Raw genomic sequence first — 243,793 nt, forward strand, 5'->3', positions numbered from 1 at the left:
GGGACTGTAACACCTTCTCCCTTAAAATAACAGCAACAGGGTTTAAAAGTGAATCTACATTAAAACCAATGTGCGTATGGTAAACAAACAACTTAAATAACTTGCAGTCGCAGATGTTACATAAATGATCCTGGACGAGCTTAGTTAATGTTTTGTCCCCAGGGGGGAAAGGGGGGTGGAAACATGAAACGATAGAGATATAATCAGGCTTGTAAAGCGAATCTCTTTACATCTGCTTGGTTTTTGTTACCAATGAACAATCAAAAATAGAACTAACTACAATAACTTTACAACTAGATCTGCACAGCCACATTATCTATTAAATGCATGTTTATGACTTCCACGCACACCAAGGGCAACGGTACTGCCATTAGGGCAAGCACACACACACACACACACAATACAGCCAATACGGCCCAGGGCCCATAGCAACTACTATTTCAGGCAATCAATGTTGAGCCCTCTTCTGTGGAGTAACAAATGTTTAACACCTCTGGTGCACAAATTGCTGCACAGCTTGAGCTCTTGTATGTCCACTTTATTCTGGATGGCATATTTTGAAATGTAAACGGGCTTGTTTCGGCCCCAGACCTCTCCGTTGGTGATCACAGAGCATGACTGAGGGCCTGGCTCATTAAGCTGCAACACAGAAGCAATTAAAACCAATTAAAAAGCTGTTAGGAAGCTCCGAGGATCCCTGCTGAGACGGGCCCCGCAACATGACACAGGGGAAGAATACAAGAGGTCCCCACTCTGGACACAATGAGGTCATCAGGGATACATGGGGGACAGTGTTTGAGAGCGGCTCCATCATGTTAAACAAAATAAAACTTTAAAAAACTTCTTTTCATTTGCCTGGTGCTCACCTTATCATTTCACTTCATTGTTGTACTTTCAGTTTAAAAGGCTGAAAAGCCTCCATTGTTCTTTTGATGTGCAGCCCCTCACTCTCTGCACCATGTGCCTCTGTTGTGGCTAACACACCAAGTTCTGCTGAAGCCCAAAATAAGCCTGGGGCTTTAATAACGGCGCAATTTCCAAAGCTGTGTAATAATGCCCGTGGCTGATGACGGGCTGAGTGCTCGGACATCTGGATGCTCTTCAGATAGTCTCCCTAACATGGTCGTTGAAAAAAAGAAATAGGTCCATGTTTCAAAAGACAACAGAAGGGGCTTTTGTCTCCTGTTTGACAGACTTCCAGCCAACATGTGGACCGGGCAGCCATTTTACTCCTAAAGGTATGTCCCTCTGAATTCAGGACTCTTTCTACTCCTGGACAGCATAATGCGAGCCAGATTGTTGGTGCTTTGGGGAAAATATAAATCTCATGATTACCAACAATTGACCAATTCATTTGAGACGTTCTTTTGACGTGGCGAATGTGCAGCTGCATTCAAATAAGTGGATACAGTGTGCCTGTGGGTTTCTAAGTGTGTACAGGGGTCGATCGCCGCTGCAATAATAAATCAATTATTTAGATTAGGTTGGGCCTCATGCTTTGAAGAATGGATTGGCTTTCAACATAAGCACTGATTGAGCCACTGAGAGGGTGTTTAGATTAGAATAAGCCTGTACATTACACAGATGGGGCTCAGACTATGTATGCATGTATGCATGTATAACAGCATATCCTTATACTTCTTTGGAGATACTTACTGTACAGCATCAGTGTGTGTCAGTGGTGAAATTACAGGCAGCAAAGGTTGTGTGATGAACAGTCTACGGCTCAACAGGCTCAACTGAGATCACCAGTCTTTGGAGTTGGATGTTTTTTAGCCCAGATAGCTTCAAGAGGGGCTGGCATAAAAAATCAATTTGGAAAGGCAAAAGAAAGCAATAGAGGAACTTTATTGGCTTGAGATGAAGTGCTTGTGTACAAAGGAATTCCAGAGATGCCAGCAGAGAGGGAGACTGCCCACGGCCAGGTAGCGTTCTAAAACATCCTCTTCCCTTATCACGGGGCTGTTTCACAGCTGGCATGCAGCTGCTCCTTATGCACCGCTCCGTCTTAAAGGTCCGGTGCTGTACACACACAGTCTAATGTGAGATGTATGTGTTGGTGAACACTGCGAGATAACAACAAAGATAAATGTGAAACATCTTTCTGCCTTTTATCTTAAATGTGTGTTATCACATGCTGCTGACTACAGACGGCTTTTACAGTCAACCACACTGACAGCAGTGAACGTATGAAAAAAGCTTCAATACAGTCGTCTCACTTTCACTTCTAGGATTTCTTTTTGTGTTTAAGTGAGGCAGTGTCAGGGCCTGTGCATGAAAACAATGTGTTTTTATTCTGCTTGCATGACTGATAATAATTAAATTCAGCACCATTGCTTCATCCTCATGCATGATCCCGAAATATTCTGATTACTGCAGGTTTGTTTTGGCAGACTGCAAGAAATATGGATTAACCATGCGTGACATCACACCACTTTTCTCAAGAGCAGTTTTGAAGCTTAGTGCTGTTGTTAGCTTGTTAACTCCTGGTAAAAAAAAATGGGCAGAGCGTGTGTGGAGCTCAGGTGGGCGGTAGGTGGTGTAAGCAGGCAGCTTAATCTAGTTTGAGTGAGTCACATAAAAAATTAAGCAGACTGCAGAGAAACCCCGGCTGTTCAAATGTATCTGAACTAGTCCTTGTACTATTCTGCTGGTTAATTGTTCTGCTGAGTTTGCCTCCCTGTATCATCACTTTCTAAATGTATTACTGTGTGTTCCAGACCAACACCTTTGTTTTGCTAAGCAGTTCATTGTCTTTGACAAAATGGCTGCAGATGACTTAAACATCAAGTGGAGTTACAGGGGCTAAGGACAGGAGGCATAAACATATATTTCCTTTGTGATGAATATGTTGCTATAAATAGCCCGCCAGTGGGACACTTATTTATTTCCATTTCAAAAACAAAATGCAGCATGATTGTGTTTGTTAGAAATGCAGTGCTGAGGTTATAAGGAATAAACAGAGCTGGGAGTAAGACATGCAATGGCACACATGCATTGTGGCTCGTGTAGGCTTTGAGTTTACATATTTGCAGCCCGGGTGCCTGGAAGAACTATACAGTCATTAGAAAAAAAATTCCATTGGCCTCACAAATATTTCCTACCATTGGAATTCTTCTAACATCAGAACCGAAGGCCGGTTGTTCCACTGCCTGTTAGCGTGCGATTCCTTGATCCCTCTGTAACATGAATCCCGTGTAGCAAGCCGGACCACATGGGGAGTGCGATGTTGTGAGGTGAGGTATTTTTCGACTGGGAGACGAATATGTAATGCATTCCAGACACTCTGGCCGCACACGGATTTCTCCCCTGCTACCTATAGGCATCAATCCTCTCCTCTTTCCCTACAACAATAAACCCACTGCTGCTAAGGAAGAACTCATTTCACATCCCAAAAACACAACTACCTCATCTGTCACTTCCTGGGGCCTGTGGAGAGGAATCCCACTTCAGTCTCCAAACACTAAACACTCTCTGACTCGTAAACATCAACCCTTGACCAAAAAATTTAGAACCTTGCACCCATGTCCACACATTTTACACCCATAATGTTTTTGCTATTAACCTTCAGCTCACCCACGCAGCTGAACCAGGACAATAAATCTCTCACCCATCCACCGAAAAGTTTGCAGTGATTCAGTGAGAAGTGTGACTTCCTGGATAATCATTTCATATAAAGATGCATCTGGTGATTCTCCTACAGGGAGGTCCAAGCTGGTTTAACTAAGTTGCATAACTAGGATGATACTCAGGTTTCTCTATTCAATGAGGCCCAGATGGAAAATGATGTGTGAGTATTTAAAACAAACCCCAGGGGGACCTGATCCTCCACCCTCCTAAGCTCACCTCTCCATCTTTTCCCCATCTCGTGCACCAACCAGGTCTGAGCCTAAGACGAAAAAGAAGGCCTCTTTTTTCACCTTGCCAATGCAGTGTGGTTTAGTGCTGAGCGCCAGTGTTGAAAAAGGATTGTGAGTGTTATTATCAACATGCACGCTCTTTCCTCCCACAGTGGAGCGAAATGTTCACTGATGTTCATTTGCAGCTTCCTGCTCGTGTCATTTCTGTCTCCCTCGTTCTCTTTATTAAATCCGTTCCTCTCAATGTTATTATGTTGAGGCTGACTCACCGGACAGAGCCAGAAGGGAGTGGGGGTGGGAGAAGGCATGGTCATTTGATATATTTCTTATTTTAGTAAAAGCAGATCTATCTGCTCATGCTTCTTCAGACTGCTGCCAAAGAACAGCAGATTGACGGCTCTCCCTGTGTGAGACGTCGCTCACACTCGGCCTTCATTTGACAGGAATGGGTCTGCGTGTGTGATGTCTGTGTGTGTCTCAGCTTCCCCATGATGTTCTAATGTTCTTCCCTCTTTCATCCCTCCGTTTTCTTGTTTTAATTCCTCTCTTCCGAGGCATCTGATCCTGTGGACACAGACATGTGAGGGTTCATGGTGCATACCTCTGGAGAGGCTGGAGAGCTTTGAACTGAGCTGCGTGAAGTCGAGTCAACACAACCAAAACTCAGCTCTGCTGGCAGGAGTTTACCTGGGTTACTTATGTATGTAAACCTTCCTGCTGTAGGTGTTTGTGGTTTCATAGCTTCTAATAAAGCTGTGTTAAACTGTTAGCCTTTAACATAGCTATGCTGCTATAGGCCTACGCTGTTAGGGGACACAAACATGAAGCACTGACAGTTCCCTGAGCCCCTCACCTCTTCTAGCCTCTCCTCTTGTCCCATCAGGCTGTCTTCCTTGTTGTTTTGTCTCCCTCTCTCTCTATCTCTTCAGGTTTCTCTGCCTCCAGACCTGCATGCTAACCTGCAGTCCAGCCCCTGACTAAAAGTGCTTATTGCCTGTACCAGCCTCTGTTGTTCATCTTTGTTTAGCTTGCACAATTAACTTGTAAGTACTGTATGATGTTTGCTGTATATTCATTCCTCTCCTCTCTGTCTTTCATCGTCTTTATCCTTTCTACCTCTTCCTCTCGTCCTTTACCCAGAGGAGCTGTAGCATAATATAATCTACTGTTGACTTTAAATAGATCACATTAGCTGACCAAGTAATAACAGGAAGCATACATTTCATATTAATTTTTTTTCCAAGTACTTTAATGTATAGTTTGTGTAAAGAGACACGATAGCAAGCTAGTCAATTTACCAAACAGGTTTGCTCTAAACCCTGGGACTCCTGAAACCTACCAAACAGACCCCCCCCCCATCATCCCCAACCTGCCTCAACATGGACTTTTTGGCTGGATTGGTCCCATGATTAGATGGCGATGGGCAATACGATTTTGTTAGCACAAATATAACTATGTGTTGAGTTTCGTTTAAAGCAAAGCTCTCTGCTGCCGTTTCTTCATGTTGAATTTATGCTTTCATTTGGGACTGCTTGCATATATGAAAATCTACATATATGTATTTAAAATGTAAAAAAGTACACACCAACAACTAAAATGGGATTTTATAGTCTAACTTCGTGGTGCTACAGAGTTTTGCAGTATGCAGTCACATAAAAGGAATAGTATAACAAACTTTGCTCATGAAGTCCTACAAATTTGTTTGTTTTTTTTTTGCAGAGGGTGGCCTAGAAACATTAACGCCACAGTAGACCAGGTCATGCTTCCTGGCACATTACACACTCAGCTACCTTTGTCCTCTTTTACTCTGTGAGAACTGCAGAACAAACTCTCTTTTATTGACCTACTTTCGAGGTGGTGCAGATGATATATGGAGCAGGCCTTTTTGGAGAGCAGGACTAAGCATGTGGTGGGGGTTGTAGGGGGCTGCGGTGTTGCATACCTCTGTGAATGTACAAGGAGCAGCCTTTCACCTCTCAGTTTTCTGTGCTGCCTTTGTCTCTGCAGAAGAGGACATAAATCACCTCAGGTCCTACCCAGGAATCAACCGTCAGAAAACAACCTTCTAAATGAAGAAGGAAAGAGGAGAGGGGAAGTGAGCACAGCCACAAGTTTCATTCTCAAAGTGAGAGCCAGTTCACAATCCTCACCTCAACCCCCGCATGCATGTGGACGCAACTCATGTTCAACCTACAAAATGTTCAGCTCGTACGTCTGGCAGGCAGCGCTGAGAGGGAACGAAGATGAGACAAAGATAAAGCACTAAGAAGGGAAGAATAAAATGATCCACAACCTTTTCTCAGGCTCAACTCTAATCAGCTCTGCAGGAGGAAAATACAGACAGAAGTCTGTAAATGTCGAGCTGTTCAAAGACGAGCCTCAGGCATCACATGGAGCCGCAGACACAAAGAGTTTCCTCTTCTGGTAGTCACCTCTAACCTTTCTGAACAGTTAATGTTAGAGCGAAAAACATACACCTCCCTTAGAGGTACAGGAGTTTCTCCAACTATCCCAACACGTCCTCATAAAAAACAATCAGACATTTGGTTCTTTTATTCTATGGCTAGGATGCTAATATTTAATCATTAACAATAAAACCTATGTTGTAACTTACACAAGATTATAGCTTGTATTCTGCTTCTGTAGGTTGTATATAGGGGTCATATAATAATAGTTGTGTAATGTAACAGCTTGTGAGATTTAGGGTATGTAATCACTGAACTTCAACCACAGCCGTCACTCTCAGAACAGCAGATTAAAGGTCATGATGGTTCTCCGTTATCCATTGCACACGCTGTAACCTACAGCAACATGCCCTGACAGGTGTAGGTCCTGTACATTGGGAGGTATTACATGCTGTCTCTGCCATTACATAAGAGCTTTCAGGCAGCGGTAAAGCATTCTTACATGCTGATTCACAAGTGTAAAAACATTATAAAACATGGAAATGAGTAGTCTGCTGAGTGCAGCTTGGACAGGGGAGCAAACAGGAGCTCATAAATCAATTTAAGACTTGAGCAGGGTCGGGACAGGTGTGAGCAGCTTCCCAGGTGCAGCTCCACAGGCCATGCAGTGCCAGTAATCAGCGCTCAGCGCTGGTAATGACAGGGTGCTGCTGTCACGTACACGTAGATGCACACTGACACAGAGGTTCAAGCAGCTATAATGCAGAGGGACATTTGCACGCACACGGTCAAACTTAACAGGCATTTTACTTCCTTAACAGCCCTCACACATAACCCATTGGTCTGTCTGTGCTGTCCACAACTCAGATATTTTCACACCTTTGCTCGGATCTTTCAGGTGCCATCTCACAGGTCAGCACATAAACTTAAACCAGCAGCTGTGCAGTTATGAGGCTCCTGACCCATCCTCCAGCAAACCTGCTGACCTCCAGCCTATAATGTCAGGTCAAAGGTCAACCTGTACTTCAAAACAGAGAAAAGAATGCAAAGGCTTTTTTGATGACGTGGATAACTATTATAAGAATGTGGAAACATGTTGACAGAAGGCCTGAAAATACAAAGTTAGACAACTACGTTCAGCATAATTCCTAATTACTATTTTTACTATCACTATTTCAGTTCTACATTCATGTATCTGCACAATGTGAAACATACATGGTAATAAATGTGTTTCTCATTCTGAAAAACACTCAACACATTGAACATTTGGCACAGTTTAGCCCAGGAATGTCAGCTTTAGTAGAAGCTAGTTAGCATAGAATTTTCAGTTTTCAGTATACTTGTTATTCATATTCACTTGTCATCTGACAGCTAATAAGTCATCGGATGGTCACACACACTAAGCAGAACATTTTTATATTTTAGAAAATATAAGTGTTTTAATTTTTTTTGCATTTTGTCTAAAAGAAGATTGTTGCAGGGATTTGTGAATCCAAAATAGCAACACTGACAGATGAGGTTAACATTTTCCACCTGCACACTCTTATCTTGATCTGCTGTTAATCTGATGGTGGGGGGGGCGCTACAGGTATGTGAAGACGTGCAGCTGCTGTCTGTCCTCTCTTTCCCTCATGTGTGCCGGGACACCGTGTCCTCAGCTCAGAAGAAGAATGCAAACGCTGCATTCAGAAACCACCCCGTACTTAGCACCAAATACCTCTCCAAGAGTGGTACACTTTTTCTTCCCCCAAATTTTCCCCCTCAGTGATGTCAGATGTGTAGTGGAGCAAACACTGGACGGATATTGAACCAGGATGTCATTATGTGATACCAGCGGCACCACATGCTATTTTAAACTCTGTCCTTTCCCATTTAGACCACAGTCAAAGCCAGGGAATTTCATGTGTGTTACATATCCATGTGACCCTGAAGTCTAGTCAGTTTCGGGGGCCAACTGTCTAGCAGCTTGTCTCAGACACATCTCATATATGCCTGCTGATTACAGGCCCCGTCAGAGCTCATTCAGCGGTGCTGCAGCGAGAAGCTTTTGTCCCCGAGGTGCTGCAAGCTTCTGGGGGCTCTTGATGTGAGGGTGCGACCACAGTACCTGTCCCCTGTCCTCTGTGACCCTGCTGACTGTAAACACACACCGGGCCTAATCTTCTGGTCCAGCAAACAGGGACCCCTGACATCGGAGCTGTGCTGAGGCCATAATGAGCTGACCACAGTGGACAAACACGCAAGTGTGACTCAAAGATATCCGAGCCACTAAAACGTCACCATCATCCATGTGTTTCCATTTCTACACAGCATGAGCATCTTTGCCGACACCAGAAACCTACTTGGGTTATGTAATCTACCACCAATCACCACTCAATAATAACAAATGATGCAGGCTGTGATGGACCGCAGGCATGTTAACAACACAAGGATCAAAACAAAAAACCTGATTAAATCTTGACATCCAAAAGTCTAAAACAAATGATGCACATGCATTCAAAACACAACTACAAAGTCTTTTGCACACATCCACATGCAAATTGCATTTCACAAACGAAATGCTCTTATTATTAGTTTTGTTTTAGTTTGTCTTTAGGGATTGTGTAATCTGTGTGGCATCTTTGATCTTACATAACCTCCTTACAATCTCCAGCCCCCATCTCCGCTGCAGAGCTCAGCACAGAAAAAAACCTTTTGTCTCCAAACAAAGCCAAAACACCCCATCTGTCAGCAACACTCATTTGTTTTGAATTCCAGTTTTATCTTTTTACATCTACACCAAGCCAGACCGGGGCAAACTTAATGACCTACAGTGCAGAGAAGAGTTGTCCGTTGCCAGGCAATTGTGTTTGTGACTGTACTAGCCTCTGCTCAGGGGAAGCTATGGGTGGCAGGAGGAGGAGGAGGAGGAGGAGAGAGGTGAGAGGATGTGGGGAGGACAGGAGTGGTTTTGGCACAAGCCTCTGTGGGTGAGCGCCGGCCCTCGTTGGCTGGCTGATGGAGAACATCGTGCTGGAGGATTTTTATAGAGTGAGAGTGAAAGAGGGAGAGAGTGATCATTACGGCTCCTGGAATAGCATAATTAGAGAGAGAGGGAGTCTGTGCTGTCTCACTGTCTGTGTGTGTGTGTGTGTGTGTTGTTTTCTTCCTTCCTCTGGGAGATGAAACACACACAGGTACATTCATGGCCTACTTTCATCGCTCTTCAGTTCAAGTGAGTGACAAGAACTGTAAATAAATAAAGGCTGATAAACCTTCACCAGTAGGTTCTGAATCTGTGTGTGAGGCTCCGGCCTGAGCTAATGTGGGCCAACAGTGGAACATAAGCAGAGCTGAGGTGGGCAGGCAGTTGTGTAAGCAGGCCACTCACAACCTGAGCCAGCACTCACCTGTCACTCCTTTATAACTCATGACTGTAAGGCTAATTATACATAATTGTAAGGCTTAATGATCACACCAGCTAATCATTCATTCATTCTCATTATATAAATTAAGTTAAGTTAAGTTATTGTTTGTAAGCTGTAAACATGTTCATTTGTTTCATTTTAAGTTAGCTTAACTTAGCGTCTATGGGTGTTGCCAATTGAGAAACTGCTACTTCAGTTCTCATGCCTGGAGGATGCTGCTTGGGTAACAGGTAGTATCATTGTGATTATTATGAGTATTCCAACATGTCATCGACATCGATCAATAATACATCCACCAGCTAGACTCATTGTTATTTTTTATCATCGGATCATTGATATAGTCACAAAAGTCCAAGTAAGGAGGCAGATTGAGGTGGTGAGGGTACACCAGGAGTCAGAGCATTGAGTCCTGACACTGCTAGCTTCTGGTAAAGGTTAGGGGTTAACATGGTATTAGGGGTTTGGTAAAGATCATTTTAAAACACATACATTTATAACAATAAACATATTTCCCAAGAAAAAAAAGTCCCGACCCATGTGAACATAGACATCTTTCATATAAGGCATCGACTGCAGCCGGAGAAATCTGAAAGGATAAGTACAAGAGATGCACTGTTTGAGACGCAGTGATTTAGAACAGAAAAGTTGTTGGTGAGGCCTTTTATCCCAGATATTTTTAACATGTGTTCAAAATCTATTAAAATAAACAGTGTAAATGTAGGAAACATTTTGAACAGGAATCAGCCGTTAACATAAACACCAGCCTGTGGTAGCCTAATCATCACATCTCCACCGGCGAATGTGGATGTGATAGCAGTTAAACACACATCAAGGCCGCGTTCAGGAAATAGGAAGTGAACACTTACCATCCTGCAGCTGTGAATGGCAAAATGATTTTTCTCCTCGGAACAAAAACATAAAAGTTTCCAAATTTAGAGCTCCACCTTTTTCCGTTAACAAAGAGCAGATTAAACGCTTACAACTGCACACTCCAATAAGCGTGTGCAAACACACACTTTTACACACTGCCAGCTAACTGCAGACATGCATGTGTATGCTCACACACGCCACCATTCCCCGACATCAGCTTGACTTGATTAACAACTGCTTGTGTGTAACTGCTACGCTGATGAAAGACAAGGAGCTGTTTCTGTCACTGCAGCGCGGACATTACAAGCACGACAGTTTACACAACAATGGAGCACTAAAGTCGGCCTTTATTAGAGGGATTAGCAGCCTAATCTAAAACACTGTTCGAGTCTCTCATCCCCAACCCTAAACAGCCTCTCTAGGGGGGCCCTTCCCTCCTACACCAACCATAACATCTCAGACTTCAAACGCTCCATCTGTATCCCCAACCTCTGGGTGCTATCCCCTCTCTCATCGACCCCTATCTCAGAGTGAGGGGTTGCAGAGGGTGAAGGACCCCCCTGTGATGGTGCAGCTGTGCAATGATTTATTGCTGGGTTAATTGCTGGGTGAGAGGGAATTGTACCCGCAGGCTGCAGGCTGTGCTCTGATTGCTGCTCCACCTGCTATCAGATTGTAGCATACAGTTCATTAGCTTCTTAATGGGGCTCATGTCTCACTCTCAGCCCCGCTCTGGACAACCGAGGGCCACGGAGGGAAAGGTTAGTGTCCAGGGAATACACAGCATGCTGCTCTATTGCAGTAATTAAGGGTCATTTGTTCCGAAGACTTCCTGTGCTGACCAGCTGCATGGTGTCTGTCCACCATTAATCTCTACAGGCCTCTGATGTCTGTGACCCCAGAGAGTTTGTCAGTCTGTTAATATCCTGTTTTATATCCGTTTTGAAGAAAAACAAAGTTATATGTTGCATGTTTAGAGTGTTTATATTTGAAGTCGACTTTTCTTTTTTGAGTAAAATGAACAACGCATGATGAAAAAGGGAACAAGTTCTTTAAAATGTGGCTTGATCCTGACAATGGTAAAGCACAACACTGTCCGTGCATCCAAAATGTCAGTTTGCGGGATCATAAAAGGCCTGAAGAGAAGCAGATTTCTGCAGCACATTGAACGGGTCCACTATTTCCAACCACAGAGTCAAAGAACAATCAAAACAGTGGAAACACCCAGAGTCTCATGCTCCCAAGAAAGCCAAATCAGCAAGCTCCACCATTAAGGTGATGGCCTGTGTTTTCTGAGGGGACTACCTGGAAAAGTGTCAGTGTAACAGACGCCTTCTATGCTGATCTCCCGATCGTGGGAAGCTGACAAGGCCGCCAGGACAATGTTCCAGACAACTCTATTGTTTTGGTTTGGCTGCAGAATTTTCAGCTCATATTTCAAAAGCCGGGCACATACAACTATTATCTTGGCTGGCTATATGACTGGATGGAATTTAGTGTATAAATTCTGACCTTAAAACAGAAAGTAGGACAGAATGTGAGAGCAGTGTGGAGCAGGGATGGACGGTGGGGGGGCAGAATGAGGCATGGTATAATCAGTCCTTGGGGCAGAGTCTAATGGACTGAAATCTTCTGTTTCCTGATATTAACTGCAATCAGCAATCAACATGCACTGCAGCCCACTGCCTTACAAAAACAGATTTCAGCAGAGAACCTGTGAAACGGTTCATATTTTAAACACTACCAGTCTGGAGGTTACTTTAAACTTGAATGTCAGAACAAATTGATTTTAAAGAAATAATTCTGCTCATTAACTTATTATGGAAACAGAGAAAGAAATTAATGTCATCTTTAATTTCTGTTTTTAAACAAACCCTGGACTGGGGTGTGGAATCGGAGAGTGGGTGATGTGATGGATGGGTGGAGGGTGCACATGATGGAAAATTAACTGACTGAATTGGCTTTGGCATGGCATTCCTAACGCCACCTTGGAATCTATACCCTTTATTATTATTATTATTATTAGTATTTCCAATAATGTGGGCACTGGCAGAAGCACAGAGGAACAGGTATCCCTGAGAAACTGCGTGAGCTGTGAAGTAATCACTCTGCTATGTCCTTGTTAACCTAGAGTCTAGTTGACACTCACTGGGCTTTCACCCAAGCTAAAAATATGTCTCCTTTTCTTTCATCTCTTCCTCCCTTTCATTCTGCATGTGAGAGCTTTACTGGGTGCTGCTGGTCCGTGGCCGAACTGAGGCCAACAGCCCCCCTCCGGTAAAAGTAGGGGGACGCCAAAACATCCACTGATTTACAGCTTGGAGCACACGCTATGCCTTTGCTCCTATGGGCTATAAAAGGCAAATGAGTGCGAGATGTCCAGATCCCACTTGCTATATTAACCTACATTCTTTCCAACAGACCAGGCTGGCTGCATGAACCAACTATAACCACATGCTGCCACATGCTGAAAACAGGCAAACCTTCCAGGCCCCGACAGGGAGCTCACGTGAAGGGTAGATGTAGGGATGGCTCTGATAAAATCAGCTGCTGACCTTCTCTTGCATACTACAGAGCAGTCAATAACAAGCCTTATCTCCTGCAAGACGCCGGCTCCACAGCCTGCTCTGGCCTTAAACTCTATTTGCTCTATTAAACAATGATACAGCATCCAGAAAAACATGGAATGGCAATAGCAACTGCCCTGTATTGAGTGGAGAGAAGCACACAAAAACAAGGCTCAGAGGTACAAATAAGAACCCCAAAAACCTTGTGCTGTGAGGCGATAGTGCTGAACACTGCGGAGACATGGCGCCCAACTAAAAGATCAATAATATATCAGCTAATCAGTGCTTGTAGCTGCAAATTCTTAGTGGCAGCCCAAACACTAAAGATCAAGATTGCAACTCAGGAACACCTAAGGATGTGAAAGTCAAAGAGAGATGTTTGAGATGTGACTTCTTTATAGCCCAAATAAAAACTCAGGAAGTTACCACAATTCATCCTGAACAGGGTGTGAACGTCTGCATCAGATTTCATGGCAATACATCTCACAGTCGTTGAGACACTTCGGTCTGAATCTATGTATGTTTTGCCCTTATGGACCATTCATTGAGTTACAATGCAAACATGGCTACCAAAAAAAATCCATATGGGGAAAAAATGTTTCTATGGAGGTCTAATAATGCTTTGATGTGCCGGATGTTTCTATCAATGTGAGCACGCCCCTGTTGAAGATGCCTCCAGGACCCACAACTGCCCTCGCCCCACCCGTCCCTCTCAGGATTAGCTCTGCTATGATTTAGCGCTGTTTCTCACTGGCCTCTGGAATGCGACGGATGACGGATCTATTTTCCTACATTGTTTCACCTGCTCTAAATGAAACCACATGCTGCACAGGACCGCCTCTCCTTTGTCTGTAATTGGAAGCACATGCACAGCGAAGTCAAAAGCAAAGCGGGGCCGACACAACCGACAACCCTCTCCCCTCCCTCCAACCCCTCTCCCTTCAGGTCCGAGGTGCCACATTTTGTTCCAGGCCACAGTGAGAGGCTGAAGTGCAGAGCCAGAGAGCTTCCACTGAACTAACTGACCTGGCATTTTATGTCAAATTTAGTTCAATGGGATGACTGTATCATGTGTCCTGCAAGTCTTTCAAGCCCTTGGTCTTAAATGTGAGTGACAGTTAAGAGTTTTCGGAGGAAGGAGGCCTTGACATTGGGTCTGAGAACACAAGCGAGTACTGTAGTGTTCATTTGCCACGGTCTGTGATGTCTAGACGGGACAGGCCACGGATACGGGGCAGGAAGATCACCAAATCTTACATCACCGCTTTGTATCAGAGGCAGATTGCATAAGGGAGGAACATACCATATTTATTAACCTCATCAGTCACGTTGAATTAACATGTCAGTCAGTGATGCAAAGGAGGAATTCTGTTATATCCAGAGGGACAAAAACAATAGTCTAAATTTACCATAATGCAAGAATGTTGGCAGGAATATATACAGTACATGTACAGTTGGTCCAGATGCAAGACATTTCATCCATAGCAGTAGCTGCAACCATTCCATTTTGGGAAAGTTGTTTTTTCTTCATTGACCTTTACTAAGCCTTGTTTTAATACTTCATTTTAACACCACTCTCCTACCGTTAATAGCAGCCTGTGATTAATTTGTCATCTTTGCTAACATCAATCAAGTACATCAAAACTAAACAGAGCAGGTCAGCATTATAACATTCAGTCTGTGTTCAGTCTCATAATGACCAACACAAGTTACATATCCCCAGAAGAGTCAGGGTGTAGAGTGGGAATTCAAAGAACATCAAATTCATCAATATGACAGTTTACTGAATGGCATCAATGCAGAAGAAAATGCATGCAAATAACTAAAAGACCAGCAACATCTTCATCTTCGTCAAATTCAGAGGCACCTCTAGAGAATGCTGGGACTAGGCAAAAATTCAGAAAGGCTCCTTCCAACCTGACTGTCCATCGCCATTATACACAAACCAAAATGTTCCTGTTTTTCCTTTTGTAAGGTCTCCTACTGTCCCTCGGGGTCACCCTGGCTTGTGGCTTCAAGCAGTGTCTCTGTTAAAATTAGTTAAAGCAGAATCACATGATGCTTGATTAAGTTATTTCCTGGCTGTGTGCTACTATCCCCACAGCTTCTGTTTACATTTCCAAACTTACGTATTTGATTGTGTTGCTTGTAGTGCACGTGTTGTCAGATTAACAATGCTGTTTTCTTACATTTATGGTCAGTCTACATGCATTTGCATTGTTGTTGCATAATGTTACGCCACAAGCACCTTGGACATAAGTGCAGCTTACACAAACGAGGCACAACAACCTCCAGCATATACACAAAGAGAGTTACTTTTGATTTTCAGGTGATAGACAACTTGAATTTAGAACAAAATAATCTGTAATATCCTCTATTCTGGAACATGACATAGGAAGTAGGGCATGCAGACCTAAAATACCAGTTAATGGAGTGAGGGAAAGGTATTTTTTGAAATTATTTTTAGCTGCAAGCAATGGCGGTTAACGTTCTCAGTACAAAGCTAAAAGGCCATATAACTCATTACCAGAAATACTGGGCACACAAAACACTCATTTTCAGGTTTCAGCCTCATTATTGTGAAAACCATAAAGCAGTGTGCTTGATTGAGGCTGACACTGGCTGTAAACTCATCAGTGCACGCTCACAGGGGCCTCTAAATGCCCTGATTGCCATGGAAAAAACTGGCAAGGCCTTCTTTCCACCAAAACAGTGATTAGCACCCTGTTACAGTTATTGGCTAGATTAACAACTCTGGCGCCAAAGATTAGTGCAACCCCCACCCTCTGGCCTCGCAAGTCAAACGGAGAAGGCTGTCGGAAAAGCTGCTGGTCGGGCTTTAACCACTTTATCAGTGCGCAGACCTTAAAGCAGCTGCAGAGGCCATGAAGGCATGTGAGAAGGACGGGGAGCTCATCTTTCATGGATAACACAGGAGGACACATATCAACCAGTGTTGCTGCTTTACATGGTTGAAGTTTGGGCTGTGCTGCAGTGACACCTGCTGGTAATAAGTGGACTTACAGCTACAGACTTATTTACACATTTATTTATTCATGGAGAAATACATGTGGTAATAAAATAATGAGACATGCACTTTAAACTGGAGGATATCAACTTGTAATATGAATAGCTGATACTTCAGTGTAATGATGATCTAGATTAGTTAATGTCATGTTTTTATTATATTCTGAGTTTTCTATATTCTGATCTCTCCTGTGCTCATTGACTTCATCAGCCCCTGCTGCTCATCTTTGTTTTGATTACTATCAAATTACTATTACTACTTATGGACTGACGATATATATAGATATCATTATAATATATCCATGTTTCATTTTGCTGCATGTTTGCTCCTCTCTCTCTCCTTCATCCTTTCTGTCCTGTCTCCCTCGTCTTCTCCTCTCTCTCCTTCATCCTCTCTGTCCTGTCTCCCTCTTCTTCTCCTCCTCTACCCGGCCGACTGGCAGCAGGAAGGTTCTTCCTTAAGAGACGGGTCCTGCTCAAGGTTCCTTCCTCTTAAAGGGAGTTTTTCCTTGCCACAGTGCTCTTAAGGGGGTTTAGGCTCTGGGTCTCACGCTCTGGGTTTCTGCAAAGCACTTTGAGACAATTTCTGATTGTAAAATGTGCTCTATAAATAAAACTGAATTGAATCGAGTTAATTTTATGTGAGATATTAACATGTTATGATCTCACATAAGATAGATTCAAAATCTGTGCATGGCTGGACCCACTCAATGGCCATAAGAACAAAAAAATGTGCTATTTATGATCCTCCACTGTCCCCACACATAATGCAAGGTGAAAATTGAAGAACTGTGCCAGCTAGTGAATTTAAATAAAATATTTCAGACTTATTTATATCTGTTTCAGAACTATTAGAGTAGATCAAAGGAGAGCTGGGGAGGAGCAGCTGCTTTGTAGTGCTGGGCCAGATGCACAGATAATATCATTAAGGACATGTTTTCAATCACGTACCTCTCACAGTGCACACACAGTAAGATCTCTATCTGTGGCAGTAAACCGCCGCTGAGAGAAGGCCTGTGTTGTGGAAACCAGACACAGTGAAGTCAGCTCACACTGACCTGCTGCTGAAACATCATGTAACATCTGCTGTGGTACAACAGGAAGGTTTTCATTGAACCCTTTCATGCACAAGTAAAAACAAATCAATTCACCATAACAGGTTAACAGTACCTCACTGGGAGCACTGACTGTTTTTAACCTATCTATACCAATATATCAGCATTAATCATCCTGTTGAGCTGTGCACTAAATAATAAACAGACCAAAACAACTAGCTAACTTAACATAACATAACATGTAAATAAACTACATCATCAGCAGAGCTGCTCAGTCTGCTTAATCACACACTTTATCTCAGTTAAATCTTGCCTTACCTGTGTCTGTGGACGCTCCGTGTAGTCCGACACCCACGGGTGGGAGTAGCTCCGCCTGCTAACGCACCAGCTAGCTAACACAGCTAGCCAGGTGGTCCTGGTCCCATCTCCTCCTCCTCCTCCTCCTCCTCGGATCACCCAAGCGCTGTTGCTGCTGTGGATCATCTCGTGGGTCTTCCCCCCTTATTATCCTCTTCTCACTGCTTCTCACTGCTGAACCGGACCATGTCTCCTCCGCTCACCGCGGCCTCCATCACAGCCGCCGCCCGGGCCGCAAGACAGGTGCAACAGACAGGTGGGCGGGCTCCGCCTCTTTCTCAGGCCTCTGTTAACCACATCTCCACCTTACACTGACCTTCACGGCTGACGAAACTCTCACCCTGACCTTCATCACCTCCCATATCGACTCTTGACTATTAGAAGATTGAAATAAAAAAAACATGGAAATTGGCTCAAATATAAACATAGACTCAAGAATAGATTTTGCTGGTCAAAGGTTAAAGGTCACTCTGACCTCACAGCTGTCCTACTCTTGTAAACTCAGTATCTTAGCAGTGCCATCAGAGGCATGAGCATCGTAATGGTAGGTATGATCAGACTTCACACAGACAGAAAGAAAGCTGCATGTCTGTGAGATCTTTGCTCCTCGTCATTGGGATGGAACAGCCCTTTAAACACACCACCTCTCATGGAGACTATAATCCAGTGTTCATGAAGATGTACATTGACTGGATGTGATGAAACATGTCGTATGTAGAGTAGACCTGCTCCTCTGTGGCTTGTTAATGGAGTTCTGTTTCATCCTCCTCTGACAGAAGAAGCTTATATTTTCCCGTGTCCTCGTACCTTCAGGACATGGGCTCAGTGAGGATAGCTGCTCTCGTTCACGCTGTCCCAACACAGTCAATTACAGAGATGGTGCAGTGATTGATCATGTTTCAGGCAAACTGCACAGAGGCCCTTCGGTTCAATAATGACAAATGTTCCTCTGTGCAGTGCTCAGGCAGTCCGTCTGTAACAACTTCTAAGAACATATTTAATGCAGCAAGTCTCAGGCCGACTGATCATATTTCAGCAAAGAACCCACAATCAAAAAGCACAGCTGTGCATGGATAATATAAAAGTCTTTAATCATAAATAATTCAATCAGATATTCATGGATGTTTATACATATATTATAATCTTGATGTCAGCATCTCTGATAAAGGAGTGTTTGAGAAGGAGTGACAGCATTTAAAGTCTGTATGTGGGACAGAAACAGCTATAACCCAACTCTGCTGCCATCAAATTATTCAGTGCTCAACAGACACTTCTCAGGTCCTCTCCAGTGTTTAAGCGTTCGACATTATTGTGCCTAGAAGGTAACAGAAGGTAACCAGAAGGTAACAACAAAAGGAAAAGTCTTCATTTGATAGATTCACACTTATTTCTGAACAAAAACTGTATTATTTTTATTATTTTTAAATTTCTGGTTTAATTAATGAGCTTTAAAGGTGCCGTTTTTTTGTTGTTTTTACCCTTTGGGTAGAGCCAGACTAGCTGTTTTCACCTGTCGACCCTAAAACATTGTTTGTCCTGTGGTCTGCGGTGCCATGCCTCCATACAGTGGCTTTGGTGTGAGTTGCAGAGTTTTGTCTCTGTCTGCCCTCTCTGTAATGTAATGGTACTAAGCAGCACTTAGCTTGTGGCGCTTAATCCACAGACCTTGTTGTGAGCAATTATTTTTTCTGCCTTTCTCTCAAACATGAACATTATGACTCAAGAACAGAGTATGCAATTACTGTTTGCATCCTGTCATGCTATTACAAGCACAGGCGATGCTCCTCTCTGTGCAGGTAAAGGGTTTGGTAGAAAATAGTTCCTGGGTAAAACAAATAACACGTCCTGACCAACAAAACATCTCTCAGGCGACAAAGAAATACGAATACTTGAGTTCGACATGAACAGTTCAGTCCATCCTTGATGTAGTGATTAAAAACAGAGCATGTGGGTGTATTTCTCTGGCTGCACCTTTACGCGTATATACTTTTTGCAATGGTGGCCGAAAATGGCGACAAAGGGCATGATTCTTTTATTAACAGAGGGTGAAACCAAAACAGCTCGTGGCATCAGAGGGACTCGAACCTCTGATGCTTGAGCGTACCCCCACAATTACTAACCTACTTTCTCCTAACACAGACTTTTTGTGGCTGTATCGGCACCATGTTCGGATGATGTAGGGCAATAGGCTCAAGTGTTCTGTTAGAATAAACATAATTTTGTCAACATTTTCTACAGTTAGCTTAGCTTAGCTTTAAGCTAAGCTAAGCTAACTGCTTTAAGCTAAGCTAAGCTAACTGCCAGCAGCCAGTTACATTAGCTTAGCATGCCCATCTCACCCTCTTACAAGATGGCAGATAAACAATTTGCGGTGTATGTGTTATGTCTGTTTCCTTATACATTCAAACTGCCTGCTGTGCTGCAGCAGCCACAGCAGCACTTTAATGTAGAGGACGTCAGGCAGTTTTATTCCTCCACATTCTGCCCTCTTGTTCCTGTTAAACTAACTGAATAGGGCAAAGGCAATGACATTCATCATATACAGGAGGAACAACCAGAAAGGGCAACGTGAGGCTGATAAAAGAGGGAGAGACAGGCGGCACAACACGCTGTAAAAGCCAAAGGCCTCTGATGCAAAAAGGCTGAAGCAGCAGCAGGGAGGAAACCTCAAAGAACAGGGACGGCTAAAACGCCTCAGATGGGGAAGAATCAATGCTGTTATTACTACGCTGTAAACTTCACTGTACATAAAGCACCTCTGTAGTATATATTCTACCTCTACCACAGGTGAGCACTGTAAACGCTGCAACAATGAGAGCTGACTAATGGCTTGCAATTCAAAGACACTACATGAACTCCCTCAGCATCAGTGAGACTGATAGCAGGCGACACAGCTTGGCAGCTAGTGGGCGTCATTGCAAAGTGCACCCGCAAGAAAAACAGACAAACAGTAAACAGTAAGCCTGGGTTCACGTATGGGGGATAAAAAGTCCTTGTTTGTTATGAGCCTGATCAGTCAAGGCAGTAAAACACACACACAGGCGCATAAAGAGTTTTGTGCAGCACAGACAGAACATCTCTTGAATCTCAAGTGTTTAAAGTTGGCCTATTTCTGCTCCTCCTCGTGGGCCCTGGTGAGTGGAGGATGTCGTACATTCATTAGCGGAGAGAACTGTGGAGAGCCTGGCTGACAAATGACCTTGGCCCCCAATGCCTGCCAAGCTGTAAAGTGTTTTCTTTTCCGGGGATATTGTGGTGTTCGGTTAGATTTTTTTTTTTTGCAGATTTTTTTTGGCTGATGATATTATGTAGTTTTCATTATGACAATAAACACCATGAACAGACGAAAACCAACAGTTTCACAGGGTGTTCACTCATCACCACACTGAATATGGCCGCCGCTGCCGCTGCTGTAAATATTCACTAAACACTAAACTAAGAATAGCGGGCCAGCTTCCACGCCTACTGCAGTTACAAAAATATCCAGCCCAGCCACATCCCCAACATGGATGAGGTCCCCCTCACTTTCAACATCCCTGTGAACCAAACTGTGGAGAGAACGGGGACCAGCATGGTATCAATACGGACCATGGGGCATGAGAAGGGGCAGCGCTCACTGTTGTTCTCTGTTGCCATGGTAATGGACAAAAACTTCTGCCTACGGTCATTTTTAAGAGGAAGACGCTGCCTAAAGAAAAGTTTCCAGCCGGAGTCAGGGCGAGGGGAAAATGAGGGTGGCTCAGGGAGATTTATGTAAAGACACCGGATGGTTTTTTTCACGCATCACCCTCGCTGCTGATCTGCGACTGTGGTTTGATAACATCTACAGTTCCCAGCTGTAGGAATGAGTATGGCTTTATTCTTTATGTCATAAGGAAAGATGCACCATGTCACAGGCAGTGTATGGGAACTGTATATTTCATTCTAAGAGCACAAAAAATATTTCTCAATAAAAGCTCTAGAATTTTGAAACGTGTTTCTCTTTTGTCTGCCCTGTTAGCATTAGCTTGTCCTGTCCTCACTGGGACATAAACATGAATGCAGTGCATGTGACATGAAGCCAAAAAATGGCGGAGAAGCTTGTTTCAGATGGGAGACGTTTGCCCAGTAAAATGTGCCAACTCTCTTCTATGAGACTAAGCTATATATGGACCTTAAATTGCCTCTTGCCTCACAATCAATAATATTATCATAATAATAATCGATACCATGGTATTAAGTATTTTTGGTCAATTTAAAATAAATCTGTTGGTTTTAGTCTTTTCATGAGGCAATAAGAAAAATACACAATAACATCAGACTTATTTTTTTAAGGAATACATAGAGATAAACAACATTCATGGCTACATTTGATACATAATGTATAAAATATGCTATAATAAAGTCATCATTTTGTAATGTTAATACACTGAAAAACTACAGTACTTCACCTACGAGACGTTTTTCTTCTGCAGATGTGTCCTTTGTTCACATTTTTTTGCAAATATAATTCTTAGACATTTTTTGCTGTTGTACATTAGACCTCAGTTACATTGTAAGATTTTTTTTTTTGCCTCTGGAGATCTTCAGAAAGATTGAATGAGCCACGTGAACGACCCAGAAGCACGATAATCAGAAAAACAACACTGCTGCAGAGAGAGCGAGAAACAGTGTGTGTGTGAGAGAGAGAGAGAGAGAGACAGAGAGAGAGAGACAGAGAGCGAGAAAGAGAGAGCGAGAGAGAGAGCTCCTCTAAGAATTATGACTCATATGCTGACATTACATAATCAGTCTGGGCCACGAGTGTAGTGACAGCACCAGGTATGACCTGGAAGGTGCGCCCAGGACATTTAGTAACATCAGTTAAAACACACATGGCTGAACTCATCGTGATTATTAGCATTTAAAGCCATTGTTTCCGTCAGTGTTAGACTTTTCTGTTGCAGCAGCAGGTCCCTGATTGCAATCAATGCTATTTTCCACAACACTGAGATGTTCTGCCATGCATTCACAGGAATGTGTCTGCAGCTTTCTGTGGAACTGATTCCCCTCTGTCTCTCTGACGCTCCGTCTCCGCCACACAATCACTCATTGATGGCATTTTAGAGAAATAAGCAGTGATTATTATTGCAGAGGGCAGTCGGGAGTGTGTGTGTGACTTTCAGTTAGTTAGAAAGTTGGCTGGATCCTCTGTCTCCTCCTGAGGAAGAGAATGTTTCAGTGATGTGACCGAGAAGCCAAAATGGCCGTCACAATGCCCGCTGACACCGCCCACAGACGCCAGTCCCAGGACTGGTGCCCGTCTACTTTCTTTTTCTTTTTTTCGTGAAAGGTGATGATAGGTGCCATATGCAGACCTCCAGTGCACATCCCTGCGTCACTGTGCCACCAGTGGCTGCATGAGGTACCGTCCTCTGAAAAAAAAAAGCGGTCCACATCTCCACGAGTGTCAGAGCCGGGGACTTTATTCAGTGTGTGGTGAGGCTTACATGCTCTCTGCTTGTAATGTGAGTGTCTCAAGGTGTATGAAGAAGCAGGATACTGTCAAAATGAAAACAAAAAAGAGTCACTGGCGTTCAATTTGCACCAGCTTCTTTTCATTTTAAGAGATGCTCGAAGCTGAAGGAGAAGCAGCTTCTTTTTCACAGGTGCTGTGTTCCCTTCAGTGGTTGCTAGTCTGCAGAAGAAGAAGAAGAAAGTGACTCAGTGTACAGATATTTATAGGGACAATTATTTGGCAATTTTTTTTTGTGCTTTTCGACTGTTTCCATCTCTCTGTCAAGACTGCGTTGAAAAACACCCACACACTCTATCCAGCAGTTTGAACTGCAAGACTTGAGTGGAAATAAGAGCCACGATGCTTCTGGTGCCAGAGGACAGATGAAAGAATCAATTCATTATTATGCTTAACCTCAATGAGCACAAGGACGAGCAGGAAGACAGAGACCTCAGGACTGCAACACATAAGCGGCATATAGCAAAAAACTGTGGGTTAATTAGTTTCTATACAGTTCACTTTGACCCGTCACTCATAAATGAAGAGTTTGGACGTACAGAAAACACAGATTACGACTCCTGTGGATAAACATATAACACAATTCAAAGCGGCCTTGTTAAACATAATTGCTGTGATCTATTTTTGTCTTCACAAGCACCCTGATGGTGACAGCAGAGGGAGGGTTTCTCATTAAAATTCACTCAAAATAAAAGGTCAAATAAAACCAAAAACGCTGTGGGCGACGCATGGATCTGCTGGGTGGGCGGAGGTTCAGTCACCAGGGGTTGTTTTCTCTGTCTGTATGTTCTAAGATGCTTCACACTCTTGAGTTTGTGAGTATTATACATGTACCTTTATGTGTAGACTTGGACTGAGTAGAAGCCACAGCAGTCAGGTCGGCAGGTAGACCTACGTAAACACCACCGTAGTTCCTGTGAGGAGAGAAGTTTTCTTTCTTTTTATAATAACAATATCATTATTTTTACATGTTTTGCATTTTAAACAGAGATAAAAGGGTCATTTTCACATAATTAACACACTTCATAATTGATAATTAGGCTGCTTCAGCACCAGCTATTGGCATAACAGCATAATTCAAAATAATGAAGGCAGCAGCTGTGTGATTTATTTACATGCATTTCTTCACTTGTTGCAGTTGTTGTAACATAACAACATCACCAGGGTGCCAGTAAGCTAAACACATCTCATCCATCATTAGTTCTATCGTTTACACCTCAGCTTTTCCGACACATGTCAAGATGTGGATGTCACAGTCGATGCTACAAAGCAAAGTATTGTTGTGTAGTTTCTAAAAGCAGCAGAGAAAGAAAGAAAACAACAGACAGTACCTTCTTTTCTCATCTTCTGCTGAGGGATCTTCTGTCCTGATTGAGAGAAGAAGCACAGGTCAGGTCAGCTCTTATACGAGCATTTAAAGTCACTGACTAATGAGAAGCTGCAGGCTGTGATCTGTGCAGGTGCTCCTGCATTTTAGGAACACTGGTATAGCCCTACTGGGAGCACTGACTGCTTTTCCTAAGGGAACAGCTGAGGCAGACCGCACAGCTTCGGTTCAAGCACCCAACCAGACGCTTGTTTTTGCTCGGTTGTTGTAAGAGCTGACATGGAGCCACCACCTTAAACACGACGTTAACTTTCCAGCAGTGCAAGCAAAACAGTGACATACGTTATGAGGGCGTATTAATCCTGTAGTTTCCACCTGCTGGTGTTTGTGTGTCTGTGCGTGTTTGTTGTGTTTTTTTGCTGTGTAGTACAGTCCTAGGAAACTTTGATTAGCTTCACTGAGTCAGTGTTCTACTGTCAGCTCTCATGGGTCTTATGCTGGCTGCTCAGATGGTTATCAAGCCGAAAACACACACACACACATACACACACGCTTTGATAAATGCTAACTGTACATGGCAAAGCACAGGCCACCTCTGAATGACACTGAGAAAGAGAAGAGAAAACATTAAAGTCTGAACTGACAGATTTTCAAAAGAAGTCAAAAGAAACTAATTTTAACAAATGCAGAACCACTGGGGACATGAATTCATGGTAAAAAAAATCTTTTCATGTCTATGTGACACTGGCTGTGGTGTATTTATATATATAACAGTGGTGGGTTTATTGCATTTGGAGATCATGACAGTGTCCTTCTGCTATTTCATGGTGTGTAATGTGCAACTTTTCATTTACTGTCCATGTCCATATGAATGATGAATACTAATGTTACAAAGACAAAAAAATCTAGATCACTGTGCTTTTTACAAGCTTTACAGTCAGATGATTTTAGTCTTAAATGTTATATTTACACTTAAAACAACCACGCAGAGCCACAAACACTCAGCATACAGCCTGGGCCGGTGCAGTAACATATACTTTGCAGATGGTGAACTCAATAAAAAAAAGAAAAAGCTTTAAATAATTAGAAAGTGACTGATGTACTTACACCTCTTTGGAGGCTTCTGCCGGCCCTGAGAACAGAGACAAACGTTCATTTAATCTCATTATGAAATGTTTCCAACAATTAACCTTAGTCCAATAAACCAATCCTCTCACAGCCGAACCAACCGTACTTCAAATGTTTTAAAGAACATTCATCATCAATCAGTTTAAATAAGCTGTAGGTCTGTCTCTCTCCTGCCGTCAGAGATTACTCACACACTCACATAGAAGCTAGGAGCTTGCATCAATACCAACATTTCCAGGAGAAGAGTTATTTTGATCATCATTAAGTGTTTACATCAGCACTATCAGGCTAGATTTGATGTTTTCAGTCATACCAGCTTGGTGTGAGGGGTAACACAGAAAGAGCCAGTGTTCTGAAATGACTCAGGGCACACAGTGTAAAAGGCCTCACTTCCAAAGACACCCATTGTGCTCATCCCAGTGCTGCTGCACTCTTTTATGGACCGACAACAGCTCATTCTTGGCCAAACTGCAGGCAGAGTCACCGCGCTTGCTTTGAATCCTAATGAGATCATAATATATTCAGCTGGAGGATAATCTAACTTCCTTTCTGAATGTACAGTATCACAGTGACAACAGCGAAGGAACAAAAGCCTCAGTTCTGCTCTTCAATCCGTGTCTTCATGCTATATACCTCGCTGCGGCAGCGCAGCATGAAGAGCAGACTATACGGACTGTTACAGCCGGTGATGACACATTACACACTCATTTTCATCTTTTAGACAGAATGGCCTTTTACAGTCCATGCTGGAGTCTGCTGACATGACACAGGGGCCTATTCAGCCCTTGACAAAAGCTCATTCAGATCCAAGGGTGCACATCTGGGTGCATAAGACCAGGACGAGCAATGTGATATAGAGTGTGCTGAGGTGGTGGCCTGAGTTTGGTAAGAATGCTTTCTAACAACTCAACAAACAGTTGGACTTCCCCTCAGTGACCTGTAAATACGGTTAAAATTATGTTATGGAAGCAAATTGCTTCAAATAAATGCTAACTACCCAACCAGACTCAATAAAAAGATGTCAGCCTGCTCACTGTGCTTACTGTGGCTGCAAAGAATCTTGGGATATGTAGTTGTCGACTAATCCATTGCTGTGAATATAGTTAGGATCACTTTTCATTTTTTACAGACCTCATGCATTTAAATGTCACTATGATGGTTGACCCCCTAACACCCCCCCCCCACCCCCACCAAAAAAAGCTTCTCTTTGATAAAACTACAAAAGTCTGCACACAGCAGGGAATCTAGCACATGCAGCAAGAGGCTATAGCTGGCAGGTTGTTTATTTCATAGCATATGTGTTGAAATGATTATAACACATGCATGCTATAAATGATTTTGTCTCCACAGGTGGTTGGTGATGATAATAGGTGAGGGAGCGATCCTGCTAAAAAGGGAGCAGTGTGAACAGCAGCTCCTTAGCTAGGTGACAATCTCCAACACCTGGGGTGTGTTATAAATAGCTCATGAAATGCATATAGTTTGTTGATACAGACTGAACATAGGAAGTTATATTAAGATGATCTGAAAGCACTTTATTTTACAGAAGATAACAGAGCATGAAAAGTGTCCTCTGGCTCTGGCCTGGTGTCAGCTGCTATGAACAAATGAGTGTGGCCACTGGTCCTTATTTGTCAGGAGTGACAGGATGTCACATGTCCTTGACACTGTGCTGAACGCTGACCTCTAAGAAGAAGCAGGAAAAATGGACAGAAATAAACACAGCTGAACGTCCTTCACAGACAAACAAGCTGCACTTGTAGCAAACTCGAACACCTACAGAGACGCTGCTCGCTGACCAAAAGTGGATCACATTTATAGCAACAACACAGAAGCAACAACTGATGGGTTGTGTTTTTCCACTTGCTGTCTGCAGCTCTGTTAACATGTCTGGCAAGCACTGATTAGGTACCTGCACACACACACAGGCACAAAAACACACACTGAACTGCCTCCATGGGCAGTGGTGCTGAGGTAATCCTGCAGATACTTCAAACTAATTATTACCTCAATTTGACTGTGGTGCCAGGAGAGGAGTATAATTTAAAAACATGAAATGTATCAGCCTCAATCAACTGAGAGAGGTGTGTTTCTTCTGAGCAGGTTACAAAATAATCCAAATATCTGAGGAAGCAGAATCCTGAATTTTCTCCATTCAAACGTGTGCTCCCAGCTTTATGAATGAAGCTCGGCCATTGATTATTTTCAGAGCTGTCCTGCTTATACAACCAGCACCAGTCAAGTGGGAGACTAAGATGGGTGAATGTCAATACAAACTGCTTGACTTGGAAACCAACACTACTGGACAATACTGGACCAATGACACACAACGAAGACGTTAACTGTCGTTATCACATCGAAGCGGCACCTTCCCAGGCGACTCACATGTGGGAGACCCTTCATGGTCAACCCACCACCCATGGTTTTAGGAGAAGATCACACACACACACACCCTAACACTACGATGTACTGCTGCCCATTCATTTATGAATGGAAACAAACACACACACACGGACGTACACCTGACTGCGAGGGTAACCCTGACACACTTCATTTACATTCAAAACACCATCTCTCCTTGATGCAGATGCAGTGACAACTCTCACACACATTCGCCCCCAATATCACACACACACACACACACACACACAGATTCCTGAAGCACTCACCCCCTCCTGAGGTGCTGGTGGCTGAGGAATTGCCACAACCCATTTTGCATCGACGCAGCCACCGTCCAAGCAGAGCGGAGACGCTTATTGAGTGGAAGGATGTGGAGGAAAGGGGGGAGACCCAAAACACATCAGCGAGGGGGGGGGGGGAGTGAGGGGGGGGGACGAGAGCAGAGCGGAGAAGGGAAGGGAAGGGAAGGTCAAACAAGTGTCTCAGTGGGATCTCCTGTGGTTGTGTCCCCCTCTCCCCTGTCTCTGGTCTTGCATCTATCCTCTCTGTGATGCATTAGCAGAGCTCAGAGTGAAGTGACAGCATGGAGAGAGAGGCTTTTATACACACACACACACACACTGAGGGAGAGAGTGAGAGAGAAAGTGGGGAGAGAGAGAGAGAGAGAGAGAGAGATGCTTTGCCCTCACATGATTTGCTCTTTTTCTCCACCCTGACATGGTTGCCCGGGAAACCAGGGGAAAGAAGGCGGAGGGTGGAGTGAGACTCGACCAATGGAGAGCTTCCTTTTTATATAAAGGTGTTAAAAAAATAAAAGGAATGCATTTCAGAGCATCAACACAACAGGCAGAGCAGAGCGTGCATGATGTTCTGTAAAATTCCCAAATTGCTTTTGTGTGCTAAAGTACACACACACATGTTCACACTGTACTTCTTGACAGCCAGTGGGGAGGAGGCGCCTTCAACAGTCCTATACATGAAACCACAAGGGTCACACATGGGTCACTTTATAGTCCTCAGCTATCCTCAGTGCATCTCTTCCCAGTTTCAGTCACTGTGTGCTCCAACACGAAGGTTACATTATCACTCTCCTTCAGGGAAACCAGCTCACACATCCAGTGAGGGCTGTTATCTAATGTCTGCCAGACAGTCAACAATTTCAAAACTCTTATTACAGTGTACGGTGTCAGTGACTGACATTAAAATGAGACTCTTGTTTGTGCTAGACGGGCTAATTATGGTTCCCACAGGTTCCTGTGTAGGATCTTTTTATGTGACAGTAGACTCCTGAAAGGATGATTACTTATTGTATGTATCATGTTAGCAGTGGTGGAGGAAGCTTGGTACTTAAGTAAAAGTACAAATACCCAGCAAAATATATACTCAAGTAAAAGTAGAAGTGCTACATCAACAATCCTACTTAAGTAAAAGTCTTACTAAGTATATGAAATGTACTTAAAGTATTGAAAGTAAAACTAGAACTGTAGTTCTGTACTGTAGAAATGTAGTGGAGTAAGGGTGTTTACTTAGGTAAAGTATAATTACATAAAAAATCCCAAATGCATATTAGTGAAATTAGATAGAGTTTGATGTGCCTCTCATCTGTCAGCTAGCAGCTAGTTAGCTTAGCTCAGTGTTTCCTGGAAATTGAAACCACAGGCTGAACGGTTAAATGTGTTTCTACAGAAGGACTCACACCTCACACCTGATATTGGAGAAAATAGTGTAGGAACGTCTTGCAGAAGGTGTTTTGTGAATGGATGTAATCCAAACAAACATCCTGCCTGTCCTAGTAGTTATAATGCTTCATGAAATTTGAACTAACAATGCATTTTTGTGAAGGGTTAATGAAGCACTTAGATAAAGGAAAGGAGCCCTAGTCTTCTGAGAAGGAGTTTGGATCATGCTGTAACCACCTTTCACATCTTCTCAGGCTGACTGGCTCCAGATTCACCTTCACCCATTGTCCTAAACGGCACATGTTATACCTGAACGATGAGTTATTGTGAGCATGCAGATGTTTTCTGCTGTAGTTAAAGTACAGCCCTGTAAATCACATGCTGTGCTTTTAGTCCTGAAGGTTCAAACTGTCAGTGAACAGTAATTGGCTTGTAAGAAAGGCTAATTTAATGTACTGTCTCAGTCACAAGACTTTGGTTTCTACTGTCAGCCCTTGATCAGCTGGATCACTGCCTGATTTAATCCCGGTTGGTTATACTGACATGTCTTTTTATAGACCAGACTTAGCTGAACCAGCAAATATAATTAATTATCAAAGTTAGAGCTGAAAGGCCTCGTCTGATTTAGAGCCCTTGACTTCACCAATTAAAAAACACAGGTCCGCTGGGGAGGGAAGAATGTGCTGCTGCTCAGGCTGCCTGGGAACCTGATGAGGAGCCACTGCTTGTCACAGCTTGCCTTCATTATCAGGACACACTACACATGACCATGTCCACATGTCAATCAGACAGAATTATTCAGATTTGAAAGGTCTTACAGTGAAATATTGAGTCATTTTCCATTCTGATCTCTTGATTCTGATGCTGTTTTTGGCAGAAAACAATGGTGCACGGTAGTAGACAGTGTTATGAAAGCCACACAGTGAAGCAGACAAAGGAGCATCAGTGAATACAGCCTGACAGCAAGTAATCATAAACACACACGAATTACAGCTGAATTAAAGGGGTGATGCTGTATAGATAAGCCTGAGTCGTGTTTCTCTGTTAGATATTTGTTTTTGTCACAGTAGACAAAGATGTTTTTCAGCTATGTAATCAAAGGTTTTATGGGATAATGGTTGTAAATTAAATCAGACTATCCATCGCATGGTATATGATAGAGATTCATGAAAACTCCTGTACCTATACATGTGCTCTGTGTTCGTTCTCAAGGAACTAATGTACTTATTCATAATGTATACAATGTATATATATATGTATATAATGTAATATAATGTATCCTTTCCTTAAAGGGATGACTGCTGTGACTGTGCCCCTGTGACCTTTCATCAACTATGTATGGCTCTGTTATGACTTACTTGTGACTGTCACATAATAAAGACGTATTAGAAGCGAGCGGCTCAGAGAAGACCTTGAACACTCCTTCAGAGACGTCTGTGTAAGGGACAGGGAATAAAAGCACTCAAATGATTAACACTCGTTTTTTTCCCCCTTACATTATGTTCTAAGGCGTGTAGCAAGATGTGCCTATGATAATATATATTAAAGATGGTGTTAATGTTCTTTAATGTAATTGGATCTGTTTAATTTGTTGTTATATATGTTTATTTTTAAAATTCATTTTAGGTTCATTATTTGCTTTATTCTTTTGTGAAACATATAATTTATGGAATATCTTAAAGTTGAAATGATATTGCTTTGTCCTGTGTGGGACGTTAGGTGCCACATTTATTCAAAAAGTGGAAATTGTTTTATTTTTATTTAATCTGCTATTCCTAAAGTCATCACTTGGGGTCATTGTTGTTACTAAAATGGTTCCCTTTGCAGACTTGTCTTATCTCTTCTTCGGTGGTGTCAACAGTTAGCGGCGAAGATTTGTTGCTTAAAAAAACAATGTTTTCAGAACTAAAAGCAATAAAACATAATTATGGATAATTTAAGGTCAGAGTTTGAGTGTAGCTGTTTAACTTGTCCCTCCTACTGACGGATGTGAGGATGAGGTCAGGCCGGGCCCCCCTCCAACTCCAACGTGTTCCCTTCTCCCCGCGCACAGACTTGTGGGAAACCGAGTCCGCGCTCTCAATAATTCAAGCCCCCATTCCCTTCTCCTCCAGCACTAACAAGATGCCGGCCGTACATCACAAACTGCTCCTGGAGGACGCTCTACAGGACAGTCCTCAGGTAGGCCTGCGTGTGCTTTGCTCACGTTTGAATCCACAATTGTCACATTAAAGGCGTTATCAGCGCTGCAGGTTAGCTTAGCTTAGCTAGCCCAGACCGTGGTGTCCTGTTCCCCGGCGCAGGCTGTTTCCACTGATCGATGACAGCTCTCAGTTGACACATTGTTATGGGAATGTCAACAACGATTGTTCCCGCCTCGCGTAAACACAGTTGTGTCTCATACAGTTTGCGTAATTCTCTGACTTTGTGCGTCTTTTGTTGTCTTTTACAAAGCTAACGCGCGTCACAGGCTTTCCTCTCATGTCAGAGGCGTTTTACCCGCAGTCAGTCACATAAAGCTCAACCAGAACATCCCTCCAGCGTCAGGTTCGTTTTCCAATGTTGTGTAAAGTCAGATTTTGTTTTTTTTTGGGTTAAACCCCGCTTTACATCCCAACTGGGCCTGATACACAGGATGTGGGAGGGGTTTCCATTATCGGACTGTCTTGGAATTAGTCAATATCCTGCAGGATTGTACCATCCCATATGCTCCGTGTTTACAGGGTTATAATGGAGACAGGTTTCAGACCTCATGCATTAATATCAGGGATACTTGTTAAATACAGGCCTGTTTCCTGCAGTCTGTTACATCACTCCTCCAGACCGAGCTGCCCTGATGATGGTTCTGAAGTGCAGCTCATGCTGGAGGCTCATGTGTCTCTTTCACCTCTTTGTCCTGCAACATGCAGATTCCAACAGGAAACAGGCCTGGCTTCTTTAAAATGTCAGCACAGATGAGGCTTTTTTTGGTGTGAATTAACTCTTATGTGGAGGAGGTCAACCTAGTTTACAGCACACAGACGTACCCATGTGGGTGTGTTGCTCTCTGTATCGGCCCTGCTGCACCTGTTTGTGGAAGGGGAAAAAACAAACATCCGTCTGACTCTGGACAGGATTTTCTCAGTTTGCATATCCACCCCGCAGTAAAATCCTTGTGCCTGTAGTCACACTTAAAGGTTTCACATCAGGACGCCTCTGCAGGCCCGTGCCCTTATTTCAACTCCAGAACTGTCTCCATTCACGAGTTCAAGATTCCCACCCAGCCTGGGTTTTAATTTTGTGTCATCTGTTGTCGTGTGTGTAAATGTTTCTGCCCCACAGACTCGCTCTTTGCTCAGTGTGTTTGAGGAGGATGCGGGGATGCTGACAGACTACACCAACAAGCTGCTACAATCAATGCAGCGGGTGTTTGGAGCTCAGGTGCTAAACAAAACACGCACACACACACGCACACACATACACTTACACTCTGCTCTGTGACCCTGAAAACAGAGTATGATGAGTTTGTGTTTCTAAACTTTAGTTGAGCTGAGGTTGATTCTGCACATTTCCATAATTGAATACAGTCGTATATTGTTCTGATTTTCACAGTGATTACGTGTCAATTTTTAATGAGTTTGAATTAACAAACTAGAATTTCATACACTCCACCTCACGCTGGTTGCTTGGCTCCTGAATTGTCTCTGTAAGTGTGCAGGTGGAGGTGATGATGTATCAGGTTAGCTACATGTTTTCACTGCTCTGCTGCAAATATAGACAATTTGCATTTTTGTGGTTTTTAGTGTGAATTTTCATTTCAGCCTCAGTTCACTTCATTTTATTTCTTTTATAATGTGCAAGATGTGTGAGAATGACACATGAATCCCTGATAACGCGCCCTGTCTGTCCTTCCACAGAGTGAGATGGGACTGGCCACTGAGCAGCTCTCACAGCAACTTCTGGAGTATGAGAAGAAAGTAAGTGTTTGACTTAATCCTGCATCACAGATAATGTGGGTGGATAATGTTCTGCAGTGAAACAGAGCTGCACACCCAGCAGTCTTATCATCTGAACTTTGGTCCACCTGTGAGTTTGCATGTGTCTAGTATGCATCAACTTTGCATGCAAAATCTCTGCGTCAGAAAGAAAGCATGAGAAGGTGCCTGTGTGTTGTTGTCACGGCCCTTTTTAACGTATTAAAGATGTAAATAACATACATTGCTGACTACACTGCACTTTTTAAGCTCTCTTAAAATAAGGGTTCAAACTCAGCGTCTTAGACCTGGCGTTATTAGCATCTTTGGCTTTGTTCCCTGTTTGTGATGAGCCAGAAATCCTGGGTGAACAGGGTGTTGTTTTGAACTTCCTAACCCCCAGTACAGGCCAGCTCTATGCCACATTATGCAGGTTCATGGCTCAAACTACCTTCTGTTTCTGTCTAGAATTTTGCCCTTGGAAAAGGTGATGAGGAGGTAATCACCACTCTGCAGAACTTCGCCAAAACCGTGGGGGAGGTGAGGCTTCCCGTTTCGTTGTTGTTTCTGTGTGTACTTGTGTATGTGCGGCAGCAGAGAGGGATGATAAACTGCTGCTGAGTGTGTAGTTGCTTCTTTATCACGTTACAAAGGGATATTGCACCTGCGCTCCCCATGCATGCTGGAGAAAATAACCTCAAATGAAAAGACCTGAGGACCATCATCCCGCTAAGACCAGAACTGATTTTCAATGAGGGGATTGGTGAGGTGAATGTGATGCGTATCACACCGGATGGATGAAGCAGCAGCAGCAGCAGCGGGTGGATGGCTAGATGAAGGAAGGGTGTGCATGCTCACGTATACAAAGATAAAACAGATGGGCCTGTCAGTGTGGGCCATGGGGGTCCACGAGCCTGCCCAGTCAGCACTCAGAACACACACACACACGCTCAGAGGACACAGGACGATTGTTTGTTCGACCTTTTACCTCTTAGAACTTATTCCATAGTGAGAACTGGGCTCTGCTGCTCCACCTAATCTTGTGAACTTTAGCACTTGCTAAATCATTCAGATTAAGCCGGACGTCAGCTTGTTAGATGCTGGCGTGCAGCTCGTCGATAAGCAGAGGGAATAATAGCAGGATTTGCTCATTTGTGCGATACGCTGCCCTGTTTCCAATATCAAGAGCACACACTAAGTTTTATTACTCACTACAGGAACTGCCTTCCACAGTGTGGGTTTATTATCGCCTGCAGTTATGCCCCCATTCCAGTGAAAATGTTATTTTCCAGCTTACTGGCAGGAAATGTTACTGTAAATATTAAAATCTACTCAAGTCCCTCAAGATGTTTGGCACGAGTTCATCTTCTGTTTTAGTCCGTGTGCAGCTCCTGATATGTGTGATCTGTTCTGTGTGGTCCAGCTGAACTCGCTCCACTCTGAGCTGGCTAACCAGATGGCTGACAGCATGGTCTTCCCCTTGATCCAGTTCCGAGAGAAAGACCTCACAGGTAGTGTCACACAGGCACATGTACACACATCTATAATCCTAAGAAGGGGGAAATGGTGTCAAAGGTGTCAAGATCTGTTGCAGATATTGTGACAAAAATATTCTATGTGCTAAAATTTTCAGAGATAAGCACATTGAAGGAAATACACGGCATTGCCACCGACGGTAAGCACAGACTTTTGACAAGTTTCAGACTAATTACAGGCAACATCTGATACTCGTGTCCTTTCTCTCCCAGAACACGAGGCAGCTATGGTCAAGTACAGCAGATTGCCCAAAAAGAAGGAGAACGAGAAGGTGAAGTACTGTAACTGCAAAGTGCTTCCTCAGCTGCACGGGTGGAGCGTTTCCCTCATTGATCACAGGCTGTAAACGGCCTTACAGTGCAGTGATACTCCTGATAATGCAGTAGGAGTGTTTTATGAGCCTTTAAAATACAAATGGATCCGATTAAATAACTATGAGCTGCCAGGCTTCCAGGTGGTAACGCAACTTTACCCACACTGCAATATGATGTCTGCTTCGCTGATTTGAATGTGTGTGAGCACCGGACTTGTGTTTGCATGTGTGTTAGTCTATGCACATTTAACCCTCTCCTGTCATGACAGGTGAAAGCAGACATGGTGAAGGAGGTGGCCTACACCAGAAGAAAGCTGCACCAGTCCTCGCTGCAGTATTACTGCGCCCTCAACGCCCTGCAGTATCGCAAGAGAGTCGCCATGCTCGAACCCATGCTAGGCTACACTCAGGCTCAGGTACCTAGCTGACCGCTGACCTTTAAACAGAGACAAAGATCTCATCATCACATCAGTATGCAAAGTCAGAATTTCAGAATGAGACTCATTTGAACTGATTCTAGGTTACAAAGAACTGTTGTTAGTGTGCGAAGAATAAGAATAGAAAATACCCAAAGTAATTCAGAAGTATCTCAAGTGCAGCAATTAATCAGCCAAAAGAAAATAAACCAGATGTTTTTTTATATAAAATCATCATAGACAGTAGTTAACTAAGGACAAAGACTCTGTTAAGTCCCCCAACAGGTTTCTGAGGCTCTGAGGCTCTGAGTGACAACATGTCGTGCCCAGAATTCTGGGAAACTTTAGCCAAAACTGTTTGTGAACCGGGCTGTAAACATGTGTGTTACTACTGTAAAATGGGAGATTATAATCTATACTATAATCTGTCTGATCCACAGATCAGCTTCTTTAAGAAAGGCTTAGAGCTGGTGTCCAAGAAGATGGACATGTTTCTTTCCTCTGTCTCAAACATGACACAAAGGTAAAGAATCTCTCATTAATTCATTTTGTTCTTATTTTAAACTGCTTGACGAGTGTCTAAAAATAGATCATTGTTAACGTAAGTCTTGATGAGTTTTTCCTTCATTCCTTCTAGTATTCAGGCCCAGCTGGACTCTGAGGCAGAGGCCATGCGTATGGTCCAGAAGGAGCTTCTGTCTGTGGAGGACACCGTCTACATGCCCGATAAGGACACCGAGCCTGTCAATCGCACACTTATCCAGAAGGCGGGCTACCTCAACATTAGGAAGTAAGATTAATTGCACTCATTACGGCACCATCTGAAATACAAGGACACTTCCTGTTCATGTAGGCAGAAAATTTGCAACTTAACAGAAGCGCTGGAACAAGCTCGTTTACATCATGGAGCATTTCTGGTTTTGTGGTTGACTCTAAATAACCAGATACATTGAGAATGATTTTTTTTGCCTCTCTTGCTAAAGTTGCTCAAAGTAGGCATGAACACAGTAAACAAAGGTCTGTCACAGCAGACGAGCTGGGTCAGGTAGCATGTTGACAGTGTGCGCTGTCAGCTTATTGCAGAGTAGATGTATGAGACGGGAAACTTCCTTAATGGCTTCAGGGGATGAAACTGCAGCGTTGCTCGCGTTGTGATTTAGTGAAATGTCAGAGCTGCCAAACTCTGTCTCTCCCTCATATACATCCAAAGTCTCTGACAAATGTCTGTGACACCAGAGAAAAGGTTTCCACAGAATGCCATTCTGTTTAATGACACACACTGCCAGCAGCCTCAAACACTTGTCAAATGGATCTGAGGCCAGTGAACATTTGCTATTTCAAATGGTTTCCTCCGTATTAAAGAGCCTGAGTCACCCAGGGCAGCGCCAGGCATGCGCCTCCATTTTTATCAGGGTCAAACTATTGGGGAAAAATTTGTGACCAGAACACACGAGAAGGAGGCGGCTCACAGATGAGCCATTCACAGATGAGTCATACGCATATGGCTTAGTTTTTAAATGAGGTGACTCAGTTAAAATGCATTGTGGGGCCTTCAATGTAAAGCAACAAGCTAAGCAAAACAGCCTTAAAGCTAAGCCACAAACCAAGAAGAGGCTGTGGACAAATCAGAATGTAAGTGTTGAAAGAAAGTTATGGAAAAAACAGAGTCAGCGAAACAAGGGAAGAATCATATGAACATGATTGGACTGTTTTTTGTCTTTGCTGTTTTCCCCTCTGTCATCTATCATCTGCATTTTAACCTACACTCACTGAAGTGGCCCATTTAGAATAACGGGGCATACAGAGGTATAATACTTTAATGTAACACATCTCAATGTGTTTATGGCACTTTCTCTCCTCCAGTAAAACGGGCCTAGTGACTACAGCCTGGGACCGACTTTACTTCTTCACCCAGGGGGGGAACCTCATGTGCCAGCCGCGCGGGGCGGTGGCAGGGGGCATGGTGCTGGACCTGGACAACAGCTCCGTCATGGCTGTGGAGTGTGAGGACAGACGCTACTGCTTTCAGATAACCTCTCCTTCAGGAAAGACGTGCGTACACTTCATGTCAGAGCACTGCACAGAATATGTGCTGAATATTATGTAGTTACTTTCTTCATGTCTTCAGGTCGATGATTCTTCAAGCTGAGAGTAAGAAGGAGTACGAAGAAGTAAGTGATTCTACAAGATGTTCAATCCGGCTCCGACTATGTGCTTAAACCAACGTAGGAGCCGCCATGACTCATCTGTGCAGTGTTCATACTTGGCGTTGTGCTTGGACACGTCTGACTGGCCTGTCACAGCTGCCATCAGTCAAGTAGTTCTGGGCTACTCGAGCTGAAGGACATCCTAATGTGGATATCTGTCTCTGTTTCTCAGTGGATTTGCACCGTGAACAACATCTCCAGACAGATCTACCTGACGGACAACCCAGAGGTAGAAGCTTCATAACTGCTCACCCACACTGACACACACTGAGAGACACACACTGTGTGCCATGTCACTACGATTCCATTCAGTCTTGACTGCTTGCTAACAATAGCTATCTTTTTCAGTTAATCACAACACTTAATCTGCACCTGTACATAATTATCACTTGGCAGTTTCCCACAGAGTAGCTAGTATTTGAAATTGTAGGTACTAATAATCAGTTTGTGTGCAGACCCCCTGTCACATGCTTTAAAGCAACACCGTGGAGTTCCTCAGCCTCCAGTATTTCTAAAATCACTCCGATGGTACTTCAACTCACCATAGATAGAATGACACCTCCGCCTTTGCTCGAGAGCGTCTGTATCACCTGCACTGGCACTGGGAAACTTTGGGGTTTGGGGAAGAACTCGTAGCTAAAAAGGACTACACAATGGTCGTCTTTACGGCATACGTCACATCCTCAAATGAGTGAGGAGTGCATACTTTAAATCCACCTGGTCATTTATTTTGAACTTGTGTTACCCATACTGAACACACAGTCAGGGAGCAAAGCAATGAACCTGTGATGTACATGAGAACACGACAGATCCGCGCACATCCTGTTCGGTGTTTGTTAGGAGTCCACTGAGAGCGCGAACACAATCATTCACTCGAACAATCTACAGAAAGAAAAGATGATGTCTGAGAAGACAAAGGGGCACGATAAAGCAACATTAAAGCTGATTGCTAGCTGGAGGCTAACTAACAAGAGTTCTTATGACAATAGCGTTCATCAGACTGTAGGGGGACCCCGCGAGCAATTGTCTGTCAGCGCCAGGTGAATCTGTTTTTGTGGTGAACAGGAGTTTCAAATCTGTGACAGCTTCTCTGTGACAACAGAAAACAGAATAGAACAGTACAGGGGAGGAGGTGTAGTGACAAAGACGGTAAGCTACAGCAGCTAGGAGAATCTCAAGCACCAACATTACATAAAAAACTATTTGGTTTGTACCGTCTTCTTGTAAATGTACATGCACAAACGTATTATTTTACGAGCAATTCATCTTGTTTTCTCATGACGTCAACAGACCCTGGTCATGGTACACAGAACAAGCACATGTTGATGTTTTATTTGGAATTGATGAAGAGTTTTTGAATGACTCACCGGCTGACACAGAGATGCTGCAATGTTCTAGGCTGTGGCCATCCGACTGAACCAATCGGCCATCCAGGCGGTCACCCCCATCACCAGCTTTGAGAAGAGACAGGAAGGCTCGCCCAACCCTGACAGGTCAGGCTTCTACTTCAGAACACACGTCATCTCCTGAGGTGTAGTTAAAGGTCGGGTAGGAGATTTAATTCTGATGCAGTTTTTGTTAAATTAGTGTAACTTCTCTTTACAGTCCGATAGCAACCGATTAGTTCGGCAGTAAAACGAAAGAATATGAATCATCTGAAGCTATAAAACATAAAAACATCAGCCAATCCTCCGGGTGGACCCTGTAGGAGTATTGGCTGGTTGTCACTCTTTTCCTGCTCTGTGCACGAGAGAGGTACGTGCATGATGGCCGAAGTCGTCTTCAGGTGATGTGCGTCCATGTGGTTGGAGGCGTGGCTTCAGGGTGAGCTCCGAGAGAAAGGGGCGTGTGTTTACTTTGAAATCTGGCTGACTCTCACTGAGTTTTAAAATCTCCTACCCTACCTTTAAATGCTTTTATAGTGGTGAGTCTGACAGTTTAGAAATGTGCTTGTGTTAAAGTTTTAGGTTTCTATGTCAGTGTGAATTGGAAATGGAAACCCTGTGATCAAGAGGGGAAGAGGAACCAAACAATTACTGAGGCTGATGATCATTAAAGTTAAAAACAGCTAGGAGTTACAGACAAAAAGTGAACGATGGCAGAAAACTACAATATAACAATTAATAAATATCTATGTAACATCCCAGGTAGGAGTAAGAGAGAGTTTTCCACCATGGCCCTGTACTTCATCTTATTATTCACCAGTAACACATGGATTTCTGGAGGTGGCAGGTCTCTGTGCAGTAGTTGTAGTCTGTGGTGTAGAGAGTTAAGAGGAGGGAGAGAGGACGGTCCCTGCGGAGCCCCGGTGTTGCTGATCAATCTTTCTGACATACAGCTCTGTAGGCGTACAGACTGTGGTCGCCATGAAAAATTTCAGTGACACTCATCACTGGTGAAATCTGTCTTTGAAACTTTTGTTCTTTATACTTGAGCTGGAAAAAAAGGCGGAAACATTTCATGGCCAGTATGTTGATTAAAAATGTGAATTGTTTGGAGTTTCCTTTACTCGGCTCATCTTCATTCTGCATGTCGTCCCCGCAGAGCAAAGCCAGGAGGTATTCATGCCACCGGTTCCCAGAAATCAGGGGCTGCTCCAGAACCGGAGGACCTGATTGCCCCTGGGACGCCCATTCAGTTTGACATCATGCTGCCAGCATCCGAGTTCCTGGATCAGAACAGAGTCGGGGGGAGGTGAGGTGGAGGGCAGGAAGTTTGTGTATGTGCATGTCTGTAAGAGAAACAAGGATGAGGGACTGGGGAACGATGACGCTCATTTCCTAAACATTGGCCTCACTGTGGTTATTATATAATTTCCAGGAAGCTGGGTGCTTCTTTATTGCTCAGTGCAGGGGGTTTAATTGTTGTGTGCTCCCATTCTGACAGACGCACAAATCCATTTGGAGAAACAGATGATGACTGTTCAACAGAGAGTGATGGTAATTACCTGTTCCAAATGCTCTTTAATGATCCCTTCCTGTCTCAGGCACTTCAGACCTCAGTTTAACCTTGTGTTGTTCTACCTTGTGTTTCTCCTCCTTGTGTTATATGACGTGTTTGCCTGTATGCGCCGTTTCTGCAGACTCCCTCCTGCAGCAGGTATTCGCTGTGCGCTTCCTGGGCTCCATGGCGGTTCGCTGTGGCAACAACCAGGAGGTGATATACGAGGCCATGAGGCAGGTGCTCGCTGCACGAGCCATCCACAATATCTTCAGGACCACAGAGTCGCACCTCATGGTCACCAGCAGTAGCCTCAGGTAATTCTATAATATTCAGTAATTGTAATTGAGTAATAATTGAGTAATTTCCCATAGACTCCCATGTTAAAATGGCCGATTTCACAGCAGAAAAGAACATGTTTACAGCCTGGTACAAAAAATCGCTGTGGTCTCAGATGATAGGTTCTCTTCTAGTGTCAATTGTACGGGGGGTGAATTTTTTTACAACTCACTCGTTTCAATTGTATTCGGACTTAAAATTACGCCTGTGGCAATGGTATATATACGTATGTGTATAAATATATATATATGTATATATATATATATATATACATATACATATATATACACGTATGTGTATAAATATATATATATACACGTATGTGTATAAATATATATATATACACGTATGTGTATAAATATATATGTATATATATATATATATATATATATATATATATATATATATATATGTATATATACGTATATATATATATATATACGTATATATACGTATATATATATATATATACGTATATATACGTATATATATACGTATATATATATACGTATATATATACGTATATATATATATACGTATATATATATGTATATATATACGTATATATATATATATACGTACATATATATATATTTATACACATACGTATATATACCATTGCCACAGGCGTAATTTTAAGTCCGAATACAATTGAAACGAGTGAGTTGTAAAAAAATTCACCCCCCGTACAATTGACACTAGAAGAGAACCTATATATATATATACGTATATATATATATATATATACACGTATATATATACGTATATATATATACGTATATATATATATATATACGTATATATATACGTATATACGTATATATATACACGTATGTGTATATATATATATATATATACGTATATATATATATATATATATATATATATATATTTATACACATACGTATATATATATTTATACACATACGTATTTATACGTTTGTCTGTCCCCACAGGTATTTACAAACTTAGTAATAGATTCAGAATAGAGGAGAGAATTTTATTAGCACTTTAACATAGCCATAATAGGATTAGGTCAGTTTGCAATATGCAAGAGTGAAGACCTTTTTCCTTATTTGAAATGCACATTAATGCTTGTTAGCTGTTTGCATTTAAATATAGCGTATAGATAAATATGCTTGTTGAGCTAGTGGCAGGTAGTTAAACTGGGCTTTTTACAGTGCTAAAGAGCTTCAGACACAAAAGTGCAAAAACAAGTGGTTTGTTTTTGTTTTTTTAGCTTTCCTTATTTACAGTTAATCATGGAAACCCATCTGCGGTTTCAGGGCAAGGAATAATAGTTACATAACTGACCCTGTTTACAGTCCAGCACTAACAACTCGAGATGGAAGAATGAAGTTGAGCAATAACATCTGAGACTGGACAGCTTCAGAGAAGTTAAAATCCATGCCTCCGCTAACGTTAAAGAAGACTAGGTTTGACATGTCTGCGTCTGCCTCTCCAGAGTGTTTACAGCCAAAGCCTGTTCCAACACAGAACAGGAAACAGAAAGTTCTCAGTACTAAATGTTGGTAACACCCTGGTCACAGGAGACAAAGACATCAAACCATGAATGTAGCAAAAACCTGTGTGCGCTCAAATTTGTAAAACCTTGTGATTGGCCAGGTCACACAGGAAGTCACATTGTGCTGTTATTTTCAACCTTGTTCTAAAATTTTCAGACAAGAGCTCACTGACAGACAAATCCAAAGAATTTCTGCTAAAGTTTCCACTCTCGCTACTCAACAGGTTGATTGACCCACAGACCCAAGTTACAAGAATAAGTGTAAGTATCACAACAGATTGAATTTGTAGTTCTGTTATTAGTCACATTTGTTTTTAATTCCTCCTCTTTATTCATTCATTCTCAGTTCCAGCTTAGAGAGGTGTGTCAGTTTGCAGCACACCAAGAGAACGGGAGGCTGATGGGATTCGTAGTCGAAGGCAGAGACTGGTGTGACGGAGAGGAGGAGGGAGAGCCCACGTACAGCGCCTTTGTCTTTGAGAGCAACACAGAAGGAGAGAAGGTTGATTCACCATTATTATTTAGACGTTTAGACTGACGTTTTGTTTTGAGGGGAAACTGTGTGAGCTGATGTGTTTTTGTCTTTATTCACAGATCTGTTACACTATCAACCTGGCAAAGGAGATCATAGAAGCCAAGAAGGTAACTGCATTCAAAGTCAAAAGCTGTTTCTAGACGTTTGTGTATTTTTCCCTTATATGGCAGAAGAGTTCACTGTTTTTATGTCTTTACAATTTTACACAAAAAAAACAACAAAAAACTAGGAATTCACTCACTAGAGGGCGTACTTTACCTCCCATAACAGCATGTGTGGAAGAGAATTTCTGATTTGGACAGATTAAAATATGCCAGAATTTTATTTTAAACATAGAATTGCTGATAGATTCTTTATCGTAATTCAGTTTTTTTGTTTTCTAAAAAGGACCCAGAGGCTCTAGCTGAGCTGATGAAGAACATGCCTCTGACCAATGATGGCAAGTTCCTACTTCTGGACACTGAGGCAGGTGACACGACCAATGGAGCAGGACAAGAGGAGCTGGAGTCTGAAGCCTAGTTCCACTTTGGACCAAAACTAACAGGAGCCGGGCCACACAAAGGAAGTTTTCCCTGGATGAAGGCCGCATCACAACCCGTAGCCTAACTCTGGTAGAGAGTGTAGGTGACATCCACCTACACTGTGTCATTAGATCTACATCTCTTTGAAGGCGATGGCTCGTGTGGGCCAGTTTAACACATCTCATTGGGCTCTGCGTCAGACGTGTTTTTGGTGGTCACTGTATAGCATGGGCCTTGAGATTTGGAGTTTTGTCTGTAGGTCGTACGCACATCAAAAGACTCTGCGTGGGTACTGGTTGTGTTTCATTGTCTTCTAATATCTCCTGCCATGTAACAGAAGGAGGCGAATCATAGGCTTCAGTTTAGGGTTACGTTTATTTTAGGTTTACATAGTTTGAAGTATTTGTGTTTGGAACGTTTTAATCCTTTGCTTTTCTTGTTAACTTGTACTTAAGGCTCTTATGCAACTTATTTTACTGTTTATTTCTTGAGTCCAAAAAAATATTGCACTTCTGATGTTTATCTCTTGGTACTAATTAAGAACTCTGGACGGTGTCAGCTCAGTCGCTCAGCAGAGCAGTGGCTGTCACTTCGTGTGTTTTTTTCCTACCTGTGTCTTAATGAGTGGACACTGTTGGCGTGAGTGATGAGGCAAAACCTTGTCGTTCTTTCCACACTCTTGCCACCAGATTACACGTGGGTACCCTGATTAGGTTAAACCACTCAACTGTGTTAATGTCATCCTTGACATTACATTGCTTCTGCTTCCTGTACACAACAAGTCTTACAGACAGTCTGTCCACAGGATCAGCTCTCTGTGCTCCTTCTCTCAAAAGTCTGTGTAAATATGATCTGTCCGAGTGTCTATATGGTGTTTAATCAGAGTCAATATGCTAAGTCTGCTGCGGTGCATGATTAAATAATGGTGTTCTCTCTTGTTCCCTCTGCAGAAGATTAAAGACTCTACTCTGAGCACTGAGCTGTAATACTAAAGCAAAAAAAAAAAAATCAAGTGAAAATGTCAAAGTAACGCATGCAGGAAGACCACAGTGGGGTATCACATGCTCACGGAAAAGCAATTTCCTCTTTGCTCATATATATGAATGCTAATCAGAGCAGAACTATTAAGTCATCTGTGAAACTTTTCCTCTCCTTCCAACTCCAGTGCAATTGTTCTGTTGGAGCCTCAGCACTAATCCTGACGGACAGCGGAGGTTCACGCTCCGTGTCAGGGAGACATGTTTCATACAGACCAGGTCAAAGGACAGTGAACATGGTGTTGACTGGTGCGCCTGCTTTTCTTGTAATCAGTATCTCAACAAGGACAAAGTGCAGCTCTTTGATTAAGGTCTGCCTGCTGTACAGTAGTAATAATGTTGTGGGATTGATCGTGACACCACATGGTAATTCAAAGGGAAACGCACTCATTTCTTACAAAGGACTGATGGTAGAGGGTTCTCACTTGTGTATACCGCTTTATAATCTTCACTCAGTCAACTGGCTCTAAGATTCAAGGGGGCTCACTTTATTAAATGAACAAGCTATAGCTCTTGTGTCTGCTGAACAAGTGTTTAGCAGATGTCCACTGACAATTTGATTTAACTAGGAAGTCAGAGACTCTGAGATTGGAAGGTTCCATCTTACATCATCAACATGGCTGACAGCAGAAAGGATTGCTGTAAGAGAGCGTCACACATATCATCAACTGCCATGAATCACAACATTTAAAATTAAGGCTTGTCTGTGGGAATACAGAATTAGAAAGAATACATAAGCATTAGCGACACCATCATAATGTTCTCTGTTCACTGGCCTATCTAAAAACACACAAACAGTAACTGCCTGACCCCCTGCCTGAAAGCAAATAAGTGCGTTTCCCTAAGTGTCTCTTTCTGTTGCCTGATGTAATGGAGGGTTTTATGATGCTTTTAGGAAACTGCCCACCCTGTACCCTCCCTCCCTCCCCACCTAATGATGGAGCCTAACCATTAATAAAACTACCATACTGCATACAAATGCGCTCAGTACATCAGCCTAGAAAAACTCCTCTCCAGATCGATGAGTTCCACGAGCTGGTGCCTGTTCTCTGTCTGTCTGATGGCTCTGTTAAGAAGATCTGCTCCAGCTTTTATTATCCAGTCAAGAAACTAAGTCCTTACTGTATGTGGCTGGCTGCTGCCCACGACACTTCCTACAGCTGTGCTGCACAGTCTTGATATATTTTTGCTTTGTAAGTAAGTAATGCACTGTCAGGAAAAATGTGGATACTCATGGTGTAAAAAAATACATTTCCATAATACAGCTAGGACTGCATTTTCTCCTCGTCTGTTTCATAAATGGCTGAAGTTGCCAGAATTTACTACCCATAAGGCTTTGCACTTAATTTGTCCCAGTTTTCTAAAATCTATGTTAACATGAAACCTTTAATAAACATAAGTCATGTTTTTCTTACTGAAGCAGATGCTGTGTTTTGTTTACATTAAAAAATAAGCTTGAAAATTAACAGCAGTGATTTTTATTCAACAAAGTATTTACAATAATTTTTATTCTTATAAAATCTAGAGTTGTGGGCAAATCCAAGCAATAGACATTAGCTTACTTTCCATCACAGACTGGCCACATACAAGACAAGCAGACCCTAAGTATTCAAGCAGAGACAAGTGATGCAAGCCTGGACTGTTTTTCAGTGTGGGGGTATTTAGTCCAGAACAGTGCTGTACATGCATCTGCGGGGCAGGAACAATCATCTTAATATTGACATATCAGACACTTAGCTCATGAAACACTCACACAGCAGCTCAGGAGTCTTTGTAGTAGTTGTTGAAGTTGATGCGAAGCAGGAAGTCCTCTAAATGGGGCTGATAGCCTCTGTTCACCAGCTTGGTCACCACTGAGGAGATCAACACACATTTGTTAACGTAGTGTCAATAAAAGGGACTGCACAACCAAAGCATATTCTAATGCTGATCAACTTTACTAATGTAAGTTTAAACCCTGCAGTAACAAACTTACTACTGACAACATCCTATTGAATGGCATGCTGGTGTCACATGAAGTCCACAGAAGCATTTGTTTATTTGTTTATTTCTCAAACAAATCTTTCTGTCCCATTTCTCCATCTGTAATATTTGTTTTCTGTCATCATCTCTCTTGGATACTTTATCACACACCCCGTGCTTTATAAGTCTTCAAATGAGACGCAGCTGAATCACTGATATCAAGTCATTAAAAAAAGTACATTTTCATTCAGGCAGGTATGAAGCAGTGTCCCGTGGCCTTACCTTTGAAGAGGAAGTGAGAGTAATACTTGAAAGTGTTGTATGACTGTTGCATGGCAATGAAGCTTGGGTGTACCGCCTCCCCCTGCTGGCTGTCCCAGGGCTGTGCGACCAGCTGGGCCCTGAACTTAAGTATCAGGCTAAAGATGCTGTGGATGACGTTCATGACTGGAGCCGCTTTCTCTGTCAGCAAACCCCTGGGGAGCCAGAAGAGGAGGGAGGAAGAGTGCCGAGTGTTTTTTTAACAAACATGAGAAGAAACTTTTAAAAGACTTTTCAGACAGGCTGAATCTCTCCCTCTCTCTCTCTCTCACACACACACACACACACACACACACAAAGTGCTTGATACTGACAACCTCTCCTAATGAGATTAAATCATTCATCGGGTTCAAAAGTTAGCCTAAGATCCAGCCGGAATTTTAATTAACTTGTTAGGTGGAGCCTGAATTAATTTTAGATGAAATTATGGGAGCAAAGTGTGCCACTTCCACTCGCTGTCTGTGTGCAGAGCCTGAAGATGTTGATTTTTTCCACAGAATTCCTGTCATAGAACCCTGAAAATATTATGGTTTCATTTTTTTTAACTTATATAAAGGTTGACAACACTTGACAGAACACCTTTGAACACACATGAATCCAGGACACTTCTCTAATATGTCCTGAGTAACACAGTGACAATTCGAGTTACGTCTAATCTGTGCCTTATACTTTGGTGATTACTGGTACTGGTGTGATCCCTCAAAATACAGTTACTGACATAATGTTAAATCCTGTAGATGTGTTATAAAGACATTTGATCTTGTCATGTTTCATACTCATATATACATCATATAGCACACAGACAACAGGAAGCCTTACACTATTGACTTCTACCAGACAGTTGTATTTCACGCACTCACCTGAAGATGGCTCTGTTGAGATAGTCTGCATGCATGCGATGAATGGCGTCCAGGTCGTTGGCAGTAGCCAGCTTGGCTGTGAACTCGCTCCAGGACACTTGCAGAATCTGATTGGCGATGTATCCCTGGATGACCTTGACAAAATGCTGCATCTCATGTCTGTACAGCTGCAGCTGCCGGAACTGCACCGAGCGGCCTGCGCCTTTCACCAGGGCTGAGGGGGACACAGACATGGGAACAAGTCACACTTTGTGCTGCAAGGACTGGAAAAATGAGCATGCGCTGGCTGTAGACTCTCACATACATCAAGCTGCTTAACGGACAAAAAAAGCAAATGGAGTTCACTATACAGCCTGCAAACATCTCATTCTGAAGCTCGTCTCTGTGTTTTCATGTTCAGTTGCATCGAGTCATCGTCTTATTTTACCCAGTATCATGAATAATATTTCCCATGTTGATATTCATTTATGTGGTCTGTACACAGGCCGATCGATACCATCTAGGCCAGTGAAGCACACTTGTTTCACCACAATCCCACTGGTCTGAGAGGTGCTTTGTATAAATAAAACATAAAAACATTCTAGATCCCCCTCTATGAATATTTTACAAATAGTTGAAGCACAACCGGAACCTCTTTCAGAGGTGAGCTGGAGTCCAAGCTGGGGCTGTGAATCAGCAGCTCTGGTCTTCTTACCCGTTCTCTTGAGGTGGAACCAGACATCGCGGAGGCTCCACACCATGTGTTTGAGCTGCAGCAGGAATGAAAACAGACGGTTGTACTTGTTCATGCAGCTGTCGGTGATGATGATATTCAATGGCCAGTCCACCTGGGAGATGGGGGAAAAAAAAACAGAGACACACCAGTGTTAGAAGGAAGGAGTGTGTGAAGCTGTGAGAGCGAGTGTCAAGGAAAAGCAAAGGAAACCAGGGGACAACAGGTAAAGGGATAGTGATGGATAATGCAAAGAGAGGAGAAAGGCGTGAGGAGAGAGACGTTGATAAAGGAGATGATAGGATTGTGAAGGGAAGATAGAGTGGTGAGAGATGGGGGGCAGACGTGGAAGAGGAATGGGGGAAAAAGAAATATGGGGTTGAGAATGAAAGAAAATTAGGTAAGGCACGTGATAGAAGATCGAGAGCGAAAGGGGGTCAGGAAAAGAACAAGATGGAGGTTCAAAAGGAACAAGAGAAGAAAGGACAAAGAGAACAAGAGCTGAGGACAACATGTGCAGCATTAGTCACTGTGCGTGTCACCCAAAAGACACAACTCCAATCAATCTGAGGTTGAACCTTTTAAGTGCGTGATAAGCTCATTTTCCACAGCCAGAGCAGTTTGTCAAAACATGACAGGTTGTCAGATTCAAGCTGCCACTCATGCTGAGACAAGCACACCCAGCAAGGGTACTCACACTGCAACTCCCTCCACCAAAACACGCCGGCTCACCTTGTAGCGTAGCTCCAGACAGTTGAGAGAATCCGGAGCGTGCGGGTGGAAGGTTTCAGGGAGGAAGCGGAGGGCGAAGGTGAAGTTACCAGCCAAGGGGGTGTCGCCGTGTAAGCTGTACAACAGGGCCTTACTGAGAATGGAGTTCAGGACCAGGGGGGTCAGGAGCTCGCCGGGGGTCTGGCCGCTGCCCAGCTGGGTGAAGGACAGGGATCAAAAGGTCAAACGCTGTCATTTGTCACATGAATGTGCTGTTAGTGCTTCACCCCTGAACCGGTGGCAGGTTTGGAGCATTTTTCACACACTGCTACATTTTGAGTCGACATGAGCTCATTTTTTTTGACATGTCTAAAACAGGCATGGCTTGAAGCAGAGAACTTACACGGCATAACATTTCTCAAAATACAAAAAAGGAAAAAACAAACATTTTTTAATTTTCAACTAACAGAAAAAAAAAATCAACACGGATGTTCCTAATCTTGGAAAGTTTCACGCTTTTCATTTCAGCACCCTTACAGACAATTGAGATATGGAAACTAGTGTAGCTGACTTTACAGTGTCTGTCTATGATAAACAGCATAATTATAGTCATTCAAAAAAAAAAACCCACGGGCAGGGTTTGAAGTTCCGAGGGTTAAAGTGGGCAGCTTTCATATCAGAGGAAAAAAACACAACAGGTTCCTAAATGATCAGATCAGCTTCCATTTCAGCTGAAGGTGTGCTGATCAGTGGAATTAGTGGTTGGCTAGATAAACAAAACCTTCTGTCTCATGCGTCTCAGGAGACAGATGTACATGAATATTCCTGCACGACATAACCGAGGTGTGAGAAAAGGCTGTGCTTGTTGTTTCATGGCAGGAAGCTGGGGTTCGACGTTCACAGTATAGCAATCTGGCACTAACACATCTTTTACTGCAGAACAAGCACACAGAGACAAAAGGACACAAAACGCTCACAAGGTTAAGCACTAATGCAGTTTTTATGTGTAGTTTGTGTCCACACGAGTACTGCAGCTCAGAGCAGTACTCTACGTTTTGCTCTCCACCAAATCCTGAAGGAAATATCTGGCTCTTTAACTGCTAAATGCTCCATTAGGCTCATCAGCTACATGCCAACTATGTCTGTGAGCAGTTTGGTGCCGTGCAGCTAGAGTACTGTGATATTTAAATGCTTGGTTTTTAACTGAAGTTGTAGGCAAGAGCTAAACGGAAACTGGAGATGACTGGAGATCACATAATAAGCATTAGAAAAGCATGTAAGGACTCTGGTTTGACAGCTTTCACAATGTTCAGTTCTGCTTGTTCAGAGCCCATATGTGGCTGTAACCGCAGTACTCATAGGATCTTGGATATAAAATTACATCTGCAGAAGAAAATATGAACTCATGCAGAAGGAGATGATGCAAGAGAGAACTGCCCTGCTCCAACTGAGGCGTAGCCATGATTAAATTATGGCCAACTCCAGTTTCTAATGCACATTAGTACAACTTAGTCATCACTGACTTTGCAAAGTTAACCGCATCTGCTCTCAGGTCTGTTTCATAGGCTGACAGGGGAATACCTTTTTACTGACTGGGGGCTAATTTTCCACTAGAATAAAAGTCCAGAGCTTCTGAAAAAATAAGAGCTCACTGACAGCTAGAAGGTGAAAGAACTCAAAAAGCTACAGTGCATTGTGTATAACAGGGTTAAGGTTATGATTCGTAAAAAAACAAAGTTGAATAACTTTGATTATTTATTTCACAGAAAAAAAATAAGTGGAATAACATATCATGGTTTCTATGTAGCATCTGTGAGGAGCACAGTATTTACTCTTACTAGGGATTTACAGGACCTAGTTAGAGCTAAAGGTATTTTTTGGCAAATTAATTTTTTAAAATGAGGCATTCAAGCTTAGACTGGGTTATTTTGTTCCATAAGCTGGGATGAGAAAGTTAAATGCATGCAGTATTAATCATGTAAAAGGCCATCGTCCAAGATGTCCTCTCCTGTCTTCCCCATAGAATGCAAAGCGCTGAGGAAAATTAGAATCTACCCAAGCAACATTAAAAAAAAGAGTGTCACCTTTTCAAAGAGCAGATCGCTGAGGGACTGCGCAAATTCACCATCCTCCATCAGCAGGAAGTGGCGCAGTGCCTCGAAGTGTCTTTCCACTCCTAACTCCACAAAGAAGTAGTCCACCACTGCCTTGTTCACCAAAGACACACTAGGGATGGAAGGTGGAGGAGAGAATGGCCGAGAGAAAAATGGGAACTGAAAATGATGCTGCCTACTGAATTTCACACAGACATCAGCTGTGGAGAACACGGCGGGAATAAACCAGTGTGTTTTTTTACTTTTAGGGCAATGTACTTGCTCCCATTGCTCTACAACATCCCTGGTATTCACTTCATTAAACAGTGGGAGTTTGGGAAGGTTCTCAGTTACAGTTAGCAGGTAACAGATAAAAACACATTCCATTAAATGATGTGAAAAGCTAAGAGCTACAAATTCCATAACTAAATACATGCCCGCACACAGAACTTTCACATCTTTTTCTGCAGTGCACAGTGTGCAAGCAACTGGTTTAAAAGAAACCAGTGACAACTCACACCCTTCACCCATTCTCATACAGTGCTAAGCTCGAAAATAAGACATGTAAACATCAGAAATGAATAACTACTCTTGTGATTGCCATCTATTCTTTTCTAACACAAAACACAGCCTGTCCTTGTAAAACTCTGTCAGACTCACTGTGTGATGAGCGGAGCAGTGACAGAGTGTTTTATCAGAACTGGCAAGGAAACCATCTCGCTGAGTTGGACAGCTGTGGAGTCTGTGGCTCTGCGGAGTGTGGGCTCCAAAGGAAGACCCCAGGGGCCCCGAGTTACCTGCTTCAGCAGCTGACACTCGGGGGACGAAGCTGTGAGAGAGAGGCAGAGAGAGACAGAGAGAGAGACAGAGACAGAGAGAGAGAGAGAGGAGAGAGAGAGAGAGACAGAGAGAGAGAGAGACAGAGAGAGAGAGAGAGAGAGAGGAGAGAGAGACAGAGAGAGAGAGAGAGAGGAGAGAAGGAGAGAGAGGAGGGAGGAGGGAGAGAGAGAGGGAGAGAGAGAGAGAGAGAGGAGAGAGGAGAAGAGAGAGGAGAGAGAGAGAGAGGGAGAGAGAGAGGGGGAGAGAGGAGAGAGAGAGAGAGACGAGAAGAGGAGAGAGGAGGGAGAGAGGGAGGGAGAGGGGAGAGAGAGAGGAGAGGGAGGGAGAGAGAGAGACAGAGAGAGAGAGAGAGGAGGAGAGGGAGGGAGAGAGAGAGAGAGACAGAGAGAGGGAGAGACAGAGACAGACAGAGAGAGAGAGAGAGGGGTAGAGAGAGAGAGAGAGAGAGAGACAGAAAGAAAGAGAGAGAGAGAGAGAGAGAGAGACAGACAGAGAGAGAGAGACACAGAGACAGAGAGAGAGAGACAGAGAGAGACAGAGAGAGACAGAGAGAGAGGGAGAGAGAGACAGAGACAGAGACAGAGACAGAGACAGAGACAGAGAGACATGCTGCTGCTGAGAAAATATCACTGTCACAACTGGAGTGCTGTTTTATAAAGTGCAAAAATGAAACAATCTGTCTGCTGGTCAGACAAAACATCTAAATATTTGATACTGTAAAAGATATTTTTTTCTGTTTTGTACAATTAAATAGTTGAATCAACAGAAACAGAACAATAATGCTTCAGAATAAATAGCCCTCTCTTCAGGGTGGTTTCATTAAATAGCACTGTACTGCAAGTTGTTCCACTTATTTTACTCCATGAATAATTATAGCTCCCGAGTTTGATCAGTGGTGCAGAAGATGTATTCGACTGAGTAGTTTCTGATTGATTTTATGGACACCCTGGAAACAGGCATGAATAATATGAGCATGACTGAACTACCAATGCATAACAAAAAAAAACAGTATATCAGCCAAGACGCATCAAAGACCAGACGTCTATGAAATATGGCTGCTTTTCTGTCCAAGCCCGTCCCTTCACATGCTGATAGGGTAAATATTTAACACCCCCTGGAAACACAACACTAATGAAAACGTACAAATGTTCCTAATGTAAATGGAGCAAGCCTCACAAATCTCGGCGGTAGTAGTTTCATTTTTCTGCGAGCTAACATTTTAGCATATTTCAGTCATTTAACACATTTTGATGAAAAGTCAGTACCTATGACCTATGACATCAGTTTAAATATGAAGCTCCACCAAGTCTTGTACATTGTGTGTTTGTGGTATCAATGTCTGATTTTATTGTGATAATAAAGGACAATATGTGCCAGTTCCTGCCGTGTAAAAACAGGCATTGTGTTTAGACTCATGTAACCATTAACTATTCATTCATTTTCAACCTACCCATCAGGTTGTAGCAGTCCTCGTAGTGTTCCACCTGGTACTGGGCAGACAAAGCCAAGAGGTATTCCTGCTCTGACCTTTCTCTAGGGGATGGCCCCAAACCAGCTGTCCAGGACCCCATGGCTTCCACCAGCTGCTCACCGGGGCTCCCCGGCTTAGAGTCTGAGGAGAGATGTAGAGCGAATACTATTAAGGAAAAAACATAATGTGGAGTGACATACTAAATTAAACTGAGAGGAAAACAAGTTATCTTTCTAAGTCTCAAATTTCAAGTGTTTAAAACTCCATAAATGCAAATAAGCGTCAGGTGGCAGAAATTCCAATGGTACAATAACACAGTGATTACACGAAGCTTAGTGTGAGAATATTACAGTGAAGACGGGTTGTACGACATCAGAGACTTACAAAACCCCACTGTGGAGCCCTGACAACAGTCTGGATACAAAATTGAAATAAAGAATATAACGATTTAATTTTTAGGACTTAACTCATGCACATTGAATACTTAAATCTCCTGCTTTGCACTTTTTATGTCATGTTTGAATATAAAGAAGCTGTGGAATAGTAATTAAGAATAAAACTTTAATTATTAACATGATCTACTGACCTGCATGCTTACAGGGTTTTCTGTTAGGTCTTACTTAAATTCAAAGTGTAACTTTGGATTACATTTATATGCTAATAATAAAATCGGCATGCTTATTATATGCTAATAAAAATGGGCAGAATGTGTTGTGTGATTTACTACCTTTGCTGTCCTTATTGTCTGTTTTCTGCTGATTTCCACTTTCTTTGCCCTTCACCACACACCCGACTCCGAGTGAAGAATCTGATGAGTGACCATATGTGCTGCCTGGCAGTGCAGAGAGCTGCGGTTCTGTCCCCAGCACCACACAGCCTCCCCCCAGGGTCGAATCAGACGAGTGGCCGTAGATGCTCCCCGGCAACGGTGATGGAAGTGGATCTAATTTTGAGACGACGCATCCAATACCTAAATTTGAGTCCGAGGAATGACCATGCTCACTCCCAGGTAGAGGAGAGCGCTTGGGCTCATCTCCGGTGACTACACATCCAACACCTAATGTTGACTCTGAGGAGTGGCCGTAGGAGCTGCCAGGCAGAGGGGACAGGCCTGGTTCTGCTCCAGATACCACACAGCCTGGCTGGAGGGTGCTGTCTGAGGTGTGTCCATGCTTACTCCAGCGAGGTTTTGCTTCAGCAACGTTGGATACAAACTCCCCGACTTTTATATTAGCATCAGAGGAGTGGCCATGGATGCTTGGAGTAGGGAGTGGTGCAGCAACGTCTGAAACATTTTCCCCAACTTTAATGTGAGCATCTGAACTGTGACCATGAACACTGGCTGCTGGCAAGGGCACAATAACATCTGAAACGAGCTCCCCAACTTTGATGTGGGCATCTGAGACATGGCCGTGGACGTTTGGAGTAGGAAGAGGAGAGACAAAATCTGACACATTCTCCCCCACTTTAATGTGAGCATCAGAAGAATGACCGTGGACACTGGAGGAAGGTAAAGGAGCATCGACTTCTGAGACATGTTTTCCAATCTTGATGTGTGAGTCTGAAACGTGACCGTGGACGTTTGGAGAAGGAAGTGGAGCAGTTACCTCAGATACAAACGCTCCGACCTTTATGTGAGCATCAGAGGAATGTCCGTGGATGCCTGGTGAGGGCTGAGGGGCAGCGATATTACAGAGCAGCTCTCCATCTTTTAGATGAGCTCTGGAGACAGGACCGTCAAGGGCTTGCAAAGAAATATTTTCCACAGTGTCTGAACTGTGGTCCGGAGTGTTCGCCACAAGACTTGTCTCTACGATGTGACCACACTGATCCTTGTGCTCTTGCGGCGCTGTGGTAGAAGGAGCATTATCAACCACACCATCTTTCGTAGCATCATCGGATTTACTTTCCAAGATCCCCGTTCCAGCTACACAGGCAACATCCTGGTTCTTTGGGTCTGTCACCAAAACACTTTCATCTATAGGCTGTACTGAGGCTTGCAAGGGCTGTGTGTAAACACTGATATTTTGAGGCTCCTCTGGGGTGTACTGGCCAAGAGGAAAGCTGGATTTAGAGGCTTGGCCATAGGGGCTGGCTCTGGGGACGCTCTCCAGGACTTGAGACATATTCTCTCCTATGGGGATGTGAGAGAAAGAGGGGTGGACTGCAGGTCCCCAATGGGCCCTGGGCTGGACTGAGGGCTGGCCGGCGATACCCTCAAGCAGACTAAAGGGGGCACTGAAGTCATAGTCTACTAGCTGTGCTGTAGGACAGGTTTCTAGTAGGCCAGAGCCAATCTCGCGTAGAGCCATATCCACCTGCTGACTGTCAGGCTCCGGTGACTTAGGAAGAAAGTCATTAATGTCAACGTCCTCAGAGATAAGGGCAGGAGGGGGTGATAAAGCCTCAGACTCTTTCGCCTCTGCTGTCAGCAGCTCCTCAGTGGGAACATCCTGTAAGAAAACGATGCAATTTAAAACAGCATTAACTATAAAAAAAATTGTTGAATGATTAAGAACCAGTGTGGTGTTATACCCCAGCTGGTTGTGGTGCAGTCTGTTGTGCTGAGGGAACAGGTGGCAATAGTTCCGCAGGAGGCCTTTCCTGGCCTAAGGGATATTTCTCCAGGATTGTCTAGAGTCACACAAGCTTTACTTAAAACAAACCAAAAGTAAAACACTTCAATCTTTTCATTCTTTATGTGTTTATTTACCACAAACCTGCATTTTCTGCCTGTCATCCATGAAGAACTGAGCGCGGGCCTCGTCGAGCCTCATTCGCTGCACTCTCCACATGGCGCGGCGCTCTCTGCGAGCTGCCTCGTCTGACAGACGGCTGTACTGAGCGATCAGCTCCTTCCTTTAATTTGAGAGTGGGAACACAGCGTATGATAATCTAGCCGAGAGTCTCATGGCAGGCGTATCAATAAATGCATAAACATCAAGCTTACACACAGCAGCAGCCGATGTTTTCCATGGATAAACCTGATATTTTACATCAGACTAGGAATAGTGAATACTGAATAATTCATACATAAATCTGAGTGCAAACATCGAGCAATCAGTGGTCCTTCTTCATGTGGATGTGTGCAGGAGAGTCAGACATGCATTTATCCACACAATTATTAACTAGTACCACCTATAAAATAAGATCTAACATGGAGTTTGCTCATCCTACATCAATCAGATCTTGAAATTTGCAACAATTACAGTGAAGGAGGAGAAGCAAAGCCTCTGAACTGGCAGGATGAAAAGCTGCAGATGGCAGGTGTTTTCTTCAGCTTTAGTAAACTCTGCTCTCCAACATGTCATCTAGCTAAATAACAGCTCGCTGTTCACATTACAGGCTCTGATCGCTCCGCTCATGCTGCGGCGTCCCACAGTTATCCCAGCTGCATGGAAATTCGGCCACACAGACAGAAATCATGTCTGCATTTTCTATATCAATTAAAATCATAACGGAGATCAATCACTAATTTAAAAAAAAAAAAAAAAAAAAAAAAAACATCTTGTAGTAGGAGCCGTCAGACCTGGCTCTCTGCTCCAGCTGTTCCTCCAGGGCTTGTAGTCTCTTTTCTCTGTCCCTCAGCTCTCTGGCAAAGCTGAAGTCATCCTCCTCCTGCTTCTTCTTGGCTGCACTTCGCCACTAGTCAAAAAAAACAAAAAACATATGTATGATTTTAGCTCAACAAATGGATCTGAAATGTGCGACATTTTATTTACATTATTCTATTTATCTTCATGTCTTACAAAACACATGCTCGTGTCACCTTCTCACTTATTTGTATTGTGAATTTATTCAGGTACACATTTACATCTGTTACTTTTATGCACACTTAACATTAATTTAATCCTGTGTAATTTTTTAACTACCTCTTGCTCCTGTTCCAGGTGTTGTTTCAGCTCCTCAAACCGTTCCCTCTTTTTGGCCTCCTCAGCCAGACGCTGCGACACCTGGCGCCCTACAGGAGGGGTGAGGGAGATAACAGCAGGCTGTTTACCCCTCCACACATACAAAAGTACATAACATCTCCGTCTCTCTCACTCACACTCACACAAAACAACATCACCATCTGCCCAACATAAACATATTCAGAGATGTCCATGCCAAGACATGCACAGAGCATCAGACCAGGCATTTCCCCACCCAACCACAACCCCTCTTCAGCTTTGCTACCCAGATTCTGAGGTAATAAATGATGTGAGGAGTTTGTTAAACTGTGCGAGTGATGATTAGATTTCACAGCCCGTAGTGCTGGAGACCATTCAAAACATTCCTCACTGCAATTGCCCTAGTGCATCCCTCCTGCAGTCCTGAGGGGAGTGAATGAATTTGGAATAAGCTCTCGTAGTCTGGAGTCAACAAGCAAGTGTACGTTATACACAGAGCGGAGCCATTTGTTAAAGGTATACTCAGCGGGATGAGGGGTGTGCAGGTGCATTAAGTACTCTATAACATTAAACGCACAGTGTGTGTGTGTGTGTATGTATAACACTAACCGCGGATGCTCTCCAGAGTTTTGGCTGCCGACTCTCTGACCTGATTGATCAGCTCCTGGCGAGCTTGCTCTGTTCGCAGGGCCTAACAATAGACAGACAAGAAATCATCATTAACACAGATATATGCTGCTGGCATGTGGCTCACCTCTCCTCCCCCACCTCTGCCAGCTACACACACACACACACACATGATACAGGTCATAGAAACTCAGGTGATACACCACACCGAACAAAAGTCCCAGACTTGAGCAAAATCAATTTCATTCTCAAAGCTTCAGGGACGGTGCAACAATCATTGATCTCTCTTTCTCTGTCTTTGGAGACAATACCTTTCCTGTCTTAGTTCCAGTTTTGTTTGACTTCCAGACTCAAACGCAATGACGCATCCGAGTCAGACACATCAACTTACAGCTATAAAGGCAGGTATATAAAAGTAGAAATACAAATAATGCAACTGTAAGAAGGGAATTTGTGACAATCCACAGTGGAGGCTCAAATTCTTATCTGCTTGTTTTTACTTGGATGTTGCAAAGAGATGTTGGCTGCTGAGCTACATTGGCCATGGAGGACAACTAGCGATGCTCTGAATAAAACAAAATGAATCCTGCTTGAATATAGACATGTATTCAAAGAAGACTTATAATTGACCTTTTAGGTATAAAATGGCATCAGCTTTCTAGACAATGTGTGGAATTATGTCACAATTAGATTAGCACATGAAGTGTTTACCAGCGGCTGTAAAAATGAAGTTTTGTGAGTTCACAGTGATCTTAGACCACTAGAATCATCTATAAGCTAAATCTGAAGTAACTATCCTTGAGTTACCACATTCACAAGAACACAGAACAAACAGAAAACCTCATAATATGAAGCGTTGGCACAGAGATGCAAAAATACATTAAATGAAATGGAAGAAATCGAAGAAATGGAAGAAATGAAAGAATAGGCCTGATGTGTGTCTTTACTTGCTGCTCCCTGCTGACGGCGCTGTGCTTAGCTATCCTCTCCATGCGGCCGCGATACACTGCACAGTCCCTCTCAATCTCCTCCACCTCCTGAATGGAGAACGTGACAGCAATGCGGGGCACCGGCAGTTCCGACCAGCAGATGTAGTGCTATGTACATACATCAAAAAGAACGTTAGTACTAAAGTAAAGTATAAAACAAGGCTCCTGGTTCCAGGTGCTGGAATGGGACGACTCATTTGGTGGATTTTTGTTTTCTAACCATTTATGACGAAAGATGTGCAAACAGCTGTTTGAAAGTTAGAGTCATTTTACAAAACAATCCAGCAATGAATCTTAGCTGGGATGGATGACAGACTTATTAATAAAGATAAATAGATAAATATGACTGACCCATGTAAAGATGGGGTTACATCCGCTCTGGATTCAAGGTATCGAATAATTAAGTTAAATTTCCTGAATCAGCTTTGTATAACTCCATAAACCTACATGCCTCTGCTTTAACACACTTATTAGTCCCCACAGGAGAAATTCATTGTACATGCACCAAAATATATAATAATGACAAAATGCATGAATAAATATATATATGAGAAACTGTGTCTGAAAAATAAAAGATTAGATACCTGAGCATGAAACTTTTAATTGAAAAACATTCATCTAAATCACAGTCTTCCTCCTTTTTAATCACATAACTATATTTTAGTGTTACTGTATAAAAAAGGGGAAATTATACATGAATGAATCCTAGTGCTAAAACTACAATATTGCACTGCATTAAATGATTCATTTCAATCAGTCAATATAAAATCATATTTAATAATTTAATTTAATAATTTCCCGTGTGTTTATCCTGCACGCGATTGCAGTAGAAAACAACTGTAGTTACAGAATGCCAATTAGTCAGGAGCACTGACCCTGTGGTTCAGGTCAAGCAGGTCAGCTTAGAAAACACATGTTGAATCAGCAGGCAGGTCACAGTGAAGTGAACATACACTTGGGTTACATTAAAATGTAATCTGAACATTTTAAAACCATAGTGGTTTGAGCCAGAGGCAAAGGACAATCACAGCAACAACAAAACTGAAAATAGTAGCTATATCTTCTTAATGTGCCTTCTAGCCACTGCTGCAACACAAATATTTTATTCATCAAGGTTTTATTTTGACATAACAGATTTCTGTGCTGGATATCATGATGATAACCCACTGTGGTACACAAACACAGTGCCTGCACAATAAAAACACCATCACGTTTAAGACATTTTGGTAACCCAACACAACAAACGGTCAGATCACATTTACAGCTACAACTGAAAGAACCTTTTTGTCACCTACACCAAAGAGAAGAACATGTATACATGTATCTCAGCTGATTGTGGCGATGAGATTTAAAAAAAACCTGCAGACCTCTATTGTTTTTCTTCTGCCCGAGTACCACAACAGAATGTATCACAGTACTGATGATGACAGTGTATTGATAATGTTTTGCAGGAGACCGGGCTCTAGTATGTTGCAGTATTGATTGTTTGTCATGCTTGTTGCAGGTAGCATGGATTTTCAAGTGAACAGAATTCTTGTTGTGGCAGGTGGATGGTCGTGAAGTGCAAGTGGATTTTGTGGATGTCTGAGTTAATCTGTGCATTTCTTAGCTAATACAGGAAAGTAAACTGCTGTTAAGAGAAATAAATGTAGATCCACTATTGATAAAGAATCTTAATGGTCAACGTATTCAGTGCAAACAAACAACATTACTGAATGAATTGAGAATACATTAGGTTAAAGCTACAGCTATTCAGCTGCATGAAACCTAATGTTTTTGCATAAATTGTGGTAAAATGTATTAAAAGCTAAATCAAACCTGTGGGCAGCAGATCTTGAGGAGGTTGATGGTCTTTCCACAGACGTACACATCATTGGCCATGTATCTCAAGAAGACTGGCACACAATCCTCCACATCCTTCGAGATCAGAGTGTAGCCTTGAACCCAGAAGTGTTTGTCTGGAGAAAAATACAAAGACTACCGTCACATGCCATCCTATCATTTTAAGTAGCTTTAGGGTCCATTATGTTTATGCTAACAGTACATCACTCAGGACCGAAACACTAAAAGTAACAGTGGTGGGGTAATTCGCAGGCCTATAGGGTATAAACTTTTCCTTATTAGTATGACTTACGGGGCATGGAAAAACTCTGACCGCTTGAATTAACACTTGGAAATTGTTAGCGCTTAGCTCAGTGATCCTAAGCAAAAAGCATAAGAGAACATGAATGCACTGAGCTTCCAGAGCTCTTTACAAAAAGCCTGCGGCTTGCCAAGAAAGCTGAGCTGCTGATTGCTTCCTTGGCTGGCGGAGTTCGAGGAGAACAATGACATTTGTGTGTCCTCCAAAAAGCAGGAGCGAGAAGTGCAGGAGTTCGCTGCAGGAACTGATGAGGTGTAGCCGATGAGCAAATGAACCTGTTATCCAGACAAAGCCAAGGTGACGCTACGACCTTGAATGGGGTGTTGCATGACATACAATATTTGGACTGGCGATAATGATTAATATTACACTGTATTTATAGAGTGCTGTCAAAATGAATGTTTCATTGTGCCTAGTAGTGTGGAGAAATAGGATTTCATTTCAATTCTCCAATACAGAGCTTCAACTAAATTGTGATTAATGTGCTGATTATTTACCTAATTAATCATTCTGTCAATTATGATGAAATATTTTCCTGAGAAGAATGGAATTTTTATTTATAGATACAGAACAAATCAGCAAATACTGATTTTTGAAAGTAGTTTCATCAAATATTTGGCATCTTAATCTCAAAATAGTTGCTCGATAATCCTTGATTATCATAAATGATCAATTACCACATCATCAAAAAAGGATATACTAAAATATGAAAGGTGAACAGATCAGATATTTGATGTTTCTATATTCTAAAATATTGTCAATATTATATATTATTATATATATTATATATATTATTTATTTTTTTTATAGATTTTATACAATAGCACGTAAGACATGTTTATTTACACCTCATTTTACACCTTTTAGAATATCCATTTTGTTAAACTCAATGCACTCAATGACAAGTATCATTATAGCAGATACCAGATTGCCTAAATCAGGTTATCAAAACCTATTAATATTTACTGTCTGCACAATGAAAGCGTTATAGATAAAAAGTAGGACATAGAACTGAAACGCAATGTGAGCAATAAACATACTGACTGCCATAAGTCAGTCAGTCAGACTCCTGTAGAGTACAGATGGATCTAATCTACGCTGAGCCTCGTCTCCTCCTGTCTCACCTCGACTCTTCTGCTCTCCTCATGGAATCAAGCCGCTAATTGAACTAAATAAAATGAATTCAGCTAGTCCAGATTTGTCAAGGGTAATTACAAGAAAAAAAATGCAATAAAACAAAATAATTTAAGAAAATGTTTTGTTTGAAGCAGCACGCTGGCATCTACTGAAAAAGAATAAAGGTTTGTCCCTGTGGCTCAGTGAGCTGAGATGGCTCTAGTCCCCACAGCTGGGGTAGCTGATTCTGTTTCCCACTGATTATCATCCAATAACTTCATGACATCCTTTACAGACACAAGGACAAATCCAACTAGGCAATAAAGGCTGTAATGAAATCTATTTTTTCCTGCCAGACAATCTGTCTGGCAGGCTTCTCAGTGTCTAAGCGTGTGTTTTCTCACCTCTGAAGCTGAGGTATTCCTCATTGACCTGGATCATGAATTCTCCGTAAACATCTCGAAACACGCCGCTGTACACCCAGTCAGACACGAACCTAAGTAAAGCACAAAGAACACAGTCATGCTGACACTCTCTCTCCTCTTCATGAGTGATAGAAAGTGATGTCCTTGGTTTACATTAGTTGGTTATTAGGCATGAAGCGTGCAGTGACTGACCGTGTGTAAGGTTCACAGCTGCTCTTCAACAGTGACAGCAGGACGGGATAGTTCTCGTTGCTGCAGTTATTCTGCGCTTCATTGTACAGGTAGGACAGCAGTTTAACACCCTGAGGAGAGCCACATGGCATTGAGCTGACACCTCATCTGATAGGCTAAACACAGCTGAGATAGATGACATACTGCAGTTTGCAGATAAAAGACCACTCACCACAGGGAAGGTGGCCTGGCCTGCACCCAGAGGCCCGTCCACACAGCACAGCTCTGACAGGTACCTTAGATTAAAAGAAAGCAGAGCTTTTTTTGATCTGATGATATTTGCATCAAGGTCCTCTCTGTCATGACAGGACTGTTCTGTCGCCCGGGTGAGGCTGATGTTCAAATGTGTGAAATTAATACAAGACATCGGCTCAAAAGAGCGGCTTTGACCTCACCTGAGCTGACGGCCCACTTTGCGGAAAAGGAAGCCGATTGTCAACAAGCTGAGAGTGGGTGGAGTGCTGAGAACACAAGCCCTGTAGTAATGCAGATACTTCCTCAGGCCACCGGTGAAAGCCTGGGAGACAAATATATGCTCTTACAGGTTATCTGCTGCCATTTTCTCCCTCTACATCAGTATTGTTAGATAGTGCCACAATATTTCAAAATAAAATACTGATAACACATTTAATATGACACATGACGCATTGCAAATAATGCAGTGCTTCTTGTTTTTTCCCATTTTTGCTGTTTGTAGGTGGCTGTAACGCATCCTAATGCTAATTACCACCCACCATGAAACAGAAGGAGAACAAGAAGGCCTCAGTAGCTAGCGATCAGCACAATCTGTAGACACATGTAGCCTCTGAGTCATGTCAGAATAGATCACAGACACTCTACCAGCAACTCACCTATGTGCAAGATTTTGGATTCCTTACAAAAACACAGGTTGCTAACAGTTACCCTGTCATCACCACCACCCTGTGCACCCACCTTCACCTCCATCATCCTGCAGATTTTACTATAGCACTGAGAGGGGCACTACTATCTACTTAGAGATGTAAAGGCTAAATTTATATTGTGTTGACAAACTTTATAATGTTCTGATTACCGATAGAGGAATCATGACAGACTGATTATTTTTTGCAAGTAGAATTCTGTGAATCCTCATTCTGTGAAACATGGTTTATTAAAAGACTGTTTGTGTTTGCCCATCTCAAGTGGTTTAGAAGAGTATTTGGAATTGATGAACAACACTGCCATAATAAAAAAGAAGAATTGAGAGCCTAATGTGCAGAGACTCTGCGGCATTAATGCCTTTACAAACATACCTGGAAGACCAGGCCCCTCTTGTCAGCACTCTGCAGAGAGAAGCGGCTAAGCCTCAAATAGTAGGTACCATACTGGGCCAACTCCGCCAACATACGTGACACACTCTCTGAAGAGGCTCCTGACACACACACACCGGGTCTGACGTCAAACTGAACGCTCTGGAGGGAAGAAAAGACACATATTTACATAAGGTGGGTAAAACACTGAATAACTGTACAGTCTAATAAAAATCCAATAAAATAGCCCTGCAGCAAAGACGGCCCTATAACATATTGAATTTTTTCGAGGCTGTTATAGTCATCTCCACAGTGATTTCTGAAGGGATGGCTGGCGGCGTTATTATATTTGACTGGATTACATAATCAGGTGTGAATTATTTGTTCTTTCCTGTGGAAAACTGAAAGTAGCATTTCTAGACAGTCATCTTGGGACAACAACAAAAAAAAAACCTTTTGCAATCTAGCACCAGCAGTGCAGAAGTTGTACCATCAGTAAGTAACTTGATACAGGACTACAGTATTAAATTGTGCTACAATGTTTTAGTTTGTTCTGGATGTTGTGCATACCTTCTGTTCCAGACTGCATGTTAATGATAAAAGTCTGCTAGCGAGACAGATAAAGCACCAAGGGAGTAAACAAGAGAAAAGAGGGCTGCAATTGATGTCACGAAAACAGCTTTAATCTTTTAAAAAAATAAAAAGTTAATGGGAAACCATAAACCAACAGAAGCACTCTCCTGTGGTTTGTTTTTAACATCAGAAATATTTTAATGATCATTTAATCAGGCAGTTGACTTGATGTGGTCCTGTTTTCATCTTTTGTTTTTTTTGGAGTAATAAGCTTTTATAAGTCAACTGGGTTAGTTTATATCACACATGCACAAATAGTCCATTGATTCTCTGTCTTGTCTGTTTTTTTCCTAATTGCATGCTGTCACTGTGCTTTTATCCACTTTTATCACTGCAGTCTGACAAACCACTAAAACAGCAAATCAGTAGCATTTTACAGCATTATGGGGACTAATAAAGGAAGATATGAAAATTGCACCTGGTTGAGAGGGAATGTACTGGATGCCACTCCGATCAAGACATTGAGTAGGTCAGATACAAGTTGCTTCTCAGAGTCCAGGGGCAGGGGGATGTCAGGAGAGGGTGTATTCGTGTTCACCACCCTAATTTCTCCCTCCCATAGCCGATACAGCTGGTCAAAGGCCTCCCTGCCTCCCTCTGATAGATAGAAAGACTCCCTCTTGCCTGGTGGGCTGGTGGGAGAATCAAAGAGTTATTCAATCAGGTGTCCCAGAGGGGGGAGCCAAACTAAAAACTGTTTTAAATAGAGAGAAATAGATGTTATGTATGGACAGGTCCCTTACCAGCCAACAGACTCCCAGCAGCGGCGTCTTCCAGGCTCAAATGTGCGGAGGGCATCCCACATATCAACATCTGGAACGGGGCTGGGCTCTGACTGAGAGTCTGGGGTCAGGTTGGAGGACGACTGGAAGCCCTCATCCTCAGACTGATCTAAATAGTGAGGGACCTGCACAGACCACCAGCAAGACAAGACAAACAACCTGACTAATCTTGTCATGTAACAAAACAATTGAAACTGCACAATATGCATTAGTTTAGATGCTAGAATAGATTATAGTGTCTCACCCTGATAGCCAACCCAGTTACATCAATGTTACTGGGAACAGGAGGCAGGTCCAATCTTATGTCAAGGTCTGAGGTGCGAGTGTGCTGCAGTGCTCCAAACAGCGTCAGCCTGGTCTCCTTCTCAAACCTTTCCTCTGGTTCCATTTTAGTCCTCAAAGCTAGCAGTCCTGTGCCTGGTGGGGCATCCATCAACCTCTGAGATCCATACAGGCTCTCTAAAGACATCCATTCCTCCCCACATATTAGACCCCATGCTCGGGCCTCTAGCCTCTGCAACTCCTCGCTCTGGTAGCTCCAAGTTTGGGGACTCCGTACCACAGATCTCTCTCGTCTCATGTAGTCCCTGCTGAAGGAGGTAGGAGGTGGAGGTGCTGAACCAGCCAGATAAACCAGTAGCTCAAGAACTGCATCTACTTCCTTCAGACCAGAGGACGATCCCTCCGACAGCCTCTCTAGCTGCTCCTCTAACCTCTCTGCCTCCTCTCGGCACCCAGCCACCCGTAGGTCAAAGCATATCATCAGTACTTTGTTCCTGGGTGGTGTATTATCTGTAACACCAGGTCCTGAAGCAGATGCTTTGGTGCCATCTTGAAACAATTTTGACAGCAGGGCACCGTAGGCACGCTTTTTCAGAGTTCTGCGGAAACTCTCCCTTGAAACTCCTCCCAGGGCTCTGCGCTTCCATGACACCCCAGACAGGCTGCAGTCACACAGGGCGCTGAGCAGCTCAGTGATGCTGCTGCTGCTGCAGCTGGGCACCATGGGGTTGGTAGAGCTGGAGTACATGTTGGCCTTTTTGGTTCAGCCTGAATGAGACAGAAAATAGCATTAAATGTTTACATTTACAGTTAATAAGTAATTAGTGAACACACTAGACTGTCATCAATAATGACAAGCGTGTGTATTACTATTACTGCGTATTATTATCTAAAGAAAGGTAAGTCACACACATAACGGTAAACAGCTAAGCGGTTAGCTACATTAGCAAACATTTGGCATGCCAGAATGCGTATTTATGTAGCTAACCAATTTTTGTTCTGGGCTACAACAACGCTCCTCGGTATAATCTATCCATCTAACATATTGTTCGTTAATTTACCTGAAAGTTTCAGCCTTGTGTCCAGTGAAAGCGACTCCTTCCCATGCATGCTAACGTTTGTTATTAGCAATTAGCACTGGAATCACTTAGTCCCCAGTTTAGTTCATGCGGCAAATGCGTGTAACCCAATACGCGGATCATCTACGGAGCTTATAAGTGTGTTGATCATGCCGTTGTTTTGAGGTTCACATACGTTGGTAGCAGTTAATATACAGTGATGTTGTAACTTGCTAGCCAAAGCTAGCAAGCTAGTCGCTTCATTCATCTTCCATGATACGCCGCGGTTCTACACAAACTATATGAATCCGCCCCTTTTAATGTGATAGGACGAGAAAAGGTCCGGGCTCGAGTGGATTGGCTGATGGTGTAGCTAAAGACACGTCCATTGGTCAGCGGTGTAGGTCAATCACCGAACAGGAGAACTGTCATTTGCTACCGCGCTGTGAGGCATTGAAGTGTCATGACAATGCTGTAAATGCCAGTTTCATGATATTTGTTATCGTTGTTAAGACCGTGTGTGATGCTTCTTTTCAGAAAAATACAAATAAAATATACGATAAATGTACAAATCACTGTTTCTCAGTTAGGAATGTGAGTTACATTGAGTTGCTCTACAACTTCTGCCAATACATTTTGCCTTGCTATAGTGGAAGCTAAAGGCAATGTAAGCTGCAGTATCATTGTTCCATATTACAGAATTATACCCATACAATGGTTGATATTTACCTGTGTATTGAATATAAATCTGTTGATTATATTCCTGTTCTCACCTCTGCCACCACTGACAAGCACTCAATGCTGCCTCCAACAATGCACTTTGTGTAATTATGCACAGTGACTCATTAAATTATAGGCTCCCAGTGTGATGCAGTGCAAGTGATGGAAAATAGAATTCTTGGTGCAACACATCACAACATATTCCAAGAATCAGCATTTAACTCTCATTTAGTCATATGGAAATGTCAGATTGTTGTTTGTTTAAGGAAGAACAGAAGCACACTGACAGAACAACAGGGACGTCTTATTTATCCTGCGGTACTTAAAGCTAACATAATATGAATAATAAGTTGTTTTCTTCATAGAACTGTAAACATGTTTGTACTAATGGAAGCTCTGATTGGGTTACTACTCATAAACAATTACGTAACGTTTTAGTAAAAATGACTATAAATAACTAAACCTCAAGTAACTAAGAGAAGATTACTAGTGATTATACACTGATACAGGCTCCTGAATCACATTATACACACAGATGTTTTCTACTATTAATATATGAGGCTTTGCTTTTGTGATTTTACACCCTGTATTACAACATTTCCTTTTTCATTACCACGTCTATCATACTCAGCCATTACAATCATTTACAGATATGAGAGAAGTTTAAATTCCAATAAGCAGATCTTAGCGGGATATTTTATTTTACTTGCAGGGAATATGAGTTTTAGAGAAGCTTGAAATCAGTTGCTGCTTGTACTGCGTTAAATTATTCATCAGAACAACTGTTTAAAATGACACCACGCCATCATTGTTTTTATTTCCTACCAAGTTCTTCCCCTTCTCTTCCCACCGCCTCCCCTTAAGGCAGAGGAAATCAAAGCCAAATCTCATTAGGTGGTTTGAAACATGGAGGTGAAATGCAACCTGGTGGTAAACACACAAGCGTCTCCTGCCTGCTGTTTGGGGGTAAAGCATTCCAGGCGAGGAGAAGAGAAGCCAGCAAACATGCAGATTTTAACCCAATTTCTTGTAAGGAACCCAGCACAGATAATTATTCTTTGTGTGTGCAGTATCATTGATTTCTAGTGAAGGGCACAGCTATTTAGAAGTCATATCACAGGCGCAGTCCCAGGCAAATAATGTTGACTCCAAACCTGCTGTAAGTGGAACGTCTTAATAGAAATGTATAGTACTGTACTGCTTCTGATTCTCAATGGACAGTGTTGAGGATGCACTGCTTGCGATAATTAAGTGTAATCAGTCTTTCTTTGGCAGCAGCCCTTGAAGTGATTCTAACTGTTGCTGCATCAGTGATCTGCTCGGTTAGAAGATGGCCTGCGCGGGCCCCTGGTCCGTCTTTGATATCTCCACCCGTGTGTCAGGGTTTGGGTAAGCAGTCAGATGAGGCAATTTTGCCTTTCATCTTTCTTTTTTCCAATTTCATTCTTAGCTGTCAGTACTTAATTAATGTTTTTCGCCACAATTTTTCAACCTTCACTGCAGATGACAGAGATGCGGCGCAGCTGTTTATATTATCAAGTCGTTCCATGAAGCCAGACCTTGGCTTCTAGTTGGTATTCTGAGCCTTGTGACAGGAACCTGATGTGGCATTTGGAGAAAAAAAAAGAAGCATCAGTCATCACCGGGCATGGCGTATATGAAGACTGATGTTATCCACAAAGTTGTTTAGAATGATAATATGCAAGAATATTTGAGATAAAGAGTAAAATGGTAGAAGGACTGAGCCCTCCTCTTTACAGAGCCATTGTCTGTGTCTTTAATTTCCACACATCCAGCCGCTGCTCTTGCCTGTGTTTTATCAGCTGTTCAGTGAAGGTCGGCCACTTAATGAGGTGCATAAATACCAAAAACCTTACAGAAAATATACACTTCACTTTCAACAAGAACTTGGCTGTACCTGTGGCAAGGGTTAGTCTATCACCCAAGGTGATTGTTACTCATGCATTATTCGTGAGGTGTGGGTGTTTTCACTGAAACAAATCAATATTCTAAAAGTGAAAGAAAACACAGCAGATATGAAGGGCGTATATGTCTCTGAGTTTATTCACGGAGTGTATGATGAAACCTGTGGGTAACTGCTCCGTCCACACACAAACTTTTTGTTCAAATTAAGTTCATCCAGTACAACCAGATCATGTACAAGATCATCTTGAGCTGCCTTGGATGGGGGGTGGGGAGGAAATCGTTGGCTCCCATTAAATGGTCCTGCACTGAAAATGGAGCGTCCCAGTTTCTTTTATCATTACAGCACATTCACAAGGTTCAAAATGGAATAAAAGTCTCGACAACTGCACAAACAGTTTTTTTTTTCTCTTTTGTCTTTTTTTTGTTGTTTTGTTTTGTCCCAGGACTCAATGCATAGGATTATACAGTTAGAATACAGTATTTCAACGTGTTTTACAAAGATTTATATGGTATAGGAAACAAGAAATAAAAATAATAACTGCACAGCAGTAAGAAAGATCATTTGTCGAGTATAGATAGTCATTTATCGTACACACTGTGGAATAGCTTAAAAACACAGGGCAAAAAAAACCAAAAACACCATTGGAACAATTTTTTGCGCTATTCAGTCTATATAAGGGCACCCTTTTGACTTCTGACTAATTTAGGGATGCCGGACATTTCTTAAGGGAAAATCCAAATCACATTGGCCACTGTTGTACATTTATTATTCATTTTGGCTTTTTTTTTGCCTTAGCCACCAAAGTCCTACTAAGCACACACCACAGACACCCAAAGGAAATGCAAACATCAAAACTGCAACCGTTAAATAAATCATACTGAAATGTCTTCAGCCTATTGGCACGCAAATGGCTGCAGCAGGGCATCTAGCATTTTAGACAGCACACATTAAGATCACAAGTCCAAATACATTGCTGTGTCTATAGCACTATTCATCATCATAATCACCTAGGTTACCAATAGAATAATTTAGAAACAATATACTATATGTATCATCCTATTCAATAAGGCACATTTTTGGTTAAAGAAAGGCTCTGAAAGAAGCTTCTTGCATCAACTCTGTCAGTGAGAAAGGAGTCAGCAGTAAACAACAGCGGAGACAAGGATGGAGTCTGCAGTCGGCATGCAATTAAGATCAAAAGCCTCCCCTGCTGATTCCATTATACAGAGTGCCACTCTGCACTGCGCTGAGTGGGCAGTGCCAAGTGCTGTTGGTCGGGTTGCCAGGGTGCCATGCTGAGACAGCAGGCAGGCAGGCAGGCTCGAGGTCTGGGCAAAACCTCTATCTGGCCAAGGCAGGAATCGTTAACATTCTGGGGTCTCTGGAGCTCGTTATGCTCCGTCAACTACACACATCTGCGATCAGATACAGGCAGTACAATTAAATCATCTGTCAACAGCAAGACCTACAATTCTGGGATGGCGTTTAATGGCCCAAGAAATATCAAACCCTCGCTCCTACCCTGTCGACACCTCGGCTCTGACACTGACATATCAATATTCCAATTAATATAACAATTATGTACATGATTGAACCCAACCTCCCCCTCAACGTCGTACAAAGGCTAAAACCACTATTATTTGTTCAGAACATACCACTGAAGTACCAAATGCATCTCTGGCAGATTATTAACATCAGCAATGAGCTATTTCATAGCTGTAGAGGCAGAACGCTTGATCATTTTTTGGAACATTACAAGGGTAATACTAAAATAAATGGCACTAAAAAAATCATAAACACAAACAATGCATCATGAATCAGCTTGGATTCTTATCTAACATATTGCTGAATTGCTACCGTATGCAAATATACTTATTAAGCTAATGCAACTGTCCACTGTGGCTCATGGTATACTGACATTATTGCAGGGCTAATATGAGTGACATGGCTCCATGGCAGAATATAGTTGCTTCTTGCTGACACTTAAAAACAAAACAACAAAAAAAAACAAAAAAATAACAGAAATGTTTTAAAAATGTCTGAAATGTCTTCCTGTGCTTTAATAGAAGTGGAATGTTTCATGGCACTGTACAATAAAGGGAGACAGACTGTGCTATTATCAATTTCCACAAGCACAAATGGCAATCCAGCTTGTCAAAAGCAAAGAATGTAACTCAAAACGTTTCTGAAACTACCAGTGACCTGTCATTCATATGAGCCTGTACATTGTTAGATTAACCAGTGTCCTTGTGAGGACCCTTTGGTCTCTGTCATAAAGCTCAAGGAGAGCGCAGGCTCCAGTGTGTTACTGGGGTACAGGTGGGGGTGAGGGGGTTAAACTGACGGGAAGCAGGCGTCCCCCTCGCCTTCACGCCTGACAGTAGGCATCCTGTGTGTGCACACGCATTCCCACATTTACAACCCACACAGACACACACACATACACACACAACTTTAGCAACACATGCTCATGTTCACATGTACTTCACACAGACGTCTACGCACACACAGGCTAATAAAAACACTATCCGCACCACAAGGTGATCCATTTAAAAAGATATTTTTTTTCTTATAAAGCTTTCCGCATAAAGACTGCACAATAAAAAAAATATATAATACAACTCTTAAAACCTTTTCTACACAGAGAGAAATTGAACATCTGATTATCTTCAATGCCAGTGCTCCACGGAGGGGCTTAATTCTCAGAGAGACACAGTTCTCCCGCACTGCATTGTGGGAGCACTATTCAGTGAAGCATGGAGTGAGCGCGCAGACCTTTAAGGTTTGGCAAGTGAGCTTTAAGGCGTACCTACGACAGTGTAACCCATCATTGTCTTCCTGTCTATCTGCTTTTCATTAGTCCCTGTTACTCCACAGATCTGCAAATTGCCCCAGGGCCATGTTGTAAAAACGTACACGCCCACATGAGTACCTTTTTATTTTTCCTTATTTCCATTTTTCATTCTCTAAAAAGGAGAAATAAGCCCCTGTAGACACTGGCGATATCCCTCCATCCCCCTCCCTCCCTCCCTCCCTCCCTCCACTCGGTGGGTTAGAGATCAGTCACTTTGTTTTCCAGGGCGGCTGCTATCTGCTGGAGCCGCAGGGTCAGCTGTTTACTCTGGGCAGCTGGGTCCTCGTCTAGGGATGCGATGATCTGAAAGTAGGACGTCAGGTGAGGGGGGGAGTAATGTTGAAAAGTAAAAAAAAAAACAAGGAGAAGGGGGGTGGACAGAGAATAAGAATAAGGGACAAAGAGGAAGAAGACGGATGCAGAATGGGAGGAGAAGATGGTGTTATTTGACATCAAGTCACGTCATATAATCTGTATTGTTTGTGAGCCCCACTTAGGGGAGACTGACAGCCCCATTTGTTTATCCAACTTGTTCATTAGGTTTTGTTTATCCCCTTTTCGTGACCTCAAGTGGCAATGCACAATGGACGCTTAAAATCAATTCCCAGAGCAATTTTCCAATTCACATCCCACAGAAATGCTTTCAATTAAAATTTCATACACACTCTTCTGGCATATCAAGAGTGAAGAGAGGGGAAAAAAGGGAAAAGCAATAATACAGTGGGCAGTAGTGCATTCAGTGGAATAGCCTTGATAGGACAGAGAAGGACCTCTTACCCCATCATAGTATTTGCTGGCGTACTGGTAAAGCTGATGGAGAGCCACTTGTGTGTTCAGTTTGTCCGTGTGAGACTGGAGAACATGAACAACAAATTAAAGGTTAAAGACAAAGTGTAACTAAACTATAACACTGCACACAGATGAGCGACCCACAGAAACAATAGAAAGACCTGGGCAGAAAACCATCTAACATTTGTGAAGGACTGGAGACTAAATTATTAGAGAAACCTTAACTACTACACATTACACAGAATACATGTATGTACTTAACAGCAGTGTAGTAGATAGTGAATGCCTAAAGAAGGAAAATGACGTGCAGGTTTGACAAAGTGCTTCCAAGTTTCCAGATCTGAACAGAACAGTGCAAATTAAGCCTGGCAGAGGAAAACATGTAAACGTCTCTGCAGCTTCAAAACTTCAGACTTGCTGCAACCATGGTTACCAAATTTATTTTGGTAATTAATTAATTTAATGGCAGGGTAAACAACAAAAAATGACAAAGAAAATGAGAGCTTTGCTGCTTACCCGTGACACCTCTGCCAAATGGGTGTTCATGTCCTGGTCACTGACGGGTATCATCTGCCTGATGCCCTTATAGTAACTACACACACACAGACACACACACACACACACACACACACACAGAGGAGACAAGTGGTAGTAATTGCTCCATTATTAACTGTTACTGGAAATGTTTCACAATCTGAAAGTATCTCAAACTCAAATTACAAAAAAAAAGAAAGCGTGGACAGGTACTCACTCATCCACCATCTTCTTATAGGTGGAGATCTCCTTTGCATAGAGTAGTTTGTTACTTGGAGAGTCCTACAGACAGGAAATGACAGCGCAACAGTGAAAACAATGACACTTAAGACTGACTGACCTATGACATCCCACTCCTCACTCCATGCTACTCCTCATGCAATCCACTTTGTTCTTATCTTGTTCATCTTTTCTCCCAGCTTCCCTCATTCCACCCTTCTTTATCCCTCTGCCTTCTCCTCCCGTTCACTTCCACTCACCCGGCTGAGTTTGTGCTCGCTCTTGGTGCAGGCATCCATGAAGGTCTGGGCGATGACGGACAGCGATGCATCCACCACTTCGGATACGTGGACATCAAAAATGAAGTGGGGATTCTTGAGGATGTTCACCCAGAACCTCAGAGGCAGGCTGCACAGGAAGAGGGGGCAAAAAAATAAAAAACAATCAATCCATCAATCAAAATGGTTGTTGTTGCCACAAAATGGAGGAAAATCTCATCAAGCACATTACATGTAAGAATTCATTTAAGTGTGGCAGGCATTTCATGTGTGAGAGCACTGGCCCGAGGTGCTGTACAAGATAATAACAGGGCTGCAGAAAGCCTTTCCTGCAGGTGTCACTTTATTCAGAACAATACCCTTGAGTGTCAGTTTATATTACTGTTTCATATCATGCTGACCTCTGTGAGAATTATTACCATTCAAAAAAAATGAAATAGAAAAAAAATAACAACAGGGATCTGTGTAAAGAGTCAGGCAACGATGCTTGTCTCCTCTCCTGAAGAGTGATTAGAAATGCTAACTTAAACTGCGAAACCTTGACCTTTGAAGTGCCTGAGCAGCCTAACAACCTAAAGCACAGACTACATAATGTAATGCTCGAGTGCTCTTGCTAATTTCCCTTCAGAACAGGAAAACACAAGCTCCATACGCCTCTTTCCAACCTCATATCAGCTCCTAAATTCAAAAGAACGCCGAAAAAATAGTTATTTTCAAAAAAAACGCTGCTCCCTGATCGGAGCGAATGTCCCGCCATCTGAGACAGGAAACACACGCAGTGTAAAATTCATACTGGTTCGGTAATATCTCTGGAGAACGCTGCAGTGAGAATACAATAGAAGCACAAAAATAGCAATGTTGCTATAATCACAGAATTAAATTAGCTTGGGACATAATTACCATGTTTGTTTGTTGTTATGCCTCATACACACATTCATATTTAATACATGGCCCTCAGTTGATTTGATAAACAGAACGGGTGGATGCAGAACGTGGTGTGGAGTGTAGTAAGTAATTAAATCGCTCATCTCCTGTCCTTGTGTGGGTGCTCTCTTGCCAGCCTTGCGTCAATCACTGGCATCTACATGCAACACGTCGTCTTGTATGCTTGAGCCTTAGTCGACGTGACACTAATTTATGCACTTAAATGTCACATGGGAGCAGGGGGATTGCAAATGCAAACTAAGTGAGCTGAAATGGTCCATTTATATTCAGTTCTGCCTGGGATAAGTAAGTTTTATTTCTTGGTGAGTTCTGCTGTTATCTCAGCAGGCAGTATTTGTGGTGCTGGTCAACGTTTGTGTGTGTCAGTCGAGGAAAGTACAGGTGAGTACATTAAGTACCTTCCATTATATATATATATATATATATATATAGTGAAAGACTGAACTGGTCAGATCATTTAATTTATAAACAGACAGGGTCTACATCATCCTGAAAGCATTTATATATATATATACATATATAAATGCTTAATTTCCTCTTAATTGTTCTTAATTTCCTCTTATGATTATAAGTATTATGTCTGATGCTGATAAAATGTATGATGTGGTTGTTGTAGCGGGACTACAGATGGATTTTAGCTTGTGAGCGACAATCTGGTACAAGCACCTCTGTTCTTTTGAGCTTAATGTTATTGTAAATAATACAATAAATAAACTCAATATTCCCTTTTATTACTGAGATACTGACTAAACAAATCAAAAAAGGTTCCACCAAATGATGATCTAAATTGAAATTCATGTGATACTCCCTTCACATACATGTAGCAGCAGCAGTGTCTGTTATTCACAAACAGCATGAAAAACTAGCAGCTATATCACAACAATACCACTAATGTAATGATATGCACGCACTTTCCGCTATTGGGGACTAATAAAGATATTCTTAATCTTAATCTTAATCTTAATCTTAATCTGAATCTGAATCTGAATGTAACTCTCAGTGTGTGCAGTCGGATGTATTTGTACCTATTAGTCTTCCAGATGTGGATGGTCTCTTCGTCCACATTGTTGTGTTTCAGCGCTTGCTCGTCCAGGAAGTCAAAGAAATATTTGACAGCTGGTGGGACCACTGCCCCAGAGCACAGCACGCTGCGGAAGAAGTCATCCACAAACTGCTGCAGTGTTCCCTGAAAGAGGCCACAAATTATGTGAGACAGGGCAGAGACGGAGAGCACAGCCAGTAATGTGGAGCACACATGGCTGTTTACACGCAACAGCAGAGCAGCTATTCACTCATTCCTGTTTTTGTCTCCTCCACCTGTTAAAAAACCCCAAAACATTTACACAGCATGTTGGATAGCTGTGTAACAAACATCTGATTACAAAAAAAAGCTTTTTATTTGGTACCTTGACAGAAAGGAGCCGTGTCAGATAGATCTCTGTAATGGCTTTGGTCATCGACTTGTCCTTTATGCTTCCTCGTTTCGATTTGATCTCATCCAGCTCGTCCGCTGGCCGCACCAGGTGAAACACTTTGTCATCTTCCAACAGAGCGTTTCCTGGTGAGGGGGAAACAAACAGCATTTGAAACTTTCTTCTAATAATTCCACCTGTTATTTATTCATGCACACACTCATACTAAGAAGATGGAAAATAGGAGGGCTGATTGTGAACGCAGAGAGAATATCTGAGAATAAATGCTAAACAATCAGCTCTTCTGAAAAGATAAAAGCGCATAAGTCAGTGTGTTATACATAAAACAACATGTATTAGCATGTTAAATGAGTGTGGGGATATTCAGGAAAGCCACAGAGAAACAATGGGAAGGGAAGCCTTATATTTGTGCAAGCATGTGTTTGTGTGTAGAGAGTGTGTGTGTTTGTGTGTAGAGAGTGTGTGTGTGTGTGTGTGTGTGTGTGTGTGTGTGTGTGTTAAAAAGTCACATACGCTCTTCGTGGTTTTCCTGGTTCTGGTCATAGTTCTGTTGCGTGTGCAGCACTCTGGACAAAACCAGCGTGGCGTTATCCCGCACCTGGAATGCACATAGGTCTTTTGTTAGACAGACAACACACACACACACACACACACACACACACACACACACACACTAACACACAGGCCAGAGCACACCTCCTCCACACACCTTTGAATTTAATAGATGCTGCGGCTGCAGTCAGCAGTCTCTTTTAGTGCCCCAGAACTAATTCCTAATCAATGCGACTGAGTGGACATGAACAGTGGGTCTTCATTGGGGTTTTTACAGGCCATTTTCTTTGGCGTCAACCCATTATTGACCCCACAAATACTGTGATTAGCACTACTGTGACACAGCCAGCGAATCTATGGCTGCAAGGCCGTCGCCTGAGAACAACTGTAAGTCATCGGCAGGTTAGATGAAAGGAAGCCTTTGAAAGTAGGGGGGGTTTAAGTGGCCTGAAAAACAGGACAAGCAGCGGACATTTGTGAGCGACCTTTATTTTTCAGAGGATCAATACAGTGCCATGAAGATTTAGTGGGGTTCTGTTGCCACCGACAGGAGCAAAGCCACATCAGGCATCTGGTAGCGCCTGATGAGAAATTAAAAAATGTTTTGGTCACATGTTGAACACTATATTACCAAAAGTATTCGCTCACCCATCCAAATGATCAGAAGCAGGGGTCCTAATCACTTGGCCTGAGCACAGGTGCATAAAAATCAAGCACTTAGACATGCAGACTGTTTCTACAAACATTTGTGAAAGAATGGGCCGTTCTTAGGAGCTCAGTGAATTCCAGCGTGGAACTGTCATAGGATGCCACCTGTGCAACAAATCCAGTCGTGAAATTTCCTTGCGCCTAAATATTCCACAGTCAACTGTCAGCTCTATCATAATGAAATGGAAGCGTTTGGGAACAACTCAGCCACGAAGTGGTAGGCCACAAAAACTGCTGGAGAGGGGTCGGCGGATGCTGAAGCGCAGAGTGCAAAGAGCTTGCCGACTTTCTTCTTGATACAGAGCTCCAAACCTCATGTGACCTTCAGATTAGCCCAAGTACAGCACGCAGAGAGCTTCATGGAATGGGTTTCCATGGCCGAGCAGCTGCATCCAAGCCACACATCACCAAGTGCAATGCAAAGCGTCGGATGCAGTGGTGTAAAGCACGGCGCCACTGGACTCTGGAGCAGTGGAGACGCGTTCTCTGGAGTGATGCATCACGCTTTTCCATCTGGCAATCTGATGGACGAGTCTGGGTTTGGAGGTTGCTAAGGGAACGATACATTTCGGACTGCATTGTGCTGACTATGAAAATTGGTGGAGGAGGAATTATTGGACAATTCCATGCTCCCAACCTTGTGGGAACAGTTTGGAGAGGGTCCCTTCCTCTTCCAACATGACTGTGCACCAGTGCACAAATTGAGGTCCATAAAGACATGGATGACAGATGACATCATATTGAACCCTATGGGTGAGGAATGGGATGGTACTTAAGTTCATATGTGACTCGAGGCAGGTGAGCGAATACTTTTGGTAATATTGTGTATTTTGAATGGGTTAAAATCAACTTTTCCTTCATATCTGCTTTTCATTTCACTCCACACTGGCTCAGTCCTGTATCTTATGAAACAGTGGAGAAGCAGTTCTAAAAATAACGTTTGATTGACAGGCAGCACCTTTAAGTACCACATTTTTTCCATACTTTTAGCTTTGACATAGTTTGCTAGTTATTCCAACGCTGTCCAACGAGCGGGCAGCACGGAGAGTGGGTGAAAACTCCACGCTCTTTGACGTACTTCAACTAGAGAGGCTTTTAAAAGGCTTCGTAGCACCACTTAACCATCTTCTAATATTGAACTTGACGATGTCATACACTACAAATATGGTGTTTCACATGCTTTACGTCTCAAAAGAGAGTTTGAAATACAAGAGACCTTTAATAATACTGTTAAACAGCCACTCTCTTTAGTGTGCTTGTTTTGTGTCCGCCCCCTTTGTATAAGAGATGATGGAGAAATTTGTGGCCTAAGGTTGGAGGCATCGGCTTTAGAAGGTCTATTACTATCTATGGTTTAATCTGGTATCCTCTTCACCTCCCGAAAGTGGTCCACACCAGCAATTATGTCACTGCCACAATCAAAATGGCGACTACTATGGTCCGTCTTCATCTTGAGGGGGAGTTTGTGAGCTGTCAGCATCAAATAAGGAGAATAAAGTGTCTGTAGGACATCCTGCGATCCAGGATAGCAGATATCACCATGTATCCGTCCCCCTCATGTACCAGGGGACTTTTAAAATGCACCATATAACTCGTTTTCTACTCATAATTGACACAAAAATAGATAATTATAGGGAAAATAGTTCTTAAGACGCACAGATTTATTGTTAGGTTGCATGTTAATCGATAACTGTGGAAAGATGCTAACAGTACACTGAGGTCATTTTAAAGATGTGTTGTTGTTGTTGTTAGTGTAGAAATTAAATATTTGTCAGTTTTTATGAAAAAAGACAATAAAAACTCATATGGTGTGTGTTCAAATATTCAAGTCTGAAAATCTGTAGGCTACATACTGACTGAGGTGGTGTGAAAATATTCTACCCTATTCACATCCACACGCCCACTCACATCTATTTACCTCCCTCCTCCGGTCCTTTGCTATTTTCAGTCTTCTGTTTTTGAGTGTTCCATCCTGACAGTACATTTTTGTCAGTACTCACGTTGTAATGTGCCAGAGTGTTGATGCGTTTCCATCTGCCTTCTTTCTGAGACGTCAAGTCCAGATCTGACAGAATCTGCCCCGTTGAGCCGGGCCGCCACTCTGTGGTGAAGGAAACAAAAAAAAAGACAGAGTCGGTCTAAGTTCGGACGAAGTGTCCAGCAGAAGCAGCTGAAGCAGCTGAAGGAGCTGAAGCAGCTCTCTCCTCTGATTTAATGACACATTTGAGTTGATTGTGAGTAGTCCTGCCAGGATTTTCCTGAATAGTTTAAACTTTATTCTAAACTGCGACTTGCACCCCAACATTTTCTGCATCGCTGCGACTTCACGAGCTCAACAGCATCTGTGACATACTGTACGATTCATTACCGCTATCATTGAAATACATCCTTCAGACCCACTGTGAAAAAAAGACGGATCTGTGCTGATCTAAAATGTATGAAGGGATGTGATCTACAGCATACATGGGAATTAAAAACGGCTTTGATGTTGGAAAACGTCTACGGCGCTTTCGCTTTTCAAGTCAGTCCCAAAGGTTTCCGTCTCCTGCAGTGAGCGAAACTTTCTTTACATTGCTGACAATGAATTTCTTTTCACCCACAATGAAGCTTTTTTATTATTCCACAAACACAGACAGAAAATAGAAGATTTTGAATAAGGTGAAATGAAATAAATAGTTTATGGCTTTCTTTAATAAATGCAGGTCTGATTTAATTATAAATTAATTCCACTCTGGACTGAAATCCCACTGCTCCCTGTAACCCTTCCATAATTCATCATTATTAGATGTTTCTGCTTCTCCGTCTCAGGGTGGACCTCCTTCACTCACCCAGAGTCACGCTCTCCACCTTGGGCCGCATGGAGTACGGCAGGTTCCTGTAAACTTGCTCTATGATCTTCTCTTTCACCTGGGAGATGGTGTCACAGTTCAGCACCTTGACGGGCGTCACGTCGGGGCCCTCGCCTTGAACCAACACTTGCAAGGTCTGGTAAACACACACAAACACAAAAATGCACGTTCAGACAGAACGCTAACGCTAACAACATGTGCAAAACTGAACTTGCATTTACAACTATGCAGACATGGCCAGAGCACCCAGCCACCCACCCACCCACTCACACAAAGCACTATTGGGATGTTGTTGTCATGGCAACTGGGCTTCTGTAACCACACATACACACACTGTGGTGACACCTGACAGGGACTCTTGTCACCTTGGCCTGCTAATGACCACGGCTCAGGGGGAGCTAACTCTGACCACATCACCCTTCCACCCTCAGCTGGATCAGTGAGAAATAACTGACCGCTCATCAGAATCAAACACCGGGCAGTCAATGTGATCACAACAGCAGCCTCATCAGCCCATCCACATGTAAGGAGAAGAGCCCACTGTGAATGAGAGCCAACAGGAAACACAGCGTCTGTCTGTGAAATCTAGCTTTTTTTTAATTCAATCACAAGAGGTGATCTATCACAGCAGGAGACATGTAATTTAGGCTAATTTGATAACTGTCCCCGACAATGCCATTACCCATGGGTCTTTTTATTTGTGCTGACTTTAACAGAAAACAGCTGTGTTCACATTAGCTTCCATTATTGAAACACGATACCCCAAAAAAAAAAGAGAGGCCTGCTGGCTTCAGCAGAAGTAGGTGGTGAGGTCGAGGAGGGGCGGCGGAGGGCTTGTACTCTATTCTTGTACCGACTTGTCGTACTTTCACCTCAGCCACACATTTCACTTGCTATATTGGAATGTGCTGCCTGTGTCGTTTTCGAGCTGAGAACATTGACACTGAAAATGGATGTCGCACAAAAGCGGACAGTCGCCTCAGGGTTTTTTTTTGTGTGTGTGTGGGGGGGGTTACCATGGCAACTGCTCAGTGTGTATCTGTGCATGTGTGTGTTGCTCGCCAGGCATAAGACACCAGTGTGTGGTGTTTTTATTGACGCCAAGTTTTTAAATTTGTATGTCTGAGTGTTTGTATGTGTTCTAAGCGTGTCAGTGTGTCAGTGTGTGTGTGTGTGTGTGTGTGTGTGTGTCCCTGTCTATCTCACCAGGATGTCGTACTCAACGTCGTCACCCAACAGGCCTGTGTCGTTGAGGGTGTACTTGGCTTTCTTCACTGTGGCGTCCACGGGTCCTTTCTCGATCTGGTGCTTGATGGCTCGGAACAGTTTGTACAAGGGCTCGCCTGCAGAGTCCTGGTCCACACACACACAAACACACACACACACATGAAGGAACAGAAAAGCCATTTAGGAGTTGCCTCAGCTGTTGTCAAGAAGCTAATTGTTGTGATTAACAGCGCAGAAGACAAATAAATTCACATTGTCAATACAAGCACTGATGAAACAAATGGAGAAATCCATAAATAAACACCAAAGCAGGTCATTACACATAATTCTCTGTATTGGGAATGAAGTGCATTCACTGCTGAAAAAAACAATAAATTATCTATGTAGAGACTGTTAAATGAAAAACAAGAATAAAAACGTCCATTACAGCGACTTAGAGCTCCGTCGTCATGTTTCATCCAGCACAAAGTGAATCAATTATTGCACAACACAATGAGATAATACAAAATATATGTATCATATTTAAGAAGCTGAAGTATCAAATGTTTCACATCGATTGAAAAATGGCCAGGTTAACTATTAAAATGCTGTTTTTTCAAGAGAGACAAACGTTACCTTCAAGAACTGGTAGAGGCAGATAGACATCCAGTTACACAGCATCCGCTCCACCACCGTCTCTGACCTGAAAAACACATTTAATGAGCAACATATGAATAAATGTGTGCATGTCACATCTAAGAGCAGGTCCTGTATATCTGCATACTAAGAAACAGTCAATATTTGCCATCACTTGTTCTGTTTACATGCAGGGGATTTTCTGGTTTCCCCCATTATTCTGAAAGGACAGTATTCCAACTAAGCTGCTTGCATTTCATTAATGTAATCATTATATGCAACCGTGCATGCTCTTTCTGGTAAAAGTTGGCACTGAGACATTCATACATATCCAAAAAACCCTGACGATATCCATGTTTGAAAGAAGGCTGGCTCCATTCTCCCAGCTGCAATGAGGGCTTTTCACTATATTCATGTAAAGCTGACTGTAGAAAGCTGTGGTGAAAAAAAAATCAGACGTATTAGCTGACTGTGCTGTATTATATGTCCAAAAAATGCTCCTATAATGTAATACTGAAATATCCTACATGTCCAAAAGACGTCTTAAGCAGGCCTTCAGAACAAGGAGTGCTGGTTTTGTTGCCAAACACTGTGTCTCGTATGTGTTTATGAGTCTGTGTCTTGTATAATTATACAAGATGCACACTGAATATGACCTTGGAAAAAGTAGAGATATGATACTTGTTGCTTCCAGTATGTCCGCCTGAGAATTCTGAACATTCTCAAGACAGCACTTGACAAACTATCAACAAGGGAAATGTCAGCACAGCTTGTCAGTGTCAAGATATTTCAATCCAAAACTCACGTCAGTGGTCAGTTGACAGAAAGCCCGTCATGATGTCAGATATCCACTGGTGCTGTCCCATTGTTGGCTCATAGCATGCCTAATTAGATGTCTTGTATATAAGGGAGGCCCGTGTTGGCACAATGGCCTAATCAGCATAATGAGCTCCTCCATTGGGGGATAATTAAGATGTGTGCATGAATAACAGACAGTCACAGTGTGCCTGGGCGGCACAGCAGATACTTCAGATCACATAAAGCACCACCCCCCTCCCTCCAAACCCCTCTCTCACACCAGTGATGAGCGACTGTACTGTCACACCAGCCTGGTCCTGCTGAGGAAGGGGGAGCAGCAGTCAGTGGGTGATTCGACCTCGACATGATCATTACAGGGGAAAAGAAACAAGACCACTAAAATTCAATTTTCCTTCCTTTAGGCTTCTTACTTCAATCAATTGAATGTTCAACTCTACAAAGAACTGAGGACATATATTCCAAGCAAGGTTTGGATGCCTGCAAAGTGTATTTTGTGACGTCACCATGACCTCTGGCCACAGAGATTTAATCAGAAACATGTTTTTATTCTTCTTTAAATTTACAGGAAAAGCCTTAAAGCAGAAATGGATTAGAAGAAGAAGAGGAGGACAAAGAAGAACAGTAAAGTGAAGAATAATCCAGCAGACAGCGCCTGGACTCCAAAGAGGAAAAAAAAAAACAGAAGGTGGAACAGAAGGAGGAGGCCTGGAATAGATGGAGCGGCAGTTTGGCTCTTGATAGTGGACAACAGTAGTCAGTGCGAAAAGATTCAACAGAAAACATGGCAACAGAATGAAACAGTCCGCTGCATCTTGAACTGAATCCCAGTCCGTCTCAACTGCCCGATAATATCAGTGCCAGAGTTTTGATACGGGACGAGTCTGATTATAGAGCTGCAGGAGGAGGACGTCTCACAAAGTATCTTCAGCCTCAACAAAGAAGAAACGCCTGCGTTTTCTCTGGGTAACAAGTTGTAATCAAGACTACAGGACAACACAGGACAACAGATGGACACGTTGGCTACTCTATTCTACACCTTTGCCACAAAAAGCATGGACACAGACTCAATTTGTGGCGTAAAATGCAAGTGTGTCTGTCACCATAGCCTCCATGTTGGTTGAAATCCCATAAACCTTTATTCTATTAGCATAAATCATAAATGTTGGGATTCTTGTTAAATGCCACATTAAGTGTGGGTGTAGGTGTGCCAGATATTAAATATAATATCCTGGGTGTAGATTTTAAGGCGTTTAGACTTTGTGACAGGTCCGGTAGCAGCGTGGAGCGGGTCGTCACTCACCTGCGCAGCATGAGTTTGGGGTTCTTGCTGTTGACATATTCTTCCATTAGCTCCAGCAGCAGCGTTCTCATAATGTCGGTGTAGTACTCCAGCTTCCCATGCAGAGCCACTGTCAGCAGGGAGGCAAAGTACACCTTGGCTCTGGCGTTGAAGTCATGACTGCGCTCCAGGGTGCGGATAAACTGCAGACACACACACACAGACACACACAGACACACACAGAAAGCAGTGACGAGCTAAATTAATCATCAGGATGAAGCAAATCCAACATAACATGCCTTTAAATTACCAAAAGACTAATGCTACTGGAAATTATAATTATCAAGGTAAATTTAGTTCTCTGTAAAATATTGTGGCTTAGAAATGATACCAATTAGTGGAAGAAGAATCACCCAGCATATGGAGGTAACACCTCAGAGGCTGCTTCTCTGCCAGCAATATTGGATTAATCAGAATCTTCACACGTCTCCCTCTGCTGTGTCTTCTGTTTCTCACTTCTAATACTGTACTGTACTCCACAAACTGTAGAGCAGAGACCTTTTTTACACAGAGTGGGGACCTATATTTAAAATATAGAATATTTATTGTGTTTGTGTCCACAAAAACAAAAAAAAAACAGCACAAATAGAGAATTACACTAATGAATAATTACCCAAGTAGCTGGGGAAATGTTGGTTTGATGTTTTATTACCCTTTAACAGGTGAAAAACAGCACTAACAGCATATTTCCCCTGCTGCCTGTTATCAGCCTGTCCTGTAGAACTACAGCACAAACACACAAAGAGCCACACTGCTGCTTTCAAACGTGTTTTCTGAGCAGCCTTCAATCAAGAAAAAGTCACTTTATTTGTTTGTTTGCAAACAAGATTGAATTTTTTCTCTCCCTCAACCATCAACCTGCATTATCAGTGTGTGACAACATGATGCAGCCCCACTAATACTGTGAATCCAGGCCATAAGCAGCCTAATCAATGAGTTACCCCCATGTGCAGCTCTCTTGCTTTGGAGGCATTTGCATGGATCCTGGCTGTATGAAAATCTGTATGACAGGAACTCATCATTTGCTTCAGCTCCTGTTAATGTTTTGCCAAAACTCAAATATTCATTATTTGTGAAGCTTGCTCATCTGCAACATTTCCAATCACACTATTAATAGGGACCATTCAGCAGTTGATGGATATTGGTAAACACATGTCGCCGCCGTTCCTATCCAATTTTACACCTTTGCACTGTGTTGCAAATTTGTTTAGTGGAGTTTAGAATTTGTAACAATACATCAAAATAAAGCATTAGTCTTATGAATTGTCTGAGCTGTTGCTGTGTGGTTTCACCTATGTATTCACACATGTTCATAATAAGCTAAGGTTTGGCTTCTGCTGCATGGGTGGTGCTGATACAAACAAGTATCTGGTCATAAAGTTAAGCAGAAAATTTTTGATCTGAGGATGGTGCTTGAGGAAAAGTCAACAGATCCCAACAGAGTGAAGAAATGTCTGCCCCAAATTTTACAGCCATCCATCTGACGGATGCTGATATTTCACTCAGATGCACAAATGTCTCCCTGCTGCTGGTGTTTGATGAAAAGTCACACATCATCCAAGAATGGTACATGTCTTCATGAGATTTAATAGCAATCAATGAATCGATGGTCGCCAAGAAAAGTTCATCTGGACTCTCCCTAGAGACTTAATGTCAGCGGGTGGCTTAAAAGGAAAACTGTGTGTTAGATTCAAATTTAATGAAATGTGTGTGTGCAGTAATTACATTAATGAGGAAGGTCTTGGAGTTCAGGAGGTTGGAGAACTGGTTGAGCGCCTGAGTCACTGTGGCTCTTCTGGCCTCGGGGATGTCGAGCTTCCCTGTGATCATCACATCATTGGCACCGTCCTTAGAGGGTAGGAAGAAGACCCGGTCTGTGTAGGTCTTGTAGTCCAAAAAGGGGATTCGCCCCTCACTCAGCTCATTGGTGTGGTCCTCCATTTCGATCATCAGGTCTGCAAGACAGAAACAAGCCAGTACTACCTCACGTCGTTTAATAAGCGGCTCTCTGCCGTGTGAGCACCTGCTCGTCTGTCTCAATGATGCTGGGAGAGCCACGGTCTCACAGATCTAACTGTGACAGATTGTTTTCTATTGCTGTTACTGCAAAACCGCTCTTCCTAACGACGATAACATGACGTTAAACAGAAGAATTTATTTAATTTACTGCAGCACAATAAATCAAAGAAAAAAGTGTAACCGGAGCTATGAGGCACTTCATTACTTTACAGCTTCAGAGGAACACGGGGGCCTTGAGGGACATTACAGTCGAGCTTCTTTTTTTTTTTTTCACAGCTCCTCGGCTGGTACCTGTGAATTCTTTCTTGCAGCGATCTCGTACGCTCTCCTCCAGATTCTCGAGCTGATGTTTCACCTTCTCATACTCCCGCTCTGCCTGTTGACTCTTTCTCCTATAGAGAAAGCACAGCACAGGTGTCGCGTAAACAAACACGTGAGGGGAGCATCATTTGAGCAACAGCTTGAGTCTAACAGTCTTTTCTCAGTTTTACAAAAATATCCTAGTATTGCTGCAAGTGCGCTGTTCCTGATGTAGGTGTTTGTGAAAATGGAGACACATTTAGCCGAACAGAGAGGGAGTTTTTTTTTAAACTCACACACACTGTAAAAAAAAAGCGATTTAAAATAAGAAGGTAATTATATACAATATACATGTACTACCAATGTTTCTAATGTATATATTTTTAGAAATACTCGTACATCACAACTCTCAAAACAGTTAGATTAAACCGTTGTCTCACCTGTAGCAGTAGACGGAGATGGTGATGATGAGCAGCATGGGCACGATGACAGCAGGGATGATGATGTAGAGGGACAAATCATTCTTGCTCTCGTACTGCACCGAGCCGACCACCCACTCTCCTTTCCCAAATTTGATCTGTGGATAAACACGGAGAGTCAAATTTATTATCGGCACAAACACATTTCAGCAAACCAGAGGCAGATTTAGTGTAGGTCTGTGGGAGAGATCGGACAGAGCTACAGAGGAAAATAAGACAAAATAAATGCCTACATGAACAAATGCAGAAATGTACCACTTTATAATGAAGCTTGTTCTATGTATGTGCCTTTACTATTACAAGTCTGCTAGTTTCACTTCCCTTTGCAGCACACAGGCACAGAAAAGAAACAATAGCTCACTTAGAAGAATTACCCAGAGGAGGGGTTACGGTATTTATCACAATTGTGCCTCAGCTATAATTAAATGTAATTATAAGGGCCTGCAGCTACATGGGAATTGTTCAAGCAGTGAAAAAAGGGCAGTGATGTATGTAAAGGAAGGCATGCCTGGAAAGCTACCTGCAGTCAGGATTCATGGTGCATACATGATCTCATCTGATTGTCTGTGGATAGCTGTGAGCTCATTCACTACACTTAAATACACATCTAAGCTTGTTCTTGGATATTTGTGCACCAGTAGCTTCAATGCAATGATACAAATGCAATATAAAATACTATAGTTGTTTATATGTCTGCTCTGACCATCAGGTCCAGCAGCTCGGGCCGGGTTTCTCTGCGCTGCCGTCTGGAGCGGGCTCTTGGTGCTGTTGGAGGTGGGTCCAGAAACAGCTTGTCATCCTGGAGCGTGTTGACCGCGCACGGAACGTCGCCCACAAACGCCAGAGCCTCTTTGGCCGTCATCGCCTTGGAGAATCCACGACCCTGCAGAGGGGAAAGGAGAACGCAGCGCGTAAAGTGTCATGATTGAATGACATGGGAGGGGGGGGGGCTAATTACCATCAATTACCATGTGTCAAATGAGAAGCAGTGAAAACATTATTTTAAGCATTTCCATTAGTGATGGGTGGGGAATGTGTAACAGCTCCACTGCTCCAAAAATGAGCTAAAAGTAATTAAAAAGATTAAGATTATGGTTTTTGTGAGCACATGTCGAAGTGATTTCTTATTTAACACACTTCAGGCTCTGCTCCAGTCAGACCAGCCTTCCTGGCATCGCAACACACACACTCTGAGATCACACGTCTGCACCAACAGACAGGCTTTCAATTATTCTAATGGACGCTGGAATATAAGGAAGGTGATGCAAACTAGAGTCGGAGTAATTGAAAAGTCCTCAGAGCTTTTCTCCACTAAGTGTGTTTACCACCAGAACTTGAGGAGGGAACTCTGTGGAACCTCAACACTGGCATAAAGCAGCAAATCTGCAGAAACTTTTTCATTTACATATTCTTTCAAACAAAAAGCTTTTTCGTTTTTTACTTATGTTTTATATAGATCCTGGCTTTGTCAAACAAAATAACAATAATAACATTAAGAAGACGAATGTGAAGCATGAAGAGCCGTGTGACAAAGTAACTACAGAGTGAATAAATGCAGACGTATTCAGAATGTCTTTAAATTGATTCATATTTGTGATTTATGTCTTTATTTTAACAACAAGTGTGGGCGACTAGTTAAAGATGGTTTCACCTCTAGTATTTTCTGAAAGATGTAGTTTAAAAGTTGTAAAAAATCATAATAAAAAAGATTTTTTTGTTCGGGGCAGTTTACTAATGTGCCTACTGTGGCATCCACAACCATCACACCTCGGTGCTAAAATGACAAATGTGCTGCTATTTGCATAATATTATATGAAAAAAGAGCGAAGACTTCTGCAGTAACTGCGATTCAGCATCTTTCCCGTTCCATCCTCCGGTCTGATGATAACACCATTTGTCTTTATTCCTTTTAGGCCAAAGGAGGCCGACTTCTTGGTGATGTCACACTCCAAGCTGCGGCATCAAAAGGACCCCGAGCGGTTTGTACTCACGGTGACGATGATGATGCTGGTCTCCGTGATGACGTTCTTGGTCAGCTCGTTGAAGCTGGGGTCGGGGAAGTAGTCGAAAGGCTTCAGTTCCTTCTCGAAGTTGTCCAGCTTCATGTAGGTTCTGAAGGGCTGGTTTAGAGAGCTGTTGACTGTCGGGGACCGGAACATGATGAAGGTGTCGTTCTTTTCAGTGGAGATCTGAGGAGCATTAAAGGGACAGACCGTGTTAGACATACATGGTATAAAGGACATGTTTAACACATGAGTCATGTCTTTTGACAGAGGCCGTGGATTTTTGTTATGCAGCGGGGGGAAGCCTGGTTTGGTAAAAAATGATGTCTCTCTTCAATCATTCTATTAAAATCCCAATCTGCCATCGTGGAATAGCAGCCTCTGATGAATCACAACTCACGCTGAGCCACTCCTCCCCTGGCTTTCTTTGCTCGGTTCTGATTAACTGGACTGATGCTGATATTTCTGTCACTCTCTGATTGTTTCGACCTGACAATAAGTGTGTGACAGCCAAACCCCGCAGTCCTACACGCAACTCAGCTTTTAACAAGGCACAAAACACTGAGTATTATCCAAAAATCCAAGCACATCCAGGCTGCTTTGGATAAGTTCATGTGACCTTTTAACCTTCCAGTAGCTGCGGGCATTGACTGCGCGCACACCGTTTTATGTTGGAATGGAGTGGACTTGCTTTCTGGCATCGGCCTCGTTACAAACACACAAACTAATTTGCAGTATAAAAATGGCACTGTGCGGCTTCACAGAGGGGTCGTGTGCAGGAATATTTCTTGGCTGAGGTTGTTTTTTTTCTTGGAGTCCCTGCTGGGTGCCTGGCAAATGGTCAAAGCCAAGAAATGGGCCAGCCCATAATCCCCTGTGTGTGTGTGTACAGAAAGAACATTACATGTGATTTTCAGTTTTCATGCTAAGTTAGCCAGCGATCAACCTGCCGTAGAAGACAGAAACAAATCAATCTTTGTATCTAACTCTTAACGTTTTTTATCACCGATGTGATACAGTGTATTCAAAGAGGTTAGTGCTCCCAGTGCATTTTTCCTGTTAGGTCCAAACACGGTGAGACAGACAGAGTCTGGATAGTGCTAATTGGACCACAGTACTTTTACTGGACTGAAAACCGTCGAATAAATATTAACCGAAGCATCACAAGCTGCGCCGATGTGATGCAAACATCACACTGTGTTTGATTCATGATGAGTAGCCCACTTTTAATGCAGTATCCTTGTGAAAAAAGGTTTAATAGTGAGCCTTATGGGGTCAACGGAGTGTCATTATTCAGTTAGTTCCATCTCAGGCTGCATCCAATTTAATTATGAAGTATAAATCTCTGTTTAGCAAATTAGCAATCTACTTTCAATCTATGAACAGCTGGTGCACCCGACTCCAGAAGTCCGTTTAAAGTTATGACAAGAGCAAAAAAACGCACTTTTTTGAGCCACTCGCCTGACCTACAAATCAACATGTTTTTAATACACACCAGGAGCCATAATGAGTCCACATATTTGGGTCTAGTTCAGTAGAAGGACTTAAACCAAGAGAGGCTTATGAAGCTGACCAGCCAAGGCCTTTGAGATAACACTTTACATCCACTGCTAGTTTGTGGCAGCCAGAAGTACTTTCAAATCTCTCCTGTCCCTGGGCAGAAGGGCCCAGGGACTTGGCCAGTTAAGAGTGGAGTGGAGTGGAGTGGCACAGTCACACACATAATCTTCTGCAAATTCTTCTGCAAATTTAATGCCAGTATTAAATAAATGAAATGAATAAAATTGTCATTCCTTAATACTGCCCAGCACAAGTGCAACAACTCTGCTTAAAGTTGTTTGGCAGAGTCGGTCCCAACTGATAAGCTGGATGAGAAATATTGTTACATGCCAGCGAGAGTGAGACAATAGTGCTGCTATCTGCAGGTTTAAAGGATTTATGGGATTGGTGGGAAAACAAGTATTACTGGTTGGTAGAATCTATGTGATCAGTGGATGCAACCAGGCGTGGAGATATGTGTGCATGTTTGCTAGTAGGTGTGGTTTCTCAAACAGTTGCAAGGCTTCACAAAGTGAAGCAGCACTGTAGTCGTGGGCTCATAAGATTTGGGGAAAATCGATGGCTGCCACCGCTAAAGGGGGGCAGATGGACAAAAAGGAAGACCGAGGAGACCAAAGAAACAATGTCCTGTCATGGCTGCGTCAGCATTTGATAGAGAGTTAAAAAAAATAAATGAATACGAACCTCAGTAGAAGACACGTTTCCTGCCTTGACCACCATGGCAGCAGTCTGGACTATGTCAAAACCGGAGCCAGTTACCACAATGTTCCTGCCTCCACTGCAAACACACACACACACACACATTAGTAGACATACACAGGGACACAAACACGTTTCTGTAATCTTCTTCACATGTTTTCTATAGTTCTATATTAGTGAATTGGATTATTTCAGCCAATCAGGAGTGAGATGAGGCTCCACACACACATACGCATAAACATGCTCTGCACCTCTTGAGAGACAAATCGTACTTTTAACTTGACAAAAACAGGTTGTTGACATTAATAATCCTCAAGGTTTCAGACAAGAAAGCATGTCTCATTCTCTGCTTTGTAAATTCCTCTCTGTCCAATTTTCTACATACATAATATTCTTTTTGTCCTTGTCTGCAATGTCACATTGGCAGCTTTATCTTTTTTTCTGCTCCTATCCTTGAGACACTAAAGCACAGGGAAAGGTATTCAAAAGGGAAAAGTCAGCCTGTGTCTTATTCTCTTATTTTTGTCCATTACGATAGTCATCAGAATGACATTTTCTACTCCGCCAGCGTTTCAGAGATTTGAAGAAACATGGACTCTGGCAGGAACAATGTCAGTCAGGCCAAAGAGAGCAAGGCTTTCTGAAGATGACTAAATGTCTACAGTCACACTGTTGGCTCTGTCAGGCTCTAGGAGTATGTCATGACAGAACATGCCAATGTTTACTGGCTAATTTTGATAGTATTTACAGCATGAGTGTCAGCCGTTCAGCCGTACATTATAAACCGGAAATAACAGGTGATGCCAGGTCAAACATGGGCGTGCCAGCTTTCACAACAACCCACCCAAAAGTAGTCAAGTGAATTGCAGGATGTGTGTCTACATAGTGTTTCATCTGGCGACCAATTAGCTTTGATACTGAACTCAATATAAAAATAGAAGAATAACACACGTTTCTTAAAGGCAGGGGAGGAGATTCTGAAAACTCAGTGAGAGTCAGCCAGATTTCGAAAGTAAACACACGCCCCTTTCTCTCTGAGCTCACCCCGAAGCCACGCCTCCAATCACATGGACATGAAGACGAGCTGCGGTCTGTGACTTCAGCCATCATGCACGTACCTCTCTGGTGCACAGAGCAGGAAGAGAGTGACAACCAGCCAATACTCCTACAGGGTCCACCCGGAGGATTGGCTGATGTATTTATGTTTTATAGCTTCAGATGATTCATATTCTTCGTTTTAATGAGAAACTGCCGAACTAATCGGTTGCTGTCGGATTGTAAAGAGAAGTTACACTAATTTAACAAAAAGTGCATCAGAAGGAAACCTCCTACCCGACCTTTAACATTCACTCATTGCTTTTTACTTGTTTAAAATGAAGGCGGCTTTAATTCTTTTAAATATTTAACCCCTTGATGCACATGTTGAGTTGACGTGTAACTGACCAGACAAAGCTTCCTTTGGGATAGTGGTCCAACAGAACGGGGTTTTCCAGGAACTGGAAGGCACTTGCAATGGTTTTCATGGTGTTCTTTCCGTACTTCAGTGTGACGTCGAGCAGGTCAGAGGGCAACTTTTCTACTTGGTACTTTCCTGTCCTGCAGGTGATTTCTTCTCCAAACTTCTCCCTGCCAAGACAAGGACAAAGCTCAGCATTTGCTAGCCGAAGGAGTGGGTTGGGGGTGGGGGGGTTCGCACAAGGTCACCGTGCAGCGGAAGGCAACATGGCAGCGGGCTGACAGCTTGTTAAATCCTGGCTTAGCTGCTTCTCTTGCTCGTTATTTTTCTGTTACCTCGGCCTAAAATGTCACAGTGAGCTGGTTTTGACAGAACACTTGCGGTCACAACAGTAAAGACAAATTGTAAGAGAAAAATCCTTCCTGCTTGTGACATCAACGCTAAGGTCAATTCCATTTCTGCTTCAGAAATGTGAAAAAAAAATCAATTTATGGGTTTCAAAGGGTGCATACTGTAGAATTTGCATAGAATACAATGGCTGAATAACAAGTAGGTCTATCAGCTGAATTGAAACAGAATTAGTCTTTGGCGTGAATGACAACTTTTAAGAATAGAAATCCCTTACACAGCGCAGTCCACCCCTCCGATGGAAACCTGGACATCCTCCTTACTGCCGGTGTGCAGGAATCGCCCAGAAATAGTGATGAGGGTTCCCCCGTCTTTAATACCTCTCGCAGGCTTCACTGTTTCAGGGATTGGGTCCTAGTGAAAAGGGAGGGAGTCATCAAACACAACACATCAGCACACACACACACACACAGTGAGATACAGTCATACACATTTCCTCCCACCCTCTTTGATGCACACCCACCCACTCTAGAAGAAACATTCAGACAGACAAACTCCTACAAGCGCCACATCTGCCTCAATTTGCTGAGCAAACAGTTAGGCGGAGCACTCCCCTGTGGGGAAGCTTTAGCAGAGCCAGAGATATGAAAAGCCAGTTAAATAGCTACGCTGTAGCCTGTTAAAGCATTAGAGAGAGAAAAGGGGAAGCACTGCACAGCATCCGGTTATAGAGGAATGCATATATACACATTCTGGCTTATCGTACTCTGCATTACCATTGTAATACACATTGATGTGTTTAATTTACCAATACATTAGGAGGCAGTATTTGGACGGTCCACTTATAAATCACATGCCCTTGTTGTGTTCTGATAAGAGTTTCTCTGCAGTCAGGAAATGGAAAATATAACAACCAAATCCACTGAAAGCTTTTAGATGCGTTTATTTTCTGGGTCAAAAGTTCTACACATCCATATCGGAAATGCAGCTGAGGACAGATTGTGTGTGTGTGTGTGTTTACCCTGTAGGTGAAGTACAGGGAGGAGGTTCCGCTCTTCCCTCCATTCACCACCACCTCTACTTGTCCCCAGGTTTGCTTGTGAGGGTCAAAAGGGCCGATCTCACACACCACGCTGTAGAGAACAACAAAAAGAAAAAAATATTAAAGAACTGCAATAAGATCTTTTCTTCTGTAAAATATTCTGAGATTCATAATGTCCTTGAATGCAACACTGTTTTTTTTACTTTCACCACCAAGATTCTATCATGATGATTAAACTGGCGACCTTAATACAAGAGGCGAACCTTCAGATGATTATTGCTGGAAATGACAAAAGGATCCCTCAACCTGAGCAGTGAAGGTGTTTACATTTATAAAGAATATACAGGTCAGACATGAATGAACAGGTTCAGCTGATGAGTAAAGTTATTGAATGTGCATTTATGAATGTAGCCTGCTTTCTAATGTCAGACTGGCTTCATCTGTCCCTCTGGAATTTTTATATCCAATTTCAGTGTCTGCAGAAATTATGTGATAATCCAAAATGCATTGCTGATAAGAGAGGCCAGGTTAACATGACAAGCCTCCTCCGTGCTAACAGCTGGGCCACGACAACCCTGGAAAACCTAAAGCAAGAGCCTGAAGTACAACCATGCACCACAACTTACAACAAGTGGAGCACAGGAGGCGAGCTAAGACCAAAAAACAGATGATTTAAGAGTGAAACACTTCCATCTGGTCTCATAAATCCAGATTTATGTCTCATCATGCAGATGGTGGGGCAGGAATCTGTCATAAACGTGGCTCCATCCTGCCAAGTGTCAACGGTTCTGGCCAGCGGCTGTGGGGCAAAGATGTAGCTGTTTTCCCTGTTTTTATAGACCATTTGTATCAAGTGAGCACTTTTAAAACACAGCTGTGACTGAAGTGCATTTGCAAGATTTAAAGTTCTTTTTTTCAAGTATGTCGCCCCCTTAAAGCACCTTTGGGATGAGTGCCTGCAGCATGAACAGACCAACAACAATCTGCTGGAAGTGCATGAGATCAAATGATGGTACACTCACAGAGTACTGACTGCAAACCTCAAAGAATTCAGGCTGAAGGCAAAAAGACACTCCTGTCCATCACCAGATATGTAAGTGGTTGAGTGACATTCAATTGTGTATCGCAGAAAAGTGTCTGTATTACTACGCTATTTGGTGTGACAGGAAAAAAAAGGGTGATTTGGAATGCGGCCCGACTGGGACAGACGAACATGCGTCTGTTGGGTAAACCTTAAACCTATCTGCACTTCTCTGTACAATAATCTTATCAAATATATCTGATCATATATAAGATATATAGCTGGAGATGAAAAGGTGCTTGGACATGGTGAAAACAAGATCTCAGATGTGTGTTTTTATCGTGCTGCAGCCACTTAAATTCAAAAGGAAATAAAATAAATGTAGATTTTATTCCAATTAAATATTGATTACCTTTCAAACGGGCAATACAAAACCTTTTCTTCTCATTTTAAAGACTTAAAACACTTAAAGAAGAATCAATTTCTTTTTCAAACTACACAGACACATGAGATCTGCATTTTGTACCTTTGTTGTTTTGACATCATTTAAATACCTTTTGTTCCACCGCCATTCCCTTTTTAAAAGAGTGATTCAGCCTCTGAATACTCCTGAGTCAGATCAATACAGTGGTATAATAACCTAATTAATATATATAGCCAGGTTACCTTGAGCAGAGGAGGAAGCACTCCTAGTACAGAATAGAAACTTATAAATTATACAAAAAAAAAAAGCCCCAGCACAGTGCGAGCGTGTGCACGCTCCTGCTAATACTGTGCATTTGCATGTGTTTGAATATTACCTTCTGGAGACGGAGTACTTTTCCTCCTGATGTCTACAGGGCTCCCCGACCACTGTGATGCTTCTAATGTCTTCCTTCTGGATGCCGAGGTTGGAGCCGCGGATGGTGATGGAGATGCCTCCCTGCAGGGGGCCGTAATGAGGGATGATCTGGATGGGGAGATACAGCGTGCAGGGGTTGGAGTGGGTGTTTATAGGAAGGAGGGATTTGAGAAGGATTGGAACAGATTAGTTGTGCAATAAGAACATACAAGAGATTTATGCAGTCTGTTTAACCAACTATTCAGTGGACTTATGTGTTAAATATCCCAAGTGTTTAATATTCAAAGCCATGCCAGAGAATTCCATCAATACAGAGTTCAGTCACAATGGTGCATGTATTGGACCTTGAGTCAAACACACAAAAAGTAACAACAGTGTGTGGACATGCAGGATGTTCTTTGAGGCTAAATGCTAAACCTGAACATCCCCACAAAATGCTAACATGTTGACATTCAGCAGGCGTAATGTTTACACTGCACTGTGCACCATAGTATTCCAACATATGTTCATTTGCCAACCGGACTGAGGAGAAGGTCAAAAGTTGTGTTCATCAAGTGTGGAAAAAAAATGAAAAATGAGGTCAAAGGTCCAGATTCATGCATCAAAAGCCATAAATGCCAACCTCATAATGGCACTGAAGTGATCGCTAGAGGATCACTAATCATTACTGAGCTCTTGTGAACGCTGCAATAAGCAGGACAGGAACATAAGAGGAGGAATAAATTATACATTTATAGTGTTAGTGATGAAAACCTACACCTATACTCATGGGAGTGGAATTACATGTCTTTAAATCACAAAAAGCAGCATGGAGGCCGGGGACTATGTTACAGCAGTTACCTTATTATGTCTTTCACTTCAGCCAGCGCTGAATGAACATTGCATGAGTGCTGCTTGAATGGAGATAGATGAAATTTGTGGCTGAGTTGGTAAAGAGTCCCTGAAGTCAGAGGTGTGTCGAAAAATGGCTAAAATTAGCATGTCCACTTGCACGTCATGTTTCCATCACTGCCCTTTGAGCTGGAGCAGATAAACAGCACGCCCAGTCCGTGCTGACTGTATTCTTTCCCATCGCAAACAAAAGTCAGATGTTATTGGGTCTTTGTGTGATCTTGTGTGTGAGTGCGGATTTAGATTCCTCCTCTGGAGAGCGTGGATGTCTGTAGATAGTTGTTGAGATGTAACGAGTTGGACTCTGGCCACTGGTGTACATAAACATTCAGCCACAACACACAGAAATTAATCTGTGGTATCTTCAGTTGCCAGTGTCTCAGCCAGGCAGCGGCATGTTTGATGATAACCCTTTCTGAGTGACATAAACACGGTGACTGATGGATTGTTGCCAATGACAAAGAGGCACCAACAATTAGGTTTAGCAAAGAGAGAATTGATCCAATCTAGATGTGCCAAAGAACAGCGACTAAACACTCTCAAGGAGAAACAGACTCTCCTCTCCTGTCAACAATAAGAGGCGAAAGAAAACCTGTGGCCAATAAACTGCTTTAATCAATACTCCAATCTAAGTCGAAGTCTTGTTGCTGTGTCATGACACCATTCCGACTACTCACATCGGTGATCTCGGGGTTGGGGCACTCGACGCCGTGGGGATCCTCGGACCCTTGCTGGTGAGCGCTGCACAGCTTGTCGTACACACACGCCTTCTGCTTGCTGCACCACACACACCTGTACTTTGGGTCTGCGTTCTTACACAAGCTGCAGTCCTCCCTCCCCACGGAGCAGTTATACAGTGTGACTGAGGGGGAAATGTGCATCCTATTAATTTTCTCATACTGAAATATTACACACACATTTTAAAATTACATGTTTGTCCTCATTAGGACCTCTCTCAGCGTCGGATTTTAAACACCAGACAGGCTTCACAATCACTTGTGATGATTTCCTCTTAGATCCTTCCTTTGCTGTCAAAACATGTTAGATTATGCAGTCATTACCAATTAATTTCCCTGATTATTTGGAGATTAAAGGTAGCTTCCTGAAATCCAGTGGAGGTCCCCACACTGGGATTTGCAGTGTACAAGCAGGGCATTATAAATAAGACCCCCATATTAAAATGTGAGAACGCACCATTCAGCGTGCTGTCCATCTTCTTGCCAGACTCCTTGTCCTTTATGTAGAAAAGCACATTGGTCTCCGGGGACTTATCGTAGGAAAACTAAGAAATTGGAAGAAAATGAATTATTAATACAGAATCCAGTGATTAATGGCACTTAAGCTCTTCTCTGCAAACAGTGTGGGCCGGCGTTACTCCATGCCAAAAGAAAAAAAAAGAGAAAATAAAAAAATACACTCAGGCTGGCAGATTTTCAGCTGAAGAAATCAATGTTGGAAAAGAACATAGCTGGAGGCTAGGCACTGTTTGAGCTTCCCAATCACAGAATTCACAATGTGGAGATGGAGCTAAAATAACTCCAGTGAGGAGAGTCTGTCCATTAGAGGGAGCTAGAGAACATCAAAGGGAAGCAGCTGAGCTAAAGGGTGAGTTCATTTATAAATGTGGAACATAAAGGCAGCTATACAAAGACAGAAAAGCTGCACACAGCCCACTTTGCAATGGAAAATGTGGCTTTAAGTGGACCCTCTATAGCATATGCTCAGCGTTGTTTTAAATTGCACTTGGAATACCAGGATCAGCAAATCAGCCACAGTTCAAAATGTATGTCGAGTGGACAGTAAAGTGCCCACGCAGGAACACATTCAAATCCATGCAGCGAGCTAACAGCAGCTACACTTACATTAAATCCGCTGAAGGTATAAAACGGCCCCTCCTCAACTTTGACCTCTTCTTCCATGTTTCTCATCAGCTCAGTGCCGATGGTGAAAGCACGACCCTGCAGAGGCAGACCCGCCCCAAACCCAAAAAAAACCCAGTTAATTTACAGACTTACAACATGCTGTTCTCTGGTGCTCCTTGTTTGTTCTTACAAAACATAAGAAAACATGCAAGACATCTTCAAGGTCCTCTGTTCCCATCCATCTATTTATTTTCCCTCAAGCTTCAGTATTTCAGCAAAACTCGCAGAGCTTATTTTAGACCAGAAAAGTGCTATATACAGAAAGTCATCTGTGCGAGGCAGCAGTTTACACTTGACAAAATGGTTCAGAATGGAATAAGAATTGATTTTCCATATAAGAACATTACATGCAGCTGTTTGTAATAAGTTACAGCTAATAGCTAATGATGAATGGATGTCATTACTGCCTGTGGTTGCATCCTCTTGCTGCACCTCAGTGTCAGTGTGTGGACGGTTGCTCTTTGAGACTGTGATCAAGCTGCTCACACTACAACAGATTTTGGGCCAAAGTTTTCTAGAAATTCTTTGAATTCTGTACCTGAAAGAGGCCCAAATTGATCCCCTCAAAGCTGATCCGAGTCTTGTAGCCCACGGGGATCAGCACAGGATCCGGATTCTCAAACTGAGGACACTTTCCCACCTGCAAAGAAATCAGTTCCACTTGTAGGCATTTACATTTTAAATATGCCAACCACTTAGCGGACACCCTCATCTGTGGCGACAGATAAGTGTATCGCCGAAACATCTGCTGACTCGTAAATTGATATCTTCCACCCGACAACATTTGTCATGCAAGATGGTGGCAGCTGATAGTGGGATTTGTGTTTTTATTAATTTTCTGGTGGAATTTGGATCGCTCAGGCTCGGCATCACGTGTGGTGATTAGATGTCTCTTTTAAAACTTTTAGCTGCACTCCAGGCAGGATTTATCTTGAGCTTAGAGTCTCTGACTTGTCACTGATTAGGACCCACCTGACGGTGCTTGATGATGTTAGGACCGTCCACGCTGTCGTCCATATCACTGCAGGTGTGATCAGCTGTATTCCACTGGCATCCCCACAGACTGGCTACACAGGACATGCACCTGAAACCGTGTAAAACAAAACATGAAGAAATGCTTTCACATACATTATTAGGCTGGAGCACACACACACACCCACACACAGAATCTAAAACATGCAAACTCATCAGAGAGCGTCCGGCACAAAAATCTATGCTGCTGACAATGAAATGGATCTCTGCAACTTCACATAAGCAAAGCTCGTTCATCACATGCTCCTCTGTGTGAAAGGAATGGAGGAAAAAAAAAACCAGGGGGGAAAAATCTGGCAAGATCGACTTTCATTTTTTGATTAATGAAAAGGAAACGGAGGCAATTTCCTCCGCTTGGTAATAAAAGAAGCGGAGAAAATGCAAGAGGAGCATTCAAAACTACCATGCATCACAATTTACAAACAGAGCCTTGATCTCTCATCTGTTCATGCACGGTGATACGTTTACATCAAGGTTGTCAGCTGATGCTGTGTTCAGTGTCACTGTGTGTTTTAAAGGAGTGACAGAGCAGAACTGAGAGATTAACAGCCTGACTCACGGTGTGTTTTCTGATTTCCTCACTGTCGCAGCACAGTTGTAGAAGTTGAACTCCCGTGCAGCCAGCTCCACGGTCTCATTGACAAAAACCCTGACAGCCACGGCCACGAAGTCTAAAAGGAACAGCACAGCGAGGGTTAATATATGTTGCATAGAGCATTTGAGTTAGTATACGACAAAATGACACCGGGGAGACAAAGAAACACAGGAAGGATGACATATGTTGACAGTATAGTCAAGTGCACGTTAAATTCAGAGCAGCCTGTGCCTCCATGACTTTGTTAAGCTGAGATGGTGAGCTACTGGAAAAACTTGAGTGACTCAGTAAATATATGGCAGTTTTCATACATATAAAAGCTTTCTTGACACATCTGGCTGCATATTTCATTTTCTGTCTGCTCAAATCATATGATGTGCCGTCAGGGGCTGGAATTCCCCCGGATAAGACTTCATCCTATCAGGAGATGTGCTTCAGCCATATATTCTAAATGGTGATCAGCATCAAGGACCAAGGATCTTCAGATGGACCTTTGGTAACCCAGACTATCCAAAGATTTACTGTGCAACAGTGAGGGATACAGTGGACCCAGGGGCAGCTCTGAAGGTTAAGATGTCTGCGAAGGGTGCACTCTTTGTAGACCTTATAGACCAGATCCTTGAAAGAGTGCAGTCCCCGAATGGAGGCACGGTGGTATACTAAGCCATACGTTACACCGTTAACCATGGAGTCATGGGCGGAGTCTTGAAATGGATCTTTAGAGGTGCTTGTAGGAGGGGTATTGCCATGAAGATGATGACAGCGTGGAGGGGTGGGTATACATGTTTAAAACATGCCTAATTGTTCAAATCGGTCACTTCTAATGCTCTAATTTATTTTGGGGCAAAGCTGCCCCACAATGGCTACAGAACCAAAATAACAAGATCCCAACACTGGATTTTTAATCTACAATACATGTCTGCTAAATGGGTTAGAAACATAAGGATGGTTTTGCTCCATAGTGGAATTTTCTGGTGCAAATTCCTTATCAAATTGGCAATTAATCAAATTATCAAAACAAATGACTTACAGTTAACCTCAGGCTTTTTGGGCCGCTGCCCACTTTGTCCAGTTAGTCACGGAGTGTTAGTTTTAATTGAGAACCTCAGATTTGGCTTTAAAAGAGGATGGAAAAAAGTGCAGGTTAATTAGAAAGGCCATACCTTGGTCGTCACGTGTGTGTGGTATAAGAGAAGGCTGGGGCAGATCACATGAGACCTGCCCAGAGTCTGGGATGGTGCCTTCACTCTTAAACGACCTGATCTTGCAGTGCAGACGGTCAGAGGGTCCAATTGAAGGAAGGGAGGGGATGTTGATCTTCACCTGAACACACGAAAACACAGGAAGAAAGCTTTAAAACTGAAAAAAGAGGCCTATTACTAATAATATAAAAAATGATGTAATTGCTCTGCTGGTGTACAATCAAATCAGTGTAAGTGAAGTTACAGAATCTCTCCTGTTGAAAGGCAGGAGATTGATTGAGAATGAGAACGGAGGAGACATGCTGTTGTTGGAAATTCAAGTGTGAGTCAGACAGGGAGGGACGGAGAGGTAGTCAGAAAAAAACAACTTGAGAGGGAAAGTGCATGAGAGAGGCTCTCCATCTTCACACTGTGAACACAATCAGCCAGGTAGGTTATAATAAGACACTTTGGAGATTTCTGGATGGATCAATACAGAACAGGAAGACCCAAGCGGCCAAGGTCTCCCATTCACAATGTAAACAGTTTACAGGCTATGCATGATTGTGCATACAAGTGGAAAACTGTGTCCTGCAGAGCCAGAGGAGACCAAAGGAGAACAAAAGGAGGGCAGAATGTGTGAGAAGAAAAGCAGCATTGTACCTTGTCAGTCTTTTTGCAGGAAAGGTTCGGTGGATAGAAGGATACAATCTTGACACACTGCTGCCTGGGGCTCCATAGCCAGCCATTTTTCTCCTCTGCCCGTCGGCACTCAGACCTCCTGGTACACCTTCAGACGAAGGATGAACAACTCCCATCAGCCTCTGCTCCACATCCCTCCATTAAAAAAACGCTTTCACAAAGCCTCCAAAAAAAAACAGGCTTATGGACTGTAACAGATTTTCAATGTGCTCTTGTGAACAACAACACAGTGGATTCAAGCAATTCCACTCCGGGCAGATTTTCAAAATAAAGCTGTGTATAGAGATGAAAAGCATGAAAACACATAGATTGTAAATGTATATGTGTATGTAACATTGTCTTGGACAAAAAGGACATGTTTAGTCATTTGAAAACGTACTCTGAAGTAAACAGAATGTTATTGCGCGCTCACTTTCACAGCTACAGCAACCTGCTATAGAAATGGAGCATAAACTGTAACAGCTCAACACTCACTGTTTTACTATTAATGTTAATTAGGGGAATAAAACAACTAGTCTGTAATAGAATTAGGAAAAAATAACAAATGAGCATATAATGTATGTCCTATTTCAGTGAAAAATACTTTGTATTAAACATCTAATAACACGTTTATGCTAATACCCAGGTCGTCTTTTCTTCTTGTGCATCAGGTGCTTTATTTGTCATGTGACCAATGTTCAATCTATAGTCTGAAAATCTCAATAATTTTCAGTATAGTCTCTGATAAAATGTCTAATCCATTCCTGAACTATGTTTCCCACCACAAACACTACATACACACAGCGTATAAAGACTAGTATCAGACATTACCGGAGGCATGCAGCTTTTCTCCTGTTACAGATTGCATCCCTCTAAAACACATGATACATGCACACCTCTCTACCCTGCAGACCCTGATAAATATAGGCTGATGAGAGTAAATTGCACCGTCTGCCCTCGCTGCATGAGGCTGACAAACAGCTTTAATTCCTTACGGCTGCACGGACAACAGGAGATGGAATATAAACACCAAGAGGTACTGAAAGTGTCTGCAATGAAGCCCTGAACAAACACCCTGCTGTGTTTTACAGATGGAATTGCATGTGTGGGTGTTTGTGTTAGTCTGTTGCCGTGTGCATGCATTTGTAAGTGAATGCTTTAGTGTGTGTGTGTGTGTGTGTGAGAGAGAGAGAGAGAGAGAGAGAGAGACTCACCTGCCCTCCAGGACACACCAGCCACAGTAAGGGTCCTTCAGCTCCACGCATGATTGGCAGTCCTTCTTTTGGAGGCACGTCTGCACCGGCACCTTGGTGATCTGCAGCATTACAACATGAAATTTGATCAAACGGTGCACCTTAGGGGGAGACGCTGCACAAAACGGGAAGCGTTTAAAATGCAGCTGGAAACGTTTCTTGGGTTTTTGTGGCAGGTGTGCAAAGTGAAACAAGTCATGTCACAGCGCACACACAGTCTCCCCTGTCTGCTCCTCGTGTTCAATTACTAAAACAATTTACTCAATGCAAAAACTACATGTTTACTGCGCTCAGGGGTGGAGGAGAAGCAGGAACAATTAACTTTTTACATGTATCTGAGTACTTCCCATTAGAATCACTTTAAGGCGTCAGTATGCTTCCATCAAAATGCTCATCAGTCTGTCCAACATCATCTAAAAACCTCTTAAGGCGCCAGTCTGCCTTTTCAGAAGTGCTTATCAGATGAATTAGCTTTGGACGCTCCCCCTCAAACAGCATTCATATTTTGACATTCCCAACAGACACATGCTCAGTCTGTGTGAGAAAGAAGCCAGGGATCTCTCTTGATCATAATTATTATTTTTGATACAAGTTTCTTGTGTAAAAGATTTGAAATACTTCTACCTACTCTTTAATCCTTCATCTTTCCAACATCAGTTTGATCAGTGATTCAAAGAGAATGAAGTGAAATCAAACTACAGTTTGCTCTTATTATTGGGCCACACATGCTACCAAGGTCTTAGAAAAGTAATTAATATTAGATTAATGATAAAAAACATAAGGCACGTCATGTATTTGGCATCATAGCTACCATTCTTTGTGTGGAATATGTTGAATATCATTTATAATGAATACTATCATATTTCACTGTATGTAACTCATGGAGAATCAACTGTGAGTGCTGCCATACTGCAGTTGACCCAGTGTACTCCCTCAACCCCTCGGTGCACACACATACTGTGCATGATATATATGTTTGATATGAGCGCTCACGTACACACCTTCTTCTCTGTGGTAATGTAGAGGTTGCTGTGGCTGAGGTCAAAGAAAAGGTTCTTGTTGACCTTCTCTCCTAATGTGTTTCCAGAAATCTTGCTGTACATGTACGGCTCAGCGCTCAGGTGTACCTGGAGAAACAAAAAAGAAACCATAAGGTTACACAAATGTGAGGATTTTATATTAATGTCCACAACAGGAAAGAAAAAAACGGAGCAGATCAGCACCTTGAAGACCTGTCCCCGGTTGTCTCCCAAGAAGGCGATGGTGTGATCATTCTCCACGGCAACAGCCACAGCGGTCAGAAGGCCCAGTTTGCTCAACACTGGCTCTGCCTTTAAGGCAAATCTCGGCTTGCTTGCCAGAGGGGAAGGCAGAAAATCTGCACCACACTTGAAGTTTTCCAACGTGTCCTTCTGTAAAGGGAAAAGACAGCATGGAGGGACGGTTACATTCATGTCCCCTTTCATCCATTGACACACAAGAGCAGGCTTCTTGTAATTTACCCCATAACGGTGCAGCATATGGCAGGGGTCAGCAATAAGGCTGACGGTCTCATTAATATTCATTCAAATTTCACATATAATTTGTCTCCTTTACAACATTATTCGCTCTACTAATGACTGAACCATGAACAAAAAGGTGGCTCATCCAGCACCAGGGGGTTGTTTGGTGTGCGATGAAATGTTTACGTTCCTCCCTCCCCACGGGAGCTGTGGCGCTATTTAAAATGCAAATATCCACTCCTTTGTTTTTCCATCATTTTTCCCGGCAGCTATTTTACAGGTGGTTTCAATATATTTAATTGATCACCAATTACTGTTAAAACCGTTTGTTTAAGGATTGCAGGTGTATTTTCCCCTATTAGCAAGTCTGTGAGATACAACAGCTTGTGCACGAACCCATTTAGCAAAATATGACTCATATGTAAATATATGTTCTGCATTGATTTATGAGCATTTGATTGAAGCATGATGAAGAGTGGTCGGCTTAATTTGTGTTTGATGGAGCCATAAATGGAAGCCCTTGAAAAAAAACAAAAAAAACACGTCAGGCATGTTTGCAATTAGAGTGACACTGATTTTTGTTCTATTAAAAAAGCAATTTGATTTTTATGATTCACTTCATTCAGCTAAATTTTCAGTGTATAATATATTGCAGGAACAGGCTGCTGCGATGGATGCAGCTCAAATCAACGCGGAGGATTATGTTGTATCCGCCGAAAAAAAAAGTCCAGATTCGGATTTTGCTGTAGGACGCTGTCATCACGGGGCCAAAACATGGCGCCTGCTTGAGCCCACAAGCTGCTGTACAGCTTATTTTTTTACAACAGACAATGAAGGAAAGAGCATGTTATGAGTCACAACAATCTGCAAGTTACAAGTAAACAGTGAAAGTAAGCCGTGACTCAGTTATATTATATATATATATATTCACTTTACTCACATTTACTTTACTACGACAGCATATTAGGGCCATATACTACTGACCTGGAAGAGGAGGGGGGGGGGCTAAGATTCTGAGATTAAAGTAGCAAATTTGTGAGAAAAAACTCGCAAATTTGCAGGAAAACCTCAGATATTATCTGACATTTGGCTATAAAGTAAATCTGGTTAGACGTTGCTTGCTGTCACGGTTGCCGTGAAAAAAACCCATCAAGTTGTACTTGTGACAATGCTGTGAGGAAGATAACACCGTTGATGACCTTTCCTGCTTCAACCTTCTGACCGTACTCAGAGAACACAGAGGACGAGCTACGTTGCTCGTGGTTAACCCTACCCTTTCCTTGCAGGGTGGCAGCTTTATTCTCTTATTCTTTACGCTGTACATACACTTCTTGTTAATAAATCACCCCTCTCTCAAGCTAACGGCTCATCTTCTCTCCCTACACAAACACGCTGTCCTGTATCCTGCACACTCACACACCGACACAGGTACACGCACGCACACGTCCTCACTGCCGTCCTATTAAGATATGTTATATGTTTTTTCTTACCATGGCCCTAATACGCCGTCGTACTTTACAGATTATTTTAATTAAAAATTAACAAATGGAAAAAAGAAGCACTTACTGAAATCTTTGATGTGCAGAATTCTTCGTTTTTAGAGGAGTACGGAATGTCCACAGCAGGAAATCCAGAAATCTTCCCAGAGTCACTGTAGCATGCGCTGATGATGTCCACCAGCCGCTCATTGATGGAGTTGAGTGGGTACATGCACAGAGCAGAGTCGGTCTCGTCTTCATCTGGACTAGCCACCATGAAAAGGACTTTGTTCCAGGAGACGACCTTCCCGTACGCACCCGTTTCAGTCATGGCCCGTGCCAGCTCTTTTCCTGGAGACGCCACAAATGCAGCCTGCACTTTGTTGTATCGGTTATCTGGACCACAGTTTAACTGGAGCTCTGTGTGGGAATAGTAATGGTGGTCGTCTTCGCAAAGACGAGACACAAAGGTCAGGTTTTTGTTATCCGTACCGTCCAGAGTCCGAGAGAAGAGGAAATAGACAAACCCATCCTCTTTGAAGGCATGCCGGAAGTCATGCAAGTACTTGGGAACAAACGGCGTTGTCTGTACTGTGGAGGCCTCAATGATGCTCTCGAACACGACCCATTCCCGGTAGTCCTGAAGGATTCGTGTGCTGATCAGTTTTGTACTGTCCAGGCTTCCGTAGCCCTTCCCTACAAGAAACACATTGAAGCTGTGTTTTTCTTTTGTGTAGGTGGACATGACGCCCACCACGTTCACGTTGTCCTCTATGCTCGCTACATAAGTCCTCTCTCCTTTACTGTCACTGTAATACAGCTGCTGCTCCACGTTGGACAGGTTGAGGAGGGAGCAGATGCCTCGGTAGCGACTTCCGCACACTATAAGCGAACTGTTGGACGGGTGGACCAGCAGAAGCTTGTTGTGGTTGGCCATGGGCTTTGTTTCCTGGCAAGCTGAAGCAGGAGGCGTACAGCCGCGGGCATCTTCTTTAGGGCCCGTTTCAGCACGGGCTTCCAGTCTGAGGGAGGATCCTAGCTGGAAGATGGTGTTGACTGCTCCCAAGTATACGCGACCGGTCTGGGGGTCCTGGACCACATTGTTAATGGGGGTCTCGGAGGTGAACTCAAGGATGGGGTTGTCCTCCTGGGCTTGTGAGATTGCATGGCAGAAGAGAAAGAGGAGGAGGGAGACCCAGTTTGCCATCTCTGGAAAGGAACAAAAAAGAAAAGGCATTTAATTATTAATGAGGTTAAATACACACAAAATGTCAGCAACACAAGTCTGCATCTAACACAACTACACACGGAAATCAGTGTTCTCAATCAAAAACAAGGATAAAAACACGTCACTCGCTGATTTAATGACAGATATGAGTTGTCTTTTTCTTCTCATCCAAAAAAATCATACTTCCCAAAATGAACTACACTTACACTGCTCTAAAAGAGTTGTCTAGTGTTTTTTTGTGAACATTTTTCCATTCTGTGTGGAGAGGAACAGGTCTTGAGGCAGGTCAAGTAATACACAAACAATTTGCATGCAAATAAACAAGACAAACAGGAGCGTCGACAGGAGTGATTTGGGTGAAGTGACCCTTTAATGCTCAGGACATATGAAGCATATCAAGACATAGACTTACAGATTTGACTTATTGGGGTAAAAGTGATTAAAAACTGCTTCGAGCTAACAGTGTGTAGTGTAGGTGTTCCAGTTCCAGCCTGCTCCAGTTCTATAAAGGGCGTGTTATATTGGATTTAATTGACTTAATATCAGAAACGATCAGTGGTGAAAACAAAAATAAAACTGCTCTGTGTAGGGGGTAAAGAGAGATTAAGGCCAAGAGCTAGATCTCAAATATAACGTAATAAAAACCTATTTTAAACGCCTGGACCACTTCCAGCTTCATTTGCACTTTGCTGCTTTTTTTCCCCCTTCTCCCCCACGACAAGCGCAACAACACCTCCAAGTGCAATGTGTTCGGGACGTGCACTGTTTTGACTCAGGAAACATGATCACACGATATCCTTGTAAAATACAGGCAGCATCATGTAGCAGCTCTAACAGCAGGTGCCTGTGGAGTCCTCGCTCACTGCTGTTTGCCCAGGCTGTGGTAAATACGGAACTGCAGGTGGCTTTGAAGCAGCAAATGTGGATCTATGTGTGTATGTGTGCTTCCAAGCGCGCACACACACTTCCTCCTCAATTCACCTTGCCAGTCAAGTCTATGAGCACATTTGTCAAAGTGAAAAGCGCCACTGATGAAACTTCCAGGAAGTCTCCTGCCGGAGCGCTGGTCTATTATGTGACTCTGCCTTTTGAACACTGGACTAAGTGGGGAGGCCACTGATTAGACATTTGCCCAAGGGGGGAGAACCCTGTTAATTTCATTGGAAACAGTAATTTGCATTTAAGTGGCCACCACTCAGTTTGATGATTTTAGTTTTCTTTCCCATTTACAGCCTCATTCCTGCTTCACCCCCCAAGCCCCCTCTATACCCCTTTTCACTGCATAAATGTATCATGCCCTTTTCAATTCACGGCCTTAAATATTTCCATTAAAATTTACATGGTGCAATAAAATCTCTGTCTGTGCTCTATCAGGACAGAAATGTATGCAGTTGGTTTTTACAGCTTTAATTAAGAAGGAGGGGCAGTCAGCGTTGAGTCAAGATTTAACCAAGAAGAGCAGATGGAGAAAAAAAAACACTGTAGTATACATGAACAACACAACAGCCTGGAAAAATAAAAGGGAATAATTTTAGTTTTTACAGTAACAAAAGTTCTATTACAAAAGACATTTCCACTGGCAATTACAAGCCTGTGTCAGCTTTCAGAGTCGCCACAATAACTCTCATGTTTGTGTTTTTTCAAGGAAGCATCCGAAAAACTGCACGGGCTGCAAATACAGTTCTGCAGCCCTGAAGTGTTGACAACATAAGCAAAACAGAACCGACCAGCTCCGACAAATCGAGATGGTAAATTGCAAAATGTTCTCAGAAAAACATGGAAAAAACGGCCGATAATAGACTTAAATGAACGACTGCGTGAGGCGGTGTCACAGCAGCAAGGTTTACTCAATAAAAGGTCTTCTGTCAGGTGGATATTGAGGGCAGCATTTTGTAGGTTTTTAGTTTTAAAAGCAACATTCTGACATTTGTTGATCATTCAAAGACCAATTCATGTGAGCGTTACAGCGCATTAATTTATTCTGTTCAAAGTTCAAAGATCGCAAAGCATCACTTCAGTTTCCAGTTTCTGGGTTAAAACAGACGCTTAAACAGACAATTACACATGTTACAGGGCAATCGTTGCCCACCTGGAACAAGCTGAGGTGGGTGGAGAAGGGTGGATGGATATCCAATGGGGTGGACTTTCACTCAGGAGTCTGAGGTTTGAGTCTGCTTCACTCGTTTAACAAGTTGATTAAGGTTAGGCATTAAAAGCAGGGTAAGGGGTTAAAGATCTCAAACGGTAAACCGCTCCTGTGTGGTCGCCATTTTCGGCTGCCATTGGGATGAGTCCAAGAACCCCGAAGAACACGTATGAGATGCGACCAGAGTAACATGTTTTGTTTTAAAGGTAGGGGAGGAGATTCTGAAAGCTCACTGAGAGTCAGCCAGATTTCAAAGTAAACACACGCCCCTTTCTCTCAGAGCTCACCCTGAAGCCACGCCTCCAATCACATGGATGCCATCACCTGAAGACGAGCTGCGGTCTGTGACTTCGGCCATCATGCACGTACCTCTCTGGTGCACAGAGCAGGAAGAGAGTGACAACCAGCAATACTCCTACAGGGTCCACCCGGAGGATTGGCTGATGTTTTTATGTTTTATAGCTTCAGATGATTCATATTCTTCGTTTTAAAGAGAAACTGCCGAACTAATCGGTTGCTATCGGACTGTAAAGAGAAGTTACACTAATTTAACAAAACGTGCATCAGAAGGAAACCTCCTACCCGACCTTTAAAGGGCTGACCTCATGTTATGTTTTCCTGGTGAGGACAGACTGACCCAAGCCGTGATCCAAGTAGTTTAAATGTCTGAACCAATCAAATTAACACTGAGTGAAAAGTTGAGGGTCCTATGCAGTGCTAAACTTTCTGTGAAAGTTTGGAGTTTGATTGAAGCCACCATTACCTCATACATAGGTCATTCTGTGAGCCATTGGCCTATCAGCACCCTGTTCTGTAATGTATGTGTGGGGACGTGTTGTCAAATGTCTGAAATTAAACAGCAGCTGTTTGGCTAACACCGAGATTTTTTTTCCAGTTTTTGTACACAACAGCTGTCTAAATATTGTGTGTGACTGCCTCTGTGTGTTATCCACTAAAAACTTTAATATTCATATTCCCATTTCTTCATTTGGACATGACCCAGGCCGCACAGGACGACTCCACAAAAGATGGATTATGTCAATAGTCTTTCAATAAAACACGCTGTGACAAAGCAACGTCTCTTTCTTTTAAGAGTGCGGGTACGACGACAATCATCTCGGGGAGCTCATTTAGGTTTCAGAAAAACTCCAGAGCCACTTACAACCACCACTTCAAAGAGTGTTTTTCCTGTTCATGCAAATCCTATGGCCAGCCCCCCGATCAGTAAAAAAAAAAGTGCTGCACAAATTTCCCTCAGATGTTGCATTGTGGGTCAGTGCAAACGAATTTCTTAGCATATTTCAAAGGAGCCTGTTCTCTCCTAGGATGTCTCCTTCTGTCGCTCTATCAGTTTTTATCCTTTTTTTCATGGGCTTAATCCAGAACGCTGGAATTAAAGAAGCTTCAAAGAGCTGAAGAGAGACAGACGCCTGGTGGGGGTGACACAGGTGGAATGAGGCCCATTTCTCTCCAGACCAGCCCACCTCTTCTTTTCTCAACATGTCTCTGTGAGAGAGAACATGGCAAGTGGGCACACCATCCAATGCGTGGCTATTCTGAATAAATAAAAAGCTGCTAAATTTAGAGGCTGCGTGCTGCATCAGCCTGCAGCTAATGAAGCCTCGAATGGCCTGGAATAAATAATAATGAAACACATCATCTGCTAATGAAGCTGGCACATCTGAAAAATGTGATCCTGTGAAAGACAATTGTTGAATTCACACAGCCTGGTGCTGTCTTAGAGTTGGACTGGCATGCGAGTACTTTCCATGTTTCACTTTCTAGGTCTCTTTTTCTAGAGTACACTAAATGTTTAAAACTGAACCGACTATCTGAAGTCAGTATCTAGCAGCGCTGCTTCCACTGGTGACCAGAACACAGCGGCTGTAATGTCCTTATCATACTGCAGCATGGTCACCTCTGTGTCTTTGACAAACTACACAGTGAGTCTATCTAGAAGGGATCAAACATGGGAAAACGTTTGTTTAACCCTTTGCTAGCTCAATGCACAGACTTCATCAAAAGAAGATGATGCTTTTTGATGCCTCCAAAACTCTCCATCCACACCAATGTCAGCAATAGACTATAAGCCACTCTCCTGATGGCATTGATCAGCATGTTTCAAGTGTTGCCATGGAAACACTGTACACAGGCCTACCTAAACCCAATGTTGTCTGATAGAACACGAAGGTTGTAATGTTCAATTTTAGAAATTGACTTTTTGAATAATATTTTTGAATATTGTCATATTTGAGGACTATATTGAATCATAGAGAGAGATTCAGTTTTATTCATTCAGTTATTCAACCTTCTTTAGAGAAAATAATAGAAACCCCTGCAGTTTAACTCAACACTGTAAAAAGTAACCTTCACGTCTGTCTATATTCATGTATTATATTAGTATAATTATTGTTGTCCAGTGCACATGTAGGGCACTTTCGCTGTACTGTAACATTTGACACGTCTCACAAGCCGCTCTTGTTGCTCTTGTCAGCCTTCTCAGCCTTCTCCATATCAAATTCTCTGGGCGATTAATATTGACCTTAAACAAACTGCTTTGCCCAGGAGGCACAACCTGATGCTCACATGCCTGCCTTTCTCTTTCACACAGCCTATGTGTCATTACAGTACATTAACTGAAAAGACTCAGATATTCTGATGTGAACGCAACAATGTGTAAATAGCCGGACGGATACAGATGAGGCAGATGTGCCTGTTCAGAATACCAGAAAAGCATCTCAGATGGCATCCCACTCAGAATTTGATTCGATAGCACACTGTTTGTCTACCAGCAGACTATAGCCATGCTGTACAAGTGTTGTCAGTGTTACACAGGTAACGAATCACAGCCTAGAATCTGATGCAGGACTCATCACTATGGCAACCAAGAAGCTCAGTACAGATGAGAGAGGATTAACCCAAACCACGATTTATATCCTAAACCTAAAGGAGACAGGAAGCATTGGTACAAAACAAGTCCAGTCTTCTTGTTGGCTTTTAATATATTACCAATGGTGCCTGACCACGTGTCGACCTGCTGGGAGTGGACAGATGACTGCATTGTACCTGCATGCATACACACAGTACTGGCACTCATTCCCTTTCTACTTAAGAGTTCACTTAAGTGAAACAGCTGAAGTATCAGCTCAGATAACATAACTTGCTTCAGTAAATGATTTGTAACTTTCACACTGGGTTTATTATTTTAAATGGAGAGAAAATAAACAAAGAGAAAAGCTGTTAAGGCAGGACCAGCACAGACTTGTATGTAGGTCGTACAGGTGTGTTTTTCTGTTGGCAGGCTTATCTTCACACTCATGCATGAACACACCTTTGGTTGACAAATATAGCGCCGTCTCCCTCACCCTCCTGCTGCACGTTGCCTCTCCTGTCCAGGACATGCCTGGACAGGAGAGGCAGCTCTCAGCAGAGGAAAATGAAAGATAATTGAAAAATGGCAGGTGTGCACACAAACACACAGGCTTAGTGATATGTGCACTTGCACCAATACGTGCACAGGCTCAGCTTGAAGTGCTGACGAGGTAATCCTGCTCCGACCACACAGAGACACTCTTCTCTTCAAACTGCCTTGCTGTGTTTCTTTGACACAGGGGCAAGTAAAGCCCAGCATGGCAGTCCCCCACGCCTCTCCGACAATCCTCTCGCCGGGAGAAAGTGTGTGTGCGTGTGTCTGGGCGAGGAGGCGAAAGATCAGAAAGGAGGAATGAAGCGGATGTGAAAATATGTCCGTTGTGATGAGATCACACACCCAAGCAGCTCCACAACTGCTGACCTGGTAAGTTGTAAAGCTGCATGGGTGCTCCTCTCACTCATTAAAACAGATGCAGAAAAAAAACTGATATAAAAAAAAACAGACGCCATACCCTGAAAACATAATAGGATATCACCCCATACCGTGATCATTCATATTCAGCACTTTCTTTACTGGAGAGCTGGCTTTGACAGATGCCAGCGCTGACATTGATGTGGGGGGTGGGGGGGGGGTGTTTCATACTGAAACTGCTTCAGTGTTACACACTGATAAAAGTAAACTGCTATTAAATTACTCGCCTGTCCCCAGAGGCTTCAGCCGTGGGCAGGCAGGCAGGCAGGGAGGGAGGAGAAGAGGTGAGTGAGGGGTTAATACTCTAAAGAAAATCCACCCATGTCTCTCACAGCATGTCGGCTGCTGAAAAGGCCTGATAAAGTGTGTACAAGGCAACATGACAACCTGGGTTCAGAGCCGCAACAAGGAGCTGGAAATGAGGGGGCGGACCTCGTCCTTTATTTTTTCCGCCTCCATCAAAGGGAAGATGTGCAGGACAAGAAGCATTGTTACAGATGAAACACGAAGCGTGTGAAGAACTCTTTTTTTTAACTCTACATTCCTTCCTTTTTTTTTGACATGCAAACGCTCTTGTCCCATCGTCGCAGTTAAATTGTTTCACAAGTTGCGATGGGAGGCTGGTGTGACGATGGCAATCCAATTTCCATATGAACAATTACCCTGCCGTCAGGGATGGCAGTTCATTTATTTCAATTTGACTGACTGGGAGATCCACGCTCGCCATAGCCGCCAGCCCAGGCATTGTATTCAGGGCACCAGGCACACACACAGGGGGACTGATGGGCCCGGTCCGTTTCAGTGGGATCCAGCTGCTCTGGCCTAAATATGTAAACACCTTTAAAGTTGGCCCGTGACCCAAGGAGTGTGTGTGTGTCAGACTTTCTCCTTTCATCATGAGCGTGTGTGTGTGTCCCACTTCTCTGCCTGCTTACATGTCTATTGTGTCTGTTCTCTTGTGTGTTTGTGTGTTGTGATCTATGACCATGAGTCAGGTGGTGAATTGTGACTCACACACACACACACACACACAGCCATCCTTTTAGGCACAGCACTTTTTCCTCATTAGAACTGATAGACTGTTTGTGTGTCTGTTTACCGCTCCGTCACCATTTTCAAGGCTCCTGCTATCTCCCCTCTGCCAGCTGGACACTTGAGCAGCGAGAGCTCAAAAAAAAAATCCACAGGCTTGCACAGACACAAACTACTTGAGCCGAGCACACATTTAAATGTGTACAATGACACACACACACACACTCACTCAGACTATTCTGCCTTACACCTCTCTCTGCAGCCGACCTCAGTGTCTGTTGTAATCTCTCAATATCTGTTTGTCTCTCAAACAAACACACAAATGCAACCTCTCTCTTGTCTGGGCGGCAGCAGCAGCAGCAGCTTGGGCTAATCTCCCAATGCTAACTGGCCCCCCTCCCCTTCCTCCCCCAGCTGGATGTTGCAGCTCTCCAGCGGGACAGAGTGGCTGTTTGCTGTGTGGACACAGCTGGCGGATGTGGGAAAACCTGATTAAACGGCCTGGTCTGGCAGAGAAGAGCTACTTTCAGGAGCCAATGCCTCCTTCGATCGGCACCGCCGCCACATCCAGACGGTTACCAATACACACAAACAGTTGTAAGGGCATGCATGCATACACAAAATCATCTACCTAATACCTGTGGGAGCCAGTTCTGTACCTGCGTTTTAAAGCTGCCCACCTCTATGGCTTCAATATTTTCATTATTAATCAATTGTTCATTGATTCTCTGTCAATCCACCGATCAAATAAGCAGATCGTTTTCAATACTACACATAACCCTCATTTCTTTCCAACACATTGCGTGATCGCTGCAGGGATTTCCTATTTTTTCCTCCTGTCCCTGTCGGAGTCCAGACTCTCTCTCTCTCTCTCTCTTTTTTTAAAGAACAGGTAATAACTCAGTGTCTTGCTCAAGGGCATTTGGGCAGGTTGGAAGCTCAGTCTAATGCAACACAGAAACTTAAACCCCTGCTTCCTGTAGTTCGAAGGCAGCACCTTTAACCCCAAGGCGATCCTCCTTTCTCCTGCCTCACAAGCACCCAGCACTTATATACAGCGCGCACTCACGTTCCAACACACATGCAGTGACAATTAAGAAGTCAGGCAGGCAGACTGACTGCTGGGAAGGAATCCATTACACACCTTATTGGTTATAATGATTTCACTTCACCAGCATAAACGCCAATGAGCCATGAAGGTATCTTGTAATGTGGTTTAGTCTCAGTGGCGAGCTTTCCTTTGGTTTCAAGGGGAATACTGATCATATAGTGACTGATTGCTCGCCTGGACTCTTAAAGGAATTTACATGAAGCTGCTACACAGGAATATATGACCTATTGTGTGTGTTTTAGTTGCCTTAGAGGAACATGACATATAATCCTGGCTGCTTTCTAACAGAAAGTAAGACGAGAAGAGAGACTCACTGTCTGTGCAGGGCTGCAAATCCTAACATGTTTAAACTAGCTTAGCATAAACACAGACAGAGACGGCTAACCTGGTCCTGTCACAACTACTAGCACCTCCAAAGATCAATAATAAACATCTGGTTTGTTTAGTCTGTACATAAACAGAAGTGTAAGAATTGCCTCTACATGGGACACGTTATGCATCTATTGTAACACATGCTATAAGGGTTCCTAGAGTTTATTTTGGAGCATTTTTAGTGCATGTAATAATGATATAAATACTGTTTTTAAGTGGGCTTGGGTGTGTCGGAGCAGCTGACGTCACAGAGAGAGAGAGAAAAGACAGAGCACAGCTTTTCCCTCATACTGCGAAATGTAATTTACCAGTCAAATGTTCAGCACTGGCTAACTTACTTAGGAACAATTTAAAAACACTTCAGGTGATGATCGGCCCTTTTAAATCCAGCTGCTGCTGTTACCACTCACAGCCAATTCTTGACTGTGCATGCCTGTAAAAAGGCTGTAGAGACCTGTTATGTTTTATAGTATATTACTAGGGTGCTAGAAATATATACAGAAACCAGCTTCTAAACCAAAAAACCCCATGTTAATGTCTGAGTGCTGGTACATGTTGTCATTCCAAAGATGATTCCTTTAGAGACATATATGGTATTGCATGAGTACAGCACAAACTGTAGTAGGAATGCAGGATGAAAGACGGAAAGGAGGAAGGACAGGAACAGAGGGAGGGCAATCGCACACGTTACTGACTGACTGAGTCTCAATAGCGGCTTTGTGCAAACTGGCAGGTGCCTGTCACTTGTCAAGATGAGTCAGAGTGTGGATAGTGACTGAGCATTGTGATGCTGGGGGATACGGGCATCGTCTGAGCCCCTGCTTGGATTCCAGTTTTCGCTAATGACTAACAGCTATCAGGTAATGGCCTAAAGATTAGGCAGCTCTCATCGGCATATGGGGAAAAGGTCACGTTTGGAGCTTAAAAGGTAATGGCTAAATTAGCTGCAAAAAATACCTCATAAAATTAAATAGCTTTCAGCGAGAAGGAGTACTTTCCGCTGGTCGTGCAGAAGGAAATAGACTGGGCTACTTTTTAATTAGTTGGACGACGAGAACTAATCACAGGAAGAGCGGACTGATAAAAATGTGTGTATGCCTCGACACAAAACCTCAACTCATAACACAAGAGCACCTTCTAACTCCGGCCTTCTCTCACGTATATTGATGAAAAGTCACATTTGGTTACACTACTTCTCTTTAGTGTAACACACTTCTATCAAACGTTCTTGATGCTATTGAAACCACTCCACAACACTCATCCCTCAATTCTCCGACCCTTGCAATCTCCATCCATCATCTATCAGTGTTTCTGCAGCCAGAGGGGCGAGAGCTGCTAAGCAGGGCCTGACTAATGGCTAAACAAACACCATTATCAGGCCTCGGTGGCCGAACGCTGAGCTACAGGAGCCCCTAGAGCAGCTGAGGCTCTTTAATACTTAATCCCCCACTGCCCTGCTCCCTGCTACCAGCGGCTGCTTTAAGCGATGGGCGGCACCGAAGGTCCACTAATGAGGGAATAAGCAGAGAAACATGAGGGAAGAGAAGGTTTGAATAGAGCAGCATTACGCATACATGCGCACAATCACTTACCGCAAAAGATGAGACTGTATTAAGAGGGGGTAGAGACAAGCGTGGCCCACTCATCTCGGCCAATTCCCCTCTCTAAAAAAGGCTCAGGGAGAAGTTAATGAGCCTGTTACAGCCGCACAGTTCCCCTGATAAGGCGGCTGATTACACCACATGTTCGGGGCAAGAGGATTGTGTGTGTGTTTACGAGCACATTTTTGTGCGTATGTCACCTGACCCAAAGCGGTCATCTGCTAATCATACGTTCACAAGTCAGGAACGAACATTTTCTGATAAACACACACTTTCACACGCAAATTACCACTCTCAAGGCGCAATCTATCCCACTCACGCACACTCCTTCGCCTACATGCACAGTCACACCCCTGACCACATTTTTCACACACTCTCTCTCTCTCTCTCTCTCAATCAAGTGTGACTGAGTGAGCAAGCCACTCAATGAGAGTGGGTGATTAGACCCTCGGAGAGAAGACCTGACCTTTCCCTCCACATCAAGTCCTCCATGCGCATGTGTGTTTTTATGAGTCAGTGGCTGTGAGCTCTCGGGCCCGCGCCACTTCACATCAAATGTCACTGACTTAAATGAGATGGCCAGACAGGATGATGGAGGAGAGGAGAAGAGAGGAGGAAGGAGATAGAGATGGATATGTGGGATTAGAAAAGCAGAGGAAATGTGAGGAAGAGAGTGACTTTTTTTTACAGTAGGCTGCAAGAGATGCATGAAAACACAGAAAGGAAGCTGTCACCGATCAATCCGCTGCCGTGCTTCTCTCCTCTCTTTGCATGAGAAACAGCAGAGCTGAGATATTTTTAAATTCCTGGTTGGTTGTGGGAATTTAGCAAAGGCCCTTGTGGGTACACAAACTTCCCTCTTCGACCACAGAGATGGTTGAGTCTGCACTTCCGCGTTCTCAGATCTGAAAGGCAGACTGTCTGAGTCAGGCCTATGGGGGGCGTCATAATTCCATGGGGAGGGGGGCAAGTGAGGTTTTGTTTTGTGGGTTCGTCGTGCTGCTAATTGCTGAGAGCTGGGTCAGTGAGCCAGACGATGTTTTGCATTATATTCACAGAGCTCTTAGCGACATTTATCAACAACTCCTATAGGCGCGGTTAATATTATGGTATGTTGCTGAGGTGATGTGGCTAATGCCATCATAACCTACCCCTTACTTGATAAACAGTTGTGACTGGCCGGGCACTGGCAAGCCTGGGAGAAGGGCCAGATGTCCTCTGCCAAAGCAAATGAAACATAAGGCTCTCAGATTCATCAAGCTAAAATTAACACGACTGTGTTCACAATGTCTTTGCTTCTAAATGAAGTCTACAAACGGCCCTCATCATTCGACTGCTCATTCTGTCACATACAGCAACGTCACATCTTATAGAAATTATATTCAAAATTATAAAAACAGGAGCTGTGACAAACAGGAAGTACTGGAATTAATAGCAGGTTAAGCTGCGTGATGGTGGTGGGACGACAAGTTCCCATCTGTCTTGTCCTGCCCTTTCCCTCTTCTTTCTTTTCCCGTCACCGCGCCAGATCTCAGAGGAGATTGTGAACCAGCACTCACTGTTGACGGGCCGGAGGACGTGTGGTGCGTCGCCCGGGTTAATTAAGTTTGAAATCGTAGAGATGATCAGTGGTGCTGCCACTCAGGCAGGCATCCACCGCTGCGTCCCTGCTACCAGAGTGCTCCGTCTGTCTGACAGGTAGAGGTGTGTGTGTGTGTGTTTGCAGACGAGCGGAAGAGAAGGTGTTATTTTGTGCAGGAATCTGAAACGGAAGATAAACAATTAAGGGATGTGCCACCTGTGAGTTTGCTTGTGCTGAAGCAATTAGTGAAGTGATCAATTAGCAAATTTAGGTTTCTTCTTCTGTTCCTTGTTAAAGTTTCCCCTGGTGTCAAAGGATAGATGGTGTGTGGGCTACAAAAATAGTAAAACAGGATGTATTATCAGCAAAGAATCCGTTTTCCTCCTCCACCAGTGATGAGGGGGAAGAGTGATAAGACGCATATCTACACGTGCACTTTTCACCTGACGAATGGCTATGATCACATCTTATTTTTGATTACCCGTTTGATGAATTGCTCGGTCTTTGTGTGATCACCATTTCTAATCAAATGCAGATGCACAAAGGTCAGGGGGAATTAGTCCCCCACTGTCTAAATATAAGCTGCTTTAATCAGGTTACAGATGGCCTGATAAGTAGCAGGGTGGCATTATGGGCCGGTCGTGTGGCGTAGCTGAGGCGTGTCAGCGATAGCATCTGCAGCTCATCTCCGAAGGTGCCACAGTGTCTTTCATGTCAGGTGAGTGTGTTGACGTACTGTCACACGCAGACTTCAGATGTGGGGGAGGTCAAACATCAAAGTGTGGGCTTCTGCCGGCTAACAAAGGCACATATAACGCTCAACACACTCATAAAAAAAAAACAACAAAAAAAACGCTCAGACACGACCCATGACGGGCGGCAGGCGTGGGGTTTGTGTGAGATAGCGCTGATGTCTGCCAGAGAAGCCTACATTGCAGTCTCTTTATCTCCTGAGCCTTCTGCTGATAATTACAGCCGCCCCTCCATTCGGACTTGGTCGCACCAAAGCTGCCAGTCTGTGCAGCGTGAGCCAGAGGAATTATCACCCAGGCCATCGCAAGACGGAGCACGCCAAGGTCAGGCCCTGTGTTCAATTTCACTTTTGATTCCAGTCCACCTTTCTTTCTCCTCTACCACTTATCCACTCCTCCCTCCCAGCCCTCCCACGCTGTCGCCACTGAATTTCACTTCAGGGCTAACCTCTATTTCCAGGACAACCACCGCCTTGACACTCACTCATTTCCAATCCGGCAGAGTGGCCGGCTGAATGGAAATTGACGATTCAATTTTTGGAATAAAACTCCAGAGTCCTTTTGGAATTGACTCTCCCTTCATGCCCTCCACGCTCCTCGTGGTTGGGTGCCCATTCTGTCACCCTTCCTGCACCTCCTGCAACTCGCTATCTCCGTCCTGGTCTGCTGAGTACAGCCAATTTCACCGCCTGTATGGAGATGTGGGCGAGATGGCTACCGCAAAGCGCCGTTTAAAACAAAACACCCTGCAGCTCCCGAGCGCTCCTCTCAGACACCTTTTCTTCATGCCTGCTCTCTCTCATCACTAAACTGCCGTCAAACAAGCAAACACTTAAAACCAAAGGGTTTATTCTCAGCATTGCTCCCAGCTGGATGTTGGGTGGCAATTTAAAAATGATCTATGTAAATGTAATTTCGCTGTGTGTCATCCAACACAGCCAATTAATGAGTGAGCTTCTCCAACCCAACTATAAATTAACAAGGCTAGATATAACAGCTAGATTAATGTGTTTTTCTGGCACTTGCCTAATTGCTAGAAGACTCCGGTGGGGCTAGCGTGAGCTGCCTAATTTCTACATGTGATAGAGTGGGTTAAGACAGAGAGGGGATAAACGCCTGCATCAACTCTATTTATCATTCCTCTGAACTTTGTTGCCTGTCTTATTGGTTTTTACTGAGGGAAATGCACACGGAATGAGATAGGGAAACATATAGTCCTCAGGGAACCCGTATTTACTTGAGCAGAAATTAGTAGTATCGCTTGTTTGATCAAGTTCAGTCTGAAGGACAGCATTAGCTTCAGTCAGACAGTAATATTAATGGAAAACAAATCCATAAGTGGTCAGAGGGGTATATGTGCATCGATGGCATATCTGGTAATGAGAAATGAGAGCTCAAAGGCAGAGGAAAAAAAAAGAGGTGAGGGAGACAGAGAGGATGAACAAATGTCTGCCTCAGCCAGGGTGAGAGTGAGAAAGACAGAAAACAAGCTCCGGGATCCAAAACAGCACATCACCAACAAGGAGGCCTTTTGTTTTGCCCCTCTCAACCGATTGTTCTCTTCGCCGAGGGTGAGAACACTAATCCGCTGTGGAGAGGGGAGTTGGGGAGGATTTACTCTAAGTATCCTTATTAGTGGGAATTCACTGATATTGGGGGGCTGGGGGGGGTGAGTAGTGGGAGAGGGGAAAAGGTGGAGGGCAGAGTGATCCAGACGGAAGTGAGCAGCGGCGGCGGCAGCAGGGGCGTTTTCTGAATACACTGTAGGTGCCATATGAATCTTTAATACAGGGCTTAATGGTGAGGGAGGGAAGAAGGGAGGAGTGGAGAATATAAAGAAGAAGAGTGAGTGAGAAGGAGAGAAATCTCAAAGGACGTAACTGAGCCCCACATATCACAACACTCCTGATAAGTGCCAGCCGCCCGAGATCAAAACTAATTCTCCACACTTCCAACGCACCGACAGAGCCAGCGACAAAGGGACGGACTCGCCTTTGTCGTCAGCAACAAACAGAGAGTGGCCTGATATGCAGATAAAAACAGATAAAGGATCTTTCCAGGTGATAAAATTGGTAATTGCTTTTGTTAAACACACACCCTGCTGGAAGCTTGGCCATGGTACATTGTTTTAATTACACGCACAAGAGCCTAATTAGTTGTATCTGTTGTACCAGAGGCTAACGTGCACCCAATTAGACCCGAATCAAAAGGATAGTACAGTCAGATGAGGGAAACGTGCACTTCTTTGTTCTCACGCAGCATTAGTCAAGAAAGAGAGGAAAGTAAAGACAGCGCTGAACTTTCCAAGCTGCTGATGTGCCGATCATCCCTGCTATCTTTACGCTAATTAAATACATTTTCTTGTGTGAGTGCTTGAGCAGGTGGCTGCATGACTTGTCAGTGTTTCCGTCTCTCTTTTGTCTTGCTGGCTGATAATAATTTCTAAAGTGGAAGAATTATTTGTGTGATGATAAAAGGCCAAACAACACAGCTCACAATTGTGGCATTCATGCAACAGTTTGTGGATTAACACTGGCAAAGCACGGTCTGCAGAGTCAGATCTGCCAGCTGGCTCTCACAAACAACAACAAAAGAAGAGGCTGTCTGAAGAAGCTGTAGTGAAAGCACAAATTTCGCTTTTCCTGTAAAGAAGAAGGGCTGATACTCATTGATATTTCAACGCAGGAGTCTTGCGGGTGCTACTGTTCCTCTATGGTAACTAATTGTTAAGCAGACCCTCGGGGGAGATAAAGAAACATCTGACTGAGGGCGGCGTAGAGTTGGAATTATTCATCTACAAATGGTTTCCCTAATGACATGATGAACAACACACATGGGTGAAAAACAGAATTAGCAGCTTCACCACTTTTGAAATACAACCACATCAAAGTCTTTTCCTCGGCCCCAAAAGAACCGCTCATTCCCTCTACAGTGGGGCAACAGGTCCCTGGAACTTCCACATCTACAATAAAAAAACTTTCACATTCAGCACGGCGAGCTTTTTTTCCTCCTCCTCCCATGTGCGAATTTACCGCATTTCAGAGAGCACATAATGGTCTCCTGGGGCGGCGGCAGCGGTCGGAGTCGTAGGGGGACAGGATTTCAGAGAATGATTGGTTCCCTGCATGTTCCCCTGTTAGCTGTTAACAACTGTATAGGTCTACTGTACACTACAATCACTCCCATCACTCAATGGAAGGCAACAAGAGTGCATCACTGAATTAGCTGCAGCAGAGTCTTGTGATTTTTTTCCCAGCTACGATTACAGCGTGAAAGCTAGTTAGCAATTTTTCCTTTGTTTCCACAGACATTTATCAGGCACACACAGACAACCTGTTGGAAACCTCATACCCTGAAAGAAAGAAAAAAGGTGATGGGATGTGGTGTTATCAAGAGGTACAAATAAATAAGTAGCTGTGTGGATGCACATACCAGAGTGCAAAAACGGGGGCGATGCTAATAATAAGTGGCATCATGGTAGAGCTGGTCCATTTCCTTGATTGGTTCTATTCTACCTCAGCAGGAGCCATGCTGGGCTTGTGGCTTGGCAATCCACATCCTGAATAGCCCCTGACAAGCCACATCTGAGTGGTGGGTGTGAAGGAAAGGCGGGGGGATCAGGTCTCGGAGGTTGTGGTGGTGATGGTGTGGAGGGGTGTATAACTACTGATCGTTACCATGGCAACGGTAGGACCGCGATGAGGAGGTTAGATCGCGTGGCTTGTAGCTCGATAGCTGCGTGAGGCCACATGTGGGAGATATTCCCAAGGTTTATAATCACTGTCAGCTCAAGTGGTCTGTGCGCACACATGTGTACGTACATCTAAAGGAGAGAGAGAGAGAGAGAGTGTGTGTGTGTGTGTGTGTGTGTGTGTGTGTGTGTGTGTGTGTGCCTAAGTGTGTTCCAATCTTCCTGGGAAACTCATCTGTCCTAAGCTTCCAACTGGCAGCAAAATCCTAAAATCCTACCTACCAGCTTTCTCATGAGTGACAATCTTCTCTCACTGGTCCCTTGCGGGTTCTTACTCTTAAAAGAAAAGGAGAAAAAACACACATTTTAAGGAAGCAGATTGTCTGATGAAAACGAGAAATGGTCTACAGTGTGAGAATAAAAACAGCTGCGGCATGATAATCCAGCATCCCCCATGTTTTCTTGTTTCCCATCATAACTAATATGTACACCAACAGCCGCTGTCAGAGTTATGCAACAGTGCATTCAGGATCGAATCAATGCCAGCTCGCTTTAAAAAAAAAAAAAAAAATCTCATCATCATTTCGCCGTGGTGTGCCCACTGAGTCGCTCCACTCATCAACTTACACACTGAATTTTCATTAGGAGGCACTTAATAGAGACAGGCACGTTTAGAGTTTCTCTCTGGGTGGGTGGGTCGCGTCGATTAGGCCGAGTTAATCTCTATCACAATAAATAACATTGATTACAAAGGCTGAGGGAAGGGGGTTAAAATTAAAGTGCAAAGGAGGACGGGGGTGACAGGTGGCAAGACTGGTGGAAGTGAATAATGGGAATTTGGCTGGGAGTGATAATTTGTGTGTGTGTGTGTGCAGAGTAACCACAGCCATGCCTTTAGGAGTATCAGATTCTCAGTGAGTGTCAGACCGCTGACGTCCTCTCTGACGGGACACATTCACTACAGAAAGGCTTTAACATCCAGGCAGAAAACAGGCGGGCGCTGGATCATGTTTCCCTGACCGAGGTGAACATTTATAAAACAAATCAAACCAAACCCGTAATGACAGCGCCACCGCTGAAAATAATCTGCGTGCTGCACACTTTGGGTGAGGAAGCGTTTTTCTCAGCAGACACAGTTCACCCAAGGGTCACAGTAGCAGAGAGACAAATGTTTTCAGCTCAATCCAATCCTGAGCTGCTACAATAACTACTTGACAGCAGGGAAAGTACCGGAATTACACATCGGCTCTGCCCAAATGAGACGTTTGGTTTAACTTCTGTCTATGAAAAGAGGACAAAATAACCTATGCAAATAGGCCTCTCCTATTAACTTTCTTTCCTCCCCCACTCAACAGAAATGACTTTCTCCGTTTGTATCATTCAGATTTTAAACTGACTGTTGTTCCGTACAAGACCACAGTCTTCTCAAGGGCAACGGCCTTGCAAAGCTTAATAGATCTTTCTGATGTTTGCTACCTTGGTATGCTGTCTGGATCTGTTTACAATGCAGCATGCCCAACATCACAAATCAGGGATTGTGTGTGTGTGTGTGTGTTGTCAGGGATTACCGGTCTGGTCTTTGGGTTTTTCATTAAATTGCTGTATCGGAAAACAACAACAACAACAACAACAACAAGGAAGACAAAAAATCCCATCAGCCATTTGGTGAAAAAGACCATTTCACACAGATCACACATTTATGAGTATGAAGTTATAGCATCCATAATGCTGTGCTTCCTCATGAATAAATAAATGATGTGACTGACTGCGGTGACAAAGACACATGAGCTTTTGTGTTTTCTAGATGAGAGTCACATTGACACCGTGTGAGGAAAGCATAAATCAAGAAAGAGCTTATGACTACAGGGTGGACACATCACATGCGGTATATTTTTGAAGCTGTAATACATTTAAAATCTAAGCTCTTTATCCTATATAGGACCGCAGTGTGATTTTGTTTGACATGGCAGCGAGTGGAATCCTCTTACTTTCGTCTTTATGAGGTCAGCAGTGGAAATGGACAGAGTTCAGACAGATGGGGCCTGAGGGAGAGAGGCAGGGAAAAGAGATATAAAAAATGGGGAGGAGCATCAAAGCGAGCATGGGATCAAGACAGAAATGGATGGTGAGTCAGAAATATGTACAAAATTAAGAGGGTGAGAGATGAGAGAAAATTAGACACAACTGGGAATGATGGGAGATTAAGGAAACCCTCACACACACAAACACACACACAAACCACAGACGGTAAATAACTTTGTATGGTAGGCCTACTCATGTTGGGCCACAGTCTGCCTAAACTCCAAATACAGGCAAAGAGGTGGAGAGAGTGTGGAGCTAAGGTCATAGAAGCAGGAAGCTGATGCTGCGAGTTAGCACCCACCTGTCAGTCAAGGTGGTCACACCCAGAGGTTGCCACGCACACACGCACGCATGCACGCACTCACTTTTATCACTATTTTGTCAGAATTAGTATGAACCATATGCCAACACAGAGTCTTTCACAAAAACCCCCCAAACGTTTTGATGAATGTAAATCCATAGGCTCGATAAGTTAGAATTTAACCTGGTTAATGTTGTAAAGAGACTGTACAGGACATGAGACATGTATGATGGGTGTGGAAACAGCGATTACACATGTGATGCCTATAGTGGAACATGTGATGCCTATAGCTTGGACCATGCATTACATCAGTAGATTAGATCTCTGTAACTGTGACCCCTATGCAAGTCAAGACATCATAAATTGATTTTTCTCATGCTGCCTTTAGGACAACCCTAACCCCAATCTGCCCCTTTAATAGTCCAGATGTATAATCTTCTTCTTGTGGAGAGGCATGTGATCCCCTCAGAACTCTTTCTATTCATCAATTGTTTTACTGTTGTTTAAGCTTAATGCACAACCACTGCTTGTCATAGATATACCGTGAGGAGCTGCCGCCCGCCCCGTGATGACGATGTGCAGAAACATGTCTATTTAATGCCTCATTGATTTTCAGACACATATAGAGACGACTACACTGAACCACTGCCTTCAAGCCCTTTCTCTTGTATACTGACATTCTCTCAGGACAGAGTTCTGTATTTATGTGGAACACATGGAGATGGGTGGGTGGAAGATTTGTTGGTGTCCTGGTCTTAATGTTGACTTTCTCCTAATAAGAGACAGATTTTCTATCAGCCACAGAGGAACAGAGTCCCACTTAGTTGCCCCTGCTTACGTACATGTCCTCCGCTCAGTACTGATGGACCACACTCAGTCCCCTTCTCTCCATCTGGCCTGTTAACTCTGCTGCCCTCTCTGAACATTGATGTGGCCACTTTTTTTCCTGCAGGCCACGGGGTCCTCTGTAAAAATGACTAGTCACCAAGTGGTGTCTGAAGTGAAGCTTTGATAAAAAGTGCCTTTTTTCCACTTCGTTGCTCAGATCTGCAGGAACCAGTCTGCTCCAGAAACTGCCCTGCCCCTCAATTCCCCGCTCCCCCCTGTATCTCTCTTTTAGAAATGAAGCAGGCAGGCAGAAGGGCTCCCGCAAGTCTCCATCCTCGGGGCAAGAGCATGGCCCTGACAACTATCTCCTCTCTGCGACAAGCAATCCCTCTCCACAGGGCTGCCCAAAGAAAAGTGTTGATGCTAACAAAATGCGTGACAGCCACTCACTTATGTTAACAGCCAGTGCGCGCAGAGGAGCAGCATCCCCTCCGCTTGAGTTTGGTTTTATTTTCAATCACCCCGTCTCACATCTGAACTCTGCAGCCCCATGGGGGGAGGAGGACAGCTGACAGGGAGCCAGACAGCTCCTCTCCGCCAGAGGTTTGAACTCTTTGTCCTGTGGGGAGGGGACGGGTGTGTGCGGCCAGGATGGGGGAGATTACTTAGCAAAAAAACAGGGGGAAACTGAGGGGACTGAAGAGAAGAGGCCCTATCAATATCCTGTCATGGCTGCCTGGGAGAGCTACTGCTGTAGAAATGCCGAGATAACACAAAAACAGACAAGTTTACTTCCTTGATTTTTAATTCACACTGAAAAACAACTGAGGAAAAGTTTACTTTACTACCACTTAGATCTGAGAGTGGAAAGCAGCGGAGTAATCGATGTGGGTGGACCTTTGTGGATAGAATAATCAGGGAAAGGAGCAGTAAACGCATGCTGTGGTTTTTTGGGAGCTCCACAGGGCTTACTACAGGACATCCTTGTGTTATTCTAAGAGCAAATAGTCCTTAGAGAAACAAACCTCACAAACAAATCTGAGAAAAGAAATTGGAAGGTTTCAGGCAAGACTGAAGTGGAATTAATCGCCTCCATTTTTGTGTACACCGCTCGAGGCAGAGTAAATTGTTCAAAGTCTACAGGGTTTTACAGATGAGCGGATACTCAGTCGCCCTGATTTCTCTTTCTAATTAATCACTCTGGACACGCTGTGCTTTAAGAAGCCTCGCATGTTTATTCCAGTGTAGTTTATTTAATATGGTGCAGCTGACCTGTTGGAGCAGAGTGTAGAGGAAATGCTCTTATTGAGAAAATAAATTGTCCTGCAAGCCGACAAGTCCACTCCGGCACTTTAATGCATGTTAAGAAGCTACGACTGGTAAATTAAAATCTGTATCACTCATTACTTCTGAGCTGAAGGACCAACTATTGGGCCAACATCATTAAAATGCATGAAGAGTTGTTCTACATCAGCTCAGGACAGTTTTGGAGAAAGAGAAATTTATAAAACGTAACTCTAAGAACTCGGAAAGCCAAACATTAGTTATAGAAGAAACGTTGCAGGTGTCCACGCTTCATTCACATCCACTCACAATCCCGCCGGCGCCACAATTTAGAATAAAAACAATCAAACATTTGTCAGAGATCCTCTTCTTTTCCTTCCTTTCTTCATTTCTGCAATCCCTCTAACGAATCGTCATCTGGAGCGCTTCCACACAGACTCAGTAAAGCTGCGAGTGTGTGTCTCATATCGCATCTAAGATAGCATATCTCAATGAGTGGGCTTCAGGGCCCTCCCTCATCCACAACAGATACTACTGTTGTTGGTTTTATCCTTTTCTTGCTGGCAGTGACAGAGCGGGACATTCCAAGTCTGTGTCAAGCAAGTGCTTTTTTTTTGAGCTTTTCTTTTTTTGGAGATTGTTAATTGCAACATAGAGCCTTCTGTTTCGGCAGGCCCACAGAGACCGAGCCCTCTAACTAAAACATTACACAGTAAATAAATAAATATATTTAAAAAAGCATATGTCAAGTTGTTTTGATTAGCTGAAGCAGATGGCCGGCCAGCTAGCAACATAACACACTTAAAAAATGGTCATTTTTTAAAAAAAATTTCTTGGTCTATAGTTTATCGTTTTGCTTTGTTTATGGACTTTGTTATGTAGACTTCATAATTAATCCCTTTCTCAAGCGGTGGAAGTAGCACTGAGGTTAGTACTAACACAACACCATGTAAAGACACCACATCAAACATAATCTGCAGAATAATTCTAATAGTGTGGCCGACATGGAGCTCGGTTATATCTAGTCAAGAAGTTTCAGACATCCTGAAAGAAAGGTCATGAGCTGACATGTTTCATTAATGAGGAATAAGAGTGCATCCATTTATATTCAATTTTTGACTTTTGACTTTTTCTTCTTTTTTTTTGGAATATATCTTTGGGTCTTGAAATGTTATTAAAATGAAACCATCTGAGAGCAGCAGAGGGGAGATGCTTCTTCGGTGGAACAGCTCTGACCTCATGCATGCCGCTTTCTTGGGGGACAGAAAGATGGCGCTGAAAACACACCCACACATCTACGACAGGTAACACAGTTTTATATATATTCACCTACCAGCAGAGCTGCAGTGAAATATATGGTGAAGAATTTGAAGGAATTTCAAAATATGAGTGTAATTTTAGATGGCCTTTGACCTCTTGGTCATAAAGTGTCATCGCTTCATCATTAACTTAAGCAAAAAGACACTGGAGAGAATATTAGTCCCAGTTAGGGGTGGGGCGATACAGGTGGCTCACGAATCGATTCTGTGGCGATGTGTAGCCCACGATATTGACGATTGGAACACTCACATTCAATATATTGGAACACATTTGATCAATGATATATGACGATATATGTGACTGAAAAAGAAAAAATACCCACACAACCCCCCCGCAAACAGAATGGTAGATATTGGGTAGTGACACTAACGGGTTTTATTAATGTTGTAATAAAATATCGATATTGGCCGTGTATTGATTATTTATTTATACAACAGAGAGAACAACGATATACTGCAATATCGATTTTTTTCCCACCCCTAGTCACAGTTAGTGCATACATTTTGGAGCCAAGTCAAACAGAAGTCATGTTCATATTAATGAGAGACATGAACACGGCCTGGAGCCCCTGTAGTGTGGCTGTAAATCCTCTAACCCGATGCACAGCTTCTACTGAACACAGTATTTTGGCTCTGTAGTAAAAGAAATCTTTGATTCTGGACATCAACATGATTAAAATGCGATTATAACATACGGCATGCCTTGCATAAAGGTTAGCTGTGATATTGAGGAGACATCATTACAGTGAGAGAACAGACACAGAAAGTCCTGAAGTCAGTTGTACCTGCACGTTTCACCTCACACACATGATCAGGACCATGTTTTTTTTTTCTTTTCTGATTTAACATTCCATCCAATTATACTTTGCAGGGAAAGCTCCTAGCGCACAAAAGATATTCCCAGTCCAATTTCTCTTGACCCTATCTTACCCGCCACTTTCTTAGAACGCAATCAGACAAGGCCGGGGCAAAGTGCATATTTGAATGAATCTACAGTGCAGCAGTGATAGAAAAAAAAGAGAGAAAAGAAACAGTGGGAAGGAAACGTAAGATCAAGTCTGAGCTATTTGGCTCCCTTTGATCAGGAGGAATGGTGGATTAGAAAGGATTCTCCAAAAGTTTCCACTTAATCCGCATAACATTGTATAAACCCAGCAGTAAACGTTGCAGCAAACTCCCAAGGTCAGACAGGACTACTCCACACTCACCACAACAGACAGCGGCATTTCTACCTCGGACCAAATTACTCTGCAGTATTAGGTCACTGAACACTGGTCAGTACAGCTTTCATGTCACACAAACAGAAAAAAAAAAGAACCATTTATCCTCAGCATCGGACTCATTTCTTTCCCTGTGATGGATGCCGCTGCGCTGAACCCGGCAGGTCAACGTTTCTGCTGTGTTAGGTGTGTGTTTCTGAGCGAGAATCAGACAAAGAGTGACAAGAGAAACATTTCTCCAGGGCTGGTAACTATTGTGAGCTGTGATGCTTTCTGCCTACAACAGCCCCGCAGCCTCTTTTGAACTTTAAGTGTCACAACGCGAAAAACAATTTGAGATTGTGTTGGGAACGTGTTTGTGTGCATGTCTGTCCTCTGAGGGAGAGTATTATGTCTCTGGGGGGTGGACTGATGAGACAGGCACGCAGACCCAGTTTTTGAGTCGTCAATCACCTTCGCGTACAGTAAATGATTTTTCAACAAGCTCCGGGGTGATGGATAATCAGAAGGAGAGGCTGGTCTGAGTTCTCCCTTCGTAGTTTTTCAATGGACCTGCGGAAGGGAAGCGAAGGTCCCTTCATCGCAGCGCTCTTGTTGTGCTGCGCACGTTTTTCCATTTGGGTGCTAACGTTAAATGTAGCGCCCCGGGCCAAAGCGATGATGGATTCCCCCTCCTGGCAGCTTCCCTTGTTTCAAAGGAACACACTCAGGATGAGAGACGGAGGGGAGGGGTAAGACGTCTGGGGACAGAAACCCCATGTCGAATGAGAAGCTGCCAAATGGAGCCTCTGCAGCTCTTCATCAGGGCCGGTGGTCCTGGAGGGTTGGCTGCTCCAGGCAAATGCTGGAAAAAAACTGCAAGCCAGGCAGCACATCTGTGCAGCTGGGTTCCCTCTCTAGCACGAAAGCCCCTCAGCAAGTAGAAATGTTTGAGTCAGAGACAAAGAAAGAAACTCAGAGGAGGGAGCTGGTTAGAATCAGACAGGAACAGAGGAAAGTCAGGGGTACTATGGCTTCTGACTCCAGATTCTTACACCCCCCCACCCCCTGCCCCCGAAGCGTCAACCACACTGAAGTGAAACCAAAAGTTGCCAAAAGAATGCAAGAAGCAACTCTCCCTCTGCAATCACTCTCCAGCTGCACAGCGCACACGGTTTGTCTCCATCTATTTTCATTCAGGCATAATTAAAACCCACTGTTTATGTTTTTGTTCATCAATTAAGATGATTCACCGTCTGGTGGGAAGACTTTTTGCACTTGATTGTATTGTTGTCGCAGCAACGCTGTCGGTGCATCAGAGGGATTCATTCTGAACCGATGCAGCCAGATTGTGCTGACTGACATTTACTTTAAACATATGATGTCATTTGGCTCCACTTTGCAGCCAATGTTCATCATCTGACACTTTTCTTCTGTTGTCATAAAAAACCTTTTCACAAACATTTAGCACAATGTAGCCGGGCTGCTTTCCTGAACAATGTATTAAACATAAAAGCTAAATTGAAAGAAGGTTTCCCACACACGCTTTTGTTGTTGCCAGAATTCTCAAGCAGGAATTACAGGCAGACAAAGAATTTTTAGAAAGAAATCATGTTTACTTTTTTGTTTTCTTTCAGTCAGACTGGGAAAAGTCACATGGAGCCAAAGTTAGCAAAGGCCTAAATGTCACACACATTCTTATGGCAGCTGCAGTAAACTGTCATGTCTGGTGAAACTTTCCATACGCTTGGTTCTGCACTTGTTACACACACACACAGCCTGCATGTTGTCTGTGTGATGAGTGAATTAAGTGAAGAGCTAGACTGTGCCAGAAACTGTGCTGACCTCATTTGTACGACCAGTTTTTTAATACATTCGTCTCACACTTGCACCACTTCCTGTCTGTCTCCCTTGTTTGCATTGATTCTCACCTCTCTGTCCCTCACATATTTATGATGCACTGATTTATTGGTAATTACTTAGCGATGGTGTTTTTTTGTCGTTCTACCACGAGCGAATTTCAGCAAAGAAACAACACAATGCAGAGGATGATTACAGTTTTTTTTCATGGCGAAAACAACCTCGACTATTACACATATATATGCACGCCTGGTCTTGTATAATGTGAAGTGTGACCTTAAGTTTTATCACGGCAATCATGACCCTGTCCGGGATTTCCATTAAAGAATATCTGTCTCATTAGATTATGGAATGCAATCTGTGTGGGGCGAGATAAAGTGGTAGCAGGTCACACACTCAATATCTCATCATTACATAACAACAGTGAGTGCAACCGCTGCTCTGCATGCACACACAAACACACAAACACACATACTCTCTCTCCTTCTCCAGATTACAGCCAAAGTGTCGGGCTTCTCATCAATTTACAACATGCACACAAAATACAAGTACGCCGCCGCCGCTGATAGGAATTAGGATTTGGAGAGAGTTGCTGAAAATCAGAGGGTTATAAATCCGGGAGGAGGGTGAGATCGTCGGGTGGACAACAGTTTTCACACCGGCTTCCATTTCTACTTTTTCCATCTCATTACAGTGCACTTTGAATACTAATGGACACAGCGATGCAGCACTAATGATTTACAGCTATGGAAAGTGCATGCACTGAGATACATGCTGGGCAAACAGGCCTTAGAAGCTCTATTCTGGGACATTCCTGCATACGCCGTAACTACAGTTTCATTTGAAAACATTATTTATGAGAACAATTTTCCCCAACACTGTCTAGAAGAAGAAGAAAAAACACAGTAAAGGCACTTAACATCTCTCTCTCTCCCTCTTGAGGAAGAAAATGTCATGCAAATGGATGATTCCTCATGTGTCCAAATCCTTCCCAAATGCTGCCCCGCAAATCACTTAATGCGGCGGGGAAATGGGCATTTTTGCCTCGACTTACAGCGCCTCAGAGATGGAGTATGAGATTGTCACTGTGTAATTCCACTTCTTGTTCTGTGCCAACAACCCTGCCAACCCCATGACTGCACCCCCCCACCTCCATCCACTCCTCAGCTTGTCTCCCATTTGTGGTAAAATTATTTTTAGGTTTTGAAATCCATGAGAATGAGAAACAGAAAGAGAGAGGCAGAGAGGCAGAGAGAGAGAGGGAGGAATGCTCCTTGCAATGCCAGTGGATTACTGGCAGCTTGCTAAATCCTTTTAGAAAGGATGGGGTAGAAACATATCACTCTGTGTTACATGAAGAATAAGAGCTGCAGCACACTGTATGGAAGGGGTCCGCTGTATTGCCCTCATCGCCACACTTCTTCTCATCTCTTCCCTCTGAGTGCAGGGCCACTCCCCGGGAATTAACCCTGCAGTCATTAGGCTGGTGAGGGTCACTGGATCTGTGGCATGTGTGGAAACACCAGTAGTTCTCTGGCTTCATTGCTCCGCCTCAGGCGTCCTCTGCCTGCCTACATGCACACACACACACTTCCCTACACATCCCAAACTGAGCAGTGTCATGTACATAGAGAATACCCACACACCCAGGCTTGTTGCCCAGTCACTAGTCAGCCTGCTTAATAAGGGCGGCAAATAGTCCCTGCAGCACAAAAGGCACAATAACAGGAGCCATGATATTCTCTGGGTAGCTGGAGCTGGAGTTAAACTGTGTCTGTGTCCAAGCAGAGGTTCAGAAGGCTAAATGCACAGGTTCCATTTGAATTAGAGCTGGATTCATGAGGTGAAAGGGCTCATTTTCAACTGGAGCCGATGGGGGAGACACACCAGCCAGGCTATCTCCTAAACCAGCACCACAGTGACGTGCCACAGGTAAGAAGGCAGGTCTAAATAAAGAGCACGATGAGGGTAGGCAGGGCAGACAATAGCTTCAGGCAGCCGCCGTAAACGCTGGCATCATGTTTTAATCGCCACTGCTCTCAGTTACCCCTGGTTGAAAGGAAGGAGTGGACTTTCTGTCATGCTCAATCTGCAGTGTGCTCCCCTTCACACACCTCCCACCTTTAACTTGAAAATCAAACAGATGGAAGAATAACCCATTTTAGCATCCCCGATGAAAGGCCTTTCAATATACCGCCTGCCCATAGCAATTTTCCATCCTCCTACTTCCACTAAGGTGGCGAGATGAGCAAACAGACATTCAGACACACACTCACCCCCCAGGGCATCATTATCCCAGACACAAGAGTTGCAGCCAAAAGTAATGGAGCTCTGGGTCTACCTGGCTCATGGCAGACCCTACTTTCTTATATTGAAATGGAAGGAATGAACAGTGTTTATAAAAATGTTGCCAGGGGCTTTACTGTGGGATTATGAGAATTGGCCAGCAGTAGGGAGGGGTGAACGGGAGCAGTCCTGCTGTTGGTGGGTTTTTTTTTTTTTACCCCAGTCTTGGCTGGTTCTGTACTGTACTGCACTGGGCTGGGTTAAACTGGGTTGGGTCAGGCTTTTGCTGCCAGTTCCCAGAACACAAGGGTCCTTTTTTCTGCTGCCAATCACAACCAGATGTGCCCAGACTTGTTTCAAGAATTCTGATCCCTCGCTCAGTTTTGCTTTCAGCTTTGAGTGAGCCATAGGAGTAAGCAGCAGACACACACACACACACACACACACACTGTAATCACAGGGGCCCAAAAGGAAGCCCAGAGCAGGAAAGGGCTTCAATAGCATGCTTTTCAACACTGGGCGCTTGTCTCATTTACCTATTCCCCAACCACATGCAGTTTGAGGAGATACAACCTGACATGACACGGGAGATTTACAAGGCCTATTTTCACACAGTAATCAATTATAGAACATATTAGCAGGTATCCTGTCAGCCTTAGAAAGTATAAATACAATGTAAGGCGCTCTGCTAGTGAGGCGTTAGTGTGCCTGTGGGCGTATTTTAATATTTGAGTGCCACTGGAATGGTTTTTCCTTCAAACACAGTGTGAACACAAATTTATGCCCTCCAGCTACATAAAGCATTGATGCTAATGATACCAGCAGAGGAGTACAGACATCAGTTCAGTTCAACTGCTGCTGCTACGGCTGCCGCTGTTTGTGTGTAAATGAATCCGGAGCTTCCAGGGGGGTCATGTGCTGTATATATAAGCAGTAGGCGCTGATGTGCAATTAACTATTCATTACAGAAATATGATTAGGGAATTATTCATCCATACAGGTTATGTGAATAAGTATTACACAGCACCTTAACCTATTTTCTCTATTCTCATGTGCTCCAGAGGATCTGGAATCCCTTTCTCTGTGTATATCTTCTCTGCCATGGATCCACCTCCAGCAACATTATCAGCAAGTACCATCTGTTCCCTGCAGCAAGTGTAAAATTGAGCTGCTTGAAAGTCGTCCGATATCGATCGCAGCCACATTAATTTCATAATGTCACATACAGTGTGTCACCATTCACAATCACATCATGGAATCTGTGCACCCAGGGTCATGCCACTGCTCATGTCTGGTGATGAGTGTGACCGGCTTCATGTCAGGACATGATGCATGAAAGTTTCAAGTCAGAATTGTTGAAAAAATATTTTGGATTTACTTTAAAAACTTTGTTGTTGTTGTTGACAGATTAGCCAAGATTCAACCAACATGGTTCCTGTGGCTGCTGGTGATAGGTTTAAAGGCTTTGACCAGAATATGGATTACCACAGATCAGTTTACTATGAAGGGATGTGAGAAATGTATGAAGACAGACCATTGACAGTAAAAACTATGGACAGAGCTTCCGTGACGTCACCTGTTTGTTTCTGAAGAGCCGTTTTGAGGCTCGGTGGGAGGCTCCAGACCGCTCTGACCATCGCCATGTTGGCAGCGTCACATCCGCCAAAACTCCAAATATGGACAAAGAGGGGGAGCACCAGCGGAGTTTAGGGGGGCGGGCGAATTTTAAGTCTGAATATAATTAAAATGAGTGATTCACCCACCGTACAATTGACACTAGAAGAGAACCTATCATCTGAGACCAGAGTGGTTTTTTGTACCAGGCTGTAAACATGTTCATTTCTGCTGTGAAGTCGGACATTTTAACATGGGAGTCTATGGGAAATGACTCGCTTTTGGAGCCAGCCCCCAGTGGTTGCGGCGTGAACTACACGTTTTGACACTTGCGCATGGGCTTCAAGTTTGAGCCCCAAAGGCTGCCACTTGAGACAGACACACAATGGATCATCAACAGTGCAAGTTTCACATTTCTGACAGTGCCATCAAGTGGCAGCAGGCAGCTATAACAGGAAATCAGGAAACGCTCCATGCTAGCGCTCTACAGGTGGAAAAGATTTGCCGAATTTTGGCTGTCACTGGTCATGCAGAAACATTTCTGACTTAGCTCTCATCACTTGGAGATGATGTACTACATGTTTTTACCCTAAAAGAGGTAGGTACAAGTGGTATTTACTGGGACAGTGTTCAGCCACCCCGCCTCCTCAGGCACAGCCTGTGGAAGTAGCTCGAGCTATTCACACCTTGCAGATAAATGACTTGAAGTTTAATTTCCAACCATAATTAACCTGGCCCTATGCAAAGGTGTGATATCATTTTTATCTTTTAATGGCTGTGATGAGTAACAGGTTTAGGTCGTATTATTAAAACATATGGAGCCACCGTTTGTGATGACACAGAGCAGGGAGTTAATGTTAAGTGCACAGTAAAAATATAAAAGCACGAACTGAACAATTTTACCATTCACCTCACAATAGCACGGTCGTTTCCCTAATGGCTCGTTGAACAGAGCAGCCTACAGCTTCAAAACAAAGGCAGGTATTAAAAGTACGATTTTTTTTTTAATTTGTTCTTGCTTTAGCACTTAAATTAATAAATCGCAATTTTTGTGGCCCCAGTGGCCCATTAAGATTACCTTTGACTAGACAGATTTATTTTGCACACATCACTCAGTAGCAACCAAAAGTGAGATACGAAAATAAAGGTGCCATATAATGCAGAGAAGGAAAAGTCCACAAGCTTCTGATGAATTATTTAACTGAGCTGGAAATTAAAATTTGTTTCCAACAAAATTAAACAAAGACATTGTCTTTACCTCAAGTGCCTATAAAAGGAGAAGAGATGGCGGCATAAGATAAAAGCTAAGAAAAATGTGGATATAATGTTTTTCTTTTGGACCATGAAAATCCATAATTCATTAATAAAATATAGACAAGCACGTACACTGACCAAGTGCCTTTATTGTACTGCTAAAAAAAAGTCACACAAACAGATCAAACGGAGCAAAGTCATTTACTCGAGTCTTTCTCGTCCCTGAAGATCTCACCCACGACGAACTGCAGTTGCACTCGAGGTGCCACCGTGCAAACAAGGCACAGGGCAATCAGATGTGTCGATGACGTGCAACTGGCTTTCACACATTTGTTAGGCCTACATGTATGTAAACTTGTAAGCATGGCAGGAAATCTATAAATAGAGTCCATCTCAACAGAAGCTATGCAGCTCCTTATCATTTACTGTTGTCAAGATTTTGTAGGTGAACTGAGCAGGGCAACAGCCCGTAACACACAGCTGCGTTTCTGCCGGCCTGCTCTTAATTCAAGCGGTCAAGTAAAAGTCAAAACTCAATGGAGGCAATCTAAGTTCAAACAAACCAAACCTCTGTCAGCACATGGACATTATAGGTTCAATAACAACAAAGTGAGAGTCCTGCTGTAAGTAGCCAACATGCATAGACCAGTTTATAGAGCACATTAAGAACTAATCCGTGTGGGGTTACACAGGGAAACAAAGAGGAGGTGGGAGGCCGTGAGCTGAGAGTAGTGCGTGCCCTGCAGGCTCCTCTTTAGTAGCTGCTCCATTGTGGTTGACTGTATAGATCGATAGATCAAGTCAATAGATCATTAAGCAATCCCTATGCTCCTGAAATAACACAGGGATCAGAGTGGAGATAAGAGGTTGGATCAATGCCGAATGGACGAGGGGGCAGGACCAGGGGTGGGTGGGGGGGTGTGGAGCCTGTCGGGGGAGAGGACGGGTTGGGTGTGTCGTGTGCCTAAATATACGATGTTTATAAAATTAGGAAAAATATATCTTAGCCATGCAGACGTGTGTTTTTTTTTTTTAAATCACTACCTTGGCAGACCTCATTGTTTGTGTTAAAAGGTGTCATCAGCTCATAAGGACAGCTGTATTGTTACTCTGAGGCTGGTAATTAAATGTTTCCTCTTTTTTTTTCCCAGTCAGCATTTATGCCCAAGGCAAAACACGAGGACTGAAGAAAATGACGTGACCGTCGCCACCCGGCTTAGTTTTACTTTTAACTATTTACTTTAATTATTGAGCCGCAATTAAATTATTAACAGAAAGAAGAAACAGCTGCGGCCTACTTAAACGACTCCTGCTGAATGCCAATGAGACCGACCGTGTGTTTACAGTAAGTGACACATTTACAGTAGCTCCCCACATATGAGAGCAGCTGTAATCTGCGAGTCACTGTGTGTAAATATAGAGCATACATGTGTGTGTGGGGAATGAGAACATAATTGTTGTAATGTAATGAAGGTAAACAACATGGATGACACTATATTAAACTAACGTCTGCCCTTCAGTGATTGGAGAGGACATGCTGCCTTAAAGCTCTTCACACGGATGATTGTGCCTGATAGACCAATCCAAGCTGCAAAAAAACTACTAAAAAACTAATGACGTCTAAGTCAGCAGCCTGAGGTATAGAACGAAATGACTGATGCGACTCCTGCTACATTCATGTGCAGTCCAACTATTTGAGTGATTATGCAGAAAGTAAAAAAAAGTCAATAACCTTTCTGGTATTGCTCTTTCGGGTAATTTATATTGTAAGTCAGCAATATTTCAAAAAGGCATAACTCCACAGCGGTGAAGGCTGCCAACCACAAATGAAACTTATCGAACAGCGGCTCTGATCTGGGCACCGCTTTTCTCAAGATAAAAAAAAAAAATGCGACAATGGCATGTTGTCCAAACCACAAACTACTCCACATGCCCCTTCAACTGCTACTACCACAACCTTGTCAATCTCCTTTGTGTAAAGCGCTATAAAATCTACCTCTTTTTTTGTACAAAGCTATTCAAAGTGTTTTGTGGACTACCCAGAGTAACACAGACACAGTTGCAAGAAAAAAATAAACACCTGAATGTAATTTCTCACTGCTGTGAGCACAGCAAACAGAAAATTCTCTTCACTTTCACTGCACTTTGGTGGCAGCAGAAATCTCAAAAAGGTGGTTATATCAAAAATACAAAACTGAATCTGCTTGGCCAGAAAATACAAAGTGCAAGTGCTAGAATATTATTTTCTAATGTGGTTGAATGGACTCCTTAAAGGATTATAGAGCATGGGGGTTGACAGAATTGGGTGAGAGTCTGCCAGTGTTTGACCTGTGTGTGTGTGTGCACAGGAGAAGCACCTGTATACAAAACAGAAGGATTTGGTATAGTGTAAAATAGACTTGAGGTTTTTCAGACAGGCACAGCAGGATAGAAATCACATAATCCTTTCCTACTAAATCTAGCATTGAGTTTATTGCCTTTTTAAAATTCACTAATACAGATTATTCTGTCTGTTTAACTCATTAGCATCAGCAGCTATCTTCCAAAGCCATTTAACGACATACATTATTCCAGACGCCTGTAGGCAAGTGTACAGCTGTTTTTAAAAAGATGCCTGCTATCAGATATGGATGTAATCATGTGCAGCACAACATTGTGTTGACTAATGTCATTGTAAAGCACTTACTGGTATAGCAGCATTAGCATGCCTCCCCTAATGCCTTTCTATATGGAAATGATCAGTGTAAGCCTATTCTTATGACAGGAATCCATTCATAATCTGAGAGGTTCATTTTAAAGGTCAACACTTGGTGTTTATCAAATTCTCTCATAAAAAGAGCTAAATACATTGATTCTGGATCATAGCAGCTTCACGTATCTTTACAAGTGATCTTGTAATATCTGAAGTCTGCTGTGTATGAAGAGGGAGAGGTTCTCATTATCATCTGTAAGCATGACTTATATTAAAAAAAACACAGAGCAGGGGGTAAAGCCTGGGGACGGGTGTTTCCTGCCCCCTGCTCGGTGCCGCCGTGGGCTCTTCCTGTCTGGGTGTTGGGGCCCAGACCTTGCCCGCTGGGAACCTGAGTAACTCTGTGCAGAGGAGGGGGAGGGAGGGAGGAGAAGGAGTGGCGGAAAGCCATACACAGACGCTCCGCCCTAAAGAGGAACAGCATGCCAGCCCCGGTGGACATCTGTTTTCACAGGTGTGCTCACCCAATGTGATTAAGATTGGCGCTACGCACCCACCGAGCGATGCTGCTCCGCTATGCCAGCACCGCTCGGTGGGTGCTGGGGCATGAGCGTGAGACGCAAGGAACAGTTGTGTTGTTTTGGGGGGGCAGATGGGAATGATGATGAGAGTTTGAGTGTTAGAGGAAGAAGTGAGTGGAGGGGAAAATGGGAGGTATATGGAGGAGGCGACGGAAGTTCATGAGGCTTGTTTGCAGCAAACAACTGTTTGGAGAAACATCATTTAAGAAGACCGGGATTATTCTGAGCACACACAGATTATCCTCTGATGTTTGATACTTGCAGTGAGAGGAAGAGATGACATGAAAAGCTTGGAGTAAGCCACACATGCTGGAGTATTTTTTAAACACCAGAACAATGAAAAATGGGCAAAATGTCTCTGAGAGAAAGCAGGAAACCCATTCACCCCTAGAGACGTCTATAGGATATAGGTGGGCAGTGGTTTTGGCAGAACCATTACAGCTGGTACCCAATCCTACAACGCACCTGCTTCCATGGCAACCAGAAGAGGGATTGCTTTCCCTTACACCAGCAGGCCACTTCATGCTTTAATGTAAACCGACAACTTGCCGGAATTAATTTGTGTGTTGTCAAAAAAAAAAGTCCCCCCAAACAGATTTAATTCAGAAAAATAGAAAAGAAGCAATTTTCCTTATTTATGTTGGACCCCCCTACCCCCCCACCCCCCCCCCACATCCACCCCCGCACACCATAATTCTCCGGTGGTTTTTGAGAACTTTCAGCCATTTCAAGTGATCTCACTCCTGAAGTAGTACGAGGCAGCGACAAGAAAATCTTTAACGAACGAGAAAGCAATTCCATTTCACAGCAGCGAGGAACCGAGGAGGAGGAGGGGCGGGAGAGTCAGTCACAAGCTTCTGAAGAGAAATGGAAGCCCCGGATAAAAGCTGCTCACCCCACGATATCGCTCAAAAAAAAAAAAAAAAAAAAACAGCAGACAGACTTAACACCAAATCATCCTGCTGTACGACTCAAAAGCTTACCTAACACTCACATCTGACAGGAAGAGCTACTGTATGTACCCTATTAGCATTTGTGAATATCACTTTGCTTGTGCTCTAAACTCCTTACACGTTTATCTGTAACCAACAGAGCAATAGCACCTTCTGCAGTTGCAATGGTCTGATATAAATAAAAACTAAAGGCATACTCGGGTATGACAGCCTTTGAGCTTTGTTTACATCCCAACTTAGTGATTTGCAGCCGTATAAAACCTGTTGCCAATGCATTCTTGAGGGAAACATCAGCATAAGAATAAGACTGATACATATGCACATACACCAGGCAGTACACAGAGTTAATGTTGCTCGCTGTGATATCAAGCTGCTGGAAACAAACATATTCCATTAGTCAGTCTGGGATATACGACAAGCCCCGATCACACAGCCAATGCCTGGTCCTGATTCTATTATCCATCCAATCGTGTGTCCCACACACACACAAACACACACCCCTCCCATCACTGAAGCAACGGTAGGCATTGCTCCCACAGCTCTGCCCGGCTCCAATCTGCTCACACTTCCCATCGCCTCATGGCGAGTGTGTCCAAGTGAGGGGTTTGACTTCTCTCAAAAGCTACATGTGAGAAATGTATATATTTGTAAGTGCTAATACTAAGCAGCACAGAATGTTGGGCCAGCACCAGACAGATGGTTCTGAGAGAGGCAAAAGATCAGAGAGATGCTCCCTCCCACCCTCTCTGTCCTCGTTCCTCTATTTCTCTGAGAGGAGGCACTATCACAGCCCTGCACGGCACAGAGGAGCTTCAGTGTACAAAAGCGGCCTTAATTCCCCCGATGGTGGAATCAGCTCAGTCTAACAAGGGTATCAAAGTACTTCATCAATGAGAGGATATTTAAAACTCCAATTCGCAAAAGTCTTCCAAACTGTGGGTGCAAGACTGTTGGGAGGTTTCTTTGGGGGGGTGTAGAAGGACAAACAGAGGAACATATCGAAGAAACGGGCAAATAAACAACCCTGAAGAAGAAAGACAAATAGTCTCAGTCTCAGATTCGAAGAGGGGTTACTAATGACATGGAAATTCTCCGATGTATCTGGTGTAAAGGCACAATTAGCCTTGCCCAGTCTGTCCTTCATAGAGCACAGCCAGGGCAGATTAATTGATATAATCAAAGGCCAAGTGAGCTCAATTTATTGAGCCAGAAATCCCATGAGCTAATGTTATAAAGTGAGAACAAAAGGCCCCGCTGACTTGCTGCACATGCACTGTCTGTGTGTATATGTAGGAGGAATTGTTTCATTTTCACAAGAGGAGGGATTTGGTGTCTTTATTGGGCATACATCTGTTTTACACTTAGCACACTATGACACTTCATAGGAGGCCGGGGTCAAATAAAGTGCACAGCTTCACAGCTCTGACACACCAGGGGAGGTAGGACTACACAGACACTCAGAGGTAGAAGAACCTATACAGATGCAGACAGACTATGTGAGCTACGTCAGCCACGCTTTGCAAAGTCTACAGAGAGCGTGTAATAGGAAATGATAGTCTGCTATACCCCGCTCCCTCTGTCTCCTATTCAAAATTTTCAAACAGAATTTTCTACACGATCAGGCGAAGGACTCGATCTGGGATTAAGGATTCATGGTAGGACTGCTTCCATGCCTGGAATGACGCCGGGCAGAGCAGGAGAAGCTGCAGATCGAGCAGGATTTGTATTGTTCGGACTGGATGTAAAGCTCTCTTTGTGTGCGTCTGCTCTTCTGACCTTTATCGGGCCCCGCTGAAGAAGGCAAACGCCACCAGGCCAACAGGGAAATGGAGAGTCTGTTTTGCTCTTAACACACTGCTCACAGATTGCAGAGCTAGCATGGTGCGGTGGACACAGACTGTCTGCCGACCTGGGCGCTCTCTGCCCTGCCCGACCTTGCCGCAATTGTGCCAATGTGCCAATGAGCCCTCCATAACACCCTGTCCTCAACTTTAAAAGAAAATCTCCCTGAGACGAAGATGGGGGGAGGGGGGGAAAGAATAGGGGCTGGAGACACCAGAGTTCATTAACAGATAAACAGGGGAAGATGGGAAAAGCAAGTGAGAGATGGGAATAAACGAGTAAATGACAACGGACGGAAGATATGGGGGAGAGTTTGGCAGCCGTCCATGAAAAGACAGCTGGCAGCGACATCCTTCACAAACCTGGCGATGCAAGCGGCATGATGGAAGCAACCTCCAGAGACATGGAGTGAGGGAGAGAGGAAAGGAGGAGAGAGATGAGGGGGTCTGCAGAAGAGGGGGGGGGGTTGTGGCAGTAGATAACGTAGCTTTCGTCTCCAGACTCCCGTGCTAATTAACACAGTTCCACATACAAGGCCCCCTGCCTGCCTCGCAGGCTGGCCCCGGTCTTGAGCGCCGACACAGAGGGGACAGAGAGTGAGGGGATATGTTAGCATGTGAGAGGACAGACTGAGGGAGTATGAGGGATGAAAAGGGATGAAAGGTACAGCAAGGTGTGGTGGCCTTGTCTGAAGGTGAGCCGGCTCCCCCGCCAGCCTGCAGCCTGGTTCCTCCGGTGGAAAGAAGAGAAAGAGGGAGGGGGGGGGATGAAGATGAATGAGTTGGAGCATGGGGATGCTGATCACCAGCCGAGTCACTCACCGGCCATCTCACTCTGCCGCTCACCACATCCAGAGGGAGCAAGGGCAAGAGAGAGAGAGAGAGAGAAACAGAGAGAGAGAGAAACGAGGAGGCCAATGAGCCGGCACCGGTCCAGTCACAACACCACAGACACAAATCCTGGTTCTGTACCATTAGCTCCAGACTGTCATAAATCAGACAAAGCCAGCCAGCAGGATGAGGGAGAAGGCCAAACAGAGAAGTCAAAAAGCCACAGCCACACAGCACTGATCAGACAGCAAGGGGGAACAAACAGCAACCTTTGGACTGAGGAAGCATTTATAACACACCAAGACGGGCTCAGCACACACAATAAAAGAGCTGGACTCAGTTCGGTTGGATATTGACTGAAGCCCTGTTTACAGAAATGTTTATACAATGAAAGTCACAGAATGCCTGGCCAGATTATTATAGTTGAGTTATTGATTTACATGTCTCAACCAGGAAGGTATTTTTATGTCTTTTATTAGACGGCTGAGGGAAAAGAGGATTACATGCTCTCCCCAGCTGGACCCAAACCAGACACGTTGCAGTTCATGGTCGGTGCCGTAAACCTTTTGGCGATCCTGATTCATTCATCCTCCTATAGCTGTTTGTGTTTGAACAAAACAACACACTAGGAAGTATTTATGTGGAACAGAAATTCTACTATCAGCTTTAATACTTAAGCAGCCAGTAAAAAGTTTCTGTAAACAGATCGAAGCTCGGAGCCTTTTGTTTCTCATAAAAGCCTGCGTTAGTATACACACAGTCCAGATTGTTGTGATGTTAGTAGACTGGATATGTAGTCATTAGAATTTTGTCACTGCAAATTGTGCTGCTCATTTAAAACATGTGGGTTAGTGTTTCCATTTGGTAATGCCATTACTGGAGCAAAAGCTTCATTAGCATTTCTGCATGTAATAACCTCCACAAGGGATTTCCTAACCCAGATTGCAACCACACCCAACACAGGCATGCTGCCTTGGCATGTGGGCCCTGCTAGCTAGATAAACAACACATCTGCCGTCCTACTCTGAAACTTGTACATCTATATTGCATGAACCACTGGAGAAAATGTGGTTGTTTTTATGTGGTAGCAGGGTATCGTGAAGCATGTGAGGCAAATTCCACGTACGGTTGTGTGTAGGAAGAGGTGCTCCAGATTGGCACAATCTGGCATCAGAGCAGCTCTTGGTCTTGCAGCAAGTTCTGGCGAGCATGTGCCAATCCTACCTCACACAGCAGCACAACCACAGGGGGCTGAACACTTCTACACTTGAATCCAATTAATTTCATCTCCGCACGCCACACATTTCGACACGCTAGAAGCGTAAAGGAGAGGAAGTCAGGGTTTGAGGGGGGCGGAGGTGTGCAGTGAGGCAAGCAGGAATAACTGAGAAAGAGGAAGTGGAAGGATGGGCCAAGGTTGGGGAATCTTCGAATTCCCCATATCTTGCATTGACTTTCTGCACAGGGAGAAGAAAATGCAATTACACGTGCCCTCTCAGCCTTTTCAGGCAAGTGTGGTGTGCAGAAGTGAGGGGGTAGTAGTGAGGTTTGTGCCCTGTGGCGACCAGCACTCCCATTCTCTATGCTAATAGACGCTTGTTCTGCATTCTAACAGGCATTTGGTGGCACAGCACTGAGTGGGGAGCAGCGGAGGGTGAGCACAGAGAGAGTGTGGGTTCTGGAAGGGAGGGGCGGGTCTGTCGCCTCGTGTCTCCGGAGATAGTAGAAATAATGAAAAACTCTGCTGGGACTTCAAAGCAAACGGCCGGTCATTTCCTGTGGTGATGGCCGATATGGGCCTACATGTTCAGGCAACAGGCTCGCACACACTTAGTCACACATTCTTGCTTAGCAAAGCCCCAGCCAAAGGAACACCACTTCCTTTGATGGTATAGTGGAGCCGAGAAGAAGGAGAAACTAGTCTTTGGACGTGGAATAAATTTGAAAAGCCTTTGTGTTGCTGGTGGAACCATCTAAGTGCTTTAGCCACAGCCTTGGGGGTCAAACACTTATGCAATGTGGGTGTAATGTCAGAAATCAGCTGGCGATGGTAAACGTTTTACAACACTCGCAGTGTTTTCACATTTGAAAATGGAAAGAGCAAACAGGGCGAGCAGACAGCCTGTAAATACATCCTCAATTTTTGTTATTCCACTTGCCAAGTAATAGACCTGTTCCTGGCAGACATGTGGACACATTTTAACTAGAAAAGCACAGATGTACAGCTACATCCTCCCATTTAGGTGTTTTTGTTCCGCAAATCTGATTTTGTGCTTGCTGGCTTGGTTTAGTGCGGCTTACCGTCGTCTCCAACTGTATTGTTGAACAGCTTGTGATTTATGCTGCACTGAAAGCTGAGGTGTGTCCTTCCAGCAGACCTGTTTATACACTTGTTCTCAAGTTAGGTTTTTTTAATCATCCATATGGGGTTTCAGTTAACATGGCCCCACTTCACAGACAAAAAAAAAAAACTATTAATCTGGCTTTTGTCAGCAATGGCTCAGGGTACATTCATCAGTTACCCCAGGGTCAAATGAGTCTTACTAGTCAGGGTTATTACTGGCTTCAGCTCTGATCTGCAGTGATGTAAGACCTGGGTAGACATGCTAATTTCTCTGCCCTTTTCCGGCACGGATGTGACAGGACAAAGGAAAAAAAACAAAAAAACAGAAAGGCAGGTTCGTGTACTAGCAACAGGAAAGGAGTGAATGGCTCTTTCTTAACGTGTTTACCTACTTAAAAACACACATCTACACACATGCACATGCTAATTTTAATGTAAAATTGGTATAAGGCTCTCACAAGTCAAGGATGCATAAAAAGGATTAGGCCGTGCAAATATAATCAAATGTCTGAAAAACAGATGGAACTGTGTTATTGCAGACTCAATACAGACATGTCCAAACATGTACATGTTACAGTAACAGGGTCAGCACGTCGTGCAAACACAAACAAGGCGGCTGCAGCCATTTCATGCTTATCTCTCTTATCTCTTATCACATCATCTTGTTTTGTTACGACAGGAATAGCATCATGCAGACATTTTATGAGAGCAAGTCGATGCATCCAGACACACACTCATGCCTGTTTAATGTTGAAAGTTGTTGGGAAAAAAAGGAGTGCACATTATGAGACTGAGTGAGAAACACACATCTGGTTCCATTCAGGATGCCTGGAATTCTTCGCCTGCTTGGTTCACATTACTTCCCGAGCCCCCATGCTGGCTGTGCTGGGGAACTGATAAACTATGCCACTCAACAGAATGCCTCGCCTATTCAACACGCAGTTTGAAGAGAGATAGAGGTGAAGCTGAGTTTACAGGAGGCCTCTGAGTGTAGCTGAGCCTCGAGCAAGACACTCCTGAGAAGCTAGCTATGCTAATTTAAAGCTTCTCTCCTGTTGCAGACCCTCCCTTAACAGCATGTCGAGCTTGAGAGGGTCCTAAGGGAAGGGCACGTTAAAGGTTCTGCCAGAAGGAACACTGACTTAATATGATCCTAACCCCTCCAACTGATACCCACTGGAGAAAGCCCCACCGGTAATGGGTCAGCTCTTCAGAGAACCAGACAAGAAAGACGGAGATACAAGGTCAGAAGGCTCGGAACCTTGAGGGCATGAAGTGATTAAAGCAGCACTGCAGTATAAGCAGGCCTGAGCCACACGAGAGGAGGCCGGACAACAGCCATGTTTCCTCCCCACTTAAAGCAAACCGTGTTTATTGTTGACAGAGCCCAAGAAAGAACAAGATGATTCCAAAATAAAACATCCACACGCCGAGGGATCAGTTCATTCCAAGCCCCAATCTCCCTATAATTCCCGAACGTCACCTTTTCTTTACATTTCAGAACGCACCCCTTCCAATTCCCTCACCCCATTCTCTTATCTCCCAGGTTTGACAGAGTGATGTCTTCAGCCAAAATCACCTTGTCTACTGCGGTTCCCCAGGAGATGGAGTGCCAGTGATGTAGACGATTCAATCAGAGAGAAGTGAAAGAGCAGATCACAGACAATGCGCCGCGGCCCCATTACCCCCAGTCCTCGGTTACCGCTAGCAATGCTTAGCTTGGGCCCCCACCTAATGGGCCATAATATCATTTTACGCCATGTTCCAGCTCTTTATACTAGCTCTAAACATAACTCTGTCGCCAAGGCACAATAAAAACAGATATATTTCTTTATTACTCCTCACGAAGCATATCAGCAGATCTGAGCACCCCTACAAAGGAAACTAATATCTACAGGAACCCGCTCTCTTCCTTGCCTCATTTGGAGCAGATGCACAGTTGTTATTGCATTGAGCTGCACTCTGCTGGCCTCACCTCCCCATGCCATTCGCTCAGAGTGTAACGGATGTTTTATTATAATAAAATGAATACAATATCTTCACCATAAATAGCCTACTTAAAAAGCCATTTTCTCTGCCTTGCAATATGTTTGAATGTCCATCACGCCTCAAGCTATGAGGTGCCACATGTTTAATTCAGAGCCAATGCAATTTGCATGTTGTGTGTTACAGTATAGGTGAAAGCTGCAACTCATCCAGCCTTTGCTCATGCTCTCTGCTCTCCTCCACTCATCCAATAATCACACTCCACACCTTCTTGCATAAAGTCATGCAAGTCTCCGGCTGGCTCATTACTTTTCATGAGAGCAGGGAAAGGAATCGTCACCTGGGTACTCCTGATTTTAAGGCCACTCGCTTCCTTCATTCCGTGAGGTTATTGCTATGCTATGCTACGTTTGTGAGTCTTAAGCCAGATGAACAAAATTTCACTTCGAAGAGAGAAAATTATTATCCGCAACCCGGAATCACCCACTTCACAGGGCACACCGTGCCTCTACCCCTATGTATCATTAGGTCTGACCATCCCATTCACTCGAGGAGGATCCAACAAGAAATGAACGAACACTTGGGTATGAACATGCGTGTGTGTGTGTGTGGCAAGATGGAGAAGGAGGGGAGTTGGGGAATCCAATCTCTCACACAGAGGAGCAGAGACAGGCGGGCAGATACGCTCCAAGCCCAGAATAACCCCGGCGGTATCCATGAATGAAATGACAGGATTACAGGGGTATTAGAAAACCTGCTGAGATGGTTGATAATGCTGTTTATGGTTAGGCGCCACGCTGCTCGCAGGGAAAAAGTCAAACTGTTTGACTAATGAAAATATGGACAAGCTCTTCACATAGTCACTGAGCAGAAAATTCAAGGACAGGGGTCTCACTTTCCTTTTACAGCAACAGTGTGATGTTGGCCACTTGACAGACGTTAACACATATATTTAAAAGATTTACTTATTTGTCATTATTGTGGCTGAACCTCTTAAAATGGGGACAATAAACATAAGCCCCACTATCCTGGTTAAGAATGGGATTATTGTTGTGTCAACAACCCCCATAGATAATAGTAATTACTGGCCTAGCTGCAGCACCATCAGACTGTGGCAACTTTGCTAGCTGACAGCTTGGTCCTAATTACCAAGAACCACCAATTACGGGCTCCATTTCATTATTTATATTGCACAGCACTCCCAAATAAAAGAGACTTCAGTGACTCTGAGCAGTTGCATCTCTGGCAGCTGCAGAGGAGCATCCAGAGGACCTGCTGAATCACTCTCTCATCATGTTTTTTTCCCCGACAGTATACCAGTCAGAGTAGCAACACAACATTGTTAGTGTAAAGAAAGTAAAATGAGTCCAACAGGGGGGCTGCCGTTACTTCCTCTTTGTCAGTCACAAGCAGTAATTTAGCTGCAGAGGAAGTGCATTATCATGGCTTCTTTTCCTGACGTGTTCCTGTTTGTTTATCAGTCAGGGCTGCAGACAGGATCAATCAAAAATATCAACTTTTAACTCCTAGAACTGTTTGCATGTCGTATCTACAATCACATGCCATTAATTCCACTGCAAGATCTCCATAAGAATAATTGACTCGTCTGCTGCCATGTAGGAAAAGCTACTAAAAATAAAAAAAATGAAATTCTTTATCTAGTGAGTGTATTCAACCATCTGCACACACACACACACACTTTCACAGATGTTTCCCATCACCCTCTGCTGCCAAGCGGCGTCCAGTGATGGCTGAGAGGAGGGGAGCGGGGGCTCAGGGCGGGGGTGTGAAATTCTGCTATTCCTGCTCCAGTGAATTCTGCAGAAACTTGGCAGATCATTGTGGAGATTTGTATGTCTGTGGATTTGACATGAAACTGTTCGAGAGGCTCGTCTGGAATCTGTCTCTCATCGTGCCTCCCCTTGAAGTGGGCCTGGCTCTTCATCTTATGTTCCCATAAAGCCTGACGGCCACATTTCTCAGCCCCCATGGGTGCAGATGGGGCGACTCACTCATCAGACAGGACATGCACAATCATCTGAAAGATAACCAGTAAAACCCTTTGTTGCTGCAAAAGACGCACGTCTCAGAGCAAAAGGCCCTCAATCCACAAAATAGGCAAAGCAACCAAAACAGAATCTGCATCATCTATCCACATTTCTGCATTCATACACCTGGTTGATTGACAAAGGCTCCTTTTCGATTGATGCTTCAGTGCCAATTCAACGATTCACAAAATGAGCTCAAACAGAAGCTCATGCTCAGCAAGCTGTAAAGCATGTAACGCTATTAGCTTCCAGAAAGCCAATAAAATACGAAAAAGTATGTACAAAAGGAATCTGCCGTGGTGATCCAAAGCGCTTAGCATTTAGATGACAGCTGCACAGGGCAGGCCTTGTTTGCAGGGGCTGGAGTGGAGCAGTATATGTGGCCCGGAGGCCGGATCTGTTCCAACTGTGTCCTGGCAAGAAAACGTTCAGCCCAGTCAGCCTCGACAGCTTGGATATTCACAGGGGGCGATGGAAAACTGGAGGCCTGCAGTACCATGTTGGACTTGGGGAGGGGAGATTGAAGGAGGAAGGACAGGAGTGATAAGTCAGGAACAGGGTGTATTATATTATTTTGGTACCACGAGGACGTGCCATGCGCCGTGTTCAATAAACAACACCAAACTTAGGCAGGTGATAGAGGTCTCGTGTTGACGCCGGCCTGTTGTTGTGATTAAGTTTATCATCTGGCAGGTATGCCTGGAGGGAGAAGCAGCATGCTTAACCAGTTTTACACATTCAGAAGGTGTTAGTGCATGCCGGCATTGCAATAGCTTGCACTGGTGATGATGAATATTTGAAGCCGGGGATTGAATTATATATTTATCACCACAGAGAACCCAAAACAAGATGGATTCTCTCACTGGTGTGTGAAAAAAAAGAACAGCCAAGACCATGAGGTGTATTAACACGTGCATTGACCTTACAACCGCAGTAGGCTTAGATTACATGACACATTATCATCTGATAAAGCATTGTGACAATTTCAGAGTTTCGACAGATCACAGGAATTAAAGTTAGGATCATCGCTTTGATTTAGTGTGACAAATGAATTATTCACTCTCATCTCCAGGGATGCTGCATAGTTAAATTCTGAGTCACAGAATATCACAGAAAGGACTTTTGATGTTGGACAGTTTTCTCCTCACTTGATTAACCTGAACCAACTTCAGAAATGCCACAGTTTGCATATTGCCATCAGCTACATTCTAAACAAACGTGGAGTCGTTTTTAAAAACAAGTTTCCTCTTTGAATTTTTTTTGCATCAAAGGTATTACTGTCCATTAAATGACACTGTTTACCTATTTTCATGACTTCAAAGAAACACATTTGAATGAGTTACATAAAGGAATATCTCACCCAAGACTGATTAAAAGCATCTAAAAGTATTGTAATTCAGTTGGTGTTACAGAGGGGAAAGGAACAGTATGGACGCCTCAGTCACCACAGCAAAAGAAGGACACAACAAAACAAGAGATTTGTTTGTTCTAGTGCATCCTAAATCATTCAGACCCAAGTATCTTTCTGCTCTGGGGATGTTGTGTTGAGGCAAAGCCTCATGGGAGAAATGACTGACACCTCCTAATCCTCGTGGATACCAAAAAGCATGTCAGTACCATGACATTTACACCCTCCCCTGGGACGTGAGACAAAATGTTTGATCAACAAAGCTCCAAAAATAAGATGTGAATGTTTAATGCGTTGTATTTTTAGGTCACAAGTGTAGCTTAAGTACTCTCTCCTACTAACTTCTATTAATTCTGCACAGCCTGAACAACCACTTGGGGTAGCCTAAATTTCAAATAAGCCATATTTTGTTTATCTCTACTGCCGGCGGGCAGGCTGCAGGGCATGCAGTACAGCAGGAAATGTGACGGAAAGTGGAGCACAAGAGTTATGGCCTGAGAAAAAAAAAGCTGATGATGGAGAAGATGGGCGTGAAAAGGAGTCATCTGTCAAGCTTAACACTCCACAGATGGACAATGGCACCACCACAGTGGCACCCCTAAGACATCCGTACATCCTGAGGCTTGGCATTTCAAAGTACACCACAGAAACACATATATTATTTGTAACTACAGGCCAGATGTGGCACACCTTTTCAGTCATCTCATCGACTGAGTGAGCCATTGAGAGTTTTTTTTTTTTTTTTTTTTTTTTTCCCGCTGCTTAATTAATAGCGAACAGAAGAAGTTTTTACAACTGTCTATATAAACTATTATAGCTGCAGTTAATTGCTGGAGATCTTCATTTAATGAGCAGATAATCAAAGCAGATTTAATCACCCCAATAAACAAGCATAGCGAGCTACTGGTGTGTAAATAAGGTTTTGACAGAATATAACTTATCCCAACTTGTAGGCCAAGGCTTGACTTATAATTGGACCATTGTTTCCTGACAAATAAACACACATAGTTGGCCATTTACTAGCCAGCAATGTTCCACTTCTATGAACACAATAGCAATAAAGTGTTTTTGGTGGTGTACTGTGGGACTTGGGGGGTTTTCGTTGCCTTGGTATCTCCCAGGTGAGATGGTCAAACTATCTGCTGGGTAGCAGAGCTGCCTCGATACTCTGTACACCCTATCTTCTCAGTCCTGATTCCCAAGAGCTCACTGCTGTTCCTTTACCTCTGGCATTGTAATGACAGCCAAACAATAGGAGTCAGGAGTGCCCTAACGAATAGAAAGAGGAGTCTTGACTAATTAGAGACACCTTGATGCCGTCGCCTGCAACCCCTCCTGTTAACTCAGAACAGTGTGATGCAGCTTGGCCAGAGCTGGGGCTGCTAGGCCTGTCGTGAAAAAAAAATAGGGGCTGGAAGTTGTTTTTTTTCTGGCCGCTAGCCAATGGGGGACCATGGTAATTGCCTAAATCCCACTGTGGCAAGTGAGGACAAAGAGTGTGAGGGCGGTGCAAGCCAAGAAAAGTGTGAAAATGCCGGGACGAAGTGTGGGAATGAAAGTCTAGAAATAAAAAAATACACAGACAGAGAAAGAGGAGACAGATAAAAGCTCAGTAATATGAGGGCACACAAGATAAATGTTTGTAAGAGTATTACAAAAACGCTGTAAGACATGCAGGACTGGTGATCCAGAAAATAGCCAGACTCAAGGACTGTGAGAAAAAAAAAGCACAAAACAGCGAAAACTGGACAAAGTATTGGGAGTGTAAGTGAAAATAAAATGACCTCGGGTGCTACTCACTAGGGAAAGGCCGACAGGGGTGCAGGGAGCGCCTTGGCTGTTGGAGTGGAACAGAGTAGGGTGTAGCAGCGTCTGCACACTGGGCGCTCGCTGGACACTTCAATCACAGGCAGCCGGAGCCCCAGGCGAACTTGGCCAATTAGCCGCACACTGCCGCTGACCCCGAGCTTCATTAAGGGCCTGGGCTCTGGATAAGGGAAGAGAGGAGAGGAGGAGAGGATTAGGGGGTGAGAGAGTAAACTGTCAGTACTGGCCAGGTTTGAGACACACATGCATTTGCACGGTCACACACACTGGAGGTGAGACTCAAGGTTACAGATAAACACAATCAGCTGTAAGAGCACACTATACCGCGCATGTAGACACTGCCCGAGTCAGACTCCCTCCTCCCAGTGGGGTTTTACGCCCGTGGCAAAGGTGGCGGGAGGCCTTATAGGCCAGAGGCCGAGGCTCTCATCCCCTGCTCCACACACCGGTGCAATGACAGCAACAGGTGTGGTGGCCAGCAGACATGCAATTACCAGGCTGAGAATGTGTTCTTTGTGACAGAGACAACAGCAGATCAGAAGGAAGATCAGAGCTGGAGGGGGAGAGAAGAGGAGCGGAGTGGGAGGAGAAGTGAGAGACGAGGAGGAAGAAAGGACTACCCAAAGTCCCTGGAGAAGAGAAAAGGCAGAGAGATTTCCAGTCGGCTCTTTTCATCACAAATCCCTCGCTGGCAGAGCACAGAGCGGAAAAAAGACAGATCTAAAACCAACACGTACAGTAGCTACGACATACCTGTTGTTCCGCAGCAGAAATTCAAATTTGCACACATGGTGGTCTGGAGAGACCTCGGGTACATGTGTGCACACCACCGAGACAAAGACGCAGACATCCCCTTTCTATTCAGAACAGGCGGGGCTGAGTGAGGTGCTTTGGGACAGGTTGTGCTCAATGAGCCCTGACAGCGAGACTGTTTGGTGTATGCGTGTGTGTTTGTCTTCTGCATTACAAGTGTGTACGACCACTTGGGACCTTTGCTTGCATCAGGCTTGCGATGGAAACCTCAGCGGTGCTCCAGAGTGGGGGTAGAAGCGCTCTTATTTTCTCTGCTCTCCCTCTCCGATTACGGACCTTCGATCAGGCTAAAGTAATGTTTGTGAGCTCTGCCGCCAGTGTAGCAATAACTGCTGTCAGAAAGCTTGCATGCTCGGGTGGAGAGGAGATACTGGCCCTTTATTTAAAACAAGCCAAGGATGAAAGATCAATGGCCCAATTCAGGCCATGAATTGGAGGGAAAAGTTCACAAACATAGTGGAGATTATGAGAGGGAGATATATGTGTGGAAGGGGGAGGAAAGAGGGGGGGAGGCAGAGCGAAAGGGGCATCTAGCTCATCTGGGTGCTAGTGGCTTATTGATCGGTGGAGACACGCAGCTCCCAGCCCATTCATCACAGGCCACTCTCAGGCCCTTAGATAACTCCTATGATAGCGCTCTGCTGCTGAGCAGCTGCAACTGGCCACATCCATTATCCTTCAAAGTAAGCCCCCTAGCCCGGGAACAGGCATGGAGGGGCTGCTGGGTGACAGACTGGAGGGAGGGCTTGAATCGAAATGGAAAAGACCAGGCCTGTGGTTAAAAGCCCGTGGGTGAGGCTAGTCTATACAAAGGCAGGAGCTAAGGTTGAAAGGCTGGGGCTTTTTTTTATGAAAAATGGTTCTCTGACAGACACAACAGAGATGAGAAACTGTCTGTTTGCAGCAGTAGGAGGGAAAAAAAGTCACAGCACTATTGTTTCCATTTCTTGGCAAAACAGTATTAGCAAAGCTGTTTTATGGCAGATAGCACATAAACCATCCAAGCGACAGGCAGCTCTGAAAACTGCTGAGTGGCTCTGTATGTACATGTGTGTGTGTGTGTGTCTCTGTGTGCATGACGAGAGAATTCCCAGCTTGGGCAGGTGGGAATCAGCCATAATGAGCCATGCAGGGAGAGAAGAGACTGAGTGAGGGCAAAAAAAAGAGGAGAAGAGGGCAAAGAGTGAGGGAGAAAGACAGACTGAGAGTGATGGAGACGGGCTCAGAGCCAGAGCCAAGGCCCCAAAAGAGCAATTACAGGAGCTCCAGAGAAGGTGTGGGCCCAGCCCCCAGGCATAGATTCAAACAGCACAAAGCCCTGCCAGACATGTACGCACAAGGACTCACAAACATGCATTCACACATACGCTCCCCTTGCCTAGAAAACTTCAGACGAGCAGAGCGACACAAATAGGAGATGAAACTAAAAGTCAAAATGCGTAAGTAAGCAAGTATGAGGTGGGAGTATATTTAAACTAGGAGTCATCTTAACCCTAAACCCTCACACCATACTCCCACGTGTTTTCAAAGCAACATTTTGTTCTGGTCGAAACCTGTTTCCTTAACAGCAAGGCCTGAAACAAAAGCCCGAACTCCACAGCTGAGGTCAGTGTGGGCAAAACTTTCAAGTCGATTGCGCTTTGTGTGGTGAGTGTTAAACAACACTGAAAAGTCTGGACAGCCTCGCACCATGGTGCCTGTCACAAGTACGAGACCGAAATGGTTTCTGAAGGCACATTTCGCCCCCCCAACCCAAATCCACCTCCACTTCTTAAAGGAGAACGACAAGCTGGGAGGACCAAGCATGAATGATAGGAGAAAAAGAAAGAGAGAGATGTGCAAACAGATAAGGAGGAGGGGAAATTAAATTAAGAGAAAAGTTCTCGCGCAACGGTATGCACCATTGATTTCCTATTCTCTTGGAAACATTTAATGAGCTTAAATAGGAGCCTCGTTTGACACTGCCACAGTGACTCTGAGGAGCCTCCCAGTGAGAGGAAATCGTTCAGCGGCTGTGACGGCTAACAGGAGGGGGGGGGGGGTGGGAGTGAATGTTTTAATGCCAAAGCAAGAGACGTGAGCAAGACAGATGTTGGATAATGCTCGGGAAATGGTCCATGGGTAGCTTTACTCGACTAGTTCTCAATGAGGAGGAAAAAAAAGGAATGAAGGATGAAGGAGATTACTGGAGGAGAGGCAGATGTTGGAAGAAGCTAAAGGTGGTTTACATTCAACTGAGCTGCCTAGTTATGTAGGTGTTTACTCACAACAGGCTCTCATTATATCCCAACAATGTCCAAACTGATTGACAGTTACTGCTCTACTGCGGCGTTTCACCTCATTACTTCCTGGATGACCTTCCTACGAGGCATTCAACAGATGCAATTGCTCAGCGGCCATCTTGTTTTTTTCCTCCCCTCTTTGCTCCCTTTTCTCCTGCTATCGGCAGGAGAACCATTGTCACTTCAGAGAGCAAAGTCCAGAGGCGCTTCGCTGCTCTCTGCCGCCGATGAGGGCCCCACTGGGAACCATCAGTAGCCGCTTTATGAAGCTGTCTGGCAGAGTGAATGCACTCAGTGTCCCGCCACCTTTTGCAGGCAATCGTGATAATAAGTGTGGAGTCAGGCATGGCTGTACACTAGCACAGCAGGGGGCTTTCTCTCACTGACTGCTGGCTGTGGTTGTGTGTGTGTGTTTGGGGTGGTGTGTGTGTGTTAGTGTGTATAACAATCCTCCAAACCAAACAGAATTTATTAAAAAAGGAAAATAGAAACATTAGTGTGCCACTCAGCTGCAACATTACTGACAGAATAAGTGGCTGAAATTCTCATTACAATGACACCTGTGAATGGGTGGGATGTAATAGAGGTTGGTTCTTGAAGGTTATGTGTTGGAAGCAGAAAAAAACAAACACTGAAGACTGGGTCAGAGTGTCATCGCTCCAAAACAAACACGTGCTTATGGCGTGTTACCTGCCTGCAGTGGTTAGGATCTGCTAAAGGAGGCGCAAAGGATGGGCAAGTGGTGAACCAACAGCCAGGGCTCATTGTGGCATATGTGGAGCCTTTGTGGTCTAAAGCTGGCTGTGAATGAAAAGTGTCAGAACTCCCACACTGATGTGTAGCTACAGACTGCTCAGAGTGTCCATGCTAACCACCGTTTACCACTGAAAGAGCCCTGAAGTGAACACAAACCACTTTTACTACGCGTAGACACAGGATGCACCACGAGAAGACACTGTACACCACAACAGCCGCATCTGGTCTGGATCACATCGTAAATAAAGAAGTTAGTCAGTGACGTGCCAAATCTGAAAATATATTAAACGTTTTTCCTTGTCTCTCAGAAGCCTAGTTGGCACATAAAATTCCTTCAGTTATACAAGTTAACCAACTTGTTTGCCGGCTAGCATCCAATCAAACGGAAAAGCCTCATCACCACATTTAAACAGCTATTACTTGACTGATTGCAAAATAATAATGAAGCGTTTTTTATAAAGCTCCAGAGTTCATGTCTGCAAAAATAAAAAAATAAAAAAAATTATGTTTTACATGAATTCCGAGAACAGAAGTGTTCTGCTCCAAACAAAACAGACTCATACAGGAAATAAGTCTGAGCAGACATGTGCTTATATGTATGTCAACATGCTGCTGGTGTGTGTGTGTAATTGCTCCTGTTAAGTGGTGAAACCTAAATACTTCAGGTGTCTGTGTATGCTTTCAACTCAAACATGTTCCTGCTTTATAGCAGCTTGACATTCCACTACCGTCTGTTTCTTATATCAGGAGGTCAGACAGACGTTCTTCAGTTCACGACCTCATTTTTTTTTTTTTCCCCATCCGGACTTTGGCTCAACTGTGGGCACAGCAGCTGGCTTGTACCACCTCTGAGTATCTATCCAGACAGATGCAAAGTAAGCAGCGCAGCGCAGCACAGGCAGTGTGGCTGTTTTGCACGACTGGCAGCAGTGCTGAGGCCACGATTCGCTGGGCTTTCATGTGTGACTTGCAGCTAAAGTTGTGCTGAGGGAGATTTTTTTATGAAAATGAATCTTGGGCTGAAACATGTGATCCTCTGGTGATTAATTATGGTAAAAAGAAAAACAGCCTACAAGAGTGTGCCCCTGTTTCCGTCTGTAGAATTCCAACAGATATGCAGAGGAGTGCACTCCTACACATACATACCAAGTATGCCGGCAGTGACTAACAGCAGGACAAGGACAACAACTTGAGGCGCATTCTAGTTCCTTAAGCTGCCATTTCCATAGCTCTTGCCCATCATGGTGCCAAGCAGGACACCATTTCTCACCAGAAACTGCCTTTGCGCTCCGTAGGAATCCATAGGTCATCATCCATAGGACACTGTGGACCATTCTCTAAATCATTTACACTGGCCTATATATAGCCTGTGGAGAAAAGGTCATTATTGAAACAGAAAGCTATATTTCATAATTGCACTACCACGCTTCTATCCCCTCAGTGAAATTGGCTCTCTAGAATATATTCTCTCTCACTCCTTTCCATCTCTCTTTATCTCTCTCTTGTCTGTTAGAGAGGGCGATTTTGACAGGCTGACTGTCTCTCCTGATGCAATAACCACCCTCCATTTGTATCCGAGGAGGGTGCATTAACTAGACAGCGTAATCAGACCACACAGGAAAGGCAGCAAGCTTCACCAACCGACTGCTTTTTACCACTCTAAGCTATAACAGCTCGCCATTAGGCCACAATTAGCACAGCTCACTCAGGGAAAAAATAACCCCTCAAAGGACCTTTGGCGGCAGTACAGATGCAAGAAACAAGACTTTCGTCCAAGTCCATTGTTGCAATGAACAACCAAGAGATAGAGGTCATTTGATTTGATTGTACTTGGTGGTGAAGGAAAGGGTTTTTCTTTTTTTTTAAATTGTGACAGGGCAATTCCAGAAACCAAGCTGATACTACTGACACATTATGGTTGAAGATTTTCCGAGTAAGGACTCGGATGGAAAAGGCTTATCGGCAGACACTTCAGACAGTGCATAATTCAACTAAAAAGGCAGCAGGCAAAAGCGGAAAAAACATTTGATAGAGCTGCCTTATCGTAAGCGCATTCGCTTTCCAAAACAGGGAGGTGAGTTTTGTTGAAGTAACCATGTGGTGACGGTGCACGCCAGGTGGACGTGTTCAGAGGTTGCAGTCGTACAAACCTACAAAACCCAAGTTCTGTGCGCAAAAAAACACATTCCCTCCCCTGGGCTTTGGAACAATAAAGAGAAATGTGTGTCCCTGTGGTCATTTGCGGCATGCTGGCTGTGGGCAGACAGAGATAAGAGTTTGGATCGGTGGAGGCTGACACGCTGTGATTATCTCCCGCTGCTGGAATTGACCGTCCATCAATCCAGACGACCAAGAGGACCGGGGCCGGCCGACTCAATTGTTGCCCGAGACGAGATTTTTATGATTCAATGACCTTAGAAAAAAAAATGAAAAAAAAATGTGTCAAGTGTTTCAAATGTGTTGTCAGCCAATTCAGATTCACAAATACTCATCAAGTGCTGCAGAGGCACAACCACTAGCACATATGTTCCCAAACTAACACACAGAGATTACCACCTGACTTTCCAGGGCTCCCTCTCAAGCCCCAGTCTGTCTTCCTGGCTCTACTAACGCCTTTTCCTCCTCACCTCATGTTGCTTGTTCTGGACCTGAACTCAAGTCCATACACCAGAGCAAACCACAGGAGAGCTGGAGGGAGGGATGGAGTGAGAAAAGAGAGAGGTAGAGAGAGGGAGAGTGTGTCAAGAAGCACATTCTTTCTACTGAGAGCCATCTGGAAGTGGAAAGGTAGATAAACAATGACGTGAGCCGCATCCCATCCCCTTCCTAAACCCCGAACAGACACACATGCACACTCGCCACAATGCATGAGCGGCATTGCCACCGATCCTGTGCTGCGTGCCAAGCATTGTCAGGGATTGGGTCTTATCAATCGTTGGCCAGATACTGAGCAGAAGCGTGAGGCAAACAAAGGGAAGGGGAGAGAACAAAAATGGAGGAGAGCTGCAAGCGACAATGAGAAACACAAATGAGAAGATGGCTGGGAGCCACCCGTCCACACGGCCTGGACCGGCTCTATTTAATCTGGTCAAGTCTGCCCCAAAATCAAAGCAATCTCCCCCAGTGAGCTGACAGAGGACGGAATCAGACAGCCAATCCCACCCAAAAAGGAAGATGCTGTGGAATTGAATGGGGCGATATGGGGCTATGCAGCATTGTGCAAGGAATGCAGACTATTACTGCTGGGGAACGCTTTATTTAAAAAAAAATTCCATTTGCATTCACTCAACTTGCAAGAGGAGCTCGGGGGCAACGTTAGCTGCTGCTCCTGCTGCTTTTGAATTCCTCACCATATTTTTTAGGCCCCTTCTGGCATGCAGTATATTACTATAGTAGTAGAAATCTTTATTATCCCTTATGGGGAACTTGTCCTTGTGAGTCAAAGATAATAACAAAAACAATATATACACAAAATACTAAAGCACAAAAGCAAAGCACTGATGAAGAGCAACAGCTGGGAAAAACAGCCGGAGGGACAATCCCTGTGGGCTCTGCACCTCTTGGGACCAACATGTCCTGAAAGAGTGCTCAGCTAGACCCGTGTAAGAGTAGAGTGAGACACACAAAGACCACAGTGGGGATGACGTGAAGAAAGAAGGCCGGAATGAAGAGACTTTGACAGGTATCCCTCGGGCAGCGAGAGGAGCTGCACCTGTGTGCACCTCGGCTCTGCTCAGTTAAGTTTCTGTCTCTTCAGACTCCCCGCCCACTCAAACACACACAGCAGAGTCTTCGGCTCTGTTGGCACTGGAGGAACACAACAGGAGGGAGGGATCAGGTGGCTGGGGCAAGTCGACGGAAAGAAAAGAACTGGGAGGGGAGCTGACAAATGAGTCTCGTCAGGTAACATTCACAGATGTGAAGGGATGGAGGGGAAGAAGAGGCAGAAGACAGGTTAGAGAAGGGGAGGCTTTCTGTCAGCTCATATTGGTTCATCAGCGGAAATCTCCAGGCCTGATTAGAAACCACTGCAGTCAGGAGAGGGAAAGGCAGAGAGTCGGCCTGTTTGCTCCAGAGGACCGTTTACTGATTCTGATTGAGGAGACAACGGCACATAGCCTCTCTCTCTCTCTGTCTGCATCTCTCTCTCTAGCAGGGACACTTCTTACGAAGATGGCTCAGATCAAAAAGAGCAGAGGGGGCCAAGACAGAACCCTGTATGGACTCAAGTGGTTTAAAATTTAGGTCACATGACGTATTAATATAATGACTGACAAAAAAAAAGACAACCCGATCGAGAGGAAAGGAGAAATAAATATGTACAGAGACGATCTGTGTCGACAGACCTGAGCATGCAGGTGGCTGCAACCAGCTTAAGAGAAAAAAAAGATCACTTTAAAGTTAGTTGGCCAAATGAATGCACAAACCTTCAGCTGTATTCAGACCTTGATAAATGCCCACTGTCTCAGCTCTTATTAAACACCAGAGAGACCGGTTGGTCCCTTTGCCAGCCAAAACTAATTAAAGCCAGGCAGATGTGTCTGGACAGCGGTGTGCCACACACACTCACAATGTTACACAGTTTGCTCTCTAGTATGCTTACATGCATGCCTGCGCACACACACACACACACACTAAATGGACTGTTAACCATGTCCACGGTGTAATCAGTGCCCGCTGATGAGCCGTCGTTGCGCTAACTGCACCAGGTGAACAAAAACAAGCAGCATCTCTGCTTCAGTTTCCAACTTTTGAGTATTTGACTTGGGAAACTTTCTGTCTGCCAGCGGCCAGTGAGAGAAAAACGCCTTTCCCCCTGGTGCCTTATTATCCTCACCAACACCAGGCAACGCGTTTCTTTTCAGTATTCCCTACCTTCACTGCTGCAGGTGATGATGAGAGTTAGAGCTAACAGCAACCAATTAATCTTTCATGGCGCACGTGTTCTTGCTTTTGTTAGGTCTGCTTCATGAGCTGTATGAGACTGCAGCTGTACAATAGAGGGTTGGTGACGCTTTCATCCTCCTCCTCTTCCTCCTCTCCACTTTTCATTCTCATACTTTGTGAGCAAACAGCTGGGCTTTTTTTTGGGAAAAGCTATCATTACAGCAGCCTACAGGCATGAGAGCATGCACTCCAAATTGCTGATGGAAGCCTGGCTTGCGGAGTCAGAAGTAAAGATGAGATTGCACTGTGGATGTGTATTGGGATCGGGTAGGGGGGCATGTTGTGGAGGGGCAGGGGCTATTAGATGATAAACACACAGAGCCACACATCTATGCACACACATACACGTACAGGAGAGGACAACATGAAGCAATGCAAGCACCTGTGTTTCATCTTCATTTAGGCTGTCGGTCCCATCCCCTTGTAATCAAGCCTATCTCAGGTCACATACGCACGCCAGCAGCTCTCACACAAGACACACATACACACTGTAGTGACTAATCACCCATCTGGAGCAGCCATTCCCAGGTCTGGATGACAAAGCTCCCATGCCCACAAATATAGGCTAATGCCCTCCTCAACAAAAGGCTTAGGCTGCATTACAAACAAACAGACAGGACTGGGGAGGAGGGGGTGGTGGCTTATGACCTGGCTCAGACGAGCATGGACAGGGGAGGAAGCAAGTGACATCACAGATAAGGGTGATGTACTTAGGCTAGGTACTACTGTCTACATGGATCTGACAAGTCCGTACGTGCATTTGATTTCAATAGCAGCTCCCGGAGTCAAGGGCAGAATGAGGGCAGAGCCAAAACAGCAGGAGGAGCCGTTTCAATGTGACTAAGCTAGTTTGTGAAGTGAAATATCCGGTGTGGCTTACCCACAGGGCTTTGTTGTAACCCTCTCGTCGCTAAATATTAGCGTGTTTGCAGTGGCAGGTGCTAGCCCCATGCCCTTATGGAGTAGTCCATGGGTTAGGGCTTATCCTCCAAATGCCTTAACCACTGTGGAAAGCTGTTTCCCCAAGCAGAGGCAGGAGACTGGTATGTATGATCCAGGTAAGTCTCCTTGTTGTGAGACAGGCCTGATGCAACCAAAGCCAGGTTCAGAATGTGGGATAAGGTTGGATCAGAGCCAGGAGCCATTAGCAAGCAGTGTGTCCGACACAACGGGCAGAACACGACATTTTCAAAGGCGTGGAAGGACTTGAACAGAGCTGCGGTGAGAAGTGCTAGGCAGCTGTTTCATTCAGGCCTTCTGATAACAACCCCCTGTCCAGATTGGCTACTGCAAACAGGGCACGAATACAAATCACTTTTTCGATAGTCTACACTGAGCTAAGCAAAAACTAGTGAACTGGCATTCTCTCATTCATTTCTTAGCTGATCAAGCCTCTTGTGGTTCAATGTGTGCTGCTGGAAAGAATTTTAATGTAGTAGCACGCATTTAGATTAATGTGCATCCTCACAAAAGAGCATATGACAGTGTGGTTAATAAGCAGAAAACACTTCAGCTATCAGGAGGAGCCAGCAGTGTGAACAGACAAAGATCTAGCTAATGGCCCTAGCCATATCATTTACCGTACAGCTCCTAGCCAGTTGCAGGATCACACACTGGCTCCAAAGGCAGAGAAGAAGGGACACTTTCATTACTCAGGAGATAACATCCTCAGAACACTTTCTACAGGATGAGATTTTGCTTTCAACCCCCACTGTGAATAAGCACACAATTAGTGCATCAATTATGAGTGTGGGAAATTAAAACGCAGGTTATTTAATTCTCTTTTTCCACTTAGTGCTTGGATATAAAGCCCAAACAACACGACCAGTGTAAGTAACAGATGGAGGCATCGGCACTTAACCTCAACAGCACAGGCCTTTCATTCTGTTATGCAAAAAAATTCTTGGCAACGTGACTCTCATTCCCGTTATAAATCAGTAGAACAAACAAGTGATCTATAAATGATGGCGAGAAACCATCTGGCCTTGAGTGTTGCTTGATCTTAACAATCAGTCACAGACTCAAGTAGAGGCGTGCTCTGCTGGCGCACCTATCACACGCTGACCAATGCAATCACCAAAAACAACAAGGCTTTGCATCTGTGGCTGTGCCTCAGTCCCATTAAAAACCCATCTCACCCACTACAGCCACGGTACACTTACTGCGCACAAAACCCATTGCTATAATTGGTTCCACTGCACCCTTTACCCAGTCTGGACGGGCCAACCGGCAAATGCAAAGTACTCTGGAGTAACTGGGAGAGAACCATAGCCAAGTCATGTCTCAGTAACAATCAAGCATGACAGTAGGTCCAAACAGAGACAAGAAGTATAAACATAAAGGCTGATTAAATCAAACAAGAGAGAAATAAGCGATAAAATTCAAAGAAATGAAGGGAATCCAAACGTTGTTTGTTACCTGCAACAGATTGCTCAGGTTGATGATTGTCTGAGTGCAGGCTGCTGGCAGGCCTCTAGATAAGAACCCACACACACACTATCACGCCACGCAAACAGAAAGCGAGGTGTGGTTATAAAGCCGGTTTGTTGTTTCACAGCAGCCGCAGTGAGGGCCGCAACCATGTCATTACACCAGCCAGACAAGGAGAGGAACCCCAGAGCACGGTATTCTCACAGGACGGCGAGAGTGTTTGTGTGAAGATGTTTGACAATGAGAGAACGATAAACAGAATACGAGAGGGAGAAGAAGTTGCCTGTGAATGTGCATGCAAGTGTAACCAAATGAAGAATGTGTTTGTGGAGGTGTTTTATGTTGCATCGCAGCTCAGCTCTGGTTTGAGTGAGTATCATGGAGATGTTTGTCATACCAGAGCACGGTGCATGTCTGGACTGGAATGAGACTGAAGGAAAATGTTAGCAGCCCCCCCAGGGCTCTGTGAGAAAACAAACTGTCTCCCTCTCAAACAGAAACAGTATAGAAAACTCAATAAAATGTCAACAGAATATCAAAAAAAAAAGAAAATCCATCTATGCGATATTGCTAAAGATATCCATGTATTGTATGATATCTGAGCTCATGTTAGCATGCTATCACCCAATAATAAAGTATCAACCTAGCTAAATTCTGACCTCTTGTCAATCATGTTGATCAAATGAACAAATGAAATAGTAAATCATGACTGAGGCTCTTGATAATCAACCATTGGAGACCAGGATTAAAGGGTCAGCCGACTGGCTGTGGTGTGTTTGGCACAATGGTCTCTCTGGCCCCGGCCAGTCAACAACATCAGGCAACATCAGCAGGAAGCTGGTGATGTCTGGTGGTACAGATGTCCACGTTCTGGACAGAGACAACACATGACGTTCTGGACAGAGACATGGAGAACTGGGGGTGCCTAAGACCACTCATTCGTATAAAAAACCTGCGGAGCAGAGGGCAGTAAAAAGTAACCAATTATCACCAGCGAGACACAATGGAAACTCACAATCACTCATAATTGTCTCTTCGTGTGACATGACTGCAGATACGGGAACACTATAATTGATATTCTGAACTGACTTTTGTTAATTAAAGCACTGATTACTCTGCTAAACAGACCCCAACAACCAGCAGCGCAGCACTGCCCTTTAGAAAAGGCACTTGCACAGCGTTAAACCAAATTCCTTTGAGGCCTTCATTTTTGGCAGAGCACTGTTGTCCGGGGATCAGGACGTCCATTGATATGTAAACAAACAGAAAAATGGGAGCGCATGCAGTTTTCATATGAGATAATCCCCAAACCAAGCATTTTTTATTTGTTTTCTCCAATAAATGTCAAGGTTTATTAATTGATAGAGCATGAGAGCCTGGGAGGGGAGAGGCAGTGGGAGCTGTACCACAGTGTGTGGACCGTTGTGATTTCATCCTTCTCTGCTCTCAGAGGGAAACTGATGCCAAACCGTACACCTAATATATATATAACCATGGAAACTGATCTAAATCCTTATGTAGGAGAAGTTTAGGGTTGAGGGGTTTATGGATTAGAAAGGGTGGACACTGAACAAAAGGGGCTTACTGAGAGCTGGTTCTGGGCATATAGGGGAGGCGGCTGAGGACAGCACACTTTAATGGAAGTGACAGTCAGCAGATACGCACCAGTCCCCTCTATCCACTGTCGCTCCCGCCACCTCCTCTGGCGGCCCAGAAAAGAAAAGGAAAATAAAATAAATAAATAAAAAGCCCACTCTTTCCCTCATCTACTGATTACATACAATACACAGTACCACACTGAGAGAGAGAGAGAAAGGGGAGGTGAGAGGGTGGAGCAGAGGTGGGAGGGGGAGTGAAAAGACAGGGAGTGCTGCCGGGGCTTACTTTAGATAGCATGGTTATCAGCAAGAGAAGGAGAGCGAGAAACAAAGAGGAAGTTTACTGGCGTTGTTTTATCTGGAAGGGCATTAAACTGAGAGGCACACAGGGGACGAGGCAGTGAGGGTAGAGAGAAGGACTGTTCAGAGGAAACGGAGAAACTGTCCAAAGTCAGGCAACCTTCAGACACGTCCCGTCTCTATAACTCACAGTTACACACACGGAATCTTTGCCCTTGGCTCAATGTCATCACTGGTTCATGGTCAGTGGCTTTGATAGGAGTCCGGGCCCTGGAACGACTTACTAACGACCCAGAAAGCTGCTCGTCGGGCTATTGGTGCAGCTTGATATGCAGCGAAAGAGGCTGTCACTGGGATGGAAACTGAATGTGGCCTTTGATAAAACACTCAAAGAGGGATAAAAACAGAACTGGAAGTAGGCAGCCCATTAGGCCGCAACAGAAAGTAGGGGAGATAGAGAGGGCTTGGCGACGAGAGCTGGGGGTGAATTTGTGCCACGTACGTGATGTCCTTGACCTCGTCAAATGAGGCTGAGGCCTGCAGTGAGAGAGAGCCTTGGGCACGGCCCGCCAGGTGTGGGCTGGAGAGGGATGAGAAGCATGTCGATGAGGGTACCCCCACCCCCCTATCGCCGCCAAACACACGCATTCAGGCAGTCCGCCGGATACAACTAATCAGAGAACTTAGCCGCTGACCTCTCCACGGGCTCTATACCTTTTAATGAGATCCATGCCTTTGATTCGTCTAGCCGCCTGGAGGGAGAGACGGATCATGCATAAGCTCAGGCACACACATCTACTTTGCCAACTGTAGACGGACACTTTCACATTCACACACAGCTGTGGACACAAAGAGACACGGGCGATGTACACAGCTGAAATAATGACTGCTCTGTAATCCTCAATGGCCAAGGGCTCTCATGCGTGCACACACATGCACAGGATAGGAAGTGGATACACAACGAGGAACTAGTACAACCTCTGCCTGAGAACTAACCCAAGCCAGCAAATCGGCACACACAAGGACGCACGGAACCACACCGACATAAGCTGAGCACAGCTCAAGGACACAACACCCACCTTGTTAGGAGAAGGCCAGGAGAGGTGCAGGTGTGATTGGATCCAGACATGCTTGCTCACAGATAGAATTGAATTATTGATCAGCCAACAGATTGTGTTATAAGGAATTCATAGATTCATGCCTGGGCTTCCCAGCTCCCCGAGGCTGAAAGACGGACTGCATGTGAACTCACTGAACATGGATACGTTTGTGTATTTTTTGTGTGCCCACACGTGTGCCGGGGAAAGTCTTGGGGAAGCAGGCTGCCCTGGTCTAAGTCTGAATTATTTTCTGTGGGCAGAGTGGGCAGCGTGAGCTCGCACTTAGACAAGACAGAACAAGCAGTGAATCGATCAAGCTGGCTGGGGTGATGCATACAGAAGGAAGGCCTCACCCTCGCTGCGCTGAGAGGGCTTTAACTGCTCACACACTGAGTGGCTTTTTCATTGGCACTCAGGCAACAGCACAATCCTCAATCCTTAATACCACCAATGGAAAGAGAGGAAATGGGATTTTTATTTGTCTGAGCTCCACGGGTGGTCTGTTGCTGCTAATAATGCACTGAAATAGAGGGCCTACTTCAGCTTGTGTTCTCTTATTAACATCAACACCAGCCAACAGGAGGTGCATGCCATTAGACAAAGGTAGGACTGTATTCGGTCAGTAGCCTGTAGCACCAAAAAACGTTTCAACACTTCCTCACTGGTGAGGCACAGCATGAGGAAGCGGGCAGTGTGGTGGAAGGATTCTGTGCGCCTGATGCTTTATTTCCGAGGTTTAAACTAGTTCTTCAAAATGTGTCTGAACTTTACACAGTGAGGACATGTCCCCACTACTTCTCCAAAAAACAGACAGATTTATGGTCACATGCTGTGGAGCTACAACACAAATCACACTATGACCAGGTCATAACCAACAAAGAACAATACAGACACAAATGAAATACTAAGTCGCTTTAATCCAGTCCAATCAGAAGATAGATTTTCTTTATCACTTTTTTACATTATATTTACTCATCCTTCTGGTTTTTAGTGATTAGAACTTGTTTATATCTTATATGGGGAACAGATGTGTGATTTTAGCACGCTGCTCAGGGGGGGATAATGTGTTGTTTTCACGTCAGGAGGGTGGAGAGACACATAAAAAGCCCAATGGGAATGAGATGTGACTTTGTTTTTTCCATTACCCAAAGAGGAGACCAACTTTGTATACACAACAAGCACACAGGAATGCGTGACGGCATCCCGACAGCACATAAACACAGAGCTATAATGAGACAGAACAGAACCTGGTCAAAAAATAAAAATAAATAAAAAAAGGAAAGAGATGTAAGCAAATGTGTTTCGCTGATCCCAACAGGGACGACTACAGAGAGATCTAATGGAGGTCTGGAGTGGTGAATAAATAGCTGCTCTGGTCTAGTCACGCCACCGCTTGGCACCGGTCCACAAGACAACAAGTGACAGTGTGACAAAGTGACCCCACTTTGCTTCGATGTGTTATTGCACTTCCCCTCCATATCCAATTGAAACAGGATACGAGTATAGAACGGGGGAAAATGTCTCCTGGTGAGACTTGTGTGATTTGGGGATCCAATTTGGCAGTATGTTTTCTGTAAACAGTGTAACTGCAGCTTGTTTTTAAGAGATCGCTCTGGAGAGCAGTATTAGGCAGTTCACTGTTCAGGGAGGGAAGAGACGAGGTCTTTGGTAATAAGGTTCTGTAACCCCAGCAGCAGATCTACTCCAGCTAATGACTGTAATTAAAGAGCGCAGCTCCAAAGAGGGACATGACGTGGGATCTGCACAGACGGGACGTAGAACAGACGCAGTTACAGCACCACAGGGCTGAGTTTAAAAACTTTCAGGCTTGAACAAATCGGAGGCTGAGTGGTAGGCTCGCATGTGTTATGAGGGCTTGTAAATATTTAGGCATTCTTACAGGGGCATGTGGCGGCGACTCTGATGTCATTTCTCCTAGGTCTATCATTTGCTCCAGCTCCAGGCTAAAAAAACGCAGCGTGGACCGGCTGTAAACACAGATCTGTCAAAAAGGGGAATACTGGGAAACGGTGTTGTCACAGGACAGAAATAAACCGCAGCAAGAAGAAGAAGAAGTTCTCTGCATGACCATCACATGGCTGACCAAATGTACAACGGAGGAGATGAACGCAGATTCCATGTCGACATGATTTGCAGACGGCAGCATAAATTCTCACAACTTCTCCCTTTTTTTGTGTCTAAAAGAGTTGAGAGAGGGAAACAAAACTTGGTAGCTCTGAGGCTGCCCAGATGAGTCAGTGAGGAATAATGCATGTCATCACGGCTACGTGAATAGAAGAGTGAGGCTGGGGGGCAAGCGCAGACACCCAAGACATAGAGCTATGATGACACCTCCACAGATCTGCATTTCAGAAGACAGCTCCAAGCCCCGGGCAGATTTGAAGCACCAGGATTAATATCCACGTAGGCTACAGACACACACCGAGTAAGAAAGGACTCAAATAAAGTTATGGAGCTACAAGAGAAAAGATAAAGAGTCTCTGCTGATAGAGACAGGAAAGGAAAGTATGTTCAGTCATGTGCTTATCAAAACAAAGGCTGTGGGCACCTCCACACTCTTCCCAGCACACGGGTCACGGATGGCTGATGAAGCACAACTAATAAAAAAATTCCAGTTTGTCATCAGTCCTACAGCTCTGTTTTTTTTGTCCACCACGTTACCTCAGTGCAACAAGGTCACAACACAAGATAAAGGCCTGACTCACGCTGAACGGAACGCAACAAACGTGACGGAGCTCACCTACAGTTTGGCAATTCATGCGAGTTATTGCATGATTTGTTTTTGTGCTTATATTCTCATCTTTTCCCTGCTGAATCATGCTGCTGCTGCACCAGGCAGCAAAATCCGATTAGCAACCACACATTTTTAGCAATCGGCGGTCACTTGGAAAATGTCAGTCTCTGAGGTTACGACTGTATCTTTGGCAGTATTATTACTGCTGCTGGAACTGCTGCCCCAGTAAAATGGTCTGTCAGTTTACAGATGAGAAGCAACAGAGCCAGTGGCATTTAACTAGATTCTCAGTAACTTTAACAATTGCTGTATGAACAGATTTTAATAGGTCCCTCTTGGATCAGTTCTGAAAGGCCAGGATACCCACCTCATTTAACAGACACAAGGACGCGATACTGACAAAAAGGATTTCATTTTCATAACAGCATTTCATTATCAAATGTTAGAAAAGCAGATAACCTTTTTCTATACATAGCCTGCACTGATAATAAAGCTTGTGTATTTCAATCTGAACATTGTATTTGATGTATAGACACGCACTCTATCACCTATCCATGCACTGCTGTGAATGAGCTGCATGTGATCTCCACCTCACATTTTCATTGGTAGACATAAGGACCAACACAGCGAGAGTTCTAGGAGGCCTCCCAGCTCCACACTAACAAGCCACACACACAAAAAAAACTTGCCACACTTCACATTTTGACTGAAAGGGATAGACACCCAACCACCAGAAGTGCTGCCACCCCCATGTCCACTTCCAGCTGCCAGCAGGTTTCAACAGATGCCAGAGATAATAAGGACAGCATATGGGTTTCACAATATAATGCTGCTATTTCTATTTTAGAGCTTGTGTTTATAGACCAGTGGGCAATAGGGACCTTCCAAACCTAACCAGATATTTAGAAAATAAAATCTGATATTTAGGGCCCTATGATTTCGGCGTTCACGGAATTGCGGACGGAATTACGGAATTGGCCGATTAAAACAGAATTTACATTTTAACACAGAATTTCGCGGAATTTGACATAATTTGACTGTAGCACTGTTTTCGTGTGTAAGAGGAACGTATGTCCGGGAAAAACTGGAGGGAAGCTAATCATGGAGGCACAAGACTGAGCCCCTCCCCTTTTATAGGGCCCTAGATATTCAAACAGAACAAAAGAAGTAATCTGGAAAGGAAGGAACTTTGTCACAGCAGCACCAATCTCCTGTGGCCAAAAACACCTTATATGACACAGTGTGGCTCTTGTGGGCAAATACAGCGATGAGTGCAGCTGCCCAACCATCAGACTGAAACTTACAAGGAATCAGACAGAGACTGAAAATGCTTAGGTAAGCAAAGCAAGTCACTCTCAGAAGGGACTGTTTCCTGGGTGCTGTTAAACAGTGAAATTATATTAAATTGTGTTAATTCTATATTTACTTAAGACTTAAAATTAATATTGCAAGCTTTTAAAAAAAAACGATCAACCACTACAAAGTGTGTGATTACTTTTTTTGATTGGCAGGCCTTAAAACGAGTCGTTCACGCCGACCGTCCATTTTAAATAAGACTCCATGCGTCTCTCTGCCAGTGAGTTACTCTCCAGATCGATGAGGATCATTCATCTCTGCAGCACAGTTACGCTCGCACAGGCCGTCCCTCGACAGTGTGTCTTTCCACATTATCTTTGCTCTCTCAGGTTGGAGTGACCTTCATCTCCAGCTGCTGCCAGTGCACTGACCCTTCATGCATCTGTCACCCGCCATTCCTGGCTGAGGCTCACATTCAGTACTTCATAATTAATTGCCCGGTGTACGCATGCAAAAAATAAATAAATAAATAAAAAGAAGAAGAAGAGGGCCAATGCTCCACAGCCACTACCACATTAACATAAACCAGCTGGATGTCATATTAGCTGTTAAGCAGAGGTGATAATTAAAAATGATCTTAGCGGGAGTAAATTGGTCAGTTTGAGGATTAACTGTGAAGTGACTCACATGGATAAAAATGAATTAAACCCTCTGGTGCCTTCACGAGGAATAAATGGCACTGAACACACAACGGCTCTCAGTCAAGAACAAGAAAGTGCAGTGAAAATGCATTACAGGTAGAATGAGAGGCTCTACACAGTGCTATTATTCTGTGGTTACTGTAAGCCTAAGTCCATTTCAAACCCAAAGCACTCTCTGAGAAAGATATATCAGCAAGCTGCCAAATCCTGCACAGGCAACTTCAATTTGCACAGAAATGAAGAGTCGACTCATCTTCGATATGTTAAAGTCTGAGAGATCTGAGTCGTCTTTTCATCATAAAATAAGGGAGGTGCACTAAACATCGCCTGCCACATTACACTGATTGAAGCAGGCATGACCGACTTCCCTCTGAAGTGTTTAAATGGATAGTATTTTGATAGCAATACGTGCCAGACTCAATTACCAAAGCAGAAAATAAATTAACTTCCTGCTCTCTTCTCTCCTGCCAATACAAACCACGAGATGAAAGTCTCCGGCTAAGATTCCCCCGGATAGGAATCAAGGTGACCCCTCACTCTCATCATTGCTGATAAGTTTTCAGATGCCTTCCTCTGTGCTGTCAGGCGGTGCGTGAACTTAGGTAGGCAGGTTGACGTGCCTCTAGTAAGCATCAAAGGCTCCTATGATATTATATGTTTTAAACAGTCAGTCCGTGTGCCACGGGGAAGCAGGCGAGGGGAGCGTGACTGAGGCGGATGTCTGCGTTCGGCATCCATCACTGGTTTTCAGCCCTCACATTGGCACCTTCAGTGCTGCAGACAGCTAATGCTACTGTTGTTCCCAAATGACCTTTGAACAGCAGAGATCATGATTTCCTCTGGGCTAACTTTTTTATTATTAGTATAGTGGCCGCCGCCGACTACTGAAAACCTCATATCACAGCGCCCTCCCCTCTCTTTCATCAAAGATGTCTCACTTCCTGTGCTGAACATCCTGCCCACCGAGCAATTAAGGCCGCTCCCTCCCCACGTGGATCATTTAGCCCTTTCAGGAGTGTGAGCGTGTTCACAGTATTCATCATGTCATCTCCTACTCATGCTCTACAACTGGAAGGAAGGGTCACAATGCTTAAAAGGTGAAGGTGAGGGCAGAGGAGCAGCAGTGAGTGAGTCTGCAGCGGTGTGGACTTTGGGGTGGAAGGCAGTGTGGGTTGAGGAAGTATGAAGGTTGTTTCAGAGGTAAAACCCTGCTGAGTTGTACATGACTATAATGTCTGAGGCTGAAGTGCTTTAGTTGGGAGCCTGCAGACAGACCAGGTTAAAGCAGAGAAGCAGTAGGAGGTGCTCAGCTGGTGGTGCCGAGTGTAAAGTGGAATCTCCTACCACTGAGCCTGCTGCTGGGGGAGCACAGACGAGAATTAGCATGATCACACATCTGTAGGTCTGATAGATGATTCTTTCTGATTTCAAGGGCATGTGAGAAAGGGGGAAGTGGCAAGGGTTTCACGTGTAAAGTGCAAACAACACAACACCACGTGGGACTGAGAAAGGAATGCTGCCGAGGGCATGGTTTAGGACAAGGCCACGGAGTCCAAGGGCAAGGGTGGCATCTGTAAAAACCCAGCGGAGATAAGATCAGAAATCCACCTCAGCGTGACATCCCGTCATCACAGGATAATCCTCAGACATGAAAAGACGAGCCCATTTCCAATCTAAAGGAAATCTCTATTCCCCAGATTCTTCAGCTGCCTAATGCCAAGCTGACACACCCTCCAAGCATCTGCCCACACTCCACCAAAGCCTGTGTGTACCTTAGATAAGCAAGAGGAACAAGGGAACACATATGGATCCTTCACATGCGTACACACCTGTTTTTATGAGCAGTTAGTTTACAAAGTCCACTCTGGAAATGTACAAAACATATCCCGCCTTTTAAAAGTGAAAACGTCTAACAGGCAAAGAAAGCAGGAATAAAGGGAGATTCGCTCTTAATTTAAAAATGATCCACCTGCACTGACCCAGTGACACACAGACTCTTCGTGTATCTTTTGGTTTAGTGCTGTGTTTTTGTCTGTATGCCGCAGACAGGAGGCATGGGATTGCCTGTTGCCTGTGAGGATTATGGTTTTATTTTCAAAATGAAAATGACAGAAGTCAGTAATCCAGCACAAAGGAAACAAAAGAGACTGCGGATGAGTTTAAATTCATGTGACCTCAAAAAAATATTGCCAGACTCTCTGAAATGTGACGCGTACTGCCAGAGTTTTAAGAGAGAAAACACACTCAGAGACAAACAAACGAAAAAAAGGACAGGATGAACTTCAGCTCACTGAAAAAACTATGTAGGAGCTTAACATCTGAACATCTGAGTGCTGGCAGTCATTCACTGCCTCCACTTGTCAGCTGGTCAGAGGCTATTTTACTGGGTCCAAAAATCTCATCACAAAGTTTCATTTTCAGTGCTTTCCAGTCTATTACCCAGGAGGGGGGGTTGTTTCCTTGTGTTACAGGCAATGAGCTTGCTCTCACATCTTTTGGATCATTCTTCTGAGTCCTCACTAACATGATCTGAATGAGACATGATGCCTCACATTCACTCGTCCTGGGAAAGAATAAAAAAGTGCATCTATGATGATGAAGAACTGTGCTGCGCTCGTCTTCTTCACCCTTGCAGGGAGCGGGTAGAAAGCATTTATCACCACTCTCCTCCGCACAGATAAGGTGTCTCTATTTATTCAGAGTAGACGAGATAAACACTGAATGAAGCATTGTGGGGCAGAGAGCGGGAAGAAAGAGAGGTGCTGGGCAGAGGGGAAGGACGAGGGGAGCAGCTTGGTTTTCAAATGCTTGTGTGTGTCCATGTGAGCAGATGGCATCTATCCGGAGACTGGAGGCTGACCCCCTTGCTCTAACCCCTTTTCCAGCCAACACCAGTACCACCAGCAGCCTCTTTTCCTGCCTTCACGTAACCCCCACCTTCCCACACTAATCCACTCCTTACCACCAGACTGTATAATGTTATTTAATGGGAATAATCCCCCCGGAGATTGGAGCATCTTTACATACAGTAGGTCTGTTTACAAAAAATAAGATAAAAGGCTGATTTAGAAAAGGCAACAAGGCAGTACAGTGGTCTGCTGGGGGCTGCGCCAGGGACCGGGAGACACAGACTGACAGCATTGCACAGGAGCTTCAACGGGGGACATGAATAGAGCTTCTGTCTCCTTGTTCTCCACATGAGAGACAAGACAGGGAGAGAGAGGGGGGAGAGAGAGAGGGAGAGAGAGGGGGAGGAAAAAATACAAACAAACAGGATGCTCACTTCTGCCCTCTCAGATGCTGATGTACAGCCCACTGTCCAGAGGTGAGGGACACAGTTCACATGCACATGTCTCTCTGAGGCTGCCTGTGTAAAAAGGGGGACAGACGAGACAGACGCTTCCTTGTGAAGTGAGCGCGCAGATGCTGTTAGCCTGTTATGAAATGTTGCTTTTAAGAAAAGAGAATGAAGGAAAGAAAGAAAGAAAGAAAGAAAGAAGGAAAGAAAGAAGGAAGGAAGGAAAGAAAGGAAGCAGCGAGCATGTCTTCAGGCTTTTTTTCTTGCTACAAACAATCAGCTGTTGAGTCTGAGAACAGCAGGACAAGTTTGCACGCAGGCAGTCATGAGGGACCTGAAGGCTTCTCACCATTCACAACAAACAGCCCAGCACCGTGAAGGACGAGAAGTGTCTCAGCGTCTGATCATCCGTCCTGTTTCGTCTGCGGCGTATTTTTATTTTACGGCCGCCGCGGCGGGCACGCTTTACGCACCCGTGCCGTCTCAGCAGGGCGTGTAATGGGCTATCCAAACTTGGTATTCTTATTCACCGCGCTCTGAAATGGATCCTAAACAGTCCCAGACCCCCAGCCCCTGCTCCAGCTTCTGCTCCCCCCACGGAACTCACCTTGGAAGGAAAAAGCAGCGAAGAGAGTCGAACAGTCCGAACAGAAGAACCCCCTGATGAGATGGTTTAAAAAAGAAAAGCGTCCGTGAGCAAGTTCACATGTTACTCTCCTCACGCGTCCTGTGAGGAGGAGGAGGCTCAGGAAAAGGCACTATTCCGTCACAAAGCCGGGATACTGACCGAAGCCCCGTTAACAGGCGACACGGACAACTCCTCAACAAAAGAGTCTCTGCTTGGATTATCAGGACTTTCTCCACGCCCAGGTGCCGAGTCACATGGTCCTCTCCAGGTGTGTGTGTGTGTGTGTGTGTGTGTCTCCAGGAGCAGCGGCTCAGTTGGCAGCAACACACCTGTGGGATGCGCTCACACGTTCGCCTCGACTGTCATGTCGTTTGAAAACCGGGAGGTTGTACCGAGGGAGGAGGGGAGGGATGGATGGGAGGAGAGAGAGAGAGGAGGGGAGAGAGGGAGAGAGAGGGGAGGGGGGAGAGAGAGAGAGAGGGAGAGAGGAGGGGAGGAGGAGGGGGAGAGAGAGAGAGGAGGGGAGAGAGGGAGAGAGAGAGAGAGAGGAGGGGAGAGAGAGGGAGGGAGGGGAGGGGGAGAGAGAGAGACACAGAGAGGAGGGGAGAGAGAGGGAGGGAGGGGAGGGGAGAGAGAGAGAGAGAGACGCGCGCACTGAAGAGGATCGAACGCGACCGGGAACAGAGAGAGGAAGTAACCCCCCCACACACACACACACATTCCCAGCCGCTGTGTGTGACACGCGGGAAGTTGTGAGTCTTGTGAGGAGGAAGGACCAGTTGTGTGTCGTCTGTTCGCCGACGCACCAGAATATTTCTGCGGGCGGAGGGGAGCGATGCGCGGTGTGGTCCGGATCCGTCAGTCGGTGTGGGGGGGGCGGTTCCAGCTTTAATATAATATTCAGAAAAGCTTGAATATCAAATTAATGCTTTTAGCTTAACACAGTTTATAAATATATATATACTCAGTTACATAATTCTGTCAAGTCACCGCTTACATTTCCTCTCCCAGAAAAATCCCCATATGGATTTATAGGAGCACATTTACCAGGTGTGTGGGGTCGAGGGGTTAATAGTTTTATTTTATTTTTATTTAAAGGGCACCCAGTTGGCCAAAGTAATTTTCTGTTTTATCTACAAATATATTGATTTTACTGAATGTTGTTCAGACCTTTGGCACCAAAACAACACAATAAGGACTTTTCTCTGCTCTCAGACTTGTGCGAACAGTTTGTGCAGAGTTAAAGCGCCTGTGCTGGTTCAATACCAGGAAGCTGATGCAACAATATGGAATGCAGCCATTGTTGGTGTTATTAGCTCAACATGTGCTTTCCCTAATCATGTCACAGTGATCCATGTGCGGAAATGCCCCGTAGAGCCAAGTCACCGTACCCGGGGCGGATGGAATTCTGGGTACACAGCATCATGTGTAAATGTGAACAACAGCTCTGAGCAGGTGCTCACAAAAAATCCACTCCACAGTCAGAAGTATGAAGTGTCTATCCAGAAACGTGTCATTCAGTTCACTCAGGACGTCCCTGTGGACAGCTTCTGTTGACGTGGAGGTCTGTCAGTTTTCCAGAGAGAGAAGATGCACGGCTTGTTGTTATTTGTTGATCCTCATCCAACAAGTTTCCACCGGGGTGTCAGCAGAAGTCTCACCGTCAGCGACTACTTTAAACCAAGCTGACAGTAATTGTAAATTAGCTGTCACTACAGACCCAACGCGCAGCACATCTCTTATATTTTAAGTGCCTGAATGTAATGATGTTAATTGCACTCTCCCTGTTAAACAAACAAGAAAATAAAAACGTCTGGTATTCCATACAAATGAGCTCAGATTAATGCAGAGAGAGAGTGAATCCGGGGACACTGCCTGTTTTCAAAAACCACTCCTCATTTATTTATATTTCTTCCAGCCTCATTTGACTATGTCCTTACAAGGGCTGCATTAGTAGTCATTATAACACAAATTATTGGTGTGCCCGCTGTACCTTGGCTGCTGAATCGTTAATCACAAGAAGTATAATTTTGTAGCTCTCCAATCTAGCGAACTTTCAGAAAGTGCAACAATCACTCATTACCCCGTGAATATGTAAGGACCTTTAAATCAGCCATATGTGTTGCTCCTTTTATCCAGGGCTTCACACATGCTTGACACGCTCGTGATGCGAGGGGGTTAAGGGCGGCATTGATTTTAGATATGTGCCATATGTGTTTAAGTGCTACTCAAGCTTGATTGGATCAATCACTGCCCAAGAGCTTATGTGAATAGCTTATTTTTTTGCCTCGGGGCCCTAATATCGCATAACACTGCAATTTGGCACGCTAAGTTTTGTGACGCCGTGTCATGCCGTGTTGCGTGGCTGGGTGTCAGTTTCTTAAGTGATTTATAGGCATGCAAATGAGGCTGTCTGTTGAACGAGGGAGCTGTGCTTGCCTTTGCCCAGTGGGCCCTGGAGGAGCAAAAGCTGGAGACTGCGTGGGTGTGAGTCAGTCCCTAACTGCTGACACAGGCACAGAGCTGGCAGAGATTCACTGAGCAAGATGGGGAGATGGCCTTCACAGGTCCTCACATTGACTGATGAGATCAAGAAGAAAGTAGGCCAAGCCAGACAAGTGTCAGGCAAACAGACACCCGGAGACAGAGCGAGGGAGACAAACACACTCCAATCACACATAGAGCTGGGAGAGTGGAAAGTGGCGGGGCAGAGCAGGGTTGTTTTGGGTCTGAGTTCAATATGTCTAAATCTGTTTGTCTAAAGAGTAATGAGGCTGCTGAGTCTGAGAACATGCTAGCCCAGGGGATCTCAGTCGTATAAGGAAAAGGCCAAGTCAAGGCTCTCCACATTCACTAAACTGGAATAGAAGTTCACTTTGTTACAGCAGATAGCCTGAATGTGATGACATTTTGATCAATGCGCCTATACCTTCCCGCCGCTCGCCTTTATGTTGCTTGAATAGTGATGATCTGTTATCATGCTGGTGTCAAACAGAACCATTCGTCATACAGTGTCCCTCAGCGGGGTCCAGACAGTAAAATGTTTGACTATCAACGTATTATACAACCTAATTTATGACACAGCATTTCAGCTGTCCATAATGATGTAGTGGTCATATCACATTCAAGGTTCATAGTTCAAAAAGCTGTTCGCCGTGTGGACAGACTGCCCTCTGTTGGCCACAGTGTGTATTGTTTAACAGCATAATTAAAGTGTTACACTTTAAATCTGCAAAAAATAAATATTTTAAATAAATATTCATACTTCATATAATGCAGTTATATCCATAGAATGTCTATCAATTCACATTATGTGTTTCATACATATTATATTGTTACATATTATATTTGTTGTAATGTCCCATTTGAATATTAAAACAGCATTTTTACTGTATTACACAACAATGAGAGTGTTGTCATCAGTGTATTTACATTTGCACATTAAACAATAAAATAATTGTTACAATATACTGGACTTCATTGTTCTGCACTGCTGTGTATCTTGGTGCATTTTACTGTTTCAGTGTAATGTAGCAACAGACAGATAGAAACAACACTGATAGTACAGTATACGTAGTGTATGTGTAGTGTATGTGTAGTGTATGTGTGGCACTGAGGTGAGGTTCATATTGGATTTTGTGATACAAATGCATGTGTTTCTTTCATTGATATAATTGGCACAGGCAGCGTATTCCTCTCTAATAAACATAAGCCTTCCACAGTGTTCAGTCATGTGTAGCAGACGGCCTTGGCTGTCATACAAGCATTCATTTAAACAGTGGTGGAAAGTAAGTATTTGTACTTTGGTACTGTATTTAAGTCAATTTTTATGTATTTACACTTAACGGTAGGGAGGAGATTTTAAAACTCAGTGAGAGTCAGCCAGATTTAAAGTAAACACACGCCCCTTTCTCTCGGAGCTCACCCTGAAGCCACGCCTCCAATCACATGGACGCCATCACCTGAAGACGAGCTGCGGTCTGTGCCTTCGGCCATCATGCACGTACCTCTCTGGTGCACAGAGCAGGAAGGGAGTGACAACCAGCCAATACTCCTACAGGGTCCACCCGGAGGATTGGCTGATGTTTTTATGTTTTATAGCTTCAGATGATTCATATTCTTCGTTTTAATGAGAAACTGCCGAACTAATCGGTTGCTATCGGATTGTAAAGAGAAGTTACACTAATTTAACACAAAGTGCATCAGAATGAAATCTCCTACCTTTAAGTAAAAATAATAATAGTGCATACTTTATACAGCTATTATCTGCACCTTCTACTCCACTACATTTCTACAATGTGTGTTACTCATTACATTTTATGAACACAGTTGTATTCATCTAACTGTGCTGGACTGATGGAAGTTCAGGCTCTGAAGGTGTCACGCTGCACGCAGTGTTTTTTTTTTTATAAATAATGTGCCTGAATCATGATGCCGGTGCGCTGCCTGGCTCTGTTAGATAACTAGTTAGCTGCTGTCTGCTAACACAAGTCCATCCATTATTGTCTGATTAACATGAATCCTAACATTAATCTAAAGCAGGAATACGTTGTGTTTGCTCTCAGGAGGTGTTATGATGATTACACCCCTGCGCCCCAGATATGTAACTGTATTGTCAGTATGTATGTATGGTATTTCTATTAATCGTATCACACGTAAGGGTTGCCAGATACACCATAGTGGCAGTTCTAACAACAGATGGAGTAGTTCACAGACACAGGAACTTGTCATGATGGTGAACGATGAATGTGTGAAGTAAGGCTCAATAGGGAGGCAGGAGAAAGGTTATTTAAAGCAGAGGCAACACATCGAAATGAATGCCTTCCTGACCGAGGAAAGTGCACCTCCAGCTGTCAATATGACTTATAAGTAATTACAGAGGGAGGGGGGTGTGAGTAACTGAGCTATGGTTACTGTATGCACAGCTCACATCCTTGGAGGAGACATGTGCGACAAGGAGACATCAGGTTTGGCATAAAACGGACAGACTGGCTTATGGTGCCGTTCTGACTCAGTCTGGGAATAACCACAAGCTGGGAATAGCAGGGTGGCAGCAGTGTGTGGGATGCTGTGAACAGTCTGCAAGCATGTGCATGTGTGTGTCTGCGTGCATGTGTGGCAGAGACGAAGAACCATTGAATTAGGATGTCGATGTTTAAAGTTAAAGGTATATTATAGCTGTGTGACCAATGGATGCTAAAACACTGAGTGTGTGTGTCTGACCTTGAAGTTTTGGCCGAGTCTAAAAGGCACAGTGAGCGACATTTGTCTTCTCTTATCAGATGTCCTCCTGCACTGGCAGAGCTGTCATTTTACCCAAGAAAAATGTCATTGTTTTCCTCTCTCTGCTCATAACACAATCTAATCACAGTTCGCTCAGCTCATCCTGTATTGTCCAGGTGGCCCCACTCTGAGAGGGAACAGAGGGACTTTCAGCATCAATAAATGTCCTTAACAGGGCTGATGTGATGTCCACCAGATTACACAACGGCCTCAGTGCACCCAGCGACACTCCTGAGTGGGTCCTGAGTGAATAAACAAAATACTTGCCATCCATTTTCTATTGAGTCACTGATCAGAAACTCTTAAGAGGATGTGTGTCCTTGACGAGGTCTCTAAACATGTGATTATAGGGAGAGAGCTGGAGCAGCCTAGTTGGCACATATACACAGTCCATGGATTTAACTGACAAGCTTTCATTTCCCCGAACCAAAACACTTAGACTGGTATGAGCTGCTCCACATGTTTTAAGATAGAGTAGGTCATGATTTGAGTGTGACATTGATTTCTTCTCCCCCGTTTCATTTATGAGCTCTGTGATTGATGGTCCAGAGGGGAAAATAGCTCTCAGCATGTTGAAGACTATAGGCTGCCCACTGAGCCCTGTTTGGATGGCATGGTATTATGTGGGCAGCCCAGCAGCCTGTGCTGAATGGTGGAAACAGCTAAGCCATCTGTTACACTCTATTTTCATCAGTCTGTCTCTACCAGCGGGGGAAAACCATGTTCCAAAGGGACTTTCAGCTACACTCACAGTCTTATTTGTTCAACAGGTCATGTTTAAGCCTTGTAAGCGAAGAGGACCACACCAGATCACATTTGTAGCACGGCCCAGGTGATTATAAAGCCCACACATCACCTGACGGAGCAGAGCTGGTGATAACACAGACACTAATACAAAAAGCAATCAGCTGCCTCTGAGACTTACAGGAGATTATTACTCACAAGTTGTTAAATGACCACAACCGACTGTGTCCTCGAGCCAGGTTAAAAGGATCGTCTTGTGAATTGAACTTTGTATGTGTGATGTGTTTCTTGGGGTGAGAAGAGAGAGGAATGTGGGTTTTTCCAGGTGAGGATGAAACAGAGGTTGGCAGCATTCATTTGAGATTACTTGGCGCAAACACGGTGTAATCCCCTTATCTGCGTACTTACCTGTCCCTGACAGTGATCCAAGCCTATACCTCTTTGAGCCTCATTGGCCTGACATTCTGGCAGGAGCAAATCCCTGTCTAATGTGTCAGCCCAGGCAGCTTTAACACCTGGCACGCCATTGCTTATCTGCTGAGCACCCAAAAGCACCTGCATTATCCCTCTGAAGCTTCACAACAAGTGAAAAAGCCTTCTAATATCCACATAGTGAAATTACTGTTAGTGTCATGCACACACTGTGCAAAGTACATACCCAGCACTACAGGCTTATGACCGGATCAAAATACACAAACAGCATGAGACTCGTTTTTTTGCATCCTTTCTCATGGTGGCTGGCTTTTCTTAAGGGATTTTACAACTGATAAATTTGGCTTAATTTCAAAATAATGAATGGTCTATCCCTCTGCTGCCGAGTTATTGTTTTCCTCTTCAGTTCATAAAATAAGCCCTCCATTAAACCAGTAATAGTTAATCCCTAAATCCATACTCATAATCATATTGTCAATCCCAAGCCTGAGTGAAGTTCTGCTTTGGTTTTTGTGTACTTTACATCTTTACTTAAGACTGTGCTTGTTAACAGCCTGTTTGTCTCTATAACGTAAAGTAACCTTCAGACAAGTGTCATATATCCAAACGAAAAGATAAACATGGAGCCAGTATTTTAGCAAATAATTGGTAAACCTGTAAGTCTCGGATCCTAACAGTGATCCAGCTCCACTAAAGCTTTCTGAGGGACATTAAATATTCAAAGCCACATGCTTACAGAGCTGACAGGCTAAACTCGTCTCAGGCTCGCTGTAAATTAATGGGCTCCTGCAAATGTAGAATTTGTTCAAGGCAATGTTATGAAAGGTAATCCATTACACATATAGTAAAATACGATAAGCCCAGTTTTAATCAATTTCCGGTCGGCCATTTTTCATTAAATGCACTGTAAAGTTACAGGCCAGCATGACTTGGAGGGACCTGACTGACCAGATGGATATTACTTTACCCTGAGCGCCGTTTATTCATTCGTGCTTTGGACACCTGGAGCGTAGTTATATTTTGTTTTCTTCCACAAAGTTTGACTTCCTCAGGAACAGGCAATTGAGCGAGCAAGTGAGAGAAATGTATTTTCGTTGGTCTTAAGCTGTTAATATAAAATGATATATTATTATTGTAGTTTTCAGATGATTTTGAGCGTTTCTGTACTGTAACATCTAAAATATTGTCGACTGTTTTGTTATTTTTTAAAGACATAAGGCCTTGTTTTGAAAGTAGAACATGCTTACCCTTGTCTACAGTGACATCTGGTGGCGGCACAGTGTCATAGACGCGTCGAAGCCAACGTAAACCGGAAGTAGTGCGTATTTTTCACAACGCTGTTCATTGAAAGGACATATAAACATTTACATCCTATTTAGGCTTTTTCCGATAGGATACAAACACAGTTCGCTCAGCTTATCCTGCACTTGTCTATCCACATTCATCTCTGAGCTCTCCTTAGCAGGAAGTGGCGAATACAAATTCAGTCACACAAGTCGGCTAATATTTACATTTAGCTTAGCTTTAGATTTATATTGTATTACTATTTCGAAAGGGTGACACAAACATTTCTTTAATCGCCTGCCTGATGTATTGTGTACAGTGTGACACGTACGTCTACCTTCAAAATGAAAGAAGGGACGTGACAATAGACTATGCGAGCTCCCATGATGCATTGCGTCAGGGTAAACTAGGTTAAAACTTCACATTAAGACGAGCCATTTACAATAAAAACAGTAGCTTTGACTAAGTATATAGTTTGAATAGTCGCGCTAACCTCATCTGTCCATGGTTTACAAAAAATAAAAAACACTGCAACACCATAACTGAAAAGCGTGTGTGAAACAATGACCCGCCTGCTCATTCTGAGTTCACGTCAGCTTTGCGCAGTGGCAGTATCGTAGCCTATGAGGTTTATCCGAGGCGCGATTATTGCTAGTTGAAAACTTTACCCAATACCCCGCCTTGACGACTTGAAATATAGTCGGCAATGGCAATTTTTGACGGTCTCTGAGGAGACTGATTTACATGTATAACAATACTACATCATCAATAAAAGTTCTGCTGATTGTGGTGTTTACTCGTTTCTACTCACATAAAGTGTAACAAGTCTTTAACCAGTCTGAAGCAGATTTGTTCTCATCAATTTATTATATTAACTGTGTTTTTTATATGTTGTATTTATTGTACTTTGGTTGTTTTTTTAATGTACGCTGCTGGTAATATAACCCAATTTCCCTACAGGGATTAATACAGTAATTCTTAATCTTAATTACATGTACTATGTCTCTCGCTATGACTTCTCAATGTCTCATCCCGTTTTAGCTACTTAGTAGAATTATAAAACATGAAATCATACATCTGCCTGGTAAATGTGAGTTAATATAAGAAAACGTGTTTAATTACTCCAACAATCGCCTTTGCAGTAACATCAGTAGATGCTGGTTTGCCTTCATGCTGCAGTCTTGTAACCCTGGCAGAGGGATGTGCACACGTCAGTGACTCCCCTCTCAGGCACGTTGTGACGTTAGCTTTGCGCAGTGGCAGTATCGTAGCCCATGAGGTCTATCCGAGGCGCGATTATTGCTAGTTGAAAACTTTACCCAATACCCCGCCTTGACGACTTGAAATATAGTCGGCAATGGCAATTTTTGACAGTCTCTAAGGAGACTGAAAGTACTGTAAAAATAACCTTAGTAGTTAACTTTCAATCGTAATAAGCCAGCACTACGAAGCTTTTACGATAGGTTGGTACCTGTTAGGGGTGGGCGATACTGAAGATTTCAGTATCGATCCGATACCAAGTAAATACAGGGCCAGTGTCACCGATACTTTTACTTTGAAATTTCATGATCATAAATAATTATTTTTTTTGCCTTTAAATAGATTATCGTGACTAGCAGAATAATAATACACTAGAAACATTTGTTAAGTAAATCAAGCTGCAAACAAAAGTGCAGAACTGTATAAGTTTGAAATGTTAACTTCACAATCATGTCAGCAATGCTCCTTGTGACAGCCATGGCTCTTTGTGAATCATGTAGGTGAAACAGCATGACTAAGATTCTTTTATAAAAGTTTAACACCTACCTGCATGTAGCCTAAATATGAAGAATAAAGATCCTTCAACAGTTATCACCAAAGCATAATTATATTAATCATACTGAAATAAATATCATTATATAAACTTATATAATTACTTTATTAGATATATGTTGGAATTTGAGAAAAACAAGATTTATTTCAGCTGGTGATATGATGATCTAAACCTTCACTTTTTTTAAATCATCTACCTGTGTTTTGCAGTAAAGCCTTTGTCAGTGACCACTGTCTCTGGTTCATGTTTGGGGATCTGCCTCTTCCTCCTCATTCCGTTTACTATGCAGCTCGAGGTCTTTGGGCTCTGCTGCTTTATGTTTGTGTAAATTAGTTGTGTTTCCACAGTGGCAGTTTCTTCTTCTCGTCTGTCGCTGTGAAATAACTCCAAACAGCGCTCCTCTTCCTCTCTGCCATCTCCATGATGCTAGCTGTACTTTACAGCCAATCAGGAGCTCCGTTTGCTCCGGCAGAGTGGAGAAGGAGGGGGAGGGGCGGAGTGCGCCTGCGCACTGAGCAGAGTGAGAGAGGGGCGCTGTTTGCACCGCGAGTAAATACGAGTAAAGTTGCTGAAGGTATAGAAGAGAAACTTCCACAGAAATATCGATCTCATCACGCTAGTATCGAGTAATTACTGATCCTAACTTTGGTATCGATACTATCGATATTTAGATCGATTCGCCCACCCCTAGTACCTGTACAACGACAGTGTAAAACTATTATAACATTACTAAGACCGATTCATGTCGTTTTTATTAACTCTTTACATCGTTCTCACTGTTTTTTATCTTTTTATTTACAAACGAAGCGGTACAAATGTGTTCTTTCTAGTTTAATGTGTCTAGGGGACTGTAAATAAAGACGTACCGGAAATTGCGTCACTTCCGTTACAACTACATATCTTATTTTACTAAATAAATACATAAATAATTACTTAGGTTTGTGTTGAGATATTTGTCCACCGCTTATTGAATGTAGAAAACACGCTGTTTGTACACAATTACACCAAAATAAGAATATATGTTTTAAACATAATATCGGTTGTACATGTGTAGCTGAATGATGTATTTTGCATTATATTTGATTCTTTTTTTCTACGTGTGCAGACAAGAGACAGTGATAAACCTTTTCAGTGGGACGTCAGCTTGGTCCTTTATGGTCAGTTATTTATTTCATTATAACTGTGTTAAACTTTGTGCCGAAACCACGCCCACTGCTGCAACCCTGACACAGAGGCATGTCGAAGACAGAGACTCCCTTGGCAGTGGACGGAGCCCGTCAGCTTTGCGCAGTGGCAGTATCGTAGCCTATGAGGTTTATCCGAGGCGCGATTATTGCTAGTTGAAAACTTTACCCAATACCCCGCCTTGACGACTTGAAATATAGTCGGCAACGGCAATTTTTGACGGTCTCTAAGGAGACTGATTTACATGTTGAATAATAATATAATTATAAAACCGTGGTACATCAGTGGGTTTAGTGTGGCTCTACAAATCTCGAATATCTGGTGGTGTTTGCATTTCTTCTTATTTTATTATGTTGTGTGGTTAGAGCCTCACTATGATGCACTTTAGCTGCCTGAACAGCAGGGGGCACTATATGATCATAGTACAAAAAAGTGAACCACGTCAACATCAAGTAATGTATCATCATCTATCATCTTGAGGCTGCTTGCTGTGGCAGCTCTGATTTAATGCAACATTTCATGGATAGTGTCACATCTAATGTATTATTTAGACATGTCTGGGTTTAGTAGCCTCAGTTCTCACAATACATTATTTAATAGACAACATAAACACACCTTAAAGCATGTATTGTATCACATATAATGTAATGAATAGCATTAATGTCAACATCTATATTCACAGGAATATAGATTGCAGCATCAAGAATACATGTTAAATAAATAAATGTTAAAACCCAAAAAGAGCACATATAAGAGACAACTCCCTCACTACTTTTGTCCAGCTGTAGTTGCCCAAGTTAAAAACGTCACCCAGTACCCTGCCATAATGACTTAAAGTATTGTTGGCAAATGCAATATTTAATAGTCTCTAATGAGACTGATAAAGGTTTTTTTTTCTTTTTAATGGTAACAAACATACACACCAAATCCAAGTAAAGCTAATCTTACCCTCCTCAGTAGCTTTCTTGCTTGTACATCTGTAGTCTCATCCAGTCCCACCTATCCAGCTATAGTTATAAAATGTGTTGATTGTTGATTGGCAATTCTTGAAAGCCTCTAAACAGACTGATATCTTTATGAAAAAAACTTATTGTGTTTGCTTTGTTGCTGTCAGAAGTCATGAACACTAAGACCCACATATACTGACTGACTACTCATGCTATGTATTACACAGACATATTTTAGTACATTTAATGATTATCGTTTTTGTCACCATGTGTATTCAGAGTGATTAATGGTGTCTGTAGCCTGTTACAGTGGCATCAAGAACTGGTTTCCATTCCAGCCATTCTGCAGTGTTAACCCCTACAAGAGGGGTGTGCACATCATACAGACCACACCCCCTCAGTACTTGTAGTGATGATCAAATGGTTCATTACTTGAAGCTTTCAACAGAGTTCTCTTGGGTGGCATCTGGTGGCCAAATGTAAAAAAGCAGCTTGAATATATAACTTCAGTGTTCAGTTGGGTTGAGAACTGAAGCATGCAGTGTTTGAAATGTTATGTTTATTTGATTAATAAACATTTTTGGTATTATTTCCTTGTTTAAATTTGTGCCATTGTGCAGCCGTCCCTTGCTTGTGACTTTTAGACATTTGTAAGTAAATTAGAAAAGAAGACATTATGATATATTATAATCAGAATCAGAATCAGAATCAGAAATACTTTATTGATCCCCGGGGGGAAATTGTTTTCGTTCCAGGTGCTCCATGTATACTCACTAATGCAGAACATAATCTTACACTAACTTGGCTGCCGTCATGGGCTTATGTAGTTATAAACCCACTGAAACAAGTACAACCTACCAAGCCATTCTTTAGTGTTAACACCCTAAGAGAGGGATGTGCACGTTTTGGAGACGCACCCCGTCAGTACATGTTCCAAACTAGCTTTGCGCAGTGGCAGTATCGTAGCCTATGAGGTCTATCCGAGGCGCGGTTATTGCTAGTTGAAAACTTTACCCAATACCCCGCCTTGACGACTTGAAATATAGTCGGCAACGGCAATTTTTGACAGTCTCTAAGGAGACTGATAAACCTGTTGAAGATAATCAGATTTAGTCTTTGCACAAGTTGAATTTGATCTGCTGTTTAATTTGTGCTTACGTTCCTGCTGTGGTTGGACTTTTTTCTGTACCCTACCCTGATGTGTTCAAATACAGTCAGCTATGGGAAATTTTGAGTCTCAAAGGAGACAGAGAATATTGTGTAGGAAAAACTAAACATCACTTGAAAGAAGTCCTATTGAAAATGTATCAAAACGAGCTACTGCTGATAGGCCAATTTCTTTATTGTATATTTACACACGTAATTTGTTCCGGTGATGGACTGGTGACCTGTCCAGGGTGAACCCTGCCTCCTGCCTGTAGATAGCTGGGATAGGTTCCAGCCCCTCGTGACCCTCCACTACAGGACAAAGAAGATGGATGGATGGAGGGATGGATGTTGCAGATTGAGTCTTAAATGTGTGTGTATTAAGCAGTTTCGTGGGGTTAGAGTGGACAAAGTATTGTTTGGTGTATTTTGACACCATATTGAAGTAGAGTAACTTTACCTGTCTGATTAGATGTACTGTTTCCCTTGCGTTGACATCTTTGACCTAATCTTGCCCAGGTCAAACCCACTGAAACAAGTACAACCTACCTCATAAGTCCCGCCTACCACGCTAAAGCCATTCTTTAGTGTTAACACCCTAAGAGAGGGATGTGCACGTATTGGAGACGCACCCCGTCAGTACATGTTCCAAACTAGCTTTGCGCAGTGGCAGTATCGTAGCCTATGAGGTCTATCCGAGGCGCGATTATTGCTAGTTGAAAACTTTACCCAATACCCCGCCTTGACGACTTGAAATATAGTCGGCAACGGCAGTTTTTGACAGTCTCTAAGGAGACTGATAAACCTGTTGAAGATAATCAGATTTAGTCTTTGCAGAAGTTAAATTTGATCTGCTGTTTAATTTGTGCTTACGTTCCTGCTTTGGTTGGACTTTTTTCTGTACCCTACCCTGATGTGTTTAAATACAGTCAGCTATGGGAAATTTTGAGTCTCAAAGGAGACAGAGAATATTGTGTAGGAAAAACTAAACATCAATTGAAAGAAGTCCTATTGAAAATGTATCAAAACCAGCTACTGCTGATAGGCCAATTTCTTTATTATATATTTACACACGTAATTTGTTCCGGTGATGGACTGGTGACCTGTCCAGGGTGAACCCTGCCTCCTGCCTGTAGATAGCTGGGATAGGTTCCAGCCCCTCGTGACCCTCCACTACAGGACAAAGAAGATGGATGGATGGAGGGATGGATGTTGCAGATTGAGTCTTAAATGTGTGTGTATTAAGCAGTTTCGTGGGGTTAGAGTGGACAAAGTATTGTTTGGTGTATTTTGACACCATATTGAAGTAGAGTAACTTTACCTGTCTGATTAGATGTACTGTTTCCCTTGCGTTGACATCTTTGACCTAATCTTGCCCAGGTCAAACCCACTGAAACAAGTACAACCTACCTCATAAGTCCCGCCTACCACGCTAAAGCCATTCTTTAGTGTTAACACCCTAAGAGAGGGATGTGCACATATTGGAGACGCACCCCTTCAGTACATGTTCCAAACTAGCTTTGCGCAGTGGCAGTATCGTAGTCTATGAGGTCTATCCGAGGCGCGATTATTGCTAGTTGAAAACTTTACCCAATACCCCGCCTTGACGACTTGAAATATAGTCGGCAACGGCAATTTTTGACAGTCTCTAAGGAGACTGATAAACCTGTTGAAGATAATCAGATTTAGTCTTTGCACAAGTTGAATTTGATCTGCTGTTTAATTTGTGCTTACGTTCCTGCTGTGGTTGGACTTTTTTCTGTACCCTACCCTGATGTGTTCAAATACAGTCAGCTATGGGAAATTTTGAGTCTCAAAGGAGACAGAGAATATTGTGTAGGAAAAACTAAACATCACTTGAAAGAAGTCCTATTGAAAATGTATCAAAACGAGCTACTGCTGATAGGCCAATTTCTTTATTGTATATTTACACACGTAATTTGTTCCGGTGATGGACTGGTGACCTGTCCAGGGTGAATCCTGCCTCCTGCCTGTAGATAGCTGGGATAGGTTCCAGCCCCTCATGACCCTCTACTACAGGACAAAGAAGATGGATGGATGGATGTTGGAGTTTGAGTCTTAAATGTTTGTGTATTAAGCAGTTTCGTGGGGTTAGAGTGGACAAAGTATTGTTTGGTGTATTTTGACACCATATTGAAGTAGAGTAACTTTACCTGTCTGATTAGATGTACTGTTTCCCTTGCGTTGACATCTTTGATCTAATCTTGCCCAGGTCAAACCCACTGAAACAAGTACAACCTACCTCATAAGTCCCGCCTACCACGCTAAAGCCATTCTTTAGTGTTAACACCCTAAGAGAGGGATGTGCACGTATTGGAGACGCACCCCGTCAGTACATGTTCCAAACTAGCTCTGCGCAGTGGCAGTATCGTAGCCTATGAGGTCTATCCGAGGCGCGATTATTGCTAGTTGAAAACTTTACCCAATACCCCGCCTTGACGACTTGAAATATAGTCGGCAACGGCAATTTTTGACAGTCTCTAAGGAGACTGATAAACCTGTTGAAGATAATCAGATTTAGTCTTTGCACAAGTTGAATTTGATCTGCTGTTTAATTTGTGCTTACGTTCCTGCTGTGGTTGGACTTTTTTCTGTACCCTACCCTGATGTGTTTAAATACAGTCAGCTATGGGAAATTTTGAGTCTCAAAGGAGACAGAGAATATTGTGTAGGAAAAACTAAACATCAATTGAAAGAAGTCCTATTGAAAATGTATCAAAACCAGCTACTGCTGATAGGCCAATTTCTTTATTATATATTTACACACGTAATTTGTTCCGGTGATGGACTGGTGACCTGTCCAGGGTGAACCCTGCCTCCTGCCTGTAGATAGCTGGGATAGGTTCCAGCCCCTCGTGACCCTCCACTACAGGACAAAGAAGATGGATGGATGGAGGGATGGATGTTGCAGATTGAGTCTTAAATGTGTGTGTATTAAGCAGTTTCGTGGGGTTAGAGTGGACAAAGTATTGTTTGGTGTATTTTGACACCATATTGAAGTAGAGTAACTTTACCTGTCTGATTAGATGTACTGTTTCCCTTGCGTTGACATCTTTGACCTAATCTTGCCCAGGTCAAACCCACTGAAACAAGTACAACCTACCTCATAAGTCCCGCCTACCACGCTAAAGCCATTCTTTAGTGTTAACACCCTAAGAGAGGGATGTGCACGTATTGGAGACGCACCCCGTCAGTACATGTTCCAAACTAGCTTTGCGCAGTGGCAGTATCGTAGCCTATGAGGTCTATCCGAGGCGCGATTATTGCTAGTTGAAAACTTTACCCAATACCCCGCCTTGACGACTTGAAATATAGTCGGCAACGGCAGTTTTTGACAGTCTCTAAGGAGACTAATAAACCTGTTGAAGATAATCAGATTTAGTCTTTGCAGAAGTTAAATTTGATCTGCTGTTTAATTTGTGCTTACGTTCCTGCTTTGGTTGGACTTTTTTCTGTACCCTACCCTGATGTGTTTAAATACAGTCAGCTATGGGAAATTTTGAGTCTCAAAGGAGACAGAGAATATTGTGTAGGAAAAACTAAACATCAATTGAAAGAAGTCCTATTGAAAATGTATCAAAACCAGCTACTGCTGATAGGCCAATTTCTTTATTATATATTTACACACGTAATTTGTTCCGGTGATGGACTGGTGACCTGTCCAGGGTGAACCCTGCCTCCTGCCTGTAGATAGCTGGGATAGGTTCCAGCCCCTCGTGACCCTCCACTACAGGACAAAGAAGATGGATGGATGGAGGGATGGATGTTGCAGATTGAGTCTTAAATGTGTGTGTATTAAGCAGTTTCGTGGGGTTAGAGTGGACAAAGTATTGTTTGGTGTATTTTGACACCATATTGAAGTAGAGTAACTTTACCTGTCTGATTAGATGTACTGTTTCCCTTGCGTTGACATCTTTGACCTAATCTTGCCCAGGTCAAACCCACTGAAACAAGTACAACCTACCTCATAAGTCCCGCCTACCACGCTAAAGCCATTCTTTAGTGTTAACACCCTAAGAGAGGGATGTGCACGTATTGGAGACGCACCCCGTCAGTACATGTTCCAAACTAGCTTTGCGCAGTGGCAGTATCGTAGCCTATGAGGTCTATCCGAGGCGCGATTATTGCTAGTTGAAAACTTTACCCAATACCCCACCTTGACGACTTGAAATATAGTCGGCAACGGCAATTTTTGACAGTCTCTAAGGAGACTGATAAACCTGTTGAAGATAATCAGATTTAGTCTTTGCACAAGTTGAATTTGATCTGCTGTTTAATTTGTGCTTACGTTCCTGCTGTGGTTGGACTTTTTTCTGTACCCTACCCTGATGTGTTCAAATACAGTCAGCTATGGGAAATTTTGAGTCTCAAAGGAGACAGAGAATATTGTGTAGGAAAAACTAAACATCACTTGAAAGAAGTCCTATTGAAAATGTATCAAAACGAGCTACTGCTGATAGGCCAATTTCTTTATTGTATATTTACACACGTAATTTGTTCCGGTGATGGACTGGTGACCTGTCCAGGGTGAACCCTGCCTCCTGCCTGTAGATAGCTGGGATAGGTTCCAGCCCCTCATGACCCTCTACTACAGGACAAAGAAGATGGATGGATGGATGTTGGAGTTTGAGTCTTAAATGTTTGTGTATTAAGCAGTTTTGTGGGGTTAGAGTGGACAAAGTATTGTTTGGTGTATTTTGACACCATATTGAAGTAGAGTAACTTTACCTGTCTGATTAGATGTACTGTTTCCCTTGCGTTGACATCTTTGACCTAATCTTGCCCAGGTCAAACCCACTGAAACAAGTACAACCTACCTCATAAGTCCCGCCTACCACGCTAAAGCCATTCTTTAGTGTTAACACCCTAAGAGAGGGATGTGCACGTATTGGAGACGCACCCCGTCAGTACATGTTCCAAACTAGCTTTGCGCAGTGGCAGTATCGTAGCCTATGAGGTCTATCCGAGGCGCGATTATTGCTAGTTGAAAACTTTACCCAATACCCCGCCTTGACGACTTGAAATATAGTCGGCAACGGCAATTTTTGACAGTCTCTAAGGAGACTGATAAACCTGTTGAAGATAATCAGATTTAGTCTTTGCACAAGTTGAATTTGATCTGCTGTTTAATTTGTGCTTACGTTCCTGCTGTGGTTGGACTTTTTTCTGTACCCTACCCTGATGTGTTCAAATACAGTCAGCTATGGGAAATTTTGAGTCTCAAAGGAGACAGAGAATATTGTGTAGGAAAAACTAAACATCACTTGAAAGAAGTCCTATTGAAAATGTATCAAAACGAGCTACTGCTGATAGGCCAATTTCTTTATTGTATATTTACACACGTAATTTGTTCCGGTGATGGACTGGTGACCTGTCCAGGGTGAACCCTGCCTCCTGCCTGTAGATAGCTGGGATAGGTTCCAGCCCCTCATGACCCTCTACTACAGGACAAAGAAGATGGATGGATGGATGTTGGAGTTTGAGTCTTAAATGTTTGTGTATTAAGCAGTTTCGTGGGGTTAGAGTGGACAAAGTATTGTTTGGTGTATTTTGACACCATATTGAAGTAGAGTAACTTTACCTGTCTGATTAGATGTACTGTTTCCCTTGCGTTGACATCTTTGACCTAATCTTGCCCAGGTCAAACCCACTGAAACAAGTACAACCTACCTCATAAGTCCCGCCTACCACGCTAAAGCCATTCTTTAGTGTTAACACCCTAAGAGAGGGATGTGCACATATTGGAGACGCACCCCTTCAGTACATGTTCCAAACTAGCTTTGCGCAGTGGCAGTATCGTAGTCTATGAGGTCTATCCGAGGCGCGATTATTGCTAGTTGAAAACTTTACCCAATACCCCGCCTTGACGACTTGAAATATAGTCGGCAACGGCAATTTTTGACAGTCTCTAAGGAGACTGATAAACCTGTTGAAGATAATCAGATTTAGTCTTTGCACAAGTTGAATTTGATCTGCTGTTTAATTTGTGCTTACGTTCCTGCTGTGGTTGGACTTTTTTCTGTACCCTACCCTGATGTGTTCAAATACAGTCAGCTATGGGAAATTTTGAGTCTCAAAGGAGACAGAGAATATTGTGTAGGAAAAACTAAACATCACTTGAAAGAAGTCCTATTGAAAATGTATCAAAACGAGCTACTGCTGATAGGCCAATTTCTTTATTGTATATTTACACACGTAATTTGTTCCGGTGATGGACTGGTGACCTGTCCAGGGTGAACCCTGCCTCCTGCCTGTAGATAGCTGGGATAGGTTCCAGCCCCTCATGACCCTCTACTACAGGACAAAGAAGATGGATGGATGGATGTTGGAGTTTGAGTCTTAAATGTTTGTGTATTAAGCAGTTTCGTGGGGTTAGAGTGGACAAAGTATTGTTTGGTGTATTTTGACACCATATTGAAGTAGAGTAACTTTACCTGTCTGATTAGATGTACTGTTTCCCTTGCGTTGACATCTTTGACCTAATCTTGCCCAGGTCAAACCCACTGAAACAAGTACAACCTACCTCATAAGTCCCGCCTACCACGCTAAAGCCATTCTTTAGTGTTAACACCCTAAGAGAGGGATGTGCACATATTGGAGACGCACCCCTTCAGTACATGTTCCAAACTAGCTTTGCGCAGTGGCAGTATCGTAGTCTATGAGGTCTATCCGAGGCGCGATTATTGCTAGTTGAAAACTTTACCCAATACCCCGCCTTGACGACTTGAAATATAGTCGGCAACGGCAATTTTTGACAGTCTCTAAGGAGACTGATAAACCTGTTGAAGATAATCAGATTTAGTCTTTGCACAAGTTGAATTTGATCTGCTGTTTAATTTGTGCTTACGTTCCTGCTGTGGTTGGACTTTTTTCTGTACCCTACCCTGATGTGTTCAAATACAGTCAGCTATGGGAAATTTTGAGTCTCAAAGGAGACAGAGAATATTGTGTAGGAAAAACTAAACATCACTTGAAAGAAGTCCTATTGAAAATGTATCAAAACGAGCTACTGCTGATAGGCCAATTTCTTTATTGTATATTTACACACGTAATTTGTTCCGGTGATGGACTGGTGACCTGTCCAGGGTGAATCCTGCCTCCTGCCTGTAGATAGCTGGGATAGGTTCCAGCCCCTCATGACCCTCTACTACAGGACAAAGAAGATGGATGGATGGATGTTGGAGTTTGAGTCTTAAATGTTTGTGTATTAAGCAGTTTCGTGGGGTTAGAGTGGACAAAGTATTGTTTGGTGTATTTTGACACCATATTGAAGTAGAGTAACTTTACCTGTCTGATTAGATGTACTGTTTCCCTTGCGTTGACATCTTTGATCTAATCTTGCCCAGGTCAAACCCACTGAAACAAGTACAACCTACCTCATAAGTCCCGCCTACCACGCTAAAGCCATTCTTTAGTGTTAACACCCTAAGAGAGGGATGTGCACGTTTTGGAGACGCACCCCGTCAGTACATGTTCCAAACTAGCTTTGCGCAGTGGCAGTATCGTAGCCTATGAGGTCTATCCGAGGCGCGATTATTGCTAGTTGAAAACTTTACCCAATACCCCGCCTTGACGACTTGAAATATAGTCGGCAACGGCAATTTTTGACAGTCTCTAAGGAGACTGATAAACCTGTTGAAGATAATCAGATTTAGTCTTTGCACAAGTTGAATTTGATCTGCTGTTTAATTTGTGCTTACGTTCCTGCTGTGGTTGGACTTTTTTCTGTACCCTACCCTGATGTGTTTAAATACAGTCAGCTATGGGAAATTTTGAGTCTCAAAGGAGACAGAGAATATTGTGTAGGAAAAACTAAACATCAATTGAAAGAAGTCCTATTGAAAATGTATCAAAACCAGCTACTGCTGATAGGCCAATTTCTTTATTATATATTTACACACGTAATTTGTTCCGGTGATGGACTGGTGACCTGTCCAGGGTGAACCCTGCCTCCTGCCTGTAGATAGCTGGGATAGGTTCCAGCCCCTCGTGACCCTCCACTACAGGACAAAGAAGATGGATGGATGGAGGGATGGATGTTGCAGATTGAGTCTTAAATGTGTGTGTATTAAGCAGTTTCGTGGGGTTAGAGTGGACAAAGTATTGTTTGGTGTATTTTGACACCATATTGAAGTAGAGTAACTTTACCTGTCTGATTAGATGTACTGTTTCCCTTGCGTTGACATCTTTGACCTAATCTTGCCCAGGTCAAACCCACTGAAACAAGTACAACCTACCTCATAAGTCCCGCCTACCACGCTAAAGCCATTCTTTAGTGTTAACACCCTAAGAGAGGGATGTGCACGTATTGGAGACGCACCCCGTCAGTACATGTTCCAAACTAGCTTTGCGCAGTGGCAGTATCGTAGCCTATGAGGTCTATCCGAGGCGCGATTATTGCTAGTTGAAAACTTTACCCAATACCCCGCCTTGACGACTTGAAATATAGTCGGCAACGGCAATTTTTGACAGTCTCTAAGGAGACTGATAAACCTGTTGAAGATAATCAGATTTAGTCTTTGCACAAGTTGAATTTGATCTGCTGTTTAATTTGTGCTTACGTTCCTGCTGTGGTTGGACTTTTTTCTGTACCCTACCCTGATGTGTTCAAATACAGTCAGCTATGGGAAATTTTGAGTCTCAAAGGAGACAGAGAATATTGTGTAGGAAAAACTAAACATCACTTGAAAGAAGTCCTATTGAAAATGTATCAAAACGAGCTACTGCTGATAGGCCAATTTCTTTATTGTATATTTACACACGTAATTTGTTCCGGTGATGGACTGGTGACCTGTCCAGGGTGAACCCTGCCTCCTGCCTGTAGATAGCTGGGATAGGTTCCAGCCCCTCATGACCCTCTACTACAAGACAAAGAAGATGGATGGATGGATGTTGGAGTTTGAGTCTTAAATGTTTGTGTATTAAGCAGTTTCGTGGGGTTAGAGTGGACAAAGTATTGTTTGGTGTATTTTGACACCATATTGAAGTAGAGTAACTTTACCTGTCTGATTAGATGTACTGTTTCCCTTGCGTTGACATCTTTGATCTAATCTTGCCCAGGTCAAACCCACTGAAACAAGTACAACCTACCTCATAAGTCCCGCCTACCACGCTAAAGCCATTCTTTAGTGTTAACACCCTAAGAGAGGGATGTGCACGTATTGGAGACGCACCCCGTCAGTACATGTTCCAAACTAGCTTTGCGCAGTGGCAGTATCGTAGCCTATGAGGTCTATCCGAGGCGCGATTATTGCTAGTTGAAAACTTTACCCAATACCCCGCCTTGACGACTTGAAATATAGTCGGCAACGGCAATTTTTGACAGTCTCTAAGGAGACTGATAAACCTGTTGAAGATAATCAGATTTAGTCTTTGCACAAGTTGAATTTGATCTGCTGTTTAATTTGTGCTTACGTTCCTGCTGTGGTTGGACTTTTTTCTGTACCCTACCCTGATGTGTTTAAATACAGTCAGCTATGGGAAATTTTGAGTCTCAAAGGAGACAGAGAATATTGTGTAGGAAAAACTAAACATCAATTGAAAGAAGTCCTATTGAAAATGTATCAAAACCAGCTACTGCTGATAGGCCAATTTCTTTATTATATATTTACACACGTAATTTGTTCCGGTGATGGACTGGTGACCTGTCCAGGGTGAACCCTGCCTCCTGCCTGTAGATAGCTGGGATAGGTTCCAGCCCCTCGTGACCCTCCACTACAGGACAAAGAAGATGGATGGATGGAGGGATGGATGTTGCAGATTGAGTCTTAAATGTGTGTGTATTAAGCAGTTTCGTGGGGTTAGAGTGGACAAAGTATTGTTTGGTGTATTTTGACACCATATTGAAGTAGAGTAACTTTACCTGTCTGATTAGATGTACTGTTTCCCTTGCGTTGACATCTTTGACCTAATCTTGCCCAGGTCAAACCCACTGAAACAAGTACAACCTACCTCATAAGTCCCGCCTACCACGCTAAAGCCATTCTTTAGTGTTAACACCCTAAGAGAGGGATGTGCACGTATTGGAGACGCACCCCGTCAGTACATGTTCCAAACTAGCTTTGCGCAGTGGCAGTATCGTAGCCTATGAGGTCTATCCGAGGCGCGATTATTGCTAGTTGAAAACTTTACCCAATACCCCGCCTTGACGACTTGAAATATAGTCGGCAACGGCAATTTTTGACAGTCTCTAAGGAGACTGATAAACCTGTTGAAGATAATCAGATTTAGTCTTTGCACAAGTTGAGTTTGATCTGCTGTTTAATTTGTGCTTACGTTCCTGCTGTAGGTTGGACTTTTTTCTGTACCCTACCCTGATGTGTTCAAATACAGTCAGCTATGGGAAATTTTGAGTCTCAAAGGAGACAGAGAATATTGTGTAGGAAAAACTAAACATCACTTGAAAGAAGTCCTATTGAAAATGTATCAAAACGAGCTACTGCTGATAGGCCAATTTCTTTATTGTATATTTACACACGTAATTTGTTCCGGTGATGGACTGGTGACCTGTCCAGGGTGAACCCTGCCTCCTGCCTGTAGATAGCTGGGATAGGTTCCAGCCCCTCATGACCCTCTACTACAGGACAAAGAAGATGGATGGATGGATGTTGGAGTTTGAGTCTTAAATGTTTGTGTATTAAGCAGTTTCGTGGGGTTAGAGTGGACAAAGTATTGTTTGGTGTATTTTGACACCATATTGAAGTAGAGTAACTTTACCTGTCTGATTAGATGTACTGTTTCCCTTGCGTTGACATCTTTGATCTAATCTTGCCCAGGTCAAACCCACTGAAACAAGTACAACCTACCTCATAAGTCCCGCCTACCACGCTAAAGCCATTCTTTAGTGTTAACACCCTAAGAGAGGGATGTGCACGTATTGGAGACGCACCCCGTCAGTACATGTTCCAAACTAGCTTTGCGCAGTGGCAGTATCGTAGCCTATGAGGTCTATCCGAGGCGCGATTATTGCTAGTTGAAAACTTTACCCAATACCCCGCCTTGACGACTTGAAATATAGTCGGCAACGGCAATTTTTGACAGTCTCTAAGGAGACTGATAAACCTGTTGAAGATAATCAGATTTAGTCTTTGCACAAGTTGAATTTGATCTGCTGTTTAATTTGTGCTTACGTTCCTGCTGTGGTTGGACTTTTTTCTGTACCCTACCCTGATGTGTTTAAATACAGTCAGCTATGGGAAATTTTGAGTCTCAAAGGAGACAGAGAATATTGTGTAGGAAAAACTAAACATCAATTGAAAGAAGTCCTATTGAAAATGTATCAAAACCAGCTACTGCTGATAGGCCAATTTCTTTATTATATATTTACACACGTAATTTGTTCCGGTGATGGACTGGTGACCTGTCCAGGGTGAACCCTGCCTCCTGCCTGTAGATAGCTGGGATAGGTTCCAGCCCCTCGTGACCCTCCACTACAGGACAAAGAAGATGGATGGATGGAGGGATGGATGTTGCAGATTGAGTCTTAAATGTGTGTGTATTAAGCAGTTTCGTGGGGTTAGAGTGGACAAAGTATTGTTTGGTGTATTTTGACACCATATTGAAGTAGAGTAACTTTACCTGTCTGATTAGATGTACTGTTTCCCTTGCGTTGACATCTTTGACCTAATCTTGCCCAGGTCAAACCCACTGAAACAAGTACAACCTACCTCATAAGTCCCGCCTACCACGCTAAAGCCATTCTTTAGTGTTAACACCCTAAGAGAGGGATGTGCACGTATTGGAGACGCACCCCGTCAGTACATGTTCCAAACTAGCTTTGCGCAGTGGCAGTATCGTAGCCTATGAGGTCTATCCGAGGCGCGATTATTGCTAGTTGAAAACTTTACCCAATACCCCGCCTTGACGACTTGAAATATAGTCGGCAACGGCAATTTTTTGACAGTCTCTAAGGAGACTGAATAAACCTGTTGAAGATAATCAGATTTAGTCTTTGCAGAAGTTAAATTTGATCTGCTGTTTAATTTGTGCTTACGTTCCTGCTGTGGTTGGACTTTTTTCTGTACCCTACCCTGATGTGTTTAAATACAGTCAGCTATGGGAAATTTTGAGTCTCAAAGGAGACAGAGAATATTGTGTAGGAAAAACTAAACATCAATTGAAAGAAGTCCTATTGAAAATGTATCAAAACCAGCTACTGCTGATAGGCCAATTTCTTTATTATATATTTACACACGTAATTTGTTCCGGTGATGGACTGGTGACCTGTCCAGGGTGAACCCTGCCTCCTGCCTGTAGATAGCTGGGATAGGTTCCAGCCCCTCGTGACCCTCCACTACAGGACAAAGAAGATGGATGGATGGAGGGATGGATGTTGCAGATTGAGTCTTAAATGTGTGTGTATTAAGCAGTTTCGTGGGGTTAGAGTGGACAAAGTATTGTTTGGTGTATTTTGACACCATATTGAAGTAGAGTAACTTTACCTGTCTGATTAGATGTACTGTTTCCCTTGCGTTGACATCTTTGACCTAATCTTGCCCAGGTCAAACCCACTGAAACAAGTACAACCTACCTCATAAGTCCCGCCTACCACGCTAAAGCCATTCTTTAGTGTTAACACCCTAAGAGAGGGATGTGCACGTATTGGAGACGCACCCCGTCAGTACATGTTCCAAACTAGCTTTGCGCAGTGGCAGTATCGTAGCCTATGAGGTCTATCCGAGGCGCGATTATTGCTAGTTGAAAACTTTACCCAATACCCCGCCTTGACGACTTGAAATATAGTCGGCAACGGCAATTTTTGACAGTCTCTAAGGAGACTGATAAACCTGTTGAAGATAATCAGATTTAGTCTTTGCACAAGTTGAATTTGATCTGCTGTTTAATTTGTGCTTACGTTCCTGCTGTGGTTGGACTTTTTTCTGTACCCTACCCTGATGTGTTCAAATACAGTCAGCTATGGGAAATTTTGAGTCTCAAAGGAGACAGAGAATATTGTGTAGGAAAAACTAAACATCACTTGAAAGAAGTCCTATTGAAAATGTATCAAAACGAGCTACTGCTGATAGGCCAATTTCTTTATTGTATATTTACACACGTAATTTGTTCCGGTGATGGACTGGTGACCTGTCCAGGGTGAACCCTGCCTCCTGCCTGTAGATAGCTGGGATAGGTTCCAGCCCCTCATGACCCTCTACTACAGGACAAAGAAGATGGATGGATGGATGTTGGAGTTTGAGTCTTAAATGTTTGTGTATTAAGCAGTTTTGTGGGGTTAGAGTGGACAAAGTATTGTTTGGTGTATTTTGACACCATATTGAAGTAGAGTAACTTTACCTGTCTGATTAGATGTACTGTTTCCCTTGCGTTGACATCTTTGACCTAATCTTGCCCAGGTCAAACCCACTGAAACAAGTACAACCTACCTCATAAGTCCCGCCTACCACGCTAAAGCCATTCTTTAGTGTTAACACCCTAAGAGAGGGATGTGCACGTATTGGAGACGCACCCCGTCAGTACATGTTCCAAACTAGCTTTGCGCAGTGGCAGTATCGTAGCCTATGAGGTCTATCCGAGGCGCGATTATTGCTAGTTGAAAACTTTACCCAATACCCCGCCTTGACGACTTGAAATATAGTCGGCAACGGCAATTTTTGACAGTCTCTAAGGAGACTGATAAACCTGTTGAAGATAATCAGATTTAGTCTTTGCACAAGTTGAATTTGATCTGCTGTTTAATTTGTGCTTACGTTCCTGCTGTGGTTGGACTTTTTTCTGTACCCTACCCTGATGTGTTCAAATACAGTCAGCTATGGGAAATTTTGAGTCTCAAAGGAGACAGAGAATATTGTGTAGGAAAAACTAAACATCACTTGAAAGAAGTCCTATTGAAAATGTATCAAAACGAGCTACTGCTGATAGGCCAATTTCTTTATTGTATATTTACACACGTAATTTGTTCCGGTGATGGACTGGTGACCTGTCCAGGGTGAATCCTGCCTCCTGCCTGTAGATAGCTGGGATAGGTTCCAGCCCCTCATGACCCTCTACTACAGGACAAAGAAGATGGATGGATGGATGTTGGAGTTTGAGTCTTAAATGTTTGTGTATTAAGCAGTTTCGTGGGGTTAGAGTGGACAAAGTATTGTTTGGTGTATTTTGACACCATATTGAAGTAGAGTAACTTTACCTGTCTGATTAGATGTACTGTTTCCCTTGCGTTGACATCTTTGACCTAATCTTGCCCAGGTCAAACCCACTGAAACAAGTACAACCTACCTCATAAGTCCCGCCTACCACGCTAAAGCCATTCTTTAGTGTTAACACCCTAAGAGAGGGATGTGCACGTATTGGAGACGCACCCCGTCAGTACATGTTCCAAACTAGCTTTGCGCAGTGGCAGTATCGTAGCCTATGAGGTCTATCCGAGGCGCGATTATTGCTAGTTGAAAACTTTACCCAATACCCCGCCTTGACGACTTGAAATATAGTCGGCAACGGCAATTTTTGACAGTCTCTAAGGAGACTGATAAACCTGTTGAAGATAATCAGATTTAGTCTTTGCACAAGTTGAATTTGATCTGCTGTTTAATTTGTGCTTACGTTCCTGCTGTGGTTGGACTTTTTTCTGTACCCTACCCTGATGTGTTCAAATACAGTCAGCTATGGGAAATTTTGAGTCTCAAAGGAGACAGAGAATATTGTGTAGGAAAAACTAAACATCAATTGAAAGAAGTCCTATTGAAAATGTATCAAAACCAGCTACTGCTGATAGGCCAATTTCTTTATTATATATTTACACACGTAATTTGTTCCGGTGATGGACTGGTGACCTGTCCAGGGTGAACCCTGCCTCCTGCCTGTAGATAGCTGGGATAGGTTCCAGCCCCTCGTGACCCTCCTACTACAGGACAAAGAAGATGGATGGATGGAGGGATGGATGTTGCAGATTGAGTCTTAAATGTGTGTGTATTAAGCAGTTTCGTGGGGTTAGAGTGGACAAAGTATTGTTTGGTGTATTTTGACACCATATTGAAGTAGAGTAACTTTACCTGTCTGATTAGATGTACTGTTTCCCTTGCGTTGACATCTTTGACCTAATCTTGCCCAGGTCAAACCCACTGAAACAAGTACAACCTACCTCATAAGTCCCGCCTACCACGCTAAAGCCATTCTTTAGTGTTAACACCCTAAGAGAGGGATGTGCACGTATTGGAGACGCACCCCGTCAGTACATGTTCCAAACTAGCTTTGCGCAGTGGCAGTATCGTAGCCTATGAGGTCTATCCGAGGCGCGATTATTGCTAGTTGAAAACTTTACCCAATACCCCGCCTTGACGACTTGAAATATAGTCGGCAACGGCAATTTTTGACAGTCTCTAAGGAGACTGATAAACCTGTTGAAGATAATCAGATTTAGTCTTTGCACAAGTTGAATTTGATCTGCTGTTTAATTTGTGCTTACGTTCCTGCTGTGGTTGGACTTTTTTCTGTACCCTACCCTGATGTGTTCAAATACAGTCAGCTATGGGAAATTTTGAGTCTCAAAGGAGACAGAGAATATTGTGTAGGAAAAACTAAACATCAATTGAAAGAAGTCCTATTGAAAATGTATCAAAACCGAGCTACTGCTGATAGGCCAATTTCTTTATTGTATATTTACACACGTAATTTGTTCCGGTGATGGACTGGTGACCTGTCCAGGGTGAACCCTGCCTCCTGCCTGTAGATAGCTGGGATAGGTTCCAGCCCCTCATGACCCTCTACTACAGGACAAAGAAGATGGATGGATGGATGGATGTTGGAGTTGAGTCTTAAATGTTTGTGTATTAAGCAGTTTCGTGGGGTTAGAGTGGACAAAGTATTGTTTGGTGTATTTTGACACCATATTGAAGTAGAGTAACTTTACCTGTCTGATTAGATGTACTGTTTCCCTTGCGTTGACATCTTTGATCCTAATCTTGCCCAGGTCAAACCCACTGAAACAAGTACAACCTACCTCATAAGTCCCGCCTACCACGCTAAAGCCATTCTTTAGTGTTAACACCCTAAGAGAGGGATGTGCACGTATTGGAGACGCACCCCGTCAGTACATGTTCCAAACTAGCTTTGCGCAGTGGCAGTATCGTAGCCTATGAGGTCTATCCGAGGCGCGATTATTGCTAGTTGAAAACTTTACCCAATACCCCGCCTTGACGACTTGAAATATAGTCGGCAACGGCAATTTTTGACAGTCTCTAAGGAGACTGATAAACCTGTTGAAGATAATCAGATTTAGTCTTTGCACAAGTTGAATTTGATCTGCTGTTTAATTTGTGCTTACGTTCCTGCTGTGGTTGGACTTTTTTCTGTACCCTACCCTGATGTGTTTAAATACAGTCAGCTATGGGAAATTTTGAGTCTCAAAGGAGACAGAGAATATTGTGTAGGAAAAACTAAACATCAATTGAAAGAAGTCCTATTGAAAATGTATCAAAACCAGCTACTGCTGATAGGCCAATTTCTTTATTATATATTTACACACGTAATTTGTTCCGGTGATGGACTGGTGACCTGTCCAGGGTGAACCCTGCCTCCTGCCTGTAGATAGCTGGGATAGGTTCCAGCCCCTCGTGACCCTCCACTACAGGACAAAGAAGATGGATGGATGGAGGGATGGATGTTGCAGATTGAGTCTTAAATGTGTGTGTATTAAGCAGTTTCGTGGGGTTAGAGTGGACAAAGTATTGTTTGGTGTATTTTGACACCATATTGAAGTAGAGTAACTTTACCTGTCTGATTAGATGTACTGTTTCCCTTGCGTTGACATCTTTGACCTAATCTTGCCCAGGTCAAACCCACTGAAACAAGTACAACCTACCTCATAAGTCCCGCCTACCACGCTAAAGCCATTCTTTAGTGTTAACACCCTAAGAGAGGGATGTGCACGTATTGGAGACGCACCCCGTCAGTACATGTTCCAAACTAGCTTTGCGCAGTGGCAGTATCGTAGCCTATGAGGTCTATCCGAGGCGCGATTATTGCTAGTTGAAAACTTTACCCAATACCCCGCCTTGACGACTTGAAATATAGTCGGCAACGGCAATTTTTGACAGTCTCTAAGGAGACTGATAAACCTGTTGAAGATAATCAGATTTAGTCTTTGCACAAGTTGAGTTTGATCTGCTGTTTAATTTGTGCTTACGTTCCTGCTGTGGTTGGACTTTTTTCTGTACCCTACCCTGATGTGTTCAAATACAGTCAGCTATGGGAAATTTTGAGTCTCAAAGGAGACAGAGAATATTGTGTAGGAAAAACTAAACATCAATTGAAAGAAGTCCTATTGAAAATGTATCAAAACGAGCTACTGCTGATAGGCCAATTTCTTTATTGTATATTTACACACGTAATTTGTTCCGGTGATGGACTGGTGACCTGTCCAGGGTGAACCCTGCCTCCTGCCTGTAGATAGCTGGGATAGGTTCCAGCCCCTCATGACCCTCTACTACAGGACAAAGAAGATGGATGGATGGATGTTGGAGTTTGAGTCTTAAATGTTTGTGTATTAAGCAGTTTCGTGGGGTTAGAGTGGACAAAGTATTGTTTGGTGTATTTTGACACCATATTGAAGTAGAGTAACTTTACCTGTCTGATTAGATGTACTGTTTCCCTTGCGTTGACATCTTTGATCTAATCTTGCCCAGGTCAAACCCACTGAAACAAGTACAACCTACCTCATAAGTCCCGCCTACCACGCTAAAGCCATTCTTTAGTGTTAACACCCTAAGAGAGGGATGTGCACGTATTGGAGACGCACCCCGTCAGTACATGTTCCAAACTAGCTTTGCGCAGTGGCAGTATCGTAGCCTATGAGGTCTATCCGAGGCGCGATTATTGCTAGTTGAAAACTTTACCCAATACCCCGCCTTGACGACTTGAAATATAGTCGGCAACGGCAATATTTGACAGTCTCTAAGGAGACTGATAAACCTGTTGAAGATAATCAGATTTAGTCTTTGCACAAGTTGAATTTGATCTGCTGTTTAATTTGTGCTTACGTTCCTGCTGTGGTTGGACTTTTTTCTGTACCCTACCCTGATGTGTTTAAATACAGTCAGCTATGGGAAATTTTGAGTCTCAAAGGAGACAGAGAATATTGTGTAGGAAAAACTAAACATCAATTGAAAGAAGTCCTATTGAAAATGTATCAAAACCAGCTACTGCTGATAGGCCAATTTCTTTATTATATATTTACACACGTAATTTGTTCCGGTGATGGACTGGTGACCTGTCCAGGGTGAACCCTGCCTCCTGCCTGTAGATAGCTGGGATAGGTTCCAGCCCCTCGTGACCCTCCACTACAGGACAAAGAAGATGGATGGATGGAGGGATGGATGTTGCAGATTGAGTCTTAAATGTGTGTGTATTAAGCAGTTTCGTGGGGTTAGAGTGGACAAAGTATTGTTTGGTGTATTTTGACACCATATTGAAGTAGAGTAACTTTACCTGTCTGATTAGATGTACTGTTTCCCTTGCGTTGACATCTTTGACCTAATCTTGCCCAGGTCAAACCCACTGAAACAAGTACAACCTACCTCATAAGTCCCGCCTACCACGGTAAAGCCATTCTTTAGTGTTAACACCCTAAGAGAGGGATGTGCACGTATTGGAGACGCACCCCGTCAGTACATGTTCCAAACTAGCTTTGCGCAGTGGCAGTATCGTAGCCTATGAGGTCTATCCGAGGCGCGATTATTGCTAGTTGAAAACTTTACCCAATACCCCGCCTTGACGACTTGAAATATAGTCGGCAACGGCAGTTTTTGACAGTCTCTAAGGAGACTAATAAACCTGTTGAAGATAATCAGATTTAGTCTTTGCAGAAGTTAAATTTGATCTGCTGTTTAATTTGTGCTTACGTTCCTGCTTTGGTTGGACTTTTTTCTGTACCCTACCCTGATGTGTTTAAATACAGTCAGCTATGGGAAATTTTGAGTCTCAAAGGAGACAGAGAATATTGTGTAGGAAAAACTAAACATCAATTGAAAGAAGTCCTATTGAAAATGTATCAAAACCAGCTACTGCTGATAGGCCAATTTCTTTATTATATATTTACACACGTAATTTGTTCCGGTGATGGACTGGTGACCTGTCCAGGGTGAACCCTGCCTCCTGCCTGTAGATAGCTGGGATAGGTTCCAGCCCCTCGTGACCCTCCACTACAGGACAAAGAAGATGGATGGATGGAGGGATGGATGTTGCAGATTGAGTCTTAAATGTGTGTGTATTAAGCAGTTTCGTGGGGTTAGAGTGGACAAAGTATTGTTTGGTGTATTTTGACACCATATTGAAGTAGAGTAACTTTACCTGTCTGATTAGATGTACTGTTTCCCTTGCGTTGACATCTTTGACCTAATCTTGCCCAGGTCAAACCCACTGAAACAAGTACAACCTACCTCATAAGTCCCGCCTACCACGCTAAAGCCATTCTTTAGTGTTAACACCCTAAGAGAGGGATGTGCACGTATTGGAGACGCACCCCGTCAGTACATGTTCCAAACTAGCTTTGCGCAGTGGCAGTATCGTAGCCTATGAGGTCTATCCGAGGCGCGATTATTGCTAGTTGAAAACTTTACCCAATACCCCACCTTGACGACTTGAAATATAGTCGGCAACGGCAATTTTTGACAGTCTCTAAGGAGACTGATAAACCTGTTGAAGATAATCAGATTTAGTCTTTGCACAAGTTGAATTTGATCTGCTGTTTAATTTGTGCTTACGTTCCTGCTGTGGTTGGACTTTTTTCTGTACCCTACCCTGATGTGTTCAAATACAGTCAGCTATGGGAAATTTTGAGTCTCAAAGGAGACAGAGAATATTGTGTAGGAAAAACTAAACATCACTTGAAAGAAGTCCTATTGAAAATGTATCAAAACGAGCTACTGCTGATAGGCCAATTTCTTTATTGTATATTTACACACGTAATTTGTTCCGGTGATGGACTGGTGACCTGTCCAGGGTGAACCCTGCCTCCTGCCTGTAGATAGCTGGGATAGGTTCCAGCCCCTCATGACCCTCTACTACAGGACAAAGAAGATGGATGGATGGATGTTGGAGTTTGAGTCTTAAATGTTTGTGTATTAAGCAGTTTTGTGGGGTTAGAGTGGACAAAGTATTGTTTGGTGTATTTTGACACCATATTGAAGTAGAGTAACTTTACCTGTCTGATTAGATGTACTGTTTCCCTTGCGTTGACATCTTTGACCTAATCTTGCCCAGGTCAAACCCACTGAAACAAGTACAACCTACCTCATAAGTCCCGCCTACCACGCTAAAGCCATTCTTTAGTGTTAACACCCTAAGAGAGGGATGTGCACGTATTGGAGACGCACCCCGTCAGTACATGTTCCAAACTAGCTTTGCGCAGTGGCAGTATCGTAGCCTATGAGGTCTATCCGAGGCGCGATTATTGCTAGTTGAAAACTTTACCCAATACCCCGCCTTGACGACTTGAAATATAGTCGGCAACGGCAATTTTTGACAGTCTCTAAGGAGACTGATAAACCTGTTGAAGATAATCAGATTTAGTCTTTGCACAAGTTGAATTTGATCTGCTGTTTAATTTGTGCTTACGTTCCTGCTGTGGTTGGACTTTTTTCTGTACCCTACCCTGATGTGTTCAAATACAGTCAGCTATGGGAAATTTTGAGTCTCAAAGGAGACAGAGAATATTGTGTAGGAAAAACTAAACATCACTTGAAAGAAGTCCTATTGAAAATGTATCAAAACGAGCTACTGCTGATAGGCCAATTTCTTTATTGTATATTTACACACGTAATTTGTTCCGGTGATGGACTGGTGACCTGTCCAGGGTGAACCCTGCCTCCTGCCTGTAGATAGCTGGGATAGGTTCCAGCCCCTCATGACCCTCTACTACAGGACAAAGAAGATGGATGGATGGATGTTGGAGTTTGAGTCTTAAATGTTTGTGTATTAAGCAGTTTCGTGGGGTTAGAGTGGACAAAGTATTGTTTGGTGTATTTTGACACCATATTGAAGTAGAGTAACTTTACCTGTCTGATTAGATGTACTGTTTCCCTTGCGTTGACATCTTTGATCTAATCTTGCCCAGGTCAAACCCACTGAAACAAGTACAACCTACCTCATAAGTCCCGCCTACCACGCTAAAGCCATTCTTTAGTGTTAACACCCTAAGAGAGGGATGTGCACGTATTGGAGACGCACCCCGTCAGTACATGTTCCAAACTAGCTTTGCGCAGTGGCAGTATCGTAGCCTATGAGGTCTATCCGAGGCGCGATTATTGCTAGTTGAAAACTTTACCCAATACCCCGCCTTGACGACTTGAAATATAGTCGGCAACGGCAATTTTTGACAGTCTCTAAGGAGACTGATAAACCTGTTGAAGATAATCAGATTTAGTCTTTGCACAAGTTGAATTTGATCTGCTGTTTAATTTGTGCTTACGTTCCTGCTGTGGTTGGACTTTTTTCTGTACCCTACCCTGATGTGTTCAAATACAGTCAGCTATGGGAAATTTTGAGTCTCAAAGGAGACAGAGAATATTGTGTAGGAAAAACTAAACATCAATTGAAAGAAGTCCTATTGAAAATGTATCAAAACCAGCTACTGCTGATAGGCCAATTTCTTTATTATATATTTACACACGTAATTTGTTCCGGTGATGGACTGGTGACCTGTCCAGGGTGAACCCTGCCTCCTGCCTGTAGATAGCTGGGATAGGTTCCAGCCCCTCGTGACCCTCCACTACAGGACAAAGAAGATGGATTGATGGAGGGATGGATGTTGGAGTTTGAGTCTTAAATGTTTGTGTATTAAGCAGTTTTGTGGGGTTAGAGTGGACAAAGTATTGTTTGGTGTATTTTGACACCATATTGAAGTAGAGTAACTTTACCTGTCTGATTAGATGTACTGTTTCCCTTGCGTTGACATCTTTGACCTAATCTTGCCCAGGTCAAACCCACTGAAACAAGTACAACCTACCTCATAAGTCCCGCCTACCACGCTAAAGCCATTCTTTAGTGTTAACACCCTAAGAGAGGGATGTGCACGTATTGGAGACGCACCCCTTCAGTACATGTTCCAAACTAGCTTTGCGCAGTGGCAGTATCGTAGTCTATGAGGTCTATCCGAGGCGCGATTATGGCTAGTTGAAAACTTTACCCAATACCCCGCCTTGACGACTTGAAATATAGTCGGCAACGGCAATTTTTGACAGTCTCTAAGGAGACTGATAAACCTGTTGAAGATAATCAGATTTAGTCTTTGCACAAGTTGAATTTGATCTGCTGTTTAATTTGTGCTTACGTTCCTGCTGTGGTTGGACTTTTTTCTGTACCCTACCCTGATGTGTTCAAATACAGTCAGCTATGGGAAATTTTGAGTCTCAAAGGAGACAGAGAATATTGTGTAGGAAAAACTAAACATCACTTGAAAGAAGTCCTATTGAAAATGTATCAAAACGAGCTACTGCTGATAGGCCAATTTCTTTATTGTATATTTACACACGTAATTTGTTCCGGTGATGGACTGGTGACCTGTCCAGGGTGAACCCTGCCTCCTGCCTGTAGATAGCTGGGATAGGTTCCAGCCCCTCGTGACCCTCCACTACAGGACAAAGAAGATGGATTGATGGAGGGATGGATGTTGGAGTTTGAGTCTTAAATGTTTGTGTATTAAGCAGTTTTGTGGGGTTAGAGTGGACAAAGTATTGTTTGGTGTATTTTGACACCATATTGAAGTAGAGTAACTTTACCTGTCTGATTAGATGTACTGTTTCCCTTGCGTTGACATCTTTGACCTAATCTTGCCCAGGTCAAACCCACTGAAACAAGTACAACCTACCTCATAAGTCCCGCCTACCACGCTAAAGCCATTCTTTAGTGTTAACACCCTAAGAGAGGGATGTGCACGTATTGGAGACGCACCCCTTCAGTACATGTTCCAAACTAGCTTTGCGCAGTGGCAGTATCGTAGTCTATGAGGTCTATCCGAGGCGCGATTATTGCTAGTTGAAAACTTTACCCAATACCCCGCCTTGACGACTTGAAATATAGTCGGCAACGGCAATTTTTGATAGTCTCTAAGGAGACTGATAAACCTGTTGAAGATAATCAGATTTAGTCTTTGCACAAGTTGAATTTGATCTGCTGTTTAATTTGTGCTTACGTTCCTGCTGTGGTTGGACTTTTTTCTGTACCCTACCCTGATGTGTTCAAATACAGTCAGCTATGGGAAATTTTGAGTCTCAAAGGAGACAGAGAATATTGTGTAGGAAAAACTAAACATCACTTGAAAGAAGTCCTATTGAAAATGTATCAAAACGAGCTACTGCTGATAGGCCAATTTCTTTATTGTATATTTACACACGTAATTTGTTCCGGTGATGGACTGGTGACCTGTCCAGGGTGAACCCTGCCTCCTGCCTGTAGATAGCTGGGATAGGTTCCAGCCCCTCATGACCCTCTACTACAGGACAAAGAAGATGGATGGATGGATGTTGGAGTTTGAGTCTTAAATGTTTGTGTATTAAGCAGTTTCGTGGGGTTAGAGTGGACAAAGTATTGTTTGGTGTATTTTGACACCATATTGAAGTAGAGTAACTTTACCTGTCTGATTAGATGTACTGTTTCCCTTGCGTTGACATCTTTGATCTAATCTTGCCCAGGTCAAACCCACTGAAACAAGTACAACCTACCTCATAAGTCCCGCCTACCACGCTAAAGCCATTCTTTAGTGTTAACACCCTAAGAGAGGGATGTGCACGTATTGGAGACGCACCCCGTCAGTACATGTTCCAAACTAGCTTTGCGCAGTGGCAGTATCGTAGCCTATGAGGTCTATCCGAGGCGCGATTATTGCTAGTTGAAAACTTTACCCAATACCCCGCCTTGACGACTTGAAATATAGTCGGCAACGGCAATTTTTGACAGTCTCTAAGGAGACTGATAAACCTGTTGAAGATAATCAGATTTAGTCTTTGCACAAGTTGAATTTGATCTGCTGTTTAATTTGTGCTTACGTTCCTGCTGTGGTTGGACTTTTTTCTGTACCCTACCCTGATGTGTTTAAATACAGTCAGCTATGGGAAATTTTGAGTCTCAAAGGAGACAGAGAATATTGTGTAGGAAAAACTAAACATCACTTGAAAGAAGTCCTATTGAAAATGTATCAAAACGAGCTACTGCTGATAGGCCAATTTCTTTATTGTATATTTACACACGTAATTTGTTCCGGTGATGGACTGGTGACCTGTCCAGGGTGAACCCTGCCTCCTGCCTGTAGATAGCTGGGATAGGTTCCAGCCCCTCATGACCCTCTACTACAGGACAAAGAAGATGGATGGATGGATGTTGGAGTTTGAGTCTTAAATGTTTGTGTATTAAGCAGTTTCGTGGGGTTAGAGTGGACAAAGTATTGTTTGGTGTATTTTGACACCATATTGAAGTAGAGTAACTTTACCTGTCTGATTAGATGTACTGTTTCCCTTGCGTTGACATCTTTGATCTAATCTTGCCCAGGTCAAACCCACTGAAACAAGTACAACCTACCTCATAAGTCCCGCCTACCACGCTAAAGCCATTCTTTAGTGTTAACACCCTAAGAGAGGGATGTGCACGTATTGGAGACGCACCCCGTCAGTACATGTTCCAAACTAGCTTTGCGCAGTGGCAGTATCGTAGCCTATGAGATCTATCCGAGGCGCGATTATTGCTAGTTGAAAACTTTACCCAATACCCCGCCTTGACGACTTGAAATATAGTCAGCAACGGCAATTTTGACAGTCTCTAAGGAGACTGATAAACCTGTTGAAGATAATCAGATTTAGTCTTTGCACAAGTTGAATTTGATCTGCTGTTTAATTTGTGCTTACGTTCCTGCTGTGGTTGGACTTTTTTCTGTACCCTACCCTGATGTGTTTAAATACAGTCAGCTATGGGAAATTTTGAGTCTCAAAGGAGACAGAGAATATTGTGTAGGAAAAACTAAACATCAATTGAAAGAAGTCCTATTGAAAATGTATCAAAACCAGCTACTGCTGATAGGCCAATTTCTTTATTATATATTTACACACGTAATTTGTTCCGGTGATGGACTGGTGACCTGTCCAGGGTGAACCCTGCCTCCTGCCTGTAGATAGCTGGGATAGGTTCCAGCCCCTCGTGACCCTCCACTACAGGACAAAGAAGATGGATTGATGGAGGGATGGATGTTGGAGTTTGAGTCTTAAATGTTTGTGTATTAAGCAGTTTTGTGGGGTTAGAGTGGACAAAGTATTGTTTGGTGTATTTTGACACCATATTGAAGTAGAGTAACTTTACCTGTCTGATTAGATGTACTGTTTCCCTTGCGTTGACATCTTTGACCTAATCTTGCCCAGGTCAAACCCACTGAAACAAGTACAACCTACCTCATAAGTCCCGCCTACCACGCTAAAGCCATTCTTTAGTGTTAACACCCTAAGAGAGGGATGTGCACGTATTGGAGACGCACCCCGTCAGTACATGTTCCAAACTAGCTTTGCGCAGTGGCAGTATCGTAGCCTATGAGGTCTATCCGAGGCGCGATTATTGCTAGTTGAAAACTTTACCCAATACCCCGCCTTGACGACTTGAAATATAGTCGGCAACGGCAATTTTTGACAGTCTCTAAGGAGACTGATAAACCTGTTGAAGATAATGAGATTTAGTCTTTGCACAAGTTGAATTTGATCTGCTGTTTAATTTGTGCTTACGTTCCTGCTGTGGTTGGACTTTTTTCTGTACCCTACCCTGATGTGTTTAAATACAGTCAGCTATGGGAAATTTTGAGTCTCAAAGGAGACAGAGAATATTGTGTAGGAAAAACTAAACATCAATTGAAAGAAGTCCTATTGAAAATGTATCAAAACCAGCTACTGCTGATAGGCCAATTTCTTTATTATATATTTACACATGTAATTTGTTCCGGTGATGGACTGGTGACCTGTCCAGGGTGAACCCTGCCTCCTGCCTGTAGATAGCTGGGATAGGTTCCAGCCCCTCGTGACCCTCCACTACAGGACAAAGAAGATGGATGGATGGAGGGATGGATGTTGCAGATTGAGTCTTAAATGTGTGTGTATTAAGCAGTTTCGTGGGGTTAGAGTGGACAAAGTATTGTTTGGTGTATTTTGACACCATATTGAAGTAGAGTAACTTTACCTGTCTGATTAGATGTACTGTTTCCCTTGCGTTGACATCTTTGACCTAATCTTGCCCAGGTCAAACCCACTGAAATAAGTACAACCTACCTCATAAGTCCCGCCTACCACGCTAAAGCCATTCTTTAGTGTTAACACCCTAAGAGAGGGATGTGCACGTATTGGAGACGCACCCCTTCAGTACATGTTCCAAACTAGCTTTGCGCAGTGGCAGTATCGTAGTCTATGAGGTCTATCCGAGGCGCGATTATTGCTAGTTGAAAACTTTACCCAATACCCCGCCTTGACGACTTGAAATATAGTCGGCAACGGCAATTTTTGACAGTCTCTAAGGAGACTGATAAACCTGTTGAAGATAATCAGATTTAGTCTTTGCACAAGTTGAATTTGATCTGCTGTTTAATTTGTGCTTACGTTCCTGCTGTGGTTGGACTTTTTTCTGTGCCCTACCCTGATGTGTTCAAATACAGTCAGCTATGGGAAATTTTGAGTCTCAAAGGAGACAGAGAATATTGTGTAGGAAAAACTAAACATCACTTGAAAGAAGTCCTATTGAAAATGTATCAAAACGAGCTACTGCTGATAGGCCAATTTCTTTATTGTATATTTACACATGTAATTTGTTCCGGTGATGGACTGGTGACCTGTCCAGGGTGAACCCTGCCTCCTGCCTGTAGATAGCTGGGATAGGTTCCAGCCCCTCATGACCCTCTACTACAGGACAAAGAAGATGGATGGATGGAGGGATGGATGTTGCAGTTTGAGTCTTAAATGTGTGTGTATTAAGCAGTTTCGTGGGGTTAGAGTGGACAAAGTATTGTTTGGTGTATTTTGACACCATATTGAAGTAGAGTAACTTTACCTGTCTGATTAGATGTACTGTTTCCCTTGCGTTGACATCTTTGACCTAATCTTGCCCAGGTCAAACCCACTGAAACAAGTACAACCTACCTCATAAGTCCCGCCTACCACGCTAAAGCCATTCTTTAGTGTTAACACCCTAAGAGAGGGATGTGCACGTATTGGAGACGCACCCCGTCAGTACATGTTCCAAACTAGCTTTGCGCAGTGGCAGTATCGTAGCCTATGAGGTCTATCCGAGGCGCGATTATTGCTAGTTGAAAACTTTACCCAATACCCCGCCTTGATGACTTGAAATATAGTCGGCAACGGCAATTTTTGACAGTCTCTAAGGAGACTGATAAACCTGTTGAAGATAATCAGATTTAGTCTTTGCACAAGTTGAGTTTGATCTGCTGTTTAATTTGTGCTTACGTTCCTGCTGTGGTTGGACTTTTTTCTGTACCCTACCCTGATGTGTTCAAATACAGTCAGCTATGGGAAATTTTGAGTCTCAAAGGAGACAGAGAATATTGTGTAGGAAAAACTAAACATCACTTGAAAGAAGTCCTATTGAAAATGTATCAAAACGAGCTACTGCTGATAGGCCAATTTCTTTATTGTATATTTACACACGTAATTTGTTCCGGTGATGGACTGGTGACCTGTCCAGGGTGAACCCTGCCTCCTGCCTGTAGATAGCTGGGATAGGTTCCAGCCCCTCATGACCCTCTACTACAGGACAAAGAAGATGGATGGATGGAGGGATGGATGTTGCAGATTGAGTCTTAAATGTGTGTGTATTAAGCAGTTTCGTGGGGTTAGAGTGGACAAAGTATTGTTTGGTGTATTTTGACACCATATTGAAGTAGAGTAACTTTACCTGTCTGATTAGATGTACTGTTTCCCTTGCGTTGACATCTTTGACCTAATCTTGCCCAGGTCAAACCCACTGAAACAAGTACAACCTACCTCATAAGTCCCGCCTACCACACTAAAGCCATTCTTTAGTGTTAACACCCTAAGAGAGGGATGTGCACGTTTTGGAGACGCACCCCGTCAGTACATGTTCCAAACTAGCTTTGCGCAGTGGCAGTATCGTAGCCTATGAGGTCTATCCGAGGCGTGATTATTGCTAGTTGAAAACTTTACCCAATACCCTGCCTTGACGACTTGAAATATAGTCGGCAACGGCAATTTTTGACAGTCTCTAAGGAGACTGATAAACCTGCTGAAGATAATCAGATTTAGTCTTTGCACAAGTTGAATTTGATCTGCTGTTTAATTTGTGCTTACGTTCCTGCTGTGGTTGGACTTTTTTCTGTACCCTACCCTGATGTGTTTAAATACAGTCAGCTATGGGAAATTTTGAGTCTCAAAGGAGACAGAGAATATTGTGTAGGAAAAACTAAACATCAATTGAAAGAAGTCCTATTGAAAATGTATCAAAACCAGCTACTGCTGATAGGCCAATTTCTTTATTTTATATTTACACACGTTGTAATTTGTTCCGGTGATGGACTGATGACCTGTCCAGGGTGAACCCTGCCTCCTGCCTGTAGATAGCTGGGATAGGTTCCAGCCCCTCATGACCCTCTACTACAGGACAAAGAAGATGGATGGATGGATGTTGGAGTTTGAGTCTTAAATGTTTGTGTATTAAGCAGTTTTGTGGGGTTAGAGTGGACAAAGTATTGTTTGGTGTATTTTGACACCATATTGAAGTAGAGTAACTTTACCTGTCTGATTAGATGTACTGTTTCCCTTGCTTTGACATCTTTGACCTAATCTTGCCCAGGTCAAACCCACTGAAACAAGTACAACCTACCTCATAAGTCCCGCCTACCACGCTAAAGCCATTCTTTAGTGTTAACACCCTAAGAGAGGGATGTGCACGTTTTGGAGACGCACCCCGTCAGTACATGTTCCAAACTAGCTTTGCGCAGTGGCAGTATCGTAGCCTATGAGGTCTATCCGAGGCGTGATTATTGCTAGTTGAAAACTTTACCCAATACCCCGCCTTGACGACTTGAAATATAGTCGGCAACGGCAATTTTTGACAGTCTCTAAGGAGACTGATAAACCTGTTGAAGATAATCAGATTTACTTTGTAGAGAGATCTCATGTCTTGCCTGAGCAACTTGAAATATAGTTGGTGTTGGCAATTTGTAATGTCTTCAAGCAGATTAACCTTCTTCTGAAAAGTGAATTTTTCAGTGTAATTAGCTGATTTCACTCAGATGCTACAATATATAATTCTGTTGACTGACTACTTATGGTTTTTATTAACTTTACACTAACACTCCTAAAACATTTCTTAAGAAATTCAGAAAAGCATTAATATATTATATTAATAATATAATATATTAATATGTCCATGCAGTTAGATTAACAACATCTTTAGCTGTTTACAGTGACATCGTGAACTTTGCATTACATTCATTCTGCAGTGTTAACACCCTAATACATGGGTTTGTACCATTAGCTTGTGTGTAAGCTGTTAAGAGACCTGTCCCTAGCGACATCATACATCCAGGTTCACAGGGACAGAATCCGGGTCACGTACAAATGCCACGTGTAAACAACCGTTGAACCATGAAAGATTTGCCTGGAGTTTATTTTCGACATGGCCACAAATGAATCCACTGCATTTTGGCCAAAAAAAAACTAAAACTAAAGAAACTGCATGATGCATGAACGCGCCCAGTCCTACCCCGGTCTCAGCAGGGTTTGGATTTTCAATGCAACACCTAGTGGTTTGGAAGACAGATAGTGGTGTGGGATAGAGCCGGATTGAACGCAGATGCATGTGTGCAATAGCTGGATTTGAATATAGTCTGAAAGTATCCATCTTAAAAGCTATCTGTATTGTATCCCACTTTAGCGGGATTGACTTTTCCCAGTCTGAACAGGGTCTTACGCTATCAGGTGTCACTGTCTGTATTCAGGATTGTATTACAGCATTACTGTATTCCATTTTACCTGCATTGTAGTTCCTGCTTTAAACTCTTATCATTTTTAATCTAATCTGAGACTGTCTTTCCTTTATTTGCTCTTCATACATTTTTATTGTTAATCTTGCTGTTAAAATATTTTATAATTTTTATAATTCCTGAGCAATCATGACAGCAGTCCATTTATGTCAGTATCCATAGTTAATCGGAGTTTCTGATATTTTGTAATGTGATTATTGTAATCCTGCTGCTTGTAAAGTATCGCTCTCCAACTGTGGTAATCAGGTTGCGTGGAAAAAATGGGTAATGCTCTTAGATAAATGAAGCATTTGGTTGTCTTCATCAAAGGTGGAAGTGAGGCTTTGAGAGAGTGATTCATATTCACATAAATTACTCAAGACAGATTTTGCATTTAATCTACAGCAAATGAAGCATGGCTGCTAAATGTTTCCTGTGTGTGGTCGTCTTGACCTGCATACGACCCAGTTTGCTGGATACTTCATAGCAATCTGGGACTTGGAGTGTACAAACTGATGTGTTCTTGTTTCTGTGACCATTTTTTATTTCTCATATAGAAATGGGAAATATGGCTTTGTTCTATTTGTTCGACATCTAGAGACATGCCAAACATAAACAAATAAATTGCACAGCATCACAAGACTAGTTTCTAGGTAACCATGTGACAGTGCTGAGGATTGCTATGGAAACCAGTGTATCCCCTGTCCCTGTCTCTGTCTCTATCTCTCTCTCTCTGGTTCTTTAGAGGAATGTGTGAGAAGATTTCCTTTTCTATGAATGGTTTTTATTTTCTGGGACAGTTGTGGAGGGAGACACTGTCATGTCATTAGCAGTAATTTTCCCCCACAAACTGTGTACAAGATGTAGAAATGTTATCGGCAAGGAAATAAAATATGGCCCACAACACGATATAATGCTACAGTGCAACAATGTAACAACAACAGCCTTCTCTTCCAACTCAAGACCATAAACTCCATTACAAAAACTGATGAAAATGATGAAGACCTTAACACGCAAGCAGTCCTTCTGTTGTGATAAAACCCTGAGGGGTGCACACATATTGGAGTCTCCCCCTCTTATTTGTTCCAAATCAGCTTTGTGGAGTGGTATTTTAGCCTAAGCGGTTTTCTGAGGTGTGGTTATTGCTAGTTAAAAGCTCAACACTTACGTTAAGTGCTATGTGTAGTCTGACAAGTATTGTTTAAAACTACATTTGTACATTACATTTGCTCTAACTCAGATGTTCAAAAGTTTAAGACAGAGCATCTGGACTTGAAGAGTTCATTGAAGACATTTTGCAGCTCTTCTAAACTGCATCATCACTTCTGTTTTGGTGGAGAATACAGGTTTAATCAAGCTACAGGCATCTCAAGCCAGGGACTTCTATGCCAGTCCCAAGCCTAAGTATGTGGGACACTAACAGCTTTGAGTTCACATAGATTTATCCACTGAGGTTCCCAACCACACATCTTCAAGGAATGCTACAAGTCCAGTCACCCTGCTTCAAGATTTTTATTGAAAATGACCTGGAAGACGGATAATCTTCATCAACATACTCGCATTTTTGGCTCATATTACTAAGACCTGATTCTATGCAGACTGATTTATTTTACCTCTGTGCATAATGATAATGCTGGCTGAAGTGGTGACATCCTTATAATACCCCCTTTAATTAAACAGTACTATTTCCTTTTTGTCTGACCTTTGTATGTCACTACGACTATGATTTGAAATAATTTTACCTCCTTGTTATACTGCATGCCTTACATTTGGCAAAACCACGGTTCACAGTGGTTTATATGAAAACTGTAATTAACCTGGACAGCATTACAAATTAAGCCATTTTTCAAGATCAGAGTAAACAAAAACTACTTATAATAATTTTCCTCAGATCTTTTGTTTAGCAAGCTAATTTGCAATCTGCTTTGCAGTATGTTTTTTTGTTTTGATCCTATTTGACGCAATTCCAGCTACAACTCCATGCAGCAAAATGGAAAACCGAGCCTCTCTTCAAAGAGTGAAACATCACAGCCTGTTCTATTAAAAAGGCAGGTGCAAATCTAAAAGAGATGCTTTGATTTGCGGCCAATTATGGACATCCTTGTTGCTTCACCTTTATGTGAGTGCTTATTCCTCTGAGCTGAGCCCCTTATTCTACATAGATAACCAGAATTGTAGAGATCACACGAATGAACAGCAATCCTTAAAAGTTATCAGGTTATTCAACACACCCAATTAAACTTGTTCCAATCCTCTATTGCCACCTGCCTCTTAATCGCTGCATGGTGTACAAGGGGTTGCCCCCAATTAGTTGCCTTCTGTGACACCCTGACACGGGAGGCGGCTGTCGTGATTGTATTTCTGCTTCAATTACTTTGAAAAACCTTCAGGCATGGGTGACCGGTCTCCTCCACTCGCTGTTCATCTTTTCTTCTCTCTATCTCCTGCTTTTGATTGGTGAAGGATGTCATCCTGCTTAGGAATAACAGACTACTGAACTGCAATAATCATTCTCATGTTGAGTAAATGACTGGCAGGTTTGTGCAGTTTTCCTACCCTGTAATGTTCTTTTATTTTCCTAATTGATATTGTAGTATTTCTACAGACAGCAATGTTTACAGCTTAACTTCTGCACTATACATTTTTATTAATAAAAAATTATTGACCAATTTCCTGACCAATTAAACATCTTAATAAGTTTCTGTGCATTAGTTTTGCATTAGTTTAGTACTTTGCCTGACAGTCTACTTCCTGCAGGCTGAGCTCACAGAATCAGCTGATCTGAAGGTTTACACTTGTAACACAAAAAAAACACAGGTGCTATTTTTTATTTATTTAAAATATATCACAGTTACCCTCAATATGTCGGGATCATTTTATAAACCAGTCCCACCAAAATCTGTTGTTCAAATTTAGGCCAGATGCAAGTATATTTTAGGATTTTTTACACATAATGTTAAGTGAAAGCAAGGTAATGTTTTATGAAATGTCTACTACTGGAGCAAGACTTTAACAGAAGCAGTCTTTTTGTTTTATTGAGCACCACAGACTTCAGAATAGCCTAAAAACAAAAACAATATTGGCCCCAGTAGAAAAAAAGAACAAAGAACAAAAAACTAAGAAGGTTTATTATTTCCAGCATTAGTTAGTCGATGACATGAAAAGTTCCATAGTATCAATACGATATATTTTTAGACAGATGCCCATAGCGGTGTTGTAGTTTATACGTGTCAGCAAGGTGCTTGTCAGGGACAGGGAACCCCAGACTATTAGAAGCAGAGTCCTGGTAGCCTCTAGTAGCCTGCGGCTCTGACAAATAGCCTTTTAAAAGGTACCGGTCTCCCCTGTTTCCTTAGGATCCAGGTGCTTTTAATTGGATTTCTTTGACAAGATTATTGCCTGCTTCCAGGGCAAACGTGGATTGTTAAGTTTAAACAACTGTGCCAGCATGGTGACTTTAATCATAACTAAACTTCCGGCAGAACTTTCACTTGATTGGAAATGACAATATGATATCAAGCTGCACCCCCACCCCTGCACTTGCCAGTGGTGCAATTCCATGTAATCCTTTGTAAAGCCTTGTGAATCATCTAGTGCAATACACATGTGTATCTCCAAGCAATACAACTAGTTGGGACCTAACAGCTCTGAATAGTTCCAGCATCATGCAGCTTCAACTCCAAGTGCTGATGTGCAGACAGTAGAAAAGCCTTCATCCCCATGGACCCTGCCCTTTTAGGGTATTCTGACCTTCTCAAATAAACCTCAAGTAAGAAAGAGCTGCAACTTCAAATAGGACTGAGCTGTGTTAGGAGCTGATAAACACAAATGCATGCTAATTTAAATGTTTTATTGATTAGTAAAATATGAATTAATTGTGCTGTGCTACTTGGTGCCCATTGAAAGGCAAGGAGATTTCCACAAGGCAGTAAATACGTGCGTTTTTTGTCTTCACTTGCAAGGTAGAAATCTGTCCAATAATATTTTGTGATTTTCAAATAGTGTGTATTATGGCTTGTAAGAAGAATGCACTGTGAAAAATTGATTTGAGTTGGCAGACTAACAAAGTATTGTCGAATCTCCTGAGAGGTGGTGGTCTGGTTTAAATGCTCAATTAGAAAGATTTATGTCATTGTTTTATAGCTGTAAAATCCAACTTAGTTGTAATGTTATTACTTTAGCCAATTCAAACAGCCAGGAAAATAAAAGTATCAAGAAAGTGCAGCAAGTTCACTCACTCAAAGCAAAGTTTAATTCTGTCTTTGGTAAACACATGTGATCACAAACAGCCTGTTTATGTAATGACTGAAAAGTCTGGTCCTATATGACCACTTTTTGACATATGAATCATGTCCAGGTTTTCAGGGCTATTGTGCTGGAGGAGGTTGGTGTTTGATGGTGTTCTGTCAGGGCTGTGTCAAGAGGCTCTCCGTAATAATTGAGTGATAGCATGAACTGAGGCGTAGGCTAGTTTTCTCGGGGCTCAGCCGGGAAAATTTAACAAGGTGCAGGATTTTGAGGTTGGGACACGAGGTGAGAGTTTATTAAGGCAGTGCGTCTGACTTGCTGCGTCACGCCCCTCATGCTGTGTCTCATCTGGTCTTGCCTTGCCACTTGTTATTACTGGCTAAAAAAAGCTTCTGGTGTTGCTTCCACTAATCTAACACCATCCTTCTATCAGAACATTGTGGTGGTGAATAAGTTGGAGTGTGAGGGTTCTCATCCTTCAAAACTCCAAAAGTATCAAAAACTTCTGAATTTGTACTTGTCGAGAGTCATCATTTATACAGCTGTTGAAGTAAACATAAGACGTTCATGCTCCTTTAGGAGATGAAGCTGTGTGACTGTCCTCATTGTAGTGAGTGAAATGTCAGGAGAAAATGGGATGGACAGGCACAGCCTGTTCACCCTGCTGCTGTCTGGCAAGAGAGGCAGATGTATCTGCTGTAGTATCATCAGACTTCAGAGCAGTTTCTTTCCTCAGGCTGTGAGATTACCAAACTCATCCTCCACACTACACCCAATGAAATAATCATATTTTTATTCACTGATATTAAGCTTGGCTTATTCTGTGAGCAGCATAAAGGGACCACATCTGTAATTTAATTCTGAAATCTTGTATTGCATAATGATAAGTATCTTAAAGTGGAATCTTGATTGGCATGAAATGAGGTACACACATTTATGTCTCTAAATATTACAGCAAGCTTACTTAAATAAGTCATCGTTGGCATCTGAAATTAACTTCATTAGTGGCAAAGAAAGGAAAGATGTTTGAAGAGACTTGATGTTCTTGCCAAAAGTGTACGTTGCTATTCCTGCCACCAGCGTGCCTGCAGAGAGTGTTTTACACTGTGGGATAAGTGGTTGGATGGTTGGTGCTTGTTCTCATTTACCAGAAATATATTCAAACATGACACACAGGTTTTTTTTACAAAAGGAAACTGCAGTTATATTCATCTTGTCATTTTGACCCCAAGAATATGCACAGAATTGGAGTAATTATTATTGAAAGGCACAGGTGGTTTTCTGCAGATCTTTCGATCTACTTTATGTCTGTTATAAATTGGTTATGAACATGTATATAACATTAGTCCAGGGCATCATGCCAGGGTATTGTCATTTTAATGATATAACAAAAAGGAGATCATAGCTCCCATTTTTTTTGCAGCAAACAAAGCCAGGAAGAGGTGTCCAACCTGCTTTACACCTTCCTTGAAAGTCAGTTCCCATAGACCTCCATGTTAAAATGTCTACTACTACAGCAGAACAGTAGAAAGCACTCATACTCTGAATTCCTTCAGCTCTCAATTTAAAACCGATGATTAATACACCCACTCCAACCTGCCTGCATTCACCTCCACCTTCTTTTTCCACACTGTCAACCCCAAGTACTTAAACTCCTGCACCCTCTTGACCTCAAAGCCCTGTAACTTCACTGTTCTCCTTCCCTTCCTTTTGTTCACTGACATCCTGTATCCTGTCTTAGTACAGCTAACTTTCAGCACATTTCTTTAAGACCAAACCTCCACCTCTCCAGGTGTTCTCGGCCAAAAATAGAAGAAGAAGTAGTGCTTAGTGGTGGCTGACATCACAGGTGGTTGACATCATAGACATAGTTGCTCTCTGATTACCCATAATTTCAGTAAAGGAGTAGAAAGCAACATACAGGCAGGCAGAAAAGGTCACGAGGCAGCTACTCTCTGTGCAACATCATCAACAAGCCCCCTCACTCCATGTGACAGTTTCTGACAATTGTCTCTTCTTTTTCTATCCTCACTTGTGCTAAATTAAACTTTACTCTTTATTCTAGGCGTCCTGCTGGATTAAGTCAGTTTAATGCCTGGAGTAATTGCTGTTCTCATGTACAGCTCCACTTTGCTTAGGTTTGAAAAGCCTACGTGCAACAGTGCATGTTGTAAAAGGGTTTTGCTATTGATATCTGCAGAGACTGTTGTTTTAAAACATCAGAAATGAGAATGACATGAATTCCACTATACACACACTTTTTTTCATGCTTAATTAAATTTGCGTTAATGATGGCACTTCATCCACTTTAACATTTATATGGTGTGTATAATTCATATTTAGGCAGAATGTTTAATATAGCAAGTACATCCCTACTGATGTTCTGGTAGTTGTCGATGGGAAACATAATTTGAACCATAGGAAGTGCAATTCATCTCTACGCCTGTAAAATCAAATTTAGAGGTCATAATCATTTATGCTCCTTTATTGGCAGCCAAATGGGTCTCCTCGGGGTCATGCTGTGATTTTAATTCCCAGACCGCTCTTAAATAACAAGTGATCAGAGAGGGTTTTTTTCCTTGAGACATTGAATTATCAGCACTCTGAGATAACTGAATAATGCAATGGAGCAATTGATGATGGCAATCAACATGTCTGTCGTGGCCCTGATACAACTTTTGTATACAGCTTCCTGGTCCTTCAGACACTAACTCCAAAACCTGTTGTTCCACTAACACCCACTAATATCTGACTTTTGTCTTCAGTGAGAAAGGATTTATAGACAGCTATGTAAACAGGGCACCATGGTGTCATTTTCACCCCTTTTCCTTTGTTTCTTAGTGGGTATATTATCACCACTATCTGCCTCCATTCATTCATATACAAAAAAGTTTTTGTATACCAACTACACATGTTGGTGTAAAAAGATACAAGAGAGACACAGAGAGAGTGTAAAGACAGGAGAAAAGCAGAGGGCATATATTGGTGCAAGAAACTTCATTTCTGAGTGAGAAAATCTGTACGACGTCCTGCTGAACAAAATCATGTGTTTGATGGACAATTTAATTTGAACATTTCAGGAGAGAGCGCTGTCTGTAAATGGAAGCCCGCTTTTGCTCACATACAATTAGTTGAAAATAAGACTCCTTTGAAAGTCTCCAACGGCTTTGCCATTTAACTCTGCCGGCTGACTCAGCATGTCACCATCTTTTGTTAAAGAAAGAATCATTGTTGTTGGTGTCAACTGGAACTGTGGGGGCCGAAGAGCAGTCAATGAAACTACTCGTTTCTGACATTTGCTGTACAAAGCTCCACAGTGTCAGCGGCACTAAGTCAGCTCTATCAGAAAGAGGATCTATCGACCAATGAGGAATGTCAATGCCGGAACCAGCAAGCGGGAACAGGGACCGAGCTAGGTGTATTATTGGTTTTTGTGTGCTATAACCTTCTACCTGTTCCTGTGCCAGTGGCAATTATTTCCCATAGAGCAAGCTAAACTGGGTCTGCGTCTAGATATGGTAGGTCATCACCCACACAGAAACTTGGGAGTGATGGAGCGTCAGTACATGGTCAGCATCCATGACAAATCTCCTGTCAGAGAGGTTCTCATTCCACCTACTAAACACGAAGAGGGAAAAACATTATCTTGGGGGCAAGACTCGCAGTATTAGACCAAACCTAAGACTGAAACTGATCAGGAATTTACATCCTGCTTTGTAACATTTATTACCAATGCTGAGGAAAACCAATCCATCTGTGAAATTACGTAACAAATCTTACTGATGAGTAAAACCTATGGATAAAATGAGACCCATGCAGTTGGTAATAGTATGAACAGTAAGAGATGCAAACTGTGAAGCAATAACACCATCTGCTTGTACTTCTGTTGGTACTGTGTATTACTGATGATCCATTCTCTTGGAACAACACAGCCACCCTGCAATCACTTCAATCAGGTCTCTAGATTACTACTTTTTTCCAGACACATCACAATCTGGACAACAGACAATTACCCATGGTGAAACCGTATAGAATCCTTTGCTGTGTTTGGTCCAGAAGCTTGTTTCTACTTCTGAGTTAAACTGGTTGCACATTGATTACACAGCTTTCTATTAAACACAGAAGCAGCTTCTCAAGAGAGTCCTATTTACAGTCTGAGTTACAAATTAGATCCATAAATGGTGGCAACTTCCACATCAACACATTTGATGCAACAAAAGGCCCTGGAGATGGAGTCACTGTGCCTGTTCTGTTTGAACACATTGTTCTCTTTTTGAATATTGAGCAGATTAGAATTCAGTTTTATTTATAGTCCTTTTTAACACACAAGCGTGCCATTGTGTTCTGGTAGCAAGGGTGGTGAAGGTGACTATGATACAAGCGTGTCCTTGGTTTTGATCTGGCCTAGAGCTTCTGTCATCTGTCACTTCCCCCTCATTGCCATGGATGACTGAATAAAATGCAACACTTGCAGCAATCTACATGTCAAAGAAGTTGAGTTGTGATTCAGAAATAAACAGCAATGCATTATTTATCCTCAGGTTTGTTGAAAAGAGTTCCACATCTTATCAGTTACTGCTTGTCTGCTCTCGGAGTTATTTTGGTATGTCTTATTAAAAAATTAGTGTCGGTGGCTTTTTAGGTGATTGAATGTGTTAAAAAAATGCAGCAGAAGAGAAAAGAAAGACATAAAAGCAAGTAAAGAATGACATCAGTAAGGTTACCTGGAATTAGGAAAGAATACCAGATAATCTGAGATGAGTGAGACTAGTGTGAAAATGATCTTGTTTACAGTTTGAGTACCTTAATCCTAGTCTGTGTACTGTGACTACATCACCTACTGGTATGAAGAGTTAATACCTGCACTTTGCTAGTAGCATAAACTGGAATATTTAAGTGCAGTACTACAATAAATGTACTTTTCACCATTGCTCATTTGTCAGCATTAAAACATTATTGATTGCTTTTTAGGTGGATATTGCAGTCAGATTTCTATTTTGCATTTAAATCCAAGGTACATGATTGACAGCTGCAATTGTAGCATAGGACAAAGTAAAACTAAAATATAATACTCAAGCAGAAATATGCAGGGGAAACAGCAGAGAGATTTCAGTGTGAACAGCATCTGTAATGGCCTGCCGTACTTAGATTTTGTTTTTGTTAAGAGCTCTTGCGGCGAAGAGATTAAGAGAAAATCAGTTGGCATGTCATACAGCTTTGCATCAAATTGTAAAAAAGCAATTTAGCCTGAAGGAAATGAATTGTCTGGTATGACACTAATATGTATCTGAGTGAGGGAATGCCTTAAATGTCGGAGACAGCTAGGTTCACACGCTTCACTGATACGGAAACCAGGGACACTGCAGAACTTCAGCTTTAATATCCGAAGCAAAAGAGAAGCAGGGACAGGAGATTGGCTGCTGTGCGGATTGAGTCGTCAACTCTTGTTTGAGTGCTTCCTCCAAATAGCTACTAGACACGTGATGATAGAGAGACTCTGAGGAAGTGTACAAAGTCGCTTCCACACAATCTGGATTTCAGTCAAACATGAGTTCATGCTGCGACAGCCGTGTTAAAGTCATTGGGTGAGATAAATGGCCTCCTCCAGAGACAGATTGCTAACTGTTAAATTTAGAACACATCACCACCCAGTCACTGCCTCCCTGCAGTGCAGCCAAAACTCTCCAGGAGCAATTATCCTTTTTGATTGAAGGAACAGGAAACTTTATATATTTGTACCTGCAAGTCACACTTCTGTATTCAGTGCTCGTGTCGTTTTCTGCATTGACTTATCCATCCATCCATCCTTTGAACTTGCTAATCTAGTACAGGGTCTCTCATAACAGCGATCATATGAAAACAGAGCTCTCAAGAACTAACAGGCTGTTTTATGGAAATCCATGGGCCTTTTTCAGTAGAGAGAATACCAGTACCAACTACCTCTGAAAAATACAACTGTAGCTGTAAATTCAGTATTATGGCTCTTTTCCAGTTAAAATTTAAAGCACATAAAAGATAAGACAAACAGAAACCCATCAGAAAAAGTCAAAACAGTCCAACAACCAGGAAAGGCTTTGTTGGCTTATTAGGCCACAGATTTAGTTGAGAGATCTGGGCTGATTAGGGGCTAATTTCTAGTCAGAATGGCCTTCAAGCACCACTTCACTAAGCTGAAACCATCCCAAACAAAACCTCAACAATTTCTCTGCTCAGTTCTACCAACCTCCCCTTCTGTTTGTGTTGGCATACCTCCACACAGCCATCTGAGCCACCAGCTCATTGACTAAGACCATGGCTGACTCCCTCAGCTTGTTGCCTGGGGTGGTTGTCTGCCATCTATGCTGACATGCACAGCTCGGGCCAGTTCTAAAGGGTGGATGAATAATGGACGAGCTCAGTCCAGAGGTTTTTCCATCTTCCCAACCAACACGCACGCAGCTGCCTGTCTTTGTTTCTTTTTGCTTTCTATAACTTCCACATTAAGAGGCAGTTTTTCCAAGGATGCATTCCTTTCATCAGTAAGAAAGGGGGAACATGTTTATGACATTACTTTAGAAGGTATTGTTAAAACTATTTTCTGAGGGATTTCTTTGATTTGATTTTAAGGTGCAATTTGTATTAAATTCCACACGCAATGACTCTGGTTTCAACTAGAAAATACTGCTGTTGTGGAAGGAGAAAATGTGCCAATAGCAGTTGCTAAGAAACTGCTGAGGTGTTGGTGTCGGACAGTGATAATTATACTACTGGAATATGATCATTTGTGAATAATTTATGCTGCATGTGATGGAGAGGCGAACACGAGGAACGTTGCTTCCCTCATGTGTGTCAGAACCAAAGTAAACACAGTGATTAGAAGCCTGCTAATGGAGCCTCTTGGATGACCTTCGACATGGCCAAATGAAAGACGGCCTTGCCAGCGAGTGTGATTTAAATAAAGTGTTACAGTGATTTTGTCTGGTGGAATCTCCACATGAAGAAAATGACAATTATCGTCGGCATCAGGATTCAGTGGGGGAAAAACAGCTTGTTATCACAATGAATACAACAGCTGTCATAACTTGCCAAGAGAGAGATGAATGGCGGCTTCATTTCGTCAAACAAAATTTTAAATTACCTGTCCCCCACAATACACTCATGTTCAGATTTACATTACTTTGTATTTGTAAAAGAAATAAAATGAATATCTGTGTCAGCGCTACCTTCAGTAAAGTGTGGGCTGACCTGGGTCACTAATAGAATTTTTCCACTGGGAGTTGGTTGGGCTTGAACAGCTACAATCAGTAGTAGCAAGCTGGCTTACTTAGTGTTTTTCCACTGCACCCCACAAAAAGATTTATTTTAACCTATAATAAATCTCCACTAACTGTAATAAACACAATTTCCTAGAACATCTTCACAATAAAAGCATCTTCTTAGTTTGTGAGTGGAAACATTTTCAAGTGAAGCAGCAGGATACACACCAAACAGAAAAGTCTCCAAGGGCTGTTGAGAGTGTGTGTTAATTGGTTTTCTACTAATGTGACTGCCAATTTGCTTACCCAGGTAATACGCGCCCTCAAGTGCAGAGGTGGTTGTCAGACAGTGGCGTCCCTTCCGAAAAATGTGCTCCCAGTGCACCTCTCCAATTTTGGATTAATGGGTTTTGTCTGAAAAAGACAATTTAATGTTCACAACAGGCTGCAGGAACATCATTATTTACAGTTTACGGCCACGTCAAATTTCCTATGACTGATTTTTCCATGTCACAGTCTCACAGCAGGATATTTACAGATGATACATTGGTGTGTGCCTCCCAAATGATATATTGCTTTGTATGTACAGCAGGTAACTAACATCCAATCACAAGAGGTAACTCTTGATGCAGGTGGAGATAAGTTGTAGTGCCAGGTGGGGACTAATAAACTCACAGCTGTCTGCTTGTGATTGGATTCATGTTAAGGCAGGGCCTCAATCCCTGCTGTGATTTCATAATGTTACATATCTCCAGCTAAGCTTTTTCTATTTCAGTAAAAAGGGCACAGATAGAAAATAAATCAACATATATTTTTAATGTGAAGAAGCCAAAGTGTAGAAACGGTTGGGATAGTTAAGATTTTAGTCACTACTCATTGAGTCAATGCGTCATAGCAATTTTAATTACTTGAAAGCAAAGCTGAGACCAGGAATATTTTGCACAATGTGGGTTAAACAGATGGGTTAAGAAGAGCTCTACAAATCCAATTTCACCCTGAGGCCTCCTGAGTAGGTTAATCCATGCAGCTAGTCACTACATTTAGATTATTAATGTTACATCAATGGCAGCATAGCTAGCAGCAGCACTTAGAAGTTGCTGGCAGTGTAGAAAACGGAGTTATAGGTGCATATGTTATCTACTAATTACCAGCCTGTGTGGTGAGTTAATGCCTTTTTTTCAGTGTATTGGAGAAAGCTATGACACAACAGAACGATTCCTTCAGACTGTTTTCTAAAGTGCCTACATCTCAAATGTCAGGACCAGAATCTTATTAATTATTATTATAATCATCGTTAATGTGTGAGCAGTATTGAGGCGATCTTCCATATAGCTGTTCATATTGAGATCTATCACCATATACATCGAATCAGTAGAAAGCCTAAATGAAAATCATTAATAATAATAATGCGTTGGTCTTTTCTGCTCTGTTGGGCAGGCACTCAAAGCGCTTACATTGAGATGCATTATTCTTTCACACCTTATTCACACAGTGGCAGTGGTAAGCTGCAGATGTAGCCACAGCTCCCCTGGGGGAGAATGACGGAGACGTGGCTGCCAAGGTGGCCACCGCCGATTCATTCATACACCATTGAGCGGGTAAAGTGCCTTGCCTAAGGACACACAACAACGACTAGGGAGGAGCTGGGGTCAACCTGCAGTCCTTCCGGTTATTGGACAACCTGAGCCACTGCTGCCACTTATCTGTCCCCTCCTCTCCCCGCTGTGTGACAATGGTGCGCTCTGCATATGGCCAGTGGTCCAATTAGAAGGGCTTATCAAACATAATATCAGCCTTGTGTGAGCTTTGGCATGCTTCAGACTCATGATGTTAGCAGTGTAGAAATTGAAGCAGGGTGACAGTACCTCTCTTTAAAGCCCCCATATTGTCTGGCCAAAATCAACCCTCTTGCACTCTAAACCCTGCCCTATGTCTGGAGGTGTCTTCTGTAATGCTGTCACTCGAGTTTTAATCAACTTTTTCATATTTATGCCTCTCCTGCACAGCTGAAGTAAAGAAAGCACAGCCAATGGTACACCTTCTGTTCAAAACCAACACATTCCAGGCACCCCTGTTGTGTGCATGTCACACACTCCTCTCAGCCAGAGCGGACAGGCCTTAAAGGCTAGCTAGTTCACAGATGTGACACAACATGTACTTGCCCACAGGTTTCACTCCACTGCTGCCAATCATTTTTATTTTTGCTCATCACCATCACCTAAATCTGCCCAGAAGCTGGAGCCAATCATGGCAAGGCAAATGGGATTTACTTGCAAAGTGATTACTTCAAAGGGCACTCCTTTCAGAGATGCATGAAAAGCAAACGAATCATCTTCTAGGATGAAAAGGGAGACAAGCGGTTTTAGATATCAACTTTTTCATCAATTCTCCCGGCTCGGGTATTGATTTTAAAATGAGAACACCTGTGGCTGTTTCTTTATTTTGCCTTTTTGTTTTTATGGGTTTTTATCATTCACATATCTTGTATTTAGATTGAGATATTTGGCAAACATCTGACATTTTGCTGTCTGTTTTCATGGCATAAACTTATCGCTGCTTGTAAATGTCATAATAAGATTTTTTTAGATTTTTCTGCTAGAACAAATAGAGATAAGAGTTGGTCGACTTTAGGAAGCCACAGTAGAATGAGGATTATGTAATAGGGAGGATAAAAAAACAACAAAAACTCAAAATCATTCAATATCCTATCCTGCTTAGTCTATCAGGGCAGTGGTAGTAGAAGCCTAGGCCTCCCTGTCTTCACCATTTCCTCCTGCTCCACCCACCCATCCACCCAACTAGCTGTGCCTGGTGTCCTCTGAAGGGATGCAGGCAGAATTGCAAGATGCAGAATTATCACATTGCTTCCTTTCAAAGTGATACGCTCGTCTGTGATGGATGACAGTGGAAGGAGTGTGTCCTCTCTCAGACGACATTTTTGTGTTTTTTTAATACAAAGTATGCCCACAGCCATATCCACGCCTGTGGGCAGGACACTACTGTCTGCTGTAATGATGCCATAAACGCTCGGGCTAAAGGTCGGCCTGCGTCCTTTCATCTCTCAGCAGCAAGAGCTGGAGGATATGTCCGCCGTTACAACTTCACATTAGGCCGACTGTTGCCAGCTCAGCACAGCTTTTCTGAGCTAGGTTTTAACCTTATTTAACTTCCGACCCTGTGTCACCTTAAAGAATCCATGTCTCTTTTGTAAAGTATCTGTTTGGCCAAAGCAAAACATTTAATATGTCTTACATGAAACATGAATGCATGTGAAACGTCTCAGATTAGAGCTGAAAGCAGAAGCTGTAAGGTCCATGATCCTAAGGGGCTGTACATTTCTCTTCTGACCATTTTTCTTCAAGGATGAAATCAGAACAACTTTCTAAACCTCTCCACAATACACTGAGCTTATAGAAGCGTCTATTTTTATTTTCTAAACCCAAAGCAGCTTAACAGGAACAGTCTCCTGGTGCCCTGTGGTAATAGATGTTCTCTCACTTACTCTTGGAATTTCATGGTCACATATATTTGGATTTAGAAACTTCTAGCAGGTGCAGCTGTGTCAAACACATACAGTGGGGTTAGGGAGAGATTTTTGACACATTACAATATTATTTTGCCAGTTTAATAAATAGATATTTAAATTACAAGTGAATAATAGCCTAACACTCAGTCAAGTAGTTAAAGGTCAAATCTTATCTTTTACATTAGACCAAAAATCAGGTAAAATTATAAATGAACGGGTCAGTGTTTACAATGAAGCCCAATGCAGTGACGCTGTGCCGTGACCTTGTAATGGTATGTTATCTGTGGCAGCAAATGATAAGCATGTGGTAGAGAGCTGGCGGCTTTGGCGCTGGCTTTGTCATTGACATGGTAGCTCACTCAAGATAATTAACTGCAGGAGAGTGGAGTGTCTTGTCCCTTTCAAGCCTGTTTGTTGATCAAAGGCATGTGACGGTGTCCCTAATCCCCTCTGACTGGTGAGAAAGAACAGAGTGGAGTGGCAGCTGACACACAGGGACTTTAAACAATGCAGCCATGTTTAGTTTCACTCTAGCACTTTCACTTTTACATAATGTGTATGTAAATACTGGGTCTTACTGAGCAACAGTTCAAACTGGCCACACAATGTTGATTCACTCATTAGTTAATAAAGACCTTACTGCTGTGACATGTCCTTGTTTGGGCTGTTCTTTCCAGTAGCCTGCAAAAGTTCATTTGAAAGGTCACTAAAGGTCCTTCTTTTGTTGAAGAGTCTCACTCATCCAGGTCATCATACGTAGTGAAAATTGAAGCAAGGCGTCAGGACTTGTAGAGTTTTCTTGGAGACGTTCGGCTGTTTCCAGCAAACAGTTCGAACTGATGAAGCAGCGAAACGTCTTCAAGAAAACTCTAGAAGTCCAGACGCCTTGCTTCAATTTTTTAAATTTCTTTTTAGAGCTACGTTTTGTCTTCACTTCCTACAGGCTTGCATTTCTTTGTGCAGTCGTCTGTTGCTTTCTGTCGCTGCTTGGTTAGATTTAGGCAACAAAAAAAAATTGAGTTGAGTTAAAAATATATGTTTTTGTTAAAATTAACATTAAGTAACCACAATATCACAGTAATACAAGTAATACACAACATGTATAAGCAAGGATCTTCTGCTTCTTACACAGTGGGCTGAAGGCTTATGTAAACATGCATGTTGTGTGTGTAGTGATTAGAATAGAGGTGCGATAAATAAGCATCTCAAGAAAGGTGTAACTGCCCTTTAAACCATCACAACAACAGAAGAAAAAAAACAGGTGGTCAGTCAACTCTGCTTTGGTTCCCTCTAAACCCCTGAGAGAAATATTCCACCATGTTTACCCCACTTAGTCACTAACTTTCTGCTGCATGGTCCTGGGCAGGACGTGTGTAAAATAGCATATAAATATATTGTAAATAAATAATACAACAGTCTTTTAGGAGTCATTATATATTAAAGTATATTGAAGTTAAAATGGGTGTTTCTTGAAATGGTAAGGAAGGTGGAGTCCTTTTGTAATTGAAGTTCTGAGGGCTTAAATCCTCTGTACAGTACAAAGAAGCTGTTTTGCACTCGGTTGGTCTGTGTCTCATTCCATCACCTTCCCCCTTCTGTGATTTCAACAGAGGCTCTTGAGCTGACAAGTTAAATGGGTCTCTAGGAGGACAACAAATAGCATTTAAAATAGCAGCCACTGCCACTGGGGACTTTTGCTCCAGGTCTGCTGATAATGCCATTTGGGAAATTAACTGAACAGCAAGAATGTTTTTTTTTAAGAACATCCTGTGGACAACACCACTAGTAATCTGAGAGGAGGGTTAAGAGCTTAATGTGTTTTTCAGTGCTTAAAAAAACAACTTCAGACTCTTCATTTGTGTCATGTTTTGTTTTACATGTGATTAGAGAGAAAATAATTAATGTGCCTTTAAGGGCAAAAACTTCATTTAAACATTTAAACAAGTAATTAAAAAAGTGTCAATTATTAGCCTCCCCTAAGTTTCTCTTAGGTAATGTGCAAAGTAAAATTTATATTTTGCCAGTTTCAATAAAAAAAAACTTTAATTTTGTGACCATGTTTACCTAAATAATTTTTACTTTCTGCTTTGCATTAGTACATATTTCAGATTATACAGTATATTATGTGTTTACAATTCCACATCATACTTTGCATTGAGGTGGCCTTAAATCTGTCATTTTTGACTGAGAGTCACAAACATGCAGAACATACGTATTTTACCATTTAATTATGCTTCCAAATTGCTGCTTTTCAATGTGAACACACTGTGTTGGCTGACAAATGAATGTGTTGGTTTGAATGACAGAGCCAGAACTGTGGAGTGGCAGAGTATCCTTCCCTGCTCCCACAGCGTCATGTCTGGCAGCAGGAGCGCCGCACATCTCTGTGGCACAGCTGCATTAATTGTTTTGTCAGCGAGGAATCCCGGCAAAGCAAATTGAATCTGGGAGTCAGAAATGTTTCTGTGGGGCATGTTAAATATTATTTCACAGCCCCTGCCAGAATGACACATTAAATACAGTATATGCGGAAATAGCTCACAGGCATGAATGAGTGAATGACAAATGATATTCATCACTATTGGGATTACAGCGACGACGATGTGGTAAAATGTTCTTATCAAGCATGTTGGTATGATCCGGTGTTGTTGTTTTCTATTAAATTCTTAGTTTGTAGCAGATTTGTATTTCCATGGTTTTGGTTTCAAACTTCCTGAGTTTCCCTGTGCGTTTGTAGCTGTTCTGGTGTTCTGGTCTGTTTTCCTGTTTTATTTTGAAAATCGTGTTCACTTGTGTACTCCTGTGAGTTTTACGTCCTCCTGTGTTTCCCGCCCTGATTGTGTTCACCTGTGTCTTGTTACCCCTCATGTATTCTTGTGGGTCCCTTTGTCCCTCAGTCTGTCCCTCCCTGGTGTTGTGTCCCGAGCTGTACGGCCGTGTCCTTCTGTATGTTTCCTGTTCCCTGTCTGTGCCTTGGTTTGGTTAGTTTATGTTTTACTCTTGGACTCTTTTGGTCTTTGTTGTGTTTTTTTATTTTTGGCTTTATAAAAGCCGAAGAGCCGTTTTGAGGCTTGGTGGGAGGCTCCAGGACGTGCTGACCGCCAAAACACCAAATACGGACAAAGAGGGGGCGCACGAGCGGTGTTCAGGGGGGCGGGCGATCGTGGAAGCAGGAAACTCGCGCTGTGATACAGCAACCGTCTGTCGCTCAAGCGGCAACGCACATAATTATGCGTAATTTTAAGTCAGAATACAATTTAAACTAGTGAGTTGTAAAAAAATTCCCCCCCGTACAATTGACACTAGAAGGGAAGCTGGTTTTTTGTACCAGGCTGTAAATGTTTATTTCTACTGGGAAGTCGGCCATTTTAACACAGGAGTCTATGGAAAATGACTCACTGCTGGAGCCCCGAAGGTTGCCACTTGGTTTGACTTCAGTCTTTTGTGTTGTCTGCTTTTAGGTCCAATTTGAATCACACACTTAACACATGGAACAAAATCAATCATACACTCAGATTTTAGCTACTGCTCACTCTAAATGTAGAAAAATAAAGAAATACTCTGCCTGCATGGTAATAAATGACTAAATGTTTCTATATGGAGCTTAACTCATCTTTGTTGTGTATTTGTGACTTATTTAAGTTAATAACAGGCTACCTTCACAGAGATGGGTGAGAGGCTCTGCTGGAGACTTGTGTGGGTGGAAGTTCGGATGAGGCTGATGCAGGTCCCATTAGTTCCTGGAAGAGGTCAAAGGAGGTCATACATTACATAATGCTGCTCAGAAACTTATTTCAGCCCTGATATATGTGAGGTCTAAACTTAACACTACTGCACACATTAAACAGTGTGGTGTAATGAAATCGCCCCAGCCGTTGGAACGGTGTTTAAACTCCATATCTGCCAAAGCACACAAGGGAGATCATTAAAAGTGAGAAGAAATTGAGTGTTATTTGCCAACTACCTAACCAAACTCTAAGACCATCTATTAGTTTGGCACAGCAGTCCTATCTCTGTTTATTACTTTATCTAAACACAAACGTCAGTAACCATGTGCTTTGACACAAACAGAACACTCAGTGGCTTGAACTACCATTCTTGTCATGCCATGGCTGGTGTGAAAGGCGCCTCAGTCCAGCCTTATGCAGACACTCTAATGAACTTATAAAGTGGTATTTCAATAACATTTCTGTTCCCAGAAATGCAAGTACACTCAAGATCTGCTGCTTCATAACAGGATTGCAAAAAAGTCGTGAAAACAAAGACAGGGATAGCATGTGGAAATGGGATCATTAAAAGTTTCTGGTTCGCACGCTCCTCAGCTCATATCGAGTAATGGTAACATTCAATGAGAATTTCCTCACTCCTCATTACTATAGCCACCTGAGTACGGTCAACTGAATTGAACTCAGAGAGCATGAGTCATAGCCTGCCTTCTGGAATAAGTGTACTGTGTGTGCAAGTTGACCTTTGAGTCATTCAAATCATTTGCAGACATTGACTCTTTGCAGGAAGACAGGCCTTCTGTGCTGTTAATGTCTAAATCACAAAGCTCAGACTTCAGTTTCAGGCTTGGTAATTTAACCAAATCAGCCTCTATTCACTTCATTCAGCTGTGTACCTGTAGCACAGAGATTACATTTAAGTGATGGTGACCTGAGAAGCACTTTGCAGACTAGAACAGGGTCCTGCTCGTTCTGTGCAAACTAAACTTCTGCAGAGAATTTCTTCATATAAAAGGTCGTGTTAACTCTGTATAGAAAAAAATCACTCTCTACAATCTTTATTTTTGGCTCCATTATACATTCACCCACAACACTACCCTGTAAAACAGGCTTTTAGTACCTATTTTGTACCATCAGCAAGGAAAAGTGCATAATTCAATTACGTTCTAATGCAGAGTATTGTGCATGCACAATGTAAATACTCAACTGTACATTTAGTCATTTAGGTTAATTCTGGGATTATTTGAAGCTTTATAATTTTTGCATAATAATGGAGGATGCATCCATCCATTTTATTAACCCGCTTTGTCCTGTGAAGGGTCACAGAGGGGAATGCCACTCCCAGCTGTGAATGGGTAGGAGGTGGGGTACATCCTGGCTGGGTCACCAGTAGTAGCCAATCAGAGACCAGTTTCATTAAGATTAAGAATGGTCAAGCTAACCACAGATTCCTGTTGTATCATTTACATTAGCCAACAGATACAATTGTGCTGCACTTTCAATTAACACCACATTTTGCCAATTACAGTGTGAACTACCAAACTCTGACCACAGCCAATAAGAGTCTGTGATGAAAGGCACTTCCTCTCATTGTTCTTTTATGTAACGCCAAAGCCAGATGCAATTGCCGATGACTGGCACATTATGAAATTCTCATAATGAGGATATGTCACTTTCAATAGTTGTACCAAATACAAAGAAATCCATATCCATCCATCCATCCATCATCAGTGCAGGGTCACAGGGAGCTGGAGCCTATCCCGGCATATTATCTATGGGCGAGAGGCGGGGTACACACTGGACAGGTCACCAGTCCATCACAGGGCAGAAATCCATATGTCTGTGTAAAAAGGGTTTTGTAATGTGATGATAAATACAAGAAATACGTTTTCCAACAGCAGTGCTCCTACTACATGAATATAACATTAATAGAACATACACTGTACCTCTAGGAACCTCTAAATCTCATATCCCATAGTAGTCCTAGCATCAGTGTAGCCTCTGGTCCATAGGGACACTGTCCCTGCTGTACATGCTGGAGATGACTCATGGGCATTATGAATCATGACAAAATCAAATGTAGTTTAGTCTTGCCCCTGGATCAACGCAGTCTGTTTCTTGTTGCATGAGCACCATTATTGTTTGTCGAACTGTACTCTCCTGTATCCAAACTGTTCCCACAGTAATGACTCTTCTCAAACGGTGTCTTGATGTCACAATTTCCCTCCGGGGGATTGCTAAATTAGGAGTTTGTTAGGTACAAAGTGTGAGCAATAATTACATCTGTATATCACTGCAGGATCCATTAATGCTGGTGTGACACAAAAACAGGTATTTCTCAATAATATTGTGAAAAAAAAAAATAAAAATAGCATTTGCATACATACAAGGTTTACAGTGGCCCTGTGCTTAAGGCAAAGGGCAATTGAAATTAAACAACTTTCTTAAATTAGACCAGCTTGACTTTGTTGGCAGAATATCAGCTAAGGTCAAGCTGTTCCTTTCTAAAGTGTGAAGCAGGGAAGCACTGACAGGTATTAACATATTAATGGTGTGCTGTTCTCCATATAAATAGGCCTGGTGGATAAGTTAATTCTCTCACCAGTTAAAGGTCAGTCTCAGTGCAACACTTGTCTGGGTAACATGAAAGAGAAAGAATAGCATAAAGGGAAGGAATGCAGTGCTCTGATGTCGTGTGAAAGGCTTCTTATTCATATTTTTGTACATTTCTTAAGTGCATCAAGTGGAATTATTATTATAATATTTTATGTAATTAAATATTAATATCATTATTATTAAATGCTGCAAAAAAGCTAAATAATGGCTTTATATGGTTAAGGGTTTTTGTATAATATTCAGGCTGTCCCAAGTGTCATTTATTTACATGCCTGTGGCACATTCACTGGTCTGAGCTTTTTTTCATGCCCTGCTTCTGTGGAAGCTGAAGCATGAAATAAATTTTGCATGAGCTGAAGCTAATCCGCAGCGGGCTGATTAGGTGCTAAAAAGGGAGTAATTCACCAGATAATGAACACAGCTCGATAAAAATGTTCTGCAAATGTCAATGATGACGCATAATCCCTCAATAACTGTCACAATTTTTCTCTTTTCCTTTTCCCCCTATGGCTTTAAAAGACTCCTCCCTGTATTTCAAAACAAACACATGTGGCGAATGGCAGCGGTAGATACAAACATGTATGAAAAACATTTGTTATGCAACAAACAGGCTTAACACATCAGCCGCAATCTAACATCAATCTGCTGCTAAGCTAAGGTTTCAAATCGCACAAACAGCTTGACATCTGTCATTCATAGCAAGGTAGCAGCTAGCAGATTTCTCACTCCGTGCTGGGTTATAATAGCTCTCTGTGCAGTTGAAGAAATAAGTGAGCATTTTAAAAGACAAAGAAGACAAAGGCTCTGTGGGGAGTGAGGTAAAGCAGGATCGTGGTTACACTCCGCAATCTTTCCAGACATACAGTCCCATCCAAGCAACAGTGGTATGCCCATTGTCTGCTGGAGACAAGGCACACGGGTGACAATATGACAGTTACTATTGTGTGCCAGTCCTGAGATGGGTACTGTATGTGGCACCGCGGGGCTGTCAGCGCGCTCCGTCGGCATGCATTGGCAGGGCAGATGTGACATTTAGCTGGCCGTTGCCCTGCTGGTCCCTCCTTTGAGGTGGAAGAGGAGATAATGACATGGCTCACTCTCCTAGTTAGAGAGGTGCACTGCGTGCCTAATGTCACATGTGACCTTTAACATTTATGTCACAATATTTGTCACTCCCCTTTATCACACGCACACCTTGATGAATTTCCCTGCTCTCTTGTGGCCACAATCCTTCAGCTCCTTGCTGAAGCTAAGGATCAATATTAAAATGTCAACTTCTGCATGTTGTTTCTGTGTGTGTGTGCCAAGAGCCACGATATTGTAATGCAACATTCCTTTACTTTACTTAGTGACAATTAATGTATTGTCGAATATATATAGCATATTTCATCAGAAC

General features: G+C 43.2%; 4 protein-coding genes and 38 non-coding genes across 48 annotated transcripts; 39 read left to right on the plus strand and 3 right to left on the minus strand.

Annotated features, from left to right (window-relative positions):
• Positions 1-20,790: 20,790 nt before the first annotated feature.
• c25h12orf75 (chromosome 25 C12orf75 homolog) lies at positions 20,791-28,452 on the minus strand. 3 transcript variants are annotated; one of them, XM_028432110.1, is made up of 5 exons: positions 28,167-28,452; positions 25,477-25,501; positions 24,374-24,409; positions 23,877-23,956; positions 20,791-23,068 (listed from the first exon to the last, which is right to left on the minus strand). In XM_028432110.1, exons 1-5 carry the CDS (start codon positions 28,207-28,209, stop codon positions 23,013-23,015), a joined length of 240 nt encoding a protein of 79 aa, XP_028287911.1. In that variant the 5' UTR covers positions 28,210-28,452; the 3' UTR covers positions 20,791-23,012. The 3 variants fall into 3 exon arrangements, with proteins under 3 accessions (XP_028287911.1, XP_028287913.1, XP_028287912.1); XM_028432112.1 differs by having other exon boundaries at positions 20,791-23,204; XM_028432111.1 differs by having other exon boundaries at positions 20,791-23,956.
• A 3,168-nt stretch (positions 28,453-31,620) lies between these two features.
• appl2 (adaptor protein, phosphotyrosine interaction, PH domain and leucine zipper containing 2) lies at positions 31,621-46,312 on the plus strand. Its single transcript, XM_028430562.1, has 21 exons — positions 31,621-31,757; positions 32,898-32,996; positions 33,473-33,532; positions 33,998-34,069; positions 34,953-35,040; positions 35,163-35,204; positions 35,278-35,336; positions 35,648-35,794; positions 36,235-36,317; positions 36,432-36,584; positions 37,658-37,846; positions 37,923-37,965; positions 38,174-38,230; positions 39,400-39,494; positions 40,546-40,695; positions 40,888-40,940; positions 41,084-41,258; positions 43,030-43,066; positions 43,152-43,307; positions 43,400-43,447; positions 43,728-46,312. Exons 1-21 carry the CDS (start codon positions 31,701-31,703, stop codon positions 43,857-43,859), a joined length of 1,995 nt encoding a protein of 664 aa, XP_028286363.1. The 5' UTR covers positions 31,621-31,700; the 3' UTR covers positions 43,860-46,312.
• A 47-nt stretch (positions 46,313-46,359) lies between these two features.
• tubgcp6 (tubulin gamma complex component 6) lies at positions 46,360-67,597 on the minus strand. Of its 2 annotated transcripts, none has more exons than XM_028430560.1 (25): positions 67,316-67,597; positions 66,217-67,022; positions 65,934-66,097; positions 65,609-65,822; positions 64,561-64,719; positions 63,685-63,806; positions 63,462-63,525; positions 63,251-63,360; positions 63,038-63,129; positions 61,193-61,332; positions 59,333-59,482; positions 58,368-58,449; positions 57,741-57,829; positions 57,398-57,513; positions 56,589-56,727; positions 56,404-56,502; positions 54,596-56,321; positions 53,848-54,009; positions 52,218-52,386; positions 51,549-51,690; positions 49,486-49,680; positions 48,736-48,868; positions 48,042-48,255; positions 47,143-47,336; positions 46,360-46,751 (listed from the first exon to the last, which is right to left on the minus strand). In XM_028430560.1, exons 2-25 carry the CDS (start codon positions 67,000-67,002, stop codon positions 46,660-46,662), a joined length of 5,553 nt encoding a protein of 1,850 aa, XP_028286361.1. In that variant the 5' UTR covers positions 67,003-67,022; positions 67,316-67,597; the 3' UTR covers positions 46,360-46,659. The 2 variants fall into 2 exon arrangements, with proteins under 2 accessions (XP_028286361.1, XP_028286362.1); XM_028430561.1 differs by having other exon boundaries at positions 67,509-67,595.
• Positions 67,598-70,078: 2,481 nt separating this feature from the next.
• On the minus strand, positions 70,079-178,583 carry plxnb2b (plexin b2b). 4 transcript variants are annotated; one of them, XM_028429892.1, is made up of 39 exons: positions 178,204-178,583; positions 155,294-155,480; positions 126,771-126,824; positions 125,065-125,118; positions 107,512-108,632; positions 105,667-105,855; positions 105,445-105,570; positions 104,405-104,505; positions 103,173-103,299; positions 102,492-102,651; positions 101,293-101,404; positions 100,674-100,785; positions 100,240-100,341; positions 99,642-99,737; positions 98,974-99,061; positions 98,457-98,641; positions 96,848-96,996; positions 95,006-95,117; positions 94,262-94,398; positions 93,624-93,806; positions 92,166-92,259; positions 89,910-90,107; positions 88,622-88,801; positions 87,880-88,016; positions 87,431-87,531; positions 86,846-87,075; positions 85,082-85,263; positions 82,963-83,029; positions 82,327-82,473; positions 81,100-81,256; positions 80,272-80,372; positions 77,525-77,609; positions 76,985-77,136; positions 76,604-76,764; positions 74,616-74,763; positions 74,354-74,418; positions 74,119-74,194; positions 73,591-73,665; positions 73,012-73,116 (listed from the first exon to the last, which is right to left on the minus strand). In XM_028429892.1, the coding sequence occupies exons 5-39, from the start codon at positions 108,628-108,630 to the stop codon at positions 73,012-73,014; spliced, it is 5,559 nt and encodes a 1,852-aa protein (XP_028285693.1). In that variant the 5' UTR covers positions 108,631-108,632; positions 125,065-125,118; positions 126,771-126,824; positions 155,294-155,480; positions 178,204-178,583. The 4 variants fall into 4 exon arrangements, with proteins under 4 accessions (XP_028285694.1, XP_028285693.1, XP_028285692.1 ...); XM_028429891.1 differs by lacking the exon at positions 126,771-126,824; XM_028429894.1 differs by lacking the exon at positions 125,065-125,118.
• Positions 178,584-186,561: 7,978 nt separating this feature from the next.
• LOC114452754 (U4 spliceosomal RNA) lies at positions 186,562-186,702 on the plus strand. The gene has a single exon (XR_003672332.1). It is a non-coding gene; the product is annotated as a U4 spliceosomal RNA (small nuclear RNA).
• Positions 186,703-187,212: 510 nt separating this feature from the next.
• Positions 187,213-187,353, plus strand: LOC114452761 (U4 spliceosomal RNA). The gene has a single exon (XR_003672339.1). It is a non-coding gene; the product is annotated as a U4 spliceosomal RNA (small nuclear RNA).
• A 1,706-nt stretch (positions 187,354-189,059) lies between these two features.
• LOC114452749 (U4 spliceosomal RNA) lies at positions 189,060-189,200 on the plus strand. The gene has a single exon (XR_003672326.1). It is a non-coding gene; the product is annotated as a U4 spliceosomal RNA (small nuclear RNA).
• A 1,652-nt stretch (positions 189,201-190,852) lies between these two features.
• Positions 190,853-190,993, plus strand: LOC114452756 (U4 spliceosomal RNA). Its single transcript, XR_003672334.1, has one exon. It is a non-coding gene; the product is annotated as a U4 spliceosomal RNA (small nuclear RNA).
• A 720-nt stretch (positions 190,994-191,713) lies between these two features.
• LOC114452772 (U4 spliceosomal RNA) lies at positions 191,714-191,854 on the plus strand. Its single transcript, XR_003672349.1, has one exon. It is a non-coding gene; the product is annotated as a U4 spliceosomal RNA (small nuclear RNA).
• Positions 191,855-192,574: 720 nt separating this feature from the next.
• On the plus strand, positions 192,575-192,715 carry LOC114452758 (U4 spliceosomal RNA). Its single transcript, XR_003672336.1, has one exon. It is a non-coding gene; the product is annotated as a U4 spliceosomal RNA (small nuclear RNA).
• A 712-nt stretch (positions 192,716-193,427) lies between these two features.
• Positions 193,428-193,568, plus strand: LOC114452765 (U4 spliceosomal RNA). Its single transcript, XR_003672343.1, has one exon. It is a non-coding gene; the product is annotated as a U4 spliceosomal RNA (small nuclear RNA).
• Positions 193,569-194,288: 720 nt separating this feature from the next.
• On the plus strand, positions 194,289-194,429 carry LOC114452770 (U4 spliceosomal RNA). Its single transcript, XR_003672347.1, has one exon. It is a non-coding gene; the product is annotated as a U4 spliceosomal RNA (small nuclear RNA).
• A 720-nt stretch (positions 194,430-195,149) lies between these two features.
• On the plus strand, positions 195,150-195,290 carry LOC114452768 (U4 spliceosomal RNA). The gene has a single exon (XR_003672345.1). It is a non-coding gene; the product is annotated as a U4 spliceosomal RNA (small nuclear RNA).
• A 712-nt stretch (positions 195,291-196,002) lies between these two features.
• On the plus strand, positions 196,003-196,143 carry LOC114452773 (U4 spliceosomal RNA). The gene has a single exon (XR_003672350.1). It is a non-coding gene; the product is annotated as a U4 spliceosomal RNA (small nuclear RNA).
• A 712-nt stretch (positions 196,144-196,855) lies between these two features.
• On the plus strand, positions 196,856-196,996 carry LOC114452759 (U4 spliceosomal RNA). Its single transcript, XR_003672338.1, has one exon. It is a non-coding gene; the product is annotated as a U4 spliceosomal RNA (small nuclear RNA).
• A 712-nt stretch (positions 196,997-197,708) lies between these two features.
• LOC114452762 (U4 spliceosomal RNA) lies at positions 197,709-197,849 on the plus strand. Its single transcript, XR_003672340.1, has one exon. It is a non-coding gene; the product is annotated as a U4 spliceosomal RNA (small nuclear RNA).
• A 712-nt stretch (positions 197,850-198,561) lies between these two features.
• LOC114452784 (U4 spliceosomal RNA) lies at positions 198,562-198,702 on the plus strand. Its single transcript, XR_003672361.1, has one exon. It is a non-coding gene; the product is annotated as a U4 spliceosomal RNA (small nuclear RNA).
• Positions 198,703-199,422: 720 nt separating this feature from the next.
• LOC114452739 (U4 spliceosomal RNA) lies at positions 199,423-199,563 on the plus strand. Its single transcript, XR_003672314.1, has one exon. It is a non-coding gene; the product is annotated as a U4 spliceosomal RNA (small nuclear RNA).
• Positions 199,564-200,275: 712 nt separating this feature from the next.
• Positions 200,276-200,416, plus strand: LOC114452740 (U4 spliceosomal RNA). The gene has a single exon (XR_003672315.1). It is a non-coding gene; the product is annotated as a U4 spliceosomal RNA (small nuclear RNA).
• Positions 200,417-201,136: 720 nt separating this feature from the next.
• On the plus strand, positions 201,137-201,277 carry LOC114452741 (U4 spliceosomal RNA). Its single transcript, XR_003672316.1, has one exon. It is a non-coding gene; the product is annotated as a U4 spliceosomal RNA (small nuclear RNA).
• A 713-nt stretch (positions 201,278-201,990) lies between these two features.
• On the plus strand, positions 201,991-202,131 carry LOC114452742 (U4 spliceosomal RNA). The gene has a single exon (XR_003672317.1). It is a non-coding gene; the product is annotated as a U4 spliceosomal RNA (small nuclear RNA).
• A 720-nt stretch (positions 202,132-202,851) lies between these two features.
• LOC114452775 (U4 spliceosomal RNA) lies at positions 202,852-202,993 on the plus strand. The gene has a single exon (XR_003672352.1). It is a non-coding gene; the product is annotated as a U4 spliceosomal RNA (small nuclear RNA).
• A 721-nt stretch (positions 202,994-203,714) lies between these two features.
• LOC114452743 (U4 spliceosomal RNA) lies at positions 203,715-203,855 on the plus strand. The gene has a single exon (XR_003672318.1). It is a non-coding gene; the product is annotated as a U4 spliceosomal RNA (small nuclear RNA).
• A 712-nt stretch (positions 203,856-204,567) lies between these two features.
• LOC114452744 (U4 spliceosomal RNA) lies at positions 204,568-204,708 on the plus strand. Its single transcript, XR_003672320.1, has one exon. It is a non-coding gene; the product is annotated as a U4 spliceosomal RNA (small nuclear RNA).
• Positions 204,709-205,420: 712 nt separating this feature from the next.
• Positions 205,421-205,561, plus strand: LOC114452745 (U4 spliceosomal RNA). Its single transcript, XR_003672321.1, has one exon. It is a non-coding gene; the product is annotated as a U4 spliceosomal RNA (small nuclear RNA).
• Positions 205,562-206,282: 721 nt separating this feature from the next.
• Positions 206,283-206,423, plus strand: LOC114452746 (U4 spliceosomal RNA). The gene has a single exon (XR_003672322.1). It is a non-coding gene; the product is annotated as a U4 spliceosomal RNA (small nuclear RNA).
• A 717-nt stretch (positions 206,424-207,140) lies between these two features.
• On the plus strand, positions 207,141-207,281 carry LOC114452747 (U4 spliceosomal RNA). The gene has a single exon (XR_003672323.1). It is a non-coding gene; the product is annotated as a U4 spliceosomal RNA (small nuclear RNA).
• Positions 207,282-208,001: 720 nt separating this feature from the next.
• Positions 208,002-208,142, plus strand: LOC114452748 (U4 spliceosomal RNA). Its single transcript, XR_003672324.1, has one exon. It is a non-coding gene; the product is annotated as a U4 spliceosomal RNA (small nuclear RNA).
• Positions 208,143-208,854: 712 nt separating this feature from the next.
• Positions 208,855-208,995, plus strand: LOC114452767 (U4 spliceosomal RNA). Its single transcript, XR_003672344.1, has one exon. It is a non-coding gene; the product is annotated as a U4 spliceosomal RNA (small nuclear RNA).
• A 720-nt stretch (positions 208,996-209,715) lies between these two features.
• Positions 209,716-209,856, plus strand: LOC114452771 (U4 spliceosomal RNA). The gene has a single exon (XR_003672348.1). It is a non-coding gene; the product is annotated as a U4 spliceosomal RNA (small nuclear RNA).
• Positions 209,857-210,576: 720 nt separating this feature from the next.
• LOC114452769 (U4 spliceosomal RNA) lies at positions 210,577-210,717 on the plus strand. Its single transcript, XR_003672346.1, has one exon. It is a non-coding gene; the product is annotated as a U4 spliceosomal RNA (small nuclear RNA).
• Positions 210,718-211,429: 712 nt separating this feature from the next.
• LOC114452750 (U4 spliceosomal RNA) lies at positions 211,430-211,570 on the plus strand. Its single transcript, XR_003672327.1, has one exon. It is a non-coding gene; the product is annotated as a U4 spliceosomal RNA (small nuclear RNA).
• A 712-nt stretch (positions 211,571-212,282) lies between these two features.
• On the plus strand, positions 212,283-212,423 carry LOC114452751 (U4 spliceosomal RNA). Its single transcript, XR_003672328.1, has one exon. It is a non-coding gene; the product is annotated as a U4 spliceosomal RNA (small nuclear RNA).
• Positions 212,424-213,143: 720 nt separating this feature from the next.
• On the plus strand, positions 213,144-213,284 carry LOC114452776 (U4 spliceosomal RNA). The gene has a single exon (XR_003672353.1). It is a non-coding gene; the product is annotated as a U4 spliceosomal RNA (small nuclear RNA).
• A 720-nt stretch (positions 213,285-214,004) lies between these two features.
• Positions 214,005-214,145, plus strand: LOC114452764 (U4 spliceosomal RNA). Its single transcript, XR_003672342.1, has one exon. It is a non-coding gene; the product is annotated as a U4 spliceosomal RNA (small nuclear RNA).
• A 712-nt stretch (positions 214,146-214,857) lies between these two features.
• On the plus strand, positions 214,858-214,998 carry LOC114452752 (U4 spliceosomal RNA). The gene has a single exon (XR_003672329.1). It is a non-coding gene; the product is annotated as a U4 spliceosomal RNA (small nuclear RNA).
• Positions 214,999-215,710: 712 nt separating this feature from the next.
• LOC114452777 (U4 spliceosomal RNA) lies at positions 215,711-215,850 on the plus strand. The gene has a single exon (XR_003672354.1). It is a non-coding gene; the product is annotated as a U4 spliceosomal RNA (small nuclear RNA).
• Positions 215,851-216,570: 720 nt separating this feature from the next.
• On the plus strand, positions 216,571-216,711 carry LOC114452753 (U4 spliceosomal RNA). Its single transcript, XR_003672330.1, has one exon. It is a non-coding gene; the product is annotated as a U4 spliceosomal RNA (small nuclear RNA).
• Positions 216,712-217,431: 720 nt separating this feature from the next.
• LOC114452763 (U4 spliceosomal RNA) lies at positions 217,432-217,572 on the plus strand. Its single transcript, XR_003672341.1, has one exon. It is a non-coding gene; the product is annotated as a U4 spliceosomal RNA (small nuclear RNA).
• A 720-nt stretch (positions 217,573-218,292) lies between these two features.
• Positions 218,293-218,433, plus strand: LOC114452755 (U4 spliceosomal RNA). Its single transcript, XR_003672333.1, has one exon. It is a non-coding gene; the product is annotated as a U4 spliceosomal RNA (small nuclear RNA).
• Positions 218,434-219,153: 720 nt separating this feature from the next.
• LOC114452774 (U4 spliceosomal RNA) lies at positions 219,154-219,294 on the plus strand. The gene has a single exon (XR_003672351.1). It is a non-coding gene; the product is annotated as a U4 spliceosomal RNA (small nuclear RNA).
• A 715-nt stretch (positions 219,295-220,009) lies between these two features.
• LOC114452757 (U4 spliceosomal RNA) lies at positions 220,010-220,150 on the plus strand. The gene has a single exon (XR_003672335.1). It is a non-coding gene; the product is annotated as a U4 spliceosomal RNA (small nuclear RNA).
• The last annotated feature ends 23,643 nt before the right edge of the window (positions 220,151-243,793 follow it).

The sequence above is a fragment of the Parambassis ranga genome, chromosome 19, assembly GCF_900634625.1.
Source record: "Parambassis ranga chromosome 19, fParRan2.1, whole genome shotgun sequence".
Classification (NCBI taxonomy): Eukaryota; Metazoa; Chordata; class Actinopteri; family Ambassidae; genus Parambassis; species Parambassis ranga.

Coding starts and splice junctions, on each gene's coding strand:
- c25h12orf75 (XM_028432110.1), bottom strand. CDS start 28,209: ATGGGTTGTGGCAATTCCTCAGCCACCAGCACCTCAGGAGGGG. Junction 24,410..25,476: donor GCAGAAGCCTCCAAAGAGGT/GTAAGTACATCA, acceptor TCTCTCAATCAG/GACAGAAGATCCCTCAGCAG. Junction 23,069..23,876: donor GTCCAAGTCTACACATAAAG/GTACATGTATAA, acceptor TCATTTTGACAG/TATCCTGCTTCTTCATACAC.
- appl2 (XM_028430562.1), top strand. CDS start 31,701: ATGCCGGCCGTACATCACAAACTGCTCCTGGAGGACGCTCTACAGGAC. Junction 34,070..34,952: donor TCGCCAAAACCGTGGGGGAG/GTGAGGCTTCCC, acceptor TGTGTGGTCCAG/CTGAACTCGCTCCACTCTGA. Junction 36,585..37,657: donor GGCTACCTCAACATTAGGAA/GTAAGATTAATT, acceptor TCTCTCCTCCAG/TAAAACGGGCCTAGTGACTA.
- tubgcp6 (XM_028430560.1), bottom strand. CDS start 67,002: ATGTACTCCAGCTCTACCAACCCCATGGTGCCCAGCTGCAGCAGCAGC. Junction 56,728..57,397: donor CAGCTGGAGCAGAGAGCCAG/GTCTGACGGCTC, acceptor CTCAAATTAAAG/GAAGGAGCTGATCGCTCAGT. Junction 46,752..47,142: donor CTCTCACTTCCTCTTCAAAG/GTAAGGCCACGG, acceptor TGATCTCCTCAG/TGGTGACCAAGCTGGTGAAC.
- plxnb2b (XM_028429893.1), bottom strand. CDS start 108,630: ATGGCAAACTGGGTCTCCCTCCTCCTCTTTCTCTTCTGCCATGCAATC. Junction 88,802..89,909: donor CCAGCATCATCATCGTCACC/GTGAGTACAAAC, acceptor TCCCCTCTGCAG/GGTCGTGGATTCTCCAAGGC. Junction 80,373..81,099: donor GGTGGAGAGCGTGACTCTGG/GTGAGTGAAGGA, acceptor CCTTCACCACAG/AGTGGCGGCCCGGCTCAACG.